The sequence below is a fragment of the Leucoraja erinacea genome, chromosome 32 (genome assembly GCF_028641065.1).
Source record: "Leucoraja erinacea ecotype New England chromosome 32, Leri_hhj_1, whole genome shotgun sequence".
In the NCBI taxonomy this organism is placed as follows: Eukaryota; Metazoa; Chordata; class Chondrichthyes; order Rajiformes; family Rajidae; genus Leucoraja; species Leucoraja erinaceus.
In genome coordinates, this window is record NC_073408.1 from 9,047,312 (window position 1) to 9,335,669 (window position 288,358).

The 288,358-nt window shown below is 44.7% G+C and overlaps 7 protein-coding genes across 8 annotated transcripts; 3 read left to right on the forward strand and 4 right to left on the reverse strand.

Moving 5' to 3' along the window:
• Positions 1 to 11,965: 11,965 nt before the first annotated feature.
• hspb2 (heat shock protein, alpha-crystallin-related, b2) lies at positions 11,966 to 15,488 on the reverse strand. Its single transcript, XM_055660680.1, has 2 exons — positions 15,139 to 15,488; positions 11,966 to 13,539 (listed from the first exon to the last, which is right to left on the reverse strand). The coding sequence occupies exons 1-2, from the start codon at positions 15,230 to 15,232 to the stop codon at positions 13,100 to 13,102; spliced, it is 534 nt and encodes a 177-aa protein (XP_055516655.1). The 5' UTR covers positions 15,233 to 15,488; the 3' UTR covers positions 11,966 to 13,099.
• Positions 15,489 to 17,623: 2,135 nt separating this feature from the next.
• cryabb (crystallin, alpha B, b) lies at positions 17,624 to 25,544 on the forward strand. The gene is made up of 3 exons (XM_055660681.1): positions 17,624 to 18,288; positions 20,997 to 21,119; positions 25,143 to 25,544. Exons 1-3 carry the CDS (start codon positions 18,085 to 18,087, stop codon positions 25,344 to 25,346), a joined length of 531 nt encoding a protein of 176 aa, XP_055516656.1. The 5' UTR covers positions 17,624 to 18,084; the 3' UTR covers positions 25,347 to 25,544.
• Positions 25,545 to 26,514: 970 nt separating this feature from the next.
• cfap68 (cilia and flagella associated protein 68) lies at positions 26,515 to 31,362 on the reverse strand. The gene is made up of 3 exons (XM_055660683.1): positions 31,153 to 31,362; positions 29,103 to 29,166; positions 26,515 to 28,151 (listed from the first exon to the last, which is right to left on the reverse strand). Exons 1-3 carry the CDS (start codon positions 31,327 to 31,329, stop codon positions 27,733 to 27,735), a joined length of 660 nt encoding a protein of 219 aa, XP_055516658.1. The 5' UTR covers positions 31,330 to 31,362; the 3' UTR covers positions 26,515 to 27,732.
• Positions 31,363 to 31,845: 483 nt separating this feature from the next.
• On the forward strand, positions 31,846 to 44,236 carry fdxacb1 (ferredoxin-fold anticodon binding domain containing 1). Its single transcript, XM_055660682.1, has 6 exons — positions 31,846 to 32,885; positions 34,203 to 34,389; positions 35,414 to 35,570; positions 36,954 to 37,157; positions 38,404 to 38,562; positions 39,922 to 44,236. The coding sequence occupies exons 2-6, from the start codon at positions 34,209 to 34,211 to the stop codon at positions 41,138 to 41,140; spliced, it is 1,920 nt and encodes a 639-aa protein (XP_055516657.1). The 5' UTR covers positions 31,846 to 32,885; positions 34,203 to 34,208; the 3' UTR covers positions 41,141 to 44,236.
• Positions 44,237 to 44,997: 761 nt separating this feature from the next.
• On the forward strand, positions 44,998 to 123,455 carry alg9 (ALG9 alpha-1,2-mannosyltransferase). 2 transcript variants are annotated; one of them, XM_055660685.1, is made up of 15 exons: positions 44,998 to 45,244; positions 46,971 to 47,097; positions 48,207 to 48,341; positions 52,559 to 52,629; positions 53,598 to 53,686; positions 55,213 to 55,348; positions 56,679 to 56,766; positions 57,818 to 57,923; positions 65,286 to 65,408; positions 69,932 to 70,086; positions 77,635 to 77,764; positions 78,751 to 78,898; positions 81,463 to 81,592; positions 88,125 to 88,255; positions 122,265 to 123,455. In XM_055660685.1, exons 1-15 carry the CDS (start codon positions 45,108 to 45,110, stop codon positions 122,386 to 122,388), a joined length of 1,830 nt encoding a protein of 609 aa, XP_055516660.1. In that variant the 5' UTR covers positions 44,998 to 45,107; the 3' UTR covers positions 122,389 to 123,455. The 2 variants fall into 2 exon arrangements, with proteins under 2 accessions (XP_055516660.1, XP_055516661.1); XM_055660686.1 differs by lacking the exon at positions 44,998 to 45,244 and adding an exon at positions 45,981 to 46,054.
• Positions 123,456 to 146,698: 23,243 nt separating this feature from the next.
• Positions 146,699 to 174,602, reverse strand: ppp2r1ba (protein phosphatase 2, regulatory subunit A, beta a). The gene is made up of 15 exons (XM_055660687.1): positions 174,446 to 174,602; positions 171,837 to 171,927; positions 171,651 to 171,751; positions 170,233 to 170,465; positions 169,213 to 169,360; positions 168,911 to 169,066; positions 167,926 to 168,040; positions 167,145 to 167,215; positions 164,254 to 164,388; positions 163,050 to 163,223; positions 162,043 to 162,103; positions 154,968 to 155,122; positions 151,703 to 151,845; positions 150,225 to 150,316; positions 146,699 to 147,830 (listed from the first exon to the last, which is right to left on the reverse strand). The coding sequence occupies exons 1-15, from the start codon at positions 174,530 to 174,532 to the stop codon at positions 147,814 to 147,816; spliced, it is 1,779 nt and encodes a 592-aa protein (XP_055516662.1). The 5' UTR covers positions 174,533 to 174,602; the 3' UTR covers positions 146,699 to 147,813.
• Positions 174,603 to 187,120: 12,518 nt separating this feature from the next.
• On the reverse strand, positions 187,121 to 285,986 carry sik2a (salt-inducible kinase 2a). Its single transcript, XM_055660688.1, has 15 exons — positions 285,533 to 285,986; positions 256,425 to 256,541; positions 255,436 to 255,499; positions 224,747 to 224,908; positions 212,253 to 212,377; positions 211,353 to 211,476; positions 209,704 to 209,924; positions 208,149 to 208,301; positions 204,348 to 204,509; positions 197,566 to 197,794; positions 196,617 to 196,898; positions 195,221 to 195,381; positions 193,865 to 193,978; positions 191,887 to 191,975; positions 187,121 to 191,159 (listed from the first exon to the last, which is right to left on the reverse strand). Exons 1-15 carry the CDS (start codon positions 285,665 to 285,667, stop codon positions 190,595 to 190,597), a joined length of 2,703 nt encoding a protein of 900 aa, XP_055516663.1. The 5' UTR covers positions 285,668 to 285,986; the 3' UTR covers positions 187,121 to 190,594.
• Between the last annotated feature and the right edge of the window lie 2,372 nt (positions 285,987 to 288,358).

Here is a 288,358-nt window from a genome sequence, read left to right on the forward strand (position 1 = left end):
TTTTTGTGAAGACAATTCTCTTGCTGTCATTGCAAACATCCTAGTAGAAACCTTAATGGTGATCATGACACAGAAAGACATCCAGTTCTGATGAGATGTCATCAGCTTAAATGGTAACTATTTATGTCTCCATGCTTGCTGCATGGCCTGCTGAATATTTCATGCATCTTCTGTTTTATTCTAATTACATGGAGATAACAGACTTACTTTACATATCATTATAATGAAACAACGCCAATGATTTGGTCAACTAGAATCAATGGGTCATGATTGCTGTAACATTGGATCACTGTAGTGCAGCTGGTAGAGCTTCCTCAAGAGATCTGGGCTTGATCCCGACCTCAGGTGCTGTCTGTATGGAGTTTGCACGTTCTTTCTGTGACCGTGTAGGTTGCCTCTGGGTGCTCAGTTTCAAAGGTCAAGATAGAGAGAGTCAACAGTGTGAAATTGTCATATGTACCAAAACTGGAACAATGACATTCTTACTTGCAGCAGCATAACAGGCCTGTAAACACAGTACTTACTCAGTAGACAACTTAATAAACAAACAAAAAAATCAGTGAATTAAAAGAAATATTAGTGCAAGACAAAAGTCTGAATTCCCTAGTGCAACCAAGACTGTTCATTGTTTAGTTGGTGTTTGTAGTGTTGTTGGGAAGAAGCTGTTCCTGACCCTGGAGGTCATAGTTTTCTTGACCCTTGACTCTTCTCCTTGTGACCCCCATGAGTTTCCTTCAGGTGCCGTGGTTTCCTCCCATACCCCAAAGGTGTATGGGTCTGCTGGTTAATTGGCCCTCTGTAAATTGCCCTGAGTGTGTAAATTGCCCTGAGTATGAACAGATGTTCAACGGTTAGCATGGACAGGGTGGGCCGAAGGGATTGTTTCCAATGCTGTATCTCTAAACTGAACTGAAAGTAAACTAGATTATTCTACTGTGTAGGAAGGAACTGCAGATGCTGGTTTAAACCGAAGATAGACGCAAAAAGCTGGATTAACTCAATGGGACAGGCAGCATCTCTGGATGAAGTCTGAAGAAGGATCTTGACCCAAAACGTCACCCATTCCTTCTATCCAGAGGTGCTGCCTGTCCCGCTGAGTTACTCCAGCATTTTGTGTATAGATTATTGTACTTTTGACCCTAGATTAAAACAGACCTCAAAAATTCCCCTTAGAAATCAGTGGTTACTTACAGCATATATCTCAATCAGGCTGAAGGAGGGAAGCTACCCAAAATGTTATCTGACCATTCCCTCCAAGATGCTGCCTGATCTGCTGAGTTCTACCAGCATTTGACTTTTTGCTCACATTTCCAGCACCTGCAGTTCATTGTGTCTCCCTCTATCTCCTTACCTTGAGAACACATGAAAAGGATTTTGCAATTGTGCACTTCTTGTTAAACCTGCTTCACATATCAGGCATTTCTCATATTTGGGTCACACCCAGAAAGCAGTTTGAAAGCTGTCGTAGTGGAGTGTAGCAAACTGAAACCATTAACTTTCGTTCACCCAGGACTAGATGATGCTCTATCGCCCCATACCATCACCGTCAGTTTCACTCATCATTGACAGAAACACTGAAAAATCGGGACAAACAAAACCATAAAAGGCACAAATTTTATATGATAATAATACAAAAGAAAAATGCTGCAAATTCTGGAATCTAATTAAAAAACAGTAAATGTTGGACTTGCTCAGAATTTCAGGACAGTGTCTATGAAGAGAGAAACTTTATCATGAGTTCACGACATAGGAGTAGAATTAGGCCATTTGGCCCATCAAGTCTACTCCGCCATTGAATCATGGCTGATCTATCTTTCCCTCTCAATCCCATTCCCCTGCCTTCTCCCCATAACCCTTGACACCCTTACAAATTACGAATTTGTGCATCTGCCTTAAAAATACCCAATGTCTTGGCCTCCACAGCTATCTGTGGCTGTGAATTCCACAGATTCACCACCGTCAGACTATAGAGATTCCTCCTCATTTCCTTTCTAAAGGTACATCCTTTTATTCTGAGGCTGTGTCCTCTGGTTCTAGACTCTTGCACGAGTGGATCCTCTCAACATCTACTCTATCGGGTCTATTACTATTCAGTAAGGTCCCCACACAACCTTCTAAACTCCAACGAGTAAAGGCCCAGAGACATCAAACGCTCATCATATGTTAACCCAATCATTCCCAGGATCATTCTCTCAAACCTCCTCTGGACCCTCTTCAACACATCCTTCCTCAGATATGGGGCTGAAACCTGCTCATAATACTTCAAATGCAGTCTGAACAATGCCTTAGAGAGCCTCTGCATTACATCCCTGTTTTTTTAATTGTAGTTCTCTCAAAATAAATAGCAAAATTGCATTTGGCTTCCTCACTAACGATTCAACTTGCAAATTAACCTTTTGGGAATCCTGCACCAGCACTCTCGTCCCTTTGCACTTCCAATTTCTGAATCCTCTCCCATTTAGAAAATAGTCTACACCTTTATTCCTACGACCAAAATGCATGACTGAACACTTTGAGATGCTGTATTCCATCTGCCACTTCTCTACCCACTCTCCCAACCTAACCATCCTTCTGCAGAGCCCCTGCTTTCTCTGCACTACCTGCCCCTCCACCTTTTCATTGACCTTAAATGTTACCTCAACAAAAGGAGATCAATTATTACAACGTAGAACAGTGCAACACAGGTACAGGCCCTTCGGCCCATCCCGTCTGCACCAACCATAATGCCAATCTAACCAATCCCATCTACCTCACATAGTCCACACCCCTCCATTCCCTGCCTGCTCATATACATGTATAAATGTCTCCTAAATATCTCATCTGCTTTTACCACTTGTCTTGGCAACACATTCCAACCACACCACTCTGTGTAAAAAATACTTGCCTTTCTCATCTGCTTTAAATGAATCGAGCTTGAAGGGATAAGAACATGTACAGCCTGTTCACCTGCCCCATTATTCTGCAGGGTCCTACCTAGATGATCTGATCTACACATCCATCCCTGATTTTCAAACCCTCTGACTCCATCTAGTTTCACAAATCTGCCTTATATTCTATGATTCAGCCTCCACGATTCTCTGAATTGGAGAACTTCAAGGGTGTTCAACCCTCTGAGAAGAGAAATTCCCTCTCACGACCATCGTAAATGGAGGAATCCTTATTTCCTCTCTGACGGTAAAAGCATCCTCGCCACAGCCATTCCATCAGGCCCCAGATCTTACATGTTTTGATAAAATCAGCACTCACTTGTTCATGCTCTAATAATGCAATACATTTTAACCTTGCCAGCAATGCCCAAATACCCCAAAATAAATAAACTAAATAAAACTGTTTAGTTTGATTATTACAGGTATTTGATTTCATCAAACTTAATTGACATACCGATCTTCCTCTCGCACACACTTTCTCCCTTGTTCTCTCTCTCACTCTCTCTCGATCTCACTCACTCTATCTCTCTCTCGCTCGATTTTACTCTTTCTCATTCCCTCTCTCTCGAACTTACTCTCTCTTCTCCTCCTCACTCTCTCTCTCTCTTTTTCTCTCTCTCACTTTCTCACTCTCTCTCCCTCTCTCTCTCTCTCTTCCCCTCTCTCTTTCCCTCTCTCTCTCTTTCTCTCTCTCTCACTTTCCCCCTCTCTCTCCCTCTCTCTCTCTTTCCCTCTCTCTCTCTCTCTCTCTCTCTCTCTCTCTCTCTCTCTCTCTTTGTCCCTCTCTCTATCTGGCCCGTTTCTTCTCAATCATAATTTTCCCGTTAGCATTCTGCAGAGGCAGGTGGATAACTTTGTACCGATACCTCCTCAGCAGATACAGCCAAGTACTGCCGCCCCCCACCCACACTCCCCTCGCCCTGCTCTCCCCACTACAATCTCCCTGAACTAGCCAGCAGGAAATACAGAGTGGCATCGCACAGACATACCCATCACTGCATCATTCATTAAATGCCTACTTTGCAAATGTCACAAAACCCTGACCATAACAAATTATTGCAATATGGTCTGAACACAGGATTGGCACGACACACAAGAATGGTTGGGAATTTGCAGCATCATTGGTTTGAAGTTTTAATTCTGCTATTTGCTTTTTAATAACTAATCCCATTTGCATTCCTTAGCAATCAGTACAGGCTTTCAAAGGTCAATTTGCCCGAGAGTATTCAATGAATGTGCTGCGTGCAGTACCAACATCACTTGACACTTGTTCTAATGCCCAGAGTGCAAAATGATAAGATATAATCATTGATGACTAGAGAAAAAATACATACATTTTAACTTTTATGGCTGATTCGCACAGTAACAACAGGATTGTTGAAAATAATTTCTACGGATTGGATTATAATTCACAATGTGGGCCCAACACCTGAGTGAAAATTCAAATCCACAATGCCACATTTCCCCCATGAATGCATTCCATTACTAAAGATTCAACAGAGAAGATACAAGTTTTGTAATTATAGCTGCACAGTCTGACTGGATTAGCAAGTTTACGAGACAGTCATTGATTCATACAGCGTGGAAACAGGCCCTTTGGCAAAACTTGCCCAGACTGACCAACATGCCCTATCTACACAAGTCCCATGCCTGCATTTGCCCACATCCCTCAAAACCTGTCCTAGCCACGTACCTGTCTAAATGTTTCTTAAACATTGCAATAGTACCTGCCCCAACTACCTCCCCCAGCAGCTTGTTCCCACACACCTACTGTCCTTTGTGTAAAAGAGTTACCACTCAGGTTCTGATTAAATCTTTCCCCCCTCACCTTAAACCTATGTCCTCTGGTTCTCGATTCCCCTACTCTGGGTAAGAGACTGTACGTTTACCTGATCTATTCCTCTCATGATTGTGTACACCTTTATAAGATCACCCCTCATCCTCCTGCCCTCCAAGGAATCAAGCCCTGGCCTGCTCAACCTCCCCCTATAGCTCAGGTCCTCGAGTCCTGGTAGCATCCTCGTGAATCTTCCCTGCACCCTTTCGAGCTTGACAACATTTCCTATAACATGGTGCTCAAAACTGAACAATACTCTAAATGCGGCCTTGCCAACGTCTTATATAACTGCAACATGACCTCCCAACTTCTATACTCAATATTCTGACTGATGAAGACCAATGTGCTGAAAGCCCTTTGACCACCCTATCTACTCCTGTGTTCAAGGAATAAAGTCCTAGCCTGCCCAACATCTCCCAAGAGCTCAGCCCCTCAAATCCTGGCAACATCCTTGACAATCTTCTCTGCACTCTTTCCAACATAGTGACATCCTTCCTATCACAGGGTTTGCCAAAGCTGAACATGTACTTCAACCAAACCTTGATCCATTCCTCTCACTATTTCACCATTATAGTTAACTAAAAGGTTCAAAGGTCTTTTATTGTCACGTGTACCAATTAAGGTACAGTGATATTCTAATGTTTTGTTTAGCTTAGTGATACAGTGCGGAAGCAGGCCCTTTGGTCTTTGGTCTTTGGGATGTGGGAGGAAACTGGAGCACCCGGAGAAAACTCACGCAGTCACAGAGAGAAGGTACAAATATGATATATTTTTTTAAATGTGCTTGTTAACATGTAGGTAGCTGATTATTGCATATGGAGTTAGTTATTGTCTTTAGTATAAGTTAGTTGAATCAGTTTAGATTGGGCTTGGTTTTCGTGGTTGTGTGCTTATTCTGGTGTTATAGCACAAGTACTTTGTGTTTTAATTGTAATTTTGTGAATGAGTCCATGTTTCAAAAATAATCTTCCGATCATTTTTATGAAATGCTTCATCAGTTAGTTTTGTTCGCCCTGCATGTTTTTTATCTACTCAGTCCAGTGATGTTCCTTTCAGTCCAGAACATTTCAGTCTATGATGTTGTCAGTTATAAAGGAGCACATTGTAAAAGAGTCCCATCTCGCACATTAATCATTCTGTAATCGCTGATAAGTGCCTCGTGTTGGAATCCTGAGATTCAGCAATTATGTCGGAGGAAGATTAAGAGAAGAAGCCTGCACCAGTTGAGAACATCATCAATAGATTGAGTTAAATCTGTTTTACTGAGAACAGAGCCTCTGAACAACTGACTGACATTCCGCATTAGTGCCAAACTGCTGATAAATGCACCAGCCTGCTTTACGGGATGGGTGAGAACCATGGCACCAGCAAAGAAAGCATTGAGCATAGTCATAGACTACATGATTGTAATTTTTGCAATTTTTGTCTTTCCTCCTAGTCCATGGGGATTCTACTAAGCTGGTCATAAAAAATATTCGATAAACAAAACATATTATCAGATATCTATTATCGTATTCTTGAACAGGCCTCTCATACGCTAAAGGTGAATTTCTGATCTCCCAATCTACCTCAATGCCCTTTTATTATCTGCACTTCCTCTGTAGCTATAATACTATATTCTGCACATTTGAATGACATGTACATGTGTGATATAATTTGACTGGATAGCAAAGAAAATAAAGTTTTTCACTGTTTCTCGGTACATGTGACAATAATAAATCAATCCCAAATATTCATCTTCCCATTGTTTAAGATGGCCAGACTCTAGTATAACCCGTACATAGCCTCCATCTGTCTAGTTTAGTTTTGTTTAGAGTTACAGCGCTGAAACGGGCCCCACGCCGTTCAGTGAACCTCGCACATTAACACTAAGGACAATTTACACTTATCCAAGCCTATTAACCTACAAACCTGTATGTCTTTGGAGTGTGGGAGGAAACTGAAGAGCTCGGAAAAAACCTACGGATCTACTGCGGGCACTGCTGCCAACATCATCAAAAAGGCAGCCAATATTGTCAAAGACCCACACCATCCTGGCAATGCTCTCATCTCACTGCGAGCATCAGGAAGGTGGTACAGGAGCTTGAAAACCGTGACCTTCAGGATCAAGAACAGCTTTCCCCCAGTAAGCAATAGACTCATGAACCGCACTGCAACACACTAACCACAACCTTACCTCAGTAATGAACCACAATGAACTCACGGCTTGATGGTAGTACTTCAGTGGGTCCATACTACTGAAGCATTTCAGTTCCATTCAGATAACTACTGATGTTTAAGTGACTACTGACCCATTGATATAAAAAGCCAGCAGCCCCTCACACCTGCTCCAGGGTTCAATAACATTGTGTCTGGTCTTTGTTACCCCGGATGACTTTCAAATACTGACCACATATCCCATGATGTCCTTATTTTCCACAGTTAATCACTCATAGTTTAGGGAATTAAAAACAAAGTGTGATCGAAATATTGGACATTTGTCCTTTCATTCAATTTGTCAAAGATAAATTAAGAGAAAAAGAAACCAGCCTCAAAACTATCAATAACATCCCTGTATAATTGCAGGGAATGAGTTTTGAGACTCACTTCCATTGTTCCAGCTGTCAGTTCCCTGACCAGTTACAGGTTCAATCCAACTCAGCAGAGAGCAGAGAAAACAGAGACTCAAAAACTAAGCAGGTTCTCTCAGCACTGCTGGAATTACCTTTCTTTGGATGCCAACTTTAAATCACAGACCTACACTCAAGTGGATGTTCAAGATCATGGCACGTCTTTGAAGAAGAGCAAGGGGTGACCATACGTTTAATGGCCTGAACAATATTCTTCCCTCAGCAAACATAGCTGAACGCAGATTGTCAGGTTGGTGTTGCAGTGATGCCTGTGCTTAAGATGATCTCCCTACAAGAGTGTTTAATTGTCATATGTACTGACAATGGAACAGCAGCATAACAAGGTTGTAAACACAATACACATAGACAACATAATAAAAAAATACAATTTCAATAAATTAATAACGGTTCTGGTGCAAAAAAGGCCAAAGTTCTCAGTGCAACCAGCTCGCAACATAGCTCATTGTTTAGTTATTGTATTGTGGTGTTCAAGAGCCGGATGGTTGATAGGAAGAAGCTGTTCTTGAACCTGGAGGTCATGTTTTTCAGACTCCTGTACCTCGTTCTCGGTGGTAGGAGTGAAATGAAAGAGTGGCCAGGATGGTGTGATGGGGAAACCGAGGCAGGCCATGCATGGTGAATGGCCGGGGCCCCAGGGGGTGTTTAGTTTCATTTAGTTTGGAGATACAGCGCGAAAACACGCCCATCGGCCCACCGAGTCCGCACCGACGAGCAATCACCCTGTACACTTGCACTATCCTACACACACTAGGGACAATTGACATTTATACCAAGCTAATTAACCTACAAACCTGTACGTCTTTGGAATGTGGGAGGAAACCGAAGATCTAGGAGATAACCCACGCAGGTCACAGGGACAATGTACAAACTCTGTACAGATAGCAACCGCATTCAGGATGGAACACGGGTCTCTGGCGCTGTAAGGTAGTAGTCTACTGCTGCGCCACCATGCCACCCTGTTAATGAAGTGATAGACCTTAGGATTTGTGTTCAAATCTATACATCCGTGAAAGTAGCAGCACAGGTGGATAGGGTAGTGAAGAGACATGCTTGCTTGTGGTAGTGAGCCAGGCTGGGGGATGCCGCATTGATGAACTACCTTGGACAGCAATATTTGCACTAGTTTCTTTAATACCACTTACACCTCACCTTAATCCACCAGAGGATTTAAACATAAATAATTCTCTCCATCAGCCTCTCCAATAGGTTCACAGCCACAAATGAGCCAATAATAGCGACAGTGATATGTGGATAAACAGACGTGCTTAGAAATGAGGTCAGGGAGGATGCTAATAATACAGTCTTCAGGGGAAAGCACATGGCGAGACACTTTGCATTCCAGCATGTCGAGCACGGTGATTCAATCCTGACGATGAATGCCCTGTGTAGTGTCGGCACAAACATTTGACAAGTGAAACCGATCATCACATGGGGCGCCACGGTGGTGCAGCGGTAGAGTTGCTGCCTTACAACGCCAGAGACCCGGGTTCGATCCCGACTATGGGTGCTGCCTGTACGGAGTTTGTACGTTCTCCTCGTGACCGCGTGGGTTTTTCCCCTCCGGTTTTCCGGTTTCCTCCCACACTCCAATGATGTACAGGTTTGTAGGTTAATTGGCTTCGGTAAAGTTTGTAAATTGTGAGTGTAATGGGGTTGCTGCTCAGCGCGGACACGGTGGGCAGAAGGGCCTGTTTCCACGCTGTATCTCTAAGCTAAACTAAATCACACAACTGAAACATACTGAATTGGCATCTAATGAACCTCAAGTTTTGCTGTCTGTGCCACATAACTGAATGTAATTATTGAAGGTGGAGCGGACTACCCAGAACACGTCATCAGTCAGCCACCACCTTGGTGCACGCTGTCTCTGGCCTCATTAACAAGTGGGTGTTTCAGTTTCAGGGCGGAGAAGACATCATAGAACGTAGGAAATGCTTGTTCTTTCATCAGGGAGGGTTTCATGGCATTGTGACAATGAATTGCCTGGAGCAGAGAGAGAGAGAAGGGATGGGGTTTAATGAGGAAGGGGAGATGGACAACAAGCAAGAGAAAGCGGAGAGAGAGGCTGTTGTGAGGAAGGAAGGGAGTTGCTCAAGGGGAGGAGGTTTTCAAGGAGGGAGAGTACAATGAGGGAGGAGTTTATATAACCATATAACCCATATAACAATTGCAGCACGGAAACAGGCCATCTCGACCCTTCTAGTCCGTGCCGAACACGTATTCTCCCCTAGTCCCATCTACCTGCACTCAGACCATAACCCTCCATTCCTTTCCCGTCCATATAACTATCCAATTTATTTTTAAATGATAAAAACGAACCTGCCTCCACCACCTTCACTGGAAGCTCATTCCACACAGCCATCATCTGAGTAAAGAAGTTCCCCCTCATGTTACCCCTAAACTTCAGTGACTGGACCAAGCCCTTGGTAGGGAGGACCAGGCTCTGCATTGCCCAGCATTAGAGGTGTGTGTTTTAAATGTGGGATAGTTCTGTGGTTCATCCAGGCAGGTTACTGAAGTCTGGACCAGAAGTTAGGCTAGCCCCAGAAAGTTTAAGGAAGTTTTGTTAAGTGTTACTCCAGAGGCTAGGACAGAAAGTTTAAGAAGGGTTAAGTGTCTAAGGCTAGGCAACATCGGGACCAATGTGAGAAGAGAGATGGTGAATACTTAAGGTGTTAGATTTGAATGCACGTGGTATACGGAACAAAGTGGCTGTTTGGAAATTGGTAGGTATGACATGGCTGAAGGGGATCGGAGCTGGGAGCTGAATGTCCAGGGTTACGAGTCCTACTGAAAAAGACAGAGGTGGACGGAGGATTGGGGTAGCTCTGCTGGTAAGGAAGATGAGGCATTATGTTGCGACAGTCAGGCTACACTTGGGGATACTGTGTGCCGTTCTGGTGGCCATGTCACACAATGAACGTGGTAGCAATAGAGAAGGTGTAGGTGAGATTAGAAACATAGAAAATAGGTGCAGGAGTAGGCCATTTGGCCCTTCGAGCCAGAACCGCCATTCAATATGATCATAGCTGAAACTTTATCAAAGCTTATCTGCAGTGGGGTGGAATTGGGCTGTGTTTACTGATCTGTATTGTTTGGAGGTACATGATTTATAATTGTTATAAGACCTTTCGTAAGTAGCCTCCATCAGTAAATAGCTCAACAATGGAAGATTATGTATATAAGGAGCAGATTAATCCTTGGTTGAGGAGTGACCGCTGAGGAGTGATCATTGTATTTGATGTTCTTAAATAAAGTCTTGATTGTCACCTGATCTTTGTGGTGCCTTATAAAGTTTTCGTTAAAAACGGTCTCCAACAATTTGGAAAATGTAGTGTTTTGTGTCACTTACGAAAACCCCCTGCAGCAGTTACTGTTTCATTCTTGGACCTTAACTGGTGATTAAAACAGTTGTCAACAAGATACAAGATACAAGATATATTTATTTGTCACATGTGCCAGTTGGCACAGTGAAGTGTGTGATCACCATACAGCCATACAATAAAAATAAAGAACACAACACACGATAGAGTTCAACATAAAACATCCCCACACAGCAGAATCAAAAGTTTCCCACTGTGAGGGAAGGCACCAAAGTCAGTCATCTTCCTCGATGTTCACCCGTGGTCGGCAGCAAGAGTACTAGCAAGAACCAAAGTAACTGGACCAAGATATTAAAAGTTCTATTTATCAAACAGATATATATTTAAAAATGAAGAACTTGGCTGCATGAAGAGGTGACCTCAGAATGAAATGCAATTGAGGATAAATTTAAAGGATAAGTTGATTTTCACTTGGATAGAGTCATAACATTAATTTTCAGACTTAAACAAGTCACTGTGATGATTTAAAATATTTGCTCACACCACCCGATATTAACCTCCCCCTAGACTCCCACACATGAAGGTTCTCACATTAGATGTTCTCATCCCTCCACCCTATCCCACCTCCCTCTATCTGTAATCTGTGTCCAAGTATTCTGTGCTCCAGAATTGTTGACTTCCTAATCATCTGTGAATTTAGCGCCTTTGTTGATAAAGACCTAAGACTGGAATTCCCTCTTAACTCCTTTTCATCTTCTGCACTTTTACTTTGATCTAATGTTTGGCCATCCGCCCTAATTTCTCCTTATTGGCTCAGCAATAATTGTGTTTGATAAAAATTCCAGTAAGAAACTTAGTGTAGGTGGGTGACAGGTGAATCAGAGGCAAGGTGAGGCAGAGGTGGGGCATTGTTGATAAACATGTAAGAGAGGAGAGTTTGCATGAAATTAAAAAAAGGAATAGAGGGTCTTGTATTAGTTATGTATGAAAACCCAAGTGTTATCGAGTCATAGAGTCATACAGGATGGAAACAGGCCCTTTGGCCCAATGTCCATGCCAACCAAGATGCCCCATCTACACAAGTCCCACTTGCTTACGTGTGATCAATATACCTCTAACCTTTCCTATCCATGATCCTATCCAAATGTTTTTTTAAATGTTGTTACTGTACCTGCCACAACTACCTCCCCTGGCAGCTCGTTCCATGTACCCACCACCCTCTGAGTGAAAAAGCTGCCCCCCCCCCCCCCCCCCCCCCCCCCCAGGTTGCTCCCACAATTGGCCACTGTAAGTTGTTCCCGGGTGTATGTTTGTGGTAAAACCTGATGAAAGTTGATGGGAAATTGGGGAGAATAAAGCTTGAATGATGCTTGATGGTCAGCACGGATTCAGTGGGCTGAAGGGTCTCTGTGAGTCTGTTAATTGGTGATTATCTCACCTTTGGTGTAGGTGGGTGACAGGTGAATCAGAGGCAAGGTGTGGCAGAGGTGGGACATTGTTGGTAGACATGTAAGAGAGGAGAGGTTGCAGGAAATTTTAAAAAAAGGGATGGAATTTAATAGGATTGTCTGAGGGCTAGTATAGATTTTATGGGCTGAAAGGTCTCTGGTGTGGTAAAAAAGGAAAACAGTTGGAAGCAGTACTATAAATGATTATTCAATAGTTTTTATGAATTGCAATTATAAAGATGCCAATACACATGTGTATGTACAGGTGGTAAACTGGAGATGTTGTCTGACAAATCTAGAGAATTAGTTAATGAATTCCAGACACCAGTCAGCGAGTCACACAGAGAAATGGCAGTAGTTTCCCATTCTCGGATGGTGGAGCTCTGGGTTATAGATTGGATGTGATTATCAGTGTAACTTGTATGCATAGTTGCTTATTTAACCAGTGGATAATGAAGGGGCAGATACCTGTCCTTCGGGTTCCAGCAGACAGGGACCATCACCACACACACACGCGTCTGAATGAACAGATTTCAGCTGATCAAAGCAAGCGCCATAATCTCCCCGTGGACAGGGAGGCAGAGGGGTGCTTCAATACAAGTCATCTTGTCGCAGAGAAATGAGGCGAAGGGAAATGAAAAGCAGACAGGAGATATTACTCAAGATAATCCTCTCGTTTTAGTTGAGATACATTCATCAATACAATTCTAGCTTCAAATATACAGCAAATATCAGCATATTACAATGTTAGTCACACTTTTAGTTTTGCTATTTAACTTAAAGTTATTGAACAAGATGCCAATTAGTTGCGAGTTAGCTGCTACAATAACATGGATGAATTGTAAAAGCAACAAGGACCGTACATCAGTGCCATAACATTGCTGGGGATCAGTGGGATATATTTCCCTCGTGACTCGTCTGGTCTTTCTGTGCCTCAGCCCCGGGCTCCTTCATCCCCGGGCTCCTTCATCCCCGGCGGAGACGCCAGGTTGATCTTCACGTCGTTGACTTTAGGCTGTATCTCTCCGCCTTTCCTGGGCGCCTCGATGCACAGGATGCCATCGTGGGTCAGAGTTGTTCGAACCAGCAGAGGGTCCACGTCGAGGGGCAGGATGTAGGTGCGTTTAAAGTCTCGGGAGATGAAGCCGTGGTCGTCCAACTTCTGAGGATGACTACCGGACACCTCCAGCAGGTTGTCCACCGTCCGGACCGACAGCTCACTTGGCAGGAAGTGGCACACATCCAGGAAGACCTGGGATTTATGGTCCTTTGTGGCTATCTCTGAAAACCCTCGGTCCAGTTGCTTGTTGATCCTGGGTCTGATGTAGTAACCGTGGTACAAAGTCGGAGCTAAAATATCCTCTGGTGACAAACCTGAGGGATTTATTGGAAGTTATAAAACTGCTAATGATAGACCAACAATTTGTAACTTAACACTGCAACACACACACAGTGAAGATAGTAACCTCGTCTAGACATTTGCTTTCAAGAGAGATCTAGATAGGGCTCTTAAAAATAGCGGAGTCAGGGGATATGGGGAGAAGGCAGGAGCGGGGGTACTGGTTGGGGATGATCAGCCATGATCACATTGAATGGCGGCGCTGGCTCGAAGGGCCAAATGGCCTACTCCTGCACCTATTGTCTATTGTATATTGACATAAAATGCTGGAGTAACTCAGGAAAAAATGGATAGGTGATGATTCAGGTTGGGACCCTTCATCAGACTGAAGAAGGGTCCAGACCTGAAATGTCACCTACTCATTTTCCCCAGACATGCTAGCTGACCCGCTGAGTTATTCCAACATTTTGTATTTATCTTTGGTATAAACCAGCATCTGTTCATTTTGTATTACATGGTTATCTAGTAACTATCTCATAATGATTTAATTAACGTTGTAGTTATCTTTAGTTATCTAGTAACTACTTAGCGACAGTGAAGATAGTTTTCTTGAATGACAGCAGGATCTTGATCAGCTGGGTAAGGTGGCTGAAGAAGTCAAACCCGGGCAGGACCCCGAGGAGTGGTGCACAGCAGAGGGATCTAGCAGTGCAGGTACATAGATCTAGCAGTGCAGGTACAGAGTTCCCTTGAAAGTGGCGTCAGGGGCAGACAGGGTGGTGATGAACAACTGGCCCATTATTCGCACCCCTGCCTTTGGCCCCACAGTGATGGGATGTAGTGCAGTGGTCATTGAAATACAGGTCTCACACAAAGTTGAGGGTCATTGATGCAAAGTTCCGAGTTCAAATCTCACCGCAGCAGCTCGGGAATTTATAATCATGTGAATAAATCTGGTGTAAAAAAAGTAGTGGGGTCAGGGCTGGTCTCCGGCAGCAGTAACACGGAGTCACCCAGAGGCAGGTGAAATAGTGCAAGATCACGGTAGAGGGAGATGTTGATGTGAAGACGTGCATGTTGGCAACTTCCCAACCAGAGTCCGCAGCTGTGCTCGTCGTGTGTGTGCGTGTGTGTGTGCGTGTGCGTGTGTGTGTGTGTGTGTTTGTGTGTGCCAGTGTATGTGTTTGTGTGTGCGTGTGGCAGTGTATATGTGTTTGTGTCTGTGTGTGTTGTGTGTGGCAGTGTTTGTGTGTGTGTTTGTGTGTGTGTATCCGTGAGTGAGTGTCGTTCTGTCTGAATGTATGTGTGAGTCTGTGAAAGAGAGAGCATGTGTGCGTGCCTGCCTGTGTTTGTGTCAGTATGTGTGTGTGTGTGTGCGCACATCTGAGTGTGTCTGTATGCAGTGTTTGTGTGTGTGTGTGGCAGTAGGTGTGGATGTGTGTGTGGGTGGGTCTACGCGCATGGGCACAACTCGATCGCCAACTCCACGATGATTTCGTTTAAAAAGATCCTGCTCCGAGCTGGCCACTTTAATACCGGGGGGGTCGCGTTTATTTCGGCACACCCACCCTCAGCCAAATTGTCGGCAAAGCAACAAAGTGTAACTTGGTTAACGCGAACATAAACAAACTCACCCTCCCCGTAGTTCTGGTCGTAGATTGTGCTTGGCGTGTCGCCCTCGTATTCCACGCTCATGGGGTAAGCGTGAGGGACTGTCCTGTCCTCCATCGTTCGTATCAGACACAAGGCTTGAGCTCCCTCTCTCCCCTTCACTCACTCTCCCTCTCCCTATCTCCGCCAGGCCGGGTCATTCACAGTCGGGTTCTAGTGAGAGGGAGGGAGTGGAATTAGAACAGAACAGAAATAGACCCGGGCGGCTGGAACCACCCACAGACCGGCAGCTGAAAGCGACCACAGCTTGAGCTCGCACTAGCAGTGTGCCTGATGAGGTAGACAAAAATGCTGGAGTTAACTCAGCGGGACAGGCAGCATCTCTGGAGCAAAATGAATGGGTGGCATTTCGGGTCGAGACTTCTGAAGAAGGGTCTCGAACCGAAACGTCGCCCGTTCCTTCCTGCCAGAGATGCTGCCTGTCCCGCTGAGTTACTCCAGCTTTTTTGTGTCCATCGTCAAGGAATCCCTCTGGCGGGTCATTGTCAAGGTCAATCCCAGTCCAGAACCGCCGGGCTGGACATTTCAACACGCGGTTGGTACCAACGTGGTGCAACAGCGTGGAAACAGGCCATTCGGCCCAACTTGCCCACACCGACCAGTATGCCCCATACACTAGACCCACCTGCCTGCATCTGGCCCATATCTCTCTAAACATGTCCTATTCATGTACTTGCTAAATGAGTAATAAAAATAAAGATAGACACTCAGCGGGTCAGGCAGCACTTATAATTAGAGTAGTCATACAGCACGCAGACAGGCCCTTCGACCCAACTTGCCTATGCCCCATCTACTGTACCAACTTACCAACATGCCCCTTCTACTCTGGTCCCACCATATCCCTCTAAAACTTTCCTATCTGTGTACCTGTCTAAATATATTTAAAATGCTGTTATAGTACCTGCCACAACTACCTCTTCTGGGAGCCCATTCCATATACCCACCACGCTCTGAGTGAAGCGTTACCCCTCAGATTCCTAGTAATTCTTGCCCGTCATGACCTGGACTAATGACTGGGAGTTCAAACCCATCAAAGAGCAGGGATATTTGTGGAATGGCTGCAGCACAGAAGGAGGCCATTCGGCCCATCAGGTCTGTGCCAGTTCTTAGTAGAGTGATGTTTTAGAAGCAATTGGACAGGTACGTAGATAGGACATGTTGCGAGGGATGTGGGCCAAACGCAGGCAAGTGGGACTAGTGCCGTTGGGACATGTTGGTCGGTGCGGGCAAGTTGGGCTGATGGTCCTGTTTCCACGCTGTATCACTCTAATGGGGAGAGTCTAGTTCCCTGCCTCTTTCCCTCAAGTTGTGATCCAGTTCCCTCTGGGAATTGCGATGGGCTCCAAACCCCAACCCCCCCCCCACCCCAACACCGCTGCAAGGAAACATCCTCAGCTTCTCTGGTCCAACCTTGCGGCTGATTCTGATTCTTTTTTAAAAACCTGGCATCAAGTGCAATCCCAGTCGGGGCCATTAAATTACCCAACTGTGGTTGGAACCTGAAGCTGAAAGACACAAAATGCTGGAGTAACTCAGCAGGCCAGGCAGCATCTCTGGAGAACATGGACAGTCTGCAGAAGGGTCGCCTACCCATGTTCTCCAGGGATGCTGCCTGACCCGCCTGGTCGCAGTCGCTGCCTCAAAAAGGCTGACAGCATCATCAAAGACCCACACCATCCTGGCCACATACTCATTTCCCTGCTATCTTCAGGTAGAAGGTACAGGAGCCTGAAGACTGCAACAACCAGGTTCAGGGATAGCTACTTCCCCACAGCCATCAGGCTGTTAAACCTGGCTCGGACAAAACTCTGATTATTAATAATCTCGTCTGAAGAAGGGTTTCGGCCCGAAACGTTGCCTATTTCCTTCGCTCCATAGATGCTGCTGCACCCGCTGAGTTTCTCCAGCTTTTTTGTGTAACCTCTGATTATTAATAATCCATTATCTGTTATTTGCATTTTATCAGTTTATTTATTAATGTGTGTATATATTTATATTATGGTATATGGACACACTGATCTGTTTTGTAGTAAATGCCTACTATGTTCTGTGTGCTGAAGCAAAGCAAGAATTTCATTGTCCTATCAGGGACACATGACAATAAACTCGCTTGAACTTGAACTTGGGTTACTTCAACACTTTGGAACTTTCCTTGATTAACCAGCATCTGCAGTTCCTTGTTTCTAGACGTGTCTCCAGGCCTGCAGCCCCCCCTACACCATCCAATGAGATGGGCTGGTAATCACACGGCTCAGGGGGCAGAACATGTCTCAGGCCCTCAAAAGTAAAAATAAGTCATCGAGAGGGCAGCAGCGTCCTGCGACGCCATTAATTGGTAACGCGGTACTAGGGACTGATCCCATTCAACACAGCCAGAAACTAAAATACCCTCTCGGCCGCATTATAAAGTGATCAGCACTGGCCTATTTCTGGGATGACATATTTGTGATGGCCATCATCGCCATTCCGGTTCAGCTTCTGAATGACCCAACACACAGACACAGCGGAACAAAAGGGCATTAAAATCTTTAATCGTGAAAAAAACTGGAACATCATAAAATCTCTCCCCATACAATAGCTCCCCTTTGAAAATGCCATGAGGTCATCTGGTGCAGCCCTCGCCGGCCTTGCCAGCAGAGGAAGGGATTGATCAGCACAGCTTTGTTCGCCGCTAGAGAGACCGCGTTACTGGTGGTGTCACGTCTAATCCCCCAAAATAATAACTCCCTAAAGAATGAGAACACATGACAGACTCAATCAGCCTTGCATCAGTTTTCCAGAAGGTTCAATGGGTGGCTGTCATTGTGTATATAAAGATCACAGCCACGGGCTGACCTGCAAGCGGTTCTTGGACTGCGCTCCGCACAAGTTTCAAAGCTAAACCCTCTCCTTCCTTTCAAAGCGAGAAGATGGACATTGCCATCCAACACCCGTGGTTTCGCCGTTCCCTCTTCCAGAACTCCCTCTTCCCCTCTCGCATCTTTGACCAGCATTTTGGGGAACACTTTGACCTCGAACCCTTCATCAACTTCTCCTCTCTGGTGAACCCCTTCTATTGGAAGGCGGCAGGTCTGAGCAGGATCCCCAGCTGGTTGCAGTCTGGACTCTCAGAGGTACGTTCTACGCGTTCTTATATCGCCGTGTCATTTCGTGTTACTTAACAACATGCTTAGAGAGCGTGTGATGAAATTAGTTGTGCGTTTGCCTCAAAACAAGTATTATTTTGTTCAATTCTCCTGTGCGTAATCTTCACAGCTCTAGATTCAATCCTAGCCTCGGGTGCTGTCGGTGTGGAGTTTGCATATTCTCCCCGTGACTGCGCGGGTTTACTCCGGGTGCTCCGGTTTCCCCGCATCCCAAAGACTTGCGGGTTGGGAGGTTAATTGGCCGCAGTTAATTTGCCCCTAATGGGCAAGTGAATTGAATTGAATTGAACTGCATAAATGTTATTAGCCAAGTATGTATACTTCCAAGGAATTTGCCTTTGGTGCTTTGCGCGCAAGGATAACAACACGATATACTGTGGACAATTAAAAAATAAAACATTATAATTGAAACGCGTGTCCTGTACCTTAATTGGTACACGTGACAATAAACTGACTTTGAGACCTTGAGTAAAATAAAATACCAGAGCAAAAGGAGGCTACAGACTTTTGGCTGTTGAGTAGAGCTACTACTAGTGGAAAAATGCGTTTTTTATGTCTGGCTGTGGCGGCTTTGACAGTCAGGAGTCGCCTTCCATAGGGAAATGATTCAAAGAGTTTGTGGCCAGGGTGAGAGGGGTCAGAGATGATCTTACCCGCTCGCTTCCTGGCCCTTGCAGTGTACAGTTTGTCGATGGGGGGGAAGGTTGTAGCTAACAACCTTCTCGGCAGATCGAACTATGCGCTGCAGACTCCGGATGTCGTGCTTGGTGGCTGAGCCAAACCAGACCATGATGGAGAAGGTGAGGACAGACTCTATGATGGCAGTATAAAACTGGACCATCATTGCCTGTGGCTGATTGTGTTTTCTCAGCTGCCCCAGGAAGTACATCATCTGTTGGGCCTTTTTGATTGTGGAGTCGATGGTGGCCTCCCATTTTAGATCGCTGGGATGATGGTTCCAAGGAACTTAAATGACTCCACAGATGTGACTGTGGTGTTGTTGATGGTGACTGGGGAGGGGGGCCATTGTGGACACCTTGACCATTCGAGGCAGCTCTACCTTTCTCTACCTTTTCGAACAAATCACAGCCAGCACAGATGGCCAAAGAGCCCACAATGGTCCATTGTTGGCTTTGGAAGAGGTGTTAATGATAGGATATGAACAGTGTAACCACCAGGATGACTAGGGTGGGAGTGGGATGGAGAGAGAGGGAATGCAACGGTTACTTGAAATCTGATCTGAAATGCAGGTAGGTGGGACTAGTGTAGTTGGGACATGTTGGCTGGCGTGGGCAAGTTGGGCCGAAGGCCCTGTTTCCATGCTTTAAGACTCTGTATAAATGTTTTATGTCTTAAATCTTAAGACATCTTAAGACAATCTCTGAGAACAATTCTTCACCCCATCATGAGTTAGCGGTTCCCACAATGTCTGCCATTGTGCAGTGCAACTCGTCTGTTCAGACAGCCACGTCCCTCATTCCATGGAGTGTTGTTTCCAAAGAAAATGCTCCAGCAGTCTCCAGTGTAGGCTGGCAAGGACTGGAGCTGATTGAAGCACGGTGGTGTGATGAGAGAGCCCATGTCAAACACCAATGAATGGATACACTTGCACAGAAGGACCATCTTTGAAACTCACTGTGCTGTTGTCGAACTCACTGTCTCAGGGTGCACAGTGGAAACTTGCCCACTGATGCATTCAAGAGAGAGTTACATTTAGCTCTTCGGGCTAACTGAATCAAGGGATATGGAGAAAAAGCAGGAACGGGGTACTGATTTTGGATGATCAGCCATAATCATATTGAATGGCAGTGCTGGCTCGTAGGGCCGAATGGGCACCAATCCTCTGCCACTGGGGGAAGTGCATCTCAAGGTGTATTGTATACGTCGCATCATATGCAAGACTCTACAGAGGAGAGAGGAGGTGTTCTCCTTCCTGCAACAAGATATCTTCCTTGCAGCCCCAACTCCAGACCTGCCCTTTCCTATTGCACACAGCTCTGCAAGGATAGACCACTTCACAAACTCTAGAGAGCAAGGTTCAACAGTTTAAAACTCAGCTTTATTTGTTGGGGGAGGAAAGCAAAATGTTTTTGCATTGGGACAAAAAGTGCATTAAAATAATACATGAGCCTGGTTGATCCATCTTTAAAAATCAACGCATGTTTTTGAGTGGCTAGCAGGTTCATGCCACCGCAAATTGTGTTGGTAACACAGAATATTCGGAAAAGTTTGTTAAAGTTGTTTTACTGGGAACGGGTTGTGTCCACTTAACTGGGGGATTATAGTTTCCAGCCAGCTGTGGAGGCCAAGTGGAGGCGGAGATTGATAGATTCTTGATTAGTAAGGGTGTCGGGGTTCATGGGGAGAATGCAAGAAACGGGGTTGAGAGGGAAAGATAGATCTGCCATGATTGAATGGCTGCCTGGACTTGATGGGCCGAATGGCCTAATTCTGTTCCTAGAACTTACAAACTGCTCTCCCAGCCACAGGACACCAAAGACACTCAGCAAATAATTAATGGACTTGTGCACTGAACTGTCCCAATTACAATACCCTGCCATCCGAGCTGAGTTGGGGGGTTTTCAGGGTCATGTTTCTGTACTGGGTAATATGGAAGAAAATTTGGGAACTTGGCATCCACTCTTTGCTCAGGATACATGCTTTATCTCTTGCAGGTGAGACTGGACAAGGACAAGTTTGCAATTCACCTTGATGTCAAACATTTCACTCCTGAGGAAATTCGAGTCAAAATCCTGGGGGACTTTATTGAAATCCAAGCACAACATGAAGAGCGTCAGGTAAGCCTCACTCTCCGGTTCCGCTTTAGATCATCCTCTTTGGTGGGTGCTTTCACCTGCCTGGTAAACTTTAAAGAATAAGAAAAGTGGGTTGAGTTGAATTTGCAGGACATACCCTGGGTGGGGAGGAGAGTATTCCTGCATAGGCTGCTAATTTGAGTGAGGGCTTGGACTAGTATGGGTGAGTAAACAACGTTGTCCCCATTGGGATTTTAAAGTCCCATACAACAGCAGATTAGGTCTAGATGGTTTTGAAAAGGTTTTCCAGTTCCTTCCAATACATTTTAATTGGTGTAGACTTTGTTTACGCTGGTGACCAGCTGATGCGATGCAGTCTGGATCTACTATTGGACCATTGGAAGCAAGCCAATGCTATGGCAGCACTTTAGAGTGTTTGCAGCCATGAAGCATTCTAAATATGTTCAGTCCGGATGGGGAATACAGGTGGTGATTGGACCGGTCTTAAGTCGGCTGTTGTTTACATTTAGTTTAGTTTTAGTCGAGAAATACAGCGTGGAAACAGGCCTTTCGGCCCACTGAGTCCGTGTCGATCAGCGATAACCCCTCACCCCGTACATTAGTACTATCCTACACACTGAGGACGATTTACAGAAGCCAATTAACCTACAAACATGTGTAGGAAGGAACTGCAGATCTTGGTTTACACCGAAGATAGACACAAAATGATGGAGTAACTCAGCGGGACAGGCAGCATCTCTGGAGAGAAGAAATAGGTGGTGTTTCGAGGCGAGACCCTTCGTCAGATGTTTAACCTGCAAACCTGCACATCTTTGGGATGTGGAAGGAAACCGGAGCACACAGAAAAAAAAAGCCATGTGGTCGCGGGGAGAACGTACAAACTGTATAGACAACAGCCATAGCCAGGATCTCTGGCGCTATGAGGCAGCAACTCCACCGCTGCCACTGTGCCGCCTCCAAGTCAGTTATGTTAATACCACCAATTCTACAAACAGATACATTTTATTTTCAACAACATGTCCAGGTTGTAGAAATTATTCAAATATAACCTCACTAGTTATTAACTGGACAATGGGCAATCAGACAGGAGACGATGAACCTTCGGACAGCGAAGATAGACACAAAATGTTGGAGTAACTCAGCGGGACAGGCAGCATCTCTGGAGAGAAGGAATTGGCAATGTTTCTGGCCAAGACCCGTCCTCAGACTGAGAGTCAGGGGAGAGGGAAATATCAAGATATGGAAGGATAAGGTGTGTAAACGAGAGATCAAAGGGGACGAAACTCAAGGAAAATGTAACGGGTGACTGTTTGCTAGGGGAAGGTGACAAAAAGGCGTACAAAGTAAAAGTTTAATCAGTCAGAGTCAAACTAGTTGGAGATCTAGAATGGGTGAGGAATGCAGAGAGAGGGAAAGCAAGGGTTACTTGAAGTTAGAGAAGTCAATATTTATACCGCTGGGTTGTAAGCTGCCCAAGCAAAATACTTCTGACAGCGGCAACAACTTCTCCTGTGTGGATTTACTCAGTAGTTCAAGGGTTCACTGGGGCTCCTGCCAAAGCTGGTGTTCACGTATCTGAGCTTGGATTGACGTCAGTCAGTGTCAGCGGGTGTGGAGTGCAGTGTGCATCAGACACCTTATCTCAGCAGGAGGTATTTATAAAGTCAGTTCCAACAACTATTTTTGGCTCTGCAACTTACTGAGGTTAGATGACAACTACACTTCATTCGTGATTCATTGGTTCTAGAGTTACTCCAACATTTTGTTGTTTCCAGAAAGTTTTGAAGATGTGACAGATGCAATATAGTTCCCAGGTTCCAGGAATCTTCTCACTTCCATCCCGAATGTGCTTCGGATTCATTGATGTCAGAAACATAGAAAATAGGTGCAGGAGTAGGCCATTCGGCCCTTCGAGCCTGCACCGGCATTCAATATGATCATGGCTGATCATCCAACTCAGTATCCTGTACCTGCCTTCTCTCCATACCCCCTGATCCCTTTAGCCACAAGGGCCACATCTAACTCCCTCTTAAATATAGCCAATGAACTGGCCTCAACTACCTTCTGTGGCAGAGAATTTCACAGATTCACCAATGTTTTTCTCATCTCGGTCCTAAAAGATTTCCCCCTTATCCTTAAACTGTGACCTCTTGTTCTGGACTTCCCCAACATTGGGAACAATCTTCCTACATCTAGCCTGTCCAACCCCTTAAGAATTTTGTAAGTTTCTATAAGATCCCCCCTCAATCTTCTAAATTCTAGCGAGTACAAGCCGAGTCTATCCAGTTTTTCTTCGTATGAAAGTCAAATGTTAATTGACAGTGAAAGCATTCAGTCAGAGGGTGGTGAATCTGTGGAATTATTTGCCACAAAAGGCTGTGGAGGCCAAGTCGATGGATATTTTTAAGACAGAGATAGATCTGCTTCTTCTTCTTGTGTATGGCGTGCACAGCCTAAAGTTGTAGGACAACTTGTTCTATTTGATCTTATTTGATTGTGCACGCCAGGGTGATTGCATTCATCGAAACAGGGTGGACCACGTGAAGGTTGCAATCTCCCACCTCACAGAGATAGATAGATTCTTGGTTAGTCCGGGTGTCAGGGGTTATGGGGAGAAGGCGGGAGAATAGGACTGGGAGGGAGAGACAGATCAGCCATGATTGAATGGCGGAGTAGACTTGATGGGCCGAACACTCATATCACTTATGAACTTATGACCACCCGTGTGTGACATAAGTTCCTGCTCACTGGCCAATGTTTTCAGTTGCCCTGTACTACTGAGGCTGTCCACTAAAGGCAGAGTGAGTACCAACTGTGATGCCTGCATTCATCAGCTGGCTCCTGTTGATCACTACACTGCTCCCTTGGGTGAAGTGAAACCATGGAACATAAAACCTAGAAGAGTGCAACAGGCCCTTCCGTTTACAATGTCTGTTGCAAACGGTCCTAATGCCAAGACCAGCCCTCGGCCACCTGCACATAATCCATATCCCGGCATATCCATGTACCTATCCAAAAGTCTCTAAAATGCCACTGTCGTATCTGCCTCAAACAACCAACCCCAGCAGCGCGTTCCACGCACTCGCCATCCTCTCTGTAAAAAAAAAAATCATGCCCTGTGCATTTCCTTTAAACTTTACCCCTCTCACCTTAAAGCGGTGCCCTCTACTATTGTATATATGCATCCCGGTGAACAGGTACACACTGTCTACCCTATCTATTCCTCTCTTCATTTTTTAATACTTCTGTCGTGTCTCTCCGCAGCCTCTGGTGTTCCAGAGAGATGTCCGCAAACAACAAGTGGTTCAGGCATCTGTGTTGTTATCTAACTCTGTGACTACAGTCTCGTAATTAATTCTGCAGAGGGTGCATGAGTGTGCTGGTTCAGTGGATGAGTGTTGTGTCGCTGAAAGCGAACGCAGGAAAATGCGTTTGACGGCTTTGGACCTGTTCTCACTGGAGTATGGAGAGGATGAGAGTGGACTTTCATTGAAACTTACCGAATAGTGAAAGTCCTGGATCGAGTGGATGTGGAGAGGATGTTTCCACTAGTTGGAGAGTCTTGGACCAGAGGCCATAGTCGCAAAATTAAAGGATGTTCCTTTTGGAAGGAGATGAGGAGGAATTTATTTAGTCAAATGGTGGTGAATCTATCAATCTTAAAAATATTTTGGCTTGGCCTCCACAACCTTCTGAGGCAATTAATTCCACTGATTCGCCACCCTTTGACTAACAAGATTCCTCCTCATCTCCTTTTTAAAGGTATGTCATTTTATTCTGAGGCTGTGGCCTCTGGTCCTAGTGGAAACATCCTCTCTACATTCCCGCTATCCAGGCATTTCGCTACGTTTCAATGAGGCCCCCCCAATCATCCTTCTAAACTCCAGGGAGTACAGGCAGTTCAGAACTGTCACCAGTCACGAATAGAACATCCCCAATGGCCGCTGACTGGTCTGAGCTTTTCCTTGTGGTGTCTTCTCTACGTTGTGAAACAAAGACCGCGGGAATGTTCAGCAGCTTCTGTTCAACCCTTCTGTTCTGCAGGATGAACACGGATATATTTCCCGGGAGTTTCACCGCAAGTACAAGATCCCGGCGGGAGTGGACCCGACCCTGATCACCTCCTCGCTGTCGGCGGACGGAGTGCTGACCGTCACCGGCCCCCGGAAAGTGGCCGACGTCCCCGAGAGAACCGTGCCCATCTTCCGAGAGGAGAAGCCTGCGGTCGCTGGACCTCAGCAGATGTGAATCCCCGGACCTTTCTGTTGAGTTCAGTGTGAAACAACCTCAAGCCATTAAAGTATCGCCTTTCGCTTTTTGTGTAACATTTTTTGTATCGCCATGTAATCAAACATTCCTTAATATGTCAGCTTGCAACAAACATTTATCTTTGCTGCCTTCATTAATATCACCTTAAAATAAAATCAACAATTGATGAAGCAACAACGCGCAAATCCTGTTTATTTCCTTGCTGTATGCCCGTGACAGACGAGGCATTTCAGGATAATAGCCAATTATTTGTTGCATTTATTCACCTTATCAGCCTGTGCACAGATGCCAACAGGTCTTGGATAACTTGGATAACTTGGATAGTTATATGGATGGGAAGGGAATGGAGGGTTATGGTCTTAGCGCAGGTATATGGGACTAGGGGAGATTATGTGTTCGGCACGGACTAGAAGGGTCGAGATGGCCTGTTTCCGTGCTGTAATTGTTATATAGGTCAACAAACAAATAACAACCTCCAGTTGTTTAAGGAGGAACTGCAGATGCTGGAAAATCGAAGGTACACAAAAATACTGGAGAAACTCAGCGGCTCAGAGGTCATGGATAAAACATAAAGAGGAAGTGAACTGAGTTTTTTAGGTAGACAAAAGTGCTGGAGAAACTCAGCGGGTGCGGCAGCATCTATGGAGCGAAGGAGATAGGCAACGTTTCGGCCCGAAACGTTGCCTATCTCCTTCGCTCCATAGATGCTGCTGCACCCGCTGAGTTTCTCCAACGTTTTTGTGTACCATCAACCTCGTTTCCTCGCTGCCCCTCACACACCGCCACGCCCCATTAAAGAAGGGTCTCGACCCGAAACGTCACCCATTCCTTCTCTCCAGAGATGCTGCCAGTCCCGCTGAGTTACTCCAGCACTTTGTGTCTACCTTCGGTGCAAACCAGCATCTGCAGTTCCTTCCTACACAGTACATGACACCATCGGTCTTTGAACGGAAATAAGGTCGCCCGACACAAGCACAGTATTCCTGTTGCATTGTGTAAGGTTTGCAACGGGTTGTGGTAATGTTTTAGACAATAGACAGTGACAATAGGTGCAGGAGTAGGCCATTTGGCCCTTCGAGCCAGCACCGCCATTCAATGTGATCATGGCTGATCATCCGCAATCAGTACCCCGTATCAGTACCTACCTTCTCCCCATATCCCCTGACTCCGCTATTTTTAAGAGCCCTATCTTGCTCTCTCTTGAAAGTATCCAGAGAACCTGTCTCCACCGCCCTCTGAGGCAGAGAATTCCACAGACTCGCCACTCTGTGAGAAAGTGTTTCCTCATCTCCGTTCTAAATGGCTTATCCCTTATTCTTAAACTGTGGCCCCTGGTCCTGGTTTTAGTACATGTTCACTACACCACTTTCCCCTCTGGGACAAATACAGTTCTATCGTAACAGCAGAATTTACCTAAAAGTACAGAGGCTAAAAGTGCAGCACCAACAAATAATCATCAAATAATCTCTCACGTTTCATGCAAGTTTATATCGTAATGCATCGCTTGTGACGAGCCAACGGCCATCCACACTTCAGTAGAAGTTGCGATCACTGTCGTACATAGCATTGTAGGAATGATAAAGCACACACACCAATATCCTATACTTCCAGCGGCGGAAGTCCGCGGTAACTGGAGGACAGAGATGTGTGGTGCGTCCGTCACATTTCCCGTTGGAAACCAGCAACACTGCATCACTAATGTTTTCAACGACCATGAATGAATGAATGAATGAATGACGAAAGACATGTTTCTGAAGTAACTCAAGCGCACGCTTGATTTCATGGATTTTATGGAAGCATGGATTCCATCAAATACACACTTGGTTTGGAGGGTCTTTAACTCACCGACTTGCCTCCAGAGTTCAGCAAGCACATACGAGAGACAGAGCAGAAGACCGATTCTGCACATAGAGACCTGCAATGGAACTCCCCGGGTGCCCGAGGAATGAGAAACTTACAGCGAGGATCGCTGGCCTGTGCAGATCCAGCAGCGCCGCTCCATCAGTGCAGGCAGGACCTGCAGATGCTGGTTTACACCGACGATAGTTAGACACAAAAAGCTGGAGTAACAGCGGGTCAGACAATATCTCTGGAGAAAAAGAATATGTGACTTTTCGGGTCGAGACCCTTCCTCTGCGCCACCTTTCTCTGCATTTCCGTTACTAGACATCTAAAGTTAATTTCTTGAAGTCGGTCACGGACTGAGTTAAATAAAAATCACATTCTCAGCACACGGGGTTACATACACCACGCCCTGTTTATTTGAGTCATTCCAGACTATTAATTACAATGAAAGTCTCTCTGTTTTCTCCCGTCCCTAACTGCGCCGCTCCACTGATTCCTCTCCCAGGCCGAGTGCCATTCTTCATGGAGCTCCGGGCCCACAGCACGCAGACAGGCCTGACCCGGGAGGTACCGCGGCCGGTGTGCAAGACTGGCAAAACTGCGCCGTGCACAGCCCCAAAGGATACCTCGTGGGGACGAAAGACCCACAAAACGGGAGATCCGATTGCCTGCCCTCCGTTCCGTCGGTGGACGAGCAGGGTTCCAGAGGAATGTAAGAGAAACATAACTGCTGCTTCCCCGTTTCTGGTGTGACCGGGAGCCCGCAATATTCCTGCTGCTGGCTTTCCCCTCTGTCCGGCTCAAACTGTGCGAGAGGATTAGAATGAAACACGGGGTCCATGTAATCCAGCATGTAGGTGGTCTTTGGGTATATCTTGGTGATCGGAGGGTCTAACTCTGGCTGGTGCCCAGGATAAGCGTGGTACTCGCGTTTAAAGTCTGTAGAGGCAATCATTTTGTAACAATAAAGTAAGTAAGTAAGAAAGTAAGTAAATTGTATTTATAGCACGTCAACTCGCGTTGAAACCAAAGTGCTTTACATAGAAGAAATAATTAAGTTTCCGTTCATCGATAGAATTTTTTTTAAAGTTTGACAGAATTGAAAATCAAAGCTTATACTTTTTGCTTCCTAAATTTTGTGTCATGGTTAAAAAAGTAGTGGTGATGCCCACGTGTAGATAAACCAACTCGGCGGTATTGAGCAACCGAAGGCATTTGGCACGTTGGCATTGGCATGCTGAAGGCATTTGGCACGTTGGCCTTCACCACTGTCAGAGAGCCGAAGGAGGGCTACTGAGGGGGCAGGGTGGGCTGTTCTACACGAGCCGGGGGTGGAAGCTGATGGAACTACCGACTCTCTGACCTGTTATAACAACCCAACTGTGCAATTCTGGAGCTAGTAGTAACTCAGCGGGTCAGGCAGCATCTCTGGAAAAAAAGGGATGGGTCATGTTTCGTGTCGAGACCCTTCTTCAGACCGAGGAAGTATCCGATGCCACTTTAAATTGCAAGTTATCCAAGTTAGCTTTGTATAGAAAGGCGAGCACCTACAAAAATAAAAGATCGACACGAAATTGTGGAGTAACTCAGCGGGACAGGCAGCATCTCTGGAGAGAAGGGAGATGTCCCACTGAGTTACTCTGGCATTTTGTGTCTATCCTCCATTTAGAGCAGCATCTGCAATTTTGTTCATATGCCTACAAAATACAGTTGATTTGTCAGCAATGTAAAGGATTAAACAAGCACTGGGGTTCCCGAATGCAACGGACCATATTCCACAAAAGCCAAACTCCCTCGTTGGTTTCGATGAGGTGACACATTTGGGACATTACACATGCTGACATCTCCCTCGAGTTTCAAGTGCCCCATGCCAGCTGTACCATCACTTACCTCGCCGCGGTGTCTCTGGCTTGACGTAGGAATCCTGATATATTGTTCGATACGCATGTTCATACTAGAAGAGAACAATTGGAAATAAAACTGTTTGCAAGATTTGCTGATGATTGATTGTGATAATACTGTCATGTTAGGGGGAAATAAGTAGAATTATCCCAGGAGGATAATTGCAACTCAATGACAAACGGAAATGACAAACACGGATCATGAATTTAGTTTAGTTCAGTTTAGAGATAGAGCAAAAAACAGGCCCTTCGGCCCACCGGATCCGCACCGACCAGCGATCCCCGCACATTAACTATCCTACAAACACTAGGGCCAATTTACATTTATACCGGGCCAATTAACCTACAGATTGTACGTCTTTGGAGTGTGGAAGGAAACCGGAGCACCCGGAGAAAACCCTCGCGGTCAAGGGAAGAACATGCAAACTCCATACAGACAGCACCCGTCGAACCCGGGACTCTGGCGCTATTAGGCAGCATCTCTACCGTGCAGTCCTTGAGGTTGTAAAATAATTAAGGTTCAATGGAAAGATATAGTTGTTTCACAGTTGGAAATGTTTTTCAATAAATGCACTTGAATGTTTTGCCCCGTGGCTCAGTATACTCCACCCGTTACAGGGGCATTACAAACAATTGCACGCTGATATTGCCCAGGTGAATGCGGCAGTGTCAGACATCAGGCGAGACACCGGCTGAAGCCCCAAAGCAATACAATAGATTGTCATAGAGATCCATCGTGGAAACAGGCCCTTCGGGTCAAAAACCCACACCGGCCAACATGTCCCAGCTACACTAGAGTCCCACCTGCCCGCGTTTGGCACATATTCCTCCAAACCTGTCCCATCCATGTACCTGTCTAACTGTTTCTTAAACGTTGAGATAGGCCTGCCTCACCTACCACATTTGGCAGCTTGTTCCATACACCCACCACCCTTTGTGTGAAAACGTTACCCCTCAGGTTCCTATTAAATATACCCCCCTTCACCTTAAACCTATGTCCTCTGGTCCTTGATTCCCCTACTCTGGGCAAGAGACTCTGTGCATCTACCTGATCTATTCCTCTCAAGATTTTATACACCTGTAAGATCAGCCCTCATCCTCCTGCACTCCAAAGAGAAAGGGTTCCCCTGAGTTCGGGCTGATATTTATCACTCAGTCGGCATCACTGAAACCATATGGTCGGTTTGCCCTTTGGAGAAGTGGCTGTGTCTCCAGCTTTATTCAGAGGGTGGTGAACCTGTGCAATTATTTGTCACAGAAGGCTACGGAGTCAGTGGATACATTTAAGGTAGAGATAGATAGATTCTTGATTAGTACGAATATCCGAGGTTATGGGGAGAAGGCAGGAGAATGTGGTTAGGAGAGAGATATAGATCAGCCAGGATTGAATGGCGGAGTAGACTTGATGGGCCGAAGGGCCGAATTCCGCTCCTATCTCTTATGATCTTATAATCTACATGGAGTGAAAGGTGTGATATAAATGTGTAGGCAGGAACTGTAGATGCTGGTTTACACCGAAGAGAGACACAACATGCTGGAATAACTCAGCGGGACAGGAAGTATCTCTGGAGTGAAGGAATGGTTGACGTTTCTAGTCGAGACCCTGCTTCAGACTGGAGGGTCTTTTTTCCCAGGATAAAGGATTCTATCACTAGAGGACATGGGCGCAATATGAGGGTGAAAAGATCTCAGGAGCCACTTTTTCACTCAGAGGGTAGTCCGTATCTGGAATGAGCTGCCAGAGGAAACTATAGGAGCGGACCCAATTATGAATGTTTTAATATATTTGTAGAGATATGCGCATATGCAAAAATAATTTAACTCTGCAGTTGCATATGTGACGGGAATAGCATCATCGGATAGAAAGGATTTGGAGGAAAATGGTCCAAAAGCAGGAAAATGGGACTAGTCCTGTATGGATAAGGTGGGCCGAAGGGTCAGTTTCCCTGTTGTTCAACTCTGTGGCTTTAGCTAGGGGTGTTCTGGGTGGTCCCAGCTGCAGTCTCCAGCTGTGCCCGCTGCGGCCGCGACCCAGGCACCTGAGACGGCAGAGGCTTCATCTTGCGGAGATGGCGGAGGTCACTCCTCTCCTCGAACCAGCGATCAAGCAGCGTCCTCTCGCTGTAGCGGCGCCCCCCGCCCTCCCAGTTATCGTTCTGTGGGCCGGCGCCCCCCCCGAGTCCGGGGCAAAAGTCCTGCGTTGCCCACGCTGCCATGCCTGCGGCCCGACTGACCAGACCCAGACCCAGTGCCGGGCCGGGCCGGGCCGGGCCGGGCTCCCCGCTGCCCGGGCAACGCTGCATCACAAAGCGGCCAGCGACTGACCCCGCCGTGGGAGCTCCGGGAACCCAGTGAAACGCTCGCCTGTCGCCGGCTCACTCACCCCGGAGTCGCACCACCAGCTGTCGGCACGGGCTGGACGGACCGAATGCCTGCGGCGCTTTGACAGAATTGTATAAAGTCAGCGCCATCCCGACCTGGCTGCTCTTCTTGCTGAGTCCTGTGTACACGATGCATACTGTGGCATCGCACCTTGTACTCCCGCCCATAGAGAGTCATACAGCATGGAAACAGGCCCTTCGGCCCAACCTGCCCATGCCGACCACGATGCCCCATCTGCACTAGTCCCATTTGCCTGCGTGTGGCCCACATCCCTCCAAACCTTTCCCATGCATGTACCGTGTACCTGTCCAAACATCTTTTAAATGCTGTTAATGTACCTGCCTCAGCGATCTCCTCTGGCAGCTGGTTCCATACACCCTCCTCTGTGCGGTCCTTAACGTGAAGCCCAGGGCAGGCGTAGTATCTGGCCCCTGGTGCTCTGGGGAGGCGATGTTTTTCAATCCGAGCTACATCTCGTTTGTTTGAAAATATTCACAGGGTTACAGATTGATATTACAATTTTAATAATTAAGATACAATTATCAGATGACGTTAACCCTGCCAACATCCCCGCACTGAGGGCCTGGGCTATTGTGGGCAGACTGGTGTGTTTGTGTACATTATACTGTAGCTTTGCCATCTAAACCAGCACTTGTAGTTCCTTGTTTCTACCCCAAGTACATTTGATCTGCATGCAAAACAAAGCTTTTCACTGTACCTCGGTACACGAGTAAATAATAAACCTAGCCCTGGACGCTGAGGGCTGAAGGGGCTGTTCAGACTGTGCGGTCCCATGTTCTGCATTCCTTTACACTTTGAGATTTGGGGCGACTTCCTCACTCCCCGTTGCCGCTTCCTTCCCTGCTGCTTCCTCACACCAAAGGTCCTCGCTCCACAGTTTGCTCCCCTCATCCTCCGCCGCTCCTTTCCCTTTTCTCCTCACCTTCCATCATTTGCCCTTAGTTCGCCGTCCTTGCCCCGTCCCTCTGCAACCCTTTTCCTCTTGCTCCTTGTCGCACCCTTGCTCTTGTCCGCTTTCTCCCCTTTGCCCCTCTCCACCCCGACTCCTGCCCCATCGCTCACCGCTCGCATCCGTGGATCCGGTCGGGCGCTAGGACCCAGGAGCGGCGGCATCAGAGTCTTCGTCCGGCGCTAGGACCCGGGGAGCGGCCGCGGCTGGGCAGGAGCAGACGGGCGCTAGGACCCGGGGCAGCCGCGGCTGGGCAGGAGCAGACGGGCGCTAGGACCCGGGAGCGGCGGCTGTGAGCACCGGCGGAGGCTGAGCGCGAGGCCGAGGCTCCGCGGGGAAGCTAGGCCTCGACACCGGGCCGTGGCCGCAGCAGCACGGACATGATGCACCGAACGGTCTGACCCTGCGCCCCGGAGGGAGGTGGGTCACAGAACACAGACAACGGCCCTTCGGCCCAACGTGCCCATGCTGACCAGAATGCCCCATCTACACCAGTGCCACTTGGTCCTGTCCTATCCATGCACTTGTCCAGATGTCCTTCAATTGTTATTATAGTCCCAGCCTCAACTACATCCTCTGGCGGCTTGTTCCAGGCACCCACCACCCTCTGTGTGCCTATATAGAGGCAGCAATTAAATGGACCATTGGGCAGACTGCATTTGGAGCACTTTGTACATTTGGTTTAGTTTATTTATCATCACGCGTACAGTGATCCAGTGAAAAGCTTATTCTGCATGTTACCCAGTCACATTATACAACACATGAGGGCAATAGACCGACCCTCTTGTGGAACAGCAAGCAGAGAGTCTCCACGCTCCTGCTGCACCTTGCAACTTCCAAGTCTCTGGAAAGTTCAATCTTGGGATTCAGGGAGAGCTAGCCACCTGGACAGCCAGTTGTGGGGTAAATCCTTCCCTCTGATGGAGGGATGAGGCAAACGAGAATGTTTGAAATTCTCAACCATGTAGGGTCATTGAATTCATTCAAAGCAAGAATTGGTAGATTTCTGCGTATTAGTCGAGGGTTAAGGCAGGGAAATGACAATGAAGGAGGACATCAGCCAAGATCTTGATGAATGGTGGCATGCATGGAATTGAAGGGCCAAATGGTCTGCTCTCCCTTTGCGTATTTTGTTTTTGTGCCTTTATTCCAGCACTGTGGCCCTGGGAATATTAGAGGCTGAGTGAGCAAATTCCAGTGGCAGGATCAAAGAGCATGACTGGTGGCAAACTCTAATTGTGGCAGCCATTGGGAATATTGGAGGACCCGGTTGAGAATGGAGGGGGACCCCGTTGGGCGGGAGGGGGTTGGGAGCCAGTAGATAGGACTGTTTAGTGAACATTTTTAACCCTGTCGTCGCCAATATGTGGCGACACCTGTGTACACTCTAGGTGAACACACAATACTGTCTCGGTGAGGTCTGCATGATTTTAGCGGGTTGTAAGCAAAATAAAGCATTTCACTGTACCTAGGAACATGTGATAATATAGTATAATTCAATCATTGAATGAAGTGGTCAGAGTTGGATGAAGGTATGAGCTTGGAAATTGGTTTGTCCGAAGGAAGTTCCAGAAGAAACCAATGAGACAACGAGGGAATTTGAAAACAAAAGATCAAGGAAATATATTAATATTGATGTTTGCATTGTGGAGAGCCAATGTTGAGTGATGTGATGGGTTGAGAGCACGTGGTTTGTCTTTGTGCGATGGGATTTGAGCAGTTTGCCTCTGTTTTCAGACTGAAATGTCAATGAAACCGGGAGACTGTGTGCTGCTCATGGGAGAGGGAAACTTCTCCTTCTCGGCCTCCCTGTGTGATCGCGTGTCCCGAGATATCCATGTCGTGGCCACCTGCCATGAAAGTGAAGAAACAATAACCAAGCACGAACATGCTGCCAATAATATCAACTGCCTGTTGGAGAAAGGTGAGGGATTTGCGTTCACAACACAACCTCATATTCCACTTGGGTAGTCCACAACTCAACGGCATCAATATTAAAATTCTCTGATTTCTGGGAACTTGCTCACAAACTGCTCCCTTCTCCTCCATTTAACCTCTCATGTACACCCTTCTTTATAACCCATGCCCCCAGCTCATCATCACCAGTGTCCTTCTCCTCTTCCCCTCCATCACCCACACACCCCTCCCACTGTGCCCTTCCCCCTTAGTTTCCCATTGCCCTCAACTCTGAACTTTCAAACATTTATCCATTTTCACAAATGTATCGAATGATCCGATTCCACCACCCTTGGAAGTAGAGAATTCCACCTTCTAAGATGAGGAATTGCTACCTATCCCAGTTATGTATTTTTTGCGAAGGCTCCACTCCTTCAACGGCTGCAGTAAGATGCTGCAGATTTTCTCCCAATCGGTGGCAGCCAGTGCCATCTTCTTCGCTGCCGTGTGCTGGGGCAAACGACGCAGACGGCAACAGGATTAACAAGCTCATCAGGAAGGCTGGCTCTGTCGTGGGGGCGGAGTTAGATTCATTAGAGGTGGTCTTGGAGGCGAGGATGCTCCTCAAACTGCAGAGCATCTTGGACAATACAGCTCGCCCCCTCCATGACACACTGGTCAACCTGAGGAGTACCTTCAGCAACAGACTGATTCCACCAAGATGCAGCACAGAACACCTCAGTAGTTCCTTCTTCCCTGTGGCTATCAAACTGTACAACTCCTCACCCTGTCTGTCATGGGGTAGACTCCCCACCCCCAATCTTTGCTCATCCCCAATCGTTTCCACTCGTCACTTTAATTTCATGTTTCATGTATTTTGTGTTTTATGACTGTTGGCAGATCAATTCTCCTCCTGGGATAAATAAAGTTCTATCGTATCGTATTGACTGGTCCCCTGTTTATTGGACCAAGTTCAATACTATAAATCATAATTTCACATGCTCAGGAGATGAATTTTGCTCGTGCAATGTCCTTTGTAACCCCTTCTCCAGGAGCAGAGGCCCACTTTCTCGTGGACTGTACCAACATCCAGGAATGTCCGTCTTTAAGAAGCAGGCTTTTCGACAGAGTTATCTTCAATTTCCCACACTGTGGCAGGAAGGCTGGAGTGAAAAAAAATAGAGAGCTATTGGCAAAATTTTTCAGGAGGTAGGTCTGAATGTTCCGCAGGGGGACGGGATTCTCTGCTAGGTCCCATGTTTGCGGGTGAATTTCCAGTTTGGCATAGGGCGGTGTAATATGATATTGTTTCCATTGTGTAGTTTTACTTGATGACCTCATTGCATGTTCTGTATTTGTGGGCCATTAGATTTTCCTACAACTGAGAAGTATTTGGGCAAAGCGAGGTACTAGAATGTGGGAGGTGGAGATATTAGGACCTACATTGATATGGCGGCTTTCATATATCTTTCCGGACTTCCTAATGCACTTCAGCTAATGAGATACTGTTGCTGTTACTGCTGTGACTGGAGCAAACAAACCTGTCACTATGCCCTAAGCATGCTCCCTGGCACAGTCTTGCAATAATGACCATGTTATCTGTTTCAGTTTGATTAGGGGATAAATATTAATCAAGAAATCTGGGCGATCTGCACTGCACTCCTTGAAAACAAAATATTCACAGCAGGTGCTGCTGCTACAGCAACGCTCCTAGATTTAGGATGATGGTTTTAGTTTAGCTTAGAAACAGGTCCTTCGGCCCACTGAGTCCGTACCAACTAGTGATCCCCATACACTAGCACTATCCTATGCATGAGGGTCAATTTTACAATTTTACCAATTCCAGTTAACATACAAACATGTATGTCTTTAGAATGTGGGAGCAAACCTGAGCACCCAGAGAAAACCTACGTAGTCACGGGGGGAACGTACAAATTCCGTACAGACAGCACCCGTAGTCAGAACGTACTCCAACGTCTGGGTGTCTGGCGCTGTAAGGCAGCAACTCTACCACTGCCACTGCCACCCTTAAGGTTACATCATGGGAATGTTCTGAGAGTCAGCATTGACTCATTGGGCCGAATGGCCTCTTAACGTACAGAGAAAACGTCTGAGAGCAGAGATGATGAAAGTAAAGACTGCCAATGCTGGACTAATGAAATAATACAGAAAATGTTATAAACACCTAGCAGGTCAGGCAGCACCTGTAGAATTTACTTATAAAGGTCATCTAATTGTATAAAGTGAACACTTGCAGTCCTTTTCCCAAGGTAGAGGAATCTAAAACTAGAGAGCACAGGTTTAAGTGAGACAGGAGAGATTTAAGAGGAACCTCAGGGGCTACCTTTTTCACTCAGGGTAGTCCTTATCTGGGATGAGCTGCCAGAGGAAGCTGTGGAAACAGATACTAATAAGACATTAAAATATATTTAGGCAGATATATGAATAGGGAGGGTTTAGAGGGAAAAGAGTCAAATTGGATTACCACAGAGTGGCAACAAGACAGGCCAAAGGGCCTGTTCGCGTGCTATACAGCTGAATTGAATGTTACTGAGTGAACCGACAGCACTAACAAAGACTGTTCTTTTCCAGCTGTGCAGAGGTGGTAACTGCGACAGGTGACGTGCAGGTTACCCTGTGTCGGGGGCAGGGGGGGACTGGTGCTGACCAGCCCACACGCTGCTGGCACGACAGCTGGCAAATCGTTGCCCAGGCCGCAGGAGCAGGGTTCATCCTGAGTGAAGTAAACGCATTTGACGCCACCTGTCACGGTGGCTACACCAGCACGGGTTACAGGTATGTAACTGGTGGACAAGACATATACACCCTTGTGTGTTGACCTCTGCAGTGAAGAGTAGGAACAAGGAAATGCAAAAGCAGAATACTGTGGCTGCGGGAAATGTGATCAGTAACTGAAACATTGCCTCTGATTCTCCCTCTGCAGATAGCTTGCAGTATTCTGTTTCATTTCCCTGAGGAATGCCAGCCATGGCATTATTGATCTATTGGCAATATTAGCACAATGAAATATTGACCCCTGGTTAAATCAGAGATGTCGGGGTGGAAGATTGCAACCTTCACGTGGTCCGCCCTGTTTCGACCCGGCGTGCACAATCAAATAAGATCAAATAGAACAATTTGTCCTACAACTGTAGCTGTGCACGCCATGCGCAAGAAGAAGAGATCAGAGATGTTAACCCACTTATTTGAAACCTCCAATCATAACTCCTCCATGCTGCTGCTCAGCTCTCAGGGTATATCGTTCTGTGGAAACTGCTGGCAGAATGTAACGGGTGCTTCCATTAACCCCAGTTACATCCAGAAATACTTTGTAGCCAAACACCTATTGATGCAATGCAATAAAGTCTTATTAGTCATAGTCACACAGCATGACAATAGGTCCTTCAGCCCAGCTCGATCATGCCATCTACAATTTGCCCATGTTAGTCCCATATCGTCTGAACATTTCCTATACAAGTACCTATCCAAAAGTGACTGTTAAATGTTGTCCTTGTACCTGCCTCCTCTGGCAACTCGTTCCATGTACCCATGAATGAAAACATTGCCCCTCGCGATCTTTTCCCTCTCACCTTAAGCCTCCGGTTCTTGATTCTCTTTCTCTTAGTACAATGGACTGTTCATTCACACTATCTATTCTCCCCATGATTTTATACATGTCCATAAGATCATCCCTCAGCCTTTACACTTCAAGGAATAAAAATATAAGCAAAGAAGCTATTCTGGACATGGGGAAGTCCCAACACATGGCTATGAAATGAATAGTGAGTTTTTTTGGTTACTGAAATTTAAAATTAAAACGAAGTGGTTTGTGTTTTTACGCTGCTTTGTGGTGGATGCTAACATGGGCTTGTATGTTCCTTGTACACACCCCACTGCCTGGCATTAACATTGATGAAGTTGAATTTGAACTGAAAAATCACACATACCTTAGAGCAGATTTTAAAGATGCTTTTATTATAAAACGTGTAAACACTTAAATATAAAATGTGTAAAACTGCAGCTTTGATTTTTCTTCCTTCAGGAGCCAAGATAAGTCCTTCCGTGTGGATGGAGCGTTGACCCATGTCTTCACAAGAAGTTTGCCAATTGATAAGATGAAGCCGTTTACAATGGAAACTATGATTGGGAATGAACACTGTTCCTTCCGTATCCCTGAAGAACTTGCTGATAAAATAAACAGGTTGAGTTTGGTAGCACATTATATTAAACGCTGACCCAGATCTTGCTTTTCTGCCAGCCACTCTGTGGCGAATGCCATTTAAATGCTGGAAGATTTAGTTGGGCAGCTGAGACAGGATACAAGGTCAACAGGCTCAGTCATTGTCAGGGACATGGATAGCAACTGGATACTGTGAGCAAATTTGGGCCCCATATCTGAGGAAGGATGTGCTGGCTATGGAGAGGATCCAGAGGAGGCTTACAAGAATGATTCCAGGAATGAGTGATGAGCGTTAGCATATTTTGAGCGTTTGACATCATTGGGCCTCTGCTGGCGGGAATTTAGAAGGTTGAGGGGGGAACTCATTGAAACTTACAGAATAATGAAAGGCATAGATAGAGTGGATGTGGAAATGATGTTTCCACTGTTGGGAAAGTCTAGGACCAGAGGTCACAACCTCAGAATTAAAGGGTGCTCTTTTAGAAAGAAGATGCTGAGGAACTTCTTTAGTCAGAGGGTAGTTAATCTGCGGATCTCATTGCCATAGAAGGCTGTGGAGGCCGTCAGTGGATATTTTTAAGTCAGAGATAGACAAATTCTTGATGAGAACGGGCGTCAAGGGTTGTGGGGAGCAGGCAGGAAAATGGGATTAGGAGGCAGAGATCAGCCATGATTGAATGGCAGTGGAGACTCTATGGGCCAAATGGCCTAATTCTACTTCAATAGCGTGAACTTGTGAGCACTCTGTGTGCATGTTGTATATAGATATATAAACGTTGTGCTGGATTGAGATTGTCAGGCCCGTGTTCCTGAGACACCCCAGCAGTAGAGCATCCATGTACTGGCGTTTGACTCCTTGGAACGCAGAAAGCTAAGAAGTGACCCTACAGAGGTGTATAAAATCATGAGGAGAATTGAAACACTTCTCACAATTGCAATTGAATGCACAATGTTTTACCCAGGGTAGGGGGGAGCGAACCAGAGGACATAGGTTTAAAGCAAAAGGGGAACAAATTAATAGGAACCTGAAGGACAATTTTTTCACCCAGATGGTGGTAGGAGTATGGAATGAACTGCACGAGGAGGTAGTTGAAACAGGCATTCGGAAAGGACATAGATAGAAAAAGTTTAGTAGGATATGGACCCAATGAGGGCAATTGGGACTAGCTTAGATTGGACATCTTGGTCAGCATGGACAAGTTGGTCTAAAGGTCGAGAAGACTCTGGAAGCCCACATACGGTTATGTTGGCAATTAGTTTTGGCCATGGAACCCTCTTCACACTACATCTCTATCATTGCCCACTCTTGTTTAAGAATCTCTTCATGTAAAGAAATTTTGACTTATTTCAACAACTCTAATATATTTTTCACCTTGGCAGGAATTTTCTTCAGGAAGGTTCCAATCACCCAGTGAACGTCATTAAGGATCTGTTGAAAAAGAGGATTGCAGCCAATGTAGCTGTTCAGGAACTGGAGGACCAGTTTCCTCTGCTATTAGAATATCGTCCTGGAGACCCCCGCATGGACTCTGAGGTTCGTCAGCCTGAGCTTTATTTTGTTACCCGCTCAAACTGTGGGGCGGATCAGTGCAGATGCAGTGATGGTCAATGTTTTAGCAGACCCCCTTGCTGTGAATGTTCAGAACCCATGTCGAATCTGAGCCAAGGAGACAAAAACGTGGACTGCAAACTGCTAAACTGGGCTGAGGATCCCGACTTGAGCAAGGTTTGCTGCAGGTACTGTTTCCGCCCCAGTCTGACGGGATACCTAGACAAAGTGCTGCAAAGACCAGACTTCAGAGCTGGAGTCATCTATACACTCAGCGGCACTGTTTTCAGGAAACGCCCGATTACTCCACAAACCATGCCTGCATTCCACGAGATGGTGCTGGTTGGTGCTTTTAATGACAAACGACAGCCAGATTTCCCCCAACTATTTATGAGCTCTGTGGAGAATGCCATCACGTTCCTGGTGAAGTCAACCTTGAGAAGCAGCAGCAGTTCAGAAATCTCCCAGATGGATCAGAACTTGCATCCAACTGTCCTGATGGAGCAGAGCAGTGGAAAATGCTGGAATATTTATGTTAAGGACATGGTTCCGCCAGACTTTATAAACAATGCTGTTGGAAAGTTGGATCTCTTTCCTTGTCAGCAGATGGGTGGTGAGTTGAGTGTCTGTGTTGCTTCAATAAACCTTGACCTGCTGTCCATGGTGCTCTACCACATACCTGACTGGAGGCTGCTCTGGACATTCGACGAGCGCTTTCTAAACCAGCTGGGCGGGTCAGAAATGAAACCTTTCCGTGATTTCTCGCTCTACCCGCCCGTTTACACGCACGATCTCAGTTTCTGGGCGGGCAGCGACGAGAGGCCAGACGAGCTGGAGGTCCACGCTGTTGTGAGGCGGGTCAGCAGAGAGACGGTCAGACGGATGACACTGATCGACAGTTTCTGTCAACCTCACACTGAGCGGAGAAGCCGCTGTTACAGGTTGACGTACCAGTCGTGTGACCGAGCCCTCTCGTACGGACAAGCGCTGCAAATGCAGCTGGATCTCCGCGAGGAACTGCAGAAAGCGTTCCAAATAACTCTCCGATAACGCCCTTCCACCGCCATTTACGTTTTCCACCTTAGTGCAGCACAATGGCACAGTGGCGGAATTGCTGCCTCACAGCGCCAGAGACACTGTGCAGGAGTAGGTCATTCGGTCCTTCGAGCCTGCACCGCCATTCAATATGATCATGGCTGATCATCCAACTCAGTATCCTGTACCTGCCTTCTCTCCGTACCCCCTGATCCCTTTTGCCACAAGGGCCACATCTAACTCCCTCTTAAATATAGCCAATTAACTAATAATAATACATTTTATTTGTGGGCGCCTTTCAAAGTCTCAAGGACACTTTACAGAGATTAACAAGAGAGAAAAAACATATAGCGGAGTAAAATAAATAATAAGGACATCACCAATACACAAATTAAAGACAGAAATCGCTCCAAAGACAAAAAATCAAAAACACAATGTGAAGACTGGCCTCCACTACCTTCTGTGCCAGAGAATTCCACAGATTCACCACTGTGTAAAAAATGCTTTTCTCATCTCGGTCCTAAAAGACTTCCCCCTTATCCTTAAACTGTGACCCCTTGTTCTGGACTTCCCCAACATCTGGAATAATCTTCCTGCATCTAGCCTGTCCAACCCCTTAAGAATTTTATAAGTTTCTATAAGATCCCCCCTCAATCTTCTAAATTCTAGCGAGTACAAGCCGAGTCCAGTCTTTCTTCATATGAAAGTCCTGCCATCCCAGGAATCAGTCTGGTGAACCTTCTCTGTACTCCCTCTATGGCAAGAATGTCTTTCACCTTTTGCCTCTCCAGATGCTGCCTTGTTCTTTGTTCCAGATTCCAATATCTGTAAACTTTTTTTATCTTCGCAGTAACATCCTTCCCAACTAGTCAACCTTTGCTACCGCCGAAGACTGTCAGCCTCTTGTTCAATTTCTTATTTATTTAGTTTAGTTTAGAGATACAGCATGAAAACAGGCCCTTCAGCCCACCGATCAATGGTCACCCATTCATTCTAATGTTATTCCGCTTTCTTATCCACTCCCTGCACACTGGGGGAAACAGACAGTTTACAGAACCCAATTAACCTACAATCCTGTACGTCTTTGGGATGTGGGAGGAAACCGGGGCACCCAGAGGAAATCCACGCGGTCACATGGAGAACATGCAAACTCTGTACAGACAGCACCCGAGGTCAGGATCAACCTGGGCCTCTGGCACTGTGAGACAGTAACTCTACTGCTGCGCTGCTACAGGGCCTGTGTCGGCTGTGACTTCAGCTTCCACAAACCCAACCCTTTCAATTAATTCTCTAAATCTCTGTCTCTTTAAGATAATCTTCAAAACTTTCTTCTATCATGGTTTGGTCACCTAGTGTAATATATTCCTGTTGTGACTCAGCCCAATATTTTTTGATAATTCCTGTGAAGTGTCTCAGAACATTTTTGCTATGTACAGAGTAAATATACAAATAAATTGTTGAAGCTGAAGGAAGAATTTCACAAATAAGTGGCCGTGTTTGTAATGTGTTACGAGTTGTTATTTCCATTCCATGACCATCCTCACCATCACTACCACCATCCTCAGAGGAAGAATTGGGAGTAAGAATATTTCACCATTGCTTTAGCTTTCAACAATTAACTCAGTCACAGAGTCATACAGCGTGGAAACAGACCCATTGGGCCATCTTGCCCACGTCGATAACATGTCCCATCTACACTAGTCCTACCTATCTGTGTTTGGCCCATATCCATCTTAAGAAGAAGATGAAGAGGTATTTCTTTAGTCAGAGGGTGGAGAATCTGTGGAATTCTTTGCCACAGAAGGCTGTGGAGGCAAAGTCAGCGCATATATTTAAGGCAGAGATAGATAGATTCTTGATTTGTACGGGTGTCAGAGGTTATGGGGAGAAGGCAGGAGAATGGGGTTAGGAGGAAGAGATAGATCAGCCATGATGGGATGACGGAGTAGATTTAATGGCCTAATTCTACTCTAATCACTTATGATCTTATGAACCTGCCCCATCCATGTACCTGTCTAAATATTAAATCTTAAACGTTGTGATAATACCTGCATGTTGTACCGCCAAGCATTTCCCCTTGGTCAGTTTAATTTCAGCTTTAACTGCGTATGTTTCCTTGTGCTTGACTACAAGGGGCCTGTTTGCTGACCTTAGTGGCCACACGGTGGTGCAGCGGTAGAGTTTCTGCTTTACAGCGACAGAAACCTGGGTTCGATCCTGACTATGCGTGCTGTTTATACAAAGATTGTTAGTTTTCCCCATGACCTGTGTGGATTTTCCTCGGGATTTCCGGCGTCCTCCCACACTTCAAACCCCTACAGGATAATTTTGATGGTAACATTGAAAATTATCCCTCCTGTGTGTGTGTGTGTGTATAGCGTAAATGTGCCTGGATTTGTTTGTCCGTGTGGATACGGTGGGCCAAAGGGCCTGTTTACACACTGTATCTCTAATCTAAACTAAATCCCTCTAAACCTATCCTATCCATGTACCAGTCTAAATGTTTCTTAAACATTGCAATAGTATCTGCAAGTTGGACCTCCAAGCATCTCCCTTTGGTCAGTTTAATTTCACCTTAAACTGCGTATGGTTCTTTGTGCTTGACTACAGGGGGTCTGTTTCCTGGCCCTAGTCCCACAGGGCAGAGAAGTGCCGCACTGTCAGTGGCTACGTATTAACTGCCTCATGCTATCTTGTAGAATTTGCACTGTTTATTAATTTTACAGCAAAACAATCTGGAAAAATATTATCCCGCAGTGTTCCAAGTAAACCTTGTAGATCTGAGATCTAGTTCTGTCCCGTAGGTTCCCAATCCGAAACGTCACCTATCCGTGTCCTCCAGAGATGCTGCCTGGCCCGCTGTGTTACTCCAGCACTTTGTGTGTCTGTCAGCGATGACAAAGAACGTGAACAAACGGCCGAGGGAACAAACCTAAAAGCCCTGTCCCACTGTACGAGTTCATTCCAAGAGTTCTCCCGAGTTTGCCCTGATTCGAACTCGGAGATTTACGGTAATGGCCGCTCGTCGGTACTTCGGGGCTCTCGTGGACATTTTCCAACATGTTGAAAAATCTTCACGAGTCTTCCCGAGCTTACCGCATTTCCCGAGTACCTGCCGTGAGCATTACGAGCCGCTAAGAGTCGTCCCCGAGCTCTGACGTACCCGCTACGTGCTTCCATGAGTTGTTTTTTTAACTCGGGAGAGCTCTTGGAATGAACTCGTACAGTGGGACAGGGCTTTAAAAGATTGACACAAAATGCTGGAGTAACTCAGCGGGACAGGCAGCATCTCTGGAGGGAAGGAATGGATGACGTTTTGGGTTGAGACCCTTCTTCAGACCGAAAGTCACGGGAGAGGGAAACGAGAGATATAGATGGTGATGCAGAGATATGGAACAAATGAATGAAAGATATGCAAAAAAAAAAGTAACAATGATAAAGGAAACAGGCCGCTGTAGTTAATTGTGGGGAACAACCCTGTTGGATCACAGTCAAATCTCAGAACAGAAAACCCATTAAAAATAGGCAAACTGCAAAGATAAAGCATTTACACTACAACATTTCTGAACAGTCAATAAAAAGTCATTGAGACATTAAATATTCAGCACTCTCAATCTTCTCCTTTACCTATTACACTGGAGTTTGATTGTATTTCTGTACAGTGTTATCTGATCTTTTTGGATAGCAGGAAAGCAAAGGTTTTCGCTGCACCTCAGTACACGTGACAATACTAAACCGAAGCAATTTGGATGGAAAATATAATTATTTCCCGTGGAAGTTGGAGCAGAGCGGGTTCTCTCTGTCCATAGATGCTGTTGGTTAATTGTAGCCGCACGGGGTCTCCAGCAGCGGGGTTGTTTTGGTGTTTGGACTGTTTTGTAGCCGAGTAGCCGAGGGCTGTGGACGGGAGGGGAGGGGAAGGGAGCCGAGGACACGGCTGCAGTGAGCGGCCTCGCCGCCCAGCGACGCCACAGGCCGGGCCATGGCGGTGCGGAGCAGGCAGCGGGCGGGAGGCAGGAGGCCGCCGGCGGACGGGGGCCCCGGGGCGGCCGGAGACAGCAGCCGGGCGCCGCGGGAGGAGAGCGGGGCGGAGGACAAGAGTCAGGAGAGCAGGAACGGGTGAGGACTCGGGCCCGGTGCCGGTAATGAGAGTTCCCGGACCAGGACCTGGACCTGGACCCGGGCCCAGCAGCTGCTGTCTCCCCGGCCGGCGGTAGCCTGGGTCCGGGCTGCACACACACACCGTGTCCATCCATCCATCCATCCAGCCACCCATTCATTCATTCATTCAGCGCTGCTGCAGAGTTCCTTCCTCCTCGTTACATTGTCCGCCCTTGTCTTCACACAGTGGGTGCCTGCAACCAGCTGTCAGTGGTGATGGTGGAGGCAGAGACCATAGTGGCGTTTAAAATGCTTTTTAGATAGACACATGGATGTGCAGGGGTATGAATTATGTGCAGGCATGTAAGGGTTGGCCTTGGCATCATGTTTAGTCCAGGCATTGTGGGCCGAAGGGCCGTCCCTGTGCTGTTCTACGCTCTGCACTCCTTTTTTACTTTGAGCCTTCACTCCTCGCTGCCCCTTCACTCTTTGCTCTGTCACACCGTCCTCTCTTTGCTGCTGTCTTGCATCATGTTCAGCACACACGTTGAGGGCCGAAGGGCCTGTGGTTACATTGTCCATCCCTTGTTACCATGTATCTCTGCCCCATCGCCTTTGCAACAATGTTTCCCTGTTTACTGTCAGTCACTTATCCTTCAAGCCTGCAATCAAAAGGGAAGTTTAAAAAGTGTTTAATTCTAATGAAATGTGTGAAAGAACATCTTTTGATTTTATCCGCTTCACTAAGATCACCCCTCAGCCTCCCGTGCTCCAAGGAGGAAGGTCCTAGCCTGCTCAACCTCTCCCTGTAGCTCCAAAGATGTACAGGTTTGTAGGTTAATTGCCTTGGCGTAAAATGTAAAATTGTCACTCGCGTATATGGTAAAGTTAATGTGCGGGGATCGTTGGTCGGCATGGACTCGATGGGCCGAAGGGCCTGTTTCTGCGCTGTATCTCTAAACTAAAATTAAACTCAGGGGGTTACATTCTGGTAACATCCTCGCAAATCATCTTTATGCTCTTTCCAGCTTAACAACATCCTTCCTGTGGCAGGGTGCCCAAACTGAGCACAATACTCCAAGTAAGAACATTATTGGAATGAATTGTTCAGAGATCCGGTGGAATGGGTTGAAGGTGGTCAGGGAATTTTCTGAGCATCTTACCCATCCTGTCTCTCAGGTAAATCCATATTAAAACACGTCGGTTATTCGCTCGTGGCACAGTGGCGCAACAGTAGAGTTACTGCCTTACAGCGCCAAAGACCCGGGTTCGATCCTGACTACGGCTGCTCTCTGTACGGAGTTTGCACACTCGCTCTGTGGATGCGTGTGTTTTCTCCGGGTGCTCCGGTTTCCTCCCACATTCCAAAGACGTGAAGGTTTGTAGGTTAATTGGCTTCTGTAAAATTGTCCCTAGTGTGTAGGATAGAGCTAATGTACGGGGTGATTGCTGGACTGGTGCGGATTCGGTGGGCCGAAGAGCCTATTTCCATGCTGTATCTCGAAACTAATCTAGTCATGGGGATTGGCTTCCTCCACAACATTGCCACATTTCACTCAGTGCATTTGTTGTGTTTGGTACCGTGTTTCCTGTTAATGGAATAAGCGCTATGTTAACTTCCAAATATTTAATTTGCTACTTGTTTGTTGGTTCTGCGACCCATACCATATCTTGCCATCCCTTCCCCCTGACTGCCGGTGCCTAGACCTCCCTCCCCTTACCTCCAACGTTTGCCCCTCTGCAGGCAGTCAGTGAAGGTGTGGGCACCTGAGGGATCAACGGCCTTCAAGTGCCTCATCTCGGCACGGTTCTGCGCCGCATTACTCAGCAACCTCTCCGACTGCGATGAAACCTTCAACTACTGGGAGCCCGTAAGTCAGATACCGCCAGTTGTTTGTTTGTTTGGAATGACAGGAATTTAACTTGTGCTGATACGTAAAGGGTGACACGGTGGCGCAGCGGTAGAGTTGCTGCCTCACAGCACCAGAGACCCAGGTTCGATCCTGACTACGGGTGCTGTCTGTACAGAGTTTGTCCATTCTCCCTGTGACCTGCTTGGGTTTCCTCCGACTTTCCAAAGACACACATGTTTGTAGGTTAATTGGCTTTGGTAAGAATTGTAAATAGTCCTTAGTGTGTAGTGCTAGTGTAGGGGATTGCTGGTAGGCGGGGACTCAGTGGGTCGAAGGGCCTGTTTCCACACTGTATCACTAAATTAAATAAGATACTTCGGAAAGGATCTTACTTTCTATTCAATCTTCTTCTCATCGAGTCCACGTACAAGATGAGAAGTTGTTGAGCCAGAGCTGAACACATTACTTGGCATCTACACAATGGTGTCTGTCTTGTCACTTCTTGTGCGTGGTGGTAGAAAAATTGGTGGAAACAGGGCCTTGACGTGAACGCTCTTTCCTTAACCCCTTTCTATTCAATGCGTCAGTGGTACATTATTGTCACAAGTACATCAGTGCAGTGAAATGGTTTGTTTGCATATGACCCAGTAAAATCATACCACAGACTAGGCAGTTACACAGAGTCCCCACGTGTTTTGGTGCCGACAAATTTACAATAAGTTCATTGACGTGTTTTACCTTCTGGTCGCAGCGGAGACTTGGGTCTGCACCGCAGGTGTCTTTTGTAGATGTTCCTTAGTCCTCCTTGGTCTACTGCAGTAGAAAGGGCAGCTAGGCGGTGGTGTGCTCCTCCTGCAGTATGTGGGAGGTCAGGGAGTCTTCCAGTGTGGGAGGTGCATCCAGCTGCAGCTCTTTACAGACCACATTAAGGAACTGGAGCAGCAGCTAGATGACCTCAGGATCATCCAGGAGACTGAGGAGGTCACAGATAGGATTTACAGTGAGGAGTTATGCTTAGGGTAGGGCTCAGAAGTAGATGGGTGATCACACAAAATGACAGTAAGATGCAGTTGCAAGAAGATTAAATTGTTGAACATGTGATTTATGTTTCATGTCTTTGTTTCCAGATTCATTTTCTGTTGTATGGAACGGGATTCCAGACTTGGGAATATTCTCCGGTGTACGCTATTCGTTCTTACGCTTACCTATGGCTCCACGTTTTACCTGCCTGGTTCCATGCCAAAATCTTGCAAACCAACAAGGTGTGTTTTATTGAAAGGTATTTCTGAACTGACCGCTATTTCCCTCTACATTAGGGGATACCTTTACCCGTACCGCGTCCCTATACATTAGAGACACATTTACCTGTATATTAGGGGTGCATTTATCTGTACATTAGAGGTATATATTTACCTGTACTGTTTCTCTGTACATTAGGGTGTGAAGTGCGAAAGGTACGTTGAAATTTATAATAATGTGCACTTTCAAAGAGGGAATGGGGAGGGGGGGAGGGGAGGGGGGGGGGAGGGGGGGGGGGGGGGCAATGGACCCGCGCTGAGAAATAGTGTCAAAACAGAAAGGTGCCCACTGATCAGCATGGAATAATTGGACCGAGTGGCCTGTTTCTATGCTATACAGTTCTAAGATTTAGCGTGAATAAGTAGTTCCTGTGTTTTACTCCGGTGCTGGAGTAAAGTATTTCAATGTACGGAGTCCACACTAGTGTTTGTGGAGCCAGTGAATAGCAGATGTTTGGACTGTACACTGTTAATACGTTCCTTTACTGCTCTCCCCTGACCAGTCACCCCCACCAGCAGTATCCACCAGGGCGTATCTGTTGTCAAGAGGGATGGCCACAGCACTCTGCTTACTGCCTTTTCAGGTGGTCACCAATCTACCTCCGGCCCCTGCCCAAGGCGTGACCTCCTCGCTGTCATTCCTATCTGCGACCTCTGTCTCCTGGGTGATCCTGAGGTCATCCAGCTGCTGTTCCAGTTCGCTAGCGCGGTCTGTAAGGAGCTGCAGTTGGACCCACTTCCCACACTGGAAGTCTCCCTGACTTCCCACATCTGCAGGAGGAGCACACCACCGCATAGCTGCCCTCTCTACTGCACCACACCAAGGCAGATCAAGGAACATCTACAAAAGGCAAGCTGTGCAGGCCTGGGTCGCCGCTGCGAGCAGAAGGTAAAACTCCAATAAACTTATTGTAAATAAATGCTGTGCCTTGTTAGTTGGACTTGGCCTTGTACTGTAGCCATCTCTCTGACCACAGTGAACGAGAATATAGAGTGGCACAGTGTGGAAGCAGGACCTTTGGCCAACTTGCCCACACCGGCTAACATGTCCTGGACTAGTGTAGCTGGAACATGTTGACCAGTGTGGGCAAGTGGGCCGAAGGGCCTGTGTCCACACTGCAACACTCTATATTTCGTTCGTTCACTGTGGTCAGAGAGATCAGAACTGGTCTATGAATAAAACTGAAGGCATTGACAGTGCTGCGGTACAAGGTCAGTCCAACTGGAAACAAGGCACAGGCATTTATTTACATGCGATGTCAGACTGTCTTATGAAGAAAGACTGGGTGGTTTATACTCTTTAGAAGATGAGAGGGGATCTTATAAAAACAAAATTCGCAGATGCAGGAAAGCTGGAGATGGGAGCTTAAAAAACCGAGATGAGAAATCACACATTGTCACTCTTGCCACAATGAACCTATATTTAAGAGGGGAATGGGTGCTGGGACTAAGCCGAGCATGGAAGTTGCAGGAATGTTGCCAAAGGCCAGCTGGTTGAGTTCATGCCTGTTAAATAGTTCCAACCAAGTCTTGGTCACTCTCAGATCCCATCCACACTCCTGTTGATGTTGTTTGTTCTCTGCCATGGAATCCCCCTTGTCTAAATTACAGGAGGTCTGTGTGTGACCTTCAGCCATGGCTCCAGTGCCTGAGAACCATTGAATGCCATGGCACAAGACAAAAGAGGGTGTGATCGACTTCAAGTGGTACGCATACCCTGGTATACATTGACGGCACTGATGTGGAGATGTTTGAAAGCTTCAACCTGCTAGGAGTAAATATCACCAGCAACTTGTCCCGGACTAGCTGTATCAAAGCAATGGCGAAGAAAGCACACCAACGCCTCAATTTCCTTAAAAGGCTTAGGAAGTTCGGCATGTCCCTCTCATCAACAGCTCTCATCAACTTCCTCAGATGCGCCATAGAAAGCATTAATAAACGGGATGCATCATAGCATGGATTGGGAACAGCTCCATCCAAGACCACAAGAAGTGGCAGATAATTGTGGACGCAGACCAGGTGATCACACAAACCAACCTCCCTTCGATTGACTCCATCTACACTTCACGCTGCCTCAGCAGGGCCAGCAACTTAATAAGGATCAATCTCACCCCAGCCACTCCCTCTTCTCCCCTCTCCCACCAGGCAAGAGGTACAGAAGTGTGAAAACGCACACCTCCACATTCGGGGACAGTTTCTTCCCAACAGTTATCAGGCAACTGAACCATCCTGTCACCCACTAGAGAGCAGATCTGAGCTAACATCGACCTCATTGGAGATCCTTGGACTATACTGGACTTTATCTTGCACTAAATGTTATTCCCTTTATCATGTATCTGTACACTGTGGACGGATCGATTGTAATCATGTCTAGTCTTTCCGCTGACTGGATAGCACCTAACAAAAAGCCTTTCACTGTCCCTTGGTACACGTGACAATAAACTAAACTGAACAGTACGCTGTATCTCTGTGCACAGAGCACTTGGCATTTTGTCAATCACGGATACCTGCAGCTTCAGCCGATCGATCTTCAGATGCAGCTGCCAATTACTGCCGCTACACTGCTCACTTCTCACCACATTGCAACCTTTTCCAATTCCCGAGGGAATGTCTCTATTGAATCTGCTTCTTTTGCCCTTTACGGCAGCCCCTCCACAGCGCGACTTGCTGCTTTTCACAAAAAGAGTTCCTATTCTCAATGTGTCTTTCTCCAATTATCTTTGATATTATCTTTCTCCAATTCTCAGCAGTTTATCCTCAGTCAGAGCTCTGCACCATTGTGTACAATTACACTACAGCTTTCCCGGTCTCTATCCGAAGGAGAGCACCCTAATTACCCGAGGTTCGATGTAATACCTGTCACTTCCAGAAAGTAACGATTACTGAACAAACGCAGTGTAAAACCATAGAGCCTTCTTTGCCACCCTCTCCACTTGTGTTGCCAGTTTGAGTTCTGTACCTGCAGCCAACAATCCCTCTGAACATCAGTGCCCCTGAGGATCCTACATTTGACCTCCCAAAGCGCAACAACTCACACTTAACCCCCATCAGCCATTTCTTAGCTCCTATTTCCATCTGATCTATATCCTGCTTAGTTTAGTTTAGTTTCCGAGATACAGCGCGGAAACAGGCCCTTAGGCCCACCAGGTCCGCGCTGACTAGCGATCCCCGCACGCTAACACTATCCTACACCCACTAGGGACAATTTTTACATTTACCAAGCCAATTAACCTACAAACCTGCACGTGTTTGGAATGTGGGAGGAAACGGAAGATCTGGGAGAAAACCTACGCAGGTCACGGGGCAAATATACACACTCCGTACAGACAGCACCCGTAGTCGGGATCGAACCCGGGTCTCCAGCGCTGCATTCGCTGTAAGGCAGCAACTCTACCACTGCACCACCGTGACCGCTGCATCCTTGACAACCTTCTGCATTATCCACAACACCAATGTTTGTGTTGTCTACACATTTACGTATGTATACGTTCTGACTAGAGGGCTGAGACCAGCGTTGGTTTGCAACGATCAGTGGTGGGTCTCAGACCAGGGTCCTGCTATTTACTGTTTCCTTTTACGTTTGACCTTGCAAAATGCAATACCTTCCATGGACCATGTGGTCAACATCCACTGTCCTATCATCATCAACCATGTTCGTCACCTCCTCAATAAATTCTGTAAGACACAACCTCCTCTACACAATTCCATGATGACTATCCCTCATCAGACCAGAGACGCAAGAGACTGCAGATGCTGGAATCTTGAGCAAGAACCAAAGTGCTGGTGGAACTCAGCGGGTTGGACAGCAGCTGTGGAGAGCATGGAGGGACCATATTTCGGGTCGGGACCTTTCTTCAGGCTGGACGAAGGTTCTTGCCTCAGCATGGATTCTCCATTTTAACTCCACAGATGCAACCCACCCCCTGAGTTACCCCATGTTGTTTCAGACGTGAGTAGATACTGTTCCCCATCTTCGGTAACTTCCCTCCGACCAAGGCGATGCGTAAGGGCCTGTAATGTGCTGCATCCTTAGTGGTTGAGCTTTGTTTAGCGGCAGAGAAAGGTTGAGCGCAGTGCGCGGCACTTTGTGAAACTGCATTGACGGCTATAGACGTGCTGTTTAATATCATTAAAGTTGAATCCACAGTTGGCTTTATCACAACAGGTGTTTCTGTTTACAGGTACTTGTCTTCTATTTCTTGCGATGTCTCTTAGCCTTCTTCTGCTGTGTTTGTGAGCTGTACTTTTACAAGTAAGTCAGCATCGTGTCTCGGACGTGTTCCTGCCTTGTGATAAGAATATTAAAAACTGTGAGATTGGACCTTCCTTGTCCGGGGTGCCTCCTGCACTCAGCGTGGCTCGGGGTTGGACAATAGGGGCTACACTTCACACCCACCGCCCTCATCTCTGGACACCGTGTGCGTAGCGGAGAGGGTCGGGCTGAAGCTGTGCTGGTTGGGCAGTTCCTGGGCTTGGCCCTGGTGCCAGGCGGAAGAGGGCTCAGCCCGAACCAGCTCCCACTCCTTCTCCGGAGTTCCAGGTTCGCACCCGGGTGGGTTTAGAGAGGGACCACCGTGGGCACCCATGAGGATATCCGGGACCGCAGGGTGTAGAATGCATCCGTAACTAAGATGGGGAAATAGTAATTTAAGAATGGAAGGTACAAAAAATGCTGGAGAAACTCAGCGGGTGCAGCAGCATCTATGGAGCGAAGGAAATAGGCAACGTTTCGGCCCGAAACGTTGCCTATTTCCTTCGCTCCATAGATGTTGCTGCACCCGCTGAGTTTCTCCAGCATTTTTGTGCACCTTCGAGTTTGCAGCATCTGCAGTTCCTTCTTGAGTAATTTAAGATTAGTTTTACTTGTACTATGGTGGTGGGATTTGTTTAGAATAATTCAGAATTGTACATATTATTGTAATTATTTGTTTAAATTAAAATAAAGGGTTGGATAATAACCCTGTCACATTTATTCCCCAAAAACACAGCGTCCCACACTTGTCCACATTAAACTCCATCTGCCATTTCTCCACCCAACTGGTCTATATCCTGCAGTATTCTTTGACAACCTTTTTGACGGCCTCCACTGTCACTGACCTCCCGACCCTGACCAAATGAGCCCTGATATTTAGACAATTGTTAATGACTGGGGCAGAGCCACTGCTTCTTTTTCTCAGCACCCCTTGGTACTAACGGAGAATCTGCTGGTTTGTGTTCCAGAGCCGTTTGCAAGAAGTTTGGTCTCCACGTGGGGCGACTGATGTTGGCGTTCTTGGTTTTGAGTACAGGAATGTTCTGCTCCGCTGCGGGTAAGTCACGGGGGAGTCTTGTCCAAACGGATAGAGTAACACCCAGGATGAGAGGGGATCGGGGGAATCTGGGAGTGATTGGACCTTCCTCGTTTGGCTTCGTCAGTTAGCAGATGTAAGGTTTTGGAAGCTGAGATCGGACAAACCCCTGAGGGATATAAAGGGAGAACCTAAATGGGAATCAGGAGGGGGCCGAGAGGGTCCGTGAAATGCCCTTGGTGAGATGGATTAAAGAGAATGCCAAGGCATCGTTTTATTTGTGTATTAGAAACCGGTGGGTAGTTAGGAAGACGGTAGGATCAGTCAAGGGCGGAAGAGGAGAATCTATGCTCCGAGCCTGAGGAAGAGTGTGAGGGCCTCAATGAGAACTTTGCCACTGTATTCACCCAACGCGAAGGTAAAGCAGGATGGCGAGATCAGGGAGGGGTAAGCTGATGCTTGCGCATGTTGATGTCAAGATGGATGGGTGTTGGGTTTTTTGAAGAACGTTAAGGTGGTTAAGTTCCCACAGTCTGATGGGATCTATCCCAGGTTATTGATAGAGGCAAGAGAGAAGATTGCAGATGCCTTGATGAAGACCTTTGTATTCACTTTAGCCACAGGTGAGCTCCCAGAGAACTGGAGAATAGCCAGTGATGTGCGTTGAAGGGCAATAGAGACGACCTAGGACATCATAGGGCAGTGAGACTTACATCCGTGGTAGGGAAACTATTGGAGAAGATTCCTGAGGATAGGATTGAGTCGTATTTGGAAAAGCATGGGTATATATGGGATAATATACGTGACATTCTGCAGAAGAGGTCCTGTCTGAAGAAGGGTCTTGACATGAAACGTCACCCATTCCTTCTCTCCAGAGATGCTGCCGATCTCGCTGAGTTACTCCAGCAATTTGTTGTATATATATATATATGTGTATATATATGTGTGTATATATATGTGTATATATATATATAGGATCTGGATAAAGTTCTAATTAATAAGCAGAGGTTTGGATCGTGAGGAAGGTTGTCAAAGAATATAGCAGGATATGGACCAGTTGGATATTTGGGTGGAGAAGTGGCAGATGGAGTTTAATCTGGACAAGAGTGAGGTGTTGTGTTTTTGGAGGTTAAATGCAAGGGGAAAGCATACTGTACAGGAGGTCATATCGGGAGCACCGGATGCAGTAGACGAGGTTAGAGGAGGTGCATGTGAAACTCTGTCCCATCTAAAGGACTACTGGGGCTCCTGGATGGAAGTGAGGGAGGAGGTATATGGGCAGGTGTTCATCTCCTGTGGTTGAAGGGGAAAGTATCTGGGGAGGAGATGGTTTGGGTGGAAAGGGATGAGTGAATTTCCCCCAACACCTCCCACACTGTCATTCATGCCCATGCCCCAAGTCTCTCTACCCTCCTCCTTCACTGCCCTTGGGTTGCTGCCCCATGTATTCCCCCCCCCCCCTCACTGCCCTTGGTATTGTCCCTGCCCGATGTCTCACCCACCGGGACTGTGGCCCATTGCTCTCTCTGCCTCGCTCTCTCTTGCAGCCTTGCTTCCCAGCAGCTTCTGCATGTACACCACACTGATCGCCATGACGGGCTGGTTCACGGAGCGAGACGCGGTGGCGGTGCTGGGCGTGGCGGCCGGAGCCATCGTCGGATGGCCCTTCAGCGCCGTCCTCGGGTAAGGGCCTCCTCCAACGCGGCTCCCTGCTGCTACACTGGTCAACCTCGGGTTAGTGCGTGGGGGGTTGCTGAACGATACAACACAGCGGGACCATAAAACATAGGAGCAGAATGAGGCCATTCAGCCCATCGGGCCCACTCCACCATTCAATCCCCTCTTCTGTTTTTGATTTTGTAACCAAATTGTAATGTAATAAACTAAAATTCTAATTCAAAAAATTAAGAATTAAAATTCTAAAAATCTGAAAATCTATTTTTGAACTCTTTAGTAGCCGGTACACTGTAGCAATGCAGACCATAACAAAAAGTGCTCCGTTCAATGAATACCCCATGTCCCAGCCAGTTGTGCTTCTCCTGTTGTGTAAGGCTTGTTCATGGTTCAAAACGCTTTGCATGAGGATGAGGATGGGGTGAGGGGGGTGTGGAGAAAACCCCTTCTGTTTGTCTTGAGCTTTGCTGTGTTTATTCAACAGGCTGTTTTCTGAGTGGTCTCATAATGTTTCTTCATAATAGATATTAACAAAATTAATCCAATAACTTAAAAAAAAAAAAAAAATAGACACACAGAGAGTGGTGGAGTATCTTAGCGGGTCAGGCAGCATCTCTGGAGATCATGGATAGGTGAAGTATCAGGTCTGGATCCTTCTCGGCCTTCGAGTAGGGTCCAAACCCAACAAGTAACCTATCCATAGGAGGGAACTGCAGATGCTGGTTTAAACCAAAAATAGGCAGAAAATGCTGGAGCAACTCAACGGGACAGGCAGTTTTTGAAGAAGGGTCTCGACCTGAAACGTCACCCATTCCAAACGTCACCCAGAACGGGGTACTGATTGGGGATGATCAGCCTTGGTCACATTGAATGGCGGTGCTGGCTCAAAGGGCCGAATGGCCTGTCCTGCATACTATTGTCTATTGTATATTCAAGATTCAAAATTCAAGATTCAAGAGAATTTATTGTCATGTGTCCCTAATAGGCCAATGAAATTCTTGCTTTGCTTCAGCACAACAGAACACAGTAGGCATGAATACAGAACAGATCAGCGTGTCCATATACCATTATATAACTATATATACACACATGAATAAGTAAACTGATAATGTGCAAATAACAGATAATAGGCTATTAATGTTCAGAGTTTTGGCCTTCTCTCCATTGATGCTGCTTGTTCCTGTTGAGTCACTCCAGCATTTTGTGCCTAACTTCTCCTATCCATGTTCTCCAGAGATGCTGCCTGACCCGCTAAGTTACTCCAGCAATTTGTGGCTATTTTTGGAGACCAGCGTCTGTAGTTCTTTGTGTAATCTAATGACTTGTTCTCTTACTGCAGGCTGCCGATAGCATTTGACCTGCTGATACTGAAGAGGAAGCTGCAGAGTTTTATTACCTGGGCAGTTGTGGCGCTCCTGGTTTTCCTGGTAAGTGTGGGAGGGGAAGATTATCACAGCATGACCTCCACCAGCCTAGGTCTGGATCACTGCACTGACCACTCACAGAGTGTAGCAAATGAAACCAGAGCAGGTGAAGCAAACAGCATCCCTACAGACATCTCAGGAGCTGACTGACTCCTTTTGTGTTCTCAATCGACAGTCTTGCTGTTGGTGTGTGTACCACGCTCCCCGTTAGATCACTGGAGAGCATCTGACTTGTTGCACATCAAAGTTGTCTGTTTAAATTTGTTCACTTCTAAAAGTACCGCTGCAGATTTGAAAATAGTTCGTATAGTTTAGTTTAATGTCACGTTTACCGACAAGAATCAAGAGTGTTTTATTGCCGTGTGTCCCAGATAGAACAATGAAATTCTTACTTGCTGCAGCACAACAGAATATGTAAACATCGTACACTGTAAACAATATGATAAACGGGAGAGAAAAAAAAGTTTAGTGTGTTTGTGTGTGTGTATATATATACACATACTCACAAATATACAAACAGTAGTCGGGCAGCATCCATGGAGACAGAGGGAAGGTTGCAGATTCAGGTTGAGTCCCTGCATCTGGACTGAGTGTGATGCAGGCAGGCAGTGGATATGAAGAGGGGGTGGGGTGGAGGGGTGAGGTTGGGGGCTGACAGGTTGCAGTGGGGAGGGGGGCGTATAGCGAGCAGACGGAGCTGGGTGGGGGTAGGGTGGAGCTTGGAGCCGATGCCTGGTGGGTGAGAAGTAGAGACCCATCAGGAGAGAGCAGTTGGAGCTGCTGTTGTATTTGGAGATACCTGTTGCCACTGAAGATGCCAGGACACCGACCGATATGACAAGTTCCTTGTGGTGTCCCGGATATGTTTCACTGTCTTCATTGTAGCACAGATGTGCCCTGACCCCTTGCTGTTGGTCAGGGCTTGCGGTGCCACGGCCCCCAAATTGCAACAACGACTGTGCCCCCAGAAGTCCTTCGTCCGTTGTGAAGCTTTGAGGTGGTGGGAGGCTGGGTAAGGCGCTATCTAAATGTAGATGTGTCTCCTGGTTCACAGCTCCCTCTGGTGGCGGTGGACAGCTACTACTACGGACGACTGGTGGTGGCTCCGCTGGGCATCATTGTCTACAATGTCTTCACCCCCCACGGGCCCGATATCTACGGTGAGGCTCTCCCCCCTCCCCCCCCTTGCACCGTCCCCACCTGCACCCACCGCCGTTACTGTGTCCCCTCTGATAAAGGTGGCCAGTTTAATTATGCAATACATTGCTCTGATCTGTAGTTGTGTTACCTAGCCACAAGAGTTTCATTGTCACCCGTCCCGATACTGAACATTTGTCTGGACCAGGAAGTAATAGAAATAATTTTACTAATTCGTCTAATTTGAGGAAGGACATTCTTGCTATTGAGGGGGTGCAGCGTAGGTTTACAAGGTTAATTCCCGGGATGGCGGGACTGTCATATGCTGAGAGAATGGAGCAGCTGGGCTTGTATACTCTGGAGTTTAGAAGGATGAGAGGGTGTCTCATTGAAACACATAAGATTGTTAAGGACTTGGACACGCTAGAGGCAGGAAACATGTTCCCGATGTTGGGGGAGTCCAGAACCAGGGGCCACAGTTTAAGAATAAAGAGTAAGCCATTTAGAACGGAGACGAGGAAACACTTTTTGTCACAGAGAGTGGTGAGTCTGTGGAATTCTCTGCCTCATAGGGCGGTGGAGGCGGGTTCTCTGGATGCTTTCAAGAGAGAGGGCTCTTAAAAATAGCGGAGTCAGAGGATATGGGGAGAAGGCAGGAACGGGGTACTGATTGTGGATGATTCAAAGGGTCGAATGGCCTACTCCTGCACCTATTGTCTACCTAAAATAATACACCAAACAGTTCTTGCAGATAATATCTAGGATAGATTGTGTGGCACCAACAGAATGTTGATTCTGCTTTATAAATGTCTGGATCTCTTCATAAATCTGTTGGGGAATGTGGAATTGGCAAACCTGGATAATTGAATTTGTAAGAGTTGTTATTAATGGCCGAGACATTCCCATGTGGCGACTCTCCGCCTACCTTGGGCATGTAAAACAAAGAATCTCACTGTGACATGTCACATGTAACAATAAAGTATCATCCTGTTATTCACTTACTCAAAGGTTAATGTTGAAGATTGTATGCTCATTGTGTCGTGCTACAGTGCACCATCTGACCACACGATGGCCCCGCTGAGCCGTGAGTGAGTGTGGGCTGTTTGCAATTGTTGTCAGCGACTTGTCATCAGTCCCCGGCCTGTTCCACAGTCGCAGTCTCTTGCGTCAGCGTCAGCGTCTGTGGCAGGGCTGGACAAAGTGCAGAGAAGATTAGTATGTTTCTGGGACTTTAGAGATACAGCGCCGAAACAGCCCTTTGACCCACCGGGTCCGCCCCGACCAGTGACTACCCCGTATACTAACACTATCCACGCACACACAGATGCAGACATCTGACATTGCATGTTTCCATCTGTGGTACAACCAATAACCTAGCACCAAGTCACAGCAATTTCTACCTCCACTTCCTACACCTCTCTCGTCCCCTGTACTCTCTCTCCCCCCACCTCTCTCCCCCCCCCCCCCCCCCCCCTCCACCTCTCTCCCTCCCCCCCCCATCTCTCTCCCCCCCCCCATCTCTCTCTCCCCCCCCCCACTTCTCTCTCCCCCCACCACACTCTCTCTCCCCCCGCACCTCTCTCTCCCCCCCCCCCCACCTCCTCTCCCCCCCCCTCTCTCTCTCACCCCCTCCCTACCCCTCTCTCTCTCCTCCCCCCCCCACCTCTCCCCCCCCCCCACCTCTCTCCCCCATCCCCTCTACATCTCTCCTCCACCCCCCACGCCCAGTCTCCACACGATGACTGAGCTAGCAAAAAAACAATTCTTGAGTCATTTTGTCTCATGCTGCCGAAAGTGTGTTTATCACTAAAAATAAACTTTATTAATCACTGTGTTAATCTACCACCCAAGCGTAACCCGATTTAGATGACTAAGAATGACTATTTATATAGAGGGAAGTTGCTATGTATAATTGGGCGCAGCATCCCAGCAAATCCATTCAAAAGCTGTTGGAAGTATCGGGGCCTTTTTGCAGCTGCTCAATAGTAGAGATTCCTCCACAAACACGAAGCAGATTTCACCTCACCCCCACCCCACCCCCACCCCCCACCCTCACCCCCCACCCTCACCCCCACCCCCCACCCCTCCCCACCCTCACCCCACCCTCACCCCACCCTCACCCCACCCTCACCCCACCCTCACCCCACCCCCACCCTCACCCACCCCCATCCTCCCCCACCCCCACCCTCTCCCTCTCCCCCACCCTCACCCCACCTCATCCCACCCTCACCCCACCCCCTCATCCCCCCCCCCCCCCACCCTCACCCTCCCCTCACCCCCCCACCCTCACCCTCTCCCCCACCCCCACCCCACCCTCTCCCTCACCCCCACCCTCACCCCCACCCCCACCCCCTCCCCACCCCACCCCCACACCCCACCCCCCCACCCCCCACCCTCTCCCTCACCCCCACCCCCCACCCTCACCCCCACCCTCTCCCCCACCCCCACCCTCACCCCCACCCCCACCCCCACCCTCACCCCCACCCCCACCCTCTCCCCCAACCCCCACCCCCACCCTCTCCCCTCACCCCCACCCTCACCCCCCCCCCCACCCCCACCCCTCAGATTCATGAGACCCTGGGAGGGGGGAAGGCTCTGTGGACCAGGGGAGACCCCACCCCAAGGGATGGGGGGGATATGAGGATTCATGAATGGGAGAGGGGAAGGGTCTGGGGACAGGGGAGGGTGTGGGGGGTCAGCATTCAGGATGGGGGAGGGGGTGGGAGATCTGTGGAAGGGGCGGGGGTGGAGGAGAGGGGGGGGGGGGGGGGGGGAGATGGGGGTGTGGGAGAGTTGTCCATATAAGGAAGGAGGAGAGTGAGGATGTGAATGGGGGGGGGGGGGAGTTTGGCGAGGGTTCAGTGGATGTGTGTGTGTGTGTGTGCACGCGTGCGTGCTCGTGTGTGTGTGATCATACGGCAGGCCGTGAACTGTGGGCGTTTGTAAGACCTGCTTCCGAACACTATCTCAATCGCGAGGTTCTTTAGTGGGTTACTGCAAAGTTTGGCAATAAGGTTCTATCAAACTTTCACGTTGGGATTACCTTTGATTCTGGTCGTGTGCGTGAACGCACACTGTTGTGATTTGTGTAACTCCGCTTTGAGCAAAAACTAAAGAAGGATCCCGCCCTAAGAAAGTCAACAATCCATGTTCTCCAGAGATGGGTACAGGGAAGCTGCTGTTTCCAAGACTGCATGGTTTGACCTCTGCCATTGTTGCTCACTGTTCTACACCCTCCGTCTCAGATGTCTCCACGTGACCGGGATGGTTTCTTGTGCAAGAGAGGCCGTGCAGCAATTCTTCACCATTTTTTGACAGGAGTTACGCTGCCAATGGCGTTTGCTTTCCCACTTACTGTCCTCGGGTGAGGTGGCTCAATCGACACGCACAAGCCAGTTTGCAACCATGTCTCAGTAAAATCCTGAAGTGTCGACACTAACAGCTCCAGACTGTGCTCACATCTCCAATTAAATTCAACAGGCACCCACAGTGTGAAGCCCAAATTAACCCACACACAGAGAGAAACATGACACATTTTCACATCTTTCACTTAATGAGAACTATTGTCTCACACAAGCCGTGATTGGAATGCCGCTGGTGCACAATCGCAAGCAAATTAGAGTCATTATAACGAGGTCAGGTATTTTAAGATAACGTGCATTAAAATGGGTGCAGTGTTGGTGAGGTGGCTCCATTGTTGCAGAGAACCACCCAACGAGGCAGGACCAGCCACTCCTTGATTCAAATTCACTTAATTAAGCAATCTGCAATTTACAAACGCCACATTTGAGAGGTTACACCTGTGGGAAAAAAATGCTGTACCAGGTTGGAAGTAGAAAGAATAGATCATTGTTAGCTAGGGGAAGGTGAAAACGAGGCATACAATGTCAAATTTAATCAGGTCCAGAGATGTTGCCTGTCCCACTGAGTTACTCCAGCATTTTGTGTCTATCTTCGGTGTAAACTAGCATCTGCAGTTCCTTCCAATAGCTGCGTCTCCTTCTCCTGGTCTGGGACCATCAACCACGGGTCCCCCAAGAAGCCACATCTGGACCTCGCCAATTTCTCATCGGCGAGGCCAAGTGTAGACTCGGTGACCATTTTGCTGAACGCACTTGTTCTGCCAAGGCCTGCAGGATCTCCCGGTTCCTCACCATTTCAACTCCTCTTCCCATTCCCATGCTGACCTTTCTGTCCCGGGCCTCCTCCATTGTCAGAGTGAGGCCACACACACAAAATGGAGGAACAGGACCACATATTCCGCTTGGGTAACTTACAACCCAACGATATTAACATTTCAAGTAATACCTTTTCCCCAACCTCATCCCAGTGCACAGACATTTCATCTCCTCCATACATTCATCTTCCATCCCCAAGTTTCATATTCCCTTTTATCCTCCTTTCCCGCCTCCATGTCCCCTTCCCCCAAACCCTCCCTCCAGCTTTTCATTTCGCTCCTCCTCTCTTTCCTTATCTGACCCCACTTGTGACTCCATTTCACCTCTAGCCTTCGTCACCTACACCCATTTCCAACCCCTCCCGACTGGTACCTACCAATCAGTCGCCAGGCTTTGCCCTGTCCCCACCTCTCTTTTCCAGCTTTCTTCCCCCCACCCCCCCCTTCTCAATCAGTGTGGTCCCTCCACAGATGCTGCCTGACCCACGGAGTTCCTCCAGCGCTGTGTTATTTGCTCAAGATTCCAGCATCTGCAGTCTCTCGTGTTTCTACACTGCTGCGTTGTTCTCTTAGCACTGGAGCCCATGTTTGGTAAATAACATCAAGACTCTCTCAGAATGAAGATTCGGCTCGCTGAAGTTGAGATCTTAACTTTGGATTGCACTCATGAGCTAGTATGGGTTTTTAACAATGCTTTATTTATAACAAGTCTAACCATGCCCAGTATAAATCCCGTTCCACTGATCCAACATCGCTCACTGCTCCTCACATTATACAGTCTAATCGGTGGGTGGCGATGATGAGAAAATGATTCTGTCAAAGATCCTCAGATAACATCACATGCCATGATCAGAAAGATGGAGCTGCTGAAACGATCACTCCCACAGTGTGTGTGTGTGTGTGTAGATATACAAACATATAGCAGCATTATTTTACATATATGAATGTATATATACACAATATGTACAATATATACAAACATATGTACACACACAGCAGCATTATATGTGTGTCTGCATGTATATATGCATGCTTGTGTGCATGTGCGTACATATACGTGTGGATGTACGTATGTGTGTGTCTATATATATATATATATATTATACTAGACCAAGTGCAAACCCGTTGAGAGGAGAGAGAGAGAGGAGGGGAGGGAAGAGGAGGGGGGGAGAGGGGGGGGAGGAGAGAGGAGAGGGGGGGGGGAGAGGAGGGGGGGGAGAGGAGGAGGGGGGGAGAAGGGGGGGGAGAGGGGGGGAGAGGAGAAGGAGGGGGGAGAGGAGAGGGAGGGGGGAGGAGGTGGGGGAGGGGGAGAGGGGGGGGAGGGGGAGAGGATGGGGGGGGGGGGGAGGGGGGGGGGAGGGAGGGGGGGGGGGGGGGGGGGGAAAGAGTGCCTTTTTACTCAAACCCAAACCCAAACACCATTTGCAGGCAGTGCTTTTTTACCTCTAACCATATTTTCATTTTCAAACCAAATTAAGGATACTCACAGTGCTGTAGACATTTGTCAGTGTCATTCAAAGCTCTGATTGAGGCACACCACTTGCAGAGACTGATTGAGGCACACCACTTGCAGAGACTGATTGAGGCACACCACTTCCTAGTTTTATAGTCCTTCCCCCGCCCTCCAGCAGGGGCAGCAGAGAGAATGGGGAATGTTGTAAAAACATTAATATCTCTGTCAATTTTCATCGACGGGAAAAATCCTCGGCACACATACGGCGGAGGGGGGCTCTGAGCGAGGTGGCCAAAAATGACGGCTGTAGGTGGCGGCGTACTCTCGGAAACCGCAGCACAGAAAGCCAAAACCGGTCAAGAACAGAGTTTTAGTAATATATAGATAGATAGATATGTGTGTGTAGGATGTAGACACAAAATGCTGGAGTAACTCAGCGGGATAGGCTTTTTTACACTAAATCAACGGCATGTTCATGGACCCTCATTCACCTTCGCTGCTTTGGGGCAGCATGGTGGCACAGCGGTACAGTTGCTGCTTTACAGCACTAAAGACCTGGGTTCGATCCTGACTACGGGTGCTGTCTGTATGGAGTTTGTGTATTTTCCCTGAGACCGCGTGGGTTTTCTGCTGGAGCTCCGGTTTCCTCCCACACTCCAAAGATGCACAGGTTTGTAGGTTAATTGGCTTTGGTAAAAAATTGTACGATGCCCCTTGTGTGTAGGATATTGTTAGCGTGTGGGGATCGCTGGTCGGCGCGGGCCGAAGTGCCAGTTTCCATGCTGTATCTCGACAAGTCTAAAGAAATTGTAAGTTCACGGACATTTGCCAGCAAGGGAACCCTGGTGTCACCAGGGAACTGCCCGTGCTGAACCTTGTCTGAGCTGCATTGGAGAAGGTGCATGCCACTGTTTATTGGACCCTGCATGTTAAGAGAATGAATGGGTTCTGATTGAATGGATCACATAGCGGTTCATAAAACCCCTGATTTATCTTTCACTCAAAACATGTTGTCTTTTGAAGTACAAGAAGCTGTTGAGTGCAGGACTCTGCCTAGAAATATATTTCACATGTTAATGATTCTTGGATCAGATAAAGGCTTCTGAATTTGATCTTAAATCTGCCAGAAGTCATTTTTTTTTCACAATGTCCTTTTAAAACAAAAAGATGGTTGAACATTGTGAAGCACCCTCTCTTGTGATCGGTCGGTCGGCTGTGATCCTGTCTGTCTTGGTGAGAGAGAGAGATAGGAGGAGCCACTGGAGGAGGACGATGAGATTTCTGGTGTTAGTTCCCATTTTCCAAAAGGAAGATATAAAACTCTCGACAAAACAATAGCAAGTACGGAGTAACTAGCCTGGTTCCTGGCAATAACTCATCGGCATGGCCAAGTTGAATTCAAAGGCCTGTTTCCACACTGTGTGACTATAACTATAATCAAAGATGGCCACAAAATGCTGGAGTAACACAGTAGAACAGGCAGCATCTCTGGAAAGAAGGAATGGGTAATGTTTCGGATCAAGACCGTGGTCTCCCAATTCCTTCTCTACGGAGATGCAACCTGTTTCGCTAAGTTCAGGAATTTGTGTCTATCTTTGGTGTAAACCAAATCTGCCACGCCTTCCTACACATATAACTCTACTCACTCGTGGTTTAATGATGAAATTAAAGCATCGAATGGAAATGCATCTGATGCATCTCATTCTTGGCTGTGTTGGGATATTAACAACCCCCTTTCTGTTTCTCTCCCTCCAGGGACTGAACCCTGGCCGTTTTACTTCATCAATGGCTGCCTGAATTTCAACGTGGTGTTTGTGTTGGCGCTCTGTGCCCTGCCCTTAACCACCCTCATGGAATTCCTGCTGCAAAAATTTAATGGTAAGGATCACAAAGCACAATGACCAGCAGTAAATTGGTGCTCCGGTTTCCTCCCCGATTACAAAAATGTATGGGTTAATTGGCTTTGGTAATATTTTAAATTGTCCCTATTGTGAAGGATAGTGCTAGTGTATGGGAGGATTGCTGGTCGGCATGGTCTCGGTGGGCCAAAGTGCCTGTTTCTGCAATACATCTCTAAAGTCCAAACATCTAATGAAAGATCAAATCTTAGGTTGGACCAACCGGGAGCATTTCGGATCTCTTCAGTGAAGTTGTGTACTTCATTTTAACATTTTGGTTAATTGTTACTGAACTCAATGAACAAAGTATAAGGAGCAATGAAGTGTAGACAGGAGGGTCTGACATGAGACATGTGATGAAACCAACCACCAGAGAGCACTCTTGGTTTATTTCAACGTCTCAATGGTACTTCGTTGTCATGTGTACACTTCAGGGACAGTTCTACTACACAATCATACTACATACAAGAGTGTAAGACACTCAGTCACCAAATAACGGTCGCCACCTTTTAGGCATCATCTTTTATACTTCAAGTCTGTGGAATTCTCTGCCTCAGAGGGCGGTGGAGGCAGGTTCTCTGGATGCTTTCAAGAGAGAGCTAGATAGGGCTCTTAAAAATAGTGGAGTCAGGTATATGGGGAGAATGGGGTACTGATTGGGGATGATCAGCCATGATTACAATGAATGGCAGTGCTGGCTCGAAGGGCCAAATGGCCTACTCCTGCACCTATTGTCTATTGTCTATGTCAACGTTTTTTTTTAAGTGTCAGAGTCTTGACTTGTCCATGAGGTCCCGTTGTCCTGGTGGCTGCACTGAGTTGGAGTTGCAGGGATCGGTCTGGCCTGGCGATGTGTCAATGTCCTCCACCACCGCTCCGTGCCGCTGCAGGCCGCGTCTGCTCCACGTGCTCACTCTCTTGGAGCACCGCCCGATCCAATGGAGCCCACCGCTGCTGCAGGGCCTCCAGCGACCCACTCCACCCACTCCGGCCCCTCGTCACCGGCCCGTGAACGCAGCGTCCCCTCTCCTCCGGCCACCGCTCGGACTACGTGCCCCAGGGAACCGCCCGCAGCCGACCCTGAACTGCCTCCGAGGAACCACCAGTTACAGTAACGGTTCTTCCCCCTTGGTATTAGACTATTGAACAGTCCTCTCATAAGCTAAGTGTTTAGTCCTGATCTCCATAACTATCTGATTGCGGCCCCTAAAATCTACTCTTTCTCTCTGACTAGCACGGCAACACTGTTATTTTCCTTGTTGCACTACCTCTGTTACTTGTGGCTTGATTGTACTCATGTACAGTATGAGTTGACTGGATAGCATGCAAGCAAACAAACCTTTCACTGTATCCCACAACATGTGACAATATTAAACCGATACCAATATTTCTCTAATTTTCATGCTTTGGTTATTAGATTGGCATTGCGTGTCCTACATGTTACATGGACAGTATGGTGTGGTGTTTCACATGGACTGGACTGCATCAGGGGTGAAGATAGACAAAATACTGGAGTAACTGAGCAGCCTCTGGAGAGAAGGAATGGGCGAAATTTCGGGTCGTGACCCTTCTTCAGTCACCCATTCTTTCTCTCCAGAGATGCCGCCTGTCCCGCTGAGTTACTCCAGCATTCTGTGTCTGTCTTCGGTTTAAACCAGAACTTGCAGTTCCTTCCTCATTTTGTCTGCATCAGGAGTGGTCAGGTGTCAACTTCTAACAGTCAGGGTGGTGCTTGGACGGATTTGTTTACACTCCTGTCTGTAACTCTGTAACTGTCCCGTGCATATTTGATCAGTGATGCTGCGTTTTATATTAGCGGTGAACCTCAAGATGAAAACAATACATCTGTTTACTTGAACGGGGCTGTAAGTCTAAACCTTCAACGAAGACCGTGTGCAGTTGGTGTCGTGCGGGCGCGGAGAGCTTTATTGTTTGCAGGTGGAACCTGTAACTGAAATACTTATGGATTCCGAGTCATACTCTGATTTTCAAAATAATAAATCGCCCGGGAACAGGATTCCTGGGTTTTCCCATCAGTTTTCGGTGTCCACACAGTTGTTTGTAAGGGCGGGTACAGAGTTGTGGACGAGGCAATGGGCACTGTCCTGCTTGGGAATGGAGTCTCAGTTTATGGACCTGTGTGGATTTTTTGCCTCGCTCTTTTACAGAGCCTTTCATTTTACAATTTGTGTAAAGTCACGGAGTTATGCAGCGCGGACACTGGTCATTCCGCACACCTTCAATGCTAGAAACCGGTCAAACCTAGACAGGTTAACTTTTTATCCAGATGGACACAAAATGCTGGCAAAACTCAATGGGTCAGGCAGCATCTCTGGAGAAGAAGAATAGGTGACGTTTTGGGTTGGAAGCCTTCTTCAATTCTTTGTCTAGTTTGGCTGCCTTTCCTGAAAATGCAGACGACATTTGTCACTTTCCAGTTATTTGGTCCCTCGCTTGAGGTAATCTAAGGTTTTAAAATGTCAGTCCCTAGCAATCTCTTCCCTTGCCTCCCATAGTAGCCCGAGGCAAATCTTACCTGTCTCTGGGGATTTCTCCACTTGAGTCTGTGAATATCTGTTCTTTATTGATGGAGATTTGAACTAAATTTCACTTTCCCCTTTGAGTTCTCCAACTGCGACATCAATTTCCTTTTTCTGAATGCAAGTTTAGACGAGGGATATGGCGCGGAAACGCCCATGCCGAGATCTCTCCCGCATCTCAGTGCACCCCGCTCCTTCCCTGGTTATTCCAGCTCCCCTTCCCTGCTGAGTTTCACCGGCCTGATCGGGTTTCCTGCCTGAATGCTGCTTATTCTCGGAGCTGCCGGTTAGAGGCACTCGAGTGGCCCGACGCACAGCTGTTGGCTTTCCCTCAATTACAAACCCCAGGAGAAGCACGCAATGTGAAATGAAAACTGCAAGCACCGAAACAAAGCTTGCAACTATACGATCAGTTGCTTCCATAATTTTATATTTCAGTTTGTGTTCCTTGGTCGGCAAGTGTTCCTCTTGGACAAAGGAGTTCCCACTTCCCCAAGATTCCCCAAAGCGGAATTGCGATGCTTCGACTAGCAGCTGCCAGTGTTCAGAGGCAGTGAGGGGTCGCAGAATGTAGCTTCACCCAGTAAAAACCCAGTGACCTCGCAGACGCTCAGCAGATTGGACGAGTCTGTTCCCAAGCAACTTCCCTATCAAGCAGGCCTGATCTGAGTAGGTTGGAGAGCTCTCCATGTCATTTAGCATGGTCCACAAGCATCTGATCTGTGTACGTTCAAGAACTCTCCATCAGTTAGTATGGTCGACACAGATCCGATCTGCAGTTTCGAGAACCCTCCATTATTTAGTACATCTCTGCCTTTCTGCTTTGAGTTAAAATGTTTGAATTATATTACAGCATAGACTAAATGCTATAAATTATAGTGACTTCAGTTTGAATTACTTTGTAATTAACCCATTTCTTTATTTTATTCCCTGTAGTCAACCCTGGCCACACTCTCTTGTGTAGTAGGAAGATCTACAATTCTTTGTTGTGTTTCAAGGTTGCAGGATGCCCAAAGTCCTTTTATACACGCCAGTGTTGCTTTAGAAAGGTAGTTATCAATCAAGGACACAAAGTTGCAGAGTAACACTGTGGTAGATAAAAATGCTGGAGAAACTCAGCGGGTGAGGCAGCATCTATGGAGAGAAGGAAATAAGCGACGTTTCGGGTCGAGACCCGTCTTCAAACTGATGTCGGGGTTGGGTGGGAAAAGGAAAGGAAGAGGCGGAGACAGTAGGCTTATGGGAGAGCTGGGAAGGGGAGGGAAAGGAGGGAGAAAGCAAGGACTACCTGAAATTGTCACTATGGGTCAGGTAGCTTCTCTGGAGAACGTGGATAGGTGACGTTTTGGGAATGTAGAATGTAGTTCATTGTTAGCTGAGGGGAAGGTGACAAAGAGGCTTACAATCAGTAAAAGGTCATCAGGAGGAGAGTGAAACTACTCGGAAAACTAGGATGGGAGAGGGGGGATGGGGAGATTTTATTTTGGGTCTCAGACCCTTCTTCAAACTGAATGTCAGGGGACTCAGAGTGTGTTCCTCCCCATCCCAGTTCTCCGACTAGTTTCCCTGTCCTCCTGATTACCTTTTACTGCTTGTAAGCCTCCTTGTCACCTCCCCCTCAGCTAACAATGAACCATTCTATATTTCCTTCTCATCGTCTGCTTCGATGTGTCTTTTCTCACCTTACCCTTCCATATCTCTGCCTCCTTCTCCCCTGACTCTCAGTCTGAGGAAGTACCTCGACCCGAAACGTCACCCGCTCCTCCTCGCCAGAGATGCTGCCTGCCCCGCTGAGTTGCTCCAGCATTTAGAGTCTACCTTCGACTAGTTAAGGATGAAGGCCAGTCTGTGAAGGTGCAGGTTCACGGCACGGGTTGTAAACGAGCAAGTCCGTGCCTCGGCTGTTCTCAGTGAACCTCTCCCTGACGCTCTTGCCATAACTCTTGCATTGACTCTCTTGCAGTGCACAACCTTGGCCGTCCGTACTGGCTGACCCTCTCGCCCATGTACATCTGGATCCTCATCTTCTTCACTCGGCCACACAAGGAAGAACGTTTCCTCTTCCCCATCTACCCGCTCGTCTGCCTCTGTGGGGCCGTGGCTCTCTCTGCGTTGCAGGTCAGTAGCTCGGTGTTTGGTCCGTCCTAGTTTGTTCTCCCCTGGCCTAGGACTTGACACGACCATGGCAATGAGGGATAAGGTGAATCTCTGAACCTTTGAGGAGGGGGGAAATATTGAATAAGAACTTATTTCGCACAGAGGATGGTGGGTGTATAGAACGAGCTGCCAGCAGAGGGACTGGCCTTTTCTCGCCTCTAGTTTCTCCTCCCCCTCCACCCACATCTACCTTCCAGTATGAAGAAGGGTCCCAACCCAAAACATCACCTATTTATTTTCTCCAGAGATGTTGCCTGACCCCCTGAGTTACCCCAGCATTTTCTGTCTATTTCCGGAGGAGGCAGTTGTGGCAGGTACCATTGCAACTTTTATCAAAGCATTTAGACAGGTACATCGATTGGATAGGTCCATGCATTCTAGGGATAGCATAGAGTGATACGGGCCAAACATAGGCTGGTGGAACTTGTGTAGATGGGGCATGTTGGTCGGCATGAGCAAGTTGGGCCGAAGGGCCTGTTTCTAAGCTGTATGACTATCATTAGAAAGGAGAAGGTATCTGAGGATGGAGAATGTCCCCTCAGTGACCAAGGATGAAAAGTGTGTGTGGAGACAGGGAGATATCAGCAGAGTCTAAAGGTAGACTTCTCGTTAGTATTCATCAGGGTGAAGATGTGGAGGAAGGAGAGGTGAGGGACAGACACTGTCCGTGTCAGGAGGGAGGAAGTGTTGGAGATATCGATACACGTTCCCCTGGAGATTTGCCCAACTGAATGTATTGATTTGCTACAAGCTGTCACCTGTACCTAGACACAGTGAAAAGCTTCTTTCTTTGCTTGCGTGCTATCCAGGCAAATCATATTCTACTCGAGTACTATCCCCAGGGACTGGCAAGATCTATTCCAGGTAGCAAGTGAGGAGAACAATGGGGCCCTATCAGAGATGTTGGCATCTTTGTTATCCAGGGGTGAGGTGCCTGAGACGAGGAGAGCTAATGTTGACCCCCAGTCAAGAAAGGGGCTGTTGGGAAATTACTGGAAAAAGTTCCAAGGGACAGGATTTATGTTTAGTTGGGAAGCAGACCTGTTTCTGGGAACTATTTCTCTAAAGGGCCTGTTTCTCTAAACTAAACAAAGACTAAACTAATCAACATCATCAATGGTTTGTTCGGTAACTTCATAGTGACTAAGTCAGTGCATGGAGCCCTGGGGCTATTGACCTGAAAGCCTGGGTTCGATTCCCACCAAGGCAGGCAGGGTCCGTAAACTAAATAAATAAATAAATAAATAAATAAATAAATACCGCTGCCGTGAGCGTCAGTGTAAGTGACGATGCCTGAATGATGCACGAAGCAACCGTTCAGCAGTGGCTGCTGACGATAGTCACTGACCTTGTCAATGATGTGCACATTTTGTGAATTAAATGTTTGGGAACACGATAAGAGCTGAGCATTTTTTTTTAAAAAACGTTTATCCGAAGGCTTTGGGGAGGTGGGGTGAAACGCTGCAAAGACTTTTAAAGCTGATTAACGTTGCTGTAAGTGTGCAGCTGGCCACGTGGCTTTACAGCTGATTAACGTTGCTGTAAGTGTGCAGCTACGCCGGGCTCTCCAAGGAGATGACCGCATGAAGGTCGCGCTGATAAATGATGCGGACGAATAATGTGTGATCTTCAAACAGCAGCAGTGCCAAATGCACCGATACATCACATGCACACAAATATGGCACTTTCACCAAATCCTAAGGGAAGAGCAGAGCAATTAACGACTGGAATAGATTTCCCCTGAAACGTACCCAGGCTAGCGTCTGCCGCGGTTACTGCGTGGGAAGCAGGCACTGCAGATGCTGCTTTATATTTTAGAGGCCCTTCAGCCCACCGAGTCCGTGCCAACCAGCGATCACCTCGTACACAGGCACTATCCTACACACACGAGGGGCAATTTACAATTTACAGAAACCAATCGACCTACAAACCTGTATGTCTTCGGACTGTGGGAGGACCCGGGGAAAACCCCACGCAGTCACAGGGAGAATGTACAAACTCCGTACAGACAGCACCTGTGGTCAGGATCGAACCTGGGTCTCTGGTGCTGTAAGGCAGCAACTCTACCACTGTGCCACCATCCTACCGTGGTTAATAGACAACAGGACACAAAGTGCTGGAGTAACTCAGCAGGTCAGGTTGAACATGGGGTACATGGATAGGTGACGTTTTAGGTCGAGACTCTTCTTCAGACTGATTGTAAGTGGGGGAGAAGAAAGCTGAAAGAGGGGAGTGGCAGAACAGAGCATGGCAGGTCATTGGTGACCACAGGCCTGTAAGGACTCCATCCCCTACTCCCAATTCCTCCGTCTACGCCGCATCTGCTCCACGGATGAGGCGTTCCACACCAGGACATCTGAAATGTCCTCATTATTCAGGGAACGGGGATTCCCCTCCTCCACCATAAATGAGGCTTGCACCAGGGTCTCTTCCATACCCCGCAACACTGCTCTCTCTCCCCATCCCCCCACTCGCAACAAGGGCAGAGTCCCCCTAGTCCTCACCTTTCACCCCACCAGCCGTCACATACAAAAGGTAATCCTCCGTCAGTTTCGCCGCCTCCAACGTGACCCCACCACTCGCCACATCTTCCCATCTCCCCCCATATCTGCCTTCCGCAAAGACCGCTCCCTCCATAACTCCCTTGTCAATTCTTCCCTTCCCTCTCATACCACCCCCTCCCCGGGCACTTTCCCTTGCAACCGCAAGAGATGCAACACTTGTCCTTTTACCTCCCCCCTCGACTCCGTTCAAGGACCCAAGCAATCGTTCCAGGTGCAACAGAGGTTTACCTGCATCTCCTCCAACCTCATCTATTGCGTCCGCTGCTCTAGATGTCAGCAGATCTATATCGGTGAGACCAAGCGGAGGTTGGGCGATCGTTTCGCCGAACACCTCCGCTCGGTCCGCAATAACCAACCTCCCGGTGGCTCAGCATTTCAACTCCCCCTCCCACTCCTCCCGGTGGCTCAGCTCAGCAGCACTTTAACTCATCCCCTCCCACTCCCGTCTCTGTCGACCTCTCTGTCCTGGGTCTCCTCCATGGCCACAGCGAGCTGAAGCACCGGAAATTGGAGGAACAGCACCTCATATTCCGTTGGTTTGCAGCCATCCAATCCATTCTATACATTTTGCACCTAATTGACAGGGTTTTCAGATGTTCTTATTCTTTGCTTGCAAATTGTATCCAAGCTCAAGACACACTGGCACCTCTCCGCAGCTTGTCCCAGCTCAGCAGAGAGCAATTCCAAATTTACCAAATCTCCCAGCAAATTTACCAAATCTCCCTGAAGCTTTTGCCCCATTTTGAAGTCCTGGCCTCTCCAATTTAGCCAGGATTAACAGTAACAGCAGAAGGTGTGTGGCAGGTCAGAAGAAGTTATGGATTGTGAAACCTGAGGGAGGAAAGTAGCAAGCGGGGAGAAATAGGTGGAAGTCCAGGTGGGACACAAAGGGGGGGAGGGGGAAGGAGCAGAAAACAGTGGGCGGCTGGGCATGGGGTTGTAGGGGGATGTGAACCCAAAGAAGGAAAGTGGTCATCCTGCAGTAGTTAGTGATGGAAATGTCTAAGAAAGAAAAATCCTAGCAGCAACTGTATCCTCCAGTCTTCTATTAGATTCAACATGGGGCTGGAGGGTGTGATCTTGATGGGACAAGTCTGCACTTACTTTCTCTCCCAGAGATGCTGCCTGATCCGCTGAGTTACTCCAGCATTTTGCGTCTTTCTTTGGTATAAACCAGCATCTACAGTTCCTTCCCACCCACTGCATTTTCCCTACTTGTCCTGGACTGGAATCTCCTGCTGCTGCCTGAACTGTGGTGGACATTGACACGTCTGCCTGCTCAGAAAGTGTTGAAGGGGGTGGGTGGAGATTGCAGGTTTCTTTCGGCAGAGCGTTCCCCATTCAGGCTGTTTCAACACAATGATGATGCTGAACATTGCTCTCCAGAAATTCAACAAACGCTGGCCAGAATACCACACCTTGAAGACCAAAGCCCCCTGCAACATGCAAATGACATTGGTTGAAACAATGTAAATTGGCGGGGTGGCATGGTGGCACAATGGTAGAGTGCTGCCTTACAGCGCCAGAGATCCGGGTTGGATCCTGACTACCAGTATTGGCTCTACCACAGTGTGCCTTCCACCACAGTGATGAATGCTGTGGTGGATGTTTGTGTAAATATTTATTGTGTGTTTTTTTTATTGTACCGCTGCTGGCTAATTCATTTCACTGCACTTTATGTGCAAGTGACGAATAAAACTTGACTTGACTTGACAGAGTTTGTACTTTCTCCCTGCGGGTTTTTTCTCGGATGCTCCGGTTTCCTCCCACACACTAAAGGAGCACAGGTTTGTAGGTCAAATTACTTTGATAAATTGCCCCTAGAGTGTAGGGCAGTTCGAGTATGCGGGGATCGCTGGTTGGTGCAGACTCAGTGGGACAAAGGGCCCGCCCGTTTCCACGCTGGATCTCTAAACTAAACTAAACAAAAAAATATATATTGTTGCAAGTTGATTCGCATATCATTCCAACACTGGAACAAAAGAGATATAAACAGAGTGATATCTGCCGAGAGTTGATTGGCATTGCTCAGTAACCTTCCTTTATCTGTCAGACCTTACGCAAGCACCTCCCTCAGCTGCATTGCTGAGATACTGAGCTAGAAAGGTCAGCCTGCAGAACTGGATTGTAGAATGCTGTTTAGCAACTGCCTCGGCTGCAGGGGACAGCACCTTTCCACTATTGACGTTTAATTGTCGGCCTCCCGCAGACTTGTTCATGACATTCTCCCTTTAACTCCGTCAACAGAGCTGCAAATGACGTAATGTGTTCTTGTCGACGTAGACTGTGGAAGGACAGATTAGTCAGCTGGATCAGGATTGTGATATAGTCATTTGTTGTTTACTCGTATGGAATACTTGGCAATTTTGTATTCTGATGGGGGGTGTTTTTTTACAGTCTGATGTGTAAATACTAAAAAAAAAGGCGAATAGAATGTGAATAGGGTGACACGGTGGCGTAGTGGTAGAGTTGCTGCCTTGTAGTGCAAGAGACCTGGATTTAATCCTAACTATGGGCGTTTGTACATTCTCCCCGTGACCTGCGTGGGTTTTCTCCGGGAACTCCCAAACATCCCAAGACATACAGGTTTGTAGGTTAATTGGCTTGGTATAATTGTAAATTGTTGCTAGTGTGTGTGTGTGTGTGTAGGATAGGGTTATTGTGTGCGGTGCAGACTCGGTGGCTCCAGGGCTTGTTTCCTCGCTGCGTTTCTAAACTAAACTAATACAAGGAGTCTCCACCCGAAACGTCACCTATTCCTTTTCTCCGGAGATGCTGAGTTACTCCAGCTTTTTGTAAGCCTTAGAGCCTGTTTCCACGTTGTAACACTAAACAATGGGGGATGACTAACGGAGGGCCTGGTGTGGGGAGACCATCGGGAGGGGTGTGGGTGGGGGGGGGGGGGGGGGGGGGGGGGGGGGGGGACAATGGAGGACCTGGAGCGGAGGAGGAGGAGGAGGGGGAGGGGAGAACAAAGGAGGAGAAGGCGGCATACAGCGCCGTATGTGGTGACTATTTGCGCACCTTAGTTATGCAAGCAAAGAATGTCACTGTGCCTTGTCACTGTGACATTAAAGTATTCCATTCCAGTCCAAACAAAATTAAACTCTGCTCAGTCCTGTCATTCCTTGCTCAGTGTTCATTCACAACAGTCCTCATTCCATATATTTGTTCTGCTGACAAGCTACGTGTTAGCGGGCCAATAGTCTCGGTTTTCTCTCCCCCATTTAATGGTGAAAAACTATTAAATAGAGTCAGAAGATTTCCTGCCACAGAAGCAGACCCTTCGGCCCTCTGTGTCCCTGCCAGCCACCAAGTCCTATCTACATTGATCACTCTCACCAGCATTTGGACTGTCCCTCCTCTGCTTTGCTGATTCCAGTTCTTGTCCTGAGGCTCCCTACACCCTGTGTGAACACCTCCTCCCCACCCCCTTAGCTGCCCACTCCTAGCTGTAGATACCCATGGGTGAGAGAATTCTTTCTTGTTTCCCTTCCAATCCTCACCTTAGACCTGTCCCTTGTCTGAGAACCCCCGGCCCATGGAGAGGTTCTACTCGTGTTCATAAGTGATCCAAGCAGAATTAGGCCATTCGGCCCATCAAGTCTACTCCACCATTCAATCATGACTGATCTATCTTTCCCTCTAAACCCCAGTTTCCTGTCTTCTCCCCATAGCCCCTGACACCCGTACTAATCAAGAATCTATCTAACCCTGCCTTAATGATATCCACTGACTTGTCCTCTACAACATTCTGGCGTCAACCAGCTTTCTACTCCCCTGGTTACCATCACAAAGAGCCCTGTGCCTCCTAAACCTTGTGTACATCTGAACCTAAACCAAAAGTGGTTATTCTTTTGAGAAGAATAACTTTTATAACAAACTCTTTAAGAAGGAACTGCAGATGCTCGAAAAGTCGAAAGTAGACAAAAAATGCTGTACAAACTCAGGGGGTGGGGCAGCATCTATGGAGAAAAGTATTAGGTGACGTTTCAGGTCGAGACCCTTCTTCAGAAACTCAGCGGGTGAGGCAGCACCTATGGAGAAAAATAGTAGGTGACGTTTTGGGTCGAGACCCTTCTTCTGAAGAAGGGTCTCGACCCGAAACGTCACCTACTACTTTTCTCCATAGATGCTGCCTCATACGCTGAGTTTCTCCAGCAACTTTTGTCCACTTTCCATAACAAACTCGTAAACATTACCTTTCCTCTCAAACCTAATAAGCGCATTTGATGCATTTAAGAGAGAGTTAGATTTAGCTCTTATGGCTAACGGAGCCAAGTATTATGGGGCGAAAGCAGGAACGGGGTACTGATCCTGGATGATCAGCCGTGATCATATTGAATGGCGGTGCAGGCTCAAAGGGCCGAATGGCCTACTCCTGCACCTATTTTCTATGTTTCTATTTGCTGTGCTTCAGCCATGTTGCAGGTCAGGTGATGTGCATGTTGTACTGGTTGATTATGACTCGTCTCATCAGTGAAGGTAGCTTCCCAGGAGGAGATGATCTCAATCAGAACACTTGTACCAGCAACAGTACTTGGTGACCCTAGGACTATCTATGATCGGACTTTACTGGCTTTACCTTGCACTAAATGTGATTCCCTTATCATCATGTATCTATACATTATATAAGGCTCAATTGTTATCATGTATTGTCTTTCCACTGCCTGGATAGCACACAACACTGGTCAGCTTTTCACTGTACCTCAGAGCACGTAACAATAAACTGAACTGCACTGACAACGGTGTAAATAACAAGTTATAGGTAAAAACAAGGAACTGCAGATGTTGGTTAATACACAAAAGTGCTAGAGTAACCCTGCGGGTTCGGCAGCATCTCTGGAGAATGTGGATAGGTGACTTTTCGGCTCAGAGGAACCTCATCACTGACCTTCAAGTCAATGCTGTGAGATAACTGTAATATTTTTCTCTCTTTTTCCAGAAATCTTATCATTTCCTGTTCCAACGATATCGGCCGGATCACTACACTGTCTCCTCCAACTGGCTGGCTTTGGGCACAGTCACCCTGTTTGGATTCCTGTCTCTCTCTCGCTCAGTGGCTTTGTTCAGAGGTTAGTTAGTAGCTGGAAATTCTTCATTGCAGTGATCGCCAGTGATACTGGTAAATATTCCAGCTGACAAAATGTGTAGGAAGGAACTGCAGATGCTGGTTTAAACCGGAGACAGACAAAAAGTGCTGGAGTAACTCAGCGGGTCAGGGCTTCTCTGGAGAAAAGGACTAGGTGATGTTTCTGGTCGAGACCCTTCTTCAGATATTCCAACAAGTCTCTGCAGAAATAGTGGTTTGTATGGAGCAGAACAGACAGGTAGACAGATTGCTACAACTCTGAAGAAGGATTTCGGTCTGAAACGTTGCCTATTTCCTTCGCTCCATAGATGCTGCCGCACCCGCTGAGTTTCTCCAGCAATTTTGTCTACCTTCGATTCTCCAGCATCTGCAGTTCCTTCTTGAACCTTGCTACAACTCCCACCCTGCCTCTTGCAAGGCCACTTTCTCCCACTCTCAACTTCTCCCTAAATACCGCAGCTGCTCCCAAGATGACGCTCACCATTCTAGGACATCCGAGATGTCCTCCTCCTTCAGTAAACATGGTTCCCCTGTCCCTGCTGTTGTGGATGGATCTCTACTCTCACTTCTCCTTATCCCATGCGGAACAAGGATAGAGTTCTCCTGAGCCTCACCAGCCTCCGCAACCAACACATACTGTTCCATCATCTCCAACGTGATCCCACCACCAGTCATATCTCCCCCTTTCCACTTTCCGCAGAGACTGCTCCCTCTGCAACTCATTGGTTCGCTCATCCCTTCCCATCCCAACCACTCCTCCACAGGTACTTTCCCCTGCAACCACAAGAGATGTAACACACTGACCGGTCTCAATACTTCCCCAGCCTCCATCGCTGGTCCAGGTGAGACAACGGATCGCGTGCACCTCCTCTCACCTCATCTACTACATCCGGTGTTCCCGGGGAGGTTATTACTTGTATAAGCAGGCGAAGGGATCCCCAGCTTGTTGTCTTGCTGTTGAACCTACAGGTTACCATGCTCCACTCGACCTGTACCCAGAGTTCCACCGGATAGCGACTGACCCGACCATTCACACGGTACCCGAGGGGAGGCCAATCAACGTCTGCGTTGGAAAGGAGTGGTATCGTTTCCCCAGTAGCTTCCTCCTCCCCGACAAGTAAGTCACTTCTCTGCCTCCACTCATTTACCCGACCACCCGCCAATGATGCCTTATGCTCGCGAAACATTGCTGATCAAGTGAGACGCTCGTTTTATATCACCTATGTTGCCACAGCCTTTCACAGATTTGAAGGCGATGCCTGTACTGAAACCAAGGGGATGCTGCAGAAGTTGTGCTTGAGAATGAAATTATAACAATTTGTGGCGCAGCGTTAGAGTTGCTGCCTTACAGCGCCAGAGACCCGGGTTAGATTCTGACTACCGTTTCTGTCTACAGAGTTTGTACATTTTCCCTGTGACTTTATTAACATCTAAGGACTTTTTTTAAAGTTTGGTGGGTATATAGAACAAACTGCTGGCGGGGGTAGTTGAGGCAAGTACTACCTCTGCGGAAACATTTAGACAGGACATTTGGACACGGATATAATAGATGTAGAGGGATATGGGCCAAATGCAGGCAGGTGGTACTGGTGTAGATGGGGCATGTTGGTCCGTGTGTGCAAGCTTGGCCAATGGACCTGTTGCCACAATGTATGACTATGAACAATTCACTGTCAGTTGGTGCTGCTCAGTGACTGTGCAGTGTGAAGGTTATACATCTCTGGGTTACATCTGTGACCCCTGGGCTGGTCGCTCTTCAACCAAGGACATCTTTTGCTTAACCAAGGACCTTGACATAAGGAATGCAAAACATTACAGAGAGAGGTACTATCAGTTAAAAGTGTGTGTACACAGTTTGATACATCACACATGATCTGCTTTAACTATCTGTCATGACATGCCTGAAGAATATTTAACATTTTCATTAGCATTTTATTTTTGTTAGTTGAAGGTCTAGCAATGTAGATCCAACTCTTGGCTCAGACCAGTTTATGAGTTAAGCAAGCTCTCTAAAATTAGCTTTGAATAGACAAAGTCATTCTGTTACAAAAAAAAAAACCCATTGTCGTAGATCTGGAGAGCGGCAGGAATCACGGGGGGGGGGGGGGGGGGGGGGGGGAGAGCAGGGCGAGAGGGTCTCCATAGGGGAGGCATGGTGGCGCAGCAGCACCAGAGACCCAGGTTCGATCCTGACTAAGGGTGTTGTCTGTATGGAGTTTATACATTCTCCCTGTGACTGCATGAGTTTTCCCCAGGTGCTCTGGTTTCCTCCCATCTACAAAGAGAAGGTTTGTAGGTTAATTGGCTTCTGCAAATTGTAAATTGTCCCTAGAGTAAAGGATAGCGTTAGTGTACGGGATGATCGCGGGTCGGCATGAACTCAGTGGGCCGAAGAGCCTGTTTCCATGTTGTATCTCTCTCTAAAGTCTCTCAGAACTTCTGTCGGAGAGAGGATGGGAACTTCTTTAAAATAGGCACACCTTGAGAAGATTGTGCAAGAAATAGTACTAAAGTGTGTGCAGGGACTTGTACTAAAGTGTGTGCAGGGACTTGTACTAAAGTGTGTACGGGGACTTGTACTAAAGTGTGTGCAGGGACTTGTACTAAAGTGTGTGCAGGGACTTGTACTAAAGTGTGTGCAGGGACTTGTACTAAAGTGTGTGCAGGGACTTGTACTAAAGTGTGTACGGGGACTTGTACTAAAGTGTGTGCAGGGACTTGTACTAAAGTGTGTGCAGGGACTTGTACTAAAGTGTGTGCAGGGACTTGTACTAAAGTGTGTGCAGGGACTTGTACTAAAGTGTGTGCAGGGACTTGTACTAAAGTGTGTGCAGGGACTTGTACTAAAGTGTGTGCAGGGACTTATACTAAAGTGTGCAGGGACTTGTACTAAAGTGACTTGTACTAAAGTGTGTACGGGGACTTGTACTAAAGTGTGTACGGGGACTTGTACTAAAGTGTGTGCGGGGACTTGTACTAAAGTGTGTGCAGGGACTTGTACTAAAGTGTGTACGGGGACTTGTACTAAAGTGTGTACGGACACTTGTACTAAAGTGTGTGCAGGGACTTGTACTAAAGTGTGTACGGGGACTTGTACTAAAGTGTGCAGGGACTTGTACTAAAGTGTGTGCAGGGACTTGTACTAAAGTGTGCAGGGACTTGTACTAAAGTGTGCAGGTACTTGTACTAAAGTGTGTACAGGGACTTGTACTAAAGTGTGTGCAGGGACTTGTACTGTGTGTGCGAACACTTGTACTAAAGTGTGTGCGGACACTTGTACTAAAGTGTGTACAGGTACTTGTACTAAAGTGAGTTCAGGAGCTTGCGTTGGTTTGTGATTGCTGTCCTGTGTCAGAGAGCTGAGATATAATTGTCGCTGACACCACCGCAGGTTGTGGCCTTGTCAGAAGCGTCACCTTTCCCATGAGGGGCACTGAGGCCTCGCCAGCTCTGGCGGGAGGAGATGCAACACTGCAGGTTGCTGAACAGCAGAAGAGTGATGGAATTATGCCTGGCCCAGTCATTATTCTTCCAAACAGCATTACGGTGCACGTTTGCCCCAAGGCGTAATAATTCATACAGCTGGAACCTGCTCTGATATAAAAAAGGAAAACTAAGGCTTGTAACAGTGTCTGCTTCATCGCAGAGCAGACTAAAGACCTATTGTTTGTTTCTTCCCAGTTGGCAGCTCCAGTTCATCACTTCAGAGTTTCGAGGGCAGCTCCCCAAGCCCTTTGCCAAAGGACACAAAGCAACTCAAACCTTGCCTACAGATATGAACGACCAAAACCGCGAGGAGCCATCACGATATGTAAGTGAGGGACTTGGTATTTGTGCAGGAAGGAACTGTAGATGCTGGTTTACACTGAAGATAGACACAAAATGCTGGAGCAACTCAGCGGGTCTGGCAGCATCTCTGGAGAAAAGGAATAATGACGTTTTTATGGTTGAGACCCTTCTTCAGACTCAACCAAAAACATCACCTAATCTTTGTCTCCAGAGATGCTGCCTGATCCACTGATTTGCTCCAGCATTTTGTATCGACTTGGTATTTGTTTTTCTACACAGTAATGATTCAAGAAAATTGAGGATTAACAAAGAAGAACTGAAATAAAACTCTTTCTGTCAGATGTAGCTCTGATAAATAGTAGATCTCTCTTGAGCTATGAGCGAACATAGCAAAGAGTGCAGAGAAGATTTATTAGGATGTTGCCAGGGCTTGAGAGCCTGGGGTATGTAAAGGGGATACATTTGGACGGGTACTTAGATAGGAAAGGTTTAGAGGGATATTGGCCAAACGCGGGCAAATGGGACATGTACATCTTGGTTGGCATGGACACATTGGGCCGAAAGGCCTGTTTCCATGCAGTATGTCTCTAACTCTGAATTCACAGAAAGAAAATGAAGATACAAACAATTTAGCTTATTTAAAAGAGATGTGAGTTGGGTTCATGGCTAGGATGGGTTTGGAGCAGTGGCTCCCAATCTTATTAATCTGCGGCTGAAAATTGATCAAACGTTTGGACTTGGGACCCATTTTCAAGATAGCACGATAATTCAATAATTCTCTCAAAGTGATTTGAGTTTTCAAAACATTTTATTATTTGGCTTTGTAGTTTATCAATCGTAAAGTTAAAGCATTAAATAAAAATCAAATTAAGTAATTGGAAGCAAAATTAAAGCATTAAATAAAATTCCGATTAAATTGCAGTACACATAATGAAACATTAAGCCTAATGTTTGCTCCTGCCCGCCTGTCTGCCTACCCATTGCATGCTGAAACTTGCACGGCAACTGCAGAGTTCTGCGTCAACCATTTCAACAACTTTTGCTGGAATGTTGCAGAATTTTTTAGAAAAGGGTTTGGGTGCATTCACGGGCAAGATTCAATCCCATGCTACGCCCAAAGGTTGAGAAACTGCAGTTTGGAGCAATTTGGGCCAAATGCAGGCAAATGGGATGACTCAGGAAGGCACCTTGGTTAGTGATAGCGTCATTGAGCTGTTCAACCCAACATGTCCATGCCCACCCAGATGTGGGTGAATCATATTCATTGTGGGTGAATGTGTGTGAATCATATATTCATTACAGTTTTGTTAGCCTGTCGGAGTCTTACAGCGTGGAAACAGGCCCTTCAGCCCAACTAGCCAACACCGGCTACCATGTCCCATCGACACTAGTCCCATCTGCCCGCATTTGGTCCATATACCTCTTAACCTTTCCTATCCATGTACCTGGCCTAGTGTCCTTTAAAAGTTGTTTTGTATCTGCCTCAACTACCTCCTCTGGCGACTCCTTCCATACGCCACCATCGGTGTGAAAAAGTTACCCCTCGTGTTCCTCTTAAATAGAGTCATAGTCAAAGATACAGCGTGGAAACATGCTCTTCGGCCAACTTGCCCACGCCAAACAACAAGCCCCATCTACACTAGTCCCACCTACCTGCGTTTTACCTATATCTAGCTAACCCTAGCCTAACCATGTATCTGTCCGAATGTCCTTTAAACGTTGTGATGGTACCTACTTCAACTATCTTCTCCAGCAGCTCGTTCCATGTACCTACCACCCTTTATGTAATAAAAGTTGTTCCTCGGGTTCCTATTAAATATTTCCCCTCTCACCTTGAACCTATGTCCTCTGGTTCTTGATTCCCCTACTCTGGATAAATGACTCTATCTATTCCCCTTATGATCTTATACACCTCTATAAGATCAACCCTTGGCCTTCTATGATCCAGGAATAACATCCTAGTCAACGGAACTAGGAATGATTGGAACGTTTTCGCGGTTTTCGAACTAGGAATGACAATTAAATTGACTCTCTTGACTCTCTCTCTCTCTCTTGAGAAGGAATAGGCAACGTTTCGGGTTGAGACCCTCCTCAGACTGAGATCATAAGATCTTTTTAAAAGTGGCCAATGTCTCCCTGTACCTTTCCTGTCCATTTAATGGAGAAATAGGCGAGAGCACCAGTTAATGGGGAAATTATTGGAGGGTAGCTCCAGTCTGGGCAGGTGCACCTTAATTCCGCCCATCATGATTCTATAAACTCTGAGCCTCCTCTGCTCTAGGGAAAACAATTGCAGCTGATCCAGTCTCTTCTTATAATTCAAACGCTTGATCCCGGTAACATGCCTGTGAATCTTTCCTGCATACTTTCCAATTTAATGGCATCCCTCCTTTAACGTGGTGACCTGAACTGTATGTAATAGTTCATATGCGGTCTCATCAGCGTCCGATACAGCTGTATCGTGTGTCCTGACGTCCCAACTCAGTGCCCCGTCCCACAAAGGCAAGCATGCTAGACGCATTCTTCACCACTGAAGTTTGATATCTCCGGTCACAGTCTGCAAGGCAACTTGAGATGTTTAGAAATCCCAACTCTCAGGTTAAATTACCTCCTCAGACTTGGTCATAAATTGTGTGTGCGTCCATGTGTGTGCGTGTGTTTGTGTGTGTGTTTGCGTGTTGTTCGTGTGCGTGTGTTCGCGTGTGTGTGTGTTTGTGTTCGTGTGACCTGTGTGGGATATTGTTATTGAAACAAAACACAATTTAAAAAAATATCAGGGAGAGAAAACAAGGCAGCGAGTGTGGTGGACGGGGGAGAGCTGACCAACATGCAGACGGAATTTGTCCCAAAACATCACCTATTCCTTTCCTCCAGAGATGCTGCCTGGCCCGCAAAGTTGTTTAGGAAGGAACTGCAGATGCTGGTTTTACCGAAGATATACACAAAATATACACAAAATGCTGGAGCAACTCAGTGGGTCAGGCAACATCCAACATTACTGTTTGTCTGTTACCCGTTCCACATTCCCGTTGTTACCCGTGCTGGAGAACATGGAAGGTGGGGTGACATTGTCAATCATATCCCCAGGAGCTGTGCCTGAACCGATCGCCGGCCACCTGGGGCTGGAAACATTTAGACTCAGTGTCATTTATACATGTGAGTCTGAGGAAAACATATCTCTAATGGAGGGCTATCAGTAGTAAAATGTGTGCATGCAGGTACACGGATGTATGCAGACAGACAATGTCACCTGCATGTGTACACACAAGGACAAGGCAAAACATACGCATACCAAACTCAATTGACGCCCTTGTGCAAACACAATGACCTGTTTCCTTTATCATTGTTATTTTCTTTTGCATATCTTTCATTCATTTGTTCTATATCATCGTCTATATCTCCCGTTTCCCTTTCCCATAACTTTCAGTCTGAAGAAGGTTCTCGATTCGCAACGTCACCCATTCCTTCTCTCCAGATATGCTGCCTGTCCCACTGAGTTACTCCAACATTTTGTGTCTATCTTTGGTTTAAACCAGCATCTGCAGTTCCTTTCTACGCACAAGGGAGTGAATGGATATGCGCACACATGCACACGCACACGCACAGACACACACACACACACAAAATTTGGTTTTTGCATTGAACATGCTGTGGTCTTGTGAGTGAGTTAATAATCCAGACTACTGTAATATAGAATTTTATATTAAGGCTAACACCTCTTATTGAACCACTTTTGTAAGAATTTCACCCTAATATTGAATAACTTCCTCAATGGAACAAGCTTGGCATCTTTACGTTCCAAATGGAAACTGCTCCATACCCCGGAGTTTCTCCCACAGAGTAGATTACCGGATTGGAAGTCATTTAATAGTTTTTTAATTGTATTAAATGATGTGGTTACAATCTATATTATGATTTTCTCAATATAAAACCACAGTAGCTGCAAGAACTATTGTATCGTGCCAAAATACACGCTACACTGTGAAACTTTGACAGCACGACATTATTTTCTCCAAAATAATACTCGAGGAAAGAATGACAATACTCATTTTATTTGGTAGTTATTTGTAAATAATTGCAGGAATCGTGGATGAAGAATAGAATAAAATTTTATGGGAAATGTTCAGAGGTGCAAGAATGGACCGCGTGGGTGCTGGCTGCATGGGGGGTGGCGGCATGAGTGGCGACTGCATGGTGGCCTTGGCATGGGTGGTGACGAACTGCATGGGTGGTGTCTGCATGGGTGGTGACGGCATGGGTGGTGACGAACTGCATGGGTGGTGACTGCATGGTGGCCTCGGCATGGGTGGTGACGAACTGCATGGGTGGTGACGAACTGCATGGGTGGTGACTGCATGGGTGATGTCTAGATGGTGGTCATACTGTCATTGGTCACATTGTCATAACCTCTGACAAATAAAAATAGATTGTAGCTATATAACTGTAAAGGGTGGAAACAGGCCCTTCGGCCCATCTTGTCTCTGCTCACCAAGATGTCCACCCGAGCTCGTCCCCATTGTGGGGTTAACTATTCAAACTGCCATTTCCCATGACATGCCTCCAACCATTCCTTAGTTTTATTATTTCTTTCTCTCCCCCCCCCTCTCCCGGAGAAGCATTTTTGTGGCCAGTTCACAGCCAGCGTGGCATCGTACCAACTGGTCCCTTGCTGTGCAAAATCCTGTGAGTTGCTGCCAACTCGGCCTTCAGCTAATTGTAGTGCTGGGGAAACAAAGGGCAGGCTGGCAGCGAGCAGGGCTGGTCCTGGCACAGGCTACGGGGCTGCTTCAGCCGAGGAGACGGCCAGTCTGAGCTGTGGGTCTGACCACTCGCTCTCCCTTTGTGCCGGAGCCCGAGCCATTGTCAGCGGCCTGTCCCCCTCACTGCTTACACTGTTCATCACCGACTGCATGAGCAGCAATGAAAAGGAAAGATGTCAAAAGAGATCACTGAGGCGTGATCAATGCAGTCACTGAAAGGGACACCAGGCAGACACCAGCAATATCCGGGACAGATCTGTTAATGCTGCAGCATTTGGGGAATCTTGCCAATGGAACGACATCAGGCTTGGAAGTAACACAAATACATTGTTTCCTTTGGGAATAGATCAGGTGAATGCACAGTCGGTGAGAGCTGATCTTAAAGAGTTGCATGAGATCAGGAGGGGAATAGAGAGAGTTAACGCGCAGAGTCCTTTACCCACCGTAGGGTTATCAAGAAGCAGAGGACATAAGTTTAAGGTGAGAGGGGAGAGATTTAATCGGAACCTGGAGGGCAACCATTAACACAGAGGTGATGGGTGTATGGAACAAGCTGCCAGAGGAGGCAGTTAGACTGGTACTATCATAAAATCTAAGAAACAATTGGACCGGTACATGGATAGGAAAGGTTTAGAGTGATAGGCGGGCAGGTGGGACCAGTGTAGATGGGACACCTTGGTCGCCATGGGCAAGTTGGTTGAAGGATCTGTTTCCATGCTGTATCACTCTGATGCTATGAATTGTTGTGTAAATAATTTCAGACACAGCTGATGGGAAACCTGCTTCTTATATTGAAATGCCTTCAGGTGAAGCAGCAGTGTTATTGTAAATCATCCAAACTAAACGAGAATTCTGCGATTGTGTTTTCTACACACATAATCTTTTCAAGAGACTGGGTGGTGGGGGGGGGGGGGGGGGGGGGGGGGGGGGGGGGGGTAGTTGGCTTGAGGGAGACAAGAGCCTGCAGATGCTGGAATTCTGAGTAAAAATCAAAGTACCTGTACTGGAGTAACTCGGCATTATGGTCTTGTTACCTAGTGTCATAGAAACATAGAAAATAGATTGGGAAGGCCATTCGGCCCTTCAAGCCAACACCGCCATTCAATATGATCATCCAAAATCAGTACCCTGTTCCCGCTTTCTCCCCATAATCCCGTTGATTCCGTTAGCCTTAAGAGCTAAATTTAACTCTCTCTTGCAGACATCCTGTGAATTGGCCTCCACTGCCTTCTGTGGCAGAGAATTCCACAGATTCACAACTCTCTGGGTGAAAATGTTTTTCCTCATCTCCGTCCTAAATGGCCTCCCCCTTATTCTTAAGAGAGTCAAGAATGTTTTATTGTCATACAGTATATGTCCCGGATACAACAATGAAATTCTTACTTACAGCAGCACAACAGAATATGTAAAGATAATACACTGTAAACAATATAATAAACGAGACAAAAAATAAGTTTAGTCTGTGTGTGTACTGTATATATACACATACTCACAAATACACACATATATATATTGATACTGCCTCACCCGCTGAGTTTCCCCAGCACTTTTGTCTACCGTCTGTGGCAATGAGTTCCACAGACTCACCACCCTCTGTCTACAGAAATTCCTCCTCATCTCCTGCCTAAAGGTCCGTGCTTTTATTCTGGGACCATGGCCTCTACTTTTAGACTCTCTCACTAGTGGAAACATCCTCTCCACATCCACTCTATCCCGGCCTTTCACTACTCGGTAAGTTTCAATGAGGTCCCCCCGTCATTTGTCTAAACTCTTGTCTGACACTGATCTCCTCAGGTGGACATCAGGCAGTGCCATTACCTGGTCGACCTCGACACGGAATCCGAGACTGAGCGGGAGCCCAGGTACGCCGCAAATAAAGACGACTGGATGGTGGTAGCCTACAAACCATTCCTAGATGCCACAAGGTGAGCCCACATCCCGTGAAGTTACAAAACCTTTGCTTCTTTTGAGTGGCTTCTTAAACATCAGCATAGACTTGAATCCAAAGAATTTGTGATATTTTCAATGCCCTGCAGGTCAACTCTTCATGGTATGGTGATGTCTCGGGCAGTGGGGTTGTCTCAATGCACTTTGCCAGTGGGGTGCGGGGGGGGGGGCTGGGTTCATTGGGTTTGTCATGACATCCAGAGCCTGATGCTGTCTTGGGTCAGCGTGCATGTTTGGATCGTACTGGCTCGACATGCATCAGTCTAACTCAGTTCTTTATCCGGGTCTCTGATTTTTTTTTGACGTACTACTGTGTTCTCTCTTCTTGACTGTGTGAGTAATGGGTATATTTCTGTAAATCGTTGATGTCTGGTGTGGAAGAAAGGCAGGAATTCGTGGGATTTGAACTTGGACTGGCTGCAGTCAGGTCAAGCATCAGCACGGTGGCGCAGTTGTAGAGTTGCTGCCTCGCAGCGTCAGAAATCCGGGTTCGATCCTGACTACGGGTGCTGTCTGTACGTTCTCCCTGTGATCACGTGGGTTTTCTCCGGGTGTTCGGTTTCCTCCCACACTTCCAAGACGTGCAGGTTTATGTGTTAATTGGCTTCAGTAAGTTGCAAAATTGACCCTAATGTGTGTAGGTTAGTGTATGGGGTGATCGCTGGTCACTGCAGACTTGGTTGGCAAAAGGACCTGTGTCCACACTATGTCTATAAAGTCTAAAGTTTAACCTGTACCCAATCTCTGTTTCCCAAGAGAGGTAGTAACGTTGCTGTGTGGTCTCTGAGACTGCTGCTGTTGGAGCTGCTGTCTGACTTGCTGGAGCTCTATGTCTGATGGGCTGTTGTATGTGCCAACATATTCTGGCATTGTTATCCCTTGTTATATTAATGTTTACACTATCTGGTTCGGCTGCTGAGTCAGCATCCAGTAACAATGGGATCCTGCGCTCATCACTGCCTCAGCTTCTCCACTGAAACTGTGAATCTGTGGAATTCTCTGCCACAGAAGGCAGTGGAGGCCAATTCACTGGATGTTTTCAAGAGACAGGTAGAGATAGCTCGTAGGGCTAACAGAATCAAGTGCGACAGGGAGGAAGCAGGAACGGGGGTACTGATTTTGGATCATATTGAATGGCAGTGCTGGCTCGAAGGGCTGAATGGCCTACTTCTGCACCTATTTTCTATATGTTTCTATGAAATCTTGCTCTGTGCCTTGGTTACTCTGCTTTTGACAAATTACCTCCCTGCTGAGAAAGAACCATTTTCTAAACATATGGGAAACTTCATTGCATGTAAAACAAACCTAGCCTGACCGAGTGCTCCTCTCCTGGTGCCTCAACATGCCCCAGGGACATCCTCCCCCTGCCTGGCAGGAGTGAGTGCTGCTGGACAGAGTGGTGCACTGACGGGGATAGAGAAATATTGCAGCAGTCCTTTAAAGGGATAAGTAGCTGCAAAGGCAGGTATTCTCTGGGACCAGCTGCCTGCGACACCTCAGGTGGTCCATCCACTTGGTTGCATGTGTAGATGATGAGCGATCCTACATATCCATCTCAAGCCATGCCCTCTATTGCATCGGTTACTTTGATCTCCACACATGTAATGTCCCATATATGGGGCACATCCCCATTCAGCCAAGATTACATAGTAATATAGAAAATAGGTACAGGAAGAGGCCATTTGGCCTTCGAGCTTGCACCGCCATTCATTGTGATCATGGCTGATCATCCACAATCAGTAATCCGTGCCTGCCTTCTCCGCATATCCCTGGATTCCGCTAGCCCCTAAACCTCTATCTAATTCTCTTTTAAATTCATCCGGTGAATTGGCCTCTACTGTGGCAGAGAATTCCACAAATTCACAACTCTCTGGGTGAAAACGTTTTTTTTCTCATCTCAGTTTTAAATGGCCTCCCCTTTATTCTTAGACGGAGGCCCCTGGTTCTGGATTGTATTGGAAATAGATTTACAAAACAAAAATACAATTGCCATCTCCGTGCGACTGCCCTGGGAGGAATCAGGCACCAGGGAGGCATCCAGTATTGATTTATTCTTGTAACTTGTTCCGACCAAGATACAGTGAAAAGCTTTTTGTTTGCGTGCTATCCAGTCAAATCATACTAGAGATAGACACAAAAAGCTGGAGTAACTCAGCGGGACAGGCAACATCTCTGGAGAGAAGGAACGGGTAACGTTTCGGGTCAAGAACCTTCTTCAGACCCGAAACGTCAACCATTCCTTCTCTCCAGAGATGCAGCCTGTCCCGCTGAGTTACCCCAGCTTTTTGTGTCTATCTTCGGTTTAAGCCAGCATCTGCAGTTCCTCACTACACATTGTTCTTCTTTGCGTGCTTTCGACATCGAGTGGTGCTGGAGAATCTCTGTGAACTCAGAGCAATGTTTGTTTACTGGGTGAATGAACCCTGGGTCGACTGCAAGTCTCTTGGATCTAGGAGAGCAGATGCATAGTTCCTTGAAAGTGGCGTCACAGATAGATAAGGTGGTCAAAAAAGTATTTTGTTACATCGGCCTTCATCAGTCTGAGTATTGAGTATAGGAGGTCATGTTACAGTTGTATAAGACATTGGTGAGGCCACATTTGGAATATTGCATTCCGTTTTGGTCACGAAAGAAATTTATAAGAAAGATGTTGTCAAGCTGGAAAGAGTGCAGAGAAAGTTTACAGGGATTTTGCCCAGACTCAAGGGCCGGAACTATAGGGAGAGGTTGAACAGTCTAGGACTCTTTTCATCGAAGCGCAACGCAGGAGGATGAGGGGTGATAGAGGTTATAGAGGTGTATAAAATCACGAGAGGAATTGGGCAACACAGTGACACAGCTGGTAGAGTTGTTGCCTTACAGCGCCAGAGACCCGGGTTCAATCCTGACCTCGGGTGCTGTCAGTACGGAGTTTGCACGCTCTCCCTGTGACCGCGTGGGTTTCCTCCGGGTTTTCCAATTTCCTCACACGCTCCAAAGCCGCACAGGTTTGTAGGTTAGTTGGCTTTTATAATTTGTCCCTCGTGTGTCGACTAGAATTAGTGTATGGAGTGATCGCTGATCGGCGTGGACTCAATGGACCAAAGGGCCTCTTTCCATGCCTCGTCTCTAAACTAAACCAAATTGAACATGCAGCAGATTCGCTGGGCTTTCATCATAAATTGGCCATTGTCAAAGCAGATGGTTTCTGACGTATGCAGTGGTGTCCCCACATGCTGGTACACGAGTCGTTCACCTCGATTGAGTCAACAACGTGGAGAAGGATATGACAATCGCACCCACGTTTCCCTCGAGTGGAGCAGAGCTGCCCTCTGTCTGCAGCTGAACGATGTTCCCCACTCGAGTCTAGAGCGAATAATTGCCCTAGGCACCAGGAACGGAACAACAAAACATTTGCACACTAACACAGCAACACACAATGATCAATAAATCAATAAATGAACAGTCCAGGGTTTAGCCAGGGGCTGATGTAAGATTAAAGATTCTGACAGTGTGTAAAATGAAAAAGCAAACAGCTCTTTCAAACCTCACAGCTATTGGACAGAACGGTGTCTGACCCCGTCTCAATCATAGTGTGTTGGTGCGTTGTCTGTGTGGTGTTTGCACGTTCTCCCTGTGACCACGTGGTTTCCCCGGGAACTGTGTGTTTCTCCCAGTTCGTAAAGATGTTAATTGGCAAATGTACGTAATCCTTTACCGAAGGTAAGAATGTATAGGGGAGGTGATGAGAATTTGTGGAGAATAAAATGGGGTGGGTGTTGGATTGTTGGTGTGGACTGTGTGACTGTGAAGATCCTGAGATGTTTGGCAAGGTAAACACTGGGGATCAAAGATCCTATAGCGGAGCAAGATAGACCACTCCTTCTAAATACAATGGGCTGACGTGTTGTACGCAACGGAGCGGAACGTGGGCCTTTTTTTTCATCCATTTCAGTAACCCGACCCGACTCGCAGTGTAATCAACGTTGCGGGGGAACAGTTTGTGTTAATAAATTATAATTCTGAAATTGAGGGGAAGATTTTTACCAAAGAACTTTTATTTTTACGAGGATGTTTCCGTAACCGGCTTCCGCCTCCACAGTAGTATCTTTGCTCCGCTGTGGGATATTGGGTGCGGAGACGGAAGCCGGTTACGGAAATGGTGCCGGAAATCACCCATGAATCTGCCCATGACCGTACTACGTATTTTTCGTCGAGTGATCCATCTTGCTCGCTGTCGGAACTTTGCTGGGGATGAGTTCCCTCGTGGGAGAGAGTTGAGAGCTGGGATTGCCCATGTAAGAGGAGGCATTTCTTTGCGTTCTGAACCTTCGTAGTTCTAAACCCTAGAGAGCTGTGGGGTGGAGTCATTGAACACATTGAAAGCTGAGACAGTTGTGTAGGAAGGAACTGGTTTACACCAAAGACACACACAAAGTGCTGGGGGAACTCAGCGGGTCAGGCAGCATCTTTGGAGAGAAGGAACGGGTAACGTTTCGGGTTGAGACTCTTCTTCAGACAGAGAGTCAGGGGAGAGGGAGACAAGGGAGGGTAAAGTGTTAATTGTTCTGCAGGGGAAGTTGGGGCTATGGACAACAGTCAGGAAAATAAATTTGAGGCCAAGATCTTAATGCTGGAGATAGACACAAAAAGCTGGAGTAAATCAGCAGGACAGGCAGCGTCTCTGGAGAGATGGAATAGGTGACGTTTCATGTCGAAACCCTTCTTCAGACTGCTGGAACTCATTTGAGGAGTCTATGTGTTTGCCCTGGAAGATTAAATAAGCATGCGGTGTTCCATCTGCAGCCTAACACGTTGTGTAATGGGAGATGACATCATTAATCAATGGTACCAATGGTAGATCATCAAGGATATAAACATGAAACGGATGCGAGTCTGCAGACTGCAGGACATCCGGTGCGAGCCAGTTGCAAGTGACGTGACTCTGGGTCCCTGCTGCCTGAATCTTTATGAAACGCTCTGCCGACTGTGACTGGCTTTCTCTGGGATTTATTTGCTACATCCGACAGCTGATTAAATTTGTGTGTTTTGCCCTGTGGAGAGGATGCAGGAATCTGCTCCCTGTTCCCTGTGGCTCCGTGCAAATGCTCACCCAGCATCGGGGGATGCTGTCGAGGAACAGTGGAGAAGGCGTGGGCCTGACCTCTACCACGGGTTCAGTGCTTCCACGGTACTTTAATGTCACGTCTACCTATGTACAGTGAAACATTTTTTTTAATTTTTTTTTTGCATCCTGTTCAGTGACAATCCCACTCTAAATCGGGGCACAATCATGCTAAGTACAAGAGTGCAGGACAGTGCAGTCCGGGCACAAAAGTCACCACATTTCAGAAATCTTGTACCCTTCATCCAAAGTTTTAAAAATGTCAGCGTTTTCTCTTGCCTGGGGCAAGACCCTGCTGGCAATGGCAGTCCGCCAGGATTGAGGACCTTTGGTGCATTAGCACATAGTTTAATGGACTGATGAACTCTTTGCTGGACACAGCAAAACCTCCAGAGTGAGCACATCTGCGTAACAAACCGTTCTCCCCCAGTTTCCCCTGTTAAACTTGTGGCGGAATGAACCCCAGTCTGTGTCGGACTGTGTTAATCCACCAGCATGCCCTGTACCTGTGGGTCTGAGAACAACCTCGGGTGTTTAATTTGTTCTTGATTTTAAAATTAAGTACTGCGCAATGTAATTCATGCAAACACAGAAACGTGATGTTGTGGACGGGTGTGATTTGGCCCATTGTGTCTGTGCCAGCCAATAGTTACACACTCTATGCCTCCTCCCAGCATGGGACCAGGCACTAAAAAGCCACCATCCTCCAGCTTTACATTTCCTTCTTGCTCCCGTTATCTGACACCATTTTGTCCATCAGTCCATTAAACCATGAGCTAATGCACCAAAGGTCCTCATTTCACCTCCAGCCTGTGTCACTATCTCCACTCATCTGCCAATTACCCCCCCCCCCCCCCCCCCCATCCAATTTGTATCCACTTATCACTTGGCAGGCTTTGCTCCACCCCCACCTCCATTTTTCATTTTTCCCCCCCCCCCCCCCCCCACACCAGTCTGAAGAAGGGTCCAAACCCGAAATGTCATCTGTCCATTCCATCCGCAGATGCTGCCTGACCTGCTGAGTTCCCCCAGCACTTTGTGTTTTGCTCAGGATTCCGGCATCTGCAGTAACAAAGGCGTAGATTTAAAGTCACCGGCAGAAGGATTAAAACGATGAATGGGAACTTTTTTTTTCACTTATTAGAAATGGGATGGAGCTTAGTGTGAACAGAATAGTGGAAGCAAAGTGCATTTCCAGAGCACATTAGTGCAGTCGAATCACTAATAGAAACATAGAAATTAGGTGCAGGAGTAGGCCATTCGGCCCTTCGAGCCTGCACCGCCATTCAATATGATCATGGCTGATCATCCAACTTAGTATCCCGTACCTGCCTTCTCTCCATACCCCCTGATCCCCTTAGCCACAAGGGCCACATCTAACTCCCTCTTAAATATAGCCAATGAACTGGCCTCAACTACCCTCTGTGGCAGAGAGTTCCACAGATTCACCACTCTCTGTGTGAAAAAAGTTCTTCTCATCTCGGTTTTAAAGGATGTCCCCCTTATCCTTAGGCTGTGACCCCTTGTCCTGGACTTCCCTAACATCGGGAACAATCTTCCTGCATCTAGCCTGTCCAACCCATTAAGAATTTTGTAAGTTTCTATAAGATCCCCTCTCAATCTTCTAAATTCTAGAGAGTATAAACCAAGTCTATCCAGTCTTTCCTCATAAGACAGTCCTGACATCCCAGGAATCAGTCTGGTGAGCCGTCTCTGCACTCCCTCTATGGCAATAATGTCCTTCCTCAGATTTGGAGACCAAAACTGTACGCAATACTCCAGGTGTGGTCTCACCAAGACCCTGTACAACTGCAGTAGAACCTCCCTGCTCCTATACTCAAATCCTTTTGCAATGAAGGCTAACATACCATTCGCTTTCTTTACTAATGCAGCCAATTCACACACAGCATGCTCCTGTGTGACAATAGGCAGATCATCTCAACCAGAGAGAGGCACGGACTGGGTAGAAAATCAAATACTTGAGGGGGTAGCTTTAAGTTGAGAGGGGCAAAATCTATATGTGATATGCAGGACAAATGGTTTTTTTCCACAGAGGGTGGTGGTGGCCTGGAAAGGGCTGCCAGGGGTGGGAGTGGAGGCAGATACAATTGTGGCATTTAGAGGCTTTTAGATAGACACATGAATATGGAGGGAAAAGGATCAGGTGCAGGTAGATAAGTGTTGGTCTTGGCAACATGTTCAGCACAGGTGGTGTGGGCTGAAGGGCCTGTTCTGTTCCCATGCTGTACTGCTCTATGCTTTACGATACTGGTGAAATGATACATCGTGTGGAAAGCATGGGGGACAACTCCATGTTGGGTCTGGCAGTGATCAGAACAATTCCCTGGGCAGCAACCTGACCCTTCAAACCAAAGGAATGCTACCCAGCAACAGGGGCACCTGAAACAGACCGTGCATTCTGCACAAACTGGGCTGCAATATTGGTTACACGGCGGGAATGCAATTTGAGCAGAGGAATTATGTTAAAACCTCAACCTATTAAAATTAATTAGCTTGAGGTTGAAGTCTCACATTAGCTCCGCTGGGGACATGTCCAACATCAGCAAGCAAAACAGCAAGTGAAAGAATGAGGATCTTTGTGCAATGGTGGCATTGCCTAACGCTGCACCAGTTTAAGTATCCTGCAGAATTCAGTTTGCATCATAGAAAGAATTTATTGACTTTGAAGGCTAGGAAATACCGATAATACTGTTGGAACCAAATTAGTCAAAGCAACTTCCAGCTTTAAGTGCATTTCATGCCTAATTATGCATAAATACTGAATCCCCTTGGGATTTAGAAATGACGTGTGCAGTCCCGTCCAGTGGGGTAGATGTTAAATTACTGACGCAGGCAGTGCAGAAATAAAGCAGGTAGTCATATCAGCAGCTAAACAAAGCATATCTCTGTTCACTCTGCTTTTCCCAGAGTGAGGTTTTAACCCTTAACGTGCGAGTCATGGGATTTGTTGCACCAGCAGGTTCCTGTCTGCTGTCGCGGCTTTCAGTGGGACAGGCTGCTGCCTCATGGGCACCAGCTCCAAACCCACACACTCCACCAATTGTCCCGTCTGGCTGCCACCACTCCTGCAGAAAAGAATGAGACCAAACCGTTCTGAAGAAGGGTTCCGCCCCGAGACGACCCTATTCTCTGGAGGTGCTGCCTGACCCTTCCAGCTACTCCAGCATTTAGAAACATAGAAACATAGAAACTAGGTGCAGGACAGGCCATTCAGCCCTTCGAGCCTGCACCGCCATTCAATATAACCATGGCTGATCATCCAACTCAGCATCCTGTACCTGCCTTCTCTCCATACCCCTTGATCCCTTTAGCCACAAGGGCCACATCTAACTCCCTCTTAAATATAGCCAATGAACTGGCCTCAACTACCTTCTGTGGCAGAGAATTCCACAGATTCACCACTCTCTGTGTAAAAAATGATTTTCTCATTTCGGTCCTAAAATACTTCCCCTTATCCTTAAACTGTGACCCCTTGTTCAGGGCTTCCCCAACATCGGGAATAATCTTCTTGCATCTAGCCTGTCCAACCCCTTAAGAATTTTGTAAGTTTTGGGGCAATGTGCATATGAGTCTGGTCGTCATGTTGCAGCTTTATGGGACTTTGGCTACGCCGCATTTGGAGTATTGTGTGCACTTCAGGTCTACATTTCCATTACAGGAAAGATGTGGAGGCTTTTGAGTGGGTGTAGAAGGGGTTTACCAGAATGCTGCCTGGATTAGAGGGGATTAGCTATAAGGAGAGGCTGGATTGTTTTCTCTAGAGCATATAATCTGAGGGGAGACCTTATAGCATATAAGTATATAAAATTATGAGAGGGGTAGATAGTCAGAACCTTTTTTCAAAGGTGAACATTCAAAGGATAAAGGGCATTGTAAGGTGAGAGGGGCAAACTTGAACGGAGGTGCGGGGCAAGTTTTTTTTTTTTTACAGAGTATTGGGTGCCTGGAACGTGTTGCCAGGGGTGGTGATTGAGACAGGCACAATAGTGTTATTTGAGATTTTAAGTTAGGCATGTGGGGGTGCAGAGAATGGAGGGTTATGGTTCACATACAGGCAGAGGAGATTAGTTTAACCTGACACCATGTTCAGTATGGACATTCTGGGCCAAAGGGCCTGTACCTGTGCTGTACTGATCTATGTTCAATGGGTAGAATCCAGTATATCAAAGACACAGAAGAAAATATTTAATTTGTGAATGACCTGGATTCACAGTTAGTCACATGGCTTTGGTTCTGAAATCGTTTTAAAAGTCCCTTTAAGATAACAAGCTCCTGTTATTTTTCCTTCATTCTGGATTCTCTTTTGATGCCGGGATATTTGGCACCCAAAGGGTTACTTGTCGCACTGAACCATGACAACCATTTTATCTGCTTTTCCCCAGATACCAAGAGAACATTAAACACTAAAGTGAACTGCCCAAATTATGTTTGATTGGCAGTTTGGAGTCATCTCGGTCTGCAGAAAGCATTAACCTTTTGACAATGATTCAGTGTTGCTGCATGCACTGAACCAACTGCAGTTAATTAGAAAGATACACAGGAGGCGGATTGAGGAGTGTGCTTGTGTGTATCCCTGTTACAAAGTGAGCAGGTACAGCAGCATAATCTGGGACAGTTGCGTGCTGTTACCCGAGGGCATATTGGCCTTGAGGCTCCCTGCCTGGTTCTGGCTGCTTTCGGTTCAGCGGCAATGTTATGTAATTTTCCCCTCAGTGTCCAGCGGCCTGTGGAGTTGAGTGTGGAAGTTAGGCCGAAGATTAGGGTTGCCAACTTTCTCACCCTCCCAAACAAGGTCAAAATAGGGGACAAATTCCCGACGGCAATTCGTTGACCGACTCGGCCGTGGCTGGGTGAATGATGAGTTGGCCTGGGTGCTGGACTGCACACACAAAGCCCAGCCGGCGGGCCAGCTGAGGAGTTTTGTCCCGGCCGGCTGGCTGGGCTTTGTGTTCTGCTGCACGCAAAGTCCGGCACCCCATCCAACTCCTGAACCAACCGATGGTCGGCCATGAGAAGGAGGGGTGGTGGTGTCGGCGGTAAGCGAAGATCAGAAGGTTGGACAGCTGGCCGGGCTGTCGACCGACGGGGCTACTGGCGAGGTGCTGCTGCTGCACTCCATGGGCTGCACTATCAGGGATCTAGGCTTCAGAATTCCACTCCTGGACATTGAAACCACGATCACCATCTTTACATCATTCAAACCTCATTAATAAAAGCTTTGCATCTTCTTGGCAATCACGCATGTCATTGCTGGCAATGTCGTTGTCCGCTCCCCATCCCCTGAAGTGTCTCGTCAGCAGAGTTCAGCAAATCCTGTATTGTGGCGAACTACTGTCACGTCAAGAAGCAATGTGCAGATGCACATTGTATCGTAAAAGTCAGCACTGAGTTAAAACTAAACCTGGTCAATTTTCACTGTACTTCACTCAAGTGCCAGAACTAGTTCTCGGTTTCAGCAATCACTGCTGCTAAATGCTGAAATAAATAAATGTACAATTTTAAGGATTAGTTCCTTTATGATTAGCATTGAGAGTACAGACTGCTTGTTGGTAGTTGGGTGCAAATACCGACTGCTAGATCTTTGAGAATGCACACATGCCGACATCTCTTGTTACTGTTTGACTGTCTCCAGGAATGAAACGATGTCATTGGTGTGGTATTATGCAATAATAGTGTAAGACTGAGCAGAGGGGCACTAGGACCCTGTGTGCCAGAAGCCAGGCTCCAGTAACCGGAGGTGACTGGAACCCAGGGTGTGGGCAGTTAGAGAGTTGCCTGGGCTTACACAGGAGGCTGTTGCAGTTGATGCTGTTGTACAGATTAAAGATATACTCTGTTTACGTCGTGGTACGAGCCTTATTACAAGCATAACCCGACAATTGGTTTTCAGGATAAGGGTTCCTGGTTTGGTTGATGGTCTGATGATGGCCCAGCTTTGTTCTGGCCTTTTCTTCCCACTGGTTCTCTCCCCGATACTTTCAGTCTAAAGAAGGGTCCTGACCCAAAATGTCACCCATCTGTTTTCTCCAGAGATGTTGCCTGACCCCTGCAGAACTTTGTGTTTTATCTTTGGAAATCAACAAAATGTTTGGCTTTGGAGGAAGGGGATGGGTGGAGAGAACAAAGACAGTCTTTGGTAGAGTGGAAACCGTGAGTGAGTGAATGACTATGCAGGTGGTGCTACTACCGGCCTGAGGTTGGGGCAGGCATTCCCTTACCTGGAATGATGGGCGGAGGTGTAGATAAAGGGAGAAGAAGGAGGAGAGGAAAACTAAGTTCTGGAATTGTGAGATAATAGAATAAAGGAAAAGATGTAGACGGCATCTATGGAGTGAAGGAAATGGGCAACCTTTGGTTTCGGCCGGAAACGTTGTCTATTTCCTTCCATCCATAGATGCTGCTGCACCCGCTGAGTTTCTCCAGCACTTCGATTTTCCAGCATCTGCAGTTCCTTCGTAAACAAAGGAAAAGAGGTGCCTGCTTTCCCTGCATCTCTTGCTAAGACCAGGACCACACCAGCCTTCTGGTAGAGGTCACCACCTACTCTGGTTCTTGCTGAACCGATGTTGCCTGACCAGTTGTGGGGCTCCAGTGCATGGGGGGGCAATTTAGACAGCTGGGCAGTCGGTCACACAGTCATCTCCCAACATTTAAGGAGCAGTTAGACAGGTATATGGATATACAAAAAAGCTGGAGAAACTCAGCGGGTGCAGCAGCATCTATGGAGCGAAGGAAATAGGCAACGTTTCGGGCCGAAACCCTTTGGGTTTCGGCCCGAAACGTTACCTATTTCCTTTTGGGTCTTCAAGTAGGTATGTTACAAAACCTACCTGAATCGTCATTGGGAATCTGCCCTCAGCCATGTCGGCGATTTTGGCGCTGTTTGGAGGGGGCGGGTTTTAAACGCGATTTTTACTAGGCTGTACTAATCGCACATGTTCAGCCTAGTAAATCATTAACGAAAAATCGCTGCAAGACCCGGTCGCAAAAGGTATTATTAGTTTTATAGGCCTCGATAATATAGTTCTAATAGTTTTAAAATTACTCTCTGATTCCGCAACCTCTCGCAGCCCCAGGGTTTTATAAAGCAAACAATTAAAGGTATGTACCTTATTTTTACATTAAATGGGGCATATATATAACCCTATATATCAAGCTATCTATAGCGAGTGGTTCATTTTGGGCTTTTTATATCCCGCAGTATTTTTCTCGGCATTTGAGGGCACTAATCCAGCGCTATGTCAACGTTCTAAACCAGCGCGTTCCACATGAACCCACTAGAAAGCCGATTTAAATGGGCATTTATTTACAGCAATTGAACACTAAATTCCTTCCATTTGGCCTATAAATTAATGTAAATTAGATATAAAAATAATGTTATATTGTGAATTATTTGTGAATAATCTTTGGACACTTAGGCTATTTAAAAATGTTAATCTTTCCTTAAGAAATGGGCGTTTGACTATCCAAGATCACAGCTTTTTTGTAATGTCCATTGAAAATCAATAGGGAACAAGATGCTAATTTCCGAGTAGGAAATTGGTCATAACTTTTTTAATACTTGAGATATGAAAGTGAATTTGGTGTCAAATTAAACTTATTGTTATGCTTTATCTGATGGGATAAATTGCAGACTTGATTTTTTAAATCTCAAAAATTTGTAACATTGCTACTTCAAGGTATATGGATATGACAGGTTTGGAGGGATATGGGCCAAACCCGGACAGGTGGGACTAGTGTAGCGGAGACCTGTTGGGCGGTGTGGGCCCCTTTCCACGCTATGTGGCTCTGCCACTCGAGGTTAGTGTTGTGTAGTGTTCAAGTGGCTGACAGTTGCTGGGAAGAAAAAGCTGGAGGTCATGGCTTTCAGGCTCCTGTATCTTCTTCCCGATGGTGTCACTCTATGACTCCACAACTCTCACACTGCGAGCTGCCACCTCTGAGCAGGAGGCAGGGACAAGGCTCTGAGCTCCGACGAAAAGCTGTGCAGTGGGAGTGCGCTGTGTTACCATGGTGACAGACCTCATCTGCACGCCACACTTGTACCTTGGCAACCTCAGTGTTGATGCCTGATCACGGGCGAGATCTCCCCGGTCAATTTACTCGCTTTGGCAGAGTGTGGAGATCACCCCTCCACGCTGAAGTCCACCTTCTGCACACAAGCGTTTTCCACTGCACTGAACACGCTTGGCTGGAGATGGGCCGTGGTGGGAACAGTGGTTCTGTGGTGGTGCAAGGACAGAGGTATCAATAGCTTACACCTCGCTCTCAGACACCGCAAGAAGGAACTAATCTTCACTCTCCGTCCCTGTTGGAATGTGGCAGTAAAGTTGCAAACAGCAAATGGCCACCGTCTGGCAGTTTGAGAATCCCCACATCACCTCGAAACAAGGAATCACACATGCTGGTTTACAAAAAAAGACACCAAGTGCTGTATGCCCCTTCCACCTTTGGGTGAGGTGCTTCGGAGTACAGAAAATAATGGGCAAGTGAGTTTAAATAGGAGTAAGATCAGTCTGAAGAAGGGGTGGGAGATTGCAAACTTCACGTGGTCCACCCTGTTTCGACGAATGCAATCAACCTGGCGTGCACAATCAAGTAAGATCAAATAGAACAAGTTGTCCTACAACTTTAGGCTGTGCACGCCATACGCAAGAAGAAGAAGTCTGAAGAAGGGTCACGACCCAAAACGTTGCCCATTCCGTTTCTCCAGAGATGCTGCCTCACCCGCTGAGTTACTCCAGCATTTGGTGTCTACCTTCGAGTTTAAATAGGAAATGGGGAAAGAGTAAAACGGAGAGGGTCTTTAGAAAGGTCTCAGTGAAGGTGAGGAGGGAGCATGTTCTTGCCGTGGAGCCTCAGACTGTGGCTGAGTCTTCAGAACCTGGATGAGAAATCCAAACCCCGAGACCTGTTGACGTTAGTGGTTTGTGAAAGGATCGGTCAACTGTGGCAGATTTGGGTTATCAGGATGATCATCTGAGGGATGAGGGGAGAGAGAGAGAGAGAGGGGAACAGCTGTTGGTTTCTTTAGTATATTTGCCTCGTATGAATCATAAAATTATCATTAAATCGTTTAAACACTGAGGAGACACAGTGCTGACAAATATGTTTCTATTTTGTGACCTTTCCTCATTGTAGATTGTACCCCTGTCACTGGCCCTGACCAGAACTGAACACTGTACCTCTCATGGCCACTGCAATCGCTGGAGAATTGAGTCATCTGTGACTTAGTTGTTTCTCTACAGTCCACTTAAGATTTTAAAATCATCACCAGTTGATGATTTAAGCTGTAATTCTATTTTTAAATCCCTGTACGAAGACTCATCAGCATGTTTAAATAATGAACCAGCAGTGGGGAAATGTACTCCAGGAATATATTTCCTTGCTGGTGTCCACACCAATGCTTGTCATGAGACAAGAGAGGAGATGTGATGGCCTCGATCCTCTGCCTTGGTTTTGGAGCTGGGCGTACGGTGAGGTGGAACACTCCAGAAGAGGAGTGGACGCAAAGCTGCTGCAAAGGAGGAGCCGAGTGGGGGGAGGGGAGAACAAGATAGGACCTGGTTTGGAATACTTTGTAATTTCATCGGCACCCTTTAGGTGGTGCATCTTTGCATACCCAAGGTATGAAAACAAAGAATATCATTGTGACTTGTAACATGTGACAATAAAGTAGCAATGTTACAAAATTTTGAGATTTAAAAAATCAAGTCTGCAATTTATCCCATCAGATAAAGCATAACAATAGGTTTAATTTGACACCTAATTCACTTTCATATCTCAAGTAATAAAAAAGTTATGGCCATTTTCATAATCGGAAATTAGCATCTTGTTCCCTATTGATTTTCTATGGACATAACAAAAAAGCTGTGATCGTGGACAGTCAAAAGCCCATAACCTTCTTAAAAATTAAGAGAACTGAATGAAATTTTCAGTTATCATAGATTGAAGCATTCTGAAACAAATATAAAATAATCTTACTTGGATGACCTGAAATTAAAGCATATAATTAGTTAGTTACCCAATTGTAGCTAATTTCAAACTTCAATTACTAGTCTAAACATCTATCCATTTCTTAATAAATGATTAACATTTTTAAATAGCCTAAGTGTCCAAATAATATTCACAAATAATTCACAATAAAACATGATTTTTAAATCTCATTTACATCAATTTATAGGCCAAATGGAAGGAATTTAGTGTTCATTTGCTGTAAATTAAAGTCAATTTAAATCGGCTTTCTAGTGGGTTCCTGTGAACGCGCTGGTTTAGAACGTTCACATTGCGCTGGATTTGTGCCCTCAAGTGCACAGAAACAGGCCCTTCTGCCCATCGAGTCCACACTGACCAGCGATCCTCGTACACCAGCATTATCCTACAGACTAGGGACAATTTTTACAAAGCCAAAGTAACCTTTCCCCTGGCATTGTAAGGCAGCAACTTTATCGCTGAGTCACCGTGCCGCCCCTGATGTGAGTTTTAGGTGAGGGGGCAAAGTTTAAAGGAGATGTGCAGAGTACGTTTTTTACACAGAGAGTGTTTAGTCCTGGAAAGTGCAGCCGGGTGTGATGTTTGAAGCGGATGCGTTAGTGGCATTTAAAAGACTTTGCGATAGTCTAATGGATATGCAGAGATATGTGCAGGTAGATAAATAATGGTCTTGGCATCGTGTTTGGCACAGACATGGTGGGCTGAAGGGCCTGGTCCTGTGGTGCACTGTCCTATGTTCTCGGGTGGAGCAGTCCAGGTGAACCCAAGTGAATGGGAATGTAGAATGTCTTTACCCTGTGAATGGTGGAAACACTTTACCTAAACATGAGTTAACAATCAAGAAGTTAACTCTGATAAAGGAAATAGATACATAATGCTGGAGTAACTCAGCGGGACAGGCAGCATCACTGGAGAGAAGGAATGGGTGACGTTTCGAGTCTAGACCCTTCTTCAGAATGGAAAAGAATAAAGGGTAAAAGACCAGATAAAGGAACTGTTGATTCTTCTCTGTTTGAGCTGGAAGTTTATGCGTTAATGCCCCATTCCACAGTTAAACACTGTTGAGGTGAGCATTTCAGAGGGAAATTGAAGGTGTGTTGCCAGTCAAGACACTTCCAGTGACTAAGGGTGCTGTCTGTACGGAGTTTGTACGTTCTCCCCGTGACAGTGTGGGTTTTCACTGAGTGCTCTGGTTTCCTCCCACACTCCAATGACGTACAGGTTTGTAGGTTAATTGGCTTCAGTTAAAAATTGTAAATTGTCACGTGTGTGTGTGTGTGTGTGTGTGTGTGTGTGTGTGTGTGTGTGTGTGTGTGTGTGTGTGTGTGTGTGTGTGTGTGTGTGGTGTGTGTGTGTGTGTGTGTGTGTGTGTGTGTGTGTGTGTGTGTGTGTGTGTGTGTGTGTGTGTGTGTGTGTGCGTTCTAGTGTAACGGGGATCGCTGGTCGGCGCAGACTCGGTGGCCTGTTTCCGTGCAGTGTCTCAAAAGTAAAGTAAAGGCTGTGCAGTGAACTGTGGTGAGATCATACAATCCCTCCCTCCAGCACCACCAAGAGCATGTCTTGCTGTGTAAAGCCTGCGGGTTAGGTCTAGAGGGAATCTCAGTAGATACGCAGCAGATTGGAACAAGATGGTGAAAGCAAATTCATCTCTCTCTTGTCCAGCTGCACGTTCAGTTTGCTTTTATCTCAGATTTCCATGAACCATGATTTATTTTATCATTTTAACGGAAATAACCTTAATAAAAATAAACCTAATGGTAAGGCACCACTTTAAGCTGGAGTGACTCAATGCGCCAGACAGCATCTCTGGAGAGAAGGAATGGGTGACGTTTCGAGTCGAGACACTTCAGACTGGTGAAGAAGAGTCTTGACACAAAACGTCACCCATTCCTTCTCTCCAGAGATGCTGCCTGTCCCGCTGAGTTACTCCAGCTTTATGTGTCTATCTTCAGTTTAAACCAGTACCTGCAGTCTCTTCCTCGGCACCATTTCAAAATTTCATTTAATTTTTCTGGCCGTTTGGAAGAAGGTGCAAGACAGTAACAATTTACACATTCGGTGACGGGAGAAATAATTGTCTTCTCATCCGCTTGGAGGGTTTTTCTCATTTAACACTGGGATTGGTTACGCATTATTGGATTGGCTGCGATCTGCCTTTGCGCGATCTCCCTCGGGTGCCACAGAAGGGCAGCATTCCTTGAGAACGAGGCTACACAAACCTCCCGAGACCTGAGCCTCGACGCTTACAATGAAGAACTCTCGCTGTTGCTGAGATTGAGATTTTCGGCGACATAATTACACAGTCTAGGAGAATGTGACAAGGTGACTTTGTACCAGACATTTTCAATTGCATTCCAGCATCAACTTTGTTGTAATAGAGAGGTAATTTACACTCTCTTGCAGACATGAACCTTCACTCCAACAAACACACAGAAACAATTACAACTAAATCTGTTCGTGAAGAAGGGCCTGGACCAGAAACGTCACCTATTCTTTTTCCCCGCTGAGCTACACCAGCTTTTTGTCTCTGTCTTCTGTGTACACCAGCATCTGCTTATACATCCTTCTTATACATTTAAAGGGTCTGATGTGTATTCCACAGTGAATTTACTTGTGGGTTTCAGAGAAAATATTCAGTTCCACCTCAGAACCCACAAAACCACCATAGAAGAAGGGTCACGACTTAAATTATCGCCTATCCATGTTCTCTAGAAATGCTGCCTGACCTGCTGAGTTACTCCAGCACTTTGGGTTTTTTTATATAAACCATTGTGGTACCGACTCATCTTCAATGCAGAAGGTTGCTTCTGAGGAGACCAAGACAAAGTACTGGAGACTCTCGTGTTCAAGAAGGAACTGCAGATGCTGGAAGATTGAAGGTACACAAAATTGCCGGAGAAACTCAGCGGGTGCAGCAGCATCTATGGAGCGAAGGAAATAGGCGACGTTTCGGGCCGAAACCCTTCTTCAGACTGATGGGGGGTGGGGGGGGGGAGAAGGAAGGAAAAAGGGAGGAGGAGGAGCCTGAGGGCAGGGGGATGGGAGGAGACAGCTCGAGGGTTAAGGAAGGGGAGGAGACAGCAAGGGCTAGCAAAATTGGGAGAATTCAACGTTCATGCCATCAGGACGCAAGCTGCCCAGGTGGAATATGAGGTGCTGTTCCTCCAATTTCCGGTGTTGCTCACTCTGGCAATGGAGGAGACCCAGGACAGAGAGGTCGGATTGAGAATGGGAGGGGGAGTTGAAGTGCTGAGCCACCGGGAGGTCAGGTAGGTTATTGTGGACTGAGCGGAGGTGTTCGGCGAAACGATCGCCCAACCTCCGTTTAGTCTCCCCGATGTAAATCAGCTGACATCTAGGGCAGCGGATGCAGTAGATGAGGTTGGAGGAGATACAGGTGAACCTTTGTCGCACCTGGAACGACTGCTTGGGACCTTGAATGGAGTCGAGGGGGGAGGTAAAGGGACAGGTGTTGCATTTCTTGCGGTTGCAACGGAAAGTGCCTGGGGAGGGGGTGGTACGGGAGGGAAGGGAAGAATTGACAAGGGAGTTGCGGAGGGAGTGGTCTTTGCGGAAGGCAGACATAGGGGGAGATGGGAAGATGTGGCGAGTGGTGGGGTCACGTTGGAGGTGGCGGAAATGGCGGAGGATTATGTGTTGTATTTGCCGGCTGGTGGGGTGAAAGGTGAGGACCAGGGGGACTCTGCCACTCTCGGCAGGTTGGCTAGCATCTGTGGAAAGACAAACAAGCCTAACATTTAGACTTTAGAAATACAACGCAGAAACAGGCCCATCGGCCCACCGAGTCTGCACCAACCAGCGATCACCCCATACACTGGCACTATCCTACACACCTGCGACAATTTACAAAAGCCAATTAACCTACAAACCTGTTTAAGAAGGAACTGCAGATGCTGGAAAATCAAAGTTAGACAAAAATGCTGGAGAAACTCAGCGGGTGCAGCAGCATCTATGGAGCGAAGGAAATAGGCAACGTTTCAGGCCAAAACCCTTCTTCAGACCCAATAGGCAATGTTTCAGGCCGAAAACCCCTCTTCAGACTATGCAGAGTATGCTGATATGCAGAGTCTGAAGAAGGGTTTCGGCCCGAAACGTTGCCTATTTCCTTCGCTTCATAGATGATGCTGCACCCGCTTGGCTAACCTACAAACCTGTACGTTTCTGTAGTGTGGAAGGAAACCAGTGACCCGGAGTAAACTATGCAGTCACAGGGAGAACGTACAAACTCCTTACTGACAGCCCCTGCAGTCAGGATCGAACCCGGGTCTCTGACGCTGTAGGACAGCAACTATTCTGCTGCTCTACTGTGTTGCCCTTTCAGGTGAGAAATCCTTCCATGCGATGTGACTCTGACATTTACACCACAGGAGGCCATTCAGCCCACCATGCCCCTGTGGGCTCTTTGAGACACGTTCAGTTTTGTCCCATGCCCCTGATCTCCTTGCAGCGGTGGTGGCGGCAGGGATGGATATGGAGGGATGAGGACCGTGTGCAGATGGCGGAGATGAGGGTAACAGCGTGATGTCTGGTGCGGACATTATGGGATGGAGCGCCTGTTCCTGTGCTGGACTGTTCCGTGTAAGCCAGCTGCGTTCTGTGGTGGATTGAAGACCTCCCTTGAGGAGCCATCTGCACCTCGGGGAGAAAGGAAGTAAATTGGTAACATGAGGTTTTGTACTTCACTTACGATGTCTGGCGCTAAACAATAGACAAGGTCTTATGATGTCACTGGTTAAACAATGAGTTAGACAAAATCTGTCTAAGCCATTCAGAGCAGATAGACTGTGAAATGTGTTGCCAGGGATTTTCTCTATTGTAATCCCGATGTTTTGTGTGCTGCAACCCCCATCTGCAGCTCTGGACGCAGTAGAACATCAACAATGCAGTGTAACGTGCACAGACATCGTGTTTGTGCTGAGATTATATTTACAGTCTCCCCGTCTCCAATCGAACTTGACCTGTCCCCATGGCAGTGTGATCACCGACAGGACACTTATAGTGGTACGGTGGCACAGTGGTCGATTTGTGGACACCCGGGTTCGATCCTGACTACAGCTGCTGTCTGTACGGAGTTTGCACGTTCTCCCCGTGACCACATGGGTTTTCTCCGGGAGCTCTGGTTTCCTCCCACACTCCAAAGACTTACAGGTTTTGTAGGTTAATTTGACTGAGGTAAAAACTGTAAAATGTCCCTAGTGCGTTGGATAGTGCTCGTGTACGGGGATCATTGGTCGGTGTGAACTTGGTAGGCCAAAGGGCCTGTTTCCAAGCTGTATAAACTAAACTAAACAACTAAAAAAGTTCACCAGGATAAGGGGTCTTATAATTGTAAATGTGGTAACTTCCTGAAACTCCGACCGACACAGACATTCAGGAACAAATACCATGAGGGAGCATTAAAAATTCCAGGTGTCAATTTATAAGACCTACATACCTGTACGTCTTTGGAGTGTGGGAGGAAACCGAAGATCTCGAAGAAAACCCACACGGTCACAGGGAGAGCGTATAAACTCCGTACAGACAGCACCCGTAGTCGGGAATGAACCTGGGTCTGCAGCGAGCAAGCAGTGCAAGGCTGCACCACCGTGCCCCACCTGGTGTAGTCCTTGAGGAGGCGCACCCAGGTGCAGGTCTCGACCCAGAACGTCACCCATTCCTTCTCTCCAGAAATGCTGCCTATCTTGCTGAGTTACTCCAGCACTTTGTGTCTATCTTCCTTAAAAAGCACATCCGCAACTGAGGGTGTCATAGGTAGGAGTTATGGGGAGGTAACTGAGGTCAGAGGTCACATCTAAGGTGCAGGCAAAGAACAGAGTGGTGACCACCAGGTAAGGGAGTAGGTCGAGACCTCAGGAATCCCCTGTGGCCATTCTACTGCAAAACAAGTATACAGGTCTGAAGAAGGGACCCATTCCTTCTCTCCAGAGACGCCACCTATCCTGCTGAGTTACTCCAGCTTTTTGAGTCTATCTTCGGTTTAAACCAGCATCTGCAGTTCCTTCTTACACAACAATTGCTGTAACACCAGTAGCAGATGAATGTGTAGCTGAGGAGTTGGTACGGGGGACAAGGCTGAACACCCCCCCACCCCTCTTCTGTCAGGTCATTATTTGCATTTATGGCTGCGATAGATGGAGGAAGCCAGGCAAACCCGGGACGGTTCCAACATTAAAGGGAATCTGGGACTTTTTTTTTGTTCAAGAAATCTACTGTGGAAGCTGAACTTTTCAACCCTTTCTGAGTAACTTTATTATTCCATCCTGCCAGTGGGTAATGTTCATCAGATTAATTCGGAAATGTAAGCTGACTTGAGTGAACATTTACAAGAGGTATTTTACATCCCTTGGCAGTCCCTTTATTACGAGGAACATCATTTTTGTTAAATATATGCTGAGGTCCTGGACGTTCCTTTTAAAACTGGCATTACAAACTCTAATTAATCCACATTCAGTCTGTGTTTGTGAGAAGCATTTGTCTGCACAGTTGCACTGCCACTGCACAACTGGCACATGTTGACATTAGATATCTAGGAATATACATAGAAACATAGAAAATAGGTGCAGGAGGAGGCCATACGGCCCTTTGAGCCAGCACCGCCATTCAATATGATCATGGCTGTTACTCCCTCCTTCCCCTCCCCCTTCCCAGTTCTCCTACTGTCTCTGCCCACTTCCCTATTCCTGCCCCCCCCACCCCCCACATCAGTCTGAAGAAGGGTCTCGACCCGAAACGCCGCAAATTCCTTCGCTCCATAGAAGCTGCCTCACCAGCTGAGTTTCTCCAGCATTTTTTGTCTACCTTTGATTTTTCCAGCATCTGTAGTTCTTTCAGAATCAGTATCCCATTCCTGCTTTTTCCCCATATCCCTTAATTCCGTTAGCCCTCAGAGCTAAATACCTCTCTCTTGATCATCTGATCATATTATTGGTTGAGGGTCAGTGGAAAATACTTTGACACAAAGTTATGAGGTTGTGAGAGAAGGCAGGAGAATGAGGTTCGGAGGGAGAGATAGACAATAGACAACAGGTGCAGGAGTAGGCCATTCGGCCCTTCAAGCCAGCACCGCCATTCAATGTGATCATGGCTGATCATCCCCAATTAGTACCCCGTTCCTGCCTCCTCCCCATATCCCCTGACTCCACTATCTTTAAGAGCCCTATCTCACTCTCTCTTGAAAGTATCCAGAGAACCTGCCTCCACCTCTGAGGCAGAGAATTCCACACTCACAACTCGTGAAAAAGTTCCTTGTCTCCGTTCTAAATGGCTTGCCCCTTATTCTTAAATAAGAGGTAAGCCGTGATTGAATGGGGGAGTAGACCTGATGGGTCGAATGGCCTAATTCTACTCCTATTCCTTATGACCTTATGTTACGATATATTAAGATGCAGTGAAAAGCCTTTGTTGCGTGCTAACCAGTCAGCGGCAAGGCAATACATGATATATTGTATAATGTATATTGTATAAATGCATGTCTTCCCTATAGCGGGACCTTGAATGGGTTTGTTGCGTTTTGATCATGATGGCTGATATCCCGAGCTGTTGCCGCTGACGGTTGCTAGGTAGCGGCGGGGCTTAAAAGTAAAAGGGTTAATTGAGTGGATATCGAGCACATCACAGCCACGGTGTGAGGTTACACTGAGCCGGCAAACCAAACAAACCTTGGCTTTGTCAATGTGTCGTGTGTGTGTGTGTTTTTTTTTAAACTTCAGTTCGTATCTTATCCCTGCAGCTGATTGCACTGCTACTGAAGCGGTGGCTACAGGGAACGGATAGAAACTCTCGCATTGACGTCAGCAAGTGCAAAGCGAATTCTCGCATGTGGAACAATCATTGCGCTGATAAATGAGCCCGATAATTGAATTAGATAACAGACGGAGCCCGGTACTAATTATGCCAGTGGTGTCACTGCCATTTCATCACACCTCAGCAAAGTGCAAACTTGTGGCACCATTAAGAAGTTTGCATAGAGTCATACAGCAACCTGCAACCCAACCTGTCCATGCCGACCAAGGTGCCCCATCTATGCTTGTCCCAGTTGCCTATATTTGGCTCATATCCTTCTAAAACCTTTCTTATCCATGTACTTTTAAATGCTGTGACAGTACCTGCTCCAACTACCTGCTCTGGCAGCTCATTCCACCCACCATCCTCTGTGTGAAAAAATTGCTCCACAGGTTCCTATTAAATATTTCCCCTCTCACCTTAAACCTACGTCCTGTAACTGTGAGTAATTGAATAAAATCTCTTTGCTAACAAAAATAATACAAAGTGTTGGAGTAGACTCAAAAGTGCTGGAGTAACTCAGCGGGCCAGGCAGTATCCTTGGAGAACAAGGGCCCTTCTTCAGACTGAAAAACCATCACCTGAAACTTGCCTGAAGAAGGGTCCCGACCCAAAACGCCACCTGTCCGTGGTCTCCAGAGATGCTGCCCGACCTGCTAAGTTACTCCAGCACTTTGTTTCTTTCCTTGGCAAACCGGTATCTGCAGTTTGATGTTTCTAGCACCCTGTGAGTAATTGCTGGGAATGATTAGCAGCTCCAGGCTGACATACAGGAACGCACAGCCCAGCAATCTGCTGCCTGACGTCAGGCACCAGATAGCACATCTTGGGACATGTGCCAGTGGGAGTTGTCTGGTGTGATGGAGTCATAGAGTGATGCAATGTGGAAACAGGCCCAACTTGCCCACACCGTTCAACATGTCCCAGCTACACTAGTCCCACCTGCCTGCGTTTGGCACATATCTCTCCAAACTTGTCCTATCCATTTACCTGTCCAAATTTCTCCTAAACATTGCCATAGTACCTGCCTCAACGACCTCCTCTGGCAGCTCATTCCATACACCCATCACCCTTTTGTGTGAAAATATTACCCCTCAGATTCCTATTAAATCGTTTCCCCTTCACCTTTAACCGATGTCCTCCGGTCCTCGATTCGCCCACTCTGGGCAAGAGACTCTGTGCATCTACCTGATCTATCGCTCGTGAGCGAGGGACATGAGTGTCGAGGGAGTTTAATGCAGCATCTCTCCTCGACGGCTACACTCTAGAGGGGACCTTGTTTGCTCTTCTGCGCCTGAAGTTAGAGGTCGAGATGACGCAAGTCAATCTCAAGTTTATAAAGAGGAGACACATGAACTGCATTTGCTGGAGTCTTGTGCAGAACACAAAGTGCTGGAATAACTCAGCGGGTCAGACAGCATCGCTGGAGGATATGGATATGCTCCAATATAAAGCACTAGTGAGGGCTTCAGTTGCAAATAACTGAGGAATACTGTGTAGGAAGGCACTGCAGAAGCAGGTTTCAACCGATGACAGAAACAAAATGCTGGAGTAACTCAGCGAGACAGACAGTATCTCTAGAGAGCAGGATTGGATGACGTTCTGAACGGCCTCGACCAGAAACGTCACCCTTCCTTCTCTCCAGAGATGCGACCTGTCTCGCTGAGTTACTCCCGCAGTTCGTGTCTAACTGAGGGATACTGACAGTAGGGTGTGTGGGGCAAAACTATAGGAACAGAAACTGAATATATATTGCTCCAAAATTCAGATATTACAGCATTCCCTGCATATCCATCTGCCTATCTAAAAGCCTCAATACCACTTTCGTATCTGTCTCCATCACTAGCCCTGGCAAGCACGTTCCAGGCACCCACCCACCCTCTATGTAATATACTTTCCCCCCACATCTTCTATTGGGGATAGCACTGTATTCTGCATTCTGTTTCCTGTCGGCCAGCCTTAAGAAGGGTCTCTCCTCAACCTCCCACACTCCAGCACCAGTTAGTGAGCACAAAATGACTTTCCCACTATTGTCCCGCAAAGAGTTTTTGAATATCAGCACTCTGTAAATTTCTCATTAAAAACACCATTAAACCTCCATTAAACACCATGATGTTTTGTCCTTCAAAGGTACTGGCCAGAGATAAGATCTCCTGTTATCTTTCGCCCAATCCCTTGATGAAGTTTCTATTTATGTAAGATTGTGGTTTACTCCGAGCTGCTGCATCAAGGTGGAAGTGCTGACGCAGGTGCTCCCTGCCTTGTAGTAGAAGAGGCTTCATCATCCGCTCCACACAGTGTCTATAATTCCTCTCTCTACGTCAATTATCCAAGTCCCTAAGACATTAATCACCCGAGGCTGATGTCATCGCTCGCACTGACTCCCTTGCAGTCAGCAGACGTCATGCCTGCCTCTCTCAATATGTAAATGCCACGCTGCTTATCTGCAGAAGTCAATTTCTCCCTGTTGCAAACTGAGAGTGTTAATCCCACCATGTTCAACATGCCTCTGCCTCTCTGCCGATCCCAGGCATGCCGAGTGCTGTGAAAATCGCCCCCCCGTAGCACGGCAAAGGCAATAACGTGAACAAGTTAAACTGTAACTTGAATGGATGGGAAAGGATTAAAACACTGTCTTTCAAGTGCAATTATTGAATTGCCTCACCGTTATTATTTATTATTAAACCGTTGTAAACATTAGCGACGCAGTGGTGCTGGTTTCCCACGGGCACGGTGACGGACGCACTACACATCTCTGTCCTCCGTGCAGCTAGCGACCCATCCAACCCACCATGCTCTGTTTGAAAAAGTTGCCCCTCAGATCCTTAATAGATCTTTTCCTCTCACCTTCAACCTATGCTCTCTGGTTCATCATTCCCCAACCCTGGCACAAAGACATTGCATTCGCCCGATCTATTCCCCTCATAATCATGTACACCTGTATAAGATCACCCCATAAGTCCTAGCCTACCCAACTTCTCAGGCCCTCAAGCCCTGGCAATATCCTCATAAATCTTCTCTATACCTGATTCCATTCTCAGGAATCAGGGAGCCACCCAAGGAAATCAAAAGGGAATGATAAATGAGTTAAAATATCAAAGCAATGTGGGTGAATCATATTCATTACAGTTTTGCTAGCCTGTCATAGAGTCTTACAGTGTGGAAACAGCCTTTGGTCCAACTTGCCCACACCGGCTAACATGTCCCATCTACACTAGTCCTATCAGCCTGCATTTGGCCCATATCCCTCTAAACCTGGCCTATCCATGTGCCTGTCTAAATGTTTCTTAAATATTGCAATAGTCCCTGCCTCAACTACCTGCTCTGGCAGCTCGTCCCACACACCTACCATCCTTTGTATCAAAAAGTTCCTATAAAATCTTTCTCCCCTCGCCCTGAAACCAATTAACTCTGTAAATTGCAAGCAATTGCACTTCGCTACATCCTAATGGAGCCATGAAGCTATGCAGATGGACAAGGCAGTTAAAGAAGAATTATTTCGACTGTCATTGAAGAACCCCGTTGAGAAATATTCTTGAAACAGCAGGTGTCTGGAATTTAAGATTAAAGGGAAAAAAGTGCATGGTTAAACTCGAGCCCTTCAGCTGCCGGTGACTGCAGGCGGGTCATCTGAAGTTGAAGACATTTCTCGCTAAAGCAAACAACAGATGGTGAGAGGCACCACCGGCAACATCATCTCCCAGGATGTGTTCATCGCTGACTAACCTTTCCAGCTCAGCTGTGCGCTCCTTCAAGCTTGGGAACTAGTTTCACTTGAGCATCATTGAAGATTCATGAGGTGTTGAATAATTTTCCACTCCAGTGCAGCAGACTCTTGAATCAATCTGCCGTCCTGATTTGATTAGTCGGCCCTGCGTGGCCCGCTGACAATCCCCGCACTTGGCTCTGCCGCTGATTATGTGGGAACGAACTGCAGATGCTGGTTTACAATGTAGGCACAAAGTGCTGGACTAACTCAGCGGGTCAGGCAGCATCTCTGGAGAAACGGGATAGGTGACTTTTTGGATCGGAACCCTTCTTCAGACAATCCATCTTCAGATTTTCTATCTGATGTAAATTTTTCACTTGGCTCTCATGGTCCATGGTCTGATATTTACAATGTTTAACAGGCATTTGGAAACACTAGTCTCCTGACCAGGCTCGTATCCCCACACAAGGTCCAGTGCGGTCACTCCTCAAGTGGGATCACCAACATACTGCTTTCGGAAACCCCCTTGGATACCCATAACAAATTCTGCCTTATCTAAGCCTTGCACACTGGGGATGTCCCAGCCAATACTGGTGACGCTAAAGTCACCCACTACAATAATCTTGTTGCTATTACATCTTTCTATAATCTGTCTACATATTTATCTGTTCCTATCTCATGCTGGCTATTGGCTAGCCTGTAGTACAATCCTATCAGTTCAAATATAGAACATGGAACACTACAGCACAGGCCAGGCTATAACCCCTAGTGTTGGACATTTCCACCCTGGGTAAAAAAGGTTCTGTGCCTGCCCTATCCACGCCTCTCATAATTGTATATGTTTCTATCAATTCTCCCTTCAACCTCCGACGTTCCAGAGAAAACAGTCCAGTCTGTCCAACATCCCCTCTAACCCAGGCAGCTTTCTGATAATCTTCCTCTGTATTCTCTCCAAAGCCTCCGTATCCTTCCTGTGGTGGGGTACCCAGAACTTCACGCAATACTCCAAATATGGCCTAATCAGAGTCCTATAGAGATGTATTGTGAAAATAGGCACACCATTGCGATTAGATCAATGGTTTACATTGCAGCTGCTTTAGCTCCTGTCGTTTTGGTTGATAATATTCTTCATATGCGAGTTAGGTGAATGTGGGTTTCAACTCCGAGACATGACTGCACAAGTCCGGTCCTGTATTCGGGACCTGTTGTTGCTTCCAGACACACAGGTCCAGGCACGAGAGGGAGTTATTCCCAGTGTTTCATCCTTCGGAAAGTATTACGAAAGCTGAATATTTGGGTGATTCTGACATTGCTATTTTCTGTGGGCAAAGGAGTTTGTTAATTTTAATAGTGAAAGGCACTGCAGAAATGTCGGTGTTCCTCTGATACAATTAACACATATCCTCCAGTAATGCATTCGGAATTGATTGCATTTCACTTGTCAGGGTGTTCTCATTATCTCTGCGAGATCCTCTTTAAACGGCTGCATAATGCAGTCACGATACAAGCTGCGAGGAGCGTTCGCTCTGAATATTTTTTTATCAGCTCAAGGCTCCTCCGAGCTCATCTCCTTTCACCTCATCTGTGCTCATCAGAAAAACAAATATCCAAACCAGTTCTCATCCAGAGCCATCAGCCAGCTTCCACCACCTCAGGTGACTTTAGTCAAAGGATAAAGTACAGACTTTTACGTAAAGAGCAATTAGCCGTTCTTGGTTTGGGGGCCAGTCCACTGTTAATGGTGCAGATGGAGCTTGTTAGCATGAATATCACTTTCATATCTGTCTTCACGGGTGTAATAAAGATGTCTGATACAGATTCATACTCAAGTCATTAATGTACTCTCCTAAAACCTGACGTGAGCAGATCGCCAAGACCGGCTTTGTTCAGTGCCCATAATAGTCCAAAGTACTGCGGGCCTCTTCATGAGAAGCTGGACTGCACATCAAAAAAAATTGTTGGAGGAAAAATCTGTAATGGAAACCAAACAAGCTGGAAACAATCCGCAGGTCAGGCAGTATCTGTGGAGAGATTAGCAGAGTCATTTCCGGTTAACACCTTTTGTCAGGTGTGTTTTATCATCCTTGCTGCCCTTGATTTGTTCTTAAGGGCCATTAACAGTGGACTGGCCCCCAAACCAAGAACGGCCACTTTCACGACCTAATTCACGACCTCTGCCGAGTTTGCCCTTGACTCATACTCGTAGCATGATCGTCACAAGGTCGTAGGTAGGTGGTAACGGGCCATAATGCTAATCGTAGGTACTCGTGGCATCAAGTAGGTCGGGGCGTTTTTTCTAGCATGATAAAAAATGGCCACGAGTAAAAAAGGTCGTGAAAATGGGACTGGCCTTTTATCATGTCTTTCTTTTGTTCTTTGTACTGCCTCATACCTCCAGTTTCCCTCTCCACCTGACTCTCAGTGTGAAGAAGGGTCTCGATCCAAAACGTCACCTATTCCTTCTCTCCAGTGATGATGCCTGACCCACTGAGTCACTCCAGCATTTTGTGTCTATCTTCAGTATAAACCAGCATCTGCAGTTCCTTCCTACACATGGGTAAAAACAGATTGTTTCATCCCACTGCCCAACCGATCGCCATATTACTCTTGAAGGGGATCAGAATTAACTGTTATTAATAATAAAACAACCCTAGGGCAGATTTTGGTTTATGACGTGCCTGGATTTGTGCCAGCAATTTGATATTAAATGGAAGCTTAACCAGGGCTTTGATAGCGACATTTGAGAGGTGAAACTGACCGGTGTTTGAGTCAGTTTTTGCCTGAAGCAGTTGTCAGCTCAGCAGGAAGCAGAATCCATTCTTTCAACGTTTAACATCAAAGGTCTAATCATCTTCCAGTAACTGACTTTAACTGTGGAGAGGTCTCGTGCCAAACTGTAGACTTGCTGTCCATGTGTTATTGCAAAACCTCAAACACAATTTATCTTCAAGCATTTAATGATTCTCCTGTACTTTCAACTTCCAGCACTTAATGCTAGTGACATTTCAGCTTAACTGATCAGGAAGTCAAGATACAGCTCTGTCGGACTGCAACGTTCGGCTGCATTGCATTAGAGTATTACATTCAGTTCTATTCGCCACATCCTAGGTACATTCAATGGCTGCTGTAAATTCTAAATGAAAATGTGCCAGTGGGAACGCAGAGGGTCCTGAGGTCAAAGTGGTGTGCACCATCCTGCCCTCTCTGTTCACCACCTCTGTGCCTTTACATTGAGTTCTGTTTTAAAAGTCCATATATCCTGGATCAGATTGGAATATTGAAAGATATATTTGATAAATTAACTGTTTTGGGTCACCCCAGTGTAAACCAGGGTGCAGACCATACGCTGCGTTTTGTATTGATGGCTCCTTGAATGTCGCATGGATACGATGGGCCAAAGGGCCTGTTCTTTAGCTGTTAGTCATACAGCACGGAAACAGGCCCTTCAGCCCACCGAACCATCCAGCGATCACCCCGTATACTAGCACTATCCTACACGCTAAGGACAATTTACAATTTTACCGAATCCAATTAGACTACAATTTGTGCACGTCTTTGGAGTGTGGGAGGAAACCGGGGCAACCAGAGAAACAGGGAGAACGTACAAACTCTGTACAGACAGCGCCCGTAGTCAGGATTGAACCCAAGTCTCTGGCGCTGTGAGGCAGCAACTCTTCCGTTGCACCACCTGCGATGCTCGAATGTGATTCGGGCTTTGAGGATTGACAAACTCCATTTGCAGAGTAACTTTCATTGCCTACAGCTCAAGTTTGAGAGGTGGAAAATACATAACTTTCAGCAAAAAGTCACGGGCCGCAACATGTTCGAAGACAAGACGACAGAATTTCAACTTGAAACTAATCCAAGCAGAGTTAAATTGCATTTCCTCGTCCACCCAGTCTGTGCCAAGATCAAACCAATTGAGATCAAGAAATTGCCACTTTCATTTCACTGCACATCTCGTATGTGTATGTGACAAATAAACTTGACTTGACTTGACTTGACTTGACTTGAAACCATCTTCGGGCATGAGCCGCGAGAGGCCACACAATGTCCGGGGAAGAGTTTACAGGGGAGAAGTTCCTGACTCACCCACCACCCACTCTACCCCCTCCCAATCTCCTTCCCTCCCACCACTCACATCCAGGAGCATTCCCAGTGAGCTATTCCCAGACAGCTATGGGTTCCCACCAGGTCTCAAAGGAAAAGTTGGACAAATGAGGGAAATTCATGTTCATGTTCCTAGGAGCTGAATTAGGCCATTCAGCACATCAAGTCTACTCCGCCGTTCAATCATGGCTGATCTATCTTTCCCTCTCAGCCCTCCCCATAACCCCTGACACCCCACAATAATCAAAAATTTGTCAATCTCCGCCTTAAAAATATCCATTGCTTTATCTCCACAGCCGTCTGTGACAATGGATTCCACAGATTCACCACCCTCTGACTAAAGATATTCCTCCTCATTTCCTTTCTAAAGGCACGTTATTTTATTCTGGGGCTTTATTTGTGGATTATCGAGTGTGGGGCAGATTAGACTTCTCCCCTGATGTTGCTCTACACACATGTGATTTGCCTCTCCAGCTGAAGTCAGGATTCTGCCATCTCCACTTCTGCAGTCATAGAGTCATACAGCATAGAAACAGACCAATCAGCCCAACTTGCCCACACCGACCAACATGCCCCATCTACACTTGTCCCACCTGCCTGCGTTTGGCCCATATCTCTCTAAACCTGTCCTTTGCATATACCTGTTTAATTGTTTCTTAAGCGTTGCAATAATACCTGCCTCAACTACCTCCGGCAGCTCATTCCATACACCCACCACCATTTGTGCAAAAAAAAGTTGCCCCTCGGGTTCCGATTAAATCCTTGTCGCTGTAATCTCTGCAGTTTGGCTGCATCAGGGGAAATATCTCGTTTGGATCCGTCTGCAAAATAATGAAACAAAGATGTTTGTTTTCCAACAATATCAAAGCGATCCTCTCATGCACAGATTATTTTCCCTCGGATAATCATCAATCTTAATACAATTAAATTAATTCAGCTTTCCATCCGTGACATTATCTCCACCGTGTCTGTCCGCGTGGCTCAGTGGATGGAATCTTCCGACCTGTTGCCTGTGAGTTTGGTCTCATAAGTCCGTAAGACATAGGAGCAGAATTAGGCCATTCAGCCCATCGACTGTTGCACCATTCTATAGCCTTTAGAGATACAGTGCGGAAACAGGCCCTTCAACCCACTGAGTCCACACCAGCAGCGATCGCATTGTTCACGAGCACTATCCTACTCACTGGGGACAACTTTTACAATATACTGAAACCAATTAACCTACAAACCTGCACGTCTTTGGAGTATGGGAGAAACCTGGAGCACCCGGAGAGATCACCCATGGCTGATCTATTTTTCCCCTCCCAACCCCATTATCCTTCCTGTAACCTTTGATGCCCTTACTAATCAAGAACCGATCAGTCTCCATTTCAAAAATATCCAATGAGTTGGCCCCCACAGCCGCCTGTGGCAATGAATTCCACAGCTTCACCACCCTCTGACTAATGAAATTGCTCGTCATCTACATTCTAAAGGAACGTTATTTTATTCTGAGGTATGAGAGGAGTTGGGCCGAAGGGCCACCCCACTTGCACAGTCACACAGATCCAACCAATGGCCCATCACCCACTATTAGATTAAACCGTGTGGCCAGACATCATTTTCTTGGTAAAAAGCCATGAAGTCATTGAATTAATTGCCGAGAATGTCTTGAACCAGCATGCAAAGTTGTCAACGAGTTTGACTTTTAATGTCGGTGACATTCTAAAAGTTCTTAATTTAAGTTTTAAAAGTAGTTAACTTTTATGATTTTAAAAGTTTGAAGGTTTTGCACAAAACCAAGACAATAGCAACAAAATGCATTCAAATTAAATGTGGTAAATAAGTTGCCTGCTCTCCCCCTGCACTGAGATGTGGGGTTGGAGCAGGGGGGGGGGGGGGGGGGGGGGGGGAGAGGTATGGTTCTCCCTCAGTCACCCACACTCCACCTGCATTGACATACAGGGAGTTGCACCAGTAGGAGAGGGGGTAGGTTCTCCCTGAATCACTCGCTCTCCTTGTCATCCTGCCGTATGCTCTCTCCACTGGTGGACAACCAGCTATGGGGGAAGCTTGGATAGACACTAAACGCTGGAGTAGCTCAGCGGGACAGGCAGCATCTCTGGAGAGAAGGAACGGGTGACATTTCAGGTTGAGACCCTTCTTCAGAGGGACAGGATGATAGTGCAGGATGTTGCAGGGCCTCCACACATGCCCACACATTTGCGGATGTCACCCCAACCTACACCGGTCCCTCCCTGCCCTTTGAAACTGCTTTGCACTGTGGGTCTGAGTGGACATCATCGTATAAACACTGCAATGAGGGAAGATAATTGAAAACTTAGTTACTTGCCTTTCGAAAAATTTTAAACTGCAGACTCAACATCTTAAAATACCATATAAGTTCGCAAAGTGAATTAATGTGCACCTGGCTCCCCTACTCTGGGTCATGAGTTCATTGGCGTCTGTGGAGAATGGGATTCGATTTCCCTGCGGAGCCAGCGATGTCTTCATTATAATCCATTAAAGAGAGGGCAGCTTGGTGGGGCTGCCTCACCCTCACCTTCCTCTTCCTGCTGGTGTTGATGGAGACTCAACTCACACGCAAGGTCGAGATGGTCAACTCTTCAAGTATTGTAAGGAAACAAATTGGTGAAACCACATTTAGAGCATTGTGCTCAGTTTTAGCCATTATGTTACAGGCAAGTTGTTAAGCTGGAAAGCACTGAGTCGATGTTGAGCCAGGACTCAAAGGCCTGAGCTGCAGGGAGAGGTTGTGCAGGCTAGGACTTTATTCCTTGGAGCGCAGGAGGATGCGGGGTGATCTTGTAGTGGTGCATGAAATCATGAAGGGGTCTAGATACGGTGAATGCACAGAGTCTTTTATCCAGAGTAGTGGAATGAAGAACCAGAGGGCAGAGAATTAAGGTGGTTATACTGTAACGTCCTGTCCCACTGTACGAGTCATCCCGACTATTTTTTTTCTCGTGGACATTTCTCATCGGGGTGAAAAAACGTCCCGACTTACCTGATGCCCTGAGTACCGACGGTCAGCATAACGAGCCGCTACGAAACATCCACGAACTCCCACGGCCTCCCACGGACTTGTTACGGTCATTCTGCGATTTCGAATCAGGGGGAAACTCGGGAGAATTTGTGAATTACCTCGTACAGCGGGACAGGCCCTTAACCCGTGCTGGCAATCGCGGTCTATTACCGGGAGTCTACGTCCTGCACAGGCTCCACTGATTCCATGTCTGTGTTTCAGATCGTCAAAGGTACTCCGTGCTTTCTACATCCCCTTCCTATCCGAGCGGTACACGAGGTACGCAAACTACACCATCCTCAAACCCAAGCGGCCGAAGGCAGCGCGGAGGAAGGTGCGGCGTTAGGACAATACAGCTGGAAACAAGAGGAAGGGAGGACATTCGACCAGAGACAAAGACATCGGTGTCCTTTTGACTTGTCTGTGCTCTGTATCATCCCAGTCAACTCATTGATGTTTACATTTCCTGCTGCTCCTGTATTACTGTGTCCACTGTGCAGACTGACCTTTTCCACCTGTTTGCTGAGGGTTGTTGGCAGTGGGGCAAATCTCTGACCTGCCCACCACACCTCACCAACATTGAAAGTGCATTCCACAAACCAAATATTAAAATGTGTCTGTCCACTCACCCTCACTGCAGCTTAAATATCTTCCTCTCTCACCTGTCTTTGCATCTCTGGCATTTGGCCAACAATCTGCCTATCAACCCCCCCCCACCCCCTCCCATACTCCACCAATATCCTGCCCCACCTCTTTTCCAGCTTTCTTTCCCCCCTGCAATCAATCCGAGCAAGGGTCCTAAACGGAAACTTCACCTATCCTTGTTCTGCTGAGAGACTGCCTGACCCCCCGAGTTACTCCAGCACCTTGTGTCTGAAGAGGGGTCCCGACCTGAAATGCAACCTATCACATTGAATGGCGGTGCTGGCTCGAAGGGCCAAATGGCCTACTCCTGCACCTATTGTCTATTGTCTATCTATGTTCTGCAGAGATACAGCTTGACCCGCTGAGTACTCCGGACTTTAGTCCTTCTTTGGAATAAACCAGCATCTGCTGTTCCTTGTTATCACATTCTTCTCTCCCCTTCCCAGACTAATGAGGATGTCATCCACCTGAAACCCTCCTATACCCACAGATGCTGCCTGACCTGATGGCTATTTCCAGCATTTTCCGCTTTCATTCCAGCTTTCCTCTGGTTTGTGTCTGTGTGTCTGTTGTTGTGCTGTTGACGTTTCCCTCTGCAGCAGCAGCAGCAGCAGCCCTCCCTGAATCCCACCACACGTTGCTCACGTCAACGCCTGCAAGATGCTCTCACCTGCACAAGGTTCCTCTTTAACCATGTGACCACAGTTCCTTTACAGCCCAACCATTGAAAACAAAATCTAATGTGAATAAAATGATTTTGCACCCTGCTATTTCATCACAGATCGTCATTAGTTTGGATGTCACCAGTGGCAGGTATGAGGAGATGAAACCAATCAATAATCAATAGTCAATAGTCAATTTAATTGTCATTTGGAGAGGTCCAAACGAAATGCCGTTTCTGCAGCCATACATTACAAACAAATAGACCCCAGACACAACATAATTTACATTTTACATAAACATCCATCACATTGCTGTGATGGAATGCCAAAAAAAACTTATCTCTCCACTGCACTCCCCCCCCCCCCCCCCCCGATGACAGAGTCAAAGTCAAAGCCCCCGGCTGGCGATGGCGATTGTCCCGCGGCCATTAAAGCCACGCCGGGTGGTGCAAGGTCGCACACCGGGTCTTGATGTTGGAGCCCCCGGCGGGCGCTCGCAGAGTCCCGCGGCCATTCCAAGCCGCGCGGGGCAGTGATGTTAGGCCCCGCTCCAGGAGCTCCTCAACCCCGCAACTCGGGCGGGAGAAGTCGCCATTGCAGGAGCCCTGAAAAGCGGTCTCCCTCCAGGGACCCGCGGGCTCCCGGTGCCGCCATCCGCAGACCCGCAGTTGCAGCCTCCGAATCAGCAGCAGCAGCAGCAGCAGCAGCGCTCCACCACCGCTCCACCCGATCTGGACTCGGCCAGCTCCACGACGGTGACGGTGAGGTGAGTCGGCACCAGAGTCCCCGGCTTCTTCTGTTGGAGGCCGCTCCTCATTGCAGCCCCAACGACAACGGAGACCCGACAAGAAAAGGTCGGGTCTCCCATGCAGGGAGAGATTTAAAAGTCACCCCCTCCCCCCCCACCCCACCCCCCCCCCCCCCCCCCACACACACCCACCCCCAACAAAAAATAACAAAAACTACATATAAACATAGACAAAAAATAATAAAAACGCGGACGGGCTGCAGAGGCCGCTGCTGACGAGAGTCGCGCCGCCTACCAGACGGTGTGAGGACCACATGGTGGACACCACTTGTTGGCAGGGCAAGCGTCTCTCCTCCACCCCCCACACCCCCCCCATGTTGGAGTGCAGCAGGTAGTGCTGCTGTATCCTTTATCTGGACCGTTGGTGTGGGCTTTGCATGGTCTCCATGGGTTCCCAGTGTTCTGGTTCCTTCTACACCCCTAAAGGATGGGTTGGCATGCCAATTGGCCTTCAACTATACACCCACCATTGACTTCAAAATATTTGAGGACTTCTTCCACCTTTCCTTTGGGGAGAGTTGCGAAGACCCCGATCTTCAACAAGTGTCACCTCATCCGAAGATCTCACCACCCACCCATGAAAACCTCTCAGAACCAACCGCGTGTGGTTCGATCAACCTTCCTTGGGCTCCACACTCCAGCAGGTACCAGCCAGGACTGTCCAACCTTTCCTTGCAAGACCATCTGTCCATTCCAAGTAGCAGTCAAGACAAATCTCCCAACATCATTAACTAAGGCAGCAATACTGTGCACATTGCACAGATGTGGTTCATAAATTCATGTGAATGCAGCAGAATTGGGCCATTGTCTACTCCGCCATTCAATCTTGGCTGATCTATCTTTCCCTCCAAGCCCCATGGTCACACTTGCAACTTAACTCCAATTTGTTACTTGTATTTGGTTTCCAGAGTAATAAACTCCAGCATTGTTGCTTTTCCTATTTATTTAAAGCAGCCACATGCAGGCTTTTGGAACATCCTGCACTGGGCCCTACAATTTATTTCTGCTGGCAAAACGGACAACATCATGGTTTTCCACATTATCTCCACCTGACCGACTTGACCTACATTGCTGTGAATCTCTTCTGCCTAAGGTCACGTTAATTGCCTGCCTGCCTGCTTTTTCCTGTCCACTAAATTAACAACTTTGCCTTTGCCATCTTCACCCAATAACTTGAGGTACAGCGTAGTTCTCTATTGCACGATATCTTGCCAACAAGAACAAGACCCATAGTCTCCACTCTCTTCCCCGTCAGCTGGCCCCCGCACAAGAGCTGTTATGTTGATGGGCATCTCGCCAAAGCCTTTAGGAAAGCAGTGTACATCGTCACCTTCCCATGCTGTTGGTTCAGGAGAAACGAGGCCAGGCCAGTAGATGGCAACTCCACCTTAACATCTCACACAAACCGTCCCATCAGCAACGCACTGAAACACTACCCAAGCACCTCACTCAGAGGGGGGGCTCTGACCCATTCCTCAGATCCATTTCATTATTTAAGCAACAAAACCATCATCCTCACATTTGCCGAATAGAGATAAAACTAAGTAATGAAATGCTACTGAGGCGCCAACTGTGTGCATTTGTAGCTCTGGCTTTGCTGTTGCCGTCATTTAATAATCTCTTGAACACGTAGGATCTCAACATGAAACCCAAGCTCGGGGGGGACATGCGGATGAAGATCGGAATACAACCATTGTGGGATAAGGTGGAAGAATGAATTATAGATGGACTTAGCATCCTGTGTCCTGTTTCAGTCTGAAACCTACCCTGCATTAAAGAAGATCTGTTTACAGGTCCTGATGTAAAGGGTTGCATATTTTATGAAGATACCATGCAAGACATTCACATTCACATCTCACAAACACGTCCACGGTTACAAAATACAAAGTGCCGTAGGAACTCAACGTCAGGCATCATCTATGGAGTGAAAGGAAAGATTACTTTTCAAGTCGGGACCTTTCTACGGTCTATCCCAAAGGCAATGTTAAAATCCTCTGCTGCATCTTTACTGCTTTTACACCCCACTGCTATTTGTTTATTTAGACCACAGAGCAGTACAGCACAGGAAAAGGGCCTTCACTAAAATTTGGATTTTTTTTTTTTAAAGAGAGGGAACTCTGAATGTTTTACATCATTGAGATTCTGCACATCACCATGCCAGACAAGGGGGAGCTGCATTGCTTTATTTACTTTGTGATCGGGATCTGCAGTTAATGAATTTGAGCAAAACGAGATCTCTGGGGACCAGAATGTCTCTGTTTTTCATTAAATGTCGTTAATCTCAGAGCATGCTGAATAAAACCATGGAAACAGGTATATCAAGGTCCAACTGATCAAACTTTGTGTATTTCTTCTCCATAAAAAGATGTTCCAAATAACACTTCCCATAACATGCTGGCGGCACGATGGTGGTAGAGTTGCTACCTTACAGCGCAAGAGACCCAGGTTCGATCCCGACTATGGGTGCTGTCTGTACGGAGCTTGTACGTTCTCCCTGTGACCGTGTGGGTTGTCTCCAGATGCTCTGGTTTCCTCCCACACACCAAAGACCAGGTTTGTAGGTTAATTGGCTTCTGTAAATTGTCCCTGGTGTGTGTAGGATAGTTCCAGTGTACGGTGTGATCGCTGGTTAGCACGGAGTCAGTGGGCTGAATGGCCTGTTTCCATGCTTTATCTCTGGAAGTCTCAAGTACCTGGAGCACATGGCCCAGCCGGAGGACTGGACGGAGTGGGGGCGGGTTGCAACACCCGGTGAAAGCCGTTTCCCACAGTGCTTGAGAAGTTGCCAGGGCATGTGAACCATCCAGACACCGAGAGCATGGGCCAAGTGTTGGTGGAAAGGATGCCCATTGGATTGGGGCTGAATGGCCTGTTCAATGCTGTACATTCTCCATGACGTCTTGACTTCAATTCATCTGAGTCCACCGCATCCGAGTTATGGGTGAAGTGAAGGAAACATGGGTGCCACTTTGTGTACAGTTACACACATGGGAAGAGACCTTGAGGTGTCAGTCACGGCCATCATCAGTCACCTCAATGCCAGGACTGGCCCCGTGCCCTGCTCCAATCTCACACTGAGCAGTGACAAAGAGCAGAAGATAGATGGTCATCCGTGTCTGACCTCGTCCGTCCATCTATCTGTGTCTGCTTGCTGCTCCGGCTATCTCTCTCCCTGCCCTCCCTCACGAATATGAATGAGAAGGTGGGAGATTACTGAGTGAGCAGTTCTACAGCACAGTTTAGTTTATTGTCACGTGTACTGAGGTACAGTGAAAAGCTTTTGTTGCGTGCTATCCAGTCAGCGGAAAGACAATAAATGATCTATGGTTATGGTAGGATGATTCAGTTGCCTGAAAACAGCTGGGAAGAAACTGGCCCTGAATCAGTCTGAAGAAGGGTCTCGACCCGAAACGTCACCTATTCCTTCGCTCCACAGATGCTGCCTCACCCGCTGAGTTTCTCCAGCATGTTTTTGTCTACCTTCTGAATCTGGAGTTGTGCGTTTTCACACTTTTACACCTTTTGCCAGTTACCTGCAGCCAGGAGACTGTGGACTTGCAATGAATAATAAATGTGTCCAAAACAGTGGGCTTTGGAGGTAAACTATAGAGGAGAACCTTTGCCTCATGCACAAAGTGACTGAATATAATTCACACAGAGCGAGAGACAGCAGATGGGAGAGAAAGTCAATCTGACTTCGAGCTTTGTGCATCTGGGAATTGACAGACTCTTGTATGAAAACAATCTGCCTTTCTTTAGGCAGAGCAGATGAAAACATCGTATACTCTTGCTCTGTGTGAGTTGGGGATGAGCCAGGACTTTGTATTTGTTGATATTGTGACCGAGGAATGGGGCTAAAACGGCAGAGAGGTAGATGTCTCGAGGAGCGTTGTTGTGATGGTCCCTTGTGACACTGCCCTGGGAGCTGGTGCTGATCATCACTGTAGCCAGCTGGTGGCTAATGTATAATGAGTTCATCAACAGTTTTAGTTAGTTTGAGTTTAGTTTATTGTCACGTGTATCGAGGTGCAGTGAAAAACCTTTGTTGCCTGCTGACCAGCCAGCGGAAAGACAACACATGATTACAAGCGAGCCATCTGCAGAGTACAGATACATGATAAAGGGAATAGCGTTTAGTGCAAGGTAAAGCCAGTAATGTCCGAGCAAGGAGAGTCCAAGGGTCACCAATGAGGTAAATGGCAGTTCGGGACGGTTCTCTGGTTGTGGTCGGATGATTCAGGTGCCTGATGATAGCAGTCGAGTGGAGCGCTGCCAACCAGTGCAGAACACAGAAGCCATTTGCAGAAATTCTGTGGGGAAGGTTTGAGGGAATATTGTACGATGCTAATCATTCCATTATTGCGCTGTGGCTTCTCCCCACCAGTCTGTTAGCGCTGCTGGAACCCAGCCCAGACGGCGATGAAATGTGTCCCAGTGCTGATTAAACGTCTCAGATTAAATTGGTTCACTATTTCTGAAGCCTTCCCTAAGGGCTGGAGGTTGACCACAAAGTGTACCTTGAATTCAAAGCAAACACTCCAGTCACCTTCCCCCGGGGATCACCGTGTGGGCAATGGAAATGTTCAGAGCCGCCATGGTTTCCAGAGCAGGAATGATCTACAGCAGTAATTGTGTAGATGTCAGTCCACTCAGCCCCTCGAGCCCTGCATCCCAACTCCATCCTCACGCCCCTCAATTCGCAAAAGATAGACATAAAATGCTGGAGTAACTCAGCGGATCAGGCAGCATCTCTGGGGGGGAAAAGGAATAGGTGACGTTTCGGGTCGAGACCCTTCTTCAGATCCTTCTCACTCAGTCCAAAATAAATAAATTATTTCTCTCATTCAAGTCTGAACATATTCAGTCACTGAACTTCCACTGACCCCAGGCCCAAAGCTCAGGACCAAAGCTCAGGCCCAAAACTCAGGACCAAAGCTCAGGCCCAAAGCTCAGGCCCAAAACTCAGGCCCAAAGCTCAGGCCCAAAGCTCAGGCCCAAAGTTCAGGCCCAAAGCTCAGGCCCAAAGTTCAGGCCCAAAGCTCAGGCCCAAAGCTCAGGCCCAAAGCTCAGGCCCAAAGCTCAGGCCCAAAGCTCAGGCCCAAAGCTCAGGCCCAAAGCTCAGGCCCAAAACCCAGGCCCTCTGTGAGAGGAACAATTGTTCTCATGTGGAATGGAGATGTTAGAGAATGCTGACTGGAACATCGAAGGCTTATTGTTCAGGTTGGGGTCCTGTGACCAGGTGCCACTATTGTTTGCTGTCTACAGTCACGATTTCGATGAGCCTGCAGTTGCGAGATGACACCAAAATTGGCAGAATGGTGGCCCCCAACTCATAGGTTTCAGTGTGCAAGTTATACAGGGATTGTCAGAAGACCCTCCCTGAGAACATAGAACAGTATGGTACAAGACCAGCCCCCAGCCCACAACGTCTGTGCCTAACATGATGCCAAGCCCATCATATACACCTGCACATAGGAATAGGAATATTTTATTGTCACATGTGATTTTCTCTAGAGAAAAGGAATAGGTGATGTTTCGACTCGAGATCCTTCTTCATGACACGAAACGTCACCTATTCCTTTTCTCCAGAGATGCTGCATGACTCGTTACTCCAGCATTTTGTGTCTATCTCCAATGTAAAGCAGCATCTGTAGTTCCTTCCTGCACAAGGTGTTCATTAGTTGGGGGAGGAATGAAGGGGAACAACCTCTTGTGTGTGACAACCTGACATTGGGCCCGTGTCATCTCCAATGTGGCCATTTCATGAAGTTCCTGATATGAACAGATGAATTCACACACACACAGATAGTTGGTAAAGAAGGTACACAAAAATGCTGGAGAAACTCAGCGAGTGCAGCAACATCTGCGGAGCGAAGGAAATAGGCAACGTTTCGGGCCAAAACCCTTCTTCAGACTGACAAAAAGAAACCTTGTGCATCAAAGAACTGAAGATGTTTGGTGAAGAAGTGTTGGAGTAACTCAGCTGGTCAGGCAGCATCTCTGGAAAATATGGACAGGTGACGTTTCGGATCGGGACCCTTCTTCAGACTTATTCAGAAAGGAGAGGTTGGGTTTTTTTTCAACAAACACTGCCTTTTCCTGCTGGTGCTGACAGCCTCGCTGGCTGGAGACAGTGTCACAGACTCTGACTGTATGTTTAAATGCAACGCTGGCAGTGATTTGCTGCTGCTGCTGCTGCTCCTCTCCTCCTGGGATGACTCGGTCCACAGAAGGCAGCAGTCTCTCCTGCCAATCCACACAACTCTGACGCACAAAGGCCTTTTTAGGGAAACGAAAAGGTAGAAGGTGGAATATTATTGAAAAGCCGGGAGGTGTTGTCGATGTTCGCTCGCTGTGACCGATTGGGAACAAAGATAAGGGGCACAATGAGAGGCACGTACACACAGCTGGGCTGCACGGTGATGGGACGGCACCGGTGGCTTGGTGACGTCCACCAAACGGCCCCGGGCAGGCCAAAGAACGTCAGCCAACACACTGGCACCAACAACTGACCCTTTCACAACCCTCCCAGTCCCCAAGCTGATGACTGTGCCGATCTTTAAGGTTCATTTCACAAGCTCAAAGAACACTGATTGCAGCATTTGGGAACTCTATTCATTGACATCAAAACAATTGTCCCGTTGAGTTACTCCAGCTTTTTGTGTCTATCTTCGGTTTAAACCAGCATCTGCAGTTCCTTCCGACACAATTCTCTATAAGAAGGTTTCCTCCGTGGGGGCAAATATCATAGAACATAGACCAATACAGCACAGAAACAGGCCCTTCAGCCCGCAGTGTCTGTGCCGAACATAATTGCAAAATAAACTATTTCACCCTTGTCTGCCTGCACATGATCCATATGCATCCATTCTCTGCATATCCATGTGCCCATCTAAACATCTCTCAATCACCATTATGGTATCTACCTCCAGCACTATTCCAGGCCGCATAGTCCAGAGCTCCATCACTCGCCCCACACATCTCCATTAATCTTCACCCCTTCTCACCTTATATCCGTGCCCTCTAGTGTTGGACGGTTCCACCGTGGGAAAAACGGTCTGACTGTCTACCTTATCTGTGCCTCTTGTGTACATTTCCATCATTTCTCCCAACCTCTGATGTTCCAAAGAAAACAATCCAAGCCTGCCCAACCCTTCGGATAATCAGTTAAATTTCAATCACTGGTTTGGCCAAGGTGAAAGTTAAAAAAAATGTTGTACCTATTTACATAAAATGAACGAGTCCATTGGCCTTCCACGTCTGTGTTGACTCTAATGCTAATCTAAACTAATCTCCTCTGCCTGCACGATACGTATCCACCAATCCTGCCCGGTTGACACCCGAAACATTGCCTATTTCATCTCTCCGTAGATGCTGCCTCACCCGCTGGGTTTCTCCAGCATTTTTGTCTACCTGAGACAGTTTTGTCACATGCCATCACAAATTGCAAATATATCTATGTCGCTTGGTATTCATGGGATATAAATCCTTAAATTCCCATCAACACCATCCTGGAGGAGCTTCTCAGATGGGTTGCAGTAGTCAATAGCATCCTTCTAAACCACACTTTAGGAAGGGAAATCAATGTTGGCCATGATGAATGGATAAAACGGAATGGAATGACTAGAGTAATTTTATGTTTTCATTTCAGCCTGCATGTTCCCCAGGCAAGCCTGTCCCTTGTTGCAGGAAGGAACTGCAAATGCTGGTTTACACCAAAGATAGACTCAGCGGGACAGGCAGCATCTCTGGAGAGAATGAGTAGGCGACGTTTCGGGTCGAGACCCTGCTTCAGACTTTTTACTGGTGAAACATATTTAACCACACGTTTTAAGTAATCCAAGAGTTAACAACCTTGTTGGAGAAGTGCGGTGATAAATGGTTGCCAATCAGTTGTAGAATCCCTAAAAATCCCATTCACACTCACAATCCAATGACGTCAGCTGTTGTTCAAAAATAGAATAATTGTTCCATTTCTAACCTAAAGGAAATATGGCATAAACATATTATAATGTATAAATGTGATTCCCACATTGTATCAGTGTTTTGATCAAAAATTGATGTCGGATTCGTTGACTGATTACTTCAAACAGATCCTCCGACGTGGCAAAGTGACCCAGAGACACAATCCCTTTATCTGGTGCTTAAGACATTACAGGGACAATATCAATACGGACAGGGCAGCAGGGAGCTGCTGTACATTAGGGGGAAGGAACGTGATCTAATCAGTATAAAACAGAACTGCAGATGCTGGTTTAAATCGAGGATAGACACAAAATGCTGGAGTAACTCAGCGGGACAGCCAGCATCTCTGGGGAGAAGGAATGGGTGACGTTTCGGACTTCAAATTGTATCTAATCTAATCAGATCTAATCAATACTGTGTACCCATATTCTAATTCTCCTTCATTCACCAGTGACTGAGGAAGGAGCATTATATTAAATCTCACCCCTAAATTCGGATACAATTTTAGGTGAAGAGAAATAGACTGCAGCCAGCAAACTATCAGGAGTGCGCAATAGTCCTGTATGGCGAAGCGACACTTTTAGTTTTGACCTTGGATCGGTTGGACGCAGGGAAGCTGATTTTCCCATTAAGTCTTTTACTGGCTCAATAACTGTGCAGAGTCGGAGATTTGATGTGCGTCATGGCCACACAGTGTAATAAAGGCAAGTTCCCACTGGACCAGACCCCTGCTCCCACTTCATTCTGTTCCTCCGCTATCTTTTAATTGACACTGATTCACCACAGCAGCCAGTAATAACCAAGGCAGCGAACTCTCCGGGAAACCCATTATATCCCATTAACAGACAGACTTCCCATCAGAGCCACACAATTCAATTCTCTTTCACTCCAGCCTATCGTGAGGTTCATGAAACACATGATAGATTCTTGCCTTCTATGAAAAAAAAAATCACATTTTTAGGATTAAGATTACGGAATCAATCCAGTCCTATTCGTTCCCATGTCAGTCACTGCATTTAGCAGACAAAGGGATCGCCTTTGCTTGGCATTGACTGGGAATATTTTATTCTGCAACTTTTCACCCTCTTTTCCTGAAGTGTTGACACATACAACCTGCTAGACTCAGAGATCTCTAACTGACGGCATCACATTCCTCTCCACCAAGCTGTGCTCTGAACAGGTTTGTGACCGCTGCTCCCCAGTTAGTTGCCCCAGACCTCCATGTAAAACGGTTGTACGTGGTGCAGTGCTAACTGGGGGAGCACTGCTTTGTCAGAAACCTCCTTGTTCATGGTTGGGGAGCGACATCATAGAGATATGTCAAATCATGTGGCTTTGATAAACTGAATAGCCACGGTCAAGGATTCTAAAACTGGGGGGGGGGGGGGGGGGGGGGGGTCATGGGTTTAAGGTGAGAAGGAAGATTTAAAGGAGACCTGATCTGAGTGGCAACTTTTTCCACACAGAGGCTGTGTGGGTGCATGGAATGAGCAGCCGGAGGAGGTGGCAGAGAGGGGCACAAACACTACATTTTGAGAGGTACTGGATTGGAAAGGTTTTCTAGGGACACAGAGCAGGAACAGGCCAGTGGGACTAGCTTGGTTAGGCAACTTGGCGGCATGGATGAATTGGGTCAATAGTCAAAGTGAATGTTGAGTGTTGAGGAGTGATGGGCTTGGTGTGTGACATACATCAAACGTATCTCACTTGCTTCATGATTGGAATGTAGGAAACATGGTGGAGAATGTGCTTAAAGCTCCCACTAACAGCTGTGGTGTTCTGGATGGGTAAAGAAGGCATAGGATTTGCTTGCGTTCATCAGTTGGGACATTCGAGTAGAAGAGTCAAGATCTCATGATGCAGCTCTATAGGCCTTCGCTCAGGTTGCATTTGGAGTAATGCATGCAGTTCTGGTCACCCCATTACAGAAAGGATGTGGAGGCTTTAGAGAGGGTGCAGAGGAGGTTTACCAGAATGATGCCTGGATCAGGATGTATTCGCTACAGGGAGAGGTTGGACAGACTTGGATTATTTTCTCTGGAGTCTCAGAGGTTGAGGGAAGACCTGATAGAAGGATATAAAATGATGAGAGTCATAGATAGAGCAGATAGTCAAAACCATTTCCCCAGAATTGAAAAGTCAAATACTAGAGGGCATAACTTTTAGGTGAGCGGGGCAAAGTTTCGGTGAAGTTTTTTTTTCTACAGAGAGGGTGGTGGGTGCCTGGAATCCACTGCCAGATGGCAAGTAGAGGGGCACTTGGATGTGCTGGGAATAGAGGGATATGGATCACTGTTGCTCGAGGGTGATCGTCGGGGCCGGCATGGACTCGGTGTGCCGAAGGGCCTGCTTCCACCCTGTATCTCTAAAGTTTAAAGACTTCCATGGTTGTCACTGGTGATACTGGATTGTTTTCCAGCATCACAGGTGACAATCCTGTCAAGGCCACCAAAGCCAGGCATGAAAACAGCTTTATTCCACGAGCAGTAGCTCGACTCAACAGCCAAAAGTCTGTAGCCTCCTTGTCCTCTGGTATTTTATTTCATTCTTCACACGTTTAAAATATAATGTGTTTACGAAGGAACTGCACATGCTGGAAAATCAAAGGTACACAAAAAAGCTGGAGAAACTCAGCGGGTGCAGCAGCATCTATGGATCGAAGGAAATAGGCAACGTTTCGGCCCGAAACGTTGCCTATTTCCTTCGCTCCATAGATGCTGCTGCACCCGCTGAGTTTCTCCAGCTTTTTTGTGTACCTTTAAAATATAACGTTTTATTTTTAATTCTCTACTGTATATTGTGTTGTTATTTGCGAGCAAAGCACCGAGGAAAATTCCTTGTATGTAAACATACTTGGCTAATAAAATGTATTCATTCAGATTAGTTTTATCTCTGGAATTTAACTTCCCCATTTGCTGCGGTCCAACCTAAAGTGTGACCTTCAGATGAATAGGGCGGAGAGTGCAGGAGGCACAGAGCCTGTGAGTCAGTGGCAGGGACATAGATCCACAGTCAGGCAACCCTGATCTCAACAAACAGAGTGAACAGATCACTAGAGACAACACAGGGAAACTCTGGTTCAGGCTTCAACGTTGGGATCTGTTTATTTTTGTGACTAACGTAAGTTAAAGTATCGTGATGAATAGTTATCCCTCCCAACAATTCAGTTCATGTGGCATTTTCCCAGCCAGTTGACTAATTACCCCATAAAGACCTTCAGAGAGTTGATTCACCTCAGCTTCTCACCACAAGCACTAACCTGCCAAAAGTCAAAGTTATTTAAGGTACACAAAAAAGCTGGAGAAACTCAGCGGGTGCAGCGGCATCTATGGAGCAAAATAAATAGGCAACGCTTCATAGATACATAGAAAATAGGTGCAGGAGTAGGCCATTCAGCCCTTTGAGCCTGCACCGCCATTCAATATGGGCCGAAACCCTTCCTCAAAAAGTCAAAGTTACACTTGGACAGATTCATGGATGGGAGGGGTTTGGGAGATGCAAGGGGGGCCTGCTTGGTCAAGGTGGGCGGGTTGGGCTGAATGGTGTATGAATGGTGAATGCCGAATGCTCCCGCAGAGAGTTGCTCACTGTTGCTCACTGGTCTCAGAGAAAGGTCCCGTCTGAGATAAAGAATCAAGGCGCTAGTATTGGAATCACATCTTGTGTGTGTAGTGTCCAGCACTCAAGCACTGTACAAGATGGAACAGATCCTCACCATATCTAGGAGAAGCCACATGTGGACAATAGTGGACATCGCCCCCGCCCGGTCCATCAGTGCTACTGACCTTCCCCACTATCGAAGAGTCTATGGGAAGGGCTGCCTCAAGAAAGCAGCTAATATCAAAGACTGACACCACCCTGGCCAGGCTCTCATCTCGCTGCTACCATCGGGAAGAAAGTACAGGAGCCTGAGAACTGTGGCCTCCAGGTTCAAGAACAGCTTAGCGTCATTGAATCAGACCTTCTGACCCAACTTGCCCACATCAGCCAACATGTCCCAGCTGCACAACACTACACTAGACTACATTAATCCCACCTCCCCACATTTGGCCCATATCCCCCCAAACCTGTCCGATCCATATTTATTTCTTCCACCAACCATCATGCTCCTGAACCACCCTGTACAATATTAACCACATCCCCACCTCAACACCAAACTGCTACGGCCTTTGTGACAGGCTTCACTGCATACTTCAGTTTGCACTATTACTGGCTACCCAGTATAACAGATCATTTATTGTATTATTGAATATTGTATATTTATCTGTCACATCGTTGCGTTAACGGGCCTGTAAAGCTGCAGCGAGTAATGTCATTGTTCCATTGCTCCAAGAGATAATTAAACACTCTCGACTCTCCCAACCTGTTTCTTTGGCTCATAACATTGATCTGCTCCAGTAGTCAAGTTTTAAATCCAACAGGATCATTTTTTTTTTAACAGTGTTCAATTATGAAATGTAGTTAAAATGTATTAAAACTTAATGGCTTTACTTAGAGAGGTTCATATCTTGTAATGTTTAGTATTGTAAGACTGGGAATTTGCAAAGCATTTTATATTGTATTAGAAGACACATTTTCCATTCAAACTATCAACAGGAATTTTATGGTCTTGCCTCGATAGGTCTTAATGGTGTAAGATTAACCGACAAGCAGCAGTGGGAATGGGATTGTGCCTGTGCTGTTCACGTTCCAGAACCTTCCGCAAAGCTCAGCAGAATGATGATATGTCAAATGTATGAATAGCACATGTCTGTGTAGTTGTCTGTGTTGGTCACTGAGCAGTAGAATATCATGTTCATAGGTTTATGTGATAGGAGCAGAATTAGACCATTCGGCCCATCATGCCTACCTCGCCATTAAATTAAGGCTGATCTATCTCTTCCTCTTAACCCCTTTCTCTTGCCTTCTCCCCATAACCCCCGTTCTAATCAAGAATCTATCTATCTCTGCCTTAAAAATATCCATTGACGTCCTCCACAGGCAACGAATTCCACAGATTCTCCACCCTCTAAATAAATTCCTCCCCATCTCCTTCCTAAAGGAACATCCTTAGCACCAGGACAAACAGACTCAGGAATAGTTGCTTTCCGAGAATTATATCTACCATAAATTCAAATTCACACATGCACTGACTACACCGCCCAACACGGACTTCCATCTGTATATATGTATATATGAATGTAGCGCCGCAGAATTTGTGCACCTATTCCCCCCCCCCCCATCTCCCTTCTGTTTTTTGTTTTTTCTGTTTCTTGTTTTTTGTGCTAAATTGTATGTATGCACTGAGTACGAGCAGCTTTCAGTTTCACTGTACATGTATAGTGACAATAAATGGCATATCTATATCTATATCTACGTAGTTACACGTAACAATACAGTATCATTGAATCATTGGTTCACATTGTTATGTAGAAAGGATTATTTACAACAACCCCACCCCTGAGAGATTAATGTTACATATATTTAAAGGATAAGACTGTGAGGATGACCATGTTGGTGCAAGTGTAAGTACAGATAATGTTTAGTTCTATGGATGTCAGTCGGCAGCTGGGAGCTGCCCTCTGTGGCTCAATGTGAATGACAAGGATCTATACACCAGACTCCAGCTGAGGATCTTACTTTTAAAGCCCGCTGAACATGTGATATTATAAATTTGTGTGGTTATGTTAGATATTTGAATGGAACTCTTGGTTTCAATAACAAGGATCAGTTGTTCAGGCACAAGTTCTGGATTAAGCCGGCTTCTTAATTACAGGATCAGTTTCATTTGAGTGAATGACACGGGTTTAAACACAGCAAATCATTTTAACTTGTTCAAAATATTTAAATACAGCTTGACATTCCCTGCACTGCATTGTGTTCAATGATCACCTAGACAACTAAAAGATTCAAGTGTGTAAAAAGGAACTGTAGATGCTGCTTTAAACTGTAGACACAAAATGCTGGAGTAACTCAGCGGGACAGGCAGCATCTCTGGAGACAAGGAATGGGTGACATTTCGGGTCGAGATACTTTGTCAGACTTCTTGACCTGAAACGCCAACCATTCTTCTCTCCAGAGGGGCTGCCTGCCCCGTTGAGTTACTCCAGCATTTTGTATCTATCTTCCGTTTAAACCTGCATATGAAGAAGGGTTTCGGCCCGAAACGTTGCCTATTTCCTTCGCTCTATAGATGCTGCCACACCCGCTGAGTTTCTGCAGCACTTTTGTCTACCTTTGATTTTCTTAGTTTTTATCATTTATACTCCATTTATTTTGTCATTTCTGCCACCTAGGCCTAGGCTTTGTGCCAGGGATCGGGAATAATGGCAAAATCATTAATACATTGTTACTACATCCCAAATTATTTCAGAGCCATGCTATTTTTGCAATGAACTCATTCATAAATTCATGTTGTAGGAGCAGAATTAGACCATTCAGCCCATCAAGTCTATTTTGCCATTCAATCATGGTTGATCTATCTTTCCCTCTCAATCACATTCTCCTGCCTTCTCCACATAACCTCTGACACCCTTAATAATCAATAATCTGTCAATCTCCACCTTAAAAAATCAATTGACTTGGCCCCCACAGCCTTCTGTGGCAATTAGTTGTGCTAATTCACCACTCTCTAACTACAAAATTCCTCTTCATCTCCATTCTAAAGGTGTCAAACATAGCAGTGACCTTGCAAGTCTAATGTAAAATAGGGTACACTATACCAGGGCAAGAGAAAACTCAACATCCTTCTTTAAAACCATAAATTGCAACCTCAGTTTAGCAACTCCGAATTGTCAACATTCCCTTCACTGCCTTGGTACAGCATTGTGTTACAGACACAAAAAGCTGGAGTAACTCAGCGGGACAGGCAGCATCTCTGGAGAGAAGGAATGGGTGACATTTTGGGTCGAGACCCTTTGTCAGACTTCTTGACCTGAAATGCCAACCATTCCTTCTCTCCAGAGAGGCTGCATGTCCCGTTGAGTTACTCCAGCATTTTGTATCTATCTTCAGTTTAAACCAGAGTCTGCAGTACCATCCCTCGCAAGATTGTGTTGTCATCTTTAACTCATCCACAGGACAATGTGGCTGCCAATATGGATTTCAGAGGGTCAGGCAACATCTGTGGAGGGAATGGACAGACAATATTTCAGGTCGGGATCCTTCTTCAAACAAGCAAGTGATGGCCTTCCCAATCACCTGCTTCTTTTGTCCACCCCAACAGTGACAGGATGTGAAGCCATCGTTGCCTTGTTGAACTACTAACTGCGTTCTGTAAATAGTGTTCAATGTAGAACAGTGCACCAGCAGCACAGGAGGTGATTGATCTGTGGACTGTCTCCCAATTTAGCCTTGTTCTTGTGTTCATGGGACTAAGTTAGAAGGTGGTCACAGAGTAAATCACATTGGCCAGAGTGCAGTCAATGATGTGCCATATTGAAAAGGACAGCGTTTCCTTCCCTTGAGGGCACCAGTAAACAGGTGGATTTCACCAACATCCTGGACTAACCTGGTCACCATTGTTTGCATTAATTCTTTATTCTGGATATAAATAATTGAAGATAGACTGAAGAAGGGTCTCAACCCAAAACATCACCCATTCCTTCTCTCCAGAGATGCTGCCTGTTCCGCTGAGTTACTCCAGCATTTTATGTTTATCTATAAATAATTGAATTTACGTTGGCAGAGGGAGAAACAAGTAGCGTTTGAGAGCAAGAGAGTGAATGCACTGTAACGTGGGCAGGGAGAGGATGATATGCAGCTCAAACTCAAAGACATTTAGGCCAAGTAGCCTCCTCTAATACATTCTGTGTGAATGCAAAAATTAAAAATTCTAAATAATAGTTCAACTTTCTCAATGAGTATTGATGTGACTTTATTCGGGTAAGCTGTCTTGGTGACTAATACTGATTGTAGGTAAGAACCATCTCTAATTCCCTGTTTAATTTACACACTAAATGGATACACATGAGACTGTGATGAAGCCACAATGTGGTGAATATGAGATTAGTCTCCTGACAGCCTGATTATTCCGTATTGTATGAAGGGATGAATAAATAACTCAATCAAAGTGCCCTTGAACTAAGAAAGGCAAATGAACCATGACTTATCTCTGTGTAAGCACTATCAACTTAGCCTCATAATAAAGTACATCTTCAAAGAATCAAATGGGGCAGATTTGTTCTGGTATTTTATAGAGATCAGGAGATCAGATCTAAAGCCATTCCGATTCCACCAAAATTCAGCACATGAGAGCTATTTTTAAATGGTAAACAGGTACATGATGATACAATGCAGAACGACAGGATGGGTACAGAGAAATTAAAAGAACCAGAGCAGACAGCTAGATGCCTCTAAGGGCCATGAGACAATTAGGAGAAACACAGCAGTAATTTGCAAAGCTATTTCCTCCCACAGAATAGGAGACCTATTGATAGTTAACTCAAGAAGTAAACGGCTGAAAACGCAGAGGAGTTTAATTATTACATATTCATTGGTTTGGATGTCAAACTAAGAGAAAACAATCAGTGCAAATAAATGAAAAATGCAAAGGGCCATATAGTGTGGAGTTGCTGTTCTGAACTCAGTCCTAGAGTGAAGGCATTGAAATACATTCCTGTTTAAACAAGACTTCTATATTTCAAAGTGCTTCATGTGAAGATCAATGCAGATTTTCAGTAGTTGAGCTGACATTTTGCACTCTATGGTAGTCACTGCCAGACTGAATGTACCGCAGAATAACTCCAGCTCATCAGATTTCATTCACCAGCCACAGCAGTGAGCCTACTGCCTTCTGATACAAAGGCCATTTTATCACCATGGCAACAGACTGTCTGAAACTACTGCCTCAGTATAGTTTATGGATGGAGACATTCGATTCAAAACAATTTTGTTTGCATGTCACGAGATCCACGGTGAGTTGGATTCAAAATTGCTTGGGTCTTAGTAAAGGGTTATAGGTGGAAGGGAGTTTCACTGGTTAAAGCATGGGACCAGTACTGTGCTGCAGAGATGGGTCCCCTGGTGCTTATATGATATATATGTGCGGGTGTATAATATATAGATATATAGACACACACACATATATACAGATAGATATATATACAGACACACACACACACACACACATATATATTTTATCTATCTATATACACACACATATATATGCACACGCACATATATATTGATAGATATGTATATAGATACACACATACACATATATATTTTATCTATCTATATACATACACATATATATGCACACACACATATATATTGATAGATATATATATAGATACACATACACACACATATATATTTTATCTATCTATATACACATACACATATATATGCACACACACATATATATTGATAGATATATATATAGATACACACACACATATATATTTTATCTATCTATATACACATACACATATATATGCACACACATATATATATATATGTATGAGTGTGTATATATGTGTGTGTGTGCACGTGTTTGTAAATAAATAAATAGAAAAATATAGATATATATGACGGATAAAAATGTAGGTAGTTGATTAGTAGGTATGCAGACAAAATAAAAACTACTGGATCTTTGAATAATGAGGAAGACTGACAAAGGGTGCAGCAGGATACAGATCAGTTGGAAATATGGGCAGAGAAATGACAGATAGAGTGCTTAGTCCAGACCAACGTGAGGTGATGAATTTTGGGTGGTCAAATACTATAAATGGGAGGACTCGTAGAAACATTGATGTACAGATGGATCTTTGGATGCAAATCCGTAGCTCCAGAATGTGGCGACACAAGTAGATAAAGCAAGTGGTCAAAACACTGCAACATTGAGCTGCCAGTCACGTCTCCCACAAGCACGTTTCCACAAAGGCCACAGCATCATCGTCCCAAGCATCAATCCAGGCTCTAGATCAATGTTCATCTGCTGCCTCCACAATACTCCTTACAAATAGCATCAGCGAGCCTCCCTGCACGGATACTAGTCCCCCTCCAGTTCAGGTGCACCCCATCCCTCTTGTACAGATTACCTCTGCCCTGGAAGAGATTCCAATGGCCTAAAATTGTAAATCTCTGCCCGCTTCAACAAATCCTGAGCCATGCATTCATCTTCCTATTGCTACATTCACTAGCACATGGCATTGAGGGTAATCTGGAGATCACTACCATTTGGCATCTATAGGGGCTGTACCTGCCCAGTACCTTTTTTAGGTTTGAGGTAACTGCTTTTGTTTATTATACACCCACAGTGATCTCACTGTCCTCCATGCCCTTCTCCTTGGTGAATACGGATGCAAATAACACGTCATAGCTCGTACACTACATTCTCTGACTCCAAACGTGAATTCCCTCCTTTATTTTTGAGTGCTCCTACCTTCTCTCCAATTATCGCCATTTCAATGTACATATAAAAAGCCTTAGAAGTTTCTTTACTCGGACTTGTCAATTATATTTCATGGGTCCATTTTGACCCTTACAATCACCTGCCTGCATTCTTCCTGCTTGCTTTATATTCTCCTAAAGCCCTGTCTCTGATTTCCATTTCACCTTACATATGCTTCATTTTTCTTTTTGACTAAATTTATCTCAGGGCATCCGAAGCTCCCTTACCTTGCCGTGCTTGTCCGTCCGTCTTCCTTACTGGAACTTGCAGGTCTGAACTATGATCTGCTGGCCTCGTTAACTCCCACATGTCCAATACTTTTCCAATAACAAATTCTCCCAATTTTCCATCCCTAGCTCCTTCCACCGCAAGTGGCAGCCTCGCCAGCAGCCTGTCTCATCCCTTTCTTCTTTTGTTGTTTTTAGTCTGTTTTATTTGTATGTTTTAATGTATCTTTAGTGTATTATGTGGAGGGTTGGAAGCAACTTTTTTTTTACCTTCCCTCGGTGGAGATGTGACTTTTCCGTGTCGTATCTCTGTCCACACTTCTGCCTAACATTGTGGAGTTGGCAATCCCTTTGTTAGGGACCGACTTCGGGAGCTCCACCCGCAGGAGTTTCGACCGCCTCGATCACGGGAGTATCGATCGCCCCATTGCGGGGGCTTCTATCGCCAACCACAAGGGAGGAGGAAGAAGGTAAAAAGTTATTCGCCTTCCATCACAGTGGGGAATGTGAAGTCGCCAAAAAACAAGATGGAAGTGCTGCCTCCGCTGGCGGGGACTCGGAGGGATTGCCGTGAGTACAGTAATCTCGGTGTTTGCGGGGACATCGCGCCATGAGAACATCCTGGAGTCCGGTGCGAGTGTGGACGGCTTTCTGACTGTTTGGGCGGACAGGGACTGCAGAGAATGACAGCGGCCAGTACAACTCTGGTCACATCACGGTGAAGGAGCAGGTGTGTGGTCCGGACACTGAACTGATAGCTGTGGGTCTCCGCTTATGCTGTATGCCCTGGGGATTCTCACACACCGCTGTGGTGGCTGTTTATGTTTAATCTTTATGTAGTTTTGTATCTCGTTGCTTTTTTGGTATGACTGTACGGTAAATCAAATTTCACTGTACACGTGACAATAAAGGACCATTGAACCATTGCTTAATCATGTAATCTGCCTTACCCCAATTTAGTACTTCCCCACCCCCAAGGCCCTGACTTATTCTTATTCAGAACTACCCTAAACCTTATGTGGTTGCGGTTACAGTTGCTAATAGACGTAGCTGAGTCAATAATTCACTGAACAAGTTTGAATGATATCATGCTTCACTTGTAGAGTAAAAGTTGCCAGAATCGTGGTTTATACGCCTTAAAAGGTGGTATTAGTGAACCCAGCAGTTGTGTATTGTGATTGTTTTAGTTCAATGATTTTGGGGAGGGTTGAGGAGTGGACTGTGTTCTCTCTCTCTCTCTCTCGAGCACACTTCAACCTGACCGTTCCATATCATTGCCACCGTGATTTGTATTTTGGTTTCTTTGTTGGAGAGAATGATTTAGAAAAGCCTCTGGCAGTAAACAGGATATGCACCTTTAGCTGCTGATTTTCCAATTCAACTTTATTTCGTATGAAACCACAACATTAAAGTTAAATCAAAAATTGGCAATGTGTTCTGGAGTGGAAAGGGAGGGAGGGAGTGAAGAGATTCTATTGACTCTCTCGGTGTGTGTGTTCAGGACCAGCATATTTCTGTTGGAGTGAAGGGCCAGGCTGGCAAGATCAGAGATACCTGTTTGATGAAGATTACTGAGGCTCTGATCAAGAAAAATGTATATAGGGTTAGAGAAGGTATAGAAAACGGTGTAGGCCGTTGGGATGAAACAACTACCAGAGGACCTGAAGGGCGCTATTTCCCACAGGATGGTGGGTACATGAAATGTGCTGCCAGAGGAAACATTAGAAACGTGTATGTAGGACATTTACAGTACATGAATACAAAAGATTTAGGTTACACGCCAAATAGGACAAGTAAACATCCATTTTTGTAGCTGATCTATATCCCGCTGTATACCTTCTTTACGTCAGCAACCCCAGCAATCTTGGTGTCACCTGCAAACTTACAAACCCATCTACGTTTATGCCCAAGTCATCGCAAAACAGCAGTCCAGGCACCCACCATTCTGTGTATAAAAAACACATGCCCTTCAAACATTTCCTTTTTCACCTTAAAAGCTATGCCCTTTATTCTTTAATATTTCCAACAAGAGAAAATATTTTTTATTGATTTCATCACATAATGTGGGGCTCATTGACATACATGGAACAAACAGACCCTTTGGCCCACAATATCTGTGCCAAACATGACACCAAGACCAACCCTCATCTACCTGTACATAATCCACACCACTTAATTACCTGCATATTTCATGCGCCTATCAAATAAATCTCTTAAATGCCATTATCATATCAATTTCCACCAGCACCTCTTGTAACACATTCCAAGCAGTCACCACCCTCTGTAAAAAATAAGTGTTCCTCACATCTCCTTTATCTTAAGGAAGGACTTGAACTTTATTTTGCATTCCATCACAGTGAGGAATGTGCAGGAGTCACTATGGTGGATGTTCATGTTAAAATGTGTTTTTGAGCCTGTTGCTTTTAATTGCATGACTGACCTGGCCAGTGAAATTCCTCGTATGTTGCAAAACATACTTGGCGAATAAAATTTGATTCTGATTCTGATTCTCACCTTAAAACCATACTCTCTACTATTTGATATTTCCATACTGGGAGATAGATTGACTGTCTAACATATCTATGCCTCATAATTTTATATACTTCTCTATTACGTCTCCTTGCAACCTATGACTTAGCCATTTTTCATTGTCCATCTCAAGTATCAGCTGAAATTTATTCTTGACCAAGTTGCTCTTATTGCACAATAATGACCACCTCGGGTGAATGAGAATGGATAGCAGGCGAAGGTTATGATGAAACACCATTATTTTTCTACCACGTTTCAATCCGTCACGTGCTGCTGCTCAAGGGGATATTAAATTGCAAAGTAACCTGGAATGCAGTCTGCATGAAATCTATGATATCCATTGTAGTCTAGGAATGCCTTGGTATTTTGTTTATGCTGCTAGCTACCACTGGGATCAAGTTTGAGATTTCTATTTAAGGTATCATTTAACGAGATGACATAAATTTAAGAACACCCATTTAAAGCACGAGGTTGTGAGCATTTAGAGAAGGAAGGAAAGAAGGAGACATGGATATCAACTGAGCAAAATTTTAAAAAAAGGGTTGTGGGAACTCAGCAGGTCAGTCAGCACCTGTGGAGGGAATGGACAGATGGCGTTTCAGGTCAGGACCCTTCCTCAGATTGATGGAGTAGAGGGAAAATTGCTGATAGAGAGGTGAGGGGTGGGGCAAGAGCTGGCAAGTAATAGGCGGATCCAGGTAAGAAGGATCGCTCGTCAGATGCGTCAGGTGGGGGAGAGAAGTGTGGAGATAGTGACAGAGGCTGGAGGCAATAAGCAAAGACAAAGGGGTGAAAATGGTGGAGTCTGATAGGAAAACAAGGTGGGGAGTGAAACATGGAGGCAGAGAGGGGGGGGGGGGGGGGGGGGGGGGGAATGGCGAGTAGATGAGATCAGGCTGGGGTAGAAACATCGTTAGAATTTAGAAGATTGAGGGGGATCTTATAGAAACTTACAAAATTCTTAAGGGGTTGGACAGGCTAGATGCAGGAAGATTGTTCCCGATGTTGGGTAAGTCCAGAACAAGGGGTCACAGTTTAAGGATAAGGGGGAAATCTTTTGGGACCGAGATGAGGAAAACATTTTTCACAGAGTGGTGAATCTCTGGAATTCTCTGCCACAGAAGGTAGTTGAAGCCAGTTCATTGGCTATATTTAAGAGGGAGTTAGATGTGGCCCTTGTGACTAAAGGGATCAGGGGGCATGGAGAGAAGGCAGATACAGGATACTGAGTTGGATGATCAGCCATGATCATATTGAATGGCGGTGCAAGCTCGAAGGGCCAAATGGCCTATTCCTGCACCTATTTTCTATGTTTCTATATCCTCCGTTTCACTTTCCTTGACAGATTCCACAATTTGCATCCCCTTGATTTCCCCACTTACCATTTGTACCCTTCTCTCTGAGGAAGCTAATCTTACAGATCTCTACATTTCCACACAACAAAGTTTGTCTTTATCCACTTTATTTGGGAATCAGTCAAATCAATAATGTGTAAAATATACAAATTAGAGGCAAACATCCACTGATAAACAGGGTAAATCCATCTAACACGATCTAAATTTGTTTGAAAAGGTCCATGTTGAAAGCAATTTAAACATTAAATTACATGATTTGCAAAGTTGAAGCAGGATCCCAACCCTGACCAACTCTTACTGGAATGGCAATATCCAAACGTGGACCTGTTCAGGGTGGGGATCAAGCAGCTTCTGAGTAAAACTGACAAACCTGATAAAGCAAAGCAGCCCAAGAGTGGGAAACACTACAGAACTATAGATTACAACTAAAGAACTGTATTGTTCTACGTTCTACAGGTAGCCACAACATTCATTGGCACTGCTGTTAAGTCATTGAAATGAGTATGGTCAAGATGAGACTTTCATTTACATTTATTTAAAAGTTGAAGCAAGGGCTATTCCAAAGCTGTCTAATTTAACAAGGAAACTGCAAATGTTCATTTATACGGTTAGAAATGATTAATGGTAAAGGAAAATCAAGAACAGTCAACGTGTGCAGCATGTCATTCAGCATCCGAAATAAAGCAATTAACATCTCGAGTGAACCCCTTCATTTTTGTTCCAATCTAAACACAACATAACCAACATTCATTTCTAGAATATTCTTTTACTACTAATATTTGCAATTGAATATTGGGATGCATCCAAGATTTTTTGGGAGAGGAGAAACATGCTGGCAAACACGGATACAAGTGACTACTGAGAAAGCAGTGGTTACATACGTAACAAGGTCGGGTTACCCAGGTGAACAACCACACACCCGTTTTCTAACACGGTTAACAGCTAAACACTTTAGATACATGATGCCACTGGGTACACTACAATCAATGAAAATAAATAAATGTAAATCACACTCATGCCAAATGTAGACAGCAGCAAGATTGCAGAAGCCTGAATCCCCAATGCAGCTACAATCCAGTGACACTACCAACGATGCATTTACATTTTCCAGGGTAGGAAGTAGTGAAGTAAGGTTTTCAATGACGTCAGCACCAGCGGTGGATCTCACGTTAAGTATGGAGATTTATTTCTTCATCCCCCCCTTTCTATGACAAAGCAAGCACTAGGAAAAAAAGATTAGATATTAAAACACGACAAAATGTTAATGTTCGCGGTAAAGATAATCATCAAAATGTACAGAATGTCTATCAGAATTTTCAAAGGAAACCATGTGGTGGAATTCTAGCAATGGGGTGTTATTTATTTAGTGTGGACATTTCTTGTACATTCCAGGCAAATTCACTATTTAATCATCACCATTATATACTCTTTCATTAAAACCTAGTAGTTTCTACAAACTATTTAATTTGAAATCACAAAATATTTGATCTGCCCTTTTGAAGTGAAATATTGAAAATGGAAAACGTTGGAATCTTTATAACAGCCTCTGATATCTGATGCAGAAACACGGAATTATTACAACACAGGAGCTTACACTGTTGGAGTTTACACTGTTTCCCAGTATTAGAGTAGGAAGGAACTGCAGATGCTAGTTTACATCAAGGATAGAAGGAAAGCTGGAGTAGCTCAGCAGGCCAGGCAGCATCTCTGGAGAAAAGGAATAGGTGACATTTCGTGTTGCGACCCTTCTTCAGACTGAAATGTCACCTATTCCTTTTCTCCAGAGAATCTGCCTAACCCGCTGAGTTATTCCAGCTTTTTGTGTCTAACTCTATTAGTCTTGCTCTTTTCCCATAACCTTTCAAAATATTCTTGCTGAACTTTCTATTCCTCTCACTTTTGAAAGCCTTGATTGATCCTAAGCCCATCACTCACAGGCAGGGAGTTCTGGATCATCACCATTCTCGTTCTACATCCTTGTAATTTTTGCCCCAAATTTTAAATGTTCAGCTAATGGTTAATGGAGCCCATTATTCAGCCTCTACACATTGGCACCCGCCCAGAACCTGTTACATTAATTGAGACAGAACACCACAAAATTATTCAAGACAAAAAATAAAAAATCTAATTTGTTCTTCTTGCAAAATCAGATTGTTTTAAAATGGTACGCATCCTAGTTTAGTATGTTACATCTCTACGCCCGTCATCTGCGTGGAAGGAACTTTCCATAGTTTAACCAGCCATTTCCACACACATTTCAACACCGACAGTTGCAATGGTGTTACTCTAATAATAATAATAATAATAAATTTTATTTATGGGCGCCTTTCAAGAGTCTCAAGGGCACCTCTACTACAAACACAACCCATGAATTACTGCAACATAACAAAATAAGAGTAGAGGAGGACACACAGAATAATGTGTTTGAAGGAAGTGCAGATGCTGGTTTAAAACGAAGATAGATACAAAATGCTGGAGTAACTCAGCGGGACAGGCAGCATCTCTGGAGAGAAAGAATGGGTGACGATTTGGGTCGAGACCCTTTTTCAGACAGTGGGGGGCGGGGGGGAGATACATAAATAAGCAAGTATTAAGGTGTGAAAACAGGGCAATGGGAATGGAGATCAAGGAAAAAGTAGAATAGATCATTGTTAGCTGGGAGAAGCAAACAGAGATAACGTATTTTGAGCAAATAAGACTGTTGTGCGAACTGGGAAAGGGGAGGGATGGAGAGAGATGGAAAACAAGGGTTACTTGAAGTTAGAGAAGTCAATGTCAATGAGACGTCACTAAATATATTAGTTACCTTTGGAGTTTGGCGAGTGAAGTTGGAGGAATATACATTGACCACAATTACCCTGGTTGTAAAAACTCAGATTCGTGAGTCATGATCTTCCACTTACAAAACTGTGCTATTAAGAATGCACTTGAATCTGAATACTCTTCGTTAAATTGCCTACCACAGACGATAGGCTCAATGGTCTACTGTTTCCCTTGCAATCCTCCTTAGAGGCGCAACCCATTCTAGAAGACAGTTTAAACTACAATACAAAATTCACCATCCCCAACGTGAATATTAACTGAGGCTTTTCTCAAATCAGTAGGTTTTTAAATGTTCAATCTGCTGAAACAGTGGGGTGAGATAAGAGACAAAATGGACAATTTCAGCACGTCAAATTTGTCACAAGATTTCTAATCCTGAACAATTATCATTTCATCTACCGGAGACTATTCCAAATGTCACGGCAATGGTTTTAGTCCCATTCACAATCTTCTCACTGGTTTTCAGAGTTGTTTCCAACTACTTGGGTTAGTTTCAGAATGTTGAATCACAGAACTTGCTCATCCCCTTATATTGGGCATACTGAGCACTGCACAATTTTTTCCATACCCTTCAGGGACGTTAAATGTGCAGATTGTGATGCACACAACTTTCGATAAGCACAATTTTAACTGTTCACAAATGTCATACGAATGCAGCGACCAGCCAGCTTGCACTTGTTTTCAGAGATCCAGCAAAAAAATGTGGGACAAAAACCCAGGTGGATTTTGGATTAACTGTTTGAAGGAAGAATATTTATTCTCATACTAAAGTAGATACAAAGCAGCAACTTACCAGTTATAGCTTCCTGGGCAAAATACTTCACATCCATATCTTGGTCCTGACTCAGTTTCTCCAATATTGGTTTGACTTCAGTCTGTAAAGTGCTGTAATTTAAAGCAATTTTAAATCCTGTGAACATTGGAAAACCCAACAGTAGCACTCCTAAACCTCAAAATACGCTGGATATCATTGAGCTTAGAATCTGCCTTTCTCCCTCTCAGTTAACCTCCCATTTTCACAAACCTGATAAGGGCTAGGACAACTAACCAGGCAGTACAGAAGTAAACTACAACATAGCTCATTTGGGCTCATGGGTGGAAATAGAAAGACACTTGCATAGTTAATTTTAACCAGATTGAAGGGAATGGGCAGAAGTGGATACACCTCCTTCGTGTGGTAAATAGAAACTGGGGGATGCATAAATTAAAATGTAATCACAAAAGCAGTTTTATGAAAGGTATTAGCTAAAATTACCTCCTGTGGCTTTCACTACTGAAGTACAATTTGTACTTCAGTAGTGAAAGCTTCAATAGTGAAAGCTGAACAATTTGTACTTCATTGACTTAAGACCAGAGGGAGGAGCGTTAAAGGGGAACTGTGGGGTAATGTTTTCATACAGTGTTGGAATTATTATGTGGAATGTGCTGGAGGCAGAAACTGTAGCATCATTTAAGCAGCTCCTGGGCAGGTACTTGAATGAGCAGGGAATAGAGGGAAATAGTATTAATGCAGGTAAGTGGGATTAATATAGAAAGAATGATGTAGGAAGGAACTGCAGATGCTGGTTTAAAACATTTCTTCGATCCAGAGATGCTGCCTGTCCCGCCGAGTTGCTCCAGCATTCTGTATCTATCTTAATTTAGATAGATATGGTTGGCACAGGTGGGGTGAGCTGAAAGACCTGTTTCTATTCTATGCCTGCACATGGACTGAGGAACGGTTAATGGAGTTTGATGCAGATAAGTGCGGTGCATTGCATTTTGGGAAATGTAACCAGGGCAAGACCTACTCAGTGAATGGAGTGCAGGTGCAGTGTCTTGAAAATGGCGTCATAGGGTGGTCAAGCAGGCTTTCAGCACATTTGTCTTCATCAGTCAGGGTATTGAGTATATGTTAGAATGTTATGCTACAGTTGCTAACATACTCATGATCATAGATATTAAGTAAACAGACCAGTAGTTTCCTGCTTCATGTTCAGTATTTTTTAATGAAATTAATTGAGAGGTTTGGTATCTGTGAGATTGTCGGGATAAAATACAGCTATCTAAAAAGGTAGGAAGTTGAATAAATTGTTAATATGGGTGGAAACTAAAATCCAAGAATCATTGTAGGACCACCACGAAGAATAGACTAGCTAACGGATTCATTCTAGTTCATAGAAAAGCAATTAGAGACCACAGATCAGTCATCCTGTTTACTTTGAGCAGGATGCTCTAGTTCTCTTTACGATTCCCAACTAATTTAAGATAATAATTATACACAATACTTACTTAGCATCTAAAACCGGTCCTATTTTCTGCAATGATTTAGCCACATTGAAGCGTACATTTGCCACTTGATCACCTGCCATCTGTAGAACTGTTGGTAACATCTGTTTTGATGTGATATCTTGGCCACAGGCTTCGGACAACACCTGAAAATGTATAATCAGGCACATTTTTAATTTACAAGGACTGAAAAAGACCACCCACCTGATCAGTACAATGCTCACAATGCAATTTTTTTAATGCTGTACAATCAGAGGCTTTAGTCCTTATTGGGACTAACACAGGGTGGCACCGTGGCACAGCAGTAGAGCTGTTGTCTCACTACGCCAAGACCCAGTTCGATCCTGACCATGGGTGTTGGAGTTTGTGCATTCTCCCTGTGGTCACATGGGTTTTCTCCGTATTCCAAAGAGGTGCAGGTTTGGAGGTTAATTGGCTTCAGTATATTGCCTCATGTGTAGGACATAAAACTAGTGTACGGGTGATCATTGGTCGGTGTGGAATCTGTGGGCCGAATGTTCTGTTACCACACCGTATCTCAACTAAACTAAAATGAAATAAAATAAGATCATAGAGTGATACAGCATGGAAAAAGGCACCAGCACAGTCTAAACATGCTGACCAAGACACCCACCTAGGCTAGTAGCATTTCCCATATCTCTCTAGAGTTTCAAGATATAACGTGGAAACAGTACAATCAGCCAACCGTGTCCATGGCGACTATCGATCACCCTACACTAATTCTATGTTGTCACACTTTTGCATCCTACACACCAAATATTAACTGGAACCAACTTAGTGCAAAAGACGTAGACGGGGCATCATTTATTAGGCATATCCAAGAGGGTTTCCTAAAACAGAATGTGGATAGTCCAACTCAAAAAAGAAATAGGAAGTGCATGAAGGGCGAACAGGCGCCAAGAAGATGTAGGCGACATACTAAACAAGTACTTTGCATCTGTACTCACCCAGGAGAAGGAAATGGAGAACGGTAAGATCAGTGTGGAGAACACTAATATGATAATTCGGTGTGTTGAAGAATACTCTCAAACGTCTATAGCTGTACAGTAGAGTGAATATTGACAGGTTGCATAACAACCTGGTTCGGTAACTCAAACACTCATGAATGAAAATTACAAAAAGTGGTGGATGCTGCTTGGTCCACCATGGGTACTGACCTGCTGCCATCAAAGGGCATGAGGCACTGCCTCTGAAAGGTATAGAAGTCTGAAAATTGTGGGTAGAGACAATTTACATTTATATCAAGCCAATTAACCTACAAACCTGTACATCTTTGGAGTGTGGGAGGAAACCGAAGATATCGGCGAAAACCCACGTGGTCATGGGGAGAACGTACAAACACTATACAGACAGCATCCCCGGGATCAAACCCGGGTCTCTGGCACTCTAACCACGGTAAGGCAGCAACTCTACCGCTGCGCCACTGTGCCACCATTTGGGCCCGTGCGAGGTTGGGCAAACTTGAACACAAAGTGGTGGATTAACTCAGTAGGTCAGGCAGAATCTGTGGAGAACATTGAAAGGTGATGTTTCAGGTAAAGACCCTTCTTCATACTTGGATTGTGGAACAAACTCTGGAGCGTCTGAGGCAGAGTGAAAATCCGGTAGAAGTATATAAACCTACGAGGGGGTAGTTAGGGGAGTAAGTCAGAATATCTTTGTCCCAGAGTGGAAATGTCAAAGACTAGAAGACATTACTTTAAGGTGAAAGGAGATGCCGGGGAAAGTTTGTTTTTACACAGCCGGTGGTGGGAATGACGCTGCCAGGAGTGGTTCAGGCAGATACGATAGCAACATTTAAGAGACTTTTGGATAAGCATATGGATGTACAAGGAATGGAGGGATATACGTTATGTAGTCACATATGAGTTGGCATCATGCTCGACATAGACATTGTGAACTGAAGGGACTGTGATGTACTGTTCTAGGTTAAATGTATAGTAAGGATGTGGCAGCATGAAAAATAACGTGAAAGATTCACCAGGATGTTGCTTGAATGGAGGGCTTTACTTGCAAGTAGAGATTGGACTGGCTGGGTTTATTCCCACTGGAACACAGGATGCTGAGGGATAATCGCACTGAGATTTTTAAAAAGATGAATGGCAGTTTTTCTCCTAGGGTGGGGGAATCTGAAACTGGAGAACATAGGTTTAAGATGGGAGATCCACGTGGCTAGTTCATTTGCATAGTGGTTGTATTGAACGGTATCACAGTTGGTGTGGTATAAATTGGGCCAAAGGGCCCGTTTCATGCTGAAAAACTCTAATACTTTCCCTTCTCATAATTTGCCTTGGCTGCCCATTCCATACTTTTGCTACTTTCTGCACGGATTGGCATCAACACACTAATTCATTCACAAACACGATTTGGAAATAAAATTTTGCGCATGCTTCTCAAAGATGAAATCTATCTAGGATAATAGATTCATAAATCAACAAATAAGGAAATGTCTATGCTTTCCTAGAATCCGGAAACACGAGTTTCAATGTCAATGGTTCATATAATATCTAACTACGAAGTTATGTATAGTGCATTCAGAAAATATCTACATCACTTTTACCACATTTTTTTACATTACAGCCTTATTTTAAAATTCATCAATCTACGCAAATTCCCCATAATAAAAGTGAAAATAGATGTTTAGACATTTTTGTAAGGTAATTAAAAAGAAATAACTGAAATATCACATTTACATAAGTATTCAGACCCTTTGAATGCACTGTAATTTATGTATTTTGCAATTTTAAAATAATAAAATTGATCTCAGTTTTATATTTAGATCCCTATAAACATCAATTATTTTCTTTACACAAATGGCACACAGAAAAACAGGGCCGGGTGGAATGGTTCTTATGACCAGCATGTTTTAATGAAGATAATGCAACTAGAAATCAAGCTCCACGGAGAGAAAGACCAAGTAAGGCACTTCTTGGAAACAGATTACAACTTTGATTCCTTAATTGAGTCATGCTCCAAGATTGTAGACTAACAGTCTATACTTTATCATTTTGACACAACTCTACACTGGCATTGCATGAAGGGATATACTTGGATGGAATGTTAAATCGATATTTAATTTTTGCAGAATGTAAATATTCACAAAGAACAGCCAATTATTGAAAAAACGAACTTTATGAACAAATCCATGATACATTTGTTAAATTCTGCTCTTAGGACTGAGGTCTAACTATATGCTTTATTAATAATAAATATGAACTTTCAAAGTTTAAAACAGAATTATACTCACATTAATGCAGAAAAGGGTGGTCATTCTATGAAGATAGTTGGGATCACTGGCCATGGCGAGAACTTTAGGCACAATTGTAGATTCGGCCCAATCTTTGCCAAACTTCTCCACTAGTTTTGTTAAGTTGTTGGTAGCAGCCTCTCGAATGGCATAAACTGGAAGACACATTCGGAGTAAAGAAAATATCTGAAATGATAATTCTTATTACTGGATTTTCAAACTAGTAGTGGAATTCCACCTTAGTTACACACAGGTCGTCGTGCACATGGAAAGTAAAGTGCAAAATTATTAAAACTATTTTAATATATCATTAAATATTTTATCTTGCAATTAAATATTTGAAACATGCATACAAAACAGTTTATCATTGGTTTAACCAATCGCAAATGAATGAAATAACAAAATAGCCAAAGGGGGTGTACCTGATACAAGTGATCATTATTGAAACATTTTCAGTTCCAATTCTAATTGCAAGATAAAATAAACTCACATCAAAGGCCAAATACAGTCAAATCAAACGTAACATACTTTAAAACAAAATCAGTCCTTCATCATAAAATAGGCAGATTAGATTAGTTTATCTTGACGACATTGCAGTCTGATGGGCCTTCCTGTGCTGGACTTTTCTACATTGTATGTACTGTGCCAGGGGGAAAAAAATCTATATTTCATTTATCAAAAGGAAAAGAAACCCAAATACAGCTCATAAACAATAGCAACTATAAAAGATGTCTTGACTGATAGCAGAAATTCAACGAGGGCCCCCATCACATTTAAATGGACAAGTGGTTGAGAAATATTAAAATGTCTGTTAAAACAAGGTTAAATACATCTGAGTTGTCTTAGAAAAGACTTACAGCATCAATTAACTACTATGATTTGTGCAGTTGTCACCCATGTAATTTAATTGACTAGACCGTATATGCCAGCTACAAACGTATCTGAATGCACAGTGTTCTATTCGTTCAACTATCATGTTGACAGAGGTAACTGTATACCAGAGATAAATTCATGTTTACTGACATACTTACACCTAGCAAGTGGCAATTCTGAGAAAACACACGGGCATCATAGTCATAGAGCACAGAAACAATTCAGCGAAACTCATCTTTGCCAACCATTGTGCATCATCTAAGCTCGTCCCATTTCCCCACATCTCTCTAAAACTTTCCTATGGGTGGGTGTATTTGTCCACATTTCCTTTAAATTTTGTTATTGCATCATTAAAAAAAAGAGAAATGCAGGCTAAAGGCAGCTAGAGTATTGTGCAGAGTTTTGGCCACAACACAAGAATACAATGAATGCACTGCTAATGATATAGGTGATTTCTGAAGACAGAGAAAGAGTAAGTAAGTTATGATAAAAGCAAAACTTGTTCAAAATGCTAAGTCAGCCAACATCAGTGGAAAGAGAAAGACAGTTAATATTTGCGGTCATCGTAGTGGGTTCTATCAAAAACTAATCATAAAAGATTCTAAACTCGTCACTCTGTAAGGAGTACTCCAATACTGTCACAACATTTCTAAATAACTGATTGCAGAAGTGAACTGCTCTAATGTCATATTTAAATGTTAACTGTAGAGATAATAATGACATTAAAGGAACATAATAAAATGTTCAATTTCTCCTTTTAGTCAGATTGAAGCATTTTTGCTCTAAAAGTGCACAATTTTATTTTGAGTTGGCCATATAGATCTTGAACAATAGAACGTGAATGGTCTCATTATTCTTATTTTATTCAATTATTTAAAGACATATCTTAGATCATACAAAAGGTATTGGATAGCATATGGTCATTTAGACAAAAGTTCAGAGGGGAGTTGATAATCATTGAAGACAAGTTATTAAATAATATTTACAGCGTGGATCTCGTGTTAAATGTTTTATTATCATTTCACTGAAAGCAGCGATATATTGAGCAGCTGCAGTATTCAGAATGTTTTGTCATAATCTTTCACAAGATGGCAATATACTTTTTCTGTAGTTGACTAGGAAACAACCAAACATTCCAATTATCTATTGGCACCTGGTGACAAATCACATGAACTTGCCACTTCAGACAGATTAAAGCTGCATTTTCTGTTCAATTAGGTCATAGGAGGCTGCAATATCTTACTGTTGACTCTTTCAGAGGCAAGGATAGCTCCTGTAGTTGAGCTTTCCAAGACCTGACGGAGGCATTCTTCAAGCTTCGTAGAGACTATAATTCACTGGTATGATAATTACAAACTCGTGAACTTACAATTTCACAATTTTTGTGATCAAATATACAAATATTTTACTTTTTTCCAGATTGCAATATTCATCAGTAAGGAAATACTATAATAGATGTTCCAATTGTACAAAGCCTCTTGCCTCATTTCACAATGCAATGTCAAATAATAAATGCTAGTCATTGCACAATGTTAAAACAGAAGTAATACAAATAACTTCCATCAGCTCATTCTTTTCATCTACCTAAGGTTCCTGTAAGGGGCATCAGTTGCAGTACACAACTACCCATCAATTCGTGATCCGAATTACATAGAATCAAAAAACAACTGATACTAAAGTGAGCTTTATTGTAAATGTAATTCTATATATCTGTGCACAATGCTTCCAGTCCCTCAATGACCTCAAATACCACAAACCATTCTGACAAATCAACACAAAAATGCAAAAACGCAATTTTATTACTCAGCTGTATCTTGCATGTTGAGCAACTCTGACTGTGGTTTTATTCAATACATTTACTCATAAGTAATAATGCACATCCATATTTATGCCGTTTCGGGTCATTTATCACGTGCCAATGAAGAAGGGCCCATTCCCTGAGGGCACATTTAACCGATCAAACAATACAGTGGGAGAAATGAAGTTATTCTTTTCTCAGAAGTGTTTCTCATCACTTCTGGAGAAATAACTTAGTTTTCTCACAATGCTCTCCTTTGAGATTCTATATTATCTTACAAGGAGTTGCATTAATTCAACTGTATCAGTATGAATTTCTAATTTTATAATTAGTAAATTGAAAGGGTGGAGAAAAAAGATGGAAAAAATTGTTTACTGTTGGAAACAAAGCTTTTTAAAAAATATTTATAAACAGTGACATTGAAAGCTGCTGATCTGCACGTCTCCTTGTACTTGTTTACTGTTCTGAAAATTACTGATTTGTCAGACTTCTGATTTGCTGGAATTCCAGTCAGCCAGCATAGATTACTGGCAGTAACTGTAACACATCCCACAAAAGTTTGCATGTTTACTGTAAAGTATCCTAACTAAATCTTCACAGTTAGCCAACTACGAAAACATTCTTCCCATGTATGCAATTCCAACTACCAATTAATAGTGAGCAGAAGAGGCTGATGAAGAGATGCATTCAAGACTCAAGGCGCAGCTTTACATACATTAATATTGTATAGGCGAATGGTTCGAAATTTCTCACTCTATTAGGTAGACCATACATAAATCCGAAGCATTCAAATGAAATCAGAAAATAGGACTTTGGCTTATAGGAATTTGGTTAGGCCATATTTGGAGTATTGCGTGCATTTCTAGTCACTGGTTAGTATATAAAATTATGAGAGCCAGGATGGAAAAATCAATTACTAGAAGGCATACTAGAATACTAGAAGTTTTAAGGTGAGAGTGGCAAAGTTTGAAGGAGATGTGCTGGCCAAGCCCTTTCTTTTACACGGATGGCTGCCGGGGGTGGGGCTTGAGCAGATACGTTAGTGGCATTTAAAAGACTTTTGGATAGGCATATGGATATGCAGGGAAAGGAGGGATATGGGTATTCTGCAGGCACATAAGTTATAGTCTTGGCATCATGTTAGGCACAGACATTGTAGGCCAAAGGGCCAGTACTTGTGCTAAACTGTTCAACATTCTTGTATTTAAATAGATTAAAATCCATCTTCCATGGTTCTGTTCCTTTTACCAACTGCTCAATATTAACCTGCAACCCAAGACGAACCCTCACAATGAACAAGAAAAATAAACAAATTATTATGTCATCTGCAAGCTTACCAACCCTATTCCATTTGTTTGTATCCAAATTGTTAATAGAAGAATTCCAGCACAAATTCTATGGTATGCCTCTAGTATCGGTCCAATTACAAAAACAATCCCCCATCAACATCCTAATCACAAAACCAATTTTGAATCCAATTTGCAAAATTGCTATGGATCTCATAATCTCTAACTTTTATGATGAGTCTCTCATGGGGGCTTTGTCAAAGGACTTACCGAAGTCCATGAGGACAGTATCAACTACACTACATGATTAAAAAGGCACGATTAGCAAATTTGCAAATAAGTGGTATTGTAGACAGTGAGGATTGTTGTCAAAAATTGCAGCAGGATCTTGATCGTTTGGCCAGATGGGCCGAGGAATGTTTGATGGAATTTAATACAGAGTGCAGAAAAGATTTATGATGATGTTGCCAGGACACAAGGGCCTGAGCTATAGGGATAGGTTGAGCAAGCTAGGACATTATTCCTTGGAGCGCAGAAGGATGAGGGGTGATCTTTATAGAGGCATACATAATCACAAGAGGAATAGATCTGATAAATGCTGTATTTTGCCCAGAGTAAAGGGCCTGTCCCACTGTACGAGCTAATTCAAGAGCTCTCCAGAGTTTAAACTCGTGGTAAGCACGTAGAATGTATGTAGCGGGTACGTCGGAGGTCAGGACGTCTCTTAGTGGCTCGTAACGCTAACGGCAGGTACTCAGGAAACGCGGTAAGCTCGTGAAGATTTTCAACATGTTGAATAATGTCCACGAGAGCCCCAAGTACCTACGAGCAGCTATTACCGTAATTCTCCGAGTTCAAATCAGGGGAAACTTGGGAGAACTCTTGAATTAGCTCGTACAGTGGGACAGCCCCTTAAGAGAATCAAGAACCAGAGGGCAAAATTTTGTTTGGGGGGGGGGGGGGGGGGGGCTTTAATAGGGGGGGTGGTGGGTTTAATAGGATTTTTTTGCACAAACTCCCCCTGTATATTTGATTGCCCCCTCAACTGCACATCTATTCTTTGCCTATTCCTACCAAGTCCACACAGCACCAGCAAACATTCCTGCGCAGATTGGCACTGCTTTATTGTCACTTACCAAGATACAGTGAAAAACTTTTGTTTGCGCGTTATTCAGGCAAATGATGCCATACATAGGTAAACCATACCATCCATAATTTTGGTTTAGTTGTAACCCATGCAGCTTGTGCCGGTCAGAAGCTGTTGCAGTGATTCACACATTCACCCCTCTTATCTGCTATTCCTACAGTCACCAGCAGGAGGAACTGGCTAGGACTTCCTGCAATGTACAAAGATCTCTAATGCACTCTTGACCCCATAATTATATTCCTCTTTATTCCAGTTACAAAGCTGGAAATGGTTTAGCACTGCCCCTCTTTCATCATTAGTATAAATGTAGTAGTATGGAACGAGAGACATAATGTCAGAATTAAAAATCATAATTGCATTCTGTTCTGACAGGCTCGTACCATTAATCAAAAAAGATAACATGCTGGAGTGATTCAGTGTTAGGCAACATCTCTGGAGAACATGGATAGGTAATGTTTTGAGTTGGCACCCTGCAGAATGATTGTGGTGTTGGTGGAGGATGGGGGGAGGCGTGAAGAAAAGAAAACTGAAAGAGAGGAGAAGGGGTAGGTCAAAGCCTGGCAACTAGTAGGTGAACATAAATGATAGTGGGTTTGATTGGCAGACATTTGGACAAAGGTCAGAGGAGAAAAGAAAGGTGGTGTGAAACAGAAGGATTGAAGAATTGCAAGTTGTGAAGCTAGAGGAAGGAACATCGGTGGAAGGGAATGGGGTGGGAGGTGCAAGTCCAAGTGGGACACAGAGGAATGGGGGGGTGGGAATGGGAATGGGAATGGTTTTAGAGGTGCCTAAGATTTGGCCCAGGAGTGAATAGTCAGTGTGGGAACGGGAAGAGGAATGGTTAGCAACCGAGTGATCCATTACGCATTGCCGGACCATGCGCAAGTGTTTGGTGGAACAGTTGCCGAGTCTAAGCTTAGGCTTAAGGAGAAACAGCGCCTCATATTCCACTCGGGTATTTACAACCCAATGATATGAAAGTTGAATTATCCCACTTTTAGGTAACTACTACAAAACCAACCACGCCCCATTTATTCTCCCCCCCCCCCACCCTTCATTTCTTCCCCGCCCCCTCCCGTGCTCCATCTGGACTGTCCCTCTGCCCATTACTTTTCTTCCTCTAGCTTCAGAATTCGCAATCCTTCAATCCTTTTGCCTCACACCTGCTGTCTTTTCATCTCTGGTCAACGTCCAACCATCTGCTGAACATTCCTCCTCCCCCCCCCCCCCCCCCCCCCCTTCGCTCACGTGTATCCATCAATTCATTGCCAGGCTTTGTCCTGTCCCTCCTCTCTTTCATCTTTCTTTTCCCCACCATCAGCAGGGTCCCAACTCGAAATGTCACCTACCATGTTCCTTGTTTCTGCTCTTTCCGTTATTTTAGAAAGACTAATCTGCTATCTGCCTTATAGTCAAGGCAATTTTGGAACAGGAATTATAAATTAAGGTTTTACAACATAAAGAAATGGAAAAAGTCAATTCTTCAAGTGGAAAGTGCCAGAACACATGGTCTTAAGTATTCTTGTAAATTAAAAATGATTGTGGCAAAACACTTAAAAATAACCCTTAGCCTCAGAAAAGTCCATTGCACGATCCTTATATCTGTTGCCAAAATGTTAAAGAGCAAGTAAAACCAAAACTGTAAACGGGTCAGATCAATAAAATAGCTGTCTTTCAATAACACCAACTTACTTTGTTTCCCTGAGGGTTAGGATCTCGGCTCCACAAAAATCATCCAAATCATACATCTGTCGACTTTTTGCATCGACTAGACACCACAAAATATCTCCCTGCTGGTTAACATTGCCAGAGCTCAGCAAACATCGCAAGCCAAAACACGAGAGCAACAGGATCTTTTAATGTTGAAAAAAAAACTATTTTTGCAAAATTGAGAAATCAAGAACATGGAAGCTCCAGCAAACAACTAAGTACCTTTGTAACAGCAAATGTAATGGTTTATCACTCACTCACCATGATCCACCAGCCATGTCATACACAGGGAGTTCAACTTCTCGTCAAAAAACTCTACTCCCTAAACAGGTTGAAAAAAAGAATGTCAATTAAATAACCCTTTCAATCTCTTGCACAGTAATATATTTCTTCAGTGCTATCTAAAAATCTGCCAAATATTCTCATTCCACCCTTTGTAGCTTGTTTCTATAAACAGCAGTATGTTTCTCAGATATCTAATAACCTATTCCGACCCAATGGGTAGGGAGTGAAGGGGTGGGATGCGAAAGAGTGAAAAGTGTTTGAATTAACTGTATATAACTAGATCATACTGAAGCAGTAGGCTTTGCAAAATATATTCACATCTGATTTCATTTAGTTAAGGCCCTTGTATCAAGTATTTTGTATATCCTCGTGAGTTTATTGGTGCCAATATAACACCAAGACCATGGTCCAATATAAACAAAAAAACAAACTTTACAGTGTTCAGTGGTTGAATGAAAATAGTAGGAGCATTAACAACTAAGTACTACCCTACCAGGTCCAAGTACTAGCCTACCAGGTTAAATGTGCTATTTATCTTGTGCCACACTGCTAGAGTGACAGACTCGATACTTCCGACCAGCAAAGTATCTCTTCCATTATATTGCAAAATATTATTCACTTTCTTATTATGCAATTCTTTAATGGAATTAGTTTTCCCCTTTCAACAAGGATTCAATCACTGGGAATAAATTAACAATTTCCCCCATTGTTATTGCGTGCTCGCACAACTCTAGGTTATTTGGTTTTCATATCCAATCCAATTGAAAATTCCCCACCGGTGTAGCTGTATTTTCAACAATGATCTGTGCACATTGCATTTATCTGGACCATGTCACCTCCTTACATGCAATGGGAAAATCATCCCAAATTACCCTAAGTAAACATCAGGTAGAATCAACGAATATATTCAATGCATAGTTCACCACAATTACATTTTAATAACTATTGGTAAGATATAAAAACATAAAAAATAAATCACATACCAACTGTCCAGCAAGCAGAGGCATGTATTCTATTATTGCAAGGCGCACTCTCCACTTGGCATCTTCTGCTAACTCCACAATGGCTGGCAGAAGGGATTGAGATAACTGGCGAATTCCAATAACTTCATTCACGCAATCCAGATTGGAGATAATGTTCAAACGTACTTCAGGACACTAGGAAAAGAAAGGCAATTTTTTTTTTTACTAATGCACATGTGAAAAATGTTATCTCAATGGATGCTGGGAACACCCTGGGATGCTGGAATGAAAAAATACATAGTCAACAATTGCTTTCCCCCTTTCTCCTTTCTAATTAGTTCGGCGGACATTCATTAAATATCGACCTGACAAAATAAATCTAAATGCAGCTTTTTATGTATATATTATGGTTTAGATTAAACATTGTAAAATTGCTGCCGGAGAGATTTACTAACAGAATCTTTAAAAGGCAGCAAATCCAGGGTGGACTGCAGAAATAAACGGTCATGGAATCTGAATGAGTACAGTACCATGCTTAAATTGTGGCTGAGGTATGATTTTTCCTTGAAACAAGCTTTCTAAGTAAACTTCAAAATCAAAATACTGTAAACTTTGGAAATCTGGTGGTATTCGGTCACAACCACAATTTGTTCAGTAACAGAATCTAATTAATTTTGTGGATCCTACAAGAAACAAGTGCTTATGAAGAAGTTATAATAAAAGTAACATGGTTTACAGGTCTTGTTGTTTAAAACACAAACCTGGTTTTAAATGTGTAGAAAAAGCAGCATTCATTTTAAGTTACAAACGGCATAACCTATCAATGAAAGATCAATGAAGCTGGCTCATACCTTTACCTGGCAAACCTACCATTCAAAAAGAAGATATGGATATACCAGACTACAATGGGGGGGGGGGGGAGGTGACAGAAGCAGTGTCACTGACAGCATTTCTGATGTGCCTCCTAGACAAGCACTTGTATCGGTCAGGCATAAAAGACTATGAACAACTGTTGGAAGATGTGATTACAATGAATGGGTGTCCACTGTTTTATTGTGATCTTTCATCAACATTGATTTGACAACAGTTTTGAAACGATACACAGAGAAAAAAGTCTCAGCTTCCTGTGGTAAATGGTATCGTTAATCCATTAATTATTTCCATTAATTACAACTACCATGTACCAATTAAAAATTTGTGATAGTTTTATTCATGATAAAATTACCTCATCTTTGAGCTGAGCCAAGAACAGAGGAAGCAAATGTTCAACTGTACTGTCCTTGCCCAAGATGGTGGACAGACCCATAATAACAGAGGCAAGAGCAGACTTCACATGTTGATTGGTATCGGAGACAAGTTCCTGGAAAGGAATTCATAAAAATCATCAAATAAAAACTTACATGTGAAGAGTAGTGTTCTTCTTAAATGCACTGTGAGCAACAGCTCGAAACTTGAATAAATTATATGTGTACATCAACATATTAATAACCTTTGTTCGTAAAATCTAGATAAATGCCAAAGCCCAATGGTGAATTTCCAATTTTTCTATAAGCTTACAAAATTGAAAACAAAACCTAATTAAACAATGTATTGATGTTTTCCCAGAAAATATTTACGACAAGCCAAAAAAAAAGTTTGTTTGCTTCAGAAAATGTTCTGAGACACAAAATGTTTAATTGCGCCTCCTTGAGATGCAGTATTTGAAATGGGATCGCTGGAGTAAAGAGTAAATTAAACTCTATGGGGAAATGATCAGAATGGAATTATGGTCAAAGATCAGGTGAACCATGTCAACAGCAAAGCTGGTTTGAGGGAGTTTAAAGATTGATCATTCCATCTTATGTATTCAAACTCAAAAGTAAAGCAATCTAATTATGTTAAAATCCATGGTTTATACATTTCAACCAAAGTTAAAATATTGCATTTCAGAAGCTCTTTTCCCTCTTGAAATGGTTGAAGTGGAAACAAAATCTTCGGCCCATGCCAAACAAGATCCCTCACATAGCTAGTTCCACCTGCCTGCGTTTGGCTCACATTTTTCCGAACCTTTCAATAGACAATAGACAAAAGGTGCAGGAGTAGGCCATTCGGTCCTTCGAGCCAGCATCGCCATTCACTGTGATCATGAACTTACGTTGCACTCCCTCAATAGCAAGAACGTCCTTCCTCAAATTTGGAGACCAAAACTGCACACAATACTCTAGATGTGGTCTCATTAGGGCCCTGCACAACTGCAGAAGGACCTCTTGTAATGAAGGCCAACATGCCATTAGCTTTCTTCACGTGGCCAGCATGCTTACTTTCACTGTCTGATGAACAAGGACACCCAGATCTCGTTGTACTTCCCCTTTTCCTAACTTGACACCATTCAGATAATAATCTGCCTTCCTGTTGTTGCCACCAAAGTGGATAACCTCACATTTATCCACATTAAACTGCATCTGTCATGCATCTGACCACTCACCCAACCTGTCCAAGTCACCCTGCATCCTCATAGCATCCTCCTCACAGTTCACACTGCCACCCAACTTTGTGTCGCCTGCAAATTTGCTAAAGTTAAGTGTAATCCCTCTTTTAATGTTTTTAAAGATTTTTAATCTTTTAATTCCCACCTCAGCTAGCCCCATTTGCCTGCGTTTGGCCTTTCTCTCAAAAATGGAAATGAACCACCACGTTACACTCCAAAATTGGACATATTTTATATAATTATTTAGAATATTCAGAGCAACTTTGCATCATTATCTGTGCATGAAAACTCATTATAGTAGCTTTCTGAACTGTTCTAGTTTGATGATCATGGTCCAGGATTTGGGATTGCAATCACAGAAAAACTGACTACTTAAATACTGCATCCATAAATGCATAGTTGGGTGACAAAATCTCCCTGGGTTGTGTGTGTAGGAGGCGGAGGAGGCATTTTGCAACATTCACAATTCTAATCAACACAGAAACAGTGATTTAGCTTTGTTGATTATAGTTAAACACTACTGAAAATGTTATTGATTTAATGTGAATTTTCACACAACGCTCAAGTATTACTTGAAAATTTTTGATTTTCCCAATCCTGAAGAAGTAATTTAAAAAAGCAATATTGATCTGGCCAAGACCATGATGAAAGATCCAGGGATATTTGTTACTTAGTTTCTTTAAAAGTTTGACATTTCAGTTTGTATCAAAACAATGTGTTTAGAGTAAAATGTTCATTATGAACGAAGACCTATTCTGTGGTGTGGTGTGAGAATTCTTCAGTCTAATTCATTCATTATGCTTGATGCTACACTTATCCCTTTGAGTGACTCCAGAACGAAAGTTACAGTAGATCAAGAGAAACAGATACTGCTAAATAACATGTTAGTCTTGTCCAAGATGGCTGTCGGAAGGGAAGTGGAGTTAGCTGCCGCTGCTCTCTTCATTGTTGTATTGATTTTTTGATTTTGTGTCTTTTTTTCTATCTTTAATTTGTGATTGAACTTTTGTAAGGTCCCTTGTAACTTTTGTAAGTGTCCTTTTGAAAGGCGCCCGAAAATAAAATGTATTATTATTATTAAATAGTTGCATATTAATTTCCCTCAATTTAATGGCAAGATGTGCCTTTTTATTAAACACAAAATCAAGCTAATGTGGTAATGTGCCTTCAGAAGTTAATCATTTTAATTAGACGTTATAATATTGAGATTGTCCAGTTACATGCAGATCGCTGTCATAATTCAAAAGGCACCTACCTGAAGGACACCCTCACCATACTTAAGTACAGCCCATGCATACAATCAAACCTTTAGGAGACCAGCAAGATGGATTTGCCATTGCTGCAGGCATCATCTGCTGTATGGCAACTTAGTTAGCTGCTGCATTTCCTGCTACAGAACTGTTTGGATTAAGAATAGTACACCAGAAAGGAACTTTGTGGTAACTCGTGGTTGACCTATACAATTAACCATGATTTCCAATCCACCCCAGAAATGAAGGAACGTTTTTTTTTCTAAAGCGAATAAAGTCAATTGCTACATCAATTTAATTATATAATAAACCAAGAGTTAGACTTGATGGCCGAATGGCCTAATTCTGCTCCTTATTCACTTATGAACATGAGAATGTGAATGAACAAGAGAATGTTACCTTAACATATGGCAAGATGTGATTCATTATGACAGTCTCTCTGCAATCCACTGGCAAGTTTTCACAGAAATCTACAGAATGAAGTATGTTAAAAAGTTGTTATATTTTAAATATAATTATTATATTTTAACAGACTAAGCAAATTTGCACAATTGAAAAATGTCTGTATACCTATTTGAATATCTTTCCAGAAGATGGTAGCAAGAAAACATATTTTGAAATACTATTTAAAATAGCACAAGGCTCGCATCTAAAGCATAAATATCATGATCATTTAAAGAAAGTGTCAAAGTGCCATATACTCTTGAGCAGTGGCAAATAATCCAAATGAACTTGGATAGCCGCTTGGCACCAATGAAGGCAAGATGCCAGCTACTGCACGAGAGACGATTGCCAAAGCATGTTGGCAGATATCACAATATTTGAAACATTTGCCTTATGGAGATAGTCCTGATGGAGCGATGCCTGATAGGCCTGATGTAGCGATGCTTTACTAGCATTGGCTTCATTTCCACAGTGCTTCCACAGGTGAGGTGCTTTGCTGAAGATCTTTCCTTTGAAGACCAGCCACTACCGAGATGTCATGAAACAAAGGTGGCTATTGTCTGACAATGAGTTTCCATTTACTACAATGGATTTCTACAAAGCTAGCCTAATAATCAGGTCAGGACACCAATGCAAAAGTGCCACCTGGCAGTACTCTCATTATTAATCTTATTTGGTGCTATATTGAAACCAAGATGGTGAAGACAAAAAAAAATAAAGGAAATTTCAAACTTACCTTTAACTTTATTTGCTCCAGCTGCACGAACTTCAGCCTCACAATCCTTCAACAGGTTTTGGAAAGCTGGAACCAGATCATTTTCTGTAATTTCTGGACCCACAGCTTTCTGAAGCTTTAAGAGAAATGAAATGAGTAACAAAGTAAAAGCAGTTTGCTCACAGAGAATCAGTGCCAGTGGTCTATGTAATAAAAAGCACATAAACAGTGCTAACACAAACCAGTTCCTGTTTTTGGTTTTAAATTATTTCAAATTAGGTTATATGTGGACAGATACTTTAGACGTGTGCAATATTAGAAAGCATCGCAGGTTACAGATCTATCATTGGCAACAATCACAGAAAATTATCAAAGAAATACTAAAATCTATATCAATTTAAATGCAATTATTTTTCCAATCGTGGTATGGTACTAATTTCACAAGTGTTCTCGTGATTTTATATAGAACTTGGACCTTGTGTTCAAAGAGTTTAGTCATAGATTTACTCAATGTGTTTTGATTATTATTAAATCTGTGTCCTTTGACAGGATTTTTGAAATTTAAAATACTAATGGATTTAATCTGCCATAATTTTTAGTTACAGTATGACTTTTTATATCTTTGCATTTTTTAAGCAGCAAGATAAAGCAGGAAGTCGGGCCGATTTTTTAAAAAAAAATCGTATTTTACAAAGCAAATCGGTACATCCGTATTCTTATCGCATTTCCGTACAAAATACAGAAAATCCATACAACTTGACAGCTCTGCATATCCCTTGATTCCAGTAGCCCCTAAAGATCTATCCACGTACCCTTCCAAATGTCTTTTAAATGTTATTATAGTACCTCTTTTGATAAAATCGGAAAGAGTGCTGCTGGAATAGTCCAGTAAAACAATGAAAAGACTATCATTTAATTTTAAAATATAGATGCACAATGTCACCACCCCAGAAAATTGCACTTTGTGCTTAGATCAATAATCCATTCATACAAGCACAGTACATACTTCAGAAAATTTGTCTGCCACCATGTAGCGAACACGCCATGATTTGTCCTCCACAGCTTGCCGTAGAGTAGGCATCACTAAAGCTTCCAGATCTTCCTGGGGCAGTAGCTGTGCTATGCTCACACATGCTTCGACCGCCAACAACCTCACTGAATCCTGCAGAAACATTTTCAGACAAAGTTCACGATGGTTCTTCATTAAAAGCTGAATGAGTACAATATTAACTCCTGCATGGACATTTCCCATCAGGCTTGGAGCCTTTTACCTTATTGACAATAGGGGCATCTTCTGTAACCACATACCTGTTCATCAGAAGCCAAGGAAGTGAAGAGAGGTATAATGTCACTTTTTAAAAACTCCAGCTCCAGAACCTTGGCAAATTCACCCAACTTTGAGGCTGCAGCTCGGCGGACCATTGGTGTGTCATCTGAACACAGGCTACGGAAATGCCTACAGAGAAGATCATGTCAATAATGGTTTATAGCTGTGTCTATAAAAGTGATCCAAAAGTGCTAGTATGAAGCAATTTATTATTCTAACAAACATGCATACTAGCTATCTCCAAAATGTTTTATGATACTCTGTAATATAATGTAGTTCCTGTAGGACTGGAAGCTTAAATTACTTCAGGCTAAATTTTAAAAAGTGATACTTGACAAGTGAGGAGGTAGAGGAGCAGCAGCAGAAAGGCAGTATAATATATTGCTAAATATAATAGCAATATAATATATTGCTACAACACATAAATGCATGTGGTGCAAGTCAGTATGATTGGCCATGCACTGCACAAGCTCAGAGGTACCAGACCCGGGCAGACGAAACAACCTGCTTCTGTCCTATAAAACCCCCAAGTTTCTAAATAAGCTTCCTTTTGAACAAGTGACTTCTCTGTATGCCACATTGATACAAAAGATTTATCTATATCAGTAAGTTTGTCAAAGCATGACTCTCTGTATAAAAACAATACAAGGCTACCTCAATCGCACAGCTTAGAAAACCAAGTGTAGAGGCTCATTTAGAACCATGTACGTTTAGTCTATTGTCCCTTTTGGCCCACAAAACCTCAAATTCACGCGGCATTAAACAAAATTGCTGCGGTTTCTGTTGGTAATTCCCAAAAAGCTTGTACCCATTCAATTAACACAAAGCCATGCTCACCAAATGGAAATATCCACCTCTCATCTCCATTAATTACCAATAATATTGAAAATGTTCCCAAACAATCTATTCAGATTTGGCACGATCTTTTAACATTTCTTGCTAATTTTTAATCTATTAACATCATAAACCTTTGCAGCAGTCAAAGTGAAACATATACTTACTGCCGCAGCTCCGCTTTTACAGAGCTGGATACCCGAGGGTAGCACACACTGAAAAGGCCGCATGCTGAAGTTCTGGATGTGAACCAGTCACCACAAGCCAAGCGCTTAACTAGTGGTACGAAGTGAACTTCCAAGTCTGCAGGAGAATGCTCATGAGAGATTGCTCGCAGCGAATCAACAGCCTTATCTCGTACGACCGTTTCTTCCACGGTGGCAAGACTCTCTAAGGGAGGCTGGAAAATGGGAAATAATTAAAATGAAATGAATGCCATGAATTCTTTCAATCTACATTAAAAAAAATAACGATTTAAAAATAATTTTTGTTTAAGAAGAGCTCGAGAAAACTCCTGGGAATTAGGAATAAAAGAAAATGCGAGAGAATATGAAAAGGCAAATAATATTTGGATGTACAAGAAAACAATGCCAGTAAGTCCACAACTCCCTGAAAGTGGCAACATCAGTAGATAGAATGTTTAAGAAGGAACTACAGATGCTGGAAAAATTGAAGGTAGATAAAAATGCGGGCGAAACTCAGCGTGTGAGGCTGCATCAATGGAGCGAAGGAATAGGTGACATTTCAGGTTGAGACCCTTCTTCAGACTGATGTCGGGGTCGGGGGGGGGGGGGGGGGGGGGGGGGGGGGGGGAGAGAGAAAGAAAGGAAGATGCGGAGACAGTGGGAGAGCAAGGAGGGGAGGGGAAAGAGGGAGAAAGCAAGGACTACCTGAAATTGGAGAAGTCAATGTTCATACCTCTGGGGTGCAAACTACCAAGAGAAATATGAGGTGCTGCTCCTCCATTTTATGGTGGGACTCACTCTGGCCACGTAGGAGACCCAGGACTGAAAGGTCGGATTAGGAATTGGAGGGGGAGTTGAAGTGCTGAGCCACTGGGAGATCAGGTAAATTTGTACTCAGGTCCGAACAGCGTAATAGTGCAGTAAGACATCAATAAAGTGCAGTAAAGACATCAATAATTCCTAACTTACATAAAAACCTTCCACAATAAAATCTAAATAATAATGAGCCTATGCATAAATAGTAAAAAGTAAAAAAGCTGCATGGTTAAAAGACAGCATTGTCCTAGTATGAAAATATCAAAACCTGGAGAACATAGCTTTAAGGTGAGATGGGCAAAGTTGAATGGAGATGGGCGGGGCAAGATTTTTTTTAAACTGGGTGTCTGGAATATGCTGCCAGGAGTAGTGGTGGAGGCAGATGCCATAGTGGTGGTTAAGAGGTTTTTAGATAGGCACATGGATATGCAAGGAATGGAGGGATATGAATCATGTGTAGACAGATGAGATTAGTTTATCTTGCCATCATGTTAAGCACAGACATTATGGACCAAAGGGACTATTCCTGTGCCGTGCTGCATTCTATACTGCGTGGTGCTTTATACATGCAAGTTTATTCCTACCAGCAAACAGTGAACATATTCTGGTCCACCAACAAGAACGGTGAAGCTTCCCAGTTGTTCTGCCAAAGCCAACAGCACTTCATCTTCATCATAAATGGTATCTGCATTAAGACAAGAAACCAGTGACAGTCAGTTCCAAAAGACAGGTCAAAATAGAACCAATCACAATTGTGGCTTTGTACATACCAGTCAAAAATGGAAGGAGCTCACTGCGGGTACGTTCAACTCCTAAAGCCAAGGCAATCGTTGACAGTTTTTTTATACTGTTCAGACGTAACTGGGGAAGGAAAATCATGATTTGTGAATGCAGCTACTACTAGTCAAGAACAGTTTCAAAGAAATAATTTTATTTAAATCACACAAAAGGAGATAAAGATGTCATAAGGAAAACTTTATATATTAACGATTTAGACGAGGGAATTAAATGTAACATCTCTAAGTTTGCGGATGACACAAAGCTGGGTGGTAGTGTGAGCTGCGAGGAGGATGCTATGAAGCTGCAGGGTGACTTGGATAGGTTGGGTGAGTGGGCAGAAGTATGGCAGATGCAGTATAATGTGGATAAATGTGAGGTTACCCACTTTGGTGGCAAGATCAGGGTCAAATTATTATCTGAATGGTGTCAGATTTGGAGAAGAGGAGGTGCAACGAGAACTGGGTATGCTTGTACACGAGTCACTGACAGTAAGCATGCAGGTACAGCAGGTAGTGAAGAAAGCCAATGGCAATGGCATCTTCTCCGCCCTGGCTGTAAGCCTGGGCCGCCACTGCAACGGGCCGGTGTCCCGTCAATCCAGGGCTGTCGATTAACCCGGCGGGACAGGCAGAGTCAAGCTGGAGTTAGCGCTTCTTCTCCGCGCTGGCTGTAAGCCTGGGCCACCACTGCAACGGGCCGGTGTCCCATCAGTCCAGAATCACCCTGGACATCTCCGACCGACCCGAAAGGGAAGGGACACCCAGGTCGTCCTACTAGTTCCACTGGTCGCATCCTTGTATCCCTCTTGTTATCACACCTTCCCCGGCCAACAATGGGTTATTATGGGCTCCACCCTTCCCAAGGTCATCTGTTGCCGACCCCGATTTATTCTGGCCTTTTCTTACCTCCAGTTTATTCCCCCACCCCCTCCTCAACTTTCAGTCTGAAGAAGGGTTCCAACCCGAAACGTCACCTATTCTTTTTCTTCAGAGATGCAGCCTGACCTTCTGTGTTACACCAATATTTTGTATCTACCATCTCCTCTTCTTTGAATAAACCTTAATTACCTCAGAACCACTGCAACATCTTCAACATCAATTTCTCCCACATCCACTAAACACAGTAACAGCTAAACAATAGGAAGCGACAGCCACTGAATCTTTCACGCCTATTCTGCCCTACATTTGCGGTCGATTATCTACATATTTCTTCTCTACCATAGCCCCGATGTAATTATATCTAAAATTTTCTATCCTTACAATTTTTTCAATGCCTTCTGAACCTCATAATCATTGGGGGTTTTTAATTCAGAGGGTAGTGTGTGCCTGGAATGCACTGCCAGGGGTGGTGTGGAGGGAGGTATGATAAGTTGTAGCAAGGAACTGCAGATGCTGGTGTATACTGAAGACATACACAGTGCTGGAGTAACTCAGCAGGTCAGCATCTCTGGCACAAAAAAAAGGATGGGTGACATTTCGAGTCGGGATCATTCTTCAGGCCGTATAAACGTATGAATACACTCATAGGTGTGCAGGGAATGGAGGGATATGGATAATATGTAGGCAGATGTTGGTCTTGTCATCGTGTTTGGCAAAGATATTTAGGGACAATAGGCCTGTTCCTGTGCTCTTCTGCATGTGATCATTTATCTCCTTTCAAACATGTTAGGACGACCAGCACCAACTTGACAGTAACACAGTCTGTCATCAAGCCAACCTGTGGACACGCCTTGTCCTAATCCATAATTATTTTAAAGCTAATAAAACGGTTGGTGCCACAGTGCTCGCTCACTGGCACTTCAGTCACCTGCCCTGCAAATTACCCAATGAGGTGGTTGCTTTTGCCTTCTCCCTTGTAGGACCCTCTACATACTGTGTGTAATTGAGGGGGGATCTTAGAGAAACTTACAAAATTCTTAAGGGGTTGGACAGGCTAGATGCAGGAAGATTGTTCCCGATGTTGGGGAAGTCCAGAACAAGGGGTCACAGTTTAAGGATAAGGGGGAAATCCTTTAAGACCGAGATGAGAAAAACATTTTTCACACAGAGAGTGGTGAATCTGTGGAACTCTCTGCCACAGAGGGTAGTTGAGGCCAGTTCATTGGCTATATTTAAGAGGGAGTTAGATGTGGCCCTTGTGGCTGAAGGGATCAGGTGGTATGGAGAGAAGGCAGGTACAGGATACTGAGTTGGATGATCAGCCATGGTCATATTGAATGGCGGTGCAGGCTCGAAGGGCCGAATGGCCTACTCCTGCACCTATTTTCTATGTTTCTAATATGATTTTCTTGTTTGATTACACAATATCCAGTGTCTGGTGTGTGTTGTAGTTTGTTAATTAGCCCCAGGCTCGGCGACCGTCCCCAGGCGCCAGGTTTATCTCCTGCGACGGACATTTCATCCGCCTGAAGCCTTCATCTCCCCCCACGGCCGCCGTGTGATGATGGGCGGGCGGGCGGGGCATGGAGGCCGGGGACGGCGGGGCCTCGGGACCGGAGCAGCGAGGCCCGAGGCCGGGGACGGCGGGGCCTGAATCCCCGGGACCGGGGCGTCCGGCATCCCTCCCCTCCTTCTCTCCCCGTCCCTCCCTCGCCGCCCACCTGCACGTCCTCGTTGCGCAGCTCGTCGATGAGCACGGCGATGGGGTAGAGGGAGTCGTCACCGTCCGCCACCTCTGCCGCCGCCATCTTAGCGCCCACTGCCTGCCGGTGTACGGGGTGTCCCGGGGCCTGCAGCACGGGCCCCGTCCACGCGCCTGCGCACCGATCATTGGAGTGGCGCCACCCTTGCTGCGGTCACGTGACCGCGGGTCCATTCAGGTGAGGATTGATACAAAGCAAAGATACTGGAGGAGCTTTGCTACAGAGCAAAGATCTTAGACAATGTTTCTTATTTACAATGTTTCTGATTTAATGTCCCTTGTCTAGTCTGAAATAAAGTTCATTATTGGTTTAGAAGAAATATAATTGTGTGTGTTATATACATTTATATAATTTTCATGTATATGTGTTTATAAACATTTTATTCCTTAACAAGAATCAACAGAATTATGAACTAATTGAATTATGAATCTAACCCTATAATCACGCACAAAAAGTCCCCCCTGTCAATCACCCTGCGAGTCGGGTCGATTCCGGTTACTCCAAAATCAACTCAAACACTGCTTGTGAGCCATTTAAAAAGAAATGATTTTAAAAACATTAAAAAAGACAATTACCAGAATCAAATTTTATTCTTGACAAGAAGTTTGAACTGACAGATTTATGAATCTGACCCACACAAACTGTTGCCCCGCAACATTGATTACAGTGCGAGTCGGGTCGGGTTAGGTAGGCTCAGGTTGCTAAAATGGGCGTGGAAAATGCCCATGATCCCCTCCATAGCGTACTACACGTCAGTCCATTGCATTTAGCAGGAGTAGCCTATCTTGCTCCGCTATAAGATCTTTGCTACAGAGTGCTGGAGTAATTCCACACACTGCATCTCTGGAGAGAAGCAAAGGTGACTTGGAGTTAGAGAAATCAATATTTATACCCCTACTTTCCCTCTCTCTAACATCCACCCAGTGAGGAGGTGCCTGGTGAACTCACTGTGGTGGATGTTAAATTTGTGGTTATTGTGTGTTTTTGTCATTTTTATTATATGTATGACTGCAAGGCAACGAAATTTCGTTCAGACCAAAAGGTCTGAATGACAATAAAGGCTACTTTACTTTACTTTTTACTCTCTCCATTCCTCCCCACCCTAGTTCGACTGGTTTCACAGTCCTCCTGATTAATTTTACTGATTGTATGCCTCCTTGTTATCTCCCCCCTCAGCCATTGTACATTTCCTTGAGCCTCTTCTTCTTTGATCTGTTCTTTTTACACCTTACTCTTCCATATCTCTCGTCTCCCTCTCTCCTGACTCTCAGTCTGAAGAAGGGTCTCCACCCAAAACCTCACCGTTCCTTCTTTCCAGTGATGCTGCCTGTCCCACTGAGTTACTCCAGCAGTTTGTGTCTTTGGTGTAGACCAGCATCTACAGTTCCTTCCTACCCATTGAAGTGAGGAGCAGATACAGCGAGTCGGGCAGCGTGTGTGTGTGTCCAGAACATCTGAGAAACAGGCCCTCGGCCCATAACGTCTGTGCAAAACATGATGCCAAGACCACCTCTTATCCTCCTGCACATAACCTGTACCCCTCCATTCCCTGCATATCCATGTGCCTATCCCATAGAGTTTGTATGTTCTCCCTGTCACTGCATGGGTTTTCTCCAAGTGCTCCGGTTTCCCCCCACACTCCAAAGACGTACAGGTTTGTAGGTTAATTGGCGTCAGTAAAAATTATAAATTGTCCCTCTTGTGTACGATAGTGCTAGTGTACGTGGCGGCCATTGGTCGGCGCGGACTCGGTGGGCCAATCGGCCTGTTTCCCCGCTGTAACTCTATCTCTAAAGTAAAGATTGAATTTTCGAGTTGAGACCCTGTGTCAGCAGGCTCCAGATTCTAGCATCTGCAGTCTCTAGTCTCCTTAGTGTTGACAACCATCACATCCAATCTACCCTGCACCAAACACCCACCGAAACCTCGCAAACAGCAAAGAAACGTTGGACGTTGAGTGAGAGAGAGGACGTCAGAAGTCTTCAGAACTTCTGATGCCCTGTGGAAAAGATCAACATCTTCAGAACGGGTATGAAGGCAGAAAAGAAAAATTACAAAATTCATTTTAATGTCTATCTTCAAGGCGGAGATTTACAAATTCTTGATTAGTATGGGTGTCAGGGGTTATGCAGGAGGATGGGGTTAAGAGGGAAAGATAGATCAGTCATGATTGAATGGCAGAGTAGATGATGGGCTGAATGGCCTAATTCTGCTGCTAGAACTTACGAACTATCAATACTATTAATAGCTGAAAGATTTAATGAAAGATCAAGGTTACTATGGCAACCACATTAATTGCGTTGATGACATGAGCAGTAATTGCAGCAAACAGCAGGGCGGGCAGCATCTGTGGAGGGAGAAATAGAGGCAGCATCACAGGTGGAAGACCCTTGGTCACAACTTTGCAAGTGTGAAAATACCAGGGAGAACTCTCCTGTTCTTCTGACAATCAGATACCAGTGGAAGCCCACTGCTCCCCCTCTGACTTCTTGCGTATGGCGTGCACAGTCTAAAGTTGTAGGACAACTTGCTCTATTTGATCTTATTTGATTGTGCACGCCAGGTTGATTGTATTCATCGGACAACATGGAGGTTGCAATCTTTCACCCCCTCCACCTCTGTGATGTTAACTGTGGAGGCTTTCGTTTCCCTGCGACCCTCCCCCTCCTGGGAGGGGATAGGGTTTTGTGCAGCTCACTGCAAGGCAATGGTGTTCGCTACAGACCCTCTGCTGGCCTACAGATGGCCACACCGTTAGCAACTTTATTCAACTGAAACCCGTGCAGCTCCTGTTCCGCAGAATTCCTCTAATCCCATTGTGAACAGTCTCCATGGCAACCGGAATCCGGGAATCAGAGGGTGCAGTTCGGGGCCGCTGCAGAGAGGGCCGATCACAGGGAGGTGACACCAGTGGGCTGGGGCTTTTAGGTCCTTCCACCCAGCAGCAGACAACACAGACTCTTCCATTTTTAATAAAGCTGATTCAACATCAAAATCTATGTTGCTATTAATAGACAGGGACCAGTGGGGGGATGAATCCCTCATCAAACCCATCGTCACAGCCAGTGAGCCTCCGCTACTGCCAGCTCACACATTACACTACCCTCACGCATCTTACTCACACCAAGTCTCTGACCCCCCCACTCCCCCCAAGTGTAATGTGGTATTTTATACACCGCATAGATGCACAGCTGTGTATACACACAAAGTGCTGGAGTAACTCAACAGGCCAGGCAGCATCTCTGGAGAACATGGACAGGTCGGGATCTTCTTTAAACTGTGCATATATACTCTATCTACACACACATATACGCACACAGATATATGTACATATACATATATACATAGATACTTACACAGCTGTACATATACACCACTGGTTACGGAAATGGGGTTGAAAATTACCCATGAATCTGCCCATGAACCTACTGCATCTTTTTCGTCCAGTGATCTATCTTGCTTGCTATAGGATCTTTGGACAGCGCTGCTGATAGTGCAGCCCTTCCCCAGTACTGCACTGGTTCTTGATGTAGGGCTGTGGACTCTGCTGTGGGCCTGAACTGGAACGGGCCAATCTTCAGTCGACATTACATCGCTAAGTCACAGTGGGACTGATGCTCCCCTGAAGCTTCCTACTAAATGAATTGAATGAATATTAGGTAAAAGGAAAGAGATTGAAGATGGGCACAAAAAGCTGGAGTAACTCAGCGGGTCAGACGGCATCTCTGGAGAGAGTGTGGGGGGACAGCGGTGAGGGAGGTGGGGGGGGTGGGGTATTTGTAACTTAGTAAGCGCCCTTTATATGGGCAAACTATTTGCAGGCAAAGAATTTCACCTGTGACAATAAAGTATTCCATTCAAGAGAAGGAATGGGAGGGAGTGGGAGAGGATGGGAGAGAAAGGAACCCATCCCTTCTCTCCAGAGATGCTGCCTGTCCCGCCGAGTTACTCCAGCTTCTTGCGTCCATCTTCACTCTCTTTTTACTTAATATTTATTCAATTAAACCAGCATCTGCAGTTCCTTCCCACACAAGTGTAAGTGAAATGACGCAACCTGAGCTTTTGTGAAGCCTTAATGACTCGTTAGTTTTTATCTTCAAAGGTCTGGTGTGTACAGAAGGTTAAATCCCAGCCATGCCCATCTCCAGCAACGCTTTTCACTGTATTTTCATGGGGAGTGGGATTTGAACCATTGTCTTCTGACTGGGCTGGAAGCTGAAAGCACTGCCCACTGACTGGTCTGGGCTGGATATCCATTGTCCACACCAGCAAACCAGGCAAACACCAGGCCCCGTGATTCTTCATCAGTGCCACATTTTGTGTATCAATGTAGAAGTGGAACAAAAAATGGTGAATTGTTCAACGACTGATTGAAGGTAGGTTCTGCATTGTTGACAGGTAGTTCAATCTGCGTCAGTAAAGCTCAACGGCCAGTGACTCTGTGGGTCATTCCTTACTGTATCCAGAGTGAGGTCCCAGTGTGTGAATCCCTCAGGCACATCCTCAACGTGAAGAGAGACACAAAGTGCTGGAGTAACTCGGCGGGTCAGACAGCTTCTCTGAAGCAGATGGACAGCTGATGTTTTCGGGTCGGCACTCTTCTTCACCCCTTCCACAGCAAGAAGTGGCGGCGTTCTGGATGACAGCGGGCTGTAACTGTCCACATTATACCATCCTGTGTCCTATCCAATCACAATAACCTGTGTGATATGTAGGTGTACGGTTGGATGGACGGTAGGTTTATGGTGAAGGGGGAAAGATTTACAGGAATCTGAGGGGTACATTTCTCACACAAAGGGTGGTGGGTGTATGAAGTGAGCTGCCAGAGCAGGTAGTTGAGGCCGGGACTATCACAGTGTTTGAAAAACAATTAGACAGGTACATGGATAGGACAAGTTTAGAGGGAAGTGTGCTAAACGCAGACACGTGTGACTAGTGTAGATGGGACATGTTTGTCGGGTTTGGTTGGTTGGGCCGAAGGGCCCGTTTCCACACTATGGTCCCCAAATTTCATACTTTGGTTTTTTGACCAACCATCTTGGACACCATATTTCTGGAGATCACGAGGCTTCACTGTGGCCCTTGTCATTGTCCTCACGTCAGAGAGAAAAGATAGACACAAAATATTGGAGTAATTCAGCGGGACAGGCAGCGTCTCTGGAGAGAAGGAATGGGTCGAGACCCTTCAGCGAAGTTACTCTAACATTTTGCGTCTATCTTCAGTGTAAATCAGCACCTGTAGTTCCAGCCTGCACACTCAGAGCTAGAACATCCTGATGTTTCTTTCAGGAGGCATCAGTATGGTTCTGGATTGCCCTTCTCAATCCTGTGATTGCTACGATTCCTACTTCAGTTAAACAGGGAGCTGCACACAAAGGGTTAAAGTGACTTTCCTTGTTCCAAGGAAGAAATTCATCGTTAGCTGAACATATGTCCCTGATGTAGGTGAATGCAGGCTCTTTTTAATGAGAGTAGTGACTGATCTTATTAGTCAACTTCATAACACCATGAAAATGCATATTAATATTTTCTCGCCATGGGAGCACGGATTATACATTCATTACATCAGAGGGTGCTTACTGAGAGAGTCTTATCTCCAAGGTGTCACCATGTGCGTCACTCTCGCTGTATTAAACATTGTCAGCAGACCATGAATTATTCAAGTTAATCAAAGAGCTAACAGATATGATGGCTCACAGATGGGCAGCAGTCAGCTCCTGCTGTGAGCAGAGACGATGTTACTGCTCCCCTTCAGACAGCAGGAGGGGCTGCACATCCAGCAAAACAGGTGCCCTCTGCCCAGTGACCCGGGCACAGGCTGTTGACAAGGTGGATGTTAGGTGTAGGAAGGAACTGCAGATACTGTTACACCAAAGTCAGACACAAATGCTGGAGTAACTCAGCGGGACAGGCAGTATCTCTGGAGAGAAGGAATTGGTGACGTTTCAGGTCATCTTCAGGTGGATGTTAGCTTCCTTTTGACTGGAACACAAAATGATATCCCATAATCACTTTAGACTTTAGCATGTAGAGATACAGTGCTGAAACAGGCCCTTCGGCCCACCGACCAGTGTTTACCATACACTAGCACTATCCTACACACTAGGAACAATTTTAATTTTTACTGAAGCCAACTTGCAAACCTGTAAGTCTTTGGAGTGTGGGAGGAAACCAGAGCACCTGGAGAAAACCTATGCAGGTCACAGGGAGAACGTACAAACTCCGTATAGACAGCACCCGTGGTCAGGATCATTCCCGTTTCTCTGTCGCTGTACGGCAGCAACTCTTACTCTGTGCCACCGGAATGCTGCCCTGAGTCACGTTGTGCAATCAACGTTACACACTTTATTTTAAATGCCTGAGTTAAGGGCCTGTCCCACTTAGGCGATTTTTTTCGGCGACTGCCGGCGACAGTCACAGTCGAAACACCAAAAGTAAAACACAAAATGCTGGAGTAACTCAGCGGGTCTGGCATTTTGTGTCTATCTACAGTCAGTGATGTGCATTGACGGTTCCCAAGGGGCTGTGTATGTGAGCAGGATCCTGGCAAATGGTTTCCCGTCAAAGTCACAGCATGCCTCATCAAAGAACTCTCCAACAAGCCCCAGCGCTGGGCTTGGCAGCTCTCCCAGTGGAGTTGGGGAGCTGGGCTCTCCCTGTCACACCCTCCGTGCACAGTCGAGGTTTCAGTCCTCTGCGCACTCCCTCGGCGTTGCAAGGGACCACCCCACTCCTGTTACACTGCACGTTTGCCAGAAAGATCTGGAAAGGCATGCAGTGGTCCTTGCTGTGGTTTGTCCCTAACCCAGGACTTACTGCTTTACCTGTGTGGGGATCAGCACTGGCCAGCACATTCTCACCACTAGGCCAGGCTGTGTCCGAACTTCTCAAACGCAATTGCTGGTGGAATATTCGGGCCATTGTAAATATTGTGTGAATGCATTGCACTTCATACTTTAGACTTTTAGACTTTAGAGATACAGCGTGGAAAGAAGCCCTTTGGCTCACCGAGTCTACGCCGACCAGCGATCAACCCCATACACTAACCCACAATCACAAGGGATAATTTTACATCTTACCAAAGCCAACTAACCTATAAATCTGGACGTCTTAGAATGTGGGTGGAAACCAGAGCACCCAGAGAAAACCCATGCGGTCACTGGGAGAATGTACAAACTCCATCCAGACAGCACCCGTAGTCAGAATTGAACCTGGGTCTCTGGTGCTGTAACCTGGGTCTCTCGCCTGCCATCCTTGACTCAGTAAATATCCTGGGTTGTGAAATTCCAATGAATTAAGTATTTTATTAACCGCCTTAATGCTGAGACACCTCAGTTGATGGTAACTTGATTCCACATGTTGAAATACAGCCCTGGTCAGTGCAACCTGCCCCATCAATCGTCCAGTGACTCTTGGACATAATACTGTATGAAATGTAACACCTCAACAATCCTACGCATCTAACCATTTAGAAAATATTCTGGCTTTACAATTAGATTGTACGGGACTGCCCACTCTTGTTCAATGTATTCATATTCTGTTGTGCTGCTGCAAGTACGAATTTCATTTGTTCTATCTGGGACACATGACAATAAAACACTCTTGACTCTCTCTTGTAATTGAGCAGGTATTAACACAAAGGTACACAAAAATGCTGGAGAAACTTAGCGGGTGCAGCAGCATCTATGGAGCGAAGGAAATAGGCAACGTTTCGGGCCAAAACCCTTCTTCAGACTGATAGGGGGTGGCGGGGAGAAGGAAGGAAAAAGGAGGAGGAGGAGCCCGAGGGCTGGGGGATGGGAGGAGACAGCTCAAGGGCTAAGGATGGGGAGGAGACAGCAAGGGCTAGCAAAATTGGGAGAATTCAATGTTCATGCCTGCCGGGTATTAACACAAAGTTGTTTTCCATTAGGTTTGACCAGAATTGACCAGGTGATCCCGAGCATCTGACGTGACTTACATACTGGCACTTAGAATTAAAGGAAGGTAGACACAAATGCTGGAGAAACTCAGCGGGTGAGGCAGCATCTATGGAGTGAAGGAAATAGGCAACGTATCGGGTCGAGACCCTTCTTCAGAATTAAAGGACGTTCTTTTAGGAAGGAGATGAGGAGAAATATCTTTAATCAGAGGGTGGTGAATCTGTGGAATTCAGATTCCACTGAAGGCTGTGGAGGCCAAATCAGTGGATATTTTTAAGGCAGAGATAGATAGAATCTTGATTAATACAGGTGTCAGAGGTTATGGGGAGAAGGTAGGAGAATAGGGTTAGGAGGGAGAGATAGATCAGCCATGATCGAATGGAGGGGTAGACTTGATGGGCAAAATGGCCTAATTCTACTCCTATTCCTTGTGACTTTATGAAATTACAACATTCCCTGTACCATAGTCTTTACAGAGTCTTGTGAAGTAAGTGCTGGAGCAGACCTGACGTTGCCATTTATCCTTCATTCACTTTCCCCATGATACCTAAGTGTTTTTTAAATGCTGTTATGGTACCTGCTTTAACTACGTCCTCTGGCAGCTTGTTCCATACATCCACCACATATAGTGAAACAAAAAGCTGTTATCAGGTAACTGAACTATCTTACCACCAACTTAACAGAAACTAACTAGAGAGTGGTCCGACCTACCATCTACGTCAATGGAGACCGTTGGTCTTTAATCGGACTTTACTTTGCACTAAACGTAATTCCCTTTATCTTGTATCTATACACAGTGGGTGGCTTGATTGTAATCATGTTGACTCTCTGTTGACTGGATAGCATGCAAACAAAAAGCTTTTCATTGTACCTCGGTATACAGAATCAGAATGCTTTATTGTCATTGCATGTGTCACATACAACGAGATTACTGTGTCTCTCCATTTAAAAGAACTTCAAACATTCACATACTCATACTTTTTACACTCCCTCCCTCCCCAAACCCACCCATGGATTCACATTTACATAAATGAACACTGTCTCCCACCCTCCCTCCTTCCCCATAACCTGCTCCCGAGACAGAGTTCAGTTCTAAGATTGGGTAAATACGTGACAATAAACTAAACATATATGGGCAGAAGGAACGGCATGTGGTGGGCTGAATAGTCTGTTTCCATGATGTACGACTTTCTGACTTTCACGTTATCAGAAAATGTGTCCTTTTGTGATCAAATGCGAAACAATGGTTGACATGGGACATGTCTAATGGAAAACCAGAGTGTGGATCCCAATGGCCAGATTGTAGCAGAATGCATTCAAGAATTGAATGCATTATGCTTCATTAATAAAGACATTTTGTTAACAAAATATTACACAATAATTGCTAGCAGCTATCATTAAAATACAATGACATTAGTTAATTATAGTTCTAAAATTCATAACTTTTCCCAAGGGGGATGAAGTGTAACATCACCCTCTTATGGTTAAAGGAGTGAGCAAGAGACTGAACTCAGCCGACATTACGATTCCAGGGGTGATGTGGGGCCTCTGGAAAACATCACAGTTCGAAATATCCAACGTGGCTCATTAGCTCTGACTTACTGTTCAGCTGCTCTGATGACTCAGCAAGCCCAAATTGGTGTATAATTGAGTTATCTCAACCAGAAAAAAATTGCAAATTCAATCTCTAGTCATTTAGAGTTAGTTAATCTCAGTAGGGTTGCCAACTCCGCTTGGAGGCATTCCTGGAGATTTGATCGTGTAATGTGTGATATCTGAACAACCTGCCAGACGAGGCAGAACCACATCAGAACGAGACTGGGTTCAGCAGCTGAACACGGAAGGACGGCCGAAGTCAGTGCATGCTTTGTTCTCTAAATCACCATCACTGTCAGTGGTGCTGCCATCCGCAGTTACTCCCAGATCTTTTAATTCCAAGTGTGTTGATGGAACATGAACTTACATCCGACAGGCCTCTGTGCTCAATAACACTGCTGGAATGACAGGATAATTTGAGTGGCGAGAAGGCCATTAGGCCCATCGGGTCCATGCCAGTTCAGGAGTGATCCACGTCCATCTTTCAGTGGAAATTATTTACCCTCAAGCACGTCTCAAATGAAATAAAATGGGCAGAACTGTCCCGTCAGTCCTGTGGCTGCTGCACCATTTGATGTGATGTTATGCTTGACTTCATAGCTAGGGGCATTGAGTATTAACGTCAGGAAGTCATGATGCAGCTCTATAGGACTTTGTTGTGGCCACATTTGGAGTATTACTTACAGTTCTGGTTGCCCCATTACAGGAAAGATGTGGTGGCTTTGGAAAGGTTGCAGAAGATGTTTACCGGAATGCTGCCTGGATTAGAGAGCTACAGGGAGAGTTCAGATAAACCTTTTCCCTGGAATGTCGTAGGTTGAGGGGAAACTTGATAGATGTAGATAAGATGATGAGAGGCATAGATGGCGTAGACACTCAGAACCTTTTCCTTTGGTTGGAAATGTCCAACATTAGAGGGCATAGCTATAAGGTGAGAAGGGGAGAATTTAATGGAGACAATTTTTTTTTTACACAGAATGTAATGGGGGCTGGGAACGCATTGCCAGGGGTGGTGGTGGAGACAGATATGATAGTGGCGTTTAAGTGGATTTTACAGGCAGCTAGAAGTGCAGGGAATACAGGGATATGGATCATGTCGACAGATGAGATCAGTTTAACTTGGCATCATGTTCGGCACATTGTGGGCTGAAGAGCGCGTTCCTGTGATGTACTGTTCTATGTTCTATGCTCAGAACTGATCTTAAACTGAACTGATCTTAACTCTCTTAAATCTAATAGAACACTGGTCACTGGTCCCAAAAGGCTCATCCAGGAATACTTCATCCACTTTCCCCTCCCCATTTCCCAAGCCTGGATCAAGTGTTGCCCTCTCCCCTTATTTGCTGGAGGAAACTTTCCTGAGCACATTTAACTAGTCCTAGACTAGTGTAGATGGGGCATGGGCAAGTTGGGCTGAAGATGTAGAAACATATCATATTCTTGAGGGATTGGACAGGCTAGATGCAGGAAAAATATTCCCGATGTTGGGGGAGTCCAGAACAGGGGTCACAGTTTAAGAATAAGGGGTAGGCCATTTAAGACTTAGATGAGGAAACACTTGTGAATCTGGGGAATTTTCTGCCACAGAAGGCAGTAGAGGCCAATTCATTGGATGTTTTCAAGAGAGAGTTAGATGTAGCTCTTAGGGCTAATTAAATCAAGGGATATGGGGAGCAAGCAGGAACGGGGTACTGATTTGAGATGATCAGTCATTGAATGGTGGTTCTGGCTCAAAGGGGCCAACTTGCCTCCTCCTGCACCTATTTTCTATGTTTTTATGTTTAAGGGCCTGTTTCTGTGATGTATGACTTTATAATTCAGCACAGTGGCACAGCGGTAGTTGCTGTCTTACAGCGCAAGAGACCCCGGGTTCGATCCTGACTGCAGGGGCTGTATGTACGGAGTTATGACCATGTGGGTTTTCTCCGGGTGCTCCGGTTTCCTCCCACATTGCAAAGACGTACAGTTTTGCAGGTTAAACGGCTTTGGTAAAAATGTCCTTCATGTGTAGGATAGCGTTAGAGTACAGGATGGTTGCTGGTTGGCACAGATTCAGTGGGCTGAAGGGCCTGTTTCTGTTCTGTATTATTTAAGGAAACTAAAGGCTCACCGTGAAGATGGACTGGATGGAAGGGTGACAAGCCTGTGATGGACTGGACTGTGTTCACTACTCTCTGCAGGATCTAGTGATCAAGAGACCATACTAGGCTGAAATGTACCCCATCAGAACACCTTCTATAGCACTTCTGTATTTCGAGAGAATCCTCATGGACATGCTGAATCTTCTCACACACCTAAAAGCCTAGATATGAAGAAGGGTTTCGGCCCGAAACGTTGCCTGTTTCCTTCGCTCCATAGATGCTGCTGCACCCGCTGAGTTTCTCCAGCTTTTTTGTGTAGCCTAGATATGCTGATGTGCTTTCTTATTCACTGCATCGATGTCAAGGGACCAGGTAAGGAGATGGTCTTTCTGTAGACCTATTTTTCCTGGATGACAATAGGCTGGGGCATGATTTCAGAAGCAGAAGGGGAAAGAACTCTATTGAACTGAGAGGATGAAGATGTCAGTGAAGACTGTGGCCAATAGACTGGGGCATTATTTCAGAACTGTCCAGATTGACACTTGGAATTTAACTTAGACAAGTGCAAGGTGATGGATTCTGCAAATTGTAAATTGTGTGTAGAATAGTGCTAGTGTACGGGTGATCGCTGGTCGGCGTGGACTCGAAGGGCCTGTTTCTGCGCTGTATCTTTACAGTTTAAAAGATAGCAGGAACGTGATCTGCTGTGTACATGTCATCACATCAGCAAACTGCACAAGCCACAATGACCGACTCATGAGCTGGGCCATTGCATCACTGCCTGACAACCAAATGTTCTAGCACAGTATACACCGACCAGACCCAACGCATTGGTTTGGGAGGTCTCTGGGCTTCAGTCAGGCTCAGAGAGAAGTACTCATTCTCAGCTCATGCAAGGAGTGGTTAGGTGACAGATGACCGTGAATGTGGCAACTGCAGCAGGGATCAGGGTTTGGGGAAAACACAAAGCAGGATTGCAAACTCAAAGCCTCCCCATTCCACCGCATAAAACACTCACTCCGTGCCACGGCTCAAACACTACAGCCTTTATTCTTGCTTCAATCAAACTGGGATTTGGACCAATACATGAACTGCATTTAGTTAGATCCTTGAAGTTACCTGTTTAACTTATCCTTTGGTTAACAGTACAAAGATTGTTTATCAAACTGCCATAATCTCAGCATCTTCTCCAGTGGTCTGGTGCAGAAGTCTGCCATATAGTTCAAAAAAAGTGTCTCTCTCATTGTTTCATAGTCGTACAAAAACTTGCTCTTGAGGTACCAGGGACTGCCGACTCTCTCCTTTCGAGTTACAGACAGAAAAAGGCAGTATCACACGATTATAACACAGTTCTTCATTGTATCCAGAGTGTTCTTTTCTTCACAAGGTCCATAAGGTGTATCACACTCTTTATCGTAGAAACAACACTATTGTTTAATTACCAAATTGTAAAAAAGCAGCTTTTTCCATACATCAAGAGCGTATAGAACCTAGTGCATTTCTGAAGCATCAACTATTTAACAGAATGCATCCTATGTACCACACATATTGCACGTATCTCCATGTATACCTTTACCCTTTATACATTGCACCAAAGTCTCTTCAAAGTATTAATTGAATGAAAAAAATCACAAAGGTAAAAACACTTCCTACAGCAAAATCAGAAATCAGATAATAGACTTCTTTTGTCTCTTGAAAACAAGTTGAAGATGAAAACCAAGGGACAGGTTCTTGCCCCCTGGCTGAGGAGAATGGTGAATGTCTCTGGATAAATCCATGGACTGTGTCATCTGCTCCTGATGTGAAGTGCTGTGACTACCGCTATGCGGGTGCAGGTGTGGGGTGTGGGTCGATGAAACTGAGTTTCAGCTGGACATGTTGTGGAGATTGAGTATAGAACGGGCATCAGCTCACTGGCTGCACACTGGGGGACATGTTGGGTATTCACTCACATTAAACAGCTTTAATATCATGAGGTAACAAGTGGCTGAGGAACCAAAGGCTCAGAGAAAGGCTGTTCACATCTCACAGATGCTGGTCATTTTGCAGCACTGTTCGGGTCTAATTTCAAACCTATCTGTTTTGAAGTTTACACATTAAACTGCAGCGTTCAATAATCCAGAGAATATTATTACCCAGTGCAGCCAGGGCTGTGTCACTGATTGATGCTACAGACCAATTACATCTTTCTCAAATGATTTGTGTTGTCACAGCCAAAGCCAACTCATATTGTACTGAGTGTATGGAACAAGGTTGTTAGTAAACACAATAAATTAAATTCCTCTCCTGTAACATTGGTGTTGAACAACACATTAAGAATGTTTTATAGTAATATTGATTGCTGAGAGAAATAAAGTAAAGCAAATGCATTATCACACAGGATTTGGTATCTGATTGTCAGATAGTGGGAAAGGGTTTTGGAAAGGAGCAGGTTGTGATTTGAAGTCTGGACTTTTCTCACCTTCAGCCTAGGATTGGAGTGAAAGAGTGGAGAGGAGATTCTGACTGAGAAAGGGGAATCCAATGGGTCAGCCCCACCACTGACCTGAAGGCAGCAGAGCGGCGGCCCAGAGGGCTTCCTCTTGTCTCCTTGAGGGTGTGAATGGTCCCAGAATTCCACAGGAGGTCTTGAAGACACATGGCGTGAATTCATCTTTCTACTGTCAATGGAGTCCAGGTGATGGTGATGGGAGGAATGGGTAGAGAAGGAGGTGTGGAGGAGGGAGGACTAACACAGGTACTGTTTACTCCAGGACACTGCACGGGCAAACAGCCTGCCTCTGTCCACCCTGTCTGACTAGAAAGTCAATGAATGCGATTGAAAGTGGGACAAGAAAAGCGGAATGAAAGAGAGCAGCATGAGCCTAGGAGCGAGGATAATGCCTTATTGATTTTTTGCAAAACTCCGGAACTTAGAAAGCAACAGAGACAGTGCTCTGTTGGTCATCTGACGCAGTGGAACATTGCAAATAAAATAAAACAGCGTCACGAAGCATTTGACATGCGCCGGAGGCATGCATCTGTGTTGCGCCTACCAGGCCTGCTGCTTGGTGCAGCCTGCTCAGAGATCTTGCATTTAAATCCCAGGGGGAGAAGGTTGAGGTGTGATTATCCAGACTGCAGTTTCAATAGTGTTAACTCATCAAGGTAAAATGCCAATTGTCAATGATAAACTGGCAATTATGAGGGTCATTGTATCCAGGAGGTCCGACTGACCTAAATTCTAGACCACGTGGTCACGCAAACTAATATACCCTGACCAGTGCATCATCAGCATTTGCTGCCTGTACAATACTTCAACAAGAGGAAGAGAAGTGAGATTATTCTGATGGTACACAAAACGCCCGTCGCAGTACATGTATGGTACAATCATTTTTTGAAAACATTTAATAAATATTGCTTTTTACTCTTTACATACAGATCGATTTCAACACAAAGCAAGACCTTGTCCTGACTCCACACGGCGGACCCAGGAGTAGAGACTCTGAAGTGACTTTGGTTAACCTGCCAGTATAAATGGGGCATTGTTTATCCAAACTATTTTCCAGAAATGTGTTTCTTTTACTTTTAAATTAAATGAAGCAAAAAAGGCACAGCACATCACACTTCACGCAACAGTTTGTTTCAAAAGCTTATTTCTCATATAACTTCTAAAACCCTAGGTAAAGTGTACAAAGCTTTCAATAAACAACCAGCAACTCATATTCAAAATTACAATGAATTATTCCTTGGAAAAGCAAACACTGAACGAGTACTATCACATTAATCACCTCCTTGGGAATCCGGAGGTATTCGAGATAAAATGCCCCTGCAGGAGGCACTTTTCAACAATTCTATATTTTTTTAAACTTCCATCCTAAAATGCTAACTGTAATCTAGCAACAACCTCTGGTGAGAAATGAAAGCGTTGAGCATTGGTTTCAGTGATCTGGGATGATTACAATGTCCAGACCTCAGTGTCAGAGAAGCACTCTCAGTTACTCTATTTGCTGTGCTCCACAGTGTAGGGCATCCCATTTCCCAGTCTGTCCATGTAGATTGCATTGGCCAGGGGTGAGGGAGGTACATGGGTGTTCAGTGACAACTTTTCGTTTGGATGGTAAGCTCTTAAACTCCAGCTTTCCTGGCGACGTATTGCTTTGTTGGCAGAACCAATTGTTCTGCTTCTGTGCCCTTCCAATGTAGTGTTGCCTGCTTGTTATCTGGTACATTGGTTGGGGCCATTTTTAGGAAAGTGCATTTGCTTTTTTTTTTTAAGACTTGCCTCTCCTGCCTCTCGTCTTCTCAGCACCAGGGGCCAACAGAACCACGTGACGATTGTTTCAACAAATGAGATCTGGCCTGAGCCAATTCTACACCGTTGATTTCCATTCTTCTAGCTATGCTTTAAGATGGAAAACAAGTCATCAATTTTAGTGTTTTCTTGAAATGTACAAACTAAATTGACTTCCATTTCTCTTCTTGTCAACCCTCCTCTCTGTTGAAGTAACACTGAAAATCTATTTCAGTCAGTTTACCAGGACATAGCCTCCATGTTGGCTATCAACTGTCTCCATCATCTCACAATCAAAGAGCGCGGGCAGTTCAGGGAGAGTCATGTTCTTGTAGGTCTCTGGTAAATCAGCAGCAACCTTGTTGGCCTGACTTTCATTCAAGGGCAGGGCAAGGTGTTGGGTTTGGTTGAGAGTGTAGGGACATTGTTCTGGGTAACCCAGCTCTGGGGCAGTGGGTCCAACCACATCACAAGGCTGGTAAGGGAACTGCAGGAGTTGTTGGTGCTGATCCAGGGGCTGCAGTGGAGGCTGCGCTGCTTGCTGCACCGGCCCCACTTGTTGCAGGGAAAGCTGCAGATTGTAGTGCTGGCTGAGGAACGGGTCACACTGCATCTGATTTTGGGGCTCCAGCATGGGGCTTAGAGGTCGGGGTATACTGAACTGCTGCTGCTGGGCTTCAGGGTGAGCTGCAGGCATTTGCTGAGTTTGGTGAGGGTAGGAACCTTCTGCAATCTGCATTTGGTTGAAATAAGCCTGGAGCTGCGACTGTTTTTGGAGAAACATGCGCTTCAGTTCCAACCTGAAATGGAAGATAATACACAGAACATGAAGCAACACACCAATAGGGCAACAAACACAAGCTTCAACAATGCTTCCCACTGGTCAAAGGAATACAACCAGCTCTTCACTGTACTTTGGTACACGTGACAATAAACAACATCATCCACTGATTCACATCAACATATCCGCAGCACCCTGATGTTTGACCGTCCTCAGGAACACTATGACCTCTGATCCATCCACTGTGGAACTTTATGACCTCTGACCCATCTACTGGGGTACCCTATTTAACTCTGACATCCGCTGGGGGCACCCTATGACCCGTGATGGCACTGGAGGAAGCCCTAGGCATGGGATATAAGAATATTGACATTAACCTGGGAAGCTTCTTTCAACTTTGACATCACCGGCCTCACCCGAGACATCAGTTTAATTTAGTTTAGAGATACGGCGCGGAAACAGGCTCTTCGGCACAGAGTCCGCACCAACCAGCAGTCCCTGCACATTAACACTATTCTACAAATACTATTACTAGGGACAATTTACAATTTTACTGAAGCCAATTAGCCTTCAAACCTGTACATCTTTGGAGGAAACTGGAGCTACCAGAGAAAACCCACGCAGGTTACGGGGAAAACGTACAAACTCCGTACAGACAGCGCCCATAGTTAGGATCGAACCCGGGTCCCTGGCGCTGCAAAGCAGCAACTCTACCGGTGCGCCACTGTACCGCCCACTGGTCTCACCTGCGCTCCTGCAGTTGTTGCTCCAGGCTACGGGATTCCTTGCAATACATCGGGCAGCTGTTTTGTGCTTTAGTCAGTAAGGTTGGGTTCTGTAACATACAGTAAAAGAGTATTTAATTTACCACAAGTGCAACATGCCAGTAACATCATTAACGCATCAACATTGACCCTGAGCATTTTGCTGGCAGTAAATCATTAAGGAGCTATTAGGTAGGTGGCTTACAATAACATTGACATACAATAACGATGTTTAAAATACATTTGGATATGTACATGGATAGGAAAGGTTTAGAAAGATATGGAACAAAGGTGAGCAAATTAGATTAGTGCAGATGGGGCATCTTGGTTGGCATGGATGAGTTGGAGAGCCTGTTTCTGTGCTGGATGACTGTAATATTAAAAGTAGACAGGCTGAAACCTTGGCTACTGATGGGACTCTCACCAACGGAGGGGCAATGGAAAAGAGATATGCACGAGGCTGAAGCAGGAGAACCACGAGAGGCGAAGGGGATGTGGAGGGTGTGAAGTACAACAATTTCACAACACATGATAAGATTACTTTCTAATGTTTGGCGTGATGTACAGTAATACATTCAACATGCTCTGATGTTTTCTTCATAGTCTGAACTTCCACTCTGCTCTGCCCATCAGCTGTGCACCTAGTTAGAGGCACCCATCACCGCTCAGCAGCCAGACTCCGGCACCTCAAATGCTTTAGAAATGAATATCCCTAGCATATTTCAAAATTTGCAAGAAATTAGGATTATGTTGGAAAAAATTTCATATTCTGATCGTGTAAATTAAATAATTAATTCCACCTGTGAAAAAATGAAATTCACTCTTATTTGAAATGTTTTTATATTTAATTTCCCTTCCATTTCTGCTGGACAAACAGCATCACAATGTTCTCTGCCACTCTGTGGATGTATCTGGCAACATCGCAAATATGATGACTGAAATAGTTTTGGAAACACATTCAGCAGACTATCATCTCACTCTCGGTGTTTATTCACAGCTGATGGAAGTTCCTCTCACAAGTAGTTTGTTTGCACTACTCACTAGAGCCAGACTAACTGGTACAGCCCCTCCAGCCTGCTCTGCTATTCAGCAATAAATATCAGGAATGGATTTTTATATTCTTTCCACTCTCCTGCATGCAAAGATCTGGTAATCTCAGAACCCATTGACAGTCCCTTCATGATTTTAATGATTCGTAGCATTCAAGTAATTCAGAGAGATCTGTGGCACCTTCACGCCCACATTGCTTTCTGTCGTGGGATTCAGTAGATTCTACAGATGAAGCTTCTCTTCGTTTTCACTGCGGAGTGGCCAAGGCAAGAGGAGAGTTGATGAAAACTTACTCTATTGGGTTTAAGTGACTGGAATTCTGCCATGGAGCCAGAAATTCCCAATGTGTTTGAATGTGCTGGGATGTGTACAAAACCTGTGATTAAGTTGGATAGAGGCACAAGGAATTGTAGATGCTGGAATCTTGAACAAAACACAAAGTATGAGAGTAACTCAGCATGTTATGTTGCATCTGTAGCAACACGCTGCAACCTATCCATTCCCTCCAGATGCTGCCTGACCTGCTGAGTGACACCAGCATTTTGTGATTTGCATTACATTGGATGGGATATTTTATAAGCAGCACAGATCTGGTGCATTTCAGCACCTTTCTGTGGTGTATATTTCCATGACTAGCTACACCTTGTTCAAATGTAACCTGCCTCACTTCCTGGGTGTGAGCAACTTATCAAAACTCTTTTTATTTTGGGGTAGTTGGTGATGGGGAGTGTAAAGAGAATAACCTATCAGGTTTAACCCTGATAGCAAAGATACACACTGCAGTAAAGAGGAAGGGCCATCCGCTCTTAACTCTGCTCCTCTCCATAAATGTTGGCATTTCATTTGCTCAACTTTCCTGTCTCATTTTATGCGTTGACCTGTAATTAGTTCCAGAGATAAACATCCTTACCGGCATTCGGTTCTGTAAATAATGTGTCTCGAGGCTCTGACGTCTTGACAACAAGTGGGGATGCACTCCGTTGGGGAATAATGCTACATTTTCCTGCGGTCGGAAAGCTTCATCCTGGAAGAAAAAGTAAGGCTGATCATAATGTGTAGGAAGGAACTGCAGATGCTGGTTTAAACCGAAGATAGACACAAAAAGCTGGAGTAACAGGCAGCATCTCTGGAGAGAATGAACAGGTGATGTTTCAGGTCAAGCCCTTTCTTCAGACTGAATACCTCTATAAAGTCACCCCCTCAGCCTCCTGCACTCCAAGAAATATATTCTTACGCTGCCCAACCTCTCCCTATAGCGCAGGCCCTCAAGTCCTGCCAACATCTTCATAAACCTTATCTGCACTGTTTTTAGCTTAACATCCTCGCTTAAACAGGGTGACCAGAACGCAATACTCCAACAGTGGCCTCACCAATGTCATTTCCAACTGACAAGATGCAGAAGAGTTTGTCAGAATGATGCCTGGATTAGATGCCTGTGTTTTAGAACATGGAACAGCACAGTACAGTAGAGGGTATAAGCTGTAAACTAATCTGATTGTTTCTTTGAAGCATTGGAAGTTTAGGGGAGACATGATAGAAGTATGTACAATTAGAGGCATAGATAGGGTAGATAGAACCTTTCCCCCCAGGGTGGAAATACCAAGGGGCATAGCTTTAAGGAGAGGGGGGGGCAAACTTTAAAGGAGATCGGTGCGGCAAGTCATTTAGAGCGTGGTGCCTGCCTGGAATGCACTGCCAGGGATGGTGGTGCAGGCAGTTACGATAATGACATTTAAGAGGATTTTAGATAGACACACAGATATGCAGGAAGTGCCGGGATATAGGTCATGTACAAGCAGAGGCAATTAGTTTAACTTGGCACAGACACTGTGCATGGAAGGGTGTGTTCATTTGCTGTACTGTTCCATGTTCTAAAATCTATGTGGTCACCATCCCTGTTCAGATTTCTGGAGGTCAAATGGAGGAATAAATAATGACACCACACGTGATGGCAATGCAGTGAGGAGTTTGTTTCTGGTCTTGAGGAAAGGATACATCTTAATGCGGTTACACATCATCACATCGGGATCATTTCCTAATGAGGTTCCACACGATGCAACAGGGATAATTTCCTAATTGCGTGTGTGTTCTTGATCAGACTTTTTCTCCATAATTTATTAATTAGGTAGCTGCGAATCCAATTAGAAAATGTGTTGTCATGGTATGGAACCAAATGCTACTTGTCATGGAGAGCATGTGATCAATCCAGTCATGGAAAGGTACTTCAAATGTCATACCTCCGTACCACAGAGGCAGGGAGGTTTACCTGGTGGTGGGTGGTGAGGAGGCTTTGTAAATGCGCTGCTGGTAGAGAATCAAGATCCACATCAGAGTTCATCTGTTCATAAAGCAACTGCACCTTGTTCAGTTCCAGAATCCCCTTGGTTCTGGCCAGATTCTGGAGATGCTGGCGGAAGGCGACGATACCTAAAGGAAGAAGTCGAGAGCAGCCTAGTTACTGGAGAGAATTCTGCGGGATAAGATGTATGGGTATTTGGCAAGGCGGGTTTGATTGAAGATAGTCAGCATGGTTTTGTATATGAGAGATCGCGTCTCACAAATTTGTTGATTTGTACAAGATGTTGGTGAGGCAACACTTGGAGCATTGTGCCCACGTGCAACCTCATCAATCTCTTGTACGACTTCTATAGAATGATGCCATTACACTGGAAACAGTGTAGAGACGATTTACAAGAATGTTGCTGGGACTCCAGAACTACTGGAGGAGGTTGGGCAGGCTCGGACTTTACTCCTTGGAGAGCAGGAGGCTGAGGGGTGATCTTATAGAGGTGTATAAAATCACGAGGGGAAAAGGGGGTATCAGCAGAGTCTTTTACCCAGAGTAGGGGAATCACAAACTAGAAGACATAAGTTTAAGGTAAGAGGGGAAAGATTTAATAGAAATCCGAGGGACAACTCTTTCCATACAGAGGGTGGTGGGTATATGGAATGAGCTGCTAGAGGAGGCAGTTGACTATAACAACATTTGAAAGACATTTGGACAGGTACAAGGATAGGAAACGTTTAGGGGATATGGGCCACATGTAGGCAGGTGGGATTATCTTAGATGGGCATCATGCGTGGAGTGGAGCCGAAGAGTTTATTTCCATAGAACCCAATGACTATATGTCTTCAATAAAGGCAATCTTCACTCAGTTTAGTGAATATGTGACTCCACACCCTGGTAAACTGACTTTGCACAGAGTGTAGAGGAGGCTCATCGCCACCCACCAAAACGGCAAGGTAGGATGACCATTAAATTCCCCAGTAACTGTGAGATGCAACATTCGGTCAGACAGCGCCTGACACCTGGTGCGGTCTATCCTGGAGGCCAGCAGAAACCAAAGCTATGAAATACTAATGATTAAATACATTTAGACACGGATATGGACAGGAAAGGTTTAGAGGGATATGGACCAAATGTGGGTAGGTGGGACGAGTGTGGATGGGGAAGCTTGGTTGATGTGGGCAAGTTGGGCAGAGAGCCTGTTTCCACGTTGCGTGACTGTATGACTAAATCGTATGTCAACTGATGGTTAAAATTACTGGGAGTGTCTTAGTTATTGTAGGCCTGAAATGGCCGGTGGGTCTTTAATGGCAGAGAATTTGACTCTGTTACTGACTCGACGCTGCATCAATGGGACAAGAGGTTAGGTGGTCACCTTGTGTTAGCGACGTGTCGGAAGCTCTTCGACCCTCTCGGAAGCTGACGGGCGACCTGTTGTGCATCTCGCGTTTCTGTGACGTCAGTGCCTCCATTGCCGGGTATGGTGGTTTGATGCCAACCAGAGGCGGGGTGATCCGTGACAGCGGCTGGTTGGCAAGTACGTCCGCCAGCGGTGGGGTGTCCTCCAGGATGCTGAGCTCCCCATGCATCAGTCCCATGTCGTATTCAGAATCAACACTGCCCAAGGACGGGTTATTGCAGACAGTCAACAGCTTCCCTGGGTGGGCGACAGAGGCAGGAGTGAATTGAATATTAAGCCACTGAGGTAACCTCATCCCAATTCAAAAGAGACCCGAGCGGCAACTTGTTCACACTGAGGGAGGAGCATAGATGTAACGAGCTGCCAGAGGAAATGATTGAGGCAAGCACAATTATGACATTTAAAAGACCCTTGGATAGGAAAGGTTTGGGATATGGGTCAGGAGTTGGTAAGACCAGCTCAGTTAGGTCATTTGGTCGGGACTAAGACTAGCTGGGCCAAAGGGCCTGTTTCAGCACTACATGCACTTCTTATCAAAAGAAGCCTTTTCTGAAATAGGCATCCAATTGTTTGCAATCTACTGCCATCTCACACCAGTGCAAGTATTTTCTATGCATATATTTAACTAATTCTTCAGTATGGTGGCACCCTTCTTTCCAATGGCACATTCCAGGTTCAGGAGCAAATTCCTCACCTCCTCCTCTCTGATACCTTTGTCAATCATCTTATATCTACCACCAGGGTATGTAAAACAAAAAACATTCCCAGTTCCCACCCTGATCATCCATGCATTGATGTGGAGTCAAACAGGTTTGGGTCAATTCTGCTGTTTTTCATGGTCATGTAATTTTCACTCTTAACGTTGATGTTCAGATGTGTAGCTCAAGAGTTAATGCCTTCCTACCTGTGCCGGGCAACAATACTGGTTGGTTGGTGACCTCAGTGAGAGTGTGCCGTCTCTGGCCACAGCGCATTGCCTGAAACGACGCATAGACCTGGGCTGGATCCTCCTCAGAGTCATCTTCAGTCTCTATGCCCTCGTCAATAGATGTCTCCATCATGTTGCTGGGAGATGGTGGACATCCTTTCCTTGATATTGATGGAGGCAAAGGATCAAGGAGACAACCGTTCACCTGTGAGAAGTTGTGAATGTATTAGTCATTGTGCAAAATACATTCGCCCTTGATCATTTTAGTGCAATTCGTATCTGTGGACAAATTACATATAAATGGCAAACACTTTAATTATTTCCTTCCATGGTTATTCTAGAAAGATAATGTTACTCTTAACCTATACATCCTTTATTTATATTTATTTAGTTTTTATATTTATATATAATTTTATATTTATACTTATATTTACAGCACCATTCAGCCAGTTAATTTAAGATTGTTTTGAATGAAGGGAAGTCTGGACCTTGGGCGAAGGTTCTAAATTGGAGCAAGGAAGATGACCACATTATTAGGCAGGAGCGAGGGGGAGTAAATCAGGAGCAGTTGTTAATGGGTAAGTCGGCATCTAGTATGTGGGAGTCGTTCAGAGGGCAGTTGATCAAAGTTCAGGATGGCATGTTCCAGTAAGGAGGAGTGATAACAATGGCAAGCTGATGGAACCTTGGACGATCAAAGAGGCTATAAATTTGGTCAAAATGTAAAAAGAAGTGCATGCGAGATTTAAAAGGTGAAATCAGACAGGGCTTTTGAGGAATATAAAACAAGTAGGACATAACTCAAGCGGGCGATTAGAAGGGCCATAAGGGTTCATGAATGGCTTGGACTGAAGAAAATAAAAACAAGAGTGTCGGTCCACTCAAAGATAAAGTAGGGAATTTATGCTTGGAGTCAGAGGATGTAGGCAAGGTACTAATGGAGTATCTTGCATCATCTGCATTTGCTAATTAAGACAGTGACATCAGTGTGGCGAATACTAATGTTTGAAATCAAGCATTAGCTTGAGTTATGTCCTACATCAACCGTGACGGTGTTGGGGCTCTTGCAAAGCATTAAGGTGGATACATTCCCTTGTGTGATCCATCCCAGGTTATAAAGAGAAGCAAGAGAGGAGATTGCAGGAGCCTTGGCGAATATCTTTGCATCTTTTCTAGCCACAAGTGAGGTACCGGAGAGCTGTAGAGTGGCCAGTTGTTCTTTTGTTTAAGAAGGGATGTAGAACTAATCCAGGGAATTATTGTACTTTGTGTGCGACAGGTGGTGTTTTATTAACTTTATCGGGGTTTTTTGAGGAGGCGTTGAAGATGCAGTAAGAAATTACAAAAAAAAAGGTGGCAAATGTAAGACCAAAATATTGTGTTTCTGAAAGTCTAACATCAGACAATGCAGGAAATTCTGAGCAGGTCAGGTAGCATCTGTGAAGCGTTAACATTTCAGATCAATGACCTTATAGAACAATAGCTGTTTGGCCTGCTAAGTATTCCTAACATGTTCTGGTATAGTTGCAGTCACAATAGTTTAGTAAATATAACTTCACAGAGGTCTAAAAGCAGAGATGTCATGTCAGGAAAGTGGGCGTGGAGAGAACAGTGAGTCACTGCAAACTTCACAATGTTCGTAACAAAATGTTCTGCATGTTCTCAATGAACAGGGAGAGTGCCTGCCATTCTGGACAGGCGCTCAGGCAGAAGATTCCGGAAATACCAAACTCATTTCCTTCATTTTGATCACTCAGTTTATCGGTGAGTGTTATGTCTGAGTCACTTCCTCTCAACCTCGCTCACAGCTGCTCACAGCTTCCGACAGAGCAATTCCCTTTTAAATGTCACACTCTTGCTACCCCTATGCAGATACCAAGCATCCTCAGATATACTAACATTTCCAATCTTGTCTATTGGTACATTCAAGGTTCAAAGACACAAAATGGAGTAACTAAGCGAGACAGGTAGGATCTCTGGAGAGAAGGAATGCGTGATGTTTCGGGTTGAGACCCTTCTTCAAATTCTGAAGTCTGGGGTCTGCAGAAGGATCGTGACCCTTCTCTCCAGAGATGCTGCCTGTCCCGCTGAGTTACTCCAGCATTTTGTATCAATCTTCGGTGTAAACCAGCCTCTGCAGTTCCTTCCTCCACAATATCTCTGGAGAACATGGACAGGTGATGTTTTGGGTCAGGACCTTTCCTCAGCCTGACCATTCTGGTGATTTTCCAGAGATGTTGCCTGTCCTGCTGAGTTACCCCAGTCTGGGGTCTGCAGAAGGATCATGACCCTTCTCTCCAGAGATGCTGCCTGTCCCGCTGAGTTACTCCAGCATTTTGTATCAATCTTCGGTGTAAACCAGCCTCTGCAGTTGTTTCCGGAAGTGGCGGCGCTGCCCTGGCAGCAGCGGCTCGCCTGCAGTCCGTTGGTTTTTACTTTTTTGTATTGTTTTTTTTCGTTTTTGTCTAGTTATGTTTTTGGTTTTTAGGCTGTGTTTATGTGGGGAGGGGGGTGGGGGGTGAAACGGGGGCTGCTGTCACTCCCTTCGGGGGGGAATACGACCTTTTTGTCGTATCCCCCTTCTTTGCCTCCGTCTACGCTGAGGCCTAGCGGAGCCGGCGACCTCGGGACTCTGGAGGCAGCTGACAGGACTCGTCCTGGGCTCGCTCCCGGCCCAGCCCGGGATGGAACGGTGCTCCCGTGAGAGCGGCATGGTGAGGGGCTGGAGTGGCCCAGCCCAACGGCACTCCCGTCGGAGTGGCCCAGCCCGAGGGAGGAACGGCACTCCCGCTGGAGTGGCCCAGCCCGAGGGAGGAACGGCACTCCCGCTGGAGTGGCCCAGCCCGAGGGAGGAACGGCACTCACGCTGGAGTGGCCCAGCCCGAGGGAGGAACGGCACTCCCGTCGGAGTGGCCCAGCCTGAGGGTGGAACGGTACTCACGTGAGGACGATCCGGTCCGGGGGCTGGGACGGTGCTCCGGTGGCTGGGACAACGTTCTGGCGGCGGTGTCCAGAGTCCTGGGTTCAGCCGCGGGCCGGCGGCTGCGTGTGCTGGACTGGAGGTGCGGCGGCTTTGACTACCCCGGGCCGCAGTGTTTGAACCGGCCCGTTCGCAGGGTTCGGTGAGCTGCGGGACTGTTTGTACCATCGCCCGGTGGGGAATTGCCTCAGCGCAGAGGGAGAAGAGGGAAGAGACTGCAGCCCTAAGATTTTTGCCTCCACCACAGTGAGGAGGTGTTTGGAGGACTCACTGTGGTGGATGTTAATTTGTGTTTATTGTTGTTTTTTATTATTGTATCATTGTATGTATGACTGCAGGCACGAAATTTCGTTCAGACCGTAAGGTCTGAATGACAATAAAGGAAATTCAATTCAATTCAATTCAATTCAATTCACTTTGTGCCCTTTTTTGTATACCAGCAACCGCAGTTCCCTGCGTCTCCTGACCTCATTAACTCCAGATTGTCCCGCAAAATCCTACAACCACTCAATTGCAGGGATTGTTGCCTCCTACCTGAGACAAAGATTTCCTGACATTCTCCTACCCAGCAACGAGGGGTCTTTTCAGACAATGCTCAGTGTTTAAAATCTGAAATCAAGACTTCAATCTGCCTGATTTGGAACATGTTTAAATGAGAAACCCATGAGTTAGCAGTTGGAATTTTATTGTGAATTAACTATTATAGAATGGGTTTAAGAACCTCTGCAATCTGTTTGGCTAAAAGCCGCTGCTGTACAGTGTAATTAGTTTTACCGGACGCATGACAAATCATGGACGCATGATTTGGAAAATAGCAGGTTTTTATTTTTATTTTACTTTTTTCCCCCCCAATCCATAAAACAGATGACGCACAGGTCTATTTCGTGCTTCGGTAGGAATTGTGTGCATGCGGTAACTTTGGAATGGTCCAAAACACACTTGGACGCGCCTCGTGTGTCTAAACCATTCCAAAGTTAACTTCTGCACACAATTTCTACCGACGCACTCAGACCTGTGCATCATCTGTATACCGCCCAACACATGATACACCCAAATACAAATCAAAGAGTGTATGTCCCGTCAAAGTGCCACAAAAAGTAACAATTTTGCCAACTATATAATGTCCTGTTTATTTACTTTTGAAAGTACTTTGTATATCTGAGCTTCAATAGCCTCAGTTCAGAGAATACCGTACTGATTAAAGCTCTGCCCTTAATGCCTGTGAAACAATCACACGGCGTTACTCAGTGACGTGAAAGGAATCCAGTTTAAATGGGTGAGTGATTGAGATAAATGTGAATATTTGACAGCAGTTACTTTGAAAGCGTCAAACGACAGTGACCAAAGCAGGGACAATTTTGATTTCAAAAAGAGTGGAGAGGTTTAAAATGATGATTGTGTCCAGCTGTAAAACCGGCTCCCACCTTATCCGTTACCCACTGAAACTGCAACACGGTTTGGCCCACTGTGGCTGCACAGGTGACGGATTGTTTTGGGAGCCATCACCAATCTACTCTCAGTAGTAATCCTACTCCTCTGGTTCTGGTTTCATTCATACCGGGCTCACCTTGGCTGGAGAGCAAGTACAATAGATACATAAGCAAGCGTAACTAATTCTCAGCAAAGCTACAATTGTGCTGCCCTCAAATATGTGCAAGGGAGTCTGATCCTGTAATTATCAAAGGCAGGCCGGGTACTAACGCGTGCCTTCCACAACACCCACATCCACCGCTGGCTTGAACTTCCAGTGGAAACACATGCGTGTAATGGGAATCTCCCTCCCACTGTCTCCAGGGTTGCCAGAGTCCTCAAGTGTCTGACCGAATCCGAGCTTCAGGTTTTGTGAAACCGTGAAGGGTTATGATTAGTTGTCGTGGGCTTTCTCACTGCCTGGATGCTAAATATACTTTTGTTCAGACACCGAATACCTGGGTGATAATTGCAGTGACTTGGGAGACATTCAGAAATACTTGGGAGACATTTGCTGCAATGACGCCAGGATTTTAAAAGGATCTCGAGAGCATTGATTGTCAATGCCTGTGTCTGCTGGGATTATTGGGTCTCCCTCAATAATCCTGGGACACCAAAATAAGTTTGAAATATTTTGGAAATGAGATGATGCATTCCAATCTCAGGCCATGCCATTAACATTTAATGTAGAATGGGACCTGGAGCAGTGAGGGACATCATTTGAGTTCACTGCCATACATCCTCTCCCTATTGTATACCCCATCAGCTTGATTACTCTCAGATAAGTCCACTGCTCCAATTCTGGACGAACATGCTCACAAACAATTGCTCCCTCTCCAGCCGCCATGTCTTCGACTTTCAAGGTATTCCCTTCCTTAGCTTTCCTCCCACACCTCTCCCTCCCATCAGCAGCCACTCCAAACCTAGCAGTCCAACCGAGTTTGTGTCCCTCCACTCCATGTCACCTCCAATAGTCTGCATCCCAACGCACTGTGGGGATCTTTCAGTAAGGTCAAGGTGCTATAAGATGGAAGCTGAGATCACGTAGCACAGGTACAGGCCCTGAGGCCAATTGTATCCTTCTGACCATCAAATACCCATCTCTGTGACTCCCGCTTCTCCTTATCATTCAAACCTTCCAGATCCGGTAACATCCTCCTGCAGCTTTTTTGAAGGGCAACCAAAACTGTACACAATATTCCAAGTTTGGCCTCACCAATGATTTGTACGTACAGCTGTAACATGATGTCTCAATTCCTGTATTCAATACAGTGAATAATGAAGACAAGTGTGCTAAATGCTTTTTCACCACCCTCTTTACCTGTGTCTCCACTTTTGTGGAACTGTGTACCCGTACCTCTAGATCTCTCAGTTCTACAATACTTCCCAGGGCCTTACTATTTACCATGTATGGCTTGCCCTGGTTTGCCTTCCTAAAATGTAATGCCCCTGTCCCACTTAGGAAACCTGAACGGAAACCTCTGGAGACTTTGCGCCCCACCCAAGGTTACCGTGCGGTTCCCGGAGGTTGCAGGTGGTTGCGGGTAGTGGAAGCAGGTAGGGTGACTGACAAAAACCTCCGGGAACCGCACGGAACCGGGAACTCTCACTATTTCACATTTAAAGGCTCCAACCATGAACGTACATTTATCTCTTAGTAGTTGTTCCCAGATTGTTTTGCCAGACCCGGTCTCATATTGAAATCATCCTCTTCTTAATTCACACTCTGGACTATATGTATCCCTCCGTAGACAAAAATGCTGGAGAAACTCAGCGGCTGAGGCAGCATCTATGGAGCGGAGGAAATAGGCAATATATGTATCCCTTTATAACTACTTTGAAACTTATTGAGTGATGTCCACTGTTCCCAAAGTTCATGCCCACTGACACTTTATCCACCTGCCCAGCTTCATTCCCAGGGATTATGTCTAGCACTGCCCCATTCCGAATGGGACTGTCTACGTACTCACAGAAGCATCTCCCTTGGATAGCTGTGATCTCATTTACAAATCACGAGTGCAGATTGGATAAAGTATAGCTGAGCCATTAGCCTGACACTTTTGAAATCTTTCTCACTGCAAAGGTGCACCTCATCTCCAATAGCTGTAAACACGAATGTGGTCCACACTGGAATAACGTGACCCATATTAAACAGTGCATTCTCCTGTTGGGCATGAACAGAAAGCACTCTGATCTAAGGATGACTAGAACAGGAATCAAACATTACTTTCTTAGCAGAGAAGACTAAATTACAAAGTGCTTTTCTCTCTTTGACCTTTAAGCAGATCACAAAAATTAAAGGCCAAACCTTAGGAGTGTTCACATCTTCCTCCATGAAGCCCAATTCTGGTTGGCATGTGGTCTGGAGAAAAGTGAATGAATCTACAGCAGAGGATTGGGGCAGGACAGGAGACCTCAACAGCCGGATGTTCTGTGACAGAAGGTTCACCTGAGGAACCACAGTATTTGCCTGAAATTAAAAAAAAAAAACAGGGTGTTAATATCTTTGAAGAAAAATTCTTGCTAACTGATCACTTTTAATTATCTTATCTGTTCTATTTAGCAGTAAATATCGACTGTATTTCATCTCTAGAATACAAACCTAGGCCAGACCGTGGCCGCACCTGGGATATTAGCAGTGGGAACCAGCCCATTGACTCAATATTCAGAGGTTCATCATTTAAAATCCAATTCTGTCCACACCAGACAAGATCCTACTGTCACTAGTCCTGTCCTCACTGGACTAAATATGCCGTCAGTAATACAATAATGGCCCTCTTTGGTGAGGTTTCTCCAGGTGTTGCATAAACACAAATATTTATACAAGGAGATTGAGACTCATGCCGCTCTGGAAACCATCAATTAGGCCACTTCGTCAAAAAATAGCAATAGGGAAAGAGTGTAATGGCAAGGACCATGTTCTGGAGGCGATCCCGAGAATGCCCTGCCTTACAATATCATGACTCATTCAATCACAATATTTCTGCCATTTTCCTGCTCTCCCACTATCCCCATCAACTCCCTTGTCAATTCACGATCCTCAGAGAATAAATTCCTTCTCATCTCTTGAAATGGGCAACTCCTTACACCTGACACCATGCTCACTAGATCTGATAAAAAATGTTTAAAGACGAAGACTTGAAGCCTGCACCACTCTAGTGGTCCATCCGGCAGAAGACATCCCATGAGGTAGCCGTGGACTATCGAGAACAAGTTCCACCAATGTTGTCTCTGTCGATCAATATTCATATCCTCGCCCAGCCTCAGATTACGCTGAGCCACACTGCCAACACATGACACCAATTCCCAAAACAGGTTCCCTGCTTTGTCACAACAAAAGATTTGTCAGAGGGTAGTGAAAATGCTTTAAGGCCTTGGAAAAAAATGTGACATCTTGTAGAAGGCTCTGCAGGAAGCAGAGAGGTATGTATGCGTGTGGGTGGGGAACATGGAGTATCTCAAGTTGCTCTGATGATTGGGAGCACTCAGAAGCTTCACAAAAGCCAGACTATCACCTTATGGCTTCATTAACTGCGCAGCCCCTCTGTGGTAGAGTCTGCGGTTCCCGCAAAGGACTCTTCAACCACTTCAAATGTCAAAGAACTGTAGTGGAAGTGAGTCTTCCTCTACCCTGAGGGGTTGCAGAAGAGAAGGAAGTAAAGGATGAACACTGCGGCGAGGAAGCCAGCTTGTGATATTCAGCTGCAGGTGCCAGGACTTTACTCCAGAGACCTGATTGAGAAGTAAGTTATTCAGGTAATAGAAAAGCCCTCAGCAGGAACCATGCAGAAGAAGTGGAGTAGGTTAGTCAGCTGGAACCAACAACTAATGTTCAATACATCAAGCACTGAGCAGGGCGGCACCGGGAGCAACAGTAGCCACCCAGGGTCTCAAAGATTTTATTTACAGATTAACTTTAAAAATATAAACGACCTGAAGAAAGTTCTTATTTTTTAAACCCACTTTCGAAAAGGCAGGAAAATTTAGTTTAGTTTAGAGATACAGCACGGAAACATAGAAAAACATAGGAAAATAGGTAAGGCATTCGGCCCTTCGAGCCAGCATGCCCATTCAATAATATCATGGCTGATCATCTAAAATCAGTACCCCGTTCCTACTTTCTCCCCATATCTCTTGATTCCGTTAGCTCTAAGAGCTCTATCTAACGCTCTCTTGAAAACATCCAGTGAATTGGCCTCCACTGCCTTCTGTGGCAGAGAATTCCACAGATTCACAACTCTCTGGATGAAAACGTTTTTCCTTATCTCAGTCTTAAATGGCCTCCCCCTTATTCTTAAACTGTGACCCCTGGTTCTGGAGGAACCCCTGGATCTTGTGGGCCAACGTGTCCGCACTGACCAGCGATCCCTGCACACTAGCATTATCCTATACACAAGGAACAATTTACAATATTACCATATACCCATATAACAATTACAGCACGGAAGCAGGCCATCTCGGCCCTACAAGTCCGTGCTGACACAACCCTGTACGTCTTTGGAGTGTGGGTGAAAACCGGAGCATCTGGAATAAACCACGCGGTCACAGGGCGAACACACAAACTCCGTACACGCAGCACCCGTAGTCAAGATCGAACCGGGGTTTATGGCGCTGTAAGGCAGCAACTCTACAGTTGCACCACCTTGCCACCCCGAATGCTTGCATTCTAATAAAGACTACCTGGATGGTTTTGACACTGTCTGCTCCTGTGGGAGAGGGTGGCTCAGAAGGTGCAACGTTGTTTAATCAGGAAGAGCCAGCTTTCCATGTGTTTTCTTCTATACCGACACTGGCTTATGGACAGGCACCAAAGTTGTCAGTTAAAGCTTAATGGGAGCAGGGAGTGATCCAGCTGACCTTGGGCCGTGGAACGACTGGGGAAAGCACTGCAGATTTTCAGTTCATTGTGTTGGGAAAGTACACTATTTTCAAACAAAAAAAAAACCCATCAAAGTAGAAGCAGACAACTTTCAAACATAGCCAAATCTAGTCTTTCCAATGTGTAGTACAAAGATCACCATAGGTGAGCAATCTCAAAATGTTTCCACATGTTGGCTGAGCCCAATGTTCACTCATGTAGAGTGGCTCACCTAGTATTTGGAAAACCTACTCCTTCCTACACACTGGGAGAAACATGTTCACAATGGGCAAATTACATTCTCAGACACTTGACACCACACTATCCATTTGACTTGATCCATTTTATATTAAAACTCTCCAAATTATTTGGGTTTATTAGGAGTAAATAAAGGTCTTTCCACTGGCAGCAAGGTTTGGTGACCAATGCAGACAATCTGTAATTGGCCATGAGTCTAGAGAGAGGGATGACCCTCTCTTTGAGCCTAGATAGACACAAAAAGCTGGAGTAACTCAGCGGGACAGGCAGCATCTCTGGAGAGAAGTAACGGGTGATGTTTCGGGTGGAGACCGTTCTTCAGACCCAACCCAAACCTGTCTCAACCCGAAACGTCACCCATTCCTTCTCTCCAGAGATGCTGCTTATCCCCCCGCTGAGTTACTCCAGCACTTTGTGCATATCTTCGGTTTAAAACAGCATCTACAGTTCCTTCCTACATACTCTCTTTGACCTTGTTCTGGAGTTTTCAGTCCAGAATGTAACTAGACATAGTAATGACAGAGATTAATGAGGAGGTGGGGAGAGATGGGGCTGGCGGGGATAATGGTTTTTAATGTTCTGCTCAATTGTGCCTTCAATTAGCATTCAGTTAATCTGCTCCACAGGCACAAGGAAAGGAGGAGCTAAAAACGGATATCAGTGAATCACTGGCAAGATCCAAGTGTGAAGAGAACCATAAATAATTTAAAACGGCATGAGACGGTCTTTATTTTTAGCAAAACTGCATGCTCCTGAAAAGCTGTGGATTAAAGAAAAGTTTCAGTGAAACCCTTTGCTGATCAAAGCAAATCCAGACAATGTGGTTTAAAAATGCATCCTCTAACACCTGATATGTCCGTGCCAACCCTACATGATTAAATCCAGTGGGTGAGTCGACTGAGTGGAGGACCGAGGCTTGGAACCTTTACACAATTATCATTTCATTTTGTACAGTGCATGCCACATAGGTAACTCACACAATTATTGCATTACCTTGGCAACAGCTTGCTCTGCAATTGTGCTTGGCCGCCGTTGACGAGAATCCAATCTCTGGTCTACAGGGAAACTGCTTCTGTGAGATTTTAGTCTCTCCACCAAAAGATAATAGATAGCAGCAAAATGGTTATAGCTCTTGTTCTGTAAAGACTGTAAGGGCGACAAAGCGAAAGCAAATGTTAGTGGAGAGGAATAGTGGGAGACTTCAATGTTTATATCATAATTTATTTCTACATATTTTCCAAGAGAAAATTGGTAGTGGGGAAGTAGTGTCTAAAGGCGTGTAGACACAAGGAACTGCAGTGGCTGGTTTACAGAAAAAAAAACACAAAGTGATGGAGTAACAGCAGTTCAGGCAGCATCTCCAGAGGACTCGGATAAGTGACATTTTAGTTGGGAACCTTCTTTAAAATGGTGTGTAGAAGGGTCCCGATCTGAAGCGTCACCTATCCATGTCCTCTGCAGATGCTGCCTGACCTACTGAGTTACTCCAGCATTTTGTGTTTTTATTTCTGAGGATTTGACTTGTTTAAGCCAGGAGAGTTCTGCAGATGGCCGGCCTCTTTGAGCCTCATTACTTTCCTCCTGATGTGATTTCTGCGTGTTTCTCTTTTCCCTGATCAATGCTCCACTTCTGTCCATTGATTAAGATGTTGCCGAGGTCATTTTCTCCCTTCCTGAGTATTGTGGGGAAATTCTCGGCAATATATAATCCAGACTGGAAAGAAACAATGTATTTTTACAAATTGACTAGAGGTGTGATTATTACATTCTGCGCAAAGCAGAGACAAGGAAATAAAGGCTGCAGAATTTCTCAGGAAATAAAAGCAACTTCTCCAGGGAATGAAAGGAACAAACATAAAAGGACAGAGAATTCAATTGGGAATTTTCTTCTTATGAAATAAGTGTAGCACATTTTGAGATTTTGTGAAAGGAATGCTGCAGGAATGAATATTTAATTCTACTTCTTCCTGCCACTGGTGAATAGTCCCACGTTAATTTGCCTGATGGCTATGGATTCTTGAGACACAAAACTGCTCAATGAAATTTGGATGAGAGTCCACTCATTCAAGGGAACATACTTGGACACCAGGGGTTTGCACTTGCTCACCTCTAGTGAAACCACAGGAGAGAAGCGGAAAGACAGGGAGAGCTGGAGGTTGCCTCGTTTTACCCCCACTTAAGTAAGCTAACATCTAAGTACGACAGAGAATCCTAGACCAGGAGGCAAGATTGCTCACTACAGGCGTGTCTGAGCAGCTGTAACTGATGAATGATAGTTTCTGATTTTAGATTTAGTTCTCAGTGAATTCCAAATTTCCATCACAATCTGTGTTGTTTCTCTAAAGGCCTCTCCTCCCCCTCCTCCCTCAACCTTCTTTTCCCAAAACATTTCCTTAAATCATTTACATTACAGAAAATAATAAATCCCAAGCTATCAGGGTCAGTATTCAAAGTATTGCATGCCTAATACTCGTGTTGTTGTGCACTAATACTCCTAATACTCAGAGTATTTAATGCTCAGGTAAAAAAAAAAAAATACAGCTTGTACCTCAATAGTTTTCTGCTGGTCGATCCCCAGGCTGTGCATTAGTCGTAGAACCTGTTCGTTGTATTCGCCCATGCTGACTTCATTCTCACTGGGTTGCGGATATATAACTGGTCTCTGCACTGGGACTTCAGCCAGCATCCATTTGTGCTCCTTTATCTGGCTAATTGTGAGTCTTTTGGAAGGGTCTAAGACCAGCATGCGTCGAATGAGATGTTCACAGTCTGGCAGGTGAGAAAGTCTTGATGAACTGATGTTATGGTCACCAACAACTGGATCACATATTAATCAAGGTTCCTACAAATAAACATTTGTGCAACAGTTTTGGATGTCGGATTGTTGCTCCCACACATGGCATCAAGTGAAAGGATTGGGCTGGCGCTGAGAGTTGAACAATCTAACACTGCCACGGACCAATGCCCTCCCCTGAACTTTTCAAAAAGTTCAGAGTCCAGCCTTCCGTGTTGTAGCAGTACCTGTTCTACTGCGTAGGGGCAGGTCCTCCTTTTCCCAGACTAGACCTCAATACAACCCATCAATCAAGGATCCATAATCTTGCCAGCCTTGTACTTCACTCTAATAGGAACACGTAGGTTCTGAATTCTTCCTACCTCACTTTTAAAATCCATGCCCCTTGCCTAATGTTCTTTTACCTGCAAACAGACTCTCCTAGTCAATATTTGAGAGCTCCTGCCTGATGCCATCCTGCCTAAGGCTCCCACTGACTCAACAACTGCTTGCACAGCCTCATTTGCAGTGCAACCCCTTCTCAAGTAGGAACATCCGACTTACTTAAGAAAACCCATTGCTTAAGAAAACTTTCCTTGATATCTCATATAACAAGAATCTACCCTATTTAATCCCTTGGCAATAAGGCCGCTTCAGTCAATAAAGTAAAGTTAAAATCACTGACTTTTACAATCCCAATATTCTTACGTCTATCTGTGATTTGCTTACGTATATCTCCTCTAATTCCCACTGCCTAGTTGGGGGAGTATCGTATAATCCCAGCAAAGCGGGAGGTTTGATCACCCCGACGGGAGCTTCGAACGCTGGCTGCGGACTGTTCGACTGCCCCGACTGCGGGAGAATAAAGAGGAAGGAGATTGGACTTTATTGCCTTCCATCACAGTGAGGAACGTAGGGGATCTGCTGTGGTGGATGTTTATATTAACTTTTATGTAGTTGTGCGTCTTGTTGCTTTTTTTAGTATGACTGAATGGTAACCTGAATTTCACAGTACCTTAATTGGTACATGTGGCATTAAACTAATCTTAACCGTGAAACCTTGCAGTGATCAACCCTTTCTTAGTTTTAAATTCTTCCCATGTTGACTCACTGGATGTTCTCCCTGGGATATTGACTCCAAGTACATTTTTCCACAAAACTGTTTTTCGCCATTTCTCAGTACCCATGACAATAATAAACCAATACCAATGCTGCCATGATGATCACACTCATCAATAGTGCAATCTCAGCAGACACATCAGTCAGAGTGAAATACAATTTTGAAATACTGAAAGTAAAACCAGTCTAGCCTGGAGCCTTGCTCCCATTTAAATCACGAGTGACGTCATTCAACCAGATGCTGTGTTTGATACAAATGACTCACTTCCGACGCAGTGTGCAGCTCAACATTTTAAAGTTCTCACCTTCAGACATGAAGTATGGAATTCTAAACCTGCCTTCCAGAACCCTCTGCCTGAGCACTGGAAGTGTTGGACCATCAAAGGGTAGAGCTCCACAAACCAACACATAGAGGACCACTCCGAGACTCTGCAGACACAACAAGAAGCAGGTTTATATAGAAATTGGAAAATACTATATTGTTCATAATCTACAATTCAATGGATAGGCGTTCTAAAAATTCAGGTAAACAACACCCCCTAACTCTCCCTTGTCTACCCTGCCCTTTACTTCCTCAAAGAATTCCAACAGATTAGTTGGTCAAGATCTTCCCTTCTCAAAACAATGCTGACTTTGGCTTATTTTATCATGTAGTTCTAAGTGCTCGGAAACCTCATCCTTTATAATGGACTCTAAAATCTTGCCAACCACTGAAGTCAGGTTAACCCACCCAGTTCCCTCCTTTGCTCCGCTTCCTTCTCGAACTGCCGATAGGTTGGGTTTGTTCTAATTTGAAGGATGACGCTATGAAGACAGTCATTTTCCCAAAGTAGAGGACAGGTTTAGGATGCGTGGGAAGAAATTAAAAGGGATCTCTGAGATAGGTTTTCCACACAGAGAATGATGGATATCTGGAACAAGCTGCCAGAGTAGATGGTGGAGGCGTATACAATTACAATGGTTAAGGAACATTTGGACAGGTACTTGGATAGGAATGGAGTACAGGGATATGGGCCTAATGCAGGCAAATGGGATAGCATTAATGGGATGGATAGCATGGATGAAGTGTGTCGAAAGGCTTATTTCTGGCTGTATGAGTCTATGATTCTAATCCTTGGAAATAAAATCAACCATTTCAAAAGAGTAAGCTAATTTCTAAAAAATATTATTTCAAACTATTTTTAGGGTTTAAGAAAAATGATTACCCAGATGTCCAGTAGAGGTCCCTCGTATTGCTGTCCTTCAAAGACCTCTGGGGCCGCGTACGGTGGGCTTCCACACCATGTGGCCAAAGGTTCCCCTGGTTTGTAGAAGTTGCCAAAACCAAAATCTGTTCAAACAGAACACAGTACAGCTGGTCAGACGAGGTTATTTATGATGTTCCTCTCTTGTGAGGTTGTACATTCCACTCACAACCTTTCCTTGACAATATCATCATTGAAGACATTTTGGTCAGCTGTTATGACTGTAGGCATCACATGGGAGTCTGTGAGAGCAACTTTTAGAAGCTTGCATTCACCAATGGATTGTGGACAACGCCACCATCGCCATATCAATTAAAGTGTAACCTGCCAGTCTGAGAAAGTGCAGACTGGCTTCCCAGATGTATGAAACCATTTTCTTTGTCCTTCCCCTCCTCTCTTCCAGCTTTCTCCCCTGTCCCCCCAACAATGTCTGAAAGCGGGTCATGACCCAAAACATCACTATCCCCATTCTCCAGAGATGCTGCCTGATCTGCTGAGTTACTCCAGCACGTTGAGTCCTTTTTTTATGCCAGCATCTGCAGTTCCTTCTTCCACCAAAGAACAAACTAGTATTTTAAAGTTTTAGGATTTTCAGCAATTGTTCAAGTCAAGGTTATCACTGGTTTAAGGCACTCCCTATAATTGGGTAGATTTAATTCTATCCCAATTGGTGATAGATTGACAAAGATATCCTCAAAATGTCCCAGTAAAAGATGGAAAAAAATGATATTGAGGCTGATGTTGAGACTAAGTGATGTATAACTTGATTTGTAGTGAAAGATGAAATCAATGGCCATCAGAAACAAGAAAATAGAGGCAGGAGTCATTCACTTGTCAATCCAGAATGATGTCTGGGGGGGGGGGGGGGGGGGGGGGGGGGGGGGGGGGGGGATATTGGCTATAAGGAGAAATTGTTTTCTCTGGAATGTTTCTCTGGAGGTTGCTGTTTTTTGTAAACGAGCAATTGCAATTCCTTGCTTTTATATGACACTCTTCCCCAGTGGAATTGCAAAGGATCAGGGCACAATTATCAGATTAATCTAAATAAACCCAGCAATCATTTGATCTTTTTCTCCTAGCTAATCCCTGACTCTTTTTAATTCATCTTTTAATTGGGTTATAGAATGTGGATATTGCTGCCAATGATAGTAGTTATTGCCCATCTTTAATTATCCTTGAGAAGCTGGTTCTGTATCACTGCAGGTGAACATACATTCATCAGTTCTGGGGTCTTGCCCCAATGATAATGAAGGAGCTATGTGATGTCCCCTCGTTAGGAGCTGTAAGATGTCCCCTCGTTAAGATAGCGTGTGGCAGAAGGAACTTGCAGGGGTTTGCAGAATTGCAGGTGCAGTTCTTCACCTAAATGACAAGTTTTGGAGGTAATGCCAAAGAAGATGGTGCAATGCATTTTGTAAATTATACATATAGTAGATGGACTGTGCCAGTGATGAAGGGCTTGGACGTTTGTGATGATGGATGAAATACCAATCAAGAGACTTGTTCATTTCTGGTAAATGTCAGAGCTAGTCCTGCACACATCCAGAGCATTCAATATTCACCAACCCCCAAAGCAAAAACCATGCATCTGAATGAGCCAAGCAAATGTGTAGATCAATGGCACATTCCTGATCAAGGGAAGTGGTCCATGTTTCCCATGCCATTCTGGCAATATAACCGTTCCCTGTATTTGGATAAACAATCTGATCTCCAACAAAATTAAACAGTGCTGAGAATGACAGAAAGAATCCACGGGGAGATACTGGGCCTATGAAAGAAAATGTTGCAGAGGAATGGGAAAATATAGAATATCTACCCCTAGAAACCAACTGGGCCACACATCAAATGGGCTCCTTCTATGTGGTAATGATTAGATAAATCATTTGATTACATCTAGTTACTGTCAACAGGAGGCAATCTCGTTGAGATATAAGATCGTGTGAGGAATGGATAGGGTCGAAGGTGAGACACCAAACTGCAATGTTTATGTGCGAGGGGCTGCCGCAGAAGATGGCAATGACCATTTTCATTGAGATGAGGAGAGATTTCTTCACACAGGTAAATGTGTGGACTGCTCTAACCACAGAGAGCAGTTTTTAGATGTAGTTTAGATTTTTAGTTTAGCGATGCAGCGCAGAAACAGGCCCTTCGGCCCACCAAGTCCAAGCTGACCAGCGATTCCTGCACACTTACACTATCCACTGGGGAAAATTTACAATTTTACCAAGCCAATTAACCTACATACCTGTATGTCTTTGGAGTGTGGGAGGAAACCAGTGATCCCAGAAAGAACCCACGCAGGTCATGGGGAGAAGGTACAAACTCCATATAGACACGCACCCATAGCTGGGATCAAATCAGGGTCTCTGGCGCTGTAAGGCAGTATCTGTACTGCTGTGCCACCGTGCGTCATTTATGGAAACAGATCCCTGGAACTTCAGCAGAGTGAACCGTACACTAACTGGGAGCTCCTCGGCTTCACTGTGTACAGAGGCTCCGCATTTCCCAGGAAAAAAGTGGCTCCATTGGCTCCATCGCACTGCCAGTCCCATTGATGTCTGAGACATTTTGTGCTCACAGGGTGCATGAACTGGCTTAAGTAATCCATAAAGATGTCAAAGATTTGTGTGGGAAGATTACATTTCTTAAATACTAGTTCAGAAAGTGTCCCTGTAGGAGCATTCAATATACGCTTAGAAATAACTGTTTCTCCAATCTGTTTGTGATCTGTGAAACCCATCGCATACAAATTAGAAAAGGAAAATAAAAATTGTAGTTACAGAAGTGAGTCTCTTGTATCTCCATAGCTTTTATCGTGCCGTAGGATATTCCAAAGAGCTTTACAGATAATGGAGAGTATTGACTGGTGTGGAAAGCACTGCAGTCACTTTACACACACCAGCTCCTACAAACGGTAACGTAATAATGACCTGATAATCTAGTGATAAAAACCAGGACTCTTCCCGTTTACGTAGTCTCATGAAAGTCTTGCATGTAAAATTATAAAAGGACTGGACAAGCTAGATGCAGGAAAAATGTTCCCAATGTTGGGGGGGGGGGGGGGGGGGGGGGCAGAACCAGGGACCAAAGTCTAAGTATAAAAGGGAGGATATTTAAAATTGAGATAAGGAAAAACATTCTCACCCAGAGTTATGAATTTGTGGAATTCTCTGCCACAGAAGGCGGAGGCCAATTCACTGGATGAATTTAAAAGAGAGTTCGATAGAGCTCTCGGGGCTAGCGGAATCAAGGGATATGGGGAGAAGGCAGGCATTGGTTACAGATTGTGGATGATCAACCATGATCACAATGAATGGCGGTGCTGGATCAAAGGGCCAAATGGCCTCTTCTTGCACCTATTTTCTGTTTTCTATGTTTTCTTGAAATAATGCCATTGGATCTTTTATCCACTTGACTGAGTATCTCCTCTGAAGTACAGGATCTTTATCAACGTAGCACTGACCTGTACCACACAAAAGTCTTATTTTAAGATTTTTGTACTCAAGGCTCAAGAATGGGTTTTCAATTCACAACCTTCTGATTCAGATTAAAATTAGTCTATTTCACTATGTTATTAAAAATTACTCTTACAAGAAATCAAGATAAAGTAATAAATGAGTGCCAACTTTTCACTCCGTTAGCTCCTCAATAACACTGGTTTACCGTTCACCTTTGGTCTTAATGGGGCAATGCTTCTTGCAAGCATCTAACAGAGATTTCACCAGGTTGCAATAGATGTCCCATAGTACTGAATTCACAGGAGTAGGGTGCACTATGGAAAGAGTTGTGGCCAAAAGCACATCTGGTCATTCCATCAGTTGCATAGTTCTTGAAAGTTTATTGGAACAAGAACCCTTCTTGACTTGAATGTTACCTATTTTAATTGTATACTGAAGCCCACTCATTCGAGTTGGATAGCATATTTAACTAACCAAAGGCAAAATCCAGACTCACTGCCAGGAGTGAAGGAGGCTGAGGTGACCTGATGGAAGTATATTGGATTATGAGAGGCATAGATGAGATAGAGAGGCAAATTTTATTTCCCATGACATAAAAAACAAGAGATAGGTTTGTGAGTTTTAAAGGGGATCTGTGAGGTAAGCTTTTTACACAGAAAGCAACTGATATCAGGTATTTGCTACCAGAGGTGTTGGTTGTTTCAGAAGTAATTATGATTTTTAATATGCATTTAGACAGACAATTAAATAAGTAAGGCACAGAAGTGTATGGTCCTAATGTGACCAAACTGTATGAGTGTGCATGGGCAAAAAGATCAGCATGGACGTGGTGGGCTGAAGGGCCATTTATGTGACTCCATGGCTCAATATTAACTGTTAAAAACAGATTATCCAGTTGTGAACACATTGCGGTTTGTAAAATGACTGTTGCATCTCTTACATCACTAAATACACGTTAAAAATAGTAAACAGGATGCAATGTATTTTAGAACATAGAGTACTAAAGCATGAAGTACTTAAAGCATGAAACAGAATTCACCATCTCACCTGTCGACCCCGCTATCCGTCCATGTCTGCCTGAAAGAACTCCTTCAGCTCCATACTCACCACCCTCCAAATTGTTGCCCCTCATTTGTTAAATATCCCCTCCTTTAAACTATGCCTCTGGTTCCTGATGCCACTCTGGTCCAAGAGAATTCTTTCATGAATTTATACCGTTATAAAGTACCCCTCGGTCTCCTGCGATTATAGTCCTAGCCCGCACAACCTTCCCCTATAGCTCAAGTCCTGGCAACATTCTCACAAATCTTCTCGACACTCTTTCCAGCTTAACGACATCGTTCTTATAGCAGGATGACCAAAACTGAACATCTCAAAAGGGATATGAGAAGTGGACAGACTTGGATTATTTTATCTGGAATGTCAGAGGTTGAGGGAGATTTGATAGAAGTATATAAACTTATGAGAGGTGTAGATAGGGTATACAGTCAGGACCTTTTTCCCAGGGTGAAAATGTCCAACACTAGAGGGCATAACTATAAGGCGAGAAGGGAAAGTTTAATGGAGATGAGTGGCGCAAGTTTTTTTTTTACACAGAGTAGTAGTGGAGGCCTGGGGTGGTGGTGGAGATAGATACGATCGTGGCATTTAAGAGGCTTTTAGATAGGTACGTAGAAGTACAAGGAATAGAGGGATATTGATCATGTACAGACAGATGAGATCAGTTTAACTTGGTATCATGTTCAACACAAACATTGTGGTTCCTATGCCTGTTCTATGTTCTGAGTGCTACATAATTGCACATCTTTTTTCAACGGCTAAACTGGCTAATTATATGTAAGAGAACAAAGAGAAATTCCATTCTCTCATCTGGAAAACCTTCGGAAAAGACTGACATCAGCGAGAATAGTCAGTTTAGCTTAAGAGCTACAGTGTGGAAACAGGCCCACCGAGTCCATGCTGATCAATGATCACCTAGCCAACTAAAAGATTCAAGTGTGTAAGAAGGAACTGCAGATGCTGGTTTAAACTGAAGATCGACACAAAAAGGCAGGCAGCATCTCTAGAGAGATGGAATGGGTGACGTTTCGGGTTGAGACCCTTCTTCAGACTGAAGAAGAGATATAGAAAGTGATGTGGTGCGATAAAGAACAATGAATTAAAGATATGCAAAAAGTAACGATGATAAAGTAAACAGGCCATTACAAGCTGTTTGTAGGGTGAAAATGAGAAGCTAGTGCGACTTGGGTGGGGAAGGGATAGAGAGGGAGGGAGGAAATGCCGGGGCTACCTGAAGGAAGTGAGAGAAATCAATATTCATACAACTGGGCTGTAAGCTGTTCAAACAAAATAGGAGTTGTTGTTCCTCCAATTTGCATTTAGCCTCACTCTGACAATGGAGGAGACCGAGGACAGAAAGGTCTGTGTAGGAATGAGAAGGAGAATTAAAGTGTTCAGCAACCGGGAGATCAGCTTAGTTCACGCGGGCTGAGTGAAGGTGTTCCGCGAAACGATCGTCCAGATTCAAGTGCTGGAGCATAACAGCAGCTGACCTTTGACATTCTGACCAACCATCCCTTGAAATTGTGGCGAAAATTCTTTAAAAAAAAATAAATCCATCGTAGAACAAAGCAAGTTTGCCTATCCTTTTTAATGACCTTGACTCTTCTGTGGTGAAAATGTTATCGACTCTCTTCTCCCCACCCTCCCCAACCCACAGCCCAATAGCAGGGCTACAGTTTAGCAAGAGAATGTATGCAGCTAAGCTGCTGACAAAAGAATCAGATAGGAGCTCATGGTTATGAACTCGTTTCCTGAGCGGTCTCATTTAACGAACAGCATACTGATCAGCAGTGTTTGACGTCAATCCTCTGCTCTCCAGCAGTTAAAGGATATATCACAGGGACTGCTTCACAATGAGAGGCACTCCTGTCACCGCGTCAAGCTGCTTTCTCTCTCTTCCTCCCCCTCCCTGTACTATTACCATTAATCCCCATATGGAGGGGGCTGAGTTGGTGGCTCCCTGGAATAACCTGACCTGGGTTCCACTTCCAAATGCGAAAATGTCTTCCAGAAATAATTCCTTCCATCTTACAAACGGCGGCTCATCCATCAAAAAATGGGGGGAAAGTGCAGAGTAAACCCTGCCCCAAGCTCTCAACGAGAGATTCTCAGAATAATAGTTAAATCTCTGTTGCAGTCAAAAACCCCACTGGGCTGGTAAGCTGTTACTGCTGTGCAGGAGAAAGAAACTCACATTCAGACAGAGCCTTTCAGAACATGCCAAACACTCACAGCCAATTAAATATTTATTTTAAGATCTGGCAATTGTTATAATGTAGGAAAAATGGCAGCCAATTTGGGCAGAGCCAGGTCCCACCACAGCAACAGACTGTCTTGTTTTATGCAGTTGGATCATAGGTGAGCATTGGCCCAGAATTATTTCTCTGCCCTGTTTCGAAATAGTGCCACGGATCTCTTAAGACTAATGCTTGCGGTTTAATGCCTCATCCGAAAGGCATGGATCTTTTTTCACACGGAGCGTGGAGCGGCTAAGGGAAATATTAGGGGCAGGTAAAATTACAGCATTGAAAAGACATTTGGGCAGGAACATGGATAGGAAAGGATCAGAGGGATATTGTCCAGGCGTCGGCTATTTCCAGAGGTTTGAGAATAATAATCTAATTTGAACTGCAGTGTCACCCTAAGGGAGTGCTGCACTGACCCATGTGCTGTCTTTTGGGAAAGATCCAAAATCAAGTCCCTGTCTCCCAATTCAAGAAAAACACCACATGGCATCCTTTCAAAGAGGAGCAGGAATGTTATTCCTGGTGCCCTGGGGTGAATATTTATTCTTCAGCTAACCTCACTCGCATGGATAATCTGGTTAGAATTACCTTGTTTGTGGGTTTGATGCCCTCAGAGTGTGTGTTTCCCATGTTAGCACAGTGGCAACACCTAATAGTACACCAATGCCTTGGTGTGGCGCCTTGATGTGAGAGTCCTTTTACTCTCCCTATCCTTGAATACAGATGTTCATCATTAATCAACAGAATAATTTTATTTTCTTTAAACCCATCTCTTCAAACAAATGTGTCGGAAGGAACTGCAGATGCTGGTTGAAACCAAAGATAGGCACAAAATGCTGGAGTAAGTCAGCAGGACAGGCAGCAGCTCTGGGGAGGAAGGTGACGTTTTGGGTCGAGATCCTTCTTCAGACACCTTCAACCGAACGTTTGTACATCTCGTTTTAGACAATAGGCGAAGTGTTTTCCCCAGGGTGGAGAAGTCAAAAGCGAGAAGGCTTAGGTCATTGTGGATGTGCAAGGCAAGTGATTTTATACACAGTGAGAGTATTGGCTGCCTGGAACCGGCTGCCAGGTGGCAGTGGAGACAGACATGATTGTGATGTTCAAGTGGCCATTAGACGGACACATAAGCAGCTACAGGATGTAGGAAGGTGTGATCAAGTGCAGGCAGATGGGGTTCGTTTAATTTGACACTATGATTGGCAGAGATATTGGGGCTGAGAGACCTGTTCCTGTGCTATTTTAACTATCATCGAAGCCTGAGTACAAAGTTTTCTTTGATCATACTCCTGTATTAACTAACCCTAACCCTTGCTATGGCCCCTACAGCTCCACAGTCAGGAAATTAGAACCAAATTTTGAGGAAAACACATTAATTCCACCTGCCAGCCAAACACTGCAACATTGCCTGTGTGTGTGTGTGAGTGGGAGTGGGAGTGTGTGTGTGTGTGTGTGAGTATGTGTGCGCGTAAGTGTGTGTGTTCTGTGCATGTGTATGTTCTGTATGAGAGTGTATGTGAGGTAGGGTGTGCGTGTGTGAGGGGTGTGGGGTGTGTGAGGGGGGTGCGGGTGTTTGAGGGAGGAGTGTGGGGTGGTGGGGTGTGTGAGGGGGGTGTTTCTGTGTGTGGCTCTGGGTGTGTTTCTGTGTGTGTGTGTGTGTGTGTGTGAGATTGGTGTGTGGGGTATGCAGGTGAGGGTGTGTTCTGTGCATGTGTGAAGGGGAGGTGTGGGTGAGTGTGTGTTAGGGCCATGTGAGTGTGTTCTGAGCATGTATGTATGTGGGTGTGTGTGCGGGTGTATGTGGGGGGGGGGGGGGGGGGGGGGGGGTTAAAGACAAAAAAGGGAATTTCCTTTAAATCAAGTTGCACATCAAGATTGTACTCCCCACCCCCTCCGACTCTAACATCATCCCCTTATTCTCTGTACAAGTGGTGGCCCAGCATTCAACATTCACAAACTATATGATATCTTCAAGAGATTTAAATCATTCCAGATTATTTCTTCAGCTTTTAACATTTGGCCCCGGTGTTGAAATCAAAGGAAAATGATCAAGTTTTACAGCCCCTGGCCGTGGAAGGCCGCCCGTTTAGTGCTGTAAATGGAGATGCTTTGAAGTGCTGAATCAAAGCACAATCCACATCAGTGACCTTTCACTGCGTAAAGGTCACAGGCTACGGTGTTGGTAAATGCCTTTCAACTGTCAAACTGAGCATGAGTGTGAGCTTCACAGTTTGACTGAGAAAAGATGTGCAGTATGTGACCAGAAAAGGGGTGCCAAGGAGGAAATTCCTCTTGGGAAACAAAACACTGATTATGAGAGGCCACTTGGCCCATTGTCTCTGTGCCAGTTACTGGTACAACTCTCCAAATCGTCCACTCTCTGCAGACAGCCCTCTGTTTTATCCTTGGCAATATTTAACTTCAATCCATTTGAAAGTTATTATTGAATCTACTTCTGCCATCTTCTCAGGCAGTGAACACATCAGCTGTACCAAAAATAAAACTGTTCTTCTTCTTTTGCCTTAAACCGTTGGCCTTCGGTAACCAGTTTTGTAGCAGACGTATGAAATGATTCAAGGATGTTATCGAAGACATTTTGCAATAGTGCAAGATTCCCTTTGACTCCTGGGAATCTGATTCACGAAGGAGAACATGTAGCTTCAGGAGTCTCTCACCTTAAACTTGTGCCAGCAGGCAGTGGGGGAGGGGGGGAACCATGATGATTCAGGGCGATCATTGGAGGAGGGAGGTGTCGGTTAGATGGAAGTAGGGTGGTGGGACAGAGGATAGCCGTGGGAACTTCCACCTCCCCGCGGTCAAATTGCTGCGTCGAAGTGATCGAGGCACCCGATGTTGAAGCCCCCGCGAACGGGCCGATTGAAGCCCCCGCGATTCGGGGCGGACTGAGCTGCTGTTGCTGGAGTCGGTCACCAACCAGGTCAGCTCCCAATGTTACCATTCACAGGGCCCATGGCCGAAGCCTCGCGTGTGTGAGCATGCCCGCGCGGCCGCCAAGAAATTGTGTCCCCCCCCCCCATGTTTTGATAGCGATTTCCGTGCCTGATTGGAGCACAAGGCAATTGGATCCAAAATTGGTTTGGTAATAGGAAAGGGTTGCATTTGTGATTTGAAGTTCTGACCAGGGGTGTACCTAGGTGTTGGTGTCTTGCTATTTATCACATCCATTAAAAATTTGGATATGAATGTAGTCAGAATGATTACTAAATCTGTTGATGACACAAAAAATCAGTGGTGGATAATGAGGAGGATAATCTCTGGCTACAGAAAGGTGCTGACCGGATGCCAAATTGGACAAATGGCAGATGGAGTTTAATCCTGTTAAATGCAAAGTGATTTATTTTGGGAGGTCAAATAAAATTAGGATATACACATCGAATGGTAGGGTCCAAGGGACAGAAATACCTTATGTACAAATCCACAGATTCCTGAAGGTGGCAGAATACGAAGATAGGGTGGTAAAGGTAACTAGTGATGTGCTAGGCCAGCGGTGGGGAACCTTTTCAGGTTGGAATGCCGCATTAGGTTAGCTGTAATCTAAAAAGGCCGCATCCAAGAAACTTCAATTAGATATACTTCAAAATGTACATTATTTTGTTAAAATAGCCCTCATGACTTACTAATGTTTTAATTGTGGCCGTTAGTTGGGGAGGATTATTTCGTTGAATCTTCTTTTACTCTTTGGTGTTTTAAATACGTTCATTTTAAGATTAAAATAAAAATAATAAAAGATGAACAAAAACATATTAATAAAAATAAAAGGATTTGTTCTACAAAATTTGGATTCATTCAAAAGGCCGCACTTAATGGCCTAGAAGGCCGCATGGGGCCTTAAGACCGCAGGTTCCCCACCCCTGTGCTAGGCCAATGCTGTGTGTTGTTTATATCAATGATTTGGATGAGAATGCAGAAAACGTAATCAGTATGTTTGCAGATAACACTAAAGTGGCTGGTATTGTAAATAGCGAAGATGGTTATCAAAAAATATATCAGAACATTGATCAGTTGGGCAAATGGGCGGCGGAATGGTTAATGGAGTTTAATGTAGATTACTGCGAGGTGTTGCATTTTGGGAAGTCAAACCAGGGCAGGACCTTCAAAGTGATTGGCAGGATCCTGGGGAATGTTGTAGAGCAGAGGGATCTAGGAGTGCAGGTACATAGTTCCTTGAAAGTGGCGTCACAGGTAGATAGAGTAGTCAAGAAGGCTTTCAGTACATTGGCCTTTATCATTCAGGGAATTGAGTATAGAAGTTGGGATGTTATGTTACAGTTGTTCAAGATGATTAGTGAGGCCGCATTTTGGAGTATTGTGTTCAGTTTTGGTCATCCTGATATAGGAAGGAAGTTGTTAAGCTGGCTAGAGTGCAGAGAAGATTTACGAGGATGTTGCCAGGACTCAAGGAGATAAATCTGGGATTTTTAAGGAGTTTGTCTCTGCAATGAATATTATGACTTTATTGGATGTCTAGCAAATCTGGATCACCCATGTTCACCAGGGAAGGAAACCTGCTTTCATCATTCAATCCAGTCTACATGTAACTGTCAACTGAGCAACAGGGTTAATTTGGAAACAGTTCAGCAAGCCCCACTCTTTCAACAGCAATTAAGGATGAACAATAAATATCTGCCTTGCCAACAATGGCCAGATCCTGTGAGCAAATATTTTTAAAATTGCATTGAGTGTAATGTGTGTGGGAGGGAAGTGGGGCCAGGGGTGTCTCAGTTGAACACACTCTCTGAAAATATGTGTGTTAATGGAATATTCTTTAGATCCTTCCTGCATGGCCAGAGTCTCACTCTCAAAGCACCCTACCCTCAAAACGGTTTCGATGAGAATGCAACAATTGTCCAACCCTTTGTATACTGTGTTTTTGCAGAGAGGGTCTGGTCCCAGAGGATGCAAGGATCCTTATTGAGTTTTGTCCCAGGCATCTAGTTGGGTGGCACTGCAGTGGAGCTGTTAAAGCTGCTGCCTCACGGTGTCAGGTAGCTGGGTTTGATCCTAACCTCGGGTCCTATCTGTGTGGAGTTTGCATGTTCTCCCTGCGAACGCATGGATTTTCTCCGGATGCTCTGGTTTCTTCCACATCCCAAAGACAGGTGGTTTTATAGGTCAATTAGCCTCTATAAATTGCTCTTAGTGTGTAGGGAGTGGATGTGAAAATGGGATAACATAGAACTAGTGTGAAGGGATGATGGATGGTTGGCATAGACTTGGTGGGAATCTCTAAACTAAACATCTAGTAACAGAGGCTCTCTGATCTCTGGGCTGATGTCAGCGATGTGTAATCAGACCAATGTCAAAGTGCTGCTGGACGATCAGTATTTCAGTGTAAGATGCACTTTGGACTGCCAGACATGCTTGTCTCCAGTACAGCGAGATGTCCGAAGGAAATACTGGCGACTGGCTCACTCCAGGTGGAAGCAGTACTTGGTGAGGAACATGCTAATGCTCAGTGTAGCCAACGCCAAGGCTCCGCAGACGGACTGCACTGTACATCCCCTCCCACATTTGTTTAAAGAGGCCACGCACGGTGGTGTTGTGCATGGAACGGCAATAAGTGAAGACAATGAATGCACATACTGGACCACAATGGGGAAGTATAAAGGAACATATACTTATGATTAAAGCCCATTTTTGGCCGACACTCTGTGGGCACCCAACATACCTGCGATTTTAATGTTCATGCTGCTGTCTAACAGCAGGTTCTCAGCCTTCAGGTCCCGATGCACGATCTTGCGGTTGTGACAATATTCCACGGCCGACAGAATCTGCCAGAACTTGCGCCTGGCCTCCAGCTCACTCAGCCGCCCGTGGTTCGCCAAATAATCTGCAAATCAAAGAATGAAAACTATGATACAACTCCTTAAAAAAACACAGGGAAATCTAGACTGTTGGACTCGGTATAGGCTTTTGAAACAGATGGTTCAATGTATATGGATACACGTGCCAATATACTAAACTAAAATAAACTAAAAATAGGGAGACAGGGAATAATGAGGCTTTCGTTGATATGCAAAAGGCAAGTGAGATTATCAACCTGTGTTCCCTACACGCACTCCAAAGATAACATGAGGTGAGGATAAACGGCGACTGGTGCTCTCAAACATGTGAAATACTACATTCCACTGACTGGTTAGCACGCAAAAAAAGCTTTTCACTGTACCTCAGTGCACGTGACAATAACCTAAATTAAAGTTTGTCCAGAAAGAGTCAGGTGCAGAAAGAGAAATTGAAAAAGTTGAAGAGAGGGAGTGAAAAAAATAAAATAAATCAGGATAAGAGAAAGAGTAAAAACAAATGGACGAGAGATGGGGAAGAAAGGAATAGTAATGGAGAAAGGTGAGGAACAGATGTGTAGAAGGGGGTTGCCCTTCCACAGGTAATATAAACATCGTGAATCGTGGAAAAGATGAAAATAGATTTGATGCTTTGATATCCAAATAGAGTGTGAAGTTTTGTGTCGAGTAGTTTTAATAATTAACACTTGAGAAAATAAAAATCTCATTGACATGATAATTATTTCTAAATATTTAGCAGTTGCATACCACATTCTAGAATTATCTTTCAGATTCCAGAAACACCCCACTGAATGCTGTTAAAATGATCAGGGAAATATAAATTCTCCAAATACATCTGCTGTTGAGAATGGAGCATTTGCTCTGCAGAAATCTGGAGGAGGAATGTCTGAGTTACCCCAGTAACCCTGGTGTTTTCCCAATGGAAGGACAGGACAGGACAGGTGCCCTGCTCATTTTCAGGGAGAATGTCAGGGTTCAAAATCTGCGAATGGAAAGGTCCGGAAGTGAACCACAATGAGGAAACAAAGAAATGATTAACAAATAATTCCCCCCCTCCCCCGTCCATCAGCCCAACAATTTCTAACTGATCGGTGATGGATAATCCCCTCTCCGTGACCTACGAGGAGGATCATAGAATGTAGATATGCAAGAGAGCGATCAAGCACTGTGTACTGACTCACAGAAAGGGGCCATCCCATTCGTTCCACTCTGCTCTCTCTGCCACTCCAATTTTTCTCTTGTTTGAATTACTCTTTATGCCACGATTGTAAATACCTCTGCTAAACTCCACGTCATCTTTCTGAATTAAGAGAGAATAACGTCTGAAGTTACTGCAATGCAGAGGAGGGGAAATGGGGAGAGTTGTGAGTAGGAGAGAAAAAAAGAGGAAGAAGAAAGTGATGAGAGAAATGCGAGGGGAAAAAAAAAGAAAGAGAAAGTGAGACAGAAATTATGAACGAAAAGGGAAAGTGAGGAAAACCCAAAAGAGATAACACAGAGAGGGAGGGGGGGCAAACAGTGAGAGAGAGAGAGAAAGAGAGCGAGAGCACAAGAGAAAAAAAGAGAGGGGGGAGAGAAAGAAATAAACTTTTAAGGACAGTTTCACCTTCTAAATAATCAACTGGTAGTGGGACAAGTGAATGCCAGTCAGCTGCACAGCTCTGGCTCAGAATGGTCAGAGAACACGAGGGAAAAGTAGCAGAACAGCAATGCTGGAACCATTGTGAGGCACCTCTGCTTTAAGGGTCTCAACATGCGGGCTGGTTAATTGCAGTGAAGAGTCATTACTCATTCCACACACAGCTGGGTGACATTAATGCAAGCAGGATATTCCTGAGTCCAACACCCAGCATTCCTCAGACAAGAATAAATATCAACAATGAGGAATAAATGGTACAAAGTCATTTGTTGGAACGATTTTAAATCAATCTAAACTCTTGTATGTTACACAGCAACAATTTGCAGTGAAAGGTTTATCAGATAGACTAAGAAATGAACAAATGCACAAACATGAAATCACTTCACTATGGCCTTGAAACGACACAGCAAACATTTAGCATGTGAGCAGTTAATGCGCTCATGTGCAAATCCTTTATCTCCCTACTTTACCAAGCATTGATGTGCTTATTTTAAATGGATAAGCACTTACATAAAACAGAGTAAGGACATGCACGGAACTCCCTGGTTCGTTAAATGAACTGAACTTGCATTTTCATAGTGTCACCACCTCTGGACGTACCCAAGTGGTGGTGGACTGTTCATGTGATACTTTCAAAGGTTTCTAATGCAGGGAATGAGGTCGTCAATATGCTTACAGCAAGCGTCCACAAATAAACAATGTCATGATGACCATGTTTGATATTGGTTTACAAATACTTTTGGTTAGAACAAGAGGATTAATTAATCAAAAAAAAACCCCAAGAAAACTGCAGATGCTGGAAATCTGAAATAAAAACAAAACATACTCAACAGGTCAGAAAGAATCTGAGGAAAGAGGAAGATTCAATGTTTCATGTCCGAAATCCTTCATCAGGCGGGTCTCCCTCGTGAAACATGCTGCCTGACCCGTGGAGTGTTTCCAGCATTTAACTGTTTTAAAATTAACTGCTCCTCAGAATCATGATGTGGTTTTGCTTACAGTGGACAGAAGGAACCTCATTTGATCATTTACATTGAGGAAATAAATAGGATAGACAAAAGAGAGCCGGCGGATGTTGTTTACCGGGATTTTCAGAAGGCCTTTGATAAGTATCTGCCTTATCTAAGGCCTTTGATGAGGCTGCTAAAGAAGATGAGAGCACATGGTATTAAGGGGAATCTAGGGAATTAAGCATCTAGCATGCAGAGAAGGTTGACTGCATGGCAGAAGGCAAAGTGTGTGAATAAAGGGGGCTTTTACTGGTTGGCTGCCAGTGACTAGTGGTGTTCCACAGGGGCCGGTGCTAGGGCCACAACTCTTCACGTTGTATATCAATGATTTGGATGAGGGAATTGAAGGCTTTGTGGCCAATTTTGAAGAAGATAGATGGATGGGCAGGTAGTGTAGAGAAAGCAGGGGCTTTGCAGAAGGACTTGGACAGATTGGAAGAGTGGGCAAAGAAGTGGGAGATGAAATAGTGTGGAGTCACACAGATTGGTGGTAGGAATAAAGGTGTTGACTATTTTCTAAATGGGGAGAGGATTCAGAAATCGGAGGTGCAAAGGGACTTGGGAGTGCTGATGCAGGATTCCCAAAAAGTTAATTTGCAAGTTGAATCAGTAGTTAGGAAGGTAAATGCAATGTTATAATTTATTTTGATAGGACTATAATATAAAAACAGGGATGTAATGCTGAGGCTTACATTACTGGTCAGACTGCATTTGGAGTACTGTAAGCAGTTTTGGGCCCCGTATCTGAGGATGTGCTGGCGTTGGAGAGAGTCCAGAGGGGGTATACGAGAATGATCAAGTGATGATTGGGCGTTTGACGATACGGGGCCTGTACTTGCTGGAGTTTACAGAGAGGGGAAAGTACGAGTTGTGAATGGAGGGGAAGAGAGGCTGTCTAATTCTCCATGAATCTGCCTGTTCTGCTGAATGTTTACAACGATTACATACAAATTCATACACGTTCTGCATTTATCTCCAGATTTCCAGCATCTGCAGGATTTTTTAAAATTTGCATTGATGTATACAACTAAGCAACTATTTCTGTCTACATTTCAAAAAGTAATTCAATGCACTTAAAAGAACTTTGGGAAGTTCTGTGGAGTTGTTGGCAGTTTATTTTATCTAGCTGACACATGCTGGAGGCATGGATTGCATAAACTGCCAGATGAGTTAAAAAAAAAAAAGCAGCTTACAGTTGTTTGAGCTGCATTAACACCAGTTTAAAAGGGTCCAGAAAAACAAACACATACAAGGATTAAATTGTCTTATCGTCATTAACACCTCATCTGTTGGTTTCATTTTACGGTATAATATTTTCTTCTTTTCTCAAATGCAATGAGCAAATCCACAGGAATATCCTCTCCAGGCCCACGTCCCCAGCATTGAGTCTCTGTTTACACTCAGTGGGTTCCAATGCCATTGTTCTCATTCTGACACCAGATTCACAAGCAGGCAGTTTACATTATACACCTTCCCAGCGAGTTTACCTGATGACCCTTTTGGTTCCATTTGAATTTAATCTGTTTAGGCTCCTTATTATTTGTGCAAACAAAATTTCCCCGTGGTCTCGGCACTAACTGCTCACTCTGTATAAACTGCTACAGTCAAAGGTGTCCATAAGGTTGCTAAGAGGGCTTTTGATTTTGCTTTTGCCTCAGCTCCCGTGCTGCCAAGACCCCTGTCAAGGTTTGGTTTGGTTTAGTTTAGAGATACAGTGCAGAAACAGAGATCCGCATACACTAGCACTATTCAGCACAGGAGGCACAATTTACACTTTTTACCAAAGCCAATTAACCTACAAACCTGTACGTCTTTAAAGTGTGGGAGTAGACCGGAGCATCTAGAGAAAAACCACACGGAAAAAATACAAACTGTACTCTACTCCCTCAAAAGCCTTGTTTAACTCCACCCACGCAATGATCAATACCACTCTTTGCACGAGAAATCTTTTCCCACACCCCCCTGCATTTTTACTGGGCACTTTCATACCATGGTCCTTGATATTCTTTATTTAAACTTGGAATGATTAGTATACCTCAGATAATTCTTCCTCTCCATCAGAGGATATTGGAAGACAGGGAAATTGCAATATAAATTCTACACTGGGATAACTTTGGAGAGAATGAATTGACACACCATGCCTTTTGTATGAGCTTGTGTAAGATTGCCTGAAAAAATATTTTTACCACTACCCTATCCAGAGATGCTGCCTGTCCCGCTAAGTTACTCCAGTATTTTGTGTCTATCTTCGATGTAAACCAGCATCTGCTGTTCCTTCCTGCACAAGTAGAATGCAATGTCTGATTTAATTAATTGCTACCCCTCTATACTAGAATGTGGTTTCAATTTCAGATACATTTTCACAAAGTAATAATGATTTTTTTTTTAAAAAGAGATTCATTGAGGTAGCTTTTATTTGGGGAACTCTCTGTAAACATGAATAGATCCCAAACTCTGCTGGCCAGGTCTGAACTCACACCAGAACCTGCTCAGCTCAGCTCCTGAGCTTCCTGCCCTGCACTGGGGATTAATGTGTCATCCTGATTTATTATTACATGGTGTCCTACAGAATTTAGCAGAACAGAACCAAGCCAAAACTGGATTAGCCCTGAGGATACCTTGCTGGAATGAATGCTTGACGCAATAGAAATATCCTAGCTCCTAAAGCTTGCCTGTACCAATTGAACAGTTTAATACAGGAGAGCATGGAGACATTTTACAGGAAGGAAAGTAGATCAACTCAGAATGTGTGCTCCTGTGCATTGGACATGCGTGTCAAGTGTGAGTAGCACTCAACTCGGCCATGAATCAACAAAGTAGAACAATTTGTCTGTGGCTTGGTCTCAGCGTCGAGGAATACGTAGCAGAAAAGCAGAAAACAGATTATCAGCCTGAAAATACATCGAGGGAAAAGTGGAAAATTGCAAGTGTTATAACACTTCCCAACCACATTGCTGATTCTCAAAGCAACCCTTCAATCCATTCCCCAACTTATTTCCGGTAACTCATTCTCAGAGACATGCACATCCATTCCCCTAATTAACCACGTACCATCTACACACACAGGGTAAGTGACCAATTAATATACCAACTTGCATATGGGATGTAGTACACCAGGGTATGTAGGGAAACCCATGCAGGAGAACATGCAGACTCCACACAGACAACAATGGAGGTCACGATCGAAACCAGGTCTCTGTAACTGTGATGCAGTGTCTGGACAACATTCAGGCATGAGGTGTATAACATCATGAGGGGAATAGTGATGGGTGAATGCACAGAGTCTTTTGCCCAGAGCAGTGGAATCAAGACCCAGAGGACATAGGCTTAAGGTGAAAGGGGAAAGATTTAATAGGAACCTGAGAGCCAACTTTTTCACAGAGAGTGTGGTGGGGTATATTAAAGGAGCTGCCAGAGGAGGTAGTTGAGGCAGGTACTATAGCAAATATTAAAAAAAACATTTGGATAGGTGCATGGATTGGAAAAGTTTAGAGGAATATGGACTAAACATGTTCAGGTGGGATTAGCGTAGATGGGGCATCTCGGCTGCTATATGAGATGGGCCAAAGGACCTGTTTCCGTGCTGTATGACTCTATAGCTAGCTGTTGTATCACTATGTCACGCCAAATAAACAGTACTTTAGTAAATGGCAAAATCCAGAAGTCAACATCCGCAGCCAACATCGAGAACACAACATTAATCAACCAGTGTTACACAGAACACAAATGTCAGTACAATGGTGCTGAAATAAATCTTATTTAAACAAATTAGATTGTTTCAGAACTCAGCCCGTTTGAGGTGGAATCTGTAGATGTTCAATGTCACATCCATGCGTTCAAATTTCACAACAGGCTTGAAAAATTAGATGGTTGCTGATTTATAATTGTGTCTTTTGTCAATTTACTTTGATTTCCATCATTTTAATCAGAGAGATTCTCATTTAAAATGTGATCTGGCTCCTTGGGATGCAAATATATGTGCATTGAAATGCCTCGTTAGCTCCTAAAGAGATGAAGTGTGCTCGGTAGCTATTATGATTGTGCAATTTCAAAAGACCATAGATGTATGGGGGTGAAATCTGTCCAACTCCCCGCTGAACTGAAGATATATTTATTGTAAATTGGAAGAATTCCTCTTGAATGCCGGAAAGTAATAAAATGACAGCTTTAATGGCCTTTGCCCCTCTCACTGGAAAGCTTTTGTCTGATGTTGCCATCAACAGGTGAGAACTAAAAGCTTGTTAGCTGCTATCTGAAGTAGAAAATTTTCGAAGCAGTGCTGATGACGCACACAAGCTGTCAACGCTGCAGTGTGATTGCCTTCTCATGGCCAGGGGGCTGGTCTGTGGCAGATGGAACCATTTACACCCTGCTGGCTGCATAACACAACTTTAGAAAGCTGCAGGAAGCCTGTGCTCTGCAGTGTCACCATGGTGGAAGATTTAAAGTAATAGCCATCCACATTTAGTCTGAAAATGGAACAAAATTCAAGGCAGATTACTCTACTTTATGTCTATTTCTACATGTACACAGAGGTGCGCATGTGTTATGCTAGTTGAGATACATTTGTGTTCTTTGTGTGATGTGTTACAGTTGAAACTCTAACAGCAGCTTTTACTTAGAGGAAGCCTCACAGCATTGTTAAGCTACAAATTGATGCTGAACTGTATTAGATTGTCATCGGCTTGGTCAGAAAGAAAGATTTTAACAAACATCTTAAAATGAGAAGCAAAGAGGGAAAGAATTCTAGAATTTGTGAGCTTGCCACCCAAAGGCCCAGCTACAAATAACGTGATTACATTTAGGGATGAGGAAAATTAAAGAACAGACATTTCATCAGACTTTGGGGCTAGAGGACGTCATATTGACAAGATTGAGTTTGTAAATAAGGGTGAGAAATAAATCAAAAATGAAGAGGTACTTCATCAGGAACCATGTAGCAACGGGCAAAGCATGAAAATGCATGTTAGAACCCAGACAAAGCTCGTCAGCTATAATGTTAACAGAGACGTGGATGAAGGTATCAGCGCCAGATGATCTGAGGCATAGCATTAGAAACAAAGAACTGCAGTTGCTGGTTAATACACAAAAGGAACGGTGCTGGAGTAACTCAGCGGGTATTGGCAGCATGTCTGGAGAACATTGATAGGTGACATCTCGGGTCGAGATGCTGCCTAACCTGCTGAGATACTCTAGTACTTTATGTCCTTCTGAGGCGTAAGAGAGTAGGTTTATCAGAGGTGGTATTAACTATATCAGGAAATGACAGGCTGAGCTTTAAATAAAACAGCAAAGACAATGCGTTGATTAGAGGCAGCAAGATTTCCTGCTCGATAACCGTCAGCACAGGAACACCTCAAGGCTGTGTGCTCTGTTCCCTGCTCTACTCAGTGTATATCTATGACTGTATAGCCAGACAACAGTTCCAACTTCATCTTTTAATTTGCAGACAACACCACTGCTGTTGGACAAATTATGGATGATAATGAGTATATGAGAGAGATCAATTGACTGACCGAATGGTGCCAGAATAACAAAGTTGCCTGGACCCAGCGATGAATACCCTAAACATCTATAGATGTACAGAAGAGAGCATATTGAGCAGTTGCATAATGGCCTGGTTTGGCAAGTCAAACAGCCAAGAATGAAGAAGATTGCAAAAAGCAGTGAACACTGCCCAGTACATCACACCTACTGACCTTCCCACCAGGGAATGAATCGACAGAATCTGCTGCCTCAAAAAGGCAGCCAGCATCATTAGAGATCCACACCCTGGCCATGCTCTCGTTTCACCTCCTGCCATTGGGACGAAGATATAGCAGCCTGAAACCAGTAACATCCAGGTCCAAGAACAGCTTCTTCCCAATAACCATCAGGTTATAAATACCACAACCTCCAACTAAGCTAGGAACTACATAGACCTGGGGCATTGTTTTCGTCTTTGTATTAATATTGTTTTTTTTTTAAATATACTGCACTTTTATGTTGTTCATTATGCTGTTTACAGAGTACCATGTTTAGATATGTTTGTAAATAAGCATTCTGCATGTAAGAATTTCATTGCTCTGTTTTGGGACATTTGACAATAAAACACTCTTGATTCAGACACTTGAAATGCCATCCATGTGAAGGGTGAAGGCAGAAAGGAACGCTTCATGGATTTATTACTTTCCTACCCTCCAATCTTCTCGCTTTCTCTCTCTGCACTGTATCACTAAACTCAACTCAGCTGAACTCTATTCACTACTGTGCTGATAATGAAAAATGACAAAAAAGGGAAGCCTAAATGGAAAGTGTAAAGTGCAACTGGAAGAACGCCACCTCATCTTCTGTTTGGGTAGCCTCCATCCCAAACGGTTTGATCATTAAATGCTCTAATTTCATGTAAAATGCCCTCCCTCCATGCATCCATTTCATTCTGCTCCCCATGCCTCCATTACTCAGTTCCTTCCCCCCTGCTCCACCTCTGCTCATCAACCACACCTCCCTACTCCACAATCCTCATGGTTCCCTCCTCCACTCTCTCTTTTCTACAATCCCTCCCTCTGATATTACATTTCACTTCCCACCTTCCTTTCTTATCAGGTTCCACCATTTGCATCCTCTCATCTTCCACATTATCATCTCCAGCAGAGGTCACTATCTCCACCTTTCTCTCCACCACCAGCCTCATCTGCCAATCAACCATCCTTACCTGGATCCACCTGTCATTAGCCAGCTCTAACCCACTCCTTCCCCTCACCTCTCACTACCAGTTATCTCCCCTTTGCTCCTTGTCTGAAGAAGGGGCTTGACCTGAAATGTTCTCTGTCCATTTCCCTCCAAGATCCTGCCTGACCAGCGGTTTGTTTTTAGCTCAAGATTCCAGTTTGTGTTTCTGTTCAAGATACCAGCATCTGTACCATTACGTCTCCAATAAAAACTGCCGTGTGGTCTCCTGACATCCCTTTTTAAACTCAACAACTATTTCCTTGGTTTATTGATGTTGAGGAGAGGTTATTGTTGTGGCATCACTCAACCACGTATTCTATCTCTCTCCTGTATGCTGACTCATCACCATCCATGATTCAGCCAACAACAGTTGTGTCATCAGCATACTTATAGATGGCATTGACGTTGTGCTCAGCCACACAGTCGAGAATAGAGCAGTAGACTAAGCACGCAGCCCTGAGGAGCCCCTGTGATGATGGTCACTGAGAAGCAGATGTGGAGTCAATTAGTACAGCCTCCCTGCCAGAATGTACTTGATTCTGGCAGCAATGTTTGAGGAAAGTCAGCGCAGAGGTAAAATGTAGAGTAACCGAGGTGAACTTGCATTTGAATAACTAGCTTGTGCATCCCTGTCAGCTCAATGATCAATGGAGGACATCTCCGCCACAAGAGATGCCGTACAAGAAGAGAAAGTGGAACGGATATTAATTCTGCGGTCTCTGTGGGCCCACCGGGTACTTCAAAGGAATTCCTCAACACTGTGTCCAAATAATTGCACTGAAAAATTATTCCTCCTTTCAGATACAGCTAGTTTATAGTAATTTATGCAGAATATCCCCGAGTACAATATAATTCAGTACTAATGGCATAAAAGGGAAATTAACACAGGTGGATATGAAATGAGGACAGAGGCACACCAACATCACCATGGAGCGAAATTAGATCCTCTTGTGATATTTAGCAAGCTAGCGTGAAAGTTCGCATGAACATAAGGTCACCATATTTAAAACTGGGAAACAATGTAACAACTGGCTTCATATTATGCTATTGACGTGATATTGTCCCCAAACACCAGGTTTTTTTTGGGGGGGGGTTTTTTGGGTGGGCGGCGCGACTCACGTCGCAGCGGCCTCTGCAGTCCGTCTGTCGTTTTTTTTGTTTTTTTTGTCGCGTTTGAATGTTTGAATGTAGTTTAAAGTGCTTTTTTAAAAACTGGGTATGTGTGTGGGGGGCTGGGGGTGGGGGACACTTTTAAAATCTTTCCCCTGCACGGAGACCCCGACCTTTTCCCTGTCGGGTCTCTGTTGTCGTTGGGGCCTAGCACCGTGGAGCGGCCTCCAACCGGAACGACCTGGGGCTCCCGTCGCGGAGCTGCGGACTTACCCACCATCGCGGAGCTGGCCGAGTTCAGAACGGGAGGAGCTGTGGTGGCGCGCTGCTGCGGCCCAACTCCGGAGATTCGGAGGCTCCAACCGCAGGTCTGGTGGACGGTTTTTGTGGCTTCCGCGACGGCGACTTCTCCCGCCCGAATTGCGGGGTTGAAAATTACCTGGAGCGGGGCCTTACATCGCCTGGCGCGGCTTTAACGGCCGTGGGACCTGTTAGCGCACGCCGGGGGCTCCAACACCAAGACCCGGAGTGCGGTCTTGCATCACCCGGCGCGGCTTTAATGCTCGCGGGACACTTACCATCGCCCGCTGGGGGCTTTGACTCTGACATCGGGAGGAGAAAGAGGAGTGCAGGGGAGAGATGAGACTTTGCCTTCCATCACAGTGAGGAGGAGATTCACTGTGATGGATGTTTGTGTAAATTGTGTTGTGTCTTGGTTCTTTTTCTTGTGTGTTTGACTGCAGAAACCAAATTTTGTTTGAACCTCAATGAAGTTCAAATGACACAAATAAATTGTATTGTATTGTATTGTATTGGAAGGACTTTGAGCAGAAATCAACAGCGTTTGGAAAAAATAGAGAAAACATACAGGAGTGATTTTTGAAAGTAGAGGGTGCAGTGAGGCAAGGGGTTTAATGAAAGGAGTTCCAGAGAACAGCACTACAATTGGTCGATAGTGGTGAAGGTAGAGAAAGGTGCCGGCATTCAGGCATTACTGTAACTCAGAATCACAATATGACTCGGCAGGATGTGTGCTGAGATGGCTGTCAGAATAGCATTGAATGGAGAGACTGGAAAATGAAGAGAAGGACTAGCTAACACATCGAGAGCCAATACCTTTAACAACTAAGATCTCAGTGCAGGTCAGAAACTGAAGGGACTGCGAAAGGGGGCACCTCGGCATGGACACACAATCAGAGCAAGGAAACATCCTAGCATGCAGAGTCAAAGTGAAGGGCTCGTGTGTGGAGAGAAGGGTCAGAGTGAGACTCAAAAGAAATATGTAACATGTTGAAATACCACCCAACCCTTTACAGACACAGGAAGGATGTTCGCCTCAAAACCACAGACCGCAGATTGACGAGGATGGCTTTTATTTCATTTGTTTACAGAATGTGGACATCATTGGCAAGGTTGCCATTTATCACACATCCCTAACGCCAAGGCCAAAAGGAGTGGTTGCGTGGATTAATCATGTTCTTCCACGAGTATAAACAATTAAGCAATGATCTAATTGGGATCTAAAAGGCCAACGTTGATAGTATTAAACATGAATGAGCAAAGTTGATTGGAGTAGGTTTTTTTGCAGACAAAGGGTCCTCCAGAAAAAGAGACCAAGAGATAGCTCTGGCTGTTAAGATTAAGAAGAATCCAAAATATGTTATGAACATTAAGGGTAAGAGGGTAGAGAGAGAATAGCCCCCCCCCCCCCCCCCCGGAAGCCAAAGCAGTCATCTATGTTAGTAGTCATGTTAGGGATATGAGCAATGAGTATTTGCCCTCTGTTATTACTGTGGAGAAAGACATGAAGAAGAGGGAATTTGCAACAATCAATAGAGATATCTTGAAGACATTTCTTATTACGGTCAAGGAGGTGCTGGACATCCTAAGACGTACGAAGATAGATAAGTGGAGGTATTGAGGCAAATCCAATAACAACATATAAGAGACACAAACAGGTACAGGAGAGTTTTAGAGGGGATTTGGACCAAGTGTAGGTAAATGAGATTAGCTTAGATGGGGCATCTTGGACGGCATTGACAAGTTGGGCCGAAGGGTCTGTTTCCATGCTATACGAGTCTATGACTCAATGGCTGGCTCCTGTTCCTCTGGTCTCAGACTTTACAGTATGGAGGAATAGAGGGCAAGGTGGAGTTTTTAAACCACATAATCGCTCAGGCCCACCTTAGTAATTGCAGTGAGCCATTGAACCTGTGACTAGACAAACTGGACAAGCAGCATTGGTGCTACCAGTGGTCAGCGGTGTATCCGAATTGAAGCCCACGGTTTGAGGTCATTCCCCTTACTGTCATGTAGTCAGTTTATAGCTGGCACAACCATCCTAATTTCACACCACACCATCACATGAAAGAGTTGGTTTTAGCACCATGGTGCTCTAAATCACTCGCAGCATTAACATTAGATCCAATGCATCTCGCTGGAATAAAACCTCATTCAACTGACTTCAATATTTCCTCCAGAACTGAGGATGAGAAAGAAAAACGTCCTGTAAATAGTGTCAACCAGAAACAGCTGGTGTGGGTTTAAGGACATTCCAAGTTGTCTTCAGATAATAAATTAGAGCTTGGTATAACTCCAGATGTGTATAAAACCGTGAGGTCACAGTGACAACATGCTGGCCTCAGTCAAATGGCTGCGTTAATATCCAGGGATTGAAACCTCAAGTCACAGCATCAGACTCACAACAGCGGCTGAGTAATTATGAGTGAGCACCAATTCCACCAGCCCAGCTGATGGACCATCGTTCCAGGGAGAGATAAGGCACAAGATAACCAATGTTATCGTGACCCACTCAAGGATGTGTTTCACAATTTAAATTTTTATCTCCATGGCTGGTAATACCCCAATCTTCGCTGAGGAAACCAGCAAGTTATTTCCTTGATGTTCACTTTGGCCCTGCGGGAGGAGATATTCTAGTATACAATAAATCACATTCTCCCTGACATACACAGGAAGAGTCGGCTCTGCAATCGAGGAGAACCCAGTGTTGGCCAACACAGGCTCCCTGTGATCACGTGGGTTTTCTCCGGGTGCTCCGGTTTCCTCCCACATTCCAAAGACGTTCAGGTTTGTAGGTTAATTGGCTTCTTTCCCCATGAACCTGGAATTTATCTCGCTGTTGTCCGCTCCATTTCCTTGTGAGGGAACTGAGTAATTCCAATCGTAGCACTTTTACAGAAAGTGAAATGCAGATTGTAAGACTACCTACTGGAGGTAAAGAGAGTGCTGGAAGCACACTGGAACAATGGCTGCAATAAGGTCAACCATTTAGTTTAAAGAGGCATCATGCTAAAGCACATGAGCCCATAACTGCCTCAAACAACCAATGACATCATTAGGATACGATGCTGGCGGATGTAATGAACCGAAAGGAATTTACCGCAAATAGGTTAATTCACATTGAATCTTATCAGCTCCTGAAACCCTCATTTAAGTCTTAGCCACCTCCAGAGATGGCTATTTCAGAGTTCTGGTCTCCCATCTTCCATCCTACCTTAGATCCACGACTAACAACTGACTGACAATTCTTCTCCTGGCATTGAATCACTTCTTGGCCTCAGCCTCCCCATCCTGAAACTCCTCCAGCCCAACAACCGCATTTCTGTAATCTTCCAATTCTGGCATCTTGCATATCCGGATTTTCTTTGTTCACCATTGCCGGCTCCAGTGTCCAGATGCCAAGAGCCAAGCTCTGGAATTGCCTCGTTAACTGCTCTCCCTCTCTTTAGTGACCAAACCATTGTCACCATCGCCCAAATCACATGTTCAATATTTCCATTTTGATTTAATGTCAAAGTCTGTTTGTTAACAATCCTGTTATGTAGCCTGGGATGTTAGACATGCTCCATTACTACTCAGTTGCATTGTTATTAACCTCCCAATTAAGCCTATTCAAAATGGAATAGCCTATTATCAAAAAATAATTTTAAAAAAATCTTTTGCAGCAGAAGAATCTTAGAAATTAGAAAGTAACCGTGTCAGTATTGTTGCTGAAAATTTATGACACCATCTTCTCGTTAACATCGGTGCCATTACAGGGAGAGACAGTCTCCTAGAATGGGAGCAAACTGGTTTATAAATTGGATAGAGTGGATTGGAAGATCCTCAACATGAACTCAAGACCTCATTACAAATTAATCCTCCATGGTTGCTCAGAGCAAACATGGGTAATAAAATATCCTCCTGATAACCATCTACTGTTACACCTCCATTTTAAGCAACACTTGGAAGAAGTAATGGTGAAAGCAGGAGAACATGAAGTGTTCTAGCTAGGCGATGTCCTAACCTGTCGTAAAATGGCTCGACAGCAAATATACCCACCAAGATAAACAAGTTCTAAAAAGCATGGTCAATAAACTGGATCTGCAGTTGCCCTGAACTGATTAAACACAAGGGAAAGGTCTATCTAAACTCATGTTCACTGATATATCTGCATCTGACAATGATGGGAGTGATAGAAATGACTACCACAGTTTTTACAGGGACAAGTTCTGCCTTCACATGGAGGATACCAGCCTTATATTGTCCACCATTATCATTGTTCTAAATGATATAGATTCAGATCTGACTTAATTACTCGAGGCATCTCAGAGTGCAATGACGCTATGACAGCAGATTAGATTCCATGATCTATTTCATATGCTGGAACATCCCTCACTCCACTGTCACCATCAAACTAACTGATCAGCGAGGAGTGCAGAAGAGAATGCTAGGAACAGCCCTAAACATAATTAGAAATAATGTCCTCCCACTGAACCACAAGTAGAAGCAGCATTCTTTCAACAGAGCAAAGTGATCCCATAAGTAACAGACCCAATCCACTGCCTGCAATCTTGACACCACGATCGTGTCTCGTGGTGGATAATTAAGTAGTAACAGTGGGAGGTGGCTCCGAAAACATTCCCATGCTCAATAATGGCAGGACCCAGCACGCAAGTCTCCCAAAACATGTCTGAAACATTCGCAAACAGACAAATGGATGATCCTTTGTGTCTCCAAGCTCACGGAAGCCTGTTTAAAGCAAGTCGATCTACATGATATCAAGTATCTGTGCACATTGAATATTGGAAAAGCTATAAATCCTAACAATATGTGGCTAGGGTGCTGGGAACTTGCATTCCAGTACTGGTAGTGTCTCCAGTCAGTCTAATTATTACACTGGCATCACCCAACAAAACTTGCCTAAAGATCTAGGAGTGCAGGTACATAAGTTCCTCAAAAGTGGTGCCACAGGTAGATACGGTGGTCAAGTAGGCTTTTGGTACATTAGCCTTCATCAATTTGGCAAGTGACTATCAACGTTGGGATGTTATACTACAGCTGCACAAGACGTTGCCTTGCCTTGCCTTGCCTTGATATGAAGAAGGGTCTCGACCTGAAATGTCACCTATTCCTTTTCTCCCGAGATGTTGCCTGATCTGCTGAGTTACTACAAATGTTTGGGTCTATCTTCAATTTAAACCAGCATCTGCAGTTCCTTCCAACACAAAACTTGGCAAAGTATCTCTATTCAAAATTATCAATTTCAGCCAACTACCATTGGTTTGGTTTAATCTGAATTGTCAGCAACAAAATGAGGGCGTCACAGACGGTTCTAGTGAGTGGTCTTACTCCACCAAGACCTGATCATCAATAGTGGCTTTTTGCTGGGACCATTTGGCTCCAGACTTCATTAGGATCTGAGTCCAAAGAGCTGAATTCCAGAGTTGAGGTGAAGGTGGCTGCCACTGACATCAGGGTAACATCCGGCTGAGGAACTCCAGGAAAATTGAAATACAGAGATCAAGGAGAAAAGAATCTAAAGGAAAACAGCCCAATGAGAGGAATTACACCCAGCACAGAAATGATGTTTGTTGTTGCTGTGCTGAATCACCTCAATCTAGGACATTAATTACTTCCTCTGGGCAATGGCCCAGGTCGAACCACTTTCAACTACTTCATCCAGAGCTTTCAGAAGTCTAAAGTGGGAATGTTCACCAACGATTTATCCAGTGAGGCTATGTGGGTGGAGCTGAGAAATAAAAAGGGGATGATCACCATGTTGGGAACGTGACCCCCAGATAGTAAAGGGGAATGAAAAAAATCAAATGTATTGGGGGATTGTAGGCAGCTGCAAGAATAGAGTTGTCAGTAGGGGATTTTTACTTTCCAGATAGAGATTGGGACTGCCATGGTGCCAAGGGCTCAGACAGGGTGGAATTTGTCAAATGTGTTCAGGAAAGTTTCATCAAGCAATATGTATACGCCCCGACAAGGGCGAGGGCACATCTTGATCTACTTTTAGAAAATTGGGAAGAGCATGTGACTGAAGTGTCTGTGGGTAAGCATTTTGCGACCAGCAATTACAGCTTTATTAACTTTTAAATAGTTATAGATAAGGTCAGGGCAATAAGTTAAAATTCTGAATTGGTTCAAGACCGGCTTTGATGGTATTGGACAGGAATTTGCAAAGGTTGATTGGAGCAAGTTGTTTGCAGGTAAAGGGATGTCTGGAATGTGAGAATGTGCAAGGTATGATTAGTAAGTTTGCAGATGACAATAAAGTGGGTGCTACCCAGTTTCTATGCTGTATGACTCTATGCTTGAACAACGTTTGCAACTGAATTTCACAGTGAAGCAGAAAGCATCTACAGCACGAAGTTTCCGAAAATGAAGGAAAACAAAACAAAAAAAAAATTAAAACGCCTTTTTTTTCCTTCTGCTCTATACTGTCTTTTATCTACGTCCCTTTCTCCTCTACTTAGGCACTGTTTTTCCTCTGCTCCGACTCCAGACTCTCATTGTAAACAAAAGTTGTTTTGGAGCACATTACAGCTTAACACTCCATCCTTTGAAACATATAAACAAGTGTTAATTTTTACAAATACAAAAATCCGCAACTGCAAAATGAAATATATTGTCTCAGTGCATCACTTTCCTAATGTGAAGTAACATAACAGCTTGTTCCAAAGGGGTCAAAGTCAATATGTTTGCAGATTTAAGTGCTGATCTATATATCATGGGCCTTCAGTGTGCGCCTTGCCTGCTTCTCTTCCCCTGTTATTGACAGCAAACAGATGAAAATCTCAGTATCGCTCTTCCCTTCAGATGTGAGGATTGGCACGTGAACAAAACCAAGAGTTTATTGAAATGGCAGAGGATTTTATTTCCTTTGTTTCTCTGACTGGGGTCAACAGGCCTTAAATCTTTCATTCCTGGCAATACGAAAGAGATCATGATTTTAAAATAAAGCAAAAATATGAATTTTCAAAAATATTAAGAGGTGAAAATTGTCAGCTGTGTATGCCAAATGTGTGAAGTAGTACTGTGTGCACTTTGAAATACAAGACTACCCGTAATACAACAAATTTTAGCAGGGTCCAATACCCTCACATTTTACACCGTGTATTGGGCTTTGATAATATATATGAATTCAATGAGTTGGTTAGTAATTTTGCATATGACACCAAAATAGCTGGCGTTGCGGACAGTGAGGAAGATTTTTCAAATATTCAGCGGGATTTGGATAATGATCATCTATAGAAATAAGCAGAGAAAGAGCAGATGGAGTTTAATCCAAGCAGTGTGTGGTTTAAAGCGAGAGGAGGAAGATTTAATGTGAATCTCGTGAACAACTTCTTCAAACCATAACCAAATAACATATCTTTGTAGGTATTAGACAATAGACAATAGGTGCAGGCGTAGGCCATTCAGCCCTTCGAGCCAGCAACTGCAGAGTGAAATATATTGTTTCAGTGCTCAGTAGGACCGAAGTTGCCACCAGATACATGTCATCAATAAGAAGCAACAAGGCATTTGGCCCCAATTGATTGCTTTGACATCTAATAAAATCATATTAATCTTTTCCTCTGCACTACATTTTTGCACTAACTGTATATCCCTGATTTCCTTCATTTCCAAAAAATTCGGAAAACCCTTCACCGGTTGGAATATTACCAAGACCAAACAAAGATGGTTGTGGTGATTGGAGATCTATCAGGGCAGCCACAGGACATCTCTGCAGGATTCCTCAGTTGTCCTAGGCCCAACCATCTTCAGCTGCTTCCTTCAATCATCAGGTCAGAAGAACATAGAGAAGTACAGCATAGGAACAGGCTCTTCGGCCCACAATGTTTGTGCTGCAATAGCACATGGACACCACCATCGGGAGGTTGTCGACAGTGGACACACTGTCCTGACTTGGAATTATTTTTTAACAGTTTCACTTTTGCCGTGTCAAAATCCAGGAACTCCCTCCATAACAGCATTGAGGGAATACACACACCTCCAGGACTGCGGCTGATCAAGAAGAAAGTTCACCACCATCTTCTCAACGGCAATTAAGGATGGGCAATTAAATACTGGCTCAGCTTGTGAGGCCCACATCCTTGCAATGAACAATAAAAATATCTATTTATTTCTGCCTTGAATGTGTTCAATGAGTGAGCCTCCATTGACTGAGCCTCCATTGTTGGGCAAAGAAAGTCAAACGTTCACCACATTCTGTGTCAAGAAACATCTTCTCATCTCTGTCGTGAACTAGTGCCTCTTACATCACGGCATTATCTCTTTTCTCTGGGCAACCCAGCCACAGGACCTGTGCTGCAGGGGCTTGTCAGCTCAACCTCATGGGTCCTGTATGCTTAAATATAAACCTGTGTAAATCGCACCTTTGTCTTGGTTTGTATTATGCTCCACATTGGTATGCTTGATATTTTGCTGACAGCCATAATACATTTAAGACATAAAGCATATTGGTTTCGTTAAAAGAGGTGGTGGTGGAATGTCAAACAGGTTACTGAGTCACAGTCTCTGCTCCCAACTATCTCACAGCTAATTTTAACTGGACTCCACCTATTGCTGACTCACAGGGAATCAGCTGATATCTTGGATCGAGATGCATGTGACATGTTTGATGCCACAGCCTGAGCAGTGGAAAACAGGAACAGCAAAATACTGCTATTAATTGCTTTGACGCATGAATGTGGAAGAAACGCAAAGCTTTCGTTTCTGTGATGCCTTTCAGATCTTACCAATGTGCCTTCATCTAATGCAGTTGTTTAGAAATATAGTCATCATTGAAATATAGGAAACAAGGCAGCCAATGTGTGAAAAGCAAATGTTATAACAAACAGTTCATGTGGTGTACAAGTGATGCTTGGTTATGGCACTCAACATGTAATGCGTAAGCAGATACCAAATTCCAGTCCATTGCCATCGGGAAAACATGACTGTTTTCTAAGTAATGATGAGTGCGCATAATAACGGCCAACATTCTGGAGATTCCAGCACTTTTCTTCAAAATAGTAACTTAGGGTCTGACGTCCACCTGACGACACAGTCTACGCTTATGGTTTCATCCATAAAACATCATCTCTCGGACAGTGCAGCATTTATTCAATTTTGTGCCTTGCATTATCTTGGAGTTTGATGCTCACAACTCTGGATTATGATGGAAATGCTAGTTGGTAATTGATAAGTGATTACAATGAAAATACATTTCGTTTTCTCTGTACTGTACACTGACAATGACAATTAAAATTGAATCTGAATCTGAATAAAAGCATCTGCAGGAACACGTGAGCCTGCCTTGCTCATTTACAACCACACAGAATAGGATTTTCTTGCAAAGTTTAGACACCTCTGGTTCAATTACAATGCATAGGGCCCTACGCAATGTCCAGCATAGAGCAGAGAGTGGTGAATCTGTGGAATTCTCTGCCACAGAAGGTAGTTGGGGCCAGTTCATTGGCTATATTTAAGAGGGAGTTAGATGTGGCCTTTGTGGCTAAAGGGATCAGGGGGTATGGAGAGAAGGCAGGTACAGCATACTGAGTTGGATGATCAGCCATGATCATATTGAATGGCAGTGCAGGCTCGAAGGGCCGAATGGCCTACTCCTGCACCTATTTTCTATGTTTCTATAGTGTGCACCAAGTAGAGTCCCTGCCTCATCGCACCAGCGAGCTGGGTTCAATCCTGATATTGGTCGCTGTATGTGTGGAAATTACACAATTACACATCCCAAAGATATGCAGTTCAGTAGGTCAAGTGGCCACTCCAAATTACCGTAGTGGGTGAGTTGTAGAATTTATAAGGAATTGATAGAATGTATGAAGAATAGGAATAATGTTGGGTTAGAGTAAATGGGTTGATGGTGGACTCAAGAACCTGTTTCTATGCTCCATTCTCTCTATGATATTATTGTAGGGAAAAAGTGTTAAATTAATTCAGAATGTCAAACATTGCAATATTTTCAAGAGTCTAACAGGACACTGGCCTACATTGGTGCAACTAAGATTAAGATGTATGGGATCCACAATAATTTGTCTGTTTTAGATTCGGAATTGGTTTACTCATATAAGACAGATGGTTGTGGTAGGAGGGTTTCTTCTGGCTGGAGGCTTGTGATCATAATTCCACAGGGTCCTGTTGAAATACAGTCCAAATCCAAACATTCATGGAACCTAATCCAAACATAGCCGACCTGGACCTAACCCCAGCCCTGGGAAATATTCTGTTCGGAACCAAGTCAACCAAACCTGGAGACATTTGCTGATAAGCAGAAGAAAAGGTTTGTTCTTCTGCACGTATATTGCCATCAATTAAAAGCTTATGACGTATGTGGTAATATAAGCAAATCACTGGATAACGCACTGCACTGGAGCAATATGACACAAACTGAATGTTTTATTGTAGTGTATCGTCGACTTGGGTCATGCCATTAACTATATACTCTCCCCACCATTCGATCTCCCAATGTTTAACACCTCACACTTGCTCGGAATAAACTCCACCTGCCGTTTCTCCGCCCATTTCTGTAACTGATCCCGCTATAAACTTTGACAGCCATCCTCACTGTCTACAACTCCATCAACTGGAGTTGTCTGCACATTTACTAACCAACCATCTAAATCAACAAGTCATTTATATGTATCAGAAACAACAGAGGTCCCAGAATCCCAGGATCCCAGGAGAACTCCGAATCCAAATGCCCAAATCACTGTGGATCCGTGAATCTTAATTTTCTGGACCAGCCTATAATGACGGACTTTATCAAATGCGTTACTAAAATCTGTGTCGACAACATCCACTGCCCAAACCTCATCGACCACCTTTGTCCCCACCTCAAAAAACAAGTTTGTAAGACATGGCCTGCCATGCTGAATGTCCCTCACTAACCCATTCTATTCTAAATGGAAGTAAATATTGTCTCAGAGAATCCTCTTCAAAGGTTTCCCCACCACTCTTGTGATGTTCACCAGTCTATAATGTACTGAATTATCATCGACCACGCCTGTGACTATAGATGGTGCAAAGATTTTCATGGAGGCCCCTGCAATCTCCTCTCTTGCCTCTTTCATTAACCGGGAATAGATCCCATTAGGCCCTGGGGATACTTCCACCTTAATGTTCTTCAAGAGCCCCAACACATCCTCTAGCTTAATCTCAAACTCCACTTGCTGGCCCCATATGGCCCTTCTAATTGCCTGCTTGAGTTCTTTCTTGCTTGCTTTATATTCCTCAAGGGCCCTGTATGATTTTATTTTGTTTAAACCTTATGGACACTTCCTTTTTTTGGGACTAAATTTACAACCTCTTAGTTACCTTACTTTGCCATCGTTATCCCTCACCCTTACTGTAACATGCTGGTCCCGAAATCTGATCAGCTGGCCAATAAAAGACTACCGCCTGTCAGATGTGGCCTTTCCCAACACCAATCGCTCCCAATTTACCTGACTATTAATGGTGAAATGTGCCTTATTCCAATTTAGTACCCTTCCCTAAAGTCAGACTTATTTCTATTCATGGCTGTCATAAAAAGCAGAATTGCGATCACTGGTTCTTGTTTTACTTTTACATTTGAGCAGATTGTAAGAAAGGTGGGCAGCCAGAGATCGTGCTAATGGAAAATATTTGAGGTCCTGCGAGAAAATATAGGGAGTTAGGAAAGAAGTTAAAAAGTAGGACCTCAAGGGTAGTAACCTCTGAATTAATACTGGTGTCATGCTAGTGAGGGTAGAAACAGAGGTACAGGCAAGATGAACACATGGCTAAGGAGATGTTGCAGCGGGCAGGGATTCAGATTCTTGACCTTGTTAAAGTCCATGTAGCCAATGGCCATGGCCTTGCCCTCATGAATCCTCTTGGTGACCTTTTCAGAAAACTCGGTCAGACAAAAATGCTGGAGAAACTCAGCGGGTGAGGCAGCATCTATGGAGCGAAGGATAGGCGACGTTTCAGGTCGAGACCCTTCTTCAGAAAACTCTATCTGTCAGCAGGAATTAGAAGAGCAGGTATATAGGGAGGTCGCAGATAGATACAAGAATAATAGGATAGTATTAGTGGGAGATTTTAAATTCTCTAACATTGGCTGGGACACCAAGACTGTTTAGTGAACCCTGATAGAAAAGAGATACTGAGGCCCTAGTCAAGAAAAATGAGGCATTCATCAGAATAAACCAGTCAGGATCAAGTAAATCCCTTGACCCGTATAAAAATGTAGGAGTACACGTAAGAGGGAAATCAGGAGAGGAAAAGAGGGCAAGATGGATCTAGTGGGCAAGATAAACGAAAATCACAAGAGATTCAACAGGTATATTAAGAGAGAAGCGATGGCTGGGGAGGGATTAGGTCTGCTTAAAGATCAGCACGGTTAATTACTCAAATCCACTAGAAAAGCCAAGAACAAATTTCTGCATGAGGAATTTTGCAGCACAGAAACACATTTCCTTTGTTTTAAATGCCCTCTATACTAATTACCTCAATTAAGAATCTGGTCCACGTTTTAACTACTATACATATTTTTCCGCAATTCAGTTTTGAATTAATTTGTATAATTATACTCATTTGGTACTTTGGAACAAAAAAGCTTTGATAATAATCTGGCAAAAGTTCTCACTCTGGTTTCCTTGGTGAGACGGTCCCAGAGCCCAAATCCACCTGTTGGGTTAGTGCCACATTTGCAGTTTAGACCACAGGCGTCCAATGGAGCCAAGGAGAAAACATACTTCCTGTATTTACAGCTGCTCCAACATTTCAGCATATTTCAAATGCTCCGAAGCTGAAACTGCAGCATTTTATCCGTTGTCACCTCCTTACTAATTTACTTTAACATCAGGCCATCAAAACTCAGCTTCTCTCAGCCTTTGACAACTGCCACAGAGAATTTTGCGCAGTAAACACCTCACATTGACCAGAGACATGCATTGATTTACAGCTCTCAGCTGCTCCAGCTGAAGTGATCCAATGATGGGCAATTACATTTGCTGCTATTGTACATGTGTGACATATCTGCACTTATGTGGACGGACTTTGTCCAGCAGATAACATTAAAGAGGTCATTTTAAATCAGCCCCTGAGCTTTGTACTTCTCCATTACTAAAGCAAATCTCACCGTCCACTGCCACTAGTTGATGCTGAAGGAGATGTGTTCATGACTTTCAAGGCCATAGACAATGACCCTCGTTTTGACAAACAAAAAGGTTGAATGAAGCGAGGTTTACGAGGACGATAAGCAAATGGTTGAAATGACAAGAGGTAGTCTCATTCCAACACTTCCCCACGAACTCCCACCTCCCCATCTCAAACGTTGCTGCTTTACCCCTCTGCAGGCAGTGATTCACGCAGAAGAGTGATTTTCCAGGAGCCAACACTCTTGCCAGTATTTCATTAATCAGTATCAGGGTATGGTTGTATAGTCCAGAGGCTGGAGAACAATTAATTCCATTTTAATAAATCCGGAAATAAAATGCTAGCATTTATAATGGTGATCCTAAAAGTGCTGAATTGCTGAAAATACCCATAAGATTTACTAATGTCCTTTAGGGATGGAAATCTGCCTGTTTTAATTAGAACATGCCCTAAAGAAATCGAAGGTTTGAAACATAATCAGTCGGAAAAATTGTTTGACATTTTGGCTTCACAGAAAACGGCATTATCACCCCAAATATGAACCCAATTCTAATCAAATGAAGGTTGGAGGTGACAGATGAGAGGTGGCATAAGAGCAGCTGAGTATGCTCAGCAGTCATGATCTAGTTCTCTATTAAACTTTTACAATCACACTACACTTTCCACACAAATACACTTATCTTCCCACTGATTGCTACACATACTTTAACAAGAATAATTGTAATCAGTGTGTCACTGCAAGGTAACAAACTATCTAATTACAGAAAAGGATGAAAGAAACTATCTTGAATTATGCATTTTACTGCATTAAACATGTCAGCTGGAGATCTTTACATAGTCATTGGTCATCCAAAGCATCACTGACAGGAAGCAACGACGCTGGAATTGTTTACATCTTCATAGTCATAGAGTGTGGAAACAGGGCCTTTGGCCCAACTTGCCTACACCGACCATCTTTGCCGCATATCCTCTAAACCTATCCTATCCATGTATCTATCCAATGTGTTTTAAACGTGGTGATAGTAACTGCCTCTACTACCTCCTCTAGCAGCTTGTTCCACTACCCACTGTGTGAAAAAGTTGCTACTCAGGTTTCCTATTATATATTTCCCCTCTATGCCCTCCTGAACTCCCTTATTAGCTAACTCCTCAGTTCCCGAAACTCCTCCAGGGATGCACTTGATCCTAGCTGCCTATACCTGCCCATGCCTCCTTTTTTGTGATCAGAGCCTAATTTCTCTCGTCATCCAAGTTTCACATTGTTCCTTTGTTAGAGGTAGAGTTATATTTAATTCTAATACTCCATTTGTCAATTTTCGATCGTGATAGAGACTCCGTGAAGAGGAAAAATGTGAATTCAAACCAATTTATGCAAAACATTGAGATAAATATTAGCCCTCTATTTCCAAATCAAAATCCAATGGCTTGCTTCAAGGACTCATTACCTTTCTTGGTGACAAAACAATATTCTTATACAACCAAACCCACAAAAATATGAACTTATTCTATTAATATAATCTATTGTGCTTAAACAATACGACAAATAGGAACATTTCTGAGATGAATATAGTTTGAAAGACACGTATTATCGACACCCAACTTCTTCTTAACAAGTGCGCTTTAACTTTGTTCATCTTCCCCTTCATTCGCATTAGAGAAATATTTCCATCAGGAAATTTTATTCGTCACATTATCTGTGACTTATCCAAGAGGTCAATAAAAGGCAAATTGATACAATAAGTATCCATGAAACTAATAAAGTGACAAAAGGAACTGGTACTGTTCAACGTTACGAAGAAAAGCAATGGCAGTGTCACTTCCATCAAAGCAAACAGGCTCCAAAACTGTCACCTTCTTCAGTTTATAACACAAGCAACACATGCTCATCTCCCAATCATTGTGGAGCTCTGACATGTATGTGTGTGATACTGTCATTCTAAGGGAACTGATATTATACAATCCTCTGTATTCACCTTCACTCTCCATAGCTGGGAGTGTGTGTGGCACTATGGACACTGCCGGACATGGCTAGATTAAGTGGATAGGCTACCATACACTGGAGTTTAGGATGAGGGGTGATCTTATTAAAACACAAATTTTAAGGTGCTTGGTAAGTCAAAAGTTGTGAGGATATTTTCCCTGATGAGGGAAGCTAGAATCTGGAGAGGGGGCGTGGGATTAAATTATTTCAACGGGTTGAGAATTTTTGGAATCCTCAGCCATAGAAAATTGAATGCTGAGTTATTATCATTCATTGGTGAGGTCGATTTTTAAATGGCTGGAAACCAAGGGTATGGGGTCGGCCCAAGAGATGCACTTAAAGTCAATAGTCCAAGATCATTGGATGCATAAGAGACTGCAGGTGCTCGAACATGAAGCAAAAGGACATCCTTGCATCCCACCTCTCACCAAACTGTGGAGTCCTGATGCAGGGTTTCAGCCCAAAATGTCAAATGTCCCTCTGCCTGCACAGATGCTGCCTGACCTGCTGAGTTCGCCAGCTGTTTACTTTTTGCAGTTGACCTTATTGATTGGCAGAGCAAATGGTTTAACCTATTTCTCCAATTTCTTACAATCTCATCAAAAGGCAGGGTAGGTGGGGTGTTTGCAGGTTTGGTTAATAAAATTATCAAGTGAACAGCTTCCTCCCCAGGAGTCACAAGACTGTGTGCTGGTGCTGGAATCCTGAACAAAAAAAACAAAGAGTAGGATGAACTCAGCGAGTCAGGCAGCATCTGTGGACGGAAATGGACAGACGGTATTTCGGATCGGGACCAGTCTTCAGACTGAAGGGTTAGCAGTCCCTACATAAGATTTTTACTAATTTAAGAAATGCAGAAATAGCTAGGATAAAAAGCAACTAGTGGTACAGAATGTAGCCTAGAGACATTGCAACAAAGGCCTTCCTTTGACGGACTGAGCTTCATGCTGGCTTTCTCTAAGCAGGCCTCCTCTCATTTCATCAACGATGAACACACTTCCTCTACAAATTTTAGCCAGTGCCCTACAATTGGCAGGAAACAACCAATTTACAAAAAGACACAACAAGCAATTATAACTGTCAGCAGGAAGCGTGGATTACTCAAGCCTCCCATTAGCCAAGAGAACTACCAACGTCACACGGTTGCACCCTCACTTATCTGAACACGGATGTGTCCTTGCTGGGCCGTTTCCCATTCATCCCTGCATCCCACCACCAACCAATGATTTGAGAACATACCAGGGGCAAAACAAAATGAGGGAAAATTTGTGCAGTTAACGATGAGAAGAGAACAGGGTTCACAAATTGTTTCAGAGGAAGATGAAAGTCAATTTCAACAGGAAAAAGGAAACAGACTCCAGTCAAGTCAGTGAACTTTCCAGGAAAGCTTTTACAGAAACGCGTAGTTGTGGCAGAGAGTTGCCCAGAATTGAGAGTAGGGAAACCACAAGGGTGTTCACTTGGGATGAAATTGTCATCAGTGCATGCCTGATGCAGCGGCAGATTCTCAGAGCAGGGGTTTCACTCCACAGCAGACTACATTGTACCCAAGTAATAAATCATGATAATCAAGGCAGTTGACTGTGATATGTGAAATGGAGAGAAAGAGAGAACAGTAAAAAGGGAAGAAAGGAGCAATGAAAAGCAAACACAAGAATGAAAAAGAATGAGGAAAAAGTGAGAACAGGTAAATGTGAGGGAAAGAATGTGAGGTAGGAAAAAACAGAAAAGGAAGAAAGCACAAGGTAATATGAGAGAGTGAGTAAACCCCATGGAACACATACAAAAAAGAGAACACAAAAAGCCTTCCCTTTGAGAAAGAGAGGAGGCATGAACAACGAGATTGAGAAAGAGCATGAGAACCCAAGTGAACTCAAGAACAAAGATAGACAGAGCTTTAGTAACTCAGCAGGTCAGGCAGCATCTCTGGAGAACATGGATAGGTGACATTGAAGAGGTGCTGCCTGAGATGCTGAGTTACTCCAGCACTTTGTGTCATGATTTGTAAACTAGCATCTGCAATTCATTGTTTCCTTAAAGAACAAACTTATTTTAAAGAGTGTTTAGAATTTTCAGCAATTGCGTTGGTTTCCTCGGGAAGCTCCAGTTTCCTCCTAGATCCCAAAGACGTGCGGGTTTGGAGGTTAATTGGTCCTAGTGGGTAGGCAGAGGGATAACATAGAACTAATGTGAATGGGTGATCAATGGATGGCGTGGACTCAGTGAGCCAAAAGGCCTGTTTCCATGCTGTATATTTCAATTCAAACCAATTCAATCAATGAATCAAACATTCACAGAAGAGAGACATGGCATAATATAACAGAGCTTATAATGTGCCAAGCATACAACAGCCAGTGGGGTAACAAGAAAGATCATAAAACTACTTAAATGCTGATGCAGAACAGTCAACTCTTTCATGTTCTTAACAGAATTCTACATCAAAGCAGCTCAATTAGAAGAGCTTATCGCACGTTATTAGATTTTGTATTATCTAAGGCTAGGTTGCCAAGCAGGTCAGTATTGCTGGGGCCTATGAGGTGACCAGGTTTGTATTGAGAAAGCTTCCTGCACAGTCTATTAATTTAGGCTTAGCCCTTCATTGTCTCTATTTGTTAGATGTATTGATAGATTATTTCTACTGTGCATATGAATAATAAACAGTTTTTTCTGATGATCACACTTTTTCTCTTTGGGTTTAGTTGACACTTTCTGATGAAGTGGAAGTAATGTATAGGCTGTGAAAGAGTGTGTTCCCATTGAGATGGCATCTCTGGAACGTGTACCCATTGAGATGGCATCTCTGGAGTGTGTTCGCACTGACAAGAAATCCTTGAGTTGTTTATAATTAACAGGATAACCCTGGATGATGTCCCTTTGTCAGAGAGTATCTAAATTGTTTCCCACAAGTGTGTTTCTGAACCACATTTCTGGAGGTTTGTCAGCTGGGTATCAATGGATTGCTCTATTACCTCCAAGTCATACTAAACAGTAATTTACACCCCCCCCTCTGTGCACTGTGACTACAGTGTATATCATCCACAAACTGTACTGAAGCTACAACTCCTTCCCCTAGCATTCATGAAAATGATTGCAAGGTTAATGTAGGCAGCTCACAAGCATCTTCTCCAAAGCAATGCAGAATGGATAACAAATGTCCCATAATGCGCATGACCCCCAAAATGAATTAAATACAGCAAGTTCCAGGATAAAAAATGTGATCCAAATCCATTCCTCCCCCTCCTCCTCCAGCTTTCCACCACCTCCACATTACAGCCAGGAAATACTACAGTGAAATTCTGCATTCAGTAATGGCTCCAAAAGCACAACGGATAAAAGACTTAAGTTGACAGAGTGCATTGGGTCTAAAACTCCTCATAATCTCAATGTCCAAATGGCTAGGTGAAGGAAGCTGTGATCACAGGTTCAAATGTACAATTGTACGTGATTGTCATGTGTACCCATGTATAGTGAAATTATTTTATTTGCCTACAGTTCAGTGACAATCCTGCTAATCCGGCACAATCACACTAATGATAAGAATTTATGATAGTAGACCACATTGAGTCCGTACACAAGAGATGCCATGTTTTACGTGAAATCTTGTATCCTTCAAGGCTGACTTAAAACAAAAATGCTTATGCTCCTGCACAGATAAAAAAGGCACCAATGACAATGCATCAGTCCTTCAGTGCAACACAAAGTGTATGGGCTAGATCCTGCAAGGAGCTCAAACAAAATTTTCTTGCAAACAAAAATCCACTCTCAAACCATTCAGAGATCACAGACAGTAAAGATTCCATAGTATCAGTGCAACCCATTAAAAAAAAACCCTTCAATTTATGTAATCCAAGTTGCCCAAAGTGTCTATTAGCCAAGAGGTACTTTTGAATTTGCACCTACTGATCTCCCATTGCAATAACATGATAATGCCTAGATAATTTATTTATCAATTACGTTGTCTTTGGGATAAATAGTGGCCAGGACACTGGAGACAGCATCCTCTATTATTCTTCAAAAGGATGCCATTGGCTCTTGATGGTTCAATTAATAAATGGGGGTGGGAGATTGTAACCTTCACGTGATCCACCCTGTTTCGACGAATGCAATCAACGTAGTGTGCACAGAAGATCAAACAGAACAAGTTGTCTTACAACTTTAGACTACGCAAGATGAAGAATGAATAAATGCAGGCCTTAGCTTAATGTCTCATCCGAGAAACAGTACCAGAATACAATAAAACATGCTCCATGGCTGCAAAGGAACATCAGCCCATGTTGGTGCTTATTGTCTGCAGTGTCCCGACAACATTGATGATAAATAAATTATCTAGTCATTATCAGGTTATAGCAGGGATATCAATGTGTGGAAATCTCATTGGATGTGAGACACACCTGAGGGAGAGAGAGACATGAATGCCCAACTTCTGTCTCAGAAAAAAGAGCCAGAGCTGGCAGTCAGCCACACACCGAGTATATCTGCCAGAATGTGTGCCTGTGGACGAATTACTGAGTGCCACTTCATTACTGAAGTTCAGTTCGCTCTCTTACAAAAAAAAACAAATGGTGTGGCTATCCCCTCTCATTTTGTAAACCCATTTTAACCTGAACATATATACCAGATGTCTTCACACATGTAGAGTTGTGAGAACCGGTGGACAGACATGGACAGAGATGCAATGAGACAAACACTTACCGAAGATCTCTCCATTTTTGGCATACTCAGTTACAAGATACAGCATATTTTTGGTCTCCATGACCTGCGAACACAAGAAAGAGCAAGTCAACACCTACCTCAACTGAGACCATCAAACTTTACATATTGAAAAAAACCCACAGGCTTGCGGTACGAATGAACCAGAAAAATGAAGGTACACAGAGTGCCAGCAAAACCCACCTTACACCTAAGATAGACAAAAAAAAGATGGAATAACTCAGCAGGTCAGACAGCATGTCTGGAGAAAGAGAATAGGCGACATTTCAAGTCGAGACACTTCTTCCCACCTTACACCTAAAATCCACACCCAAAATATTTCCTGCTGTTAACCTTTAAAGGACTAAAAGCTTTTAGTTATGAGACATTAAGCAACATTAAAAATGTCATAGTTGCAATAAAAATCTGAGTATTAGCCATCCGTTGTGTTACCTTTGCAGACTGAATCACAAACTACATGCAGAATTACAAGTATTGCTTTTGTGCAAAAAAAATCAGCTGCATTTTTACCACTCCCCAAATCTACTCGGCAGCCTCTTTGCAAGAGTAAAGATAATTAATCACTAATGCAGGGTGGGATGGAAGTGGAGACTGGTGGAGAGAAAGGTGAAATTATGAGTACAAGAGACTGCAGATGCTGGACTTGCTGGAGCAGAAAAAACTCTGGAGGAACTCAGCATGTCAGGCTGCATCTGTAGAGGCAAAGGAATGTTCAAAGTCTCTGGTGCATCTTTCTACAATGTTATGTTGCCAAATCAGCCCTAATCTGATGGAACGGCCAAGCAAGTGAAGGAACAGTATGGCCCTCTAAATGTCTGTCAGCAGGATCTTGAGTCAGTGCAGGAAGAAACCACCTCCAACTAGCATTCCAATCACTGGCATCCTTTTCATGAAGTGTTAATGATTTTTTCAGTTGAAACAAAGATCTTTTAGGAAAAGAAGGTGACAGGAGTTAAATTTGATTTCTTTACCTGGTAGAGTTTGATGATGTGTGGATGATCCAGCAGCTTCATTATTTGAACTTCTCTGTATATCTTCTCCAAGTTCACAGCATCCAGTTGAGACTTGTCAATTATTTTTATTGCCACCTGTTAGAGAGAAAGAAAAATATGAAATATATAAATGAAATGTCCCAATCACTGAGCTCCTGCTTTCTAAGTTGTCAAACCATTGCTTTTACTTTCTGACTTTAATGCTCTTCAAGAGCCCCAACACCACCTCATCTTAATCTCACACTGCTCTTGTATACTAGTATTCTCCACACTGATCTTGCTATTCCCCATTTCCTTCTCCTTGGTGAATACAGAAGCAAAGAACTAATTTTGTACCTAGCCTACATTTTCTGACACCAAGCACAGTCTTTATCTTTGATTAGAACAAGGATCATGGGGAGAAGGCAGGAAATGGGATTAGGAGGCAGAGATCAGTCACGATTGAATGGCCTATTTCTAGTACACTCAATGGGCTGAATGGCCTATTTCTACTCCTATAACTAGTGAACTTTGAACAATCCCACCTTCTCTCTGCTTATCCTCTTGTTTTTTTTAATGTATGTAGAATAGGTCTTGGGACTTTCTTTAATCCAACTCACCAAAGACATTTCATGGTCCCTTTTGGGCCATCTAATGGCTCACATAAGTTCTTTCTTATTTGCTTTATATTCCTCTAAGTCTCTGCCTGATTTCATGTTTTAAAACTTACATACACTTGCTTTTTGTTAGACCAAATTTACAAACACTAATCATCCAAGGTTCCTTTATATAGAACATAGAACAGTACAGCACAAGAACAGGCCCTCTGGCCCATAATGTGTGTGCTGAATATGATGTCAAGACTTTATCTCCCTGCACATAATCCATATCCCTCTATTTCGTGCATTTACCTTGCCATCCTCTTCCTCATCCTTACAGCCTGTCCTGAACTTTGGCCACCTGGCTTATAAATGTCACCAACATGTCAGATGTGAACTTACGCAATAACAACTGCACCCAATTTACTCTCCACGTACCTGCCTCAATCACTTTCTCATGCAACTCGTTCTATATACTTACCACCCTCTGTGTGAAGAAATTGTTCCTTAGGTTCCTTTTAAATTTTCCCCTCTCAACTTAAGCCTATGCTTTCTAGTTTTTGGTTCACATTGCCTGGGAAGACTTGTCTCTGACCCTCATGATTTAGGACTCCTCTAACATCTAACATCATCCTCTAACATCATCCCACAGTCCCCTGAAGATTCTTCGGCCCACTCTCGGATATAGACTTTCACAGAGGTTTAGGTTTGTTACTGTCGTATGTTCCAAAGTACAGTGAAAAGCTGTTAATTAAATGCTGTCCAATCAAATCAGTTAATACCACACATAAATACAATCAAGCCAATCTCAAGTTCAATAGGTAGAGCGAATAGAAGATAGTGTACAAATATTGATCTCAGCAAAATGTCCAATGTCTGCAACGAGGTAAGTTGGAGAATTGGGACTGTAGCCTAGCTTATGGTAGAACTGTTCAGAAGCCTGATAGCAAAGGCGAAGAAACTGTTCCTGCATCTGGTGGTGTACGCTTTCGAGCATCCATGTCTCCTGCCCGACGAGAGCAGGGTGTAGGAGGAATGAGCAGGGCTCGAAATTAGCGATTGCCCGGGTGCCATTGACCACCCAAAGTGACGCTGGGCAACCTAAATGCCGAGTCATTTTGACCAGCTTGGCACTGCAAATACTGGTTTATAACGAAGATAGACACATAAAACTGGAGTAACTCAATGGGTCAAGCAGCATCTCTGGAGAAAGGGAACGTGACTTTTCGTGTCGGCGGCGATGACGTAGTGCGGAGCAAAGATATGGGGTGTGGAGTGGCGAAGGGTTGGAGCGAATGACAGGCCCCGCACAATAGCGGCCAAAGATCCTATAGGACGGTATATAGGATCTTTGGCAGCAACAGCTATAGCGGCTCCTCCTCCTCCAGCAGCCCGCCCGCCCTGATAGCGGCCGCTGCTTGCCAATTCGCTAACGGCCATAACCGCTTTCAAAACAAACCCTCCCGCACGCCGAGGCCGGGATGGAGGAAAGAAGGGAGAGGCCTCCTTCCGCCGTCTGAAGCAGCTGCACCACTCGGCCCCGAACCGTCTGTTGGCTGGCGGAGGAGGGGAGGCGGTGGCATGGAGATCCCAACTGCCTCCCCCTTTGGCGGCGGCACTTGGCGGTGGAAAGGGACGGCCAAGGCAGCGGGGCGATGATACCGTCCGTGTCCGATGAGCGTTGACCTTCCTTCCTCCCCACCCCCCCCTCTCTCTCTCTCTCTCTCTCTCTCTTGTACGCCCCCATTATCCTGGGACCCCTCCTCTCCACTGTTCCCCATTCCCACCCCTATTCAGTCCTCACTGACATCTTCTGTGCTCCCCTCCCCATCTACCCCCCCCATCTATTCATCCTGCACTGATCCCCCAATTCATCCTGTACTCACCCCCGTTCCCATCCATCCTGCACTGCCTCCCCCCATTCATCCTGTACTGATCCCCTCATTCACCCTGTAATGATCCCCCCGATCCATCCTGTTCTGATTCCCTCATTCATCTATTACTGAGCCCCCCATTCATCCTGTACTGAAGCTCCCTGTCAACCCCACTGACTTCCCTCGTACTCTCCCCTCACAATTTTACCTATTCCAACCAACACACACTAATTCCTGTCTCAATCCATCCATCCCGCCCCTTGCCTTCTCACTCCCCCATCTATCCACCCCGCACTGGTTCACCGACCCCCCCCCCCCCGACCCTATTGTGCTGGAAATGTCTTCAGAGTGCAAATTGATTATGTTTGATAACGGAATGCAATCAAATGTGTTTTAAATCCCAATGTTATTATTTGTTTTAATCCATAAAGATTGATTATTTAAATTGTGAACACGTGAAACATTAAAACCACAATGTTCGATTGTCACTGCTACCGTCGACACTTTATTGCAGAATTCATTTTAATGGCAAATCAATGCTCATAATATGGAGTACCAGTACTGTTATTTAATGAGCAACATTCACAACTATACGTTGGATTGTATCCAGGTTTTACTTCCATAGTCGGTCATATACATCACAAATTTGGTCAGGAGATATTTTGGTTGAAATTTTAACGTTAATTCTGAAGTGGGAATGATGGAAACAGCGTTTATCAATAATTTAAAAACAATCTGCTGCATACAAACTGGGTATCTTCATTGCTGTTAAAAACACATACATTTAATCTGAATGTCCGGTAATGTGGCGTTTTGACACCTTTAAACATATTACCAAAAGAACATTTGCTGCAGTTATGTCCTTTGGCCATCTCTTGTCAGTTAGTGTAACATTTAACTTGTCAGATGGGTATAGTCGGTTTTAACAGCTATTATCATAAAATGCCTTTAGAAATTTCCTTGCAACCTGGATATTTTGTTGTGGATAAATTATGTGGGAAGCAAGAGTGTTTCTGTACCAATAGCAATAACGACCCAAGCTATGGCCGTGTCATGATAATTTTCGGTCCTTCACAGAAAACATGCTTGCATCAATCTGTAGTATGCATGGATAAGCATATATGGTCCAGGATTTAGTGACACAGGTTGATCATACGCTGAATAATCCAACCACATTTTTGTTGGGAAGTGGAAAGAAATAATAGAAATTGCATTAATTGCAATGTGTAAAAAGAGTTGAGATACTGTATTGTAACTTTGCTGCATGTAATTGTGGTACATATCTTGTCTTTAGTCATAGAATGATGCAGTGTGGAAACAGGCCCTTCAGCCCAACTTGCCCACACCAACCAACAGGTCCCATCTAAACTAGTCCCACTCACACGCGTTTGGCCCATATCCATCTAAATCTGTGCTATCCATGTACGTGTCCAAATGTCTCTTAAACATTAGGATAGTCCCAGCCTTAACTACCTCCTCTGGCAGCTCGTTACATACATCCAGCACCCTTTGTGTGAAAAAGCTACCTCTCAGATTCCTGTTAATTTCTGAAATATTGGTCATAAATTTTGGCTTGATTGGTGAATGTTTAGTTTGTGACATTATTTGAAGCAGAAATAATATGTGAATGCTTCATTGAGCATAATTCCAACTGGTAACTACGCACTTAGTTCGAGCACATTATCGCACGTATCATGCAAGCCGTCTTAAATTGACCACCTAAACAGTCATTTGGCAACCTAAAAAGGCTGCCTAAGTTGCCCGGCATGCAACAGGGAAAAAAAGTTAGTGAGAGCCCTGGACTAGGTTGGGAAAAGACTGATTGTGTTGGCTGCTTTCCTGAAGCAGCATGGTGGGATCAATGGTAGACGGAGTCACAACCTAACAGTATGCTTTCTACGATGTATCTGTAGAGGTTTGTACGAATCATTGGAGATATGCTGAAATTCCTCAGTCTCCTGAGGAAGTAGAGGCGATGGTGTGCCTTCATAGCTTACACTTCAATATGGTAGGTTCATGACATTGTTGGTAATATTTGCACCTAGGAACTTGAAGCACTCAATGTCCAGGAGCAGAAAAGACTGCAAAAAGTTGTGAACACTGCCCAGTCCATCATCGCCTCTGACCTCCCCACCATCGGAGTCGCTGCCTCAAAAAGGCAGCTAACATCATCAGAGGCCCACACCATCCTGGCCACACTCATTTCACCACTGCCATCGGGGAGAAGGCACCGGAGCCTGAAAACTTTGTAACATCCAGGTTTAGGAACAGCTTCTTCCCCACAGTCATCAGGCTATTAAACACGACAACAAATAAGCTCTGAATTAATAACAGACTATTATTATTATCGCACTATCATTGTTTGTTTTTTGAGTATGTGTGTACATGTATATATACACACACACTGAACTTTTTTCCTCTTCTTATGTACTATGTTTACATATTCTGTTGTGCTGCATCAAGTAAGAATTTCATTGTTCTATCTGGGACATATGACAATAAAATACTCTTGACTGTTGATTTCTACTTTAGCACCATTGATGGTGATTACAGCATTATGTGAACCAGATATATCCAAGAACAATGTGGGAAGCCAGATGAAACTGCAGGCTCTCTGCTGAGATTTACGAATCATCATTGGACACGAGTGAAGTGTTGGAAGTGTGGAAGGTGGCTAATGTTGTGACTCTTGGTAAGAAGGGTTGCAAGGAAAAGCCAGCGAACTATAGACCAGTGAGCCTAACATCTGAGGTAGGCAAGTTACTGGAGAGTCAGAGTCATACAGCATGGAAACAGGCCCTTTTATTCGTCCCATTTGTCTGCTTTTGGCAGATGTCCCTCTAATCCTATCTATGTACCTGTCCAAATGTTGTGAGGCACAGTTTATCTGAAATTACCCATCAAATGCTTTTATCATCTCAATCAGATCATCATTAAATCTTCTGTGCTCAAGGAAATATCAGGTCAGTTCATGTGATAGGAGTAGAATTAGGCCATTCGGCCCATCAAGTCTACTCCACCATTCAATCATGGCTGATCCATCTCTCCCTCCTCATCACATTGTCCTGCCTTCTGGGGAGGACCTCTGACACCTGTACTAAACAAAAATATATCTATCTCTGCCTTAAAAATATCAATTGACGGCCTCCACAGCCGTCTGTGGCAATGAATTCCACAGATTCACCATTCTCTGACGAAATAAATTCCTCCTCAGAAAGATGAATGTGTTTCGGAGAACTCTTTCTGGTTTAATAGTCACTTCATACGTCAGCACTGCTACTTATGTAAGTTAAATACATCCTGTATAGAAGCTTCATTGTCAAAGTGAAAACAAAGATTTACATTTTATATAAAATATATAATGAACCCTTTCATGAACCCATGATGTCTGAAAGCACTTTAAGATAATGAAGTACTTTTGAAATGCAATAATTGCAATATTGGAACCAGACAGCCAATTTGTTAATAGCAAACTCTTCCAGCCAACAGTGTGATAATGATCACGTAATCTGTTGGTTAAAGATAAATATTGGCTGTGAGTCACTAGGCACAAGTCCTTGTCCCCTGCTCTTCCTCAGGATAGCACCACATGCCCAGTGTAGAGAAGTAGACTTTCATTCTACAACTGATTCAAATAACAGCACTTCCAATCGTTCAATATGTTTACGGTGCTGGAGCTAATGAAACAGCTTCGCTGAGATGTCAATGTGGGAATTGGTCCTGTGACCATTGCCTCTGAAGATTTTTTTGAAGATCGACACAAAATGCTGGAGCAACTCAGCGGGACAGGCAGTGCCTCTATAGAAGGAATGGGTGACGTTTCGGGTCGAGACCCTTCTCCTGAAGAAGTCTGGTCCCATCCCAAAACGTCACCCATTCCTTCTATCCAGAGGTGCTGCATGTCCCGCTGAGTTGATCCAGCATTTTGTGCCTATCTTCGGTGTAAACCAACATCTGCAGTTTCTTCCTACATGGAGGTTTTTTTGGGTGTTTGTCTGCTTTCCAGCAAAGAAGGTGATGCTTTGTTGAAGGTTCCAGATGAAGCATATCGCAAGGCCAAACCAGAGTCTCATTCCAATCCAACTTTGTGTGTTTATAAGTAAAAATGAGGTAACATTCTCATATTTTAGTACTGTCCATTTAAATTTGAGCTATTTTAAATCTAAAACATAAATCTTCCAATCATGTACAATCTCCACCATTGAACATACCATTTTGGATATTTATGAAACCTTTTTTTAGAATCCTGTGTTATAGAAGTCTAAAAAAACACTGATTTCACAACTTTTCACTGGGAAAAGTAGTTCGGATTTTTGGTGAAACCTCGTGCTTTGAATATATGACCCGAGTGTGTTGTTTTTTAAGTAGCTGGACAATAGAAATGTTAGGGCAGTGAGGGCAGCATTAATGTACTGGTATATGTGAATAACTAAAGTGTACCACAATTTATCTAAGAATGAGGCAAAATGTTTATTTGAACGAATTGAGTAACTGCCCTTGAATGGATTCTTGTGGTTTTGGTTAGAGCTTGTTGTAGTAGATCAGGCTTTCAGCTGAGGCCTTGGGATTAACCCAAGCAGTAACTCATGCCTCTTTCTGTTCATTATTATTTCCCACAGTTGCTGAGGTTCACTGCCAGATGTACTGAGCTCGAGTTTTACTGATGTCAAGTGATTCCATTAAACATATATTCATTTACAGATTGGTAACTCAAGAAATTCAGAGTGAACCACGTTGGTGGTCTGGAATGGTTAGTCAGGATAAGGACAGGGAAGGTCTCCTTCTCTGTACAGCACACAAACAGGCCCTCAAGCTTATGACGTTCGTATCAACCAGAAACCAATTTAAATTGTACATCTGCCTGCATTCAGTTTATATTCCGCCACTCCCTTCATATTCATGTCTGTCTAAATGCCTCTTAAACATTGTTATTGTATCTGCTTACAGCATGCTATGTGGCAATGTGTTCCAGGAACACACTCCACTGTGTAAAAATAAAACTTGTCTTGTAATTCTTTCCCCTCTCACCTCAAAGCTATGTCCATTAGTATTTAACATTTTCATCCTGGGCGAGAGGCTCTGATTATCTACCTTATCTATGCCTCTCATCAGTTAATATACTTCAATCAAGTCACTCTGACGCTCTAGATTTTGGTTTATTTTTGTCACGTGTATCACGTGTATTTTATCACGTGTACAGTGAAAAGCTTTGTTTTGCATGCCTTTCAATCTGATCACACAATACGACACATAAATACAATCGCCAAACAAAAGCTTTTATTGTAACTCCATACATGTGACAATAATAAATTAAACTAAACTCAAGTACAATAGATAGGGCAAAGGGGAAGATACAGAGTGCAGAATATAGTTCTCAGTATTGCAGTACACCAGTTTCATAAACCAAATCCAATGTCCTCAATGGGGTAGAGGTGAATCGAACTACCCTAGCTTAAGGAAGGACTGTTCAGAAACCTGATTACAGAGGGGAAGAAGCTGTTCCTGAGTCTGGTGGTGCATGCTTTCAAGCTTTTGTACCTACTGCTGGATGAGAGTGAGAAGAAGGAAGTATCAGGGTAGACCGTTCTTTTGATTATGTTGGCTGCTTTTCCGAGGCAAATGTAGAGAGTCAATGGTGGGGAGTCTGGTATGTGTGACTGACATCCACTGCAATCCAATTCAAGTTTGTCCACATCTCCTTATAGTTAATATCCTGTATTCCAGGCAGCATTCTAGTAAACCTCTTCTACACCCTCTCGCAAGCCTCTACTTCCTTCCTGCAATGGGGGGACTTTAATTATACACATTTAAAATGTCAAATGTGGTCTAACTAATGTTTTATACAACAGGAACATGACTTCTCAACTTTTATAGTCCACACCTGACCTTATGAATGTAAATATGCAGTCTGCATACCACACAAACTAGTTATGTTGCAGTCATAGAGATAGAAACAGGAAAAATACTATGTATTTACCCAATCTATTAATCTTATGATTTTGTGCACCTCAATAAGATCAGCCCTCATCTTCCTTTGCTCCAAAGAATAAAGCCCCAGCCTGCTCAACCTCTCCCTGCAGCGCAGGCCGCCGAGTCCTGGCAACATCCTCATAAATCTTCTCTGCACCCTTTCCTATAACAGGGTGACCAAAACTGAACATAATACTCCAAATGTGGCCTCACCAATGTCTTGCACAACTGTAATAAGACCTCCCAACTGCTATACTCAATACTATGACTGACGAAGGCCAATGTGCTGAAAATGAACCATGCGAGTTCATATTCAGCTAAAGTCTTATCCATTATGTTAACGCCTTTAACATCTGCAGTAAGATGCTGCAAATGCTTTACCAATCGGTGGCAGCCAGTCTCATCTTCTTTGCTGTTATGTGCTGAGGGAGCAGGGCGAAGGCCACGGATGGTAACAGGATTTACAAACTATTCAGAAAGGCTGGCTCTGTCCTGGAGGCAGAGTTGGATTCATGGGAGGTGGTCTTGAAACGGAGGATGCTCCTCAAACTGCGGAGCATCTCGGACAATACAGCTCACCCCCTCCAAGACACACTGATCAACCGAGGAGTACCTCCACCAAGATGCAGTACCGAGCGCCACAGGAGATCCCTTTTCCCAGTGGCTATCAAACTGTACAACACTTGCCCCTTCTATTGTGGGGTGGACTGATTTCCGTTCCCCTTCCCCCCCCCAATCTTTGCACATCCTCAATTCTTTCCACTCGTCACTTTAACTTCATATTTCATGTATCTTGTGTTTTATGACTGCTGGCAGATCAACTTCCCTCCTGAGATAAATAAAGTTCCATCACAGGGGTTCCCAACATTTTATGTCCCATTTACCCCTGGCAACTTTTCGAAAGTAAATTTACTCCCATTCTGTTTTGTTCAGTAATTTGAGTTTACACTTCTCCCATAATAAAGTAACTGACAAAGGGGACATTTTATAATACTGTTTTTAACAAATCCAGAATCAACAAATTTACCCCGAGTAGGCAAAATTACCCCCTGGGTGGGGGTAAATTTACCTCAGGTTGGGAACTCTTGTTCTATCGTATTATGCTTCATACAAACCATCTCCCATAAATTTCCATTCTTTCGCCCTCGTATGTTTATCCAACTTAGCTTAACTGCATCAATTCCAGAGCATTGAAATCTTATAATTGTGTTGCAACAAAGAAATTAAAGTAATTTGCATTGTATTGCTTCTTTGCTGGTGACTCTTTTGCTAAACCTGTGGTAATTCAACATTTATCAGAAATATTTCATGGTGTTACTTCAATACCCTGTACAGGAAGTATTCCATTATGAACTAAATAGGATTAGATGAAGTAGAGCCTTTAGCAGAGCTCTGGAGTGTTTTGTAAAACAGAGACTTTGTGGTACAAGGGACTGGGCAGAGTCCAAACTCTCCTCAGTTTTTCATGTTCTTGAACAGAGCAATTGTCAAACCTGGATGCTTTTTACACTGCATGTAGAAATTAGTACTAGTCATTGGGGACATGCCAAATTTCCTTAGTCATCTGAGGAAGTAGATGTATTGATGCGCATTCTTGGCTCTATTGTCAATGTGGAACACATCAAATTGTTGTTGACATTTACATCTAGGAACTGGAAGCTCTCGACCATCTGCACTTCAACGCCATTCATACAGATTGGAGTGCATATGCTACCCACTTCCTGAAATCAATGACCAGCTACTTCATTTTGCTGACATTGAGGTTGCTGTCTTGGCATCACATTATTAAGCTCTCTCTCGCCTTCCTGTACTCTGTCTTGTTATTGTTCAAGATCCAGCCCATTATTGTAGTGGTATCTGCAAATGTGTAATGGAATTAGAGCAGAATTTGACCGCACAGATGTGTGTATAAAGGAAATATTCTAAGGGGCTAAGTGCGCAACCATCGAAGCAATGCTAATAATAATAATAATAAATTTTATTTATGGGCGCCTTTCAAGAGTCTCAAGGACACCTTACAAAAATTTAGCAGGTAGTGGAAAAACATGTAAGGAGAATGAAATAAATAGTAGAGACATGACTAGTACACAAAGAGAAGACAGAATACAATTCAAAACACAATATGAGGCAATTAATGCACAGATGAAAAGGGAGGGGGACGTGGGGCTAAGGATAGGCAGAGGTGAAGAGATGGGTCTTGAGGCGGGACTGGAAGATGGTGAGGGACACGGAATTGCGGATCAGTTGGGGAGGGGGGGGAGTTCCAGAGCCTGGGAGCTGCCCTGGAGAAGGCTCTGGCCCCAAAACTGCAGAGGTTGGATTTGTGGATGGAGAGGAGACCGGCTGATGTGGATCTGAGGGACCGTGGGGGTTGGTAGGGGGAGAGGAGGTCAGTGAGATATGGGGGGGGGGGGGGGGGGGGGGGGGGGGGGCAGATGGTGGAGGGCTTTGTAGGTGAGGATCAGGATTTTGTAGGTGATCCGGTGGGAGATGGGAAGCCAGTGAAGTTGTTTGAGGACTGGAGTGGTGTGATGCCAGGATTTGGTGTGGGTGATGAATCGGGCGGCTGCGTTCTGGACCAGTTGGAGTCGGTTGATGTAGGTGGAGCTGATGCCAAGGAGAAGTGAGTTGCAATAGTCCAGTCGGGAGGAGATGAAGGCATGGATGAGTCTTTCAGCAGCGGGAGGTGTGAGAGAGGGTCTGAGTTTGGCGATGTTGCAGAGATGAAAGAAGGAGGTTTTAATGACATGGCGGATGCGAGGCTCAAGGGAGAGGGTGGAATCAAAGATCACGCCAAGGTTGCGGGCCTTGGGAGATCGGGAGACAGTGGTGCCGTCGATGGTGAGAGTGGGGTTATTGATTTTGCTGGCATCTAGCAGAGGAATCCTGTCAGTTCCATTCTCCAGTCTTGCAAATACCTTTTCTCTCAAATACCCTTAAAATTATTATGTTGGCTGCTTTTGGCTTCTTGTTGGAATAGAACCTAGAGCGATTTTTCAATTAAATTGTATTGCAAAATGAATACATCATGAGTGTAATGAGGTCTCCAGGGTGAAGGAAGACATGCCAAATGTCACTGATTAGCACAAACAACCATTTCATATCACATTTAAAAAATGCATCCAGTATTGTTTTAAATTGCGCACCACTTTAAAAAAATAATCATTTTTTAAACTTCTAAACACATATTCAATGCACCATGCCTGGTGTTCAGTCATCAATACATCAGTCAGGTAATTGAGCATAGAAGTTGGGATGTTTTGATACAGATGTACAAGATCTTAAGATCACACTTGGGAGTATTGTGTTCAGTTATGGTCACCTTGAAATAGGAAATATGCCATTAAACTAGAAAGAGTGCAGAGCAGAATTACGAGGATATTGCCAGGACCTGAGGGCTTGAACTACAAGGAGAGGCTAAACCTGTATTCATAGTCATACAGCACGAAAACAACAGCCCGACTTCCCCATGCCGACCATGAAGCCCTATCTACACTAGACCCATCAATCAGCCTTTGGCCCATATCACTCTTTTCCTTTCCTATCCATGCACCTGTTCAAATGTCTTTCAAATGTTGTTATACCACCTGCCTCAACTACCTCCTCTGGCAGCTCATTCCATATACACACCACTGTCTGTGTGAAAAAGTTGCCCCTCAGGTTCCTATTATATCTTTCCCCTCTGCCCAATGTCCTATGCTTCTTGCTTCCCCTGCTCAGGGTAAAAGGCTGCATTTACCAGATCAATTTTCATCAAGATCTTATACACCTCTCAGGCTCATGCGCAGCAAGGAACAAAGTCCGCGCATGCTCAGCCTCTGCCTTCAACTCAAGCACGAGTCCTGGCAACACCGCCAAAAATCTTTTCTGCACTCTTTCCAGCTTAACAACATCCTTCCTATAGCAAAGTGACAAAAACTGAATGCGGCCAAATGTGGCTTTACCAACGTCTTGTACATAACTGTAACATAACAACGTCATCCATTCCTTCTCTCCAAAAATGCTGCCTGTCCCGCTCAGTTACTCCAGCTTTTTGTGTCTAACCCCAATTTATATCCTCAATACCCTGAATGATACAGGCCAATGAATTGAATGCCTTCATGACAACCATATCTACCTGTGATAGAGGCCTGGATAGAGTGGATGGGAAGAAGATATTTCCAGGGAGCAAGGAAGGACTGTCGGATTGAATTGAACTTATTTCTATGCGAAAGGCCTGACAGGTAGAGTGGATGCTCAGGGAATTCTCTCCACACTCCACATTCTCTCACCCCAGCAGCCTCCGCATCCAACACATTATCCCCCGACATTCCCGTCAACTCCAAACTAAACACATCTTCCCCTCTACACCCCTTTTAACCTTCAGCAGAAAAACCGCTCTGTTCACAATTCCTTGGTTCACTCATCCCTTCCCACCCAGCCTCCCCAGGTACGTTCTCCTGCAACCATAGGAGATGTTCGTTGTTTTGCATCCAACACATTATCTAAACACATCTTGAAGATGTAACACCTGCCTTATCCTTCCTCACTCATTCCAACCAGGGACCCCAACAATCCTTCTGGTTAGTCCGAGGTTCATATGTAACTCCTCTAACCTCATCTACTGCATCCGATGTTCCTGATGTGGGCTCCTGTACATGGACGAGACTAAACGTAGATTTGGTGACCGTTTCACTGAACACCTGTGCTTGGTTCGCCTAGACCTACAGGATTTCCCAGTTGCCAGCCATTTCAACTCCCCTTCCAATTCCCATACTGACCTTTCTGTCCTTGGACTCCTCTATTGCCAGAGTGAGGCCACAAGCAAATTGGAGGAACAGCACCGCATATTTTGCTTGGGTGGCTTACAACCCAATTGATCACTGAATTCTGTAATTTTAAGTCACTTCATACTCCCTTCCCCTCCCCCTCTCTCCTTGCCCCATTTCTCCTCCCTAGTTGTTTTACCAGTTCCATAATTCTCCTCATTGTTTCTCTTGAGATCACACCTTCCCGAGCCAACAATGGACCTACCAGGCACCGGCCTGCCTGAGGCCATTTGTGGCTGGCCCTGATAGGTTTCTCACCTTCTGCTCTTCACCTTCCCCTCCCATCCCCTACTTTCAGTCGGAAGAAGAGTTCCGACCCGAAATGTCACCCATTCTTTATCTCCAGAGATCCTGCCTGACCCACTGAATTACTCCTGCACCTTTCCTAGCTATGTACCTGTCCAAGTATCTTTTAAATGCTGTTATAATGTCTGCCTCAATTACCTCCTCTGGCAGCTCATTCCATATTCCCACCACCCTCTTAGTTATCGACATATTTTTATGGGCCTGTTAAGCCCCAGGAAGAAAAAATATCCCTCATCTGTTGTCAGTACAGATGACAATTAAGCACTCTTGACTCAACTCGACTTTTAACACAGTGGACAATAATATTCAGTGCACTACCACTAAATCAACATGAGCCATGCTGGGGACGTTAATAATCAGTGCAAGTGTAGCTCCATTCAATAATACAGGAGACAGAAATAATCAGCGCACATGGATTTTGGAAAATATACCCAAGAAAACACAAAGCTATTTCATGGTTCTTTGTTGAGAGCGAGAGAGAGCGAGAGCGAGAGAGAGAGAGAGAAAGTGAGAGAGAGAGAGTTTTATTGTCATATGTTCCAGATAGAACAATGAAATTCTTACTTGCAACAGCACAACAGAATATGTACACATGGTACATTGTAAACAATATAATAAACACAAAAAAAAATCAGTGTGTGCATTAATTGAAAAATATTTAATAATAAAATGTTCTGTAATAACAGCATTACTACTGCATTCACAGGCATCAATAAGAAATGTCAGTATGCAGTTTGTTACACAATACACTTAGCTTTGTGGTCAGAGTATATTTATTTTAGCTTAACACCGTCAAACAGCATTTGTGGAGGGAATAGATAGGCAACATATTTCAGACTTTAGACAAAAGAAGGCTCCCAGCCAGAAACGCCGCCTGTCCATTCCCTTCACAGATGCTGCCTGACCGATTGAGTTCCTCCAGCACTTTGCGTTTTCCTCAAGATTCCAGCATCTACGGTTCCTTACTATTCTTAGCTTGTTCCCTGTGGATGGTTACATTGTTCACAAAAACAAGATAAAAAGAGTATTTAATTTGCATTGATTTTGTCAGGTATCCCAATGTATCATAAAAATCACCAACTTTGAAGTGCTGTCAATGATAAAGCTGCCAGTTAGTTAGTAACACACAATCCCACAAAGGGATAAGTCATTAGATAATGCAGAATGGAGTACTTTATTGTCACATGTTACAAGGCACAGTGAAATTCTTTGCTTGCATGTAAATGGCAGCCACCTTCTGCGCCAACAAAGTTACAAAGTACGCCATCTTCTCCTTTGTTCTCCGCCCCCTTCCCTGCTCCGGGACCCCCTTTTGTTTTCCCACTCCCCCTCCCTCACGCTCCCCACACACTGGGTCCTCCATTGTCCATTGTTGTTCCACCTCCAACACGTGTGAGTCTTTACCAGAAACGTCACCTATCCATGTGCTTCAGAGTTGCTACCTGACCCACTGCGTTACTCCAACACTTTGTGTCTCTTTTGTAAACCGGCACCTGCAGTTTACATGCGTCTCCAATTCAGGTTTCTACCATTGAGTTCAAAATGCTTTCGGAGAACAATGCACTTTTGGGTGTGTTGCAGAAGTGACAAACGTTATTTTGATAGTAGTTGATTGTTCTTGAAATGGAAAACCACATTGGTTAATGATCATCTCGAGTCTCCTTTTACGCAGACGGTACTCATTTAGATAAAGTGACGGTGATGCAAATAGAAGGTCATGATTATGCAATACAAATCCAGGAATCAGCCTACTGACTAACATACAAATGGGAATGCTCTTTACCAAGTCAATCATTAGTTCAGCTGGTCATATCAGACGCTAAACTATTGGGTGAATTTAATATATTACCAAGTGTTTGTGACATTAGCCACGGAAATACATCAGTATTCTACTCCATAACTTGGAGAGCATTATGCCATAAAATGCATATCATCTTTCTAATAGTCAGGTTAATTCCCACAGTTAATTGCCAACTCAGAGACATGTTGATCATTTTGTATGACTTCATCCTCACGCAGAGGCTTATTGATGAACCATCCAGGGAGGTGGCGATTGGACCAAATTTGGCAAGTGAGATTACTGGTACATGGGTGGAGGTAGGTAGGGGAGGGCTTTATTGGCACGTGGGGGGAGTAAGTGACAAAGGCTAGAGGTGAAAAGGAGACAAAAGCTTGTAAGAAAAGGAGAGTAGAGGAGGAGTGAAATGTAAAGCCAGAGGGGGGGGTATGGGTGGAAGTGAACAGGAGGGAGGGAATATAAGGGGGATTAAAGGGAAATGGGCGAGTCAGGAATGGGAGATGAGTGTACAAAGGGGAAATTATCAAGCTGACAAGGTGGGTGGGAAAGGGGGGGGGGCACGGGGAAGGGATAGGATTGTGAGCTGCCATTCCATCAAATAAGAGTCAATCATTCATTGAATTAAGCCCTGGCGTGAAGTACTGAATTCACAGAGCCCATGTACAGGCTCATTTGGAAACTAATCTCACAACTCTTGGGCAACTGCACAATCACTCACTGAGGACATAAAGCAAGATCCCTCAAGTCAGTTCTTGGTCGGTATACTGAAGTAAACCCTAGCTAACCATAACAATTCTGTCCATTAGGTCAATTGTAAGCAATTGCGAGTACAAGCAGATTATGATGCAACGATGAAGTGGCAAGGCACGGCTTGGCCATAAAGGCTTCTAAGACTTTATTGATGATACAAAACATCAACCACTAAACTGATTTTTGAACGAAATTGAAAGGATATAGTACTGAATTAACAAACTTGATGGTAAAAATCATGGGGTTTCTAATTTCTTTACCACACCTACAGGAGAAACATGAACAATTATACAATGAAAATTCCTTTATTTTCGCCTCTCCTTGGCTTCCGGGCAGGCAAGAGGTGGGCTCAGCCTATCTGGCTTTTCCTTATAGCTCAAATCTTTCTGATAACACCCTTATATATAGATCGTTTCTGCACCCTTTCCAAATTAACATCCTTCCTTCAGCAGGGCAACCAGAACTACACAATACTCCAAATGGGCCTCCTTACTAATATTTTGCACAATTGTAGCATGACAACCCGACTCCTGCATTCAATACCCTGACTATTGAAGGCAAGCATGCCCACCCCTGTCATCATTCTCATGGATGTATGCACATTCACCTCATGGTCTCTCTGTTTTACACCACTCCACAGGCCCCAACACTTTTGGTGCAGGTCCTGCCCTGGTTTTACTTACCTAAATTCAACGCCTTGTATTTAACAAAGAGGGACGGGGCGTTAAAAAATATTGCATTTGGTACCAAAAGCATTCTTGCCTAAATTTAATTAGAGTCATTTGGCATGAAAACAGGTCTTCGGCCCAACTCGTCCATGCTGACCAAGATGCCCCATCTAAGCAAGTCCCACTTGCCCGCATTTGGTCCATATTCCTTTAAACCGTTTCAATCAATCTATCTGCATAAGCATCTTTTAAATGTTGTACCTGCCTCAACTACCTCCTCTAGCAGCTCATTCCACCACCATCCGAGTGAAAAAACTGCCCCTCGGATTCCTATTAAATCTTTCATCTCTCTCGTTAAACCTATGTCCTCTGGTTCTTCATTCCCTTACCCTGGGTAAATGACTCTTCATTCAACCTATCTATTCCCATCATGATTTTATACACCCCTATAAGATCACCCATCAGCATCCAGCACTCCAAGGAAAAATCTTCTAGCCTGACCAACCTCTCCTTATAGCTCAGGCCCTCGAGTCCTGGCATCTTCCTCGTAAATCTTTTCTGCACTCTTTCCAGTTTAATGACATTGAAATATAAAATATGAATTTTCCAATTCATACATAAGGTGCTTTTATCCTTACAGTCCAACTATCATGGAGGTACTCATCATACTGCTCTATCCACACATTAAAATATAAAACAAAATTTTGTTTTGTTTGATAGAAAATAAAGTTCTATTCCACCTTTGGGTGCAGTAATCAAACCTAGCATATTATTTATTTTAGTTCCAGTCTGTACAAAGGCATTATTATAAAAGCCACTAAGTTCTATTCTGTGGCCCCATATATTCACCAGCTTCAAAACTTTATTAAGATACCTACGTTACTCAGTGAAACATAATACTATCTTCAGAAATCAAGATTTGGGCACACGTGGTGATCTTCAACTATATTTGGTTGAACACATGCCAACTATGCAACTTTATTCCAATATTTTATGAGCCTTTCTTAATCTTTACTTAAGATAACAGACTGAGGTTCTGAAGGAGGGAGAGCAAGTGGAGACTTCAAAAAGATCCTTCAGTAAGATAAGTGCATGGACCATAAAGGAGAATGAACTGTGTGAATTATAGATAATACTGAAATTAGCTTCCCTCTCTGCCCCAGGCAGTTTGGAAATAGTAAGCTACATTTATGTTCTTGCAAAAAAGACATTTCTCACATCGGCTGCCTGCACCTTTGGTGCATTATACTTTGTAGGTCTTAAATGAAGACAGCCAAATGCAGCCAATCAGGGTAGCTGCAACAGTCTAGACCAATCAAAGCCGTGGAATTGTGGTGTACATAAATGGGCCCTTAGGCACATCAACCGTGTATATGCAGTGAATGGAGGGATATGGATTATGTGCAGGCAGATATGGGTTGGTCTTGGCATCATGTTTGGCACAAACATAGTAGACCAAAGAGCCCGTTTTTGTGCTGAACTGTTTCATGTTCTAAGTTCTTCCGCTGCGTTCACTGGACTCCATCTACACTTCATGCTGTCTTGGGAAAGTAGCCAAAATAATCAAGGACCACTCCCATCCTCGTCACTCTCTCTTCTCTCCCAGTCAGAATATACAAAAGGTTAAAAGGAGGTACCACCAGATTCGAGAACATCTTCGTCCTCACTATTAGATTATTGAATGGACGTCTCACATCTTCACTATCTCATTGTGGCCCTTGCACATGTTTTAACTGCACTTTCTTTGCAGTTGTAATACTATATTCTGCACTCTGTTTCTTTTTCTTTTCAGTGTTACCTTGATGTACTGGTGTATGGTATGATCTGCCTGGATAGATGCCAAACAATGTTTTTCACTGTATCTCAACACACGTGACAATAATTACCCAATACGAAGACATATTGTTCAAAGGATGAGATCCTTAGTGCAAATTATATCTTCAGATTTCAAAACAGGATAGGGTTACCATAGTGTTACCTTTGTAACTTATTCCTGCCCATTCACCACGCATTGCAACAGAGCCAACAGTATTGTTCAATAAAGCAATGCAGCCAGTATTAGTTTATATCAGGATGAGGTGCTGCATTTTGTTCCAGCAGCCAAGTGAACACAGTAGGCAACTGAGCTACAGACCAGATCTGATTCCTAGTTTGTACCAATTGAGAGCTGACCTATGACATGGCACAGGTAGTGATGGCCTAATTGGTGTGGTATCTGGAAGTGGGGAGGAAGATTATGAAGATAACTTGATGCTGGCATTAGTAGTGATCTTTTAAGAATCACTAGAATCAGGTGTGGTCCCAGAGAACTGGAAAATTACAATTGTTACTCCACTGTTCAAAAAGGAAGCGGGACAAAAGAGCGGCACTTCAATGGTTGGTCAGATTTTAGAGTCCATTATTAAGGATGACGTTTCTGAGTACTTAGAAGCACATGATAAAATAGGCCGGTCAGCGTCCTTTTAGATCTTGCCTGACAAATTTGTTGGAACTCTTGATGGAAAAAATAGCAGCATAGACAAAGGGGAGTCAGTGAATGTTACCAAAGATAGACACAATGCTGGAGTAACTCAGCAGGTAGCATCTCTGGAGAAAAGGGATGGGTCCATGTTTCAGGTTGGGACCCTTGTTCACTTGAATTTTCAGCAGACCTTTGATAAGGTGCCAAACAAAAGACTGGTAAACAGGATGAAAGCCCATGGTATTATAAGGAAGGTACTAGCATGGATAGAAGATTGGCTGAATGGCAGAAGGCAAGGAGTGGGAATAAAGGGGGCTTTTTCTGGTTGGCTGCCAGAGACTAATGGTGTTCTGCACACGTCGGTGTTGAGCCCGCAACTTTTCAAATTGTATAATAATGATTTAAAATTGATGGCTTTGTGGCTAAGTTTGTGGATGATATGAAGATAATTGGAGGGGCAGGTAGTGTAGAGGAAGCAGGGAGTCCGAAGAAGGACTTGGAGAAGTTGGAAGAATGGGCAAAGAAATTGCAATGGAATACAGGGTAGGAAAGTGTGTGGTCATGCACTTTGGTAATACGAATAAAGGCATAAACTATTTTCTAAATATTAAGAGGATTCAGAAATCAGAAATGCAAAGGGCTTTGAGAGTGCTGGTGCAGGATTCTTAAACGGTTATTTTGCAAGTTGAATCAATTGTGAGGAAGGCAGATGCAATGTTAGCATTCATTTTCTGTGGACTAGAATATAAAAGCAGGGATGTAGTATTGATAAGGCACTGGTCAGACCGCCTTTGGAGTATTGCGAGCAGTTTTGGGCCCTGTTTATGAGGAGGGATGCGTTAGTGCTGGAGAGGGGCCAGATGTGGTTTACAGGAATTATCAGGTTAACATATGATGAGCTTTTGATGGTCCTAGACCTGTAGTTGCTGGAGTTTAGAAGGATGAGATATCCTCCTGGTCTCAGAGGCAACCAAAAACATTGTCTTGTTGCAACTGACAGTGCCGTGGGAGGACCGTCTGGAGGAGGCCCACGAGAGGAAGATGGCCAAGTATGAAGAGCTGGTCATAGACTGCTGTAAGCAGGGCTGGAAGTCAAGGTGTATGCCCATCGAGGTTGGCTGCAGAGGTTTTGCAGGGCAATCGCTCTACAAAGCCTTCAGTGCACTGGGCATCAACGGAGTGGTGAGGAGAAGGGCCATCAAGAACACCACGGAGGCAGCGGAGAAGGCCTCGAGATGACTCTGGATCAGGAGAGAAGGTCCATGGGGAGGAGCGAATGCCACCTGAACACAAGTCGTGGTCTGATCAACCACGGCTGGGTCGCCTGGGTGAGGGTGTCTGATGTTGAAAGACCCGAAACATCCAATGACCCCAGGTTACATCACTGATGATGTGTTCAGGAGCACCTATAGATGTATTTGTATCAATTGATGGTCCTAGGCCTGTAGTTGCTGGAGTTTAGAAGGATGAGTGGGAACTTTATAAAAAACACTGAATAGTGAAAGGCCTAGAGTGAATATTTCCAGTAATATGAGAGTGTAGGATCAGAAGGCACAGCCTCAGAATCAATGGACATATCTTTAGAAATGAGATGATGAGGAATTTTTTTAGTAAGAGAATGTGGAATATATTGCTAGACAGCTGTAGAGGTCGTCATTGGATATTTTATAAAGCGGAGATTGACAGATTCTTAGATAGACACAAAATGCTGGAATAACTCAGCGGGACAGGCAGCTTCTCTGGAGAGAAGAATTGGGTGACGTTTCAGGTCGAGACCCTTGTTAGGTCTCAATCCAAAACGTCACCCATTCCTTTCCTCCAGAGATGCTCCCTGTCCTGCTGAGTTACTCCAGCTTTTTGTGTCTATCTTTGGTTTAAACCAGCATCTGCAGTTACTTCTAACACATCTGCAGTTCCTTCCTTAACAGATTCTTGATTAGTAAGAACTTACAAAATACCATATTGGTTTAAGCCTGAGGTCTTTCACTGATGCTGACCATCCCACCACACATCCCTTCATTTTTTTCACGGTTTACTCCGTTTTTAGAAGAACATCGAAAGACTAGTTCTAATTAAATGTATTTTAAAAACAAAATTGGCACAGATGGCCTCTGAAAAATTAAGCCACTCTTAAATGTATGATGTTAAAGTATATGTGCATATTTCAAATCAGATTAAGCACCAGCTAAAACACGTAACTAAATCAATATATAAACGAAATCAATGAACGATGAACAAACTGCCTAATCTCTAAATCACTGTTCCAGGCACAACGCTCACTAATCAGTACTGAGAGCGACATTTAATTCAGTAACACGTTATTTTTCAAACGGCCTATTTGTTAATGCATAAAACTATATTCAAAGTCGATCTTGCCGGCTGCTTGATCCTGGTGTGCTGCAAGCTTGGGTTGTTAGTGGACACATTTTAAACAATTTGTCATCCTCTGTCATGAGTTCGCCACGTGACGGAACTGACTTTTTTACTTGAACTTTTAACCCGTGCAAACATAAAATGATGAAAAACAAGAGCCTTATTGGAACAGAAGCATATTCCTCCCCTGTGCCGACTGGCGAATTGCGCGCAGGACGCGGGATTCGGAACAGATTTTGTAGCAAAGATTCAATGGCACCGTCTGATTGATACATTTCAACGTAGCAGCAGGGTAATATTTTGGAAATAGTTCAAAGAGCTTTATAGACATAGAGACACAGCATCACGCATCTATAATTTCATGAATTTGCAAAATGTTGGTGTAATGTCTTGTATTAATCATGTACCTTCCATTGGATCTACAAAACATCCTAACAGAATTTTAAAGTGCCATGTTCTAAATTTATAGGCAAACTTATTTCTACTGGGTTATGACGACGACAAAAGCAATTATTTCGATTTTAACTCTACAAATAGTTTCAACCGACTATTTATATAACCAGCCGGGACATCCGGCGGTTGGACCTTGGGGCAGACGGATGTGTACTATTGAATTTGCCCCTAATCCTGGGGCCCCCCCCCCCCCCTCCCCACGCCCCCCGGGGCAACACAACAAAAAACGCAATCAATGGAAGAATCTTTTGAGTGCCTTCACTCCCACCTCCAGCCACTTTTCACAGCGGGGACTCGGGCAGCGTTTGAATATGAGAGTCTGCGGGAAGGAGCATTCAGTATTGTTGTTGAGAAGATACAGAAAGGAACAAAGAACTTGGACAATAAGGGACTGTGTATAAAAGATCAGCCTCTACACAAACGTGCAGTGTCCTGTTTCCGATCTCCACTCACCAGCTGATACACTTTAGTGGTGTGGAGTGAGTGGCGCTCCCTTATTCCAAGGTCCAACAGCCCCGCAGTCATTTAGCGCGATATTTAAGGTCATATTTACAAAAAATCAATCACCAGAAGTAGAAAATATTTAAATACAAAAAATATATAAAACCTTTGATTCATCCAAATAAGCTCTCAAAGTCATGCTAAATTACAGTTTTATAATTAAAATTATTTGTGGCTTAACTTCAACAAAAAATATTAAAAGCCAACAATTTCACGGTTTTATTGTTGAAGAGGCTATATGCAGGCCAGAATTTTTTTGGGGGGTGGGGGAGCAGTGGCGCTTTATGCTTTATTTTATTCCCCGAACTCGGGGTCAAATACAAGTACTGACACTGAGATTACCGATACCAAGACTGACAATATTCAAATGAGGCTACAAATGTATGTCCCCCCCCCCCGCCCGGTCTGGTGAGATAAGGAGAAAAGAAGGAGGAATGGGGGAGGGTTGCAAGAAGGATCAAGGCTGGAAGCACAGAAGAGGAATTTGTGCACTACCCCTAGGTTAGCTGTTCTGAGAATGTGGTAGGAGCAGCCTCGGGAGGACGGGAGAGGAAGGATGGAAACTATGAGGAGGCTATTATGAGGGGGAGGAAGCTAAAGGGGTTCAGAAACGAGCGTGAAGAGGAGGGGGGAGAAATAAATTAACATAGAGGGAAGCTTAGAGGGAGAAAGAGCGAGAGAGAGAGCATGGTAGAAGGAAGAGGAAATGAAGGGGAGAGGGAAAGGCCGTAAATTGAATGGAAGGAGAAAAGCTTTGAGGGGATGCTTTGAGTGGGGTGAGGAGAGAAGAGGAAGGAAAGGAGAATTAACGAATGTGGGAGATTGCGAGAAAGAAACGCAGCAGAAAGGGAAATGGAAGCGGTGAGACAGAGGTGGGGGTGGGAATGGGGAAGGAAGGAGAGGATAGATGAGAGGGGGAGGAATAGGGGCAGAGAGGAATAGGAGGGAAAGGGATTATTGGGGTAAGAAGAGAGTGGGATAAGGAAAGAAGAGGGGAAAGGACAGTCATTGAGTCATACAGCACAGGAGCAGCCCAACTTGTCCATGCCGACCAAGATGCACAATCTATGGCAGTCCCATTTGCCTGGGTTTGGCCAATATCCGTCTAAGCCTTTGTAAACTATGTATTGTCCAAATGTCTTATATGTTGTTATAGTACCTACCTGTTTAGTATCTTGCTCACTTCCTCTGGTTCCAGGTATAAATGTCCTTGTTTTTTCCTTGTAGTCCTACCCTTTACCTAGCAACCCTCTAGCTATCAATCTATACACTAAAGGTCTCATCTTGTGTGCGTGAGTGTGCATGTATGTTTTGTATCTTCCTCAAAATGCTATGCGTTAGCGCTTAAAATTTTACATATTCTAACTCACATTTTTCCACTACACGCCGTACTCAGGTTTACTCAAGATTTCAAGCTGCCGAGTGCCACAATGACATCACAATGGGATGTTGCCAACGGTAACTGCAGCTTCTCAGAGAGCCTTATTCCAGGAGCTTCCAGTGATTATGCTATATTTTACGTTTGATAATTAAAGCTTTGAAAATGCCAACTTTAACAAGATTTTTACTCTTAAAATCCTTCCTGCCAGCTTCCAACACACTTCAATACAAAGTTGCAATACAGGAACACTGTGAACTTTTCACCTCAATGGGATATCACAGCAAGTGCTTCAACAGGAGGGGGAGGGCGAATTAGTATTGCAATTGGAACTGCTGCGGCAGGCAGGGGAGTGATGGAATATTTAGTTCGGGAACGGCTTCAGTTGGGAGACCACGCCTCCCATGGGGGCTATGGGTTAGTGGTGTAATGTTGCATTGGGGGACCAGGCCTCCCGTGTGACAGGGACCCAACGGGCGAGTTTTGGAATCTTACGCTGGGGAACGGGTTGCGTTGAGGGACCAGGCCTCCTGTGGGGGCTGTGGGTGAGTGGTGGTTTATTGCGTTGGGGACGGGGCCCAACGAGTCTCACTTGGTCTAGTATATATATATATATATATATAATAACACTTTCGTTTTTTTTTTAGTTCAATGCGCTTAGGACATTTTATTGCTTATTTTAGCCCAACTGATTCCTTGTTTCAATTCTCTCCTGCTTCCCATATTCCTCAAGGGCCCTGTTCAATATTTCCCCTTACATATGTTTTACTAAATTTACAAATCCCATCATCCATATTATTCCTGAGCTTTACAATCCTTTTCTTTACATCTATATGAATATTACATTCCCTTTCACTCTAAGCGATAAAGTCCAAGCCCACCTAACCTCTGCAATAACTCAGATCCCGTAACCTGCCGCTCAATCCGCCAAGGCCATTTGGATCGCCCGGATGCTAACAATTTTAACCCCTCCTCCCTTTCCATACTGACCTGTCTGCCCTGGACCTCCTCCATTGCCAGTGAGAAGCCATGCACAAACTGGAGGAAAATCACCTCATATTCTGCTTGGGTAGCTTACCACCCAGCGGAACATGAACATTGAATCCCCCCCCCCCCCCCCCCCAATAGGTCTGAAGAAGGGTCCCTTCTCCAATACTAATACTTCTGCAATATTGCACCACAACTGTTCAAAAGGGGACACCACCTTGCTGGCTCTCCACTCTGTGATAGAACACATATGTCGGGGTGTTGTTCAGCTACAACATCTCGGCGTTCAATGCCATCATCAACTTGTTATCAAACTCGGGGAACTGCAACTCTGCTCATCCCTATGCAACTTGATCCTCGGCTTCCTCATCGGCAGACCAAATCAATACGAATTGGCAACAACACCTCCTCTTCGATAACCATCAGCACAGGAATTGGAGAATAACAGGTAATAAGTAGTCAAAGTATAGGAAGGAGATTGGAAATCTGATTGAATGATGCCAGAACAACCATCATGTTCTCAATGTCAGCAAGACTAGGGATATATCTGATTGTTGACTTTAGAAGGGAAAAGCCAAGGATCCACAAATTTGTCTTCATCACCAGGTTGGAGAGGCAGCAACGTCAACCATCTCTGAAGATCTCTCCTAGGCCCATCACATTGATGCAAGCAATCCCATCAATGCCTCTACTTCCTTAAAAGATTGAGGAGATTTGGTATGTCGACAAATACTCTCTTGAACTTCTACATGTTCGGTGTGGGGCAGCATGCGGCATGGTTGCGCAGCGTCAGAGACCCGTGTTGGATCCAGACTATGGGTGCTGGCTGTAGGGAGTTTGTATGTTCTCCCCAAGACCCCATGAGTTTTTCTTCAGGATCTTTGGTTTTCTCCCACACTCCAAAGATGTACAGGTTTGTAGGTTGATTGGCTTTGTATGAATGTAAATTGTCCCTAATGGATAGTGTTAATATGTGTGGACTCGGTGGGCCGAAGGGCCTGTTTCCGCACTGTATCTTTAAATTACACTAAAAAGTAGAGAACATGTTGACTGGTTGCATCATGGTCTGGTTCGGCAACTCAAATGCTCAAATGAGATCACATAAAGTGGTAAACATTGCCATGTCCATCACTAGTACTGAACTCCCCATCTTCAGATGGATCTATCAGAGGGGCTGCCTCAAGAAGGCAGCCAACATCATCAAGGACCAACATCGCCCTGGCCATACTCTCATTTCACTCCGACCTTAGAAACATAGAAAATAGGTGCAGGAGTAGGCCATTCGGCCCTTCGAGCCTGCACCGCCATTCAATATGATCATGGCTGATCATCCAACTCAGTATCCTGTACCTGCCTTCTCTCCACACCCCCTGATACCTTTGGCCACAAGGGCCACATCTAACTCCCTCTAGCATGATGAAGAAGGTTGAGAGATCTTAAAGGAGTCTGAAAACTATGACTACAAAATTCAAGAATAGCTTCTTCCCAATAACCATCAGGCTCTTGAAAACTACACAACACACAGACATGAACAATGGACTATCTTCGGTCTACGGACTTTGGGCTATTTATGCACTAGTATTGCTAGTGTTATTTTTTTTGTTTATTATATACTATCTATGAGTATTGTGTTTACAGATCTGTTATGCTTCTGCAAGTAAGAATTGAATTGTTCAGTTGTCGGTGTGCCTTACAATTAAAACACCTTTGACTGTTCCTTATCGCAGTCGCCTGACAATTGCTAGATTTGAGAAGATAGAAAAGTATGCAGTGCCCTGAGCTGCGCATCAACAACCGCACTTTGATGGGATGTTTCCACTCTTACCCTCTTTGAGGACGATGCCGTTCATTTCACTTATAAATACAGAAGAAGCTGGAAATACTCAGCATCTGTGGCTCTTCGTCAGAACTCTCCGATCTGAAATCTTAACCCCGTTTCTCTTTCCACAGAGACTGCCTGACCTGTTGCTGGGTGTTTCCAGCAACTTCTAGTTTTTATTTCATACTTCCAGCAGTTCTAATTTCGGGTTTCATTTGCCGTTCATTTCTGTGGTAACCGGTACATCCCTTTTGATGTATTCCATGTATTTAACCACACCAGGGAGAAGGCAAAACATATCAAAGATCAAGAAAACTCCCAACCGAAATATTAGCCATGTTTCTGCACTAAACTTGTATATTGCACTCAGCAATTTAGCATTAACCCCAGTGTAGAAATTAAAATCGAATCCCCCAGCCTTGGTTCAGACGCCTCTCACATTCTAGCTGGCATTGCTGAAATCGAAATAAAACAAAAATCCTTTCTTTGTTAGAAACAGATATCAGGAACACATTTCCTTTTGCTCCATGTGCACTTGCTTGTCAGTAACTTCATAAGGAAAATATGATAACCTTGTTAATATTCTGGAGTACAACTCTTTAACCGAAAGGGAAGTCAGTCTTGGGGCTGAGTGAGAATAGTGTTACAAAGTTTTTGAAAATCCCAGTAATTTTGAAAGGTGTAATTTTATTTCCCCCAATCAATGATTGGAAACGCTTTACATCTCGATAACCTGCCGAAATATGATGCCTGAAAAGTCCTCTCGTCAAGTAATTGAAATACTCTTCGCGTTATCCTAGCTTTAACGAAACACTAAGGTCTAGGAGAAACTTGTGCCGGTGACATGGGATAACCCTTTAAAAACAAATCTTTTAATTCCTGAACAGCTTCGCAGTGAACCTATTAAATATATTTTTCTTTATAATGCCCTGGGCAAAACGCTTATGCAATTTAAATTCCTACTTCAATCCATTCCGCACCATTTAGTACAAAGGCCAGGTGAAAAAAAAAGATTTTGATAAAACAATTTTACTTTTAAAAGGGGTTTAATTAAAAGCTCAATCCCCAATGTGTCCCACAAGTTTATCCACCTCTTGCTGCTGTAGCAATTTCATTAATGTAACTCCCGATTCCCGATTCCAGCGGAAAATCAATTCAGCCCGCTCATCTAATTACGTGTTTACCTCCCAACCTGCGGTGCAACCATTCCAAAGTTCATTTATGTAATGCTCTAAAGAGTATCAAGGCGTATTTTATTTTTTTTAAGCCATCCCTTTATTTTTTAACTCGCTCGGTTAAACATAATCGAAGGCATTTTCCCCCTCTCTATTAAGGAACCAATTGTCACAAAGAAATCTCGAGTCGTGCTACGCCTGAAAGAGAAATTTGCAACTTGCCTGAAGTGGACCTCACTTCTACAGTGAAATATTTCCACAATGCTTGGAACAATAGGCACTTATTGGATACATTGCCCTAAAGGTGCATGCTTGCCTTTAAAATAATCCTCATGCATTTGTATCTGACGCATTGTTAGAGAAAGAGAACCAGATTATCTCATCACCTATATTACAGAGACGACTTTAGCCTGGCTGTAAAAAAATACGTAACACTTGGTTACATTAAACCCAATCTTAAATACAATGTTTCAAAATTAAATTTAGAAAGTAATATTTTCGCCCCAAAATAAATCACTATTAATATTTTACTGCATTGTCCTTCAAAAGCAAATATCCTTTGGTTAATGAGGTGTCGCGTTCATCACTGAAAGGCTTTTTGAAAGGCACCTTCTATTGCATGTAGATATGCAACCAAAGAATTATAATAATCACAAATAACCGCCGAACATCAGTGTGGATGATAGATAAATAAAGAGACTATATCTCCATTTGACACGTGTAAACGATCCGGGAGTGTTCCTGCTCTCGCATCCACAACACGGACAAGTGTTCCTGACAAACGAGGAGCAGCACCATCTGGTCCTCTCTCCACACCCGCCGCCCGACTCTCCCAAACCCCTCAGCCCGCCCAGCGGAACACAACACAGCTCTGAAGGTAAAACACAAAGGAGTTCCTCACAAACAATTCGGTCCAAGTTATTATTTTTGTGGGGAGAAGGGGGCGACCTGGGGATGTTGAGGAGCACAGTATTTGAAGCCACTCAATCTAAAGAAGGGTCTCGACCCGAAACATCACCCATTCCTTCTCTCCAGAGATGCTACCTGCCTGCCCTGGTCCACTGAGTTAATCCAGCATTTTGTGTCTATCTTCGATGTAAACCAGTGCCTGCTGCTCCTTCCTACACACACACACAATTTGTGCCCACCGTCCAAACAAGGGAGAGGGGAGATGAGTAGTCCACTTACCTCACTCTTGGTGATGCGATGTCGGCCCAGTTTAACGACCGCGAAGTTGCCCTTGCCCAGAGTGCGCTCGATATCGTAGAAGCCAACCCGGACGGGACCGCGGTGTAGTTTGCCCGGACAATCCGCCATGACCATGCTGGGGCCGGGCGAGGAGGCAACTACACGCTGGGAAACAAGTTCATTCCGCCTCTCCCCGGAGGTGAGGGGTGAGGACGGGAGCCGTGGGCCGCGGGAAGCGGGAGTCTGAGCGGGAGGGTCTGGCAGGGAGGGGAGGGGAGGCGAGAGCGCAATCTCACCGGCCTCGGAGACAACAAAAGGGAAATTAAAAAAAAAAAGCTACAAGGTGCCGGCCGTTGCAGGAGGCATCATGTTATCCCGGCTGACGCACATTGACGTGCGAACTGGGGCTGATGTGTGCAGAAGGCGGGCCTGGGCCTGGGCCCGCGCCTCCTGCCAGCCCGGCGCCATGGCAACCCCAGCTCCGCCTGCGTCACAGCGGCCGCCCGCCCAGGGCCGCCAGCGCCAGTCACAGCCACAGAGTAGCCTGAGAGAGGGCAGAGGGGGCAAAGGGTAGGGGCAGGCGGGGGGAGGGGTTAGGCAAGGGCATGGGCTGAAGGGTGGGGCAAGAGCAAGGGTAGGCAGTGAGTGGGCGGGGGGGGGGGAGGGGTAAGGGCAGGCCAGGAGCAAGGGCAGGGGGCATGAGCAGGAGACAAGGGTTGAGGTAGGCGGGGGGGGAGGGGGGAGAGACAGGGACATGAGCAGGGTGTGGGGGCAAGGGCAGGGAGACATGGGGTGGGGGGGGGGGGGGGGGGCAGAGGTAGGTCAGGAAATGGTGAGCAGGAGGCAGGGCAAGGGTAAGTAGGCAGTGGGACAGAGGTGCAAGGCGGAGGAGGGGGGCAGGCAGAGGGAGGGGGGTGCAAGGGTAGGCAGAGGGGAAGGGGCAGATGGTGGGTGGGCGGGCAGGCTGGTATTGGGGGGCAGGGGCAAGAGTAGGTAGAGGGGTGGGAGCAGGTCGGGAGGAGGGAACGGAGGCAGAGTGCCAGATGGGGGTCTGGCCAGCGGGGGGTGGCAAGGGTAGGCAGAGGTGTAGGGGCAGATGAATGGAGGCATGAGTAGGAAGCATGGGGAGGGGTAGGCAGAGACGGGGGCAAGGGTAGGCAGAAGGGGGAGGGCAGAGGCAAGGAGTGGAAAAGGGTAGGGGTGGGAGATGAGGTCAAATGGAAGAGTTGATAGATGAGATGGCTGTGAAGAAGGAAGGGAGTGTGAAGGAGGAGTGAAATTGTTGGCTTTCCAGGGGATGAGGAGAGGTCCAAGGAGAAGAGATTTGGGATGGGGGAAAAAGGTTGAAGAAGAAACCCACAGTGACAGAAATCTAACCAGGTGGAAGACAGTGAGGAGAGAGGAAGACTGGAAGGAGAGGGCAGATAGTGTGGGATGAATGTTGAGTGTTCTTCCTTTTTTGATCTCTCCCCTCTTCTGCCTCGAAGCATAAAGTACACACATGCACTGTTGCAGATATTCACAAAAAACAGATCGAGAAGTTTTCATATATTTTCAAGCACTTAACGTCTTGTGGCAGCAGCACATGAGAATGGTTTTTAATGTTTAAGAACAAAGAGTACCTCAATCTACCATCAATTAATCTATTTTCTTTCTCTTTCTCTCTCTTTTTTCCCCCAGTACCTCAGTGCATAAGGCAACATCTGTGAAGGGAATACAGAGATGGCGTTTTCAACCATCTTCAGTCACCTGGTCATTCCCTCCACAAATACTAGTAATAACAGGTTATCAATTTTGTGGTTACTATTGCTGATCCTAACATTTTACTGCTTATTTAATTCATCAGCTCAATTGAGAACAGAAGTACTAAGTACAGGAGCATCCGCATGGCCCCTCAAGTCTTCTATTCCATTCAGTAAAATCATAGCTGATCTTGGCCTGACCTTAGGCCACCTATAACCCTTGATTCTCCTTTGACTCCCTTTCTATTACAACCTTGAATATGTTCAGTGACTGCCTTTGTAATTCTGAGGTAGAAAATTGAAGCATTCACAAGCCTCTCAGAGAGAAAATTCCTTCTCTTCTGAGACTTAAATGGTCATTCATGTTTTTTGAAAACCTCATTAATTTCACATACCCAGCATCTAGTTTTCTCAATCCATTGTTCCAAAGCAATCCTACGGAGACACAAAGAACTGCAGATGCTGGTTTACAAAAAAAAAGACACAAATTGCTGTAGCAACTCAACAGGTCAGGTAGCATCTTGGGAGAACATGGATAGATTTCAGGTTGGGAGACTTCAGTCTGAAGAAGGGTCTAACCCGAAACGTCACCTCTCTATGTTATCAGGAGAGGTTGCCTGTCCCGCAGAGTTACTGCAGCATTTTGTATCTTTCTCTGCCTAATTCTACATTGCTCCATAAAGTTAGCCTTTTTTTTTACCGTGTCAAGCCATCTCAAAATATTTTAACTTAAGATGATCACTCATTCTTCTAAGGTTCAATGGAAAATGACCTAACATGTTCAACCTTTCTTCAAGGTATATAATGAATCATTCTAATTGACCTAGTGGATGCAAAAATATTATTCTTTAAGTAAGGTGTACAAAGTTGTAGAGATAGAGGAACTGATATGTTGGCAGACCATGGAACAATGTCTCAGGGTTATTGTGGTCAGTGAGTTTACTTCTTTCAGTGTTAACTGGGATTTCATTTTGCTGGGGAACTGGGATTTTTCATTTATTGGGCAGCATTTTTTTAGGTACTTTGAGGAAAGCTTCTTGAAAAAATGTGTGCATAGTGAACCCGGGAAGGAGCAATGCTAGGC

Excerpts from the sequence above, each read along its gene's own strand:
- hspb2 (XM_055660680.1), bottom strand. The coding sequence starts at position 15,232 with ATGGAGGACAGGACAGTCCCTCACGCTTACCCCATGAGCGTGGAATAC. Across the intron at positions 13,540-15,138 it reads CGACCAGAACTACGGGGAGG|GTTTGTCACCAGAGGATATT; the intron begins GTGAGTTTGTTT and ends TAAATCCCTCAG.
- cryabb (XM_055660681.1), top strand. The coding sequence starts at position 18,085 with ATGGACATTGCCATCCAACACCCGTGGTTTCGCCGTTCCCTCTTCCAG. Across the intron at positions 18,289-20,996 it reads TGCAGTCTGGACTCTCAGAG|GTGAGACTGGACAAGGACAA; the intron begins GTACGTTCTACG and ends TATCTCTTGCAG. Across the intron at positions 21,120-25,142 it reads CACAACATGAAGAGCGTCAG|GATGAACACGGATATATTTC; the intron begins GTAAGCCTCACT and ends TCTGTTCTGCAG.
- cfap68 (XM_055660683.1), bottom strand. The coding sequence starts at position 31,329 with ATGGCAGCGTGGGCAACGCAGGACTTTTGCCCCGGACTCGGGGGGGGC. Across the intron at positions 29,167-31,152 it reads TGAAGCCTCTGCCGTCTCAG|TATGAACATGCGTATCGAAC; the intron begins GTGCCTGGGTCG and ends GTTCTCTTCTAG. Across the intron at positions 28,152-29,102 it reads GCCAGAGACACCGCGGCGAG|ACTTTAAACGCGAGTACCAC; the intron begins GTAAGTGATGGT and ends TTGCCTCTACAG.
- fdxacb1 (XM_055660682.1), top strand. The coding sequence starts at position 34,209 with ATGTCAATGAAACCGGGAGACTGTGTGCTGCTCATGGGAGAGGGAAAC. Across the intron at positions 34,390-35,413 it reads CAACTGCCTGTTGGAGAAAG|GAGCAGAGGCCCACTTTCTC; the intron begins GTGAGGGATTTG and ends CCCCTTCTCCAG. Across the intron at positions 35,571-36,953 it reads TTGGCAAAATTTTTCAGGAG|CTGTGCAGAGGTGGTAACTG; the intron begins GTAGGTCTGAAT and ends GTTCTTTTCCAG.
- alg9 (XM_055660685.1), top strand. The coding sequence starts at position 45,108 with ATGGCGGTGCGGAGCAGGCAGCGGGCGGGAGGCAGGAGGCCGCCGGCG. Across the intron at positions 55,349-56,678 it reads CCCTTCAGCGCCGTCCTCGG|GCTGCCGATAGCATTTGACC; the intron begins GTAAGGGCCTCC and ends CTCTTACTGCAG. Across the intron at positions 81,593-88,124 it reads GCGAGGAGCCATCACGATAT|GTGGACATCAGGCAGTGCCA; the intron begins GTAAGTGAGGGA and ends TGATCTCCTCAG.
- ppp2r1ba (XM_055660687.1), bottom strand. The coding sequence starts at position 174,532 with ATGGCGGCGGCAGAGGTGGCGGACGGTGACGACTCCCTCTACCCCATC. Across the intron at positions 171,752-171,836 it reads GCTCCTTCCATTTTTGACTG|ATACCATTTATGATGAAGAT; the intron begins GTATGTACAAAG and ends GTCTTAATGCAG. Across the intron at positions 168,041-168,910 it reads TGGCAGACAAATTTTCTGAA|CTTCAGAAAGCTGTGGGTCC; the intron begins GTATGTACTGTG and ends TTTCTCTTAAAG.
- sik2a (XM_055660688.1), bottom strand. The coding sequence starts at position 285,667 with ATGGTCATGGCGGATTGTCCGGGCAAACTACACCGCGGTCCCGTCCGG. Across the intron at positions 256,542-285,532 it reads ATCGCATCACCAAGAGTGAG|GTGGCAATAAAAATAATTGA; the intron begins GTAAGTGGACTA and ends TCTCTCTAACAG. Across the intron at positions 204,510-208,148 it reads CAGAGCAAGCTGTTGCCAAG|GCAAATACTGTGGTTCCTCA; the intron begins GTAATGCAATAA and ends TTTTAATTTCAG.